The 288,358-nt window shown below is 41.0% G+C and overlaps 4 protein-coding genes, 4 non-coding genes and 3 pseudogenes across 9 annotated transcripts; 6 read left to right on the plus strand and 5 right to left on the minus strand.

The window, feature by feature from the left end:
- The first annotated feature begins 7,438 nt into the window (after positions 1–7,438).
- On the plus strand, positions 7,439–12,934 carry IL21 (interleukin 21). The gene is made up of 5 exons (XM_049770883.1): positions 7,439–7,585; positions 7,679–7,714; positions 11,561–11,722; positions 12,762–12,839; positions 12,911–12,934. The coding sequence occupies exons 1-5, from the start codon at positions 7,439–7,441 to the stop codon at positions 12,932–12,934; spliced, it is 447 nt and encodes a 148-aa protein (XP_049626840.1).
- Positions 12,935–34,072: 21,138 nt separating this feature from the next.
- IL2 (interleukin 2) lies at positions 34,073–36,705 on the plus strand. Its single transcript, XM_049770884.1, has 4 exons — positions 34,073–34,219; positions 34,305–34,364; positions 35,490–35,627; positions 36,595–36,705. Exons 1-4 carry the CDS (start codon positions 34,073–34,075, stop codon positions 36,703–36,705), a joined length of 456 nt encoding a protein of 151 aa, XP_049626841.1.
- Positions 36,706–40,666: 3,961 nt separating this feature from the next.
- Positions 40,667–66,901, minus strand: ADAD1 (adenosine deaminase domain containing 1). Of its 2 annotated transcripts, none has more exons than XM_049770075.1 (11): positions 66,742–66,901; positions 66,138–66,326; positions 62,119–62,286; positions 60,865–60,933; positions 58,535–58,660; positions 56,332–56,455; positions 54,186–54,323; positions 51,395–51,624; positions 47,972–48,209; positions 43,573–43,705; positions 40,667–40,780 (listed from the first exon to the last, which is right to left on the minus strand). In XM_049770075.1, the coding sequence occupies exons 1-11, from the start codon at positions 66,899–66,901 to the stop codon at positions 40,667–40,669; spliced, it is 1,689 nt and encodes a 562-aa protein (XP_049626032.1). The 2 variants fall into 2 exon arrangements, with proteins under 2 accessions (XP_049626032.1, XP_049626030.1); XM_049770073.1 differs by having other exon boundaries at positions 54,186–54,356.
- A 3,386-nt stretch (positions 66,902–70,287) lies between these two features.
- Positions 70,288–214,396, minus strand: BLTP1 (bridge-like lipid transfer protein family member 1). The gene is made up of 86 exons (XM_049769935.1): positions 214,285–214,396; positions 212,290–212,406; positions 210,569–210,647; positions 209,795–209,859; positions 206,703–206,889; positions 206,077–206,158; positions 205,171–205,364; positions 202,591–202,670; positions 201,497–201,647; positions 199,071–199,227; positions 197,833–197,911; positions 197,166–197,257; positions 193,236–193,353; positions 191,064–191,219; positions 190,326–190,423; positions 188,677–188,855; positions 188,191–188,297; positions 187,032–187,237; positions 182,672–182,884; positions 181,793–181,930; positions 179,272–179,451; positions 178,824–178,952; positions 176,326–176,445; positions 175,117–175,397; positions 173,454–173,704; positions 170,953–171,199; positions 168,285–169,125; positions 165,399–165,469; positions 163,780–163,953; positions 161,894–162,014; positions 160,877–161,023; positions 159,851–159,978; positions 158,102–158,301; positions 152,430–152,627; positions 147,836–148,047; positions 145,997–146,148; positions 145,147–145,297; positions 144,796–144,948; positions 143,492–143,729; positions 142,281–142,423; positions 141,509–141,731; positions 140,159–140,320; positions 139,044–139,219; positions 137,375–137,550; positions 134,061–134,767; positions 133,459–133,704; positions 132,895–132,988; positions 130,392–130,442; positions 125,381–125,587; positions 123,483–123,721; positions 121,795–122,039; positions 118,946–119,051; positions 117,435–117,532; positions 116,414–116,599; positions 114,559–114,727; positions 113,031–113,242; positions 112,533–112,731; positions 111,030–111,089; positions 109,283–109,509; positions 108,300–108,500; positions 107,995–108,125; positions 106,682–106,805; positions 104,874–104,983; positions 103,562–103,652; positions 102,873–102,935; positions 99,019–99,272; positions 98,160–98,375; positions 95,253–95,433; positions 94,612–94,810; positions 93,175–93,336; positions 92,704–92,843; positions 91,129–91,324; positions 89,128–89,328; positions 87,474–87,653; positions 85,332–85,469; positions 84,299–84,556; positions 83,529–83,679; positions 82,815–82,972; positions 82,519–82,711; positions 82,173–82,390; positions 79,710–79,961; positions 78,803–79,006; positions 77,175–77,369; positions 76,686–76,820; positions 71,430–71,595; positions 70,288–70,986 (listed from the first exon to the last, which is right to left on the minus strand). The coding sequence occupies exons 1-86, from the start codon at positions 214,382–214,384 to the stop codon at positions 70,770–70,772; spliced, it is 15,252 nt and encodes a 5,083-aa protein (XP_049625892.1). The 5' UTR covers positions 214,385–214,396; the 3' UTR covers positions 70,288–70,769.
- Positions 91,890–91,994, minus strand: LOC126004703 (U6 spliceosomal RNA). The gene has a single exon (XR_007493966.1). It is a non-coding gene; the product is annotated as a U6 spliceosomal RNA (small nuclear RNA).
- On the plus strand, positions 105,824–105,930 carry LOC126004877 (U6 spliceosomal RNA). The gene has a single exon (XR_007494106.1). It is a non-coding gene; the product is annotated as a U6 spliceosomal RNA (small nuclear RNA).
- LOC126005749 (U6 spliceosomal RNA) lies at positions 146,838–146,944 on the minus strand. The gene has a single exon (XR_007494785.1). It is a non-coding gene; the product is annotated as a U6 spliceosomal RNA (small nuclear RNA).
- On the minus strand, positions 150,142–151,902 carry LOC126003902 (CCR4-NOT transcription complex subunit 7-like; annotated as a pseudogene).
- Positions 156,182–156,291, plus strand: LOC126005476 (uncharacterized; annotated as a pseudogene).
- Positions 214,397–235,384: 20,988 nt separating the features above from the next.
- Positions 235,385–235,517, plus strand: LOC126005066 (small nucleolar RNA SNORA51). Its single transcript, XR_007494248.1, has one exon. It is a non-coding gene; the product is annotated as a small nucleolar RNA SNORA51 (small nucleolar RNA).
- A 49,538-nt stretch (positions 235,518–285,055) lies between these two features.
- Positions 285,056–288,358, plus strand: part of LOC126004458 (UDP-glucose 6-dehydrogenase-like) — a 6,249-nt pseudogene continuing 2,946 nt past the window's right edge.

The following is a 288,358-nucleotide window of genomic DNA, read 5'->3' on the forward strand; positions in this document are numbered from 1 at the left end:
GGTTCGAATCCCGGCGCCCCATATGGTCCCCCGTGCCTGCCAGGAGCAATTTCTGAGCCTGGAGCCAGGTATAACCCCTGAGCACTGCCGGGTGTGACCCAAAAACCACAAAACAAAACAAAACAAAAAAAAAAAACAAACTCATGTTAGAAAACCTCCCTGGTCGGAGTCCCACCTGGCCAGAGATCCTCCCTCATCAGAGACCCTCCTGGCCAGAGACCCACCTTGCTGGCTTTGCACTCCTCTCTAGCGCTGCTTGAGGTATAGCTGCCACCCGCACGATTTTCCACTGCTGTGGAATTACATCTGTTTAATCAAACTGAAACCAACCATAGTGTCAAGGTCCTTGTACTTTAGAAGATTTCCTTCCTGATAGATTATCTTGCTAACCCATTGCATCATTCAGAAAAATAAATACCCCAGCTCAGCACACAGGAAGTGCAACCAAAAAGGAAATAGAAAATATTAAGATACAGATATGTATTACCACACAAGCACCGAGTGTTTGTGACAGCAATGCCCACAGTTTACCAAACACACATGTTCGGTATTGCTGAATGTCTTTCAAATGATCAGCCCTGCTGAATGAAACTTGCTTTTTAGTCTCAGTTTTTGAAGGAGGTGATGTTTTAGAACATGATCGTAAATCTATGGTGAATTGTAGCTGGAGTGGAAGGAGCAGGACTCAAAAAGTGAGCCCACAGATTCTCCTCTGGACACCGACCCACCCTCCTCCTGGACTCTGCAGAGGTGATGGGCGATCTGAGCTCCTCAGGGGAGCATCGTGTTTCCCAGGAACTGTGCTCTGTGAGCCAGCGCTGATCACTGAAGCACCCTGGGCAACTGTGTCCTTCAGAAGTGCCCTCTCCCCTTTGGGGCTGGTGAAGGGGCCTGGACACATTCTCAGGCCTAGCTGCCTTGCCTTCCCTGGACGTGTTGTTGCTGCTGTTGCTGACACCCAGGTGGGAGCAATTTCCTGACACCGGGACGCACCAGCAGAAGACTTGTGCTAGGGCACTGGCTGCAGTCCGACTTGGACCACTCCGCATGTGTGCTGGATGCAGACACTGAGACGGAAGTTGTAGAAGTCTATGCTCTCAAGGGTCACCCACCCACTCACCCAGAGTGTCAACTCAGAACCAAGGGGCTCTTTCCCATCTCCATCCCAAATGTAGTGGGGGATAGATGGCATCCTGCCCTGGGAGTAGAGACCCCCACGCTGCACACAGCTGTCACCGGCTCCTTAGTCCTAGAACCTTCCCAGGCACCCAATCAAAGTATCCAGGACCATTTTCCCTGGGGACTGGGATAGACATACCCAGAGCCCAATCCTGTTTTATTTCTTTTCAGTCAAATATGGTTTTAGTGGCTCAAATGAACAAACAAAAATTCTACTTTGGTTCCAAAGCTAAGCTGTGAGCTGAGCTTGTAGCCAGGCCACAGAACACTCAATCATGCCATCCATCTCTTGGGTCTGTCTGTACAGGAGAACCAGTGAGCAGCTGTGTTTAGAATCCTAACTCCTGACATCTGCTGGGCTTGTTTTGCAACTCAGGGCTGAATCCTGGGCCCTCACAGACATGAGATATGGGCCTTCACAGATTCACAATGTGGCAGAGTCTTCTTTTAATCAATAGGGATAACTCAATATACCACACTCTGCCCAGGGGCATAGCTCAGACTCTATCACACAAATAAGGACTGAAATATATCACTTTTAATTGAATTTTTGAGTTTTCTAGTTTTTATCAAGGCACTGTGATTTACAATCCTTTGAACCCAACATGAGGCTATAGATAAGTCCTTTGAGGCTACAATTTCCTGGGGCCAGAGAGACAGCATATGGGTTATGGCTCTGTCTTGCACTTGGATGACTCCTTTTTGTTTCTTGGCAACACATAGGGTCCCCAGAGCACATCCAGGAGAGGCCCCCAACCAAAACCCACTAGGAATGACTGTGAAGCAAGTTGGGGCCAGGTATAGGCCATGCACAAAGCAACGTGAGGTTCCCAGGCACCTTGAGGGGGTCATTTCTGATGTCTCTGAGACTTTGTCCCAGGAACCAAGATCCAGGATCCCATCTCTCTGGGATGTGCCTATGTAAGTCATGGGGTAAGAAGAGTCCAGGTAGCTGATGGAGATTATGAGTCTCCACTGCCAGTCAGTTGAATTCCCTGGGGTCCTGTAGCAGGCCCAGCACCCAGGGTTCAGTGCCCTGGATGGAAACATGGTGCCACCAGGGTCCCCACAAGGCACTGGCCTTCTCACTGCTCTGATCCTAGGAACTTCTGCAGCTCTGCTGCTTCTGGTTGGGCCCTGAACCATCCTACATGGCTTTGGCTGCCTCCTCCCTGGCTGGGAGTTTCTGGCAACACTTGTCACAGCTCCTACCTACTCTGAGGCTGAGCTGTCAGGTTATGAGTGCTGAGGCCGAGACTAGGGATGTGGGCCACCAGAGGCTGGTTTCTATAGACTCTCAGAGGGAATAAAACATATGATACCTGCACAGTTCTGCCTGAGAAGGCCATGAATGGCCCATGTGGGTACAGATATGGTCACTGGAGGGACTTGTTCTTCCTGAGGCTTGACCCAGACTGAGGTTGGTTGAGAAAAAAATTGGGCAGGTGAGTTTATAGTTCATACAACCTAGAATCCACACAGTTCTATGTTCTATGGAAACTAGAATTCACATAGTTCTATGGTCTACAGAATCTACATTCCACACAGTTCTATGTTCTACAGACTCTAGAATCCACAAAGATTTATTTTCTACAGAATCTAGAATCCACACAACTATATGTTCTATGGAATCTAGAATCCACACAGTTCTGTGGTCTACAGAATCTACAATTTACTCAGCTCTATGGTTTATGAAATCTACAATCCACACAACCCTCTATAATCCATAATCTATAATCTATATGGTGCCATATCTTGCTTATGACCCACATACCTCTGTATCAGGCACCCAATGATCCATATCTACGTGTCAAACCTGTGCCTGTATAGGCACCACTCATTATTTGCTGGATGCAACACATTCCTGATGTCTCTGGGGACACACAATACAGAGGACAGTTTCCTTCAGCCTATACATACCTTGCTGAGAGCAATCAGAGTCTCACCTCCAGGCTGGCGGTGGAGTGGAAAGTTGGCGCTGGGGGCCTTTTCATGGAGAATCTCCACCTGGAGTGCCAGGTGGAGACACGGACAGTCTGCCAAGAACCCATCCTCTCCTGCTCTGTCTGAAGGCCACCAGACCCCGAATCCTGATTGGGTCACTCTGAACAGATCCAGACAGAACCTGATGCTGGCAACATCAGGGGAGCCAGGACCACCCCCCTTCCCTGCCCTCTGAGCAGGACCATCTTAGGCCTCTGGACACTCAGGCTTTCCCCAGCCCTGCTCGATGGCTTTCCCAAGTAGATTTCCTAGAGACCATTTGCTTGGTTTTCCCCTATGGCTCTACAGAGTGACTTTCCCACCTGTGTGAAGTAATGCTGGACAGCTTGGGCCTGTCTAGTGGACATCTGAATAAAGGAGCTGTAATGGTTCAAGTCACTAGGGGGCAGGAGCCACTGGATGTGAGTGTGAGGAGCCTAAGCTGGGTGGTTGCAGCAAGTTAAGGTTACAGAGACCAGGAGTGACTGCTGAACATGGTCTGGGCTAAACCCAGGTGGAGACCCCCAGAACACACCCCTCATGAGAGTCCCAAGTGCAGAGCAAGGAAGTGGATGTGAGGGGCAGGAGCTGGGTAAGCTGGTCACTGTGGCAGTGAAAGACACACGAGAGTGGCAGTGGACACCTGTCCTTGCACTGTGGCTTGTCCCACAGGAGGCTGGCCACTGAGCATGGCCACAGGAAACTGGCCAGGCCAGCGTAGAGAAGGGCTGTTAGAGTGCCCCTTGCAGGCCTAGTGCAGGTCAGAACACTTGCTTTCTGGGCCCTGCACTGCCATGCCTGCCTCCCTAGCTCCCCATTTCACTGTCAGGGCATGAGCCAGGCAAGACCAGAGGCAGCACCATGTTGGGCAGAGCCGTGCCCCCCACACCCTATTTTGTACTGAACACTGAGCTCTGGATGACCACGGGCAGAAGCCCCACTGCCAAGACATCAGAGAATCCCTGCTGAAGACCCCTTCTCTGGGGTCCCAAGGACTATTTAGGTTGCACACAAATGACATAGATGCTTTCAGGAGCTGGGGTGCCTGGACACCCTCCAACAGTGCTTGGAGAGAGGGGCTGGGGCTCAGTGACACCCCAAACTTCAACAAGGACAGAGGAGCCCCAGGGACACCCCAAATCTGTTCCTAAGACAGAGGGGCCTAGGGCTCTTCTTAGGAAATTCCTGGCATGTAGAGAGGCCCTTGTCCCTGTCAGTCCCATAGTCTCAACCATAAAATGCCTCTGTCCTGTGAGTTCCCGATATCCCCATAATCTCCATTCCCCCCCATAAGTCCCCTAAACCCTCTTCATGATCCCTGCTATACCTTCCTGCCCAGATATGACCTGTGTGGGGGAGGGGGTGTCCTGGCTTTCAGGGCACCTATGGGCTGCTCTTGTCTTCCTGTGGCTGTGGGTTGTTTCTGTGAACCAAGATGCCCCTTCTCCTTCTACAAGGTTGAAGTTGGAACTTATGCATGGTGGCAGAGACCAGGCCTGGGCTGGAGCTAGACATGCAGACAGACACTTTTGGGTAATGTGAGCACTGGATCCATGCCAGAATAATGATTAGCATGGCTCTGCATCCCCCTGTCCCGGCTGAGGTGCGAGGTATAAGTCTTTACTGGGTGAATAATTTTAGCATCACAAATGATAACGCCACCACCCAGACAAAAACCACTCACATTATTTCTGAACGGGCCACCAAAGGGGATGCTTTGGTGCAAGGTAAGCTGGGACCACAGCGTTTCTCAGGAGGCAGGGGAGGGTTCCCAGTGCAGGTGGGGGCGCTTTTGGGGGCGCTGGTGCAGGGCATCAACCTTTCTGCAGCTGGAATCACCTGGCCCAGGGTCACAAAGCTCCAGGGAGCTGCAGGCAAGAAGGTTTTTACTGGTTCTTGTATCCCTTCAGCACAGCACAGCCTGAATTAGTTCTAGACCCCACTGAGAGGGAGGAGCTATCCCTGGCACCTGAAACAAATGGAACTAGCAGCAGCGTTGGCCCAGGGACTGGCAGGTTGGTACAGGACAGGCAGGGTCTCTGGCCCTTACTCAGACCCTCCAGCCATCTCTGCCTGCCCTGTTCAGGCAGCATGGGAATTAGCTGCTGGGAACCAGACTGCGACCCCGGCTTCAGTAGCCCACGCTCCAGCCTGGGCTTCCCTTGGCAAGAGCATGAGTTCAGATATCATATGCATGGATGACATGCACAGCAAAAGCCATGGGCACAAAGACCAAAAACTCATGCAACACAAACTAATAATTTAGTTAGGAAGTGGGATTGCCAAAGGGCTGGGTGATCTGGACTTTGAGATGTGGCTGCAGGGACCACATGGAACAGATTATGCTGAACCTGAAACTCTATTGTGTCATGAGTCTCAGTCCCTACATAAAAGTGGGGATGAAAAGAGAAAATCAAACACTTATGTCCCCAAACCAGGGGTTTTATAAAGTCCCAAAATGCCTTATAAAGTCTCAAGGGGACCTTGATCCCTGGAAAATGAGTCATGTTCTATTGTGGGGTGCCCCTGACATGGGCTGTTCTGATGGTATGTCCTGATGGGGGGTGCCCCTAACATGGGCAAGCAGCCAACATGGCCATGTTCACAGTGTGAATGTTGCAACGTTGAAAGGTACATTATATGGGCATGTTTGTGACGTGTGTCTTGATGTGGGCATGTCCACATTGAAGTGTGTGATGTGAGGCAGGTGCATGATGGGCTTCTCCGTGTCCTGAGCAGGTGTGTGATGTAGGCTTGTCCGTGATGTAGGTGGTGCATGTGTGCGTGTCGTCCTTCCAGTGTCTGTCGTTTACTGGGATTGGCCACACCTCACAGTCTCTAAAGATGGACACTGTCATTCTTGTGAAGGCCAGTGAACTCGGGTTCACCCAAGTGATGGGGCAAATCTGGCTCCTTCCCAGAACTCTCATCCCAGCTCAGCACTGGGCCTCACACATGCTGCAACGTGCTACCTTCCCAAGACAGGCTTCCTGCATCTCTATTCTTTCCTCATCCCCAGACAACCTCAGCTGAAAGGAGCAGAGATTATGGCAACCTGCTGATTCCTAGGCTCACATCCCCACAAGGCCTCACAATAGGGATCACACAGAGTCACACATAGGGGGTCATACATGGGGCCGCAAGTCATACAAGAGGTCTTACAGAGTCATACATGGTATCACACAGGGGGCCATACATGGTATCACACATGGGTCACATGGTATCATAATAGCATCACTCATGGGGTCATAGATGGAGCCATGCACGGTCACACACGGATCACACAGGGCTCACACATGGAGTCACAGATGAGATCACACATGACATCACACATGGGGTCACACATGGGGTTATACATGGAGACATAGATCAGGTCACAACATGGGGCACACAAGGGGACACACATAGGGCCACACAGGATGTCCAGGCTGCAGGCTGCAGCTGTGCACAGCTGTTCTGGCCTCAGACTCTGAGGCTGGCCCTGATCACAGACAGACTCATCCCTGCTTTGTTTGGACCCCCATAGCCCCCAGACACTCGATGCAGGACTATATCCAGCTAAGTGGCTCAGAGGGATAGGGGTCTAGCTCTAAAGCCCCCAATACACCAGTTCACAAAGTGCAAGAAGTCAGGGTGAACATCTCTTAGAGATGCTCTGAGCAAGGGTTGGAAGCAAGACCTTCCCCAAGCCATGAACTGATGAGGAGACAGAAGGTCCCAGCTGCCACAGGCACCCCTGAGCTGGGCACAGTCCTCCTCGGCTACCACAGGCACACCCGAGCTGGGCACAGTCCTCCCCAGCTGATACAGGCACGCCCGAGCTGGGCACAGTCCTCCCCAGCTGACACGGGCACACCCAGGCTGGGCACTGCAGGAGCTGAGGCGAGAGGAGCCCAGGGCCTGTGGCCCAAATCTAGTCATTGTTGAAGCAAGCTATGACTGTGGGAGCAGGGAGTGGGGGGCAGAGAGCGGCTCAGAGGCCTCAGCACCCTTTGAAGTCGTGGCACTCGGTGTCGGTGAGCCCACAGGCTGGCCGGCTGCTCTCTGGAATCCACCAGTCTCGCTCCTTCCTGTCGAAGCTGCCAATGGTGCAGGTTCGGGGCCATCCCAGCCCCCACACCGCACGCGCACGCACAGCAGCCAGTGGAAAAGAAAATCGTTACTCACCTGGGTCCACCTTCCCTGAGGTTTCCAGGCCCGAGGCACTTACTGCCTGTCCTTGAGGATGAATAAATAGGAGCCTCTCTGACACTGCTCAGAGCCTGGCCACTGCACCATGGCCCACTTTGGCCTCTGCCTGCTGCTCGCACTCCTGGGCACCCAAGCCCACGTGGCCGCCATCCTGGGCCCCGACCGCCTCCTCATCCGAATGCGCCAGCTCCTAGATATCACTGACCACCTGCGGGTACTGGTGGACAAGCTGGTAAGGGCCGGCCTGCCATGGGGATGATCCCAGAGCATGAGGGAGCAGAAAGGAGCTACTGACTCACAAAATAACAATTTTTCTTCACTCTAGGGTCCTACCACACTGCCAGCCCCCCAGGATGTCAAGGTAAGACCAGTTGGATTTATTTTCAAGTAACTGATATACCTGTGGGGACCCAGTGAAGAACGTCAGGCACACAATAACTTAAGATGCTTTATTTTCATAAGTTCTAAGAGCCAAATAGATGGTAAAAATATTTATTCTAGTAGAGATCAAACACTCCTTGGGTTGCTGGTAGATCAACCAATAAGCTATATTATATACAGAATGCATTTTGATCTCCAAGTATTTCTATTATAACAGGAAGGATAGTTGAGAAAATAAGTATATACTGATTATATTTAAGGATTTCTTCTGCATGAAAATGCTTGAGTCCAACTCAAGCATTTGTAAATTTAAGAACTATCCAAAGGAGTAATTCAATTTTTAATTACTAAAGAAAGAGTATGAGACAAAGAAAAGAAGAGGGAAGAAGGAGAGTGGGAGAGAAGGAAAAGAAGAAGAGAGAAAGGTGAGAGGGAAGGAGGGAGGAAAGAGGGAAACCAGGAGGGAAGGAAGGAGAGATGGAGAGAAGGAGAAAATAAAGAAGGGAAGGATGGAGGGAAAAAAGAAGGAAGGATAGAAAGGAGAGAAGGCAGTATGGCGAGATAAAGAAAGGAGGAGGAGTGTGTGTGGAGGGAGGGAATGAAAGAATGAAGGGTAGGATGAAAGGAAAGAATTAAGAAAAGTAAGGAGGGAGAGGTGGTTGAGAGGAAGAAGAAAAATAAAGGGAAGGAAGGAATAAAGGAATAAAGGGAGGGAAAGAATAAATAAAAGACAGGAGGAAAGGATGGAAGGAGAGAAGGAAGGAAGGAGGGGGAAGCAGTGCATGTGGTGGGAGGGAAGGAAAAAAGGGAAAGAATGACGGGAAGGAGAAAGGGAAGGATGGAAGGATAGAAAATTAAAGCAAGGAGAGAGAAAAAGAAAGAGGAAAGGAGGAAGGATGGAAGGAGGGAGGGAGGAGTGTGTGGAGGAAGGGAAAAAAGGGAAGGAGGAAGGAAAGGTGTGTGGAGAAGGAATGAAGATGGATAGGAGAGGCATGTGGTGGGGGGAAGAAGAGAGGATGGAGGGGAGGATGGAGGAAGAGTGTGTGGTGGAGGAAAGAGGGAAGGAGAGAGGAACATATGTGCAGGAAGGAGTGTGTGGAGTGAACCAGGACAGCAGGGAAGTCAGACTGGGCTGTAGGAGGAATGAAGGCCCTTTCTGAGGACCCCCCCCCCCATATACCTTGGCTTTTAGGAGATTCCCTGTGTCATCAGTGAAGCTTTGCAAAGGGCTTTCCTAAGAGCTTGTCCTGTTCTCCCTGGCACTGAGCTCTGTGGCGCCAGGGGCAAGGGGTCCATGTCCAGGTCTCGGACCCGAGGACCGGGTGCTGTGGGTAGGTATACTGTGATGTAGGTGTCAATAAGGAGACTCAGATCTGTCACCAGCAGCAATGATGGTAGAGTGGGTGAGTCACAAGCACCTTTCTCTAAACTCCTCTGTCCTGACTTTTTGACACACCCAGCAGTGCTCAGTGCCTCTTTCTGCTCAGTGCTCAGGCATCACTCCCAGTGGAGCTTAAACCTGGGCTCTCACAGGCTGTGTTTGTTGCCAAGGAGATCGCTCTGCTAGGGAGAAGCACATCTTCATGGTGCCTGGGCAGAGTGAGCAGCACGGTGGTGTGCCCAGCCCTTTGCTGGCTGGCAGTACTTGGTGGTCAGGTGGGGTCTCAGTTGCAGTTTGAGCCCACCTGATGACATTTCTTTCCCCTGCACCTGGGCTGGGGGCCATCTTGGTGACACTGTGTCTGAGAAAGGCACACAGGAGGGCAGCACTTGCACCATTAATGCACCATTATAGCACCTGGATGTGCTTGAAGTCACATCAACCACAGTGCAGGTGCCAGGGTCAGCCTTGGGAAGAGAGAGTTGCCGCCATGCTGCGTGGAGGCAGGTGGGTACACTTTGCTCAGAGCAGATGAAAGAGAGTGGTGGACAGGACCAATAAAGAAGGATGAGAGAGAAAAATAGAAAGACAGAGAAAGAGACACACAGAGAGAATATAATCCAATGAGGGAGGATGAGAGCATGGCCAGGTTTGGCAGGGCTGCAGGCAGGAGCAATGGACCAAGAGGGCGTAGGTACAGGAGATCCTGGCTTCCCTCCAGGTGGACCCAGGACCACATGACCCAAGTATGGAGGGGGCAAGATGACACTGTGCTGAGAGGCATCACCAAGTAGTGGTGCCCGCTTGTCCTTGATCTCTCTCCTGTGCAGAGGACCCTGATCTGTGGGGGTCCCACTGGCAGCTTGTGCTCCAGGATGCATAGCCCAGTCCTGATCATGGCATGTTCTGTCCGAGAACTGGCCAATGGCTGGACTGAGGTCTCTGAGCACACAGCTGGGCTTCAGGGCTGGACCTCTTTGGGAAGGAAAGGGGTCAGGTTAAGAGCCAGGGTCAGGGACCTGCAGGCAGCTTCTGCTGGAGACACACCCGAGCCTCCATGTCATTCAATGCTGATGAACTGCTGTCCCCGCATGGAAAAGCTGTAGCCACAGAGATCCTGCAGGTGGACAGACAGCTAGGCTGCCTGCCCCTGTATGGGGAAGGAGGCCCAGCTGGCAGGATGCGACACAGCATCCTTGAACCGGTGGTTCCCGGAGCCTTCGTGCAGTGGCGCCTCTGGAGCAGGCTGTCTCCACGCAAGTGTTAACTCAGCGAAAGGAGCTTGGTGAGAACCGCTGCTTTTTCACATCTTCGCAGCTGAAACAGTTTGTGTTTTCAGTTTCAGCTGGAAAATTTGCCCTTTAAATATGAATATTCTTTTTTTCCAGTAAGGTAAGCTGCTTGTGGTCAAAAGGAGAGAAAAGAAAAAAATTTAACAAACATGAGCATGTGGTTTTCAAGGAAACAAAAGTGCTATAATGAACGTTTATAAATAGTTTCTATTAAATAAGCATTTTGGCAAATATGGAAAGGGCCAAGCTGTGGCTGAGCAGAGTCAAGCCTGCAGCTGCGCTTAGGGCCTTTATGCAAAGCCACCAGTGGGGACCCTGCACTGGAGCTCGGAACTGCCACCCACTCCTTTGAGAGGTGCTGGGTGGCCCAGCTGGGTTGAACTGTGCGTCTGGCGGGGCTGGGGGCATTGTCTTGAGCACTTCAGAGAGGAGGGTTGTAGGGCTTGGATCTGGGACAAAGGTGAAGGAGGGCAGGGCAGCTGCACCCACCCTGGCTGCCAAGAAGAAACGCTGCACATTCGAGGGGCCCCAGCCTGCAGCCAAGTGCCCCTCCTTGCGCCCCCTCCTTGCCTCGCCCCTTCTCTCCCAGCAGTGCCTCACAGTCTCACACCTACCTTCCCCTACTGAACCCCGGCCCAACTGCTCTCGCCATAGCTCCTGGTTCTGAACTGGTGTGGGCAGCAGACAGGGCATCAGGCTTGTGCCCTGGGCAAGGGGGTTTCCATTAGGAGCACTTTGCACAAAGGCACAGCTCTAAGTCTTGTCTCACGGCTGCAGACACTGGCTGAGCCTTTCTGGAGACAGGAGGAGGCCCCAACAATTGGTGGGCATCACCCAGACACAGGCAGGAACATCTGTCCCTAGCTCCCCCAAGCGCCAGCATGGCCTCTTTTCTGCTGAGAAGGTGACCCCGAAACCACATCAGCTCTCCTAAGGACACTCAGCCCTCCCTGCTCACTTTCAGCACTGACTCGTACTCAACTGCACAAACTGATGGACCCAGGAATGATGGTGGGATGGAGCAGGCTGACAAAGCGATGGATCTAGAGCTGATGGGGGGGATGGACCAGGACTGATTGGGGTCAGGGAGTCAAGCTGCCAGTCCAGAGTGACTCCATGAACATGAAGAAAGAATGGGTCGTTTTCCTTTCAGAGACATTGTGAGCGGTCAGCTTTCTCATGCTTTCAGAAGGCACCATTACAGCCAGTGAATGCAGGAGAGAATGAGAAGATCATCTCTTTACTAACCAAACAGCTGAGGAGAAAACTACCTCCGGCCCCGAAACATGCAACGAGGAGACACAAACACAGAGACGTGAGCTACTCGGTTGCTGCCTCTTGTCTGTCCTACACTGTTCTGCAGGGCCGGAAAATGCACTCAAATACCACACGCAAACATTCACGCACCAGTACACATTCATACACTTTACACATGCATTCACACACAAAATTCACACAATACACACATTCACAATGGGCAACACATTTATACACCCTACACGTGAATTCACACAACCTATATGCACCTCATACTACACACAGACTGTGGTCAGTAGGTGACTTACTCTTTCGTGTGTGTACAAGATAAAATATCAGGAACATACAGAGTGGGAGCTGGCAGTGTGCAGTTACATGCCTGTCCGCAAGTGTGTGAATGTGCGGTATTAGTCTGTACATGTATATTTATGGTTGTGGGTACACTGCAAGGACGCATGTGCACAGGTGTGTGAAGGTACACATAATATGCATGTACAGGAATACATTGTATTGATGCACGAGTATACAAATGCCAACATGTTCATGTGTAGGTCCATGGTGCACATATGTGGATGCATGTATGTGGTGTGTGAATGTATGTGAGGGTATTGTGCTTGTGGTATGTGACTATGCACGCAAATGTATGCATGCATATATGCATGTGTGGAATGTGAATTCATGCATATGAATGTATATACATGGGGTGTGTGAATCTATGTGTATTCCATGTGTGAATATGTGTATGCATTGCATGTGAACATGCGTGTATATGTGTTTGTTAACGTGTGTGGTGTATAGATGGTGTATGTATATGTATAGATGGTGTGCGTGAACATGCGGATATGGTGCTTATGAATGCATGCCGCTAGTTCACAATGCATATATGTGACATGTAGAACCTGTGAAATTGGCAACCAGTGAAAACCGTGCAAACCCACAGAAACGATTCTGCAGCCTTACAACTACAGTGCTGTTCTCTTAGGGTGGCCGGGGGATGCCAAGCCACTGGGTGCTCTTCTCAAGCTTTATGTCTAAGGATGAAGCTTGATTCAAGTAAGAATCATTTTTGATGGAAGCTACTTTCTCACTGTATCCAGGCTTGCCCTCCGTGTGACTCGTATGAGAAGACAACGACCAAGGAGTTCCTAGAGAGACTCAAAATTCTCCTCCAGAAGGTAAGAGATGTCGCCCGTGGTCCTTCTGCCCAGTGTGGCTGCCCCCTGCTCATCCCGCTTTTTCTCCACAGATGATCCATGAACGGCTCTCCTAGGTGTGTGGTGCTGCCGTCTCTGGGGCCCGAAGGCAGAGCTAGATTTTTTTCCACAAGTGCTCACACACAGGAACCCATGTTTGCTCTTCCCACTTTACCATGATGGAGAGACTCTCATGAGGGCACATGGGCGATGCCCCAAATCACTGCCATAAAGACCTCGTGTGCAGGCTTTGATTTGGCCAGCTCCGTTTGATCTGTTTCCTGTTGGCATTCCCAAGGCTGGTAGGTGTCACTGTACCTTCCTCCCAGGGCCCAAGAGCAGCACCAAGTCTGTAGTGAATTCATCTTCTCAGCCGGATGGGATGAAAACATTTTCTACCTTTATTGAAGCTGAATGCTGCAGAAACGCTGGATTTAGAGGAAAAGCTGCAATCATGGTTCTTTAAGAAAATGGAGTGCTTAGCACAAAGAAGAGATTATTTTACTCTTCATCTTAAACCTCTTCACACTCCAGGTCCAGCTTTCCCAGCCTGTACACAAAAGATCATGTGAGATCCATCAAACATTGCCACATCACAGGAATGAATGTACTTGTGGGATGGACTCGATCATTTTTGCTCACTCCAAGGGTCTCCTCTTAGAAATTTTCATTTCTGGCTTGTAGCTGTGGACTGCCATGTGGCAGCTGAAGTCTACAGAGATGCACATGTTGGGGTCCGGTCCAAGGACACAGCAGCGCCTGGCCCCAGGCCCTTCCCACTCCACCTGCGACCATCTGCAGAGACAAAGGAGCCCAGTAATCAGAGTAGCGTGAGGGAGGCAGGTTCCTTCCATGCCAGCGATGAATCCCAGCGTAGGTGGCCCTATGGGCTGTCAGAATCCTGTGCTGCTGCGTGCACTGAGAGGGGGTCTCCTGTGGTCTTTGCAGGTTCCTCACACTCTGCTCAGGATACAGAGACACATCTGCTTCATGATACTCTCCCCCCAGACTTGCTGGTACCGCATGTAGCCTAGGTTCTAGCTACACAGTATTGGCCAGCGGGGGTGCAGTGGGTGGCCAGCTTGGGCCATTCCTCTTGTATCTGCTCCAAGATACTGTGGATTCCTACTTAAATCACATGCTTAGCTGTGCCTTTGAGCAGGCATTTTTCCTCGAAAGTCATGATGGTTTCAGGGAGATTTGGGAAGGTTTGGGGAAGAGGGTTAGCGTGAGGGTCTTGCGATGCCCAGATGCAGCTGACTTGCTGTCACCACATGAGTTTCTCAAGCACTGGGTGTGTCCAGACAGGTCCCCAGCTTCCCTGGATCTCACCCTGGAGACCCCAAATGCTCCGAGATGGCTGTGATAGTCTCAACACAGCCCTGGGACCTGGCACTGAGATGCCAGTCAAGGGTGAATGTTCCTGGGGGCCCCTCCCCACGTATGGTGGTTCCACAGCACTCTTGTACACCACTGAACCAAGTCCAACTTCCAATGCAGACAGCAGTGATGGCCCAGGAAATAAAGCCTCAAAGGAGGTTGGTGTTACAGAGGCTGCTCTTATTTCTGGGGTCAGGATGGAGCTGGGTTCAAAGCCTCCCATGATCGCTGGGACCCGGCACCCACAACCTCAGCTTTGCTTCCCAGGCCCCTGCCTTCAGGAGGGGTTGAGGGTGGGTTTGGCCTCTAGGACTTGACCTGAAGCCTTGGAGCTGCTGGACCTTGAGGGCCTCAGACTTTGGCTACTTGCAGCGGCTTTGCTGGGCTTCCACCGAGTCTGACAGTTCAGTTGTGCAGTCATTCAATACCACCTGTAGCAACACTCACTGCTCTCCCCTCAAAAAAAGAAAGGGAGAGAGACAAAAGAGAGAGAAAGAAGATAGAGGTAACCATGCTGAGGAAACCACATCTGGTTCTCAGAGTCCGAGCTGAAAGTGTCCTCTGCATACTTGGGATTATTATTCTATTTTATCAGATCAATGTAATATGAATTCTATATGAGCAATCTGCACACTTAGGTTTATTATTATATTGTATCAGAATAATGTAACATGAATTCTGTACAATCGATCGGCGGAGAATCAAGTTTTAATATGAACATATTGTGTAACTTAATGATTATTTATTATGTATTGGGTGCTAATGTGTGCATGGCTTCTTATTTAAGACCTAACCCTATTAAATTCATGTGGCCAGCTCAGCTCTCGTCTATGACTCCGGGGAACCCTCCTCAGTGCCAGAGCAGCCAGCAGACATGTGGACTGGCATGATTCGGGCCCCCTTCACCCACCACGGCTACCTTCCCTTCATCCAGGGTGTGGCGGTGGCTTCTCAGAGCCTTTCCCAGCCTGTGGGTCCAGGACTCTGAATCTGTGCTTGTTAAAAGGTGAAATAAGGTTGAACAGACACTGCCCAAGTTCAGGCGCTCTATGCTGTGGCCGAACCACATCCCTGCCTTCAGCCTCAGCGGGTGCTCATTGACCATCCTTGGGGATCACCTTTGCCACTGCTTCCCAGAACCCGTGCTTGTGGGTGGTGTGTCCACTGGCTTAGTGTTTGCGCCAACATCCTGTCCCCCACTGATCACACACCACATTCCATCCACACCACATACATTGTCCACATCCCACACACACCAAGCACACATCACATACCATTCGCACCACATACATTGTCCACGCCCCACACACCATTCATGCCCCACACACTGTCGACAAACCAGATACCATCTGCACCACACACACTGGCCACACACCACACACACTGTCCATACACCATGTACCATCCACACCACACACACCGTTCACACACTACACACCACGTACCATACACGTCCACACCACACACTATACACACTATATACCAGGGGTGGCGAACACGTGGCTCTCGAGCCCGGCCAAAATGAATGCGGCTCTTTGCCTCTTCTCATCATTTTGTAAACTGTGGCTCTTTGCCAAATTTGGATTTTGTTCTGCTGCTTCTGAGAAGGGGAGGGACCTCTGAGCGCGGAGTCCCACCATACCCCAGGCTGCGTCCTCCCGTCTCCCATCCCTGGGAAACAACTGCAGGGGCCAGTGAGTGGGGGGACCCGGGTGTCACTAGTTGGGTCACATCTGGCCGTTAGTTCTGAGTGTGGAGGACGCAGCACACCCTCACCATCACTGTAGGATCTTTACCCTCACTCAAAATGGCACAATGCAATATGTGTTGAATAGATTATTGTTAAAATTAGATGCTTTTGTGTGAGTGTTTGTCCGTTTTGGCAAGTCACTGCGTGGTGTGGCTCTCTGATTCTCAGTTTAAAGTTCTGGCTCTTTGTGTCGAACCTGTTCGCCATCCCTGCCATATACCAACATACCATACACTCTACACACAATATATACCATATACTCTACACCCAACACACCATACACACCACATACCCTATATCCCACACACTGTACACACACACACACACACATCACACATTCATCACACACTCTACACACATGCCAAACACTCGACATACCCTCACCACATACTGTACATACATAACACTCTCAGCATGGCAGCTCAGCCTGGCTCTTGGGGGGGTGGGTGGGAAGGGAGCACTGAAGAGGCTGCGAGACGCGGGTGGCCCTGCGTCTGCGTGGGGATGAGCACCTGGATTCCCAGGACGCCCAGGTGAGCCGCCACTCTGCCGCACAGACGCCCTGGGGAGGGCCCAGATCGGACCCCGACCCTGCGCAGGACAGGGCTATAGGAACGGGCGGGAGAGATCCGCGCGGTGGGCGGGGCCGCGAGGCGTGGCAGGCCAGGCCCTGGTCCGCAGGTAGGCGGGGTTCGTGGCGGGTCGAGGCGGAGGCCGGTTTCCGGCCGCCTCTGCGCCCCGCGCCCGCCAGGGGGCAGCCCTGCCTCGGCAGCGCCGTCAAGTCAGAGGCTGGAAGAGAAGAGGAGCCTCTGCGCTCGGAAATCGCCCCTGGCAGGCTCCGGGGACCACATGGGATGCCGGGATTCGAACCACCGTCCGTCCTGGGTTGGCTGTGTGCAAGGCAAACGCCCTACTGCTGTGCTATCTCTCCGGCCCCCGCTGTGTGTTCCTTTATTTTTCTTCTTGGTTTTTGGGTCACACCCGGCAGCGCTCAGGGGTTCCTCCTGGCTCTACGCTCAGAAATCGCTCCTGGCAGGCTCGGGGGACCATATGGGATGCCGGGATTCGAACCACCGACCTTCTGCATGCAAGGCAAACGCCTTACCTCCATGCTATCTCTCTGGCCCCGCTGCATGTTCCTTAACGTCACATCACACCCTTGTGTGTGTCCCAGTCACATCACGTCACAACCCTGGGTGACGCCGTCATGTCACATCACAACACCCCGCCATGCCCCCACACTCCTACTTTTGCCCTGTGTGAGAGCAGCTCATTCTCTCTCTCTCTCTCTCTCTCTCTCTCTCTCTCTCTCTCTCTCTCTCTCTCTCTCTCTCTCTCTCTCTCTCTCTCTCTCTCTCTCCTCTCTCTCTCTCTCCCCTTCACACACACACACACACACACACACACACACACACACACACACACACACACACACACACACACACTCTGCCTCTTTGACTAGGATGGATTGGAGTCCTCTAGGCCTTCACCTGTGCCTCAAGTACGTCCTGGGCCCTGTGCTTTCTTTGAGTCCTAGCAGGAGGTGGGCCTGTCCTGCCAGTCTCCTGTCGCCAGTCTTCACTTCTGCCCCCTCTTTGTCCTGGTCAGAGACAAGGGAAGCAGAACCCGGAGAGCTTCTCCAGGCCCTTCTTCCAGAGACTAGGAAGCCAACGCCAGCACACCGTCCTTTCTCACAGGGAACTAGGAAGTACAGAAATTCGTAGCTCTGAGACAGAAACTGGAGTCTCCCTAGTTCCCCTCTTTTCTCCAGGGGGGTCCCGAAGTTCAGGACAGAGCCCACATCTTCAGGGAGCTGCCCTACCCCGTCCGGATGACAGGACAGAAGCTCCAGGCCCAGTACTTGACAGGTGCCCCACCGATAGGAAGCCGCCCTGCCTTGGGGAATTCCTGCCGGTAGCCGAGGAGGAGGCACTTCCTGCCCCTATGGTGGAGGTGGAGAGACCCTTCCCTGTGGCTCTCTTCCAGTAACCAGCATCCTGGTGTTTGCCACTGAGTCACCCGCCCCAGCACCGAGGTAGCTGCAGACCGCATGGAAAACCATCCCCCAGGAAATGGAAGCTTCGCCCAAGTGACATCACACTCCTGTCCTTAGTTCATGGCCCTGTTGAGTGAGAGCTCTCTTCTAGGGGGCCTCGGGCTCCCGACACCACCAGTGACTGCTTGATAAGCTGGTTAAGATCAGACAAATGCAATTACCTTTCCTATACACTGAGCCACAGGAGACCTAGCAACTTGTGAGCAGGGAGGCTGGGACATAGCCTGCAGGTTAGGATCGTGTGCTGTGTGACACAGTGGTCACAGCCACACCAGGCTGCACTCAGCAGGCTGTGTCTGGTCCCCTGACACAGCCACAAAAGCCCCAAAGAGGGGGACTGGGCCTCGGAGAAAACCAAGCAGCATAGAAGTGTAGAAATGACAACTCTCACTTTCTTTAATCTTGGAATTCTTTAGTTCTTTCTCAATGAAAAATGTTCCACTCTGTCCTACATGGGAAAAAGTAAAAGCAGTCTATTGATTTTCACTTTGAAACCACAGCAAGTGACACAATTTAGAGCCGATGACTCAGCGAGCAGTTGTCAGAGAGGGGGACAAGAACAAGCAGGTGAGCAACCCCACACTCGGGAACTAGATGTGATCACAGTGACACAGTGTGATCCCAACACCTTGCAGGTCATCTGATCCCAGTGACAATGAGACTCTGACCCCAACAATCAAGGGATTACAGTGTGACCCAACTCCAGCACATCATGTGATCACACTGATACGGTGTGACAATATTTGACCCTGACCCCTAACATACCACCATACTTTGCGGTCACAGAAACAGTGTGACCCCCAAGCCCCAGCAAATCATGGGTGAGAATCACAGTGACATTATGAGAACCTGATCCCCAACATACCATGTGATCACAACACAGTATGACCTCCAACCTTAGCAGATCATGTTATCACAGTAACAATGTGACCTCAATCCTCAGTACATCATAGGATCACTATGACAGTTTGTGGGACCCTGACCCTCAGCATTCTATGTAGTCACAGTGAAAGTTTGTGGGACCCTGACCCCCAGGACATCATGTGATCACAGTGACAGGGCAACCCCGATATCCATCATACCATATAGTCACAGTGACAATATGGTCCCGACCTCAGCACTTCCTGATCATGGTGACGGTATGACACTAACCCCAGCACATCATGGAGTTACAGTGAGTGTGAGATCCTGACCTCCAATGTACTATGTGGTCAAAGTGGCACAGTGTGACCTTCCTTCAGCACATCATGGATCAATATATCAGTGAGACCCGCTCTTGCTGCACATTCCTGAAAATAAACGAGCTACATCTAATACACTGCGCATGTGACACATACCATGTACAACTTTGCTCACAAATACACACTTATATACTTCCATGTGTGTGTATATGCCTCACACAGTTAAACATACACCAGTGTACACATCACTTACAGGTGTACAACTATGTATACATGTATCACCCAGTTGTGAGCCATATTCATACTGTATGTATGTGTGTGATGTATAACCCCCAACAGGACACATATGGACACAGCTATAAAAACCACTCTATACATACATGCTCACACAATCATGGCATATGATGCCAGCAGACAGTTGGGGAAGAATGACGGAGTGACTCAGTGAGGTCACAGTGCTGTGTGAGGGAGTAGAAGTAGGCTGATTTTAACCGTGAACTTTATTGACTCTCAGTGGTAATCTGTGTTTGTGACCAGTGAGCATTAATTTCATGTTGAAGGGCTGAGTTCCAGCTGGTCAGGCTCCTGCTCCATGGGGATTGGCACAGTGCACTGCAGTCTCTACCCCAGGACGCAGATGGTATCAAAGTCAGCCTGGCATAGGCCAAGCATGGCTCCCACAACCAGCTCCTCATTCTGGTATGGCATTTATTTACAGGTCTCCCAGTCTCAGCACTTGCTTCACAGGTGCCTCCCACTTCCAGCACATTACAGAGCTAAGAACTAAGGAGAAACTAAATTCAAGTAGGAGAAACTATATTTCTCATCTCAGGACTGATGTTCCGTTCTGTTCTTCGTCAGGCAGAAACCATCATACCTAGTAAATGGCTCTGGACTTTCTTAGGTCCAGATGTCAAATGTTGCTTCACTCTTAGCACAGAGAGTCATAGGGGAGATGATTTAGGTCTGCCAGAAGTTCCCTGATGTGAAACTTCTATGGCAGAGGAAGCTCCTTCCTTCCTAGCTGCTTCAACATTATGCTCTGGGATACAGCAGATGTCCTGGATCCCAACAACCATCCCACATTCTGTGTAGACCTGTGATGAAAAAATAGACCCGTGATGAAAATGTTTCTATTTTGTCAATTTAAAAATGTTTCTGGAACACTCATGGATCAAACAAGGCTTTATCTGACTAGTATAGTTCCCTTACAGCATGAGTTCTATAACATTTGTTTAAAGAATTTTTAGTGAAGCCAGAAAAAAAGTCACCCCAAAATCCCAAAGTGCTCTTTTCAAGAGAATTTTTAACCACAAGTACTGAATGGGCTACCTTTCAAGTAATTGCTTGAGGGGAATTTGATTTTCCCTACATTTTTCTTCTATACAGACAGATTTGAAGGTACCAAGATAAACTAGAAATAGCAATCTTGAGACTAACTGTCCTCTAATGGGAGTCTCTCCGTGTTTCAAAGAGGCAGTTGAGTACCTAAAGTCAGACCCAACTGTCCCAGGAAGGAACAGGCTATGTCATTCTGCTTTCAAAGATCTAACCAGGAGAAGGAACAAAGTCCAGGGGATCTATGGAGAGGAGGAGGGGCAGTGACCAAGGAGGAGGGGCAATATCCAGGGAACAGAGGTGAATCGGAGGGGAGCAGAGATTTGGAAGAGGGGACTATTGTGTTGACAGAAGGCAGAAGACAGGTCCATGCAGTGGAGGAAAACTGATGAGTGTGATGAGTGTGGTGTGCACAGCTGGCATGGGTAGGGGGAGGAGCGCACTCAGGAATAGTGGAAACCCAGGACCAAGGTCTCTAGGGTTCTGACCTAGTGACTGTATTTGAAAGATGAAACTGGTGCACTCCAAGTGTGCAATGTTCTAGGTACATTCTGCACTCTGTGTAGTCAGAATGAGGAACTGGGACAGATAGATATGAGAAAATCTAAAAGGAAATATCAAATAAATTGATACCCAAACAATGAAATGCTGTTCCATCATTGGAAAACATATGCGAGAATAGTGAAGATACTCTGATATTTAACATATGAGACTCGCAGATATATGGATCCTATCTTAATAGTAGTTCCTATTTATGCTCTAAGTCCACCAACAACTGTTCCCTGGGGACCGTGGCTATATTGGGATGCAGCCTGAACACCCAACAAAGTCCAACAAAGTAACACATCATTGCTAACTTCCTTCCTGCTGAGAAAGTCTAAAAAGTTTTTTTGTTTGCTTGTTTTTTAGTTTTTGGGCCACACCTGGTGACGCTCAGGTGTTACTCCTGGCTATACACTCAGAAATCACTTCTGGCTTGGTGGATCATATGGGATGCTGGGGATCGAACCAAGGTCCGTGCTAGGTCAGCAGTGTGCAAGGCAAACACCCTATCACTGTGCTATTGCTCTGACCCGTACAAAGGTATTTTAAGGTCCCTATATACCTCTTCTACCATGTCTCTAGGGAGTTGTCCCAAGAGACATCACATTGGACCAGTGAGATCTGGTTCCTTCAGTCCTAATCACTGGATCCCAGGCACAAGGAGACCCTATTCCTGGCTCCTTCAACCTTTTACTGTGCATAACCTGTCCCCTCAGCACCTATCTGCCATTCTGTCCCATACCCCAGTCTCATTACTCTTCTGGGAACCGTTCAGCTGTGTGTTCAGGATATGACCTCGAATGCCATGGAAGCTGATGGATGTTAAACTCCTGTCGGTGAGGCAGCAGCATTACTATGCCCTGTCACTGTCACTAGCCTCTAGCTTTCCTGGGTTCAGGCCCTACATCACTAGAGGTGCTTCTTGATGGTGATGGCCACATGACATTGAATGATTCCTGTCACATAAGGGATGGTCTGGGCTTGGGCACATCACAGCCTGCTTATTCCTAGCCCTCATCTACTGGCTAAGTAAGAGGTGGTCCAGCAGGAGCCGGGCTGTGAGCTGTGCTGAGAGTTGGGGAGGCTGGCACAGGAGGGGGTGTCTATCTGTGTCTTCCCAGACTCACCTCTCAGGGTGACCTGAATCAGCCAAAAAATGAAATCCATCTCTTCAGACCTGAGATCTTGGAAGAGTAATTCTTGTCAAAAGTTAGGTAATTCTTGTCAAAAGAATTTCAAGTGATGCCATTCTGACTCAGCATCCTCAGAATGCAGGTGTCAGGGTTTAAAGTGAGGCAAGAGGTTCTTGTTTTGCTTGCCCTAGGATTGTTTGCTGTGATGGTGATTTTCAGAAGGAATTTCATTGCCTTGGCCGATTGCTTTCAGTTTGAATATCAGCCCCACTGGAGCTTCCTGGGGCATTTGTGTGGAAAACTAGGGGGCCTCTCCTGGGTGTGGAAGGTCTGTGGGTGGTGGAGTCACCTCCCTCCAGCACCCTTTGCTTTCTGAGGATATGGAAAGTTGCAGGCACTTATTTGAATAAAGGTGGGAAGAAAGAATTGGGCAAATTTCTCCCTTTTGCTTTTCTTATTAAGTGATGTGTGTAAAAAATGCAGGTTTTCAAGGTGAGTGAGAGTCTGGGTCTTGGTCACTGTAAGACTTTTTCCATTGTGCCATCTTGAAACAAGCCTCTTCTCAGGCTGGATGACTGAGGTCACATTTTGCCTGAAGCTTTGGCTGCTCCAAAATCACATCATTTGACCCTGTTGGCTAAGTCGTGAATTCTCAGGAAGCCACATGTTACTGGAGAACAAGCTCTTGCTGCTTGTGTAGGGCCTGGGACCCAGGAATGGGCTGCAGTGTAGCTCCTAGGGTTCTTGTGGCTCAGGAACAATCAGATGTGATTTTTCCATAAGAGCCTTAGCATGTTCCCTGAGGGCTGACTCTCATGTTGGCCACACATATACATGCACACATGCTGCTTGGCTGTCCATAATCACAACAATGCCTGTCTGTGCAGTTGTTGACCCTGTCTCTGTCCCAGCAAGGCCCAGGTTCTGAGCACAGCAGGAGTATCCCTCACCTGCGAGTGCTCCAAGATGCAACGTGTGTCCACCCCATTATGGCCAATGTGCCCAGCTCTCCTCGCTTTTCTTCTGCAGACAGTGCTCCAGGAAGACGTGGGTCTTGGTACTGTGTGAAAATTTACTTTTGTTGGGGCACAGGTCTCAGGAACTGAACTGGCAAAGAGTGTGTGGTAAGTGGTAATATGTACCTTCCCAGGTCTGCTGCCCCCTCCAGGGACTGCTGTGCTGAATTGCTGTGCACATGGCTGTGTCTCTCTCCTGCTAAGAAAGATGATGTGGGCCACATGTTGGCTCAGACTCCTGAGATTCATATGCACAAACAGGTACTGATTCTCTTTCCATGAAGCCAGACTTAGGCTCAGGCTTGAGGCTCCACTTACTGTACAAGCTGTACCTTTCTAGGGTAGCTGGACCCAGCAGGCCCCTTCAGACTGTCATTGCCCAGAGAGGGGCATAGACTCGTTTAGGGCCCTGGAACCTTTCAGATTATCTGCCTACTCCTGTGATTTAAGGGGTTGGTCAGAGTAGGGAGATGGGGGCACACTGGTCAGCAGGTGTGGGTAGACCCAAGAGTCTCTGGTTACACACTGGCCCTGCACCATGGTTTGGCCTAGAGCCCACACCAAAGAAAAGTCCACTTGTCCACCCTAGTGCCGGCTGATCCTGGGTGTTGTTGAGAGGAGACAGGATCTCCCTGGTAGGGTGCTCACCCTGGTCTGTGCTACCAGCTTCCAAAAATATTTGCTGATAATATTCTCTTGAAGAGTGTGAATATACACTTGGATGTACTTTAAACAGGCAAAGCTCTCTCTTTGTGATGATTCTGACCATTACTTTAAGTCATTGAATTATTTTTGCTGGCTGAGCTTTTAGGAGACTCTCTTCCATGTTATTTCCCCATTATCTTTCTTTTGTAGATGAAGATGAGGAGAAAGAAACAGACACGTCGATAATGTGGACAATACATCACATGAAAAGGTACACTGAGCTATTTTTTTCCTCCAAGAGTCAGTTGTTTCCATTCAGGTAACACTATTCTTGTCAGCTTTTTTTTTGTTTTGTTTTTTTTTTTTTTGGTTTTTGGGTCACACCCGGCAGTGCTCAGGGGTTACTCCTGGCTGTCTGCTCAGAAATAGCTCCTGGCAGGCACGGGGGACCATATGGGACACCGGGATTCGAACCAACCACCTTTGGTTCCTGGATCGGCTGCTTGCAAGGCAAACGCCGCTGTGCTATCTCTCCGGGCCCAGCTTTTTTTTTTTTTTTTTAACAAAGTAAATATAAATAGAGGAATATTACGAAGTAATAAAAATCATCCCTAAATCATAAATCGCACTCTTTAGAAACTGTGTGTGATTTAGTCACAGCTGGGTCCTATCTCCCACGCAAATATGCAATAGGAAAGGGAGGGGACTCGGAAGGGTTTGGAGGACAGAGAGTGACTCCTCAAATTTTTCACAACTAATTTTCCCCTAACCAGCACCTAAGGTCCATCACCTTGGAAGTCAGGAAGTCAAACTTCATGTTTCAAAATCACCGAGTATAGCCATGCCATAGACCAGATGAACCGCAAGTACAGTGCTGAGCATTGCTCAGGAAAATTGCTAGACCACATTGTTATCTCGTTTCCAGAACGACGCAGATCATGGGAGGGAGGGAACTCCTGACTCTGAAGCATGGTGTGTCACACAGTTCTCTGATGGGGACCACAGGTGCTGAGGGAAACCCCTGCAGGAAGGCTGGGTGGCTTTTCTCTGACGCAGAGAGCCATGGCAGCAGTCCTCAGCTCTGGACCTCTCCAGTGAAGTGGAGAAGTGAATTTACTCTCCTTTGGAGCCAGGATTTCAATAGAAAACAACTCAAACACAAGCCCTTTCCTGGGAGAGGATGGGACAGGTGGTTGCAGGCATGACTTTCAGCTCAAGGTGCTCTGTTTAAAGGCAGAGGACAAAGAGCTGGGCTTTAGGATTGTGTGTTGATACTGACTGATCACTGATTTCTATCTCATCTTGCAGGCACTGTGGTATCTTTGTGCTCCAGTCCCTGTGCAGACCAGGCTCTGCAGCCTCAGAAGTATCTGAGATGAGTAGCTGCTGCACACGCTCTGCTGAGGACTGTGGCTGAGCTGTGCCCCCAGACCACAGGAAGCACGGAGTGAGGTGCCATTGGCCCCCTCCCACCTCTGAATATGCCAAGTGTGTCCCTAAACACTTAGTGCCTTCATATGAACACACTGCCTTTCACTTACACCCATACCAGGGGAAAGATTGTTAAAAGCTAGAAGGGGATATTAGCTTGGAACTCACTGCTGTTTGCTTCTGTAAACCCTGGCTTTGCTTTAGACATAAAGACTGCCATGACAGGCCTCAGATATGTGGCAGAAGGGACTAGGCCAGAATAGCCAGCTCCAGGAACTTTGAAGGCACTGTATTAAGACAGTTAGATAAACTAGCAACACCCAATGTCTCTGAAAGGACAAGGTCACAGGTGTCAAGTGGGTGTCCAAGTCCCTTTTCTACTACTTCAGCTGATGAAGACTCCAAAGCCCTACATATCTAGCCATTAAATAAAACATCCTAGACAACAGCCAATCAACTTAAAGGTTAACTGTGATGGTTTAAAATCTCTGTGACCCTATAAAAGTGTTTGAAAATTTGGGCCCAAAGAAATAGCACAGCGGTGTTTGCCTTGCAAGCAGCTGATCCAGGACCTAAGGGTTGGTTCGAATCCCGGTGTCCCATATGGTTCCCCATGCCTGCCAGGAGCTATTTCTGAGCAGACAGCCAGGAGTTACGCCTGAGCACCGCTAGGTGTGGCCCAAAAACAAACAACAACAACAAAAAATTTGTCTAAGGGTTATTTTCTAAAAAGGGGCGACTCCAGCATGCTGGTAAATAAACTTCTCCCTTACGCATTTGCAAACTCTTCGTCTCCTATGTTCTTTGTGGGGTGGATCTCGAATTCAGGTCTTACTGAATCTCAGCCCAACAGATCACACAGCCACCTGCATCCAGCTGCTGAGACCCTGCAGACATAGGAACATCTGTCATGGGTCCCAGTGTATGAAAGTTAGGTGGGAAAAGCCAGTTTCCATTAAGGTTTCTTCTCATCTCAGGCTTTCATCAGTGCTGATGAGTCTAAAAGCTTGTATGGAAAAGCTGACCCCAACATAATTAAGTAGGCCACTTTCCCATGTGAGGGACAATGTAGGCATCACACAGTGGACAGCTGGAAACAAGTGACCCAAGCATGGGTGCTCCCCAAGAGGAGGGTGCTGGCACAGTGGTCCCAGACCCAGGCTGTGAAACTGCATGAGGACCAATGGGTTGCTGCATGGGGCCAAATCAGACCCTTTGCCCTGTGGTGTGAGAGCACTGACTGCTGTAGAGACTTGAGGAACATCCAATGACTCTGCCTGAGAACTGCAGCACCAGTGTTTGTGGGTACAGGGGTAGGGCTGAAAGGACACACCAGGGGACAGCAACCCTATGTAAATAGTGACCCCATTGCCTGGACTCAGGAAGGGACAAGCTCATTCGGTTATCACACCCCTCAATGCCATGATTGCTGACCCATGTGGTGATAGTGGGGAGGCTGGCCAACAGAAGCCCTGCTAGTCATGTCTCATGAGATTTCTGGGGACATTGTGGGACTGTCCCCTTCCTACAGCTTTTTCTCCTCTCCCTGCAGCTGAATGGGCACAGACCAGAGCAAAGAGAAAGTAAGAGGTGAAGCTGGGGGAAGCCCAGTAGGCCACAGAAAGAACATGTGCACAGGTCCTGACATCACTAAATAATGAAGGCCAGCTTGGGGCCAGAGGCATTGCACCTCATTTCTCACGGTGGAAGGTTGTGAGAATGGAGCCCAGAGTTATCAGAAACCGGGTCAACCACAACTTCCGGTAGCCTCTGCTGAGACACACTTCTCCACAGTGGCTGGACTTGTCTGGCCAGCAACCAAAGACGAAGGTGGAAAACCCACAGGGACAACCAGAGTCCAGTCAAGAACTATTTGGTAGTATGAGCACCCAGCGCTGGCAGCCTTGGCCTCTCAGCCCTGTGGAACCATGAAATAGTCAGACACCAGGGGTGGCGAACAGGATTTTTACCCTCACTCAAAATGGCAAAATGCAGTATGTTTAATATATTATTGTTAAAATTATATGCTTTTGTGTGAGTGTTTATCTGTTTTGGCAGGTCACTGCGTGGTGTGGCTCTCTGACTCTCACAGTTTAAAATTTTGGCTGTGTCGAACTTGTTTGCCACCCTTGCTCAGGCACCTTTAAGGACAGCCCTTTGCCTGGACTTGGTGGGGCTGGGTGCTTACACATTACCACCAATACCAACAAGGAGAAAAATGGGTGAGCAATTTCTAATTCAAAGGTTTCTGCACATTAAAGGACAATCAATAGATGGACAGACAAGCTACAGAGCAGGAGAAAGTATCTGCAAATCATTTGTCTGACAAGACACTGACATTGCATAGAAAACTCCAACAACTCAATGGCGAAGCCCAAACAAAGTCTAATACCAAGTTTTGAAATGTCCTGATTAAAACATGGGTGAAGGAACTAAGTAGACACTTTTCTAAAGAGCTCTCAATGTAAAAAATAATCATCTATATGAAAACCATCATGTATGGAAAATTATCAGCACTAATGATTGTGGGTATGCAAACCAAACCCATAAGATGCCATTTCACATTTGTCCTGCTGTTTATCAAATTCAAGACAAAACAAACAAGTGTTGGTGGAGTGTGAAGAGAAGAGCGTGAGGTTAACATGGACAGTTGCCATAGAAGTCATATTGCTCCTCCTCAGAACCGCAAAGACATTCACCATACAACAATCTGGCTTTCGAAAATATATAAAAGGGTTGAAATCAGGACCTCAGAGAGGTGACACTCTCTGAGTGGTGGGAAGCAACAACATATTCACCACATTTAAGAGATGTCAACCAGCCAATATGGGGTGTTGAAATGTGGTTGGCACATAAGTGGAATGTGTCAATCTTGGAAGAGAAGGAAATCCTGCAGGCCACTTCATGACTTGTGCACTGCAGAGTTCTTCCATTCTTTCTTTAACTGAACATGATCAATGTGGTATGTCCTGTTCTTCAAACCATGGCAGGAGGACCTCAATGTGGTGAGAATTCAGCCAGGCTGTGAGATCCCTTTGGTGGGCTCACTTGAAGTAAAGGAACTCAAACGAAAGAGAATGGAGTCACAGAGGCATGTGAATGTGGTTTGGTGAACACTGCTGATGAGTGGGTAAAAGGGATGGGCCATTTCCAAAGACCTGTTTAACACTAAGCCAGTGCTCAGGTTAGTCACTCAGCAGTATGTACTGAGCTATGCTCTTCTTATGCCGTGCTATTGCCACTGAATGAGGCTTTGACCTTATTTATGGCCTTGACTGTGCTCATTGTTTCAGAGGTACTGCAGCTTCAAAGTCACCTATTGCACACAGTAAATATGCTTTAATGTTTTGTCTATCAACTTTACATCAACAAGCTGTGAAAAGGCTACCAATTAAAGAAACCTGAGATTATTTACATCATTAAAGGTCAGAAATGGTTGAGCGATCTCTTTAATGTAGTGAACTACAAAATGTAAAGTTTTTTGATTTAATAAGGCATTTTCAATGATATAAGCCCTTTTGGTCTGGAAGACTTTTGATATTTATGCACATTACAGACAGAATCAAACACTAACAATTGTCCCCATAGTGCTAACTTGTGGGCTGTGGTTTTCTTTGCTTTTGCATCTTAGCTCTCTCATGCCACTCAGAACTGCAGAGGTGATCTCTCAGTTGGTAAATAAAACCTATACTCAGGCCCTGATGCCAGTGGCCACCTCAAGCCACCGAGGCTTCCACTGGGAAATAAAACAGGGGCCAAGATGTATGATAAGCTGAATTGCATGCCCTGGGAGAGTCACAATTTCCCAGTGACTTCATCTCACAGATACAAGGCTTTACCTAGTCTGCTTCTAATGACTGACAGACACTTGGGTGGATATTTCAGGCCAATACACGGAGCCTCAAGGGAGTACTTAAGGAGTGTGGGGGGAGGTAAGCTGGGAGAGACAGGGCTCAGTACAGCCTAATCGGCAAGTGTAACTTCAATCACTGCCACCTGGGATGTGAACCAGGTACCTAGGGTACATACACACTATTCAACTCATGCTTATTCTTTCTCTCCTGAGCCATCTTGTAAAAAGCAAAGCACTCTAGCAGGCATGTCTGAAGAGTCCAATGTTGAAATAAGTTCAACACTTTTAAATTGTAAATCCACAAACCCAAAACAGGAAGAAAGAGAGAGAGAGAGAGAGAGAGAGAGAGAGAGAGAGAGAGAGAGAGAGCTAGCTCAAAATGAGATGACAATTTAAGACAAGCTCCTTTTGTTATGATCCACTCAGCAGGAAATAAGATTCTCTCATTCAGCTTATCTGATTCAGCCCTGTCAGTCAGAAATCTAGCAATGAGGAGGTTCATAGAAAGTACAGTGTTAGGGAATAAATTACATTTCACATCAAATGGTACTACTACTTGTGAAATATCAACTTGCCCAGGAGAGACACAACACATTTTTCCCTCAAAGTACCAAGCAGAGCACAGAAAACCCTGAAAAAAAAAAAAATAAAGAGCAGCATGGAGAAGAGTCTGTGGGAACCCAAATTCTCTTCATCACTGCAGTCAAGCCCCAACAGGCACAAGCAAAGAGCCCGGTGGCCTGAAGGCCCATTGTCCTTGAGGGCCTTGGTCCTCAACCAACATTACATGAGGGCTCATTTTTGGCCTTAATAAGAAAGAACACGAGAAGTTTCCCTGATCCCTCAGAAAGGATGATCGATTACCTGTGCCAATCCAGGTGGTTACAGCTCACATCTTGCTGTTCCTCAACTTTCCCTGCCAAATTTCCACACTCCTGTTAACCAGGCTCCTGCTAACCAGAAACCACACTAGTTCCTATTCCACATGGCATGTATCTTCAGATGTGATGTGGGCTGCATTAATGACAAGTGCAGAATTTCATCAATGAGGGCAATTCGCAAGGAAAACGTCTCATGTGGCTGACCCAGATTCAATCCATGGCATCCCATATGGTCCTCCAAGATTGCCAGAAGTAATTTCTGAGCAGAGCCAGGAGTAACCTGAGCACCACCAGGCGTGCCCCTCAAAAAAGTGTTTCTGTACTATTATGATGGGAGAAAATAGTCATTCCTTTGTGCCATTCTCCATGCCATCACTAGAAAAACCTTCAGAATGGGCATGTATAAACCAGCAGCTTCCAAATCTGCCTCTGAACACTAGGACCATTTCCTGAGTGAGAACATGCCTGAGCCTGACCCTCTGTGGAGAGAAATGGGCCAGCCAGCAAGGCTATCATTCTGGGATTCTGCTTGAAGGGCACTGGGAGAGAAGTGGGGCTGAGGTTGGGAGTAAGTTAAATGATGCTGGGGAAGAGGTTCGGCGGTGGCAGCAGGAAAGCTGCAGTGGGAGGCGGCCAGAAGAGTGTCACAGGTACCACATGTTGGAGAACAGCACTCCCTATGCTGGTTTTTTTTTTTGTTTTGTTTTGTGGTTTTTGGATCACACCCGGCAGTGCTCAGGGGTTATTCCTGGCTCCAGGGTCAGAAATTGCTCCTGGCAGGCACGGGGGACCATGTGGGACACCGGGATTCGAACCGATGACCTTCTGCATGAAAGGCAAACGCTTTACCTCCATGCTATCTCTCCGGCTCCTCACTATGCTGTTTTAAAACATATTACTCGGGGGCCCGGAGAGATAGCACAGCGGCGTTTGCCTTGCAAGCAGCCGATCCAGGACCAAAGGTGGTTGGTTCGAATCCCGGTGTCCCATATGGTCCCCCGTGCCTGCCAGGAGCTATTTCTGAGCAGACAGCCAGGAGTAACCCCTGAGCACTGCCGGGTGTGACCCCCCCCAAAAAAAACCAAACCAAAACAAAAAAAAAACATATTACTCGGGGCTGGAGAGACAGCATGGGGGTAGGGTGTTTGCCTTGCATGCAGAAGGTCAATGGTTCGAATCCCAGCATCCCATGTGGTCCCCCAAGCCTGCCAGGAGCGATTTCTGAGCGTAGAGCCAGGAGGAACCCCTGAGCACTGCCGGGTGTGACCAAAAACCAAATAAATAAATAAATAAATAAATACATTACTCACAAATACTATAGAAACTTGGGATGGTCTCATAAAAGGGGATTCCATTATTCTTCCATTGCCTTTCCATGGATTTCCCCCTTTTTCAGCCTTTCAGAACAACTCATTGCAATCACCTTTGTCTTCTCTCCCTCTTTTACCCAGGCTCAGTCTGTGAGAATCTCCCTCTGGTTCTTCCCTCAGAAATTATGTGTAGGTCCCCACAGTAACTATGGCTTTCCACAGCTTTATTTTTTTTCTTCAGAGTGAGCTAGTATTTTTATTTGCTTTTATAATATCTTTATTTAAGCACCATGATTACAAACATGTTTGTAGTTGAGTTTCGGTCATAATAAAGAACACCCCCTTCACCAGTGCAACAGTCCCACAACCAATGCCCTCCCTCCTTTCCTACCCCCTGCCTGTCTTTGAGATAGGCATTTTATTTCACTCACTCAGTCCTTATTCCATTTGACACTTGTCATGTAGGAGATTCCTGATTCCATGGAGTGGCCTCCAACAAGCACTTGTAGACACTGTATATTAAAGGATGCTAGTTTCTTTCAAAAACAAACAAAAAAAAAACAGAAATTCCAAAAAAACCTCTGACAAGTTCAGCTGTTTCACAAAGAGCTGCACTGAAAAAATTCTCAACTATTTGATTGTTCTTAATTGTGTGATTCACTCATCTTACAAGTCCTGGTTAATTCTTCGAGATGAACAACACATCTTTATTCGGGGACAGTTTTCAGATTAGCACCAACTAAACGCAAGATGCCTTGATTTCAACCAACAGTGAAGCTAGGAAAGGAATTACTCAGAGCTCTGAGACACAATTTACACACCAACAGTGTAATTTGGTGACTACATTGCTATCTAATTTAAGAATATTTTCATCATTCGAAAGCACACCCACCCTATCAATCTCTCTTATTCATTGCCCCACAAATATTTTGAAACAAACAAATTTCCTTTACACAGTGATTTTTTTTCTGGACATTTTGTAGCAGTTAGAGCAGTTGTACAGTTAGAGCTAGCCAATATCTTAATCTTTTTGTGACCACCTTGTTGAACACATGATGTTGCTTGCTCTACAATTTGTGTGAATTAAGCCGCATTCAAAGGTGAGCCACTGCTGGTACAGACCAGCATTATGTAAACAAGCATAACATTTTCAAGGCTCATCAATGCTGTAAAAAGTTTCAGGATTTGAGGGCTGTGATGCCAGCAGGATTCCATCAAGAAGACCTTACTGTATGAACCAACTCGTCAGCTGATGGGAATCCGGGTTGCTTGAACGTTGGGGTTATTTTGATTAATACTACTGTGAAGATATTTTTGCAGAGACATGCTCCTTTTTCTTGGGTATGTGCCTGTTATTATGGACAACTCTACTTACTGCTTAGGAAACTGCTGCCCATTTCTCGAGTTCAGCTCAGATGCAAGGACGCATTTTTGTGGCTGTACATGTCTGCCACATGGTTAAGATCTTGGCTGCTGCTCCCGAGCCTCGCCCCAGCCCAGTGCCCACCATGCTCATCGCCACTGACCCAGCTCTTCAGGGCATTAAAGGACTCCCTGAGTGACTCAGTGACTATACCAGCCTCACCGTCCTGCTGGTCTGGCTGTGAAGGAACTACTTCCTTAGGAGACAGCAGAGATGGGGGGGTGGGGGGTGGGGGCGCGCAGGAGTGCTGCTGTTTTAAGTCAGTATGACCCTTCCTGACATTAAGGCTGTTCTGGAACAAGTGATCATGTGTAGGACAGAACATGTCTCAGATCTGCTGCTCAGAGGGCAACAGGGACAAGTGTTTGCGAAGAGGGAATGCTTGAGAGCCTCTGGATGCAGGAATTCCTTCCCAGATCTCCAGGGGAACATACGACAGAGGCACATCATTCCCGAAGTGTCCTGCCCTGCCTGTGAATGGAACTAGTGATGGGGCTCACATGGTCTCAGTTGTGACTGTCACACAATGAGTCCTGGAAGCTCTCAGAGATGAAGCACACATAGCCCTGCAACATGCTGGAGGCCCTTCAACCAGAAGCATCTATGCTGCCCCTTGGAACAAACACTGCCCCCAGGGCCTGAGACAGATACTGTGGCAGCACCTAGTGGAGCTGAGCCCAGGTCCCTTGGGCTGACAGGGACTGGGGTACCTATCATAAAGGTGCATGGGCTCAGTCAGTGTGTAGATCTGAAGGTAAAACCATCCTCAAGCAGGAAACCAGTTTCTTCCTGTGTACTCAACAAATGCAAGGCTGCGTTCTGCTCAACCATGCACCTCTGCTCCAGGCCACCACAAGCCCCTGCGCCTTAACTTCAGCATCATCTATGACAGAGAAAAAAATTCATAAGCTGCCTTTTTTTTTACACCCCCTGCCTTTAAAAACAGAGGGAGGAAAAACTGGTTCATGAAGAAGGCGTTGATTGTACAAATTAGAACTGCCACTGAACTTGAGTGTAGGCTACTGTGACCAAAGGGATTTCACCTACATCCAGCCACTTCAGGGGGGTTCTAGAAATTCCAAAGAGTCATCAGAGGAGGGAAAAGAAAGGTAATGCTTTCTGCCACACAGGTAAAGGCTTTGAAAATATGTGTAATATGTAAAACACATCAACACCCCCAGACATGTTTTTCCAGAATTAACAGTATAAATGCTCCTCAGGACTCTGTGGCCCCAGCACCTCTCATCACTGCCAAGAAACCTCAGCACTAACACCATGCACCGGCTGCAGCTCCTGGCCTGTGCCTCACTCACACTTGTGCTCCTGGCCACTGGCGCACCCACCTCCAGCTCCACACGGGCGCTGCAGCAGCAGCTGGAGCATTTGCTGCTGGACTTACAGCTCCTTCAGAGAGACGTGGAGGTGCGTTCCCTCTCCCACATCGCCAGCATAGGCAATGTTTCTACTGGGCTCCTCTCTGAAATAACCATCTGTTATGCTTTCTCAGAATTACAAGAACCTCGGAGTCCCCAGGATATTCACATTTAAATTTTACTTGCCCAAAAAGGTAAGCACAAGTTTTTTTTTTTATGTTTACTGTATTCTTAACACCATTCTAAGTATTAGTCAACTGCACACAGATTGAATTCATAGCACATCTTCCCCCCACCCCCCCTTGGGTAAAGATACGTAATAGTAATGGGCTTCTGTAAAATGGCTTTACCTAATCTATTTTTTACATGTCCTTGTGTTTGTTGGGTCAAGAAAAGATAATGAAAATTTTTTTCTTTTATTTCTATTGTGGGACAGTTTTAGGATGGCTGCTTTACTGTTTTTTCTAGAATAAACACTCCATAATTTTGCCAAATGAGCAAAGCTGAGGTGAAGAGTCGTCTCGACTCTGAGCCACAATTGCCCAATGACCTATAAAGTGTTGGAAGTGACAGGGCATACATGAATTATTTGTCACCCTCCTTGTAAAATTCTCAACTCAGGTTCTGAGGGAGAACAAGCAGAGCTGGAGATCCAACCCAGGGCCTAGTGTACATTACTCTAGTGTGTGGAGCCATCTCCTGGGCTCATGGAATTCTTAGATGGGTAAACATTAATGATTGAATCTGACCTCTGATTTCCTTAGACCTCTATTTCTACAGATGCCTATGCATATGGGAAAGTGGTTGTCTGGATTTGTTATTTGCTTTGGGGACAGAAATGATGTTTTGGGGCCGGAGAGATAGCATGGAGGTAAGGCGTTTGCCTTTCATGCAGGAGGTCATCGGTTCGAATCCCGGCGCCCCATATGGTCCCCTGTGCCTGCCAGGAGCAATTTCTGAGCCTGGAGCCAGGAATAACCCCTGAGCACTGCCAGGTGTGACCCAAAAACCAAAAAAAAAAAAAAAAAAAAAAAAAGAAATGATGTTTTGCAAATTTGAAACTATTAAGTTATGCTCACCATAGATAGCAAAGTTCTAGTTTTCCCCGTCTTATGGTAAGAACTATATTGCTCTAGTGACTATATAAAATGATCAAAAAATAAAAATCAACTACATTGTTCCATCTTTATAGTAGTGCTGAGAACAGTAGAGTGGTACAGAGATTGTCTGTCACTCTCAACAAACTGGAGATAAGATTCTGATCCTGACCAGAGTCAGGGAAAACTGACAGTGTACACACCTCTTCTTACTGTTCCAAGGCCACTGAACTGAAGCATCTGCATTGTCTGGCAGAAGAACTCCAATCCCTGGAGGAAGTGCTAAATCTAGCTCAAGGCAAAAACTCCACTATCAAGGACTTAATGAACAACATTAATGTGACAGTTCTGGAACTGAAGGTAAGGATTACTGTGTGGATGCAGGTGTCACATTGCTGGGGGTCAGAGTTCATGATCACTTTTGTTTAGTTTTGGGGCCACACCTGATGATGCTCAGGGGACTATATAGGATGCTGGAGATTGAACCCAGGTTGCAATGGCCTAACTCAGGTCCTCCTAGTCAGTTTTTGTGAGGCAAGACATCCTAGTCAGTTTTTGTGAGGCAAGACACCCACCACCCACTCTGGGACCAGCCCCTAAAAAGGAGTTTTGACCTAGTTGCATCACAGGTTAAAACACTTTTAGGTCACTAGCAAAACCAGTCAGTATTAATACCTGAGAATGAAGTTCCTCAATGATTTGGTAGAAGGCTTAAGATTTGGCTTCCAAATATGAGAAGAGTTGTGGTATGATCCAAAAAGCAAACAAAAACAAAGCAAGGAAAAAAAAGAGAAAAAATCAAAAGATGGATGTCATTATGATCGCCAAAGGATTGAAAGTTCCTTCCATATCATACAGAAAGGCCATACACTGAACTGGTGTGGATATTCTCACATAGGAAGTACTGAATAGATAAGAATGAATGAGTGTAATTTCTGCCTTGTTGCTCATGTCATCTGCCACAGTACCAGAATCATGAATCAGAAGGAATTTTTATTGATTAGCTGCATATTAATTACAGACCATGTTTTTAAAAAGGTGCAGCTCTAGTGTTTTTCAAATCATTCATAGGAGAGGACAGAGTGCAGGCTGTTGCTTTATGAAGGACTGTCCAGGGTCACAGTACACAATTCAGGGAGGAGTGGGAATGTCAATGACCAGTGAGAAAAATCATGACTATAGCATACTGTTTGGTCATTTCAAGACAATGTGGGTGAGTCTAAAGTAACTAGCAATGGAAACTACAGCTTGTACGGTTTTGGCTGAATCTGACCACATCAGACACACTGTGTGAAGTGGAAATGCAAAGAGTCCTTTTCTTTGACAGGGAGCAGAAACAAGCTTCACCTGTGATTATGAGGATGAGGCAGTGAGCCTCTCGGACTTTCTCACCAGATGGATCACCTCTTGTCAAGGCATCTTCTCAACACTTGCTTGATTATCAAGTGACTCCCATTCTCAAAGCAATAGCTATTTATTTAAATATTTAAAATGCGTATTTATTTTGTCATATGGTTTGCTATTTTTTTTAAAAAAACTATTATTCTAAGTCTTCAGGTGATAAATGGATCTTTTAAGATTCTTTCTGTAAGCCCCACGGGCTCTAAAAAAATCCCTTATTATTTAAAATATTTATTTTTATACTGAATTGTCTACAGTTGATGTACATTATGTAATAAAATTATTCAACAAAATTTATTGAGAAACACCACACGTATTTGTACTTGGAAAAAAATTCAGAGCAAGTGCTGGCATTTTTCTGTTACTCTTGTGAAGGCAGAGGCTTATCCTCCCTGGGGATGAATGAACGGGGACACACACAGGTTTTGCCAACCTCTCCCTTTCCCAAACTCATCAGATTCTTAGCTCTTTCTATTGCTCACTGAGAAAAGCTCACTGAAGTAGGATTTCTCTTTTTTTTTTTTTTTTTTTTTTTGGTTTTTGGGCCACACCCAGCGGTGCTCAGGGGTTACTCCTGGCTGTCTGCTCAGAAATAGCTCCTGGCAGGCACGACCATATGGGACACTGGGATTCAAACCAACTACCTTAGGTCCTGGATCAGCTGCTTGCAAGGCAAACGCCGCTGTGCTATCTCTCCGGGCCTAGGATTTCTCTTCTTTAGGTCATGCCTTGAATTTAAATAAGATGCTGAGTAGATGCTTATAGTACAGTAGTGGTTATCCCAACTAAGCATAATTACTGTATGCATAAGTCAAGTAACTGACAAAAAGAAAACTAATGACACAATAAATAACTTGATTGGTACTGAAAAACCATTTAAGGGTTCAATGGGGTGGAACACATGTTCTGCAGGCAGGTGGCCTAGGATAAAATCCCTGGCACTGCGTGGTCTCCCAAGTACCTGTCTGAATGTTCCTGAACACAGCCAGATGAGTCCCTGACCACCACCAGGTTAATTCCCCAAACAAGATATTAAAAACATTATCAATATCAATATCAAATAACTTAAGAAACTGCACTTAGACAAATTAGAATGGAATTCCCTTAATCTTATTATCGCCACAAATATATGCAAATGTGAATAATGAAAAGTTATACTTTCTTCCTAAATTTGAATCTAGGACTAAGACAGGGATGTCGATCCAGTTTATTTTTTCACTGTTCTAGTAATCATACTTATGTAATAAGTTAACAATAAGCTAATAAATTTCATTATTCATAAATGATGCAACTACATAAATAAAATGTCCTAAAGATTCTGAAACTATAAGGCCAGATAATTAGAACAAGGAGTGCGACTGACCCTGGTTTGATCAACAACACCTCATATGGTCACTTGAGAGCTGTAGGAGTGATCCTTGATCACAGAGCCAGTAGTAACCCCTGAGCATTGCTGCGTATGCCTCCCCCCAATCTGTCCCATAAAAACAAACAAAAACAATAACAAACATAAGAGAAGAACATCTGATAGAATCAACTCTCAACCTTTTCATCCAGTGTTCTAAACCCTGGTTCTTTGTTATGATTTTCTTTCTTCCTTTCTCTTTCTCCCTCCTTCTCTCCTCTCCCTCTCCTTTAAAATTTTCCCAGTTTTCAGTGCTTGAATGAGCTATCAGAAATTTAAAGTTAAAAAATCATTTTCAATATAGAAATTTGCTTTTCTTCAAGCAAGACATTTTGTCTCACCCCTATAAGTAATACACCAAAGAGATAATAAACATAATTGCTTTAGGCAAAGAAGCTCTTTCTTGTCAAACCTTTTGCTTGATACGTTGAAGAATTACATGACTAGTATCAATTTCACCACTGCAAAAATGAACAGCTGAGCTCAGAGATTAATTCCTGTCACAGGCAAGTCATCTCCTGCCATTTCTACTAAACAAGTGTCCCAACGTCTCCCTCATCATGAATCTAGTCTCCCTGGACTCCCTGGTCTTGATATTCTCTTTCTCTAAACCAACACATACATGTTCAACTGAGTAAGATATAGATGCATTCAGTGATACATGCCCAACAAATTCTGCCTATACTACAATGGGTTATATTTGTTCTATCTTACCATTATAAGTAGTACATTTTTTCAAGGAAATACATTTATTATTACTAATTCTCATGGCCATGCCTGATAATAGGGATAATGTTCAGAGGCAGGAATTAGCCACTTGGTGATCTCTTTGTATTGGTCAAAGCAAAATTTACCCAATGTGTAGAACCAAGAGGAAATGAAATTCAATCTTGTACTTCAAAGGCAAAAGTATGATCAAAAGTCTAAAGTAACAGAAATTAGAAATTCACTGTGAAACAAAATTTTTTACAAAAACAATACAAGGCAGTTTAGAGAAACATGCAATAGTTTATGTACATGGAACTTATTAAAGGTATATTTATGTAGATCCATATCAAAGTGTCCGTGTCTGACATTTTAATCTTCAAAAAAAGGAAATTTCACAAGGTTCAACCTCACATTAATACATTTGGAATCCAGATACTGAAAGATATCTAAGTGGTATCTTATAACTTCACTGTTCATAAAAGCATTCCCCAAATCTGTCTTACTCAACAGAAAGTACAATAATTTAAGTGGTCAAAAACCTTATCAGTCTGCTAAAGGTACAAGCTAAGACACACTGAGAACCATTAACATTCAACTTTCCAGTGATAGAAAACAAGGTACAATTTCACTAAGAATATACACTTTAAGTATAACTAAACTTTCCCTTTTATCTATTTATTGTATAAACAAATATAAAAAGAAAACCTCTCTTTTGTTGATTAGAAACTACTATAACATAAATTATAAAGAACTGGGGCTGGAATAGTGGTGCAAGCGGTAGGACATTTGCCTTGCACGTGCTAACCTAGGATGGACCGTGGTTTGATCCCCTGGCATTCCATATGGTCCCCCAAGCCAGGAGTTATTTCTGAGTGCATATACCCAGGAGTAACTCCTGAGTGCCACCGGGTAAAAAAAGAACAGAACATAAATTATAAAAAATTAAGTCACATTCAGATGAATTATAAGGGATATTTAATAATGAGAAGCTTTAATTTTTAATATTAAAATAATTCCCATTTTGTTTTTTGGGTAATTCTCAGCAATACTAAAGGCTTATTCCTGGAAGGTTTAGAGAACCATATGGGATGCTGGAGATCAAACTTGGGTTCGCCACATAGAAGGCAAGCACCCTACCTTCTGTACTGTTACCCCAAAAATGAGTAGCTTTATTCAAAGCATGTAATTTTTTATTTCTGTAACATGGTTAACATTTTTTGTATGTGCAGTTGAGATTAAAAAAAACTTCTTTGATATGAATAATTTTTAGCCTTAAACTATAGCATAGAATGATGTGACAAATACTAGGCAAATATTTGATAATAATTATTTCTATTCTTAGATTCTAATATTTAATAAAAGACCTAAGATGCTATACAAATTGTATTAAGGGCTGTTTTGTTTTGTTTTGTTTTTTTGACCATATCTGGTGATGCTTAGAGGTTACTTCTGGCTCCGTACTCAGGATTTACTCTTGGTGATGTTCGGAAGACCATATGGGATGCTGGGGATTGAAGCTGGGTCAGCCATGTGCAAGGCAAACACCCTACCTACTGTACTATTTCCCTGGCCCTATATAAAGAGCTTTTAGGCAAAAACTTGGAAAAGTGAAAGTTAAACTACAATAAAGGTGATGGCTTTGTAACATCAATGAAAAATTAAAAATGGCTACATAATTATAAAAAATTAAAAAAATCTCAACAAAAATTTAAACATGTATTTACAAATTTTCAGCAATCTTTGGACATTGTTAAGACTCTGATTTCTTTTTTTTTTGTTAAGACTAATTTTTAAAGCCAAAAACCACCAAAAAATTTGAAACACATTTACTAGTGAAAGCACACAAAAAATAGAAGTTTTTTAATATGACAATAGATTTCCTAATTCACATACTAAAATGCTCAATACAGGAAGATTTCACAATCCAGGAACCGTAGCCATGTTGCTCTAAGTACGATTTCAACAAAGTTTTAGCTTCTTGATAGGAACCAGACATGCACTAGAAAGAAAAAGAGTGAGATAAAACAATGTAGGCAGAATGACTTACAAAAAATAAGTAGCCTACTGTCCTATCTTTAGTTTGCCATTTTAAAAGTTCAACTTCAAAATTCCTTTCTCAGTATTTTTTTGAAGCTGAAAGTTTATCCTTAACACTCTTAGGAGGCATTTTATTACCATTTAAAATTAAAATAAACATAATTATTACAGAAAATCACAAATCACCACCATGAAAATATGCTTTTCTTCACTTTTTATAAACATATTTAAAAATATCTCCAGACTCAACTGACATTGAATTTACTGTTTGATGTCTCACAGATATTAATAAATGTATACAACCATAACCACAGTCCAATAGCAAAACAATTTTTTGATCTACAGAAAGTTCCACCAGGAACACTTGCACTTCCATCCAATCTAAACTAGTCTTCTCATTTCCAGAAAACTATAGGTCTATTTTCCACTTCTGGAACTTGTCTTATTTCTAAAAATTTCATATAAACTCACATAGCTTGTAGTCTGTTGGGTTGGCTTTTTTAGGTGCATAATGCTTTCCAAGTCATTCCTGTTGTGTTTTGTTCCTTGCAGTGTAAGATTATCACAATGTTTATGCATTCACAAACAAAATATTTATATGTGTCTCTCCTATGGATGTAAGCATCATTTTCTCTTGCACAAATGCTTGTGAAAGGGCTGGATTTCATGGTTAAGCGTGTATTCTCACTCTGAAAGATGCTATTGAACCATTTTTTCAAAATACCTTATTTTGTCCTGTATATATTCTTCACAGAAGTACAAGCACTTTTTAGTTTCTCTGCCAACAATACTTATCTGATCAGTCCTGGTGGTGCTCAGAAATTGAACTCAGGTTAGCCATGTGCAAGGCATGCCCTCTACCTACTGTACTTACTATTGATTTGGCCCTATGGTTTATTTATTTGGACGGGGGTTTGGGCCATACCCGGTGGTGCTCAGGGGTTACTCCTGGCTCTGAGTTCAGAAATCATTCCTGAGCCAGCAGACCGTATGGAACTCTGGGGATCAAAACAGGGTTGGGCATCGTGCATTATCATTTTACCTCCTTTCAGCACCTAGTGCTTGTCCAGAGTGATCATTTCCAACTATCATAGTCATAGTAGTTCCTTCTCTATCCTAATTGCACCCTCCCCTTCGTGGTAGGCTTCCTACCACGGACCAGACCTTCTGTCCCTTGTCTCTATTGTCTTTGGGAAGGATATCATCCCAAAGTACGTGTGCACCCCACTATTCATTGCAGCACTCAGTACAAGAATATATTTAAATAGAAAGTGGATTTACAAATACCTTTTTAAAATTTCCAAATCCTGTGACTGAAGTGATAGTACAGCAGGTAAGATATTTGTTTGCCTTGCACATGGTTGGCAAAGGATTCAATCCCTAGCACCCCAAATACTTCTCAAGTTAGTCAGGTACAGCCCATGAACACCATCAGGTGTAGACCAAACCCACTTTCCAAATACAAATACTCTACCTTAAACACATATGTGTGTAAAACAAAAAAAAAAAAAAATACATAGGAACATGGCCCTAAGAAAGGGCTCTGGAGGCGCTGCTAAAAGCAGGAAAGAGGGGAATGTCCTCCAAGGAGGAAGCGGAGGGCTATGTCAACACATTCCTGCAAAGGTCTGCATGACTACTCCCTCCAAGGCTGTTTCCTGCTTCCTTCCCTACCTAATTTACCAAATATACTTTGTTCTTACCATATCTCATTTTATGCCAAGTATCCTTGCTAATTGCTTAGGAAAGTTTATTTTTTATTTTTATTTATTTTTTTGGTTTTTGGGTCACACCCGGCAGCACTCAGGGGTTTCTCCTGGCTCTACGCTCAGAAATCGCTCCTGGCAGGAGGGGGACCATATGGGATGCCAGGATTCAAACCACGGTCCTTCTGCATGTAAGGCCAATGCCCTACCAATGCCCTACCTCCATGCTGTCTCCCCGGCTCCGCTTAGGACAGTTTAGTTTAAGATGTTCCCAATGAGATGATAGCATTCTACATCTAGACATGAATCCATCTTTTGTTTTGTCATGATAATAATAAAATAAGCTGGGCCACTAATAAAGTTTGTCAGTTGCACCATAAATGACTGTCCATGCCCTTTATTCAGGGGGTTACCTCCAGGTGTCGGGAGTTCAACTCCCACAGGATGCATATTTTGGGGTGTTCGGACCACACCTGGCTACATGTTCAGAAATTGCTCCTGGCTTGAGAGCACATGGGATGCTGGGGATCAAATCCAGGTCCGTTCTGGGTCAGCCGTGTGCAAGGCAAACACCCTACCGCTGTGCTATTTACTCCAGCCCCAGAATACATATTTTTGAAGATAGAAAAATTATCACCTCTTAAATCATATGCTGAAATTAAAGCTCTCACAATTTTTTAAAAAATGTGTATAATATATAATACAATATATAATATATATCTTAATATATAAGTTTAGAATAGTTAATATTTTATAGGTATGACTAATACAATAAATTTCATTATTTTGTTTTCTTAGATGCCACAGGTTTCAAGCAATACTGTCAGAGTAAGTATATACTAAAATTGCTACTTTAAGTGGTAACCATTGTTAAACATGTTAAACTTTGGCATCATCAATTAAAACTTAATTTCACCATCATAAAATATATAAATATGTTAGTATCTTATTTTCAGGGACTATTGTACGAACTTTTGATATAACATCAGAATAACATATTATCTTAAATGTTATTTACAAGATCAATAGGATTCTTTTAAAGGCTTACCTTAGCTGCATGATACGTACTAGCTTCTAGTAAATCATCTTTTTTAGCTTTCTTGGCAACCAGGTTAAATCGATTTAACATAGCAGCCTTACAAAGCCGGCTTGCCATTGACACACCACTTTTAAATGGGGAACTAGAAAAAAAGAAGGAAAAATTCACTATCAATTATTCAATACCTTGTCTGACTATTTTAGGGATAACAGGTCTATACTTAGTTATCTGTAGTGCATATAGTGATTTTTTAATGCAAAACAACCACTAAATATTTACTGTTTGAAAGTCAATTTATTTTATAACTTAGTTTCTTAAAATAGTTTTTTATTATAAAAGTAAAGTAGCTGACCAAACCAGCACTTCCCATTTTCTAACCTCTCCCATACCCTAACCCCCTCTATGCCCCAACCTCTCACCCTCCAACCCCTCTCACCCCCCAACCCCTCCCATCCCTCCTGACCTTCCTGCCCAAGAGGAACCTAGGGACCCTGAAAAAAAAAAAGGAAAGTAGCTGATGAATATTTGGAACAACTGTATTGTTTTAAGTGTAATTAAAAATCCTTATTCTACCAGGATTGTGTAAAAGGGGCCATTAATGTTTCATAATGTTTTAGGGGCAAATGACAAATTCTGAATTTCAATTGGAGTTACAAGTATAGGATAGCATAAACATCTATCAAAACTCATTAAAGGGGGCCAGAGAGGTGGCGCTAGAGGTAAGGTGTCTGCCTTGCAAGCGCTAGCCAAGGAAGAACTGTGGTTCAATCTCCTGTGTCCCATCTGGTCCCCCCAAACCAGGGGCAATTTCTGAGTGCATAGCCAGGAGTAACCCCTGAGCATCAAATGGGTGTGGCCCACAAAACCCAAAAAAAAAAAACCAAAAACCAAAAACAAAAACTAATGAAAGAAGTTATCCAGCCTGACCATATAATTTTTTTGACAAAACTGATTAACATATTGAGGTAAACATAACATAATATAGTAACATAACATAATAATACATGTAAGTCAAAGAACATTTCTGATTAAAACACAATTTTTTTTTATCATAATGGCTTACATATCTTTCACAGTAGTATTTTAGGTACACGTTAACATTGAATCAGGGTAATACCCATCACCAAATATGTCCTCCCTCCATCCTAATTCCCTTTCTGCAACCCATATACTCCACCATCACACCCTGGGATGCTAGAGTAGGTGGTCCCCTCTTTGTCTAGCTTACTATTAGTGATCATATATCTGTTTGATCCTGGTTTGATCCGTTGTTTTCCTCTCTATTTAAGAGGCAGAGCTAGATAAATCAAGTTATGTGGTTTTGTTTGAAGGAAAGAAAAGCAATAGATTGAGGTACAAAATAAGAGGAAAAAAAGTCAAATATGCTGAAAATGGGTGGAGTCCTTCTAGAGGCTTTCAACCTCACTTTGAGGATGTGAAAAAGGTAACTGAAACGCCACAACAATACAGAAATATCAAATTAAATATCCAGTGAGCACTACAGCAATAAAGACAAGCACCACACAACAGTGTCGTTTCTGAAATCAAATTATGCTGGTGTGCAAAAAGAAAGAGAAAGATAAGATAAAATAATATTGGAGACATCAACTTCAATCTCTACACTAAAGACATCAAAAAAATTGATCAATCGATAAATATGTGGAAAAATTATTGTTTTGTGTTTTTTCTTTTCTTTTCTTTTCCCCTCTGCATAGGCATTGTAACTATTGGGGATAATGTAGAGGGAATTCCCTTGGCCTAGGAGATACAGGGTTTCTCCACCCCAGAAGTATACTGTCATGGGATTAACTACAGACTCCTTGCATGATCATTTACTCTCTCCTTGGTGCTTTTGTGGTGTATGGAAGACTTCTGCTTCGTCTTGGATGGTAAAATCAGACCTCTGTATTTAGAGATCGTGGTGACTGTGCAGCTCAAGGAATGGAGCTTATGATGAAGTCTTTCTTTGTGGTTCTAGCAGTTCTGCTTCTTCAGTGTCATTTTAATCCATCTTCTGTAGTTGGTGGAGCCTGACCATATAATTTTAAATAATTTTTACCGTGACCAAAGTGAATTACAAATCTTTCACAGCAATATTTTAGGTACATAGTGATACTGAATCAGGGGCATTTCCACCAGCAGTGTTGTCCTCCCTCCACCCATTTGCAGCATGCATCCCTTATCTCACTCTTTTGTTCCCCGAGCTGCTAGTATAAGTGGTCCCCTTTGTGTATAGCTTTGTTGTAGAATGGGTATCGATTTTGTTGTCACTGACTTTGGATCATTTTTTTTCTACTCAATGTTCATACAACTGTTTGGTCTTGGTACCATCCATTTTTCCCCTCAATTTATGAGGCAGAACAAGATGATTCAAATTATGCGGTTCTGTTTCAAGAAAAAAATAAATAGAAAAAAAAAAGAAAAAAGAAAAGAAAGAAAAAAAAATAAAAAAACTAACAAAAATAGGGAGGAGTCTGTGTAGAGGTTATAAATATCAATTTAAAAGAAGAGAAAAAAGAAGAAAAACATAACAGAAAGACAAAAAATATACAGAAACAGACAAAAACAATAAAAAACACAAAAATCAAACAAAAAAAATACCCAAAACCACTGACTACAAAAAAGCATTATAACAATAAAGACAACCACTGACAATAACTACAAGCATGAAATAAAAAGAAAAAAAAAAGAAGAAAAAAATAAATTGTGCTTTTTTTTTTTGTATAGGCACAGTAAATATTGGGGAGATTAGAAAGGGCCTTGGCCTATGTGATACAGGGGTTTCTCTGCCCTTGAAGCATACTGTCATGGGAATAACTACAGGCAGCCTGACATATAATTTTAAGTAAAAAAAATAAAAAAAGAAATACATCCCCACCTTCCATTTATTTACACAGGTAAATACTATTTTTGTTTCTAATTAAGGGGTACACAGACACACTGCTTTCTGCTATGGTAAGTCTATTATAAATATTCAGTTGTCCTTGTTAATTACAAAAATTATCCGAATTCTTCATTCCTCTTGGCCATCATACTCCATCACTATTTTGGGTTCTTTCTTTTTTTTTTTTTTTTTTCCATTTAGGCTATCCCTGTGACTTTTTTTTGTTTTTTGTTTTTGGGCCACATCTGGCGATGCTCAGAGATTACTCCTAGCTCTGTGTTAAGGAATCACTTCTGGAGCACTGAGGGAACTTTATGGAATGTCAAGGATAGAACTTAGGTTATCTGCATGCAAGGTAAATGCCCTATCCACTGTGTTATTGCTCTGGCCCCTGACATTTTGGTGAATAGAGTAGACATGAACAGAGCAGACATTTGCCAGTTCTGAACCTGGGCCTCAGGAGACCATATAAGATATGAGATAAACTGATGATATTCTTGAGGTTTTCTTTTGCGCCACCTGACAGTGCTCAGGGGTTACTCCTGGCAGTGCTTGGGGAACCTTATGTGGTGCCTGGATTGAAATGGGGTTCACCAAGTGCAGAATAAGTTCCTTTGCCTTTGTACCATTTCTTTGGTCCTTGATATAATATTTTCACAGAAAATCAGCTTTATGTAATAGATTATAACTTGGTCTATATTCTACCATTTTTTGTACTTCTAGTTTAATTCATTTTCTAAACTTATTTCCATTACTTGATAAACATTTTTAAAAGTTTTTTCTATTCAGCTTTGTTTTAGCTTATCAAACAAAGAAAAGGTCAATTACTATTTCAATTATTTCAGCTAGTAGTGGTTTGATCAAGTGGACAAAATAGAGACAGATAAATTTTACACAACATAGGTAGATTTGACTAACTTCTTTAAAAGTTAAGAATACGCTTTTTTTAATATACATATACTATTTAAGAACCTACAGAACAATGATAAATACTTATACTATATTGTCTGGAGTTCAATACTTTTTTGCTGTCTACCTTGTGAAGAATTAGCATTACATGACTCTAACTCTAACGTCATGAAATGACACTGGAGAATTAGTTCTGGTATTGATTCTGAATGTTGGCTCCTTCTCTCCCTAGGCAATCTCAGGAGTCCCATAATGTTCAGAAAACATATATATATATTTTTTTTTGGTTTTTGGGCCATACCCGTTTTGACGCTCAGGGGTTACTCCTGGCTATGCACTCAGAAATTGCCCCTGGCTTGGGGGGACCATATGGGACACCGGGGGATCGAACCGAGGTCCGTCCTACGCTAGCGCTTGCAAGGCAGACACCTTACCTCTAGCGCCACCTTCCCGGCCCCAGAAAACATTTTTTTATTTAGTACATTTTTACAACATAGCTACAATTAAGGTTACCTATTATTGTGTAGAATTACAACTATAGCAAAGTTTTGAAAATAAAAAAATGTAATAAATGCCTCTACTTAATCTTATATCCAAGAAATTAGCAATACTAACCTTTCAGTGACCTTTCCACTTAGACCATCCACAATCTCCAAAGAAATGTCCCCTTGTGCCCAATTTAAACTCAGAGTTTTATACTCCGAGTTTGTTTGAAGATAATATGCAGAAGGAACTAAACTAATCTGAGGCTTGTTGACTAAGTAAAACATTGGGAGTTTTGAAGTGAGTGCATCATCAACGCGCTGCTTCACAGCAATTTCTAAGCCTCTCGTGTCATTGCAATTCCCATTACCTGGAAAGCAAAAACAAAACAAATACTCAGAAGAATTCAATACCAAAAAACTACCAATATCAGAATGAGTAAGTCATTGGAAAACTCAAGTCCATTTCTTACTCTCTTGTAATTTTCTAATACCTAATATCTTAGCTTTTATATTCTGTAACAGATAAGGTATTGCATAATTTCCATCCAGGAACAGAGAAATGACTCAAAGGTTTTAACTGCCTGCTTTAAATTGGGAGGCCTGAGTTTGATCCCTAGCGAAACATGGTGTCCTGGCTATTGAGAACCTTATGATTAGTATTTTGTGACTTTATTTTTTTAATAATAATATCTTTAAGCACCATGATTACAAACATGTTTATAGTTGGGTTTCAGTCATCAAAAAGAACACTCCCCTTTACCAGTGCAACCTTCCCACCACCAATGCTTCTATCTCCATCCTCCTCCTTCCCTTGCCTGTATTTGAGACAGGCATTCTATTTATCTCACTCACTACCACTGTCATGATAGTTGTTAGTGTAGTTATTTCTCTAACTGAACTCACCACTTGTTATGGTAAACTTTATACCATGGACCAATCCTTCCAGCCCTCATCTCTATTGTCTCTGGATATTATTACAATCATGTCTTTTATTTTTCTTAAATCCCAGAGATGAGTGAGACTATTTTGTGTTTATCTCTCTACCTCTGAGTATTTTGTGACTTTAAAAAGTATGTATACACTCTCTTCTCTCTCTCCTAATCTCTTCCCTCCTAATCTCAGCTCACCTTCACTACACCTTTTTTATTTTTCTTAAACATTTTTACAGTTCTCTTTCTTCCTCTTTTCCTCTAGAAAGAAAGAAAAAAAAAGTATGTATGCAGGGGTGGGGAAAAAAGTATATATACCCAGAACTCAAAACACAACATGCCATACATTAATCTGCAATATTTAAGAAATAAAAAAACCCAATCAACAAAACATCTTTAAATATGTCTCACCAAGATGCTAAGAACAAGGGCAGAAGCCATTTTTGTTTATTTGGTTTTAGGGCCATACCTGGTGGCACTCAGAGGTTACTCCTGGCTCTGTACTCAAAAATTACTCACGGCAGGCACAGGGAACCATATGGGATGCCAGGGATTGAACCCAGGTCAGCTGTGTCCAAGGCAAATGCAATTCCCCACTGTGCTATCACTCCAGCTCCATTTTATGTTGATTTGTTACTACAGTGTTCCTTACTGCCTGGTGCAACATGACAGTCAAATACAGAAATATTCCTCTTACCCCCCCAAAATATACAACTAGCCAAGGATAACAGGGAAATTCTTAAACACATAAGAAAACATTTCCAAAATATAAATTTAATAACAAAGATTTTTACAGAATAGTCTAAAACAGGTAATTTCATTTGGGTAAAATAAAAAGGCAATTATTATAATGCATACATCATGCATTTACTTCAATGAGAGAAACTATTTGGAAAGAAAAACAATAAATTAGTATGAATGGCCACCAGAGTTTTATAAAAACTGGTACCTGGGCAGTCACTAGACTAGACACAAAGGTTACCACTGAATATGCTTTGCAATCTTTAGAATTATGAAAAAAGTAAGCATATTTCCTACATAAGGAAAATAATTTCCATATTATAAAATAAACACTTTCCTTTAATAATTAAATACAAACCACACAAAAATGGCAATAAAATAATTTATATAAATTTATATAAATTACCCGGTAATCAGAAAAATACAACTTAACTATTTCCTAAATAAACAAACTATAGAAGTGGAAAAATAAAAACCAAGTGAATCAGAAATAGTGCCACCCAAATCCAATAAAATTATCTCTGGGAAGTTATAATATAATAATAATAATATATATATATATATATGTATGTATGTATAGTGGAACATGAAATAGTCACCAAAGTCTGGGAACAGGTAGGAGTCAAGTGAGGGTAGTTCTGCTTTGAAGGCACTAATGCTATTAAGACCTGGAGCTCTGATCCCTAAGATATTAGAAAACCATTTAAATCATAGTTCTCTATAATAACCCCACCAAAAAATAAAGTTCCTAACATGTTATTTTGGGTCTATTACTTCCTAGTTGATAATCAAAACTATGTAGTAGTCAAATATAAGAAAAAGGGGGAAAAAAAAGGCAAGGGGCCAGAGTGAGCCCAGTGGTAAGGCATTTGCCTTGTACATGGCTGACTCAGGATGGACCTCAGTTTGACCCCTGCCATCCCATAAGGTCCCCAAGCCAGCAGCGATTTCTGAGCCCATAACCAGAAGTAACCCTGAGCATCACTGGTGTGGCCCAAAAACAAAAACAAAAAGGCAAAAGGGTAAGAACTAAAATAAACATTTTATTTTTTTACTTCATGAAAAAATGTAAAAAAAAATTTTTTTTTGTTTGGTTTTTGGGTCACACCCAGCAACACTCAGGGGTTACTCCTGCCTCTATGCCAGGGGTCTCAAACTCTCGGCCCTCGGGCCATTTGTGGCCCTCCATACAACATTTTGTGGCCCTGCCCTAGAGGAATCTTTTTTTGTTTTGTTTTGTTTTAGTTGTTTGGGTCACACACCCCGATGTTCAAGGCTTACTACTTAAGGATTACCTCGACTTTGCCTCCTGCGGCCCCCAGGTAAATTGAGTTTGAGACCCCTGCGTCTATGCTCAGAAATCACCCCTGGCAAGCACAAGGGACCATATGGGATGCCGGGATTTGAACCACTGTCCTTCAGCATGAAAGGCAAACGCTTTACCTCCATGCTATCTCTCTGGCCCTGGAAAAATGTAAAATTTTAAATTAGATTTGTTTCTTTCTTTTTATAGTGCTAGGGATCAAACACAGGATATCACACACAGAAATCCTCAAACACACTACTAAACATCATCCTTGGCCCTTAAACTGAATTAGAGAAGTTCAAGGAAGCTCCTTTTTTCAGAAAAGGGAAAACTGAAGTTGAATAAACAAAAGTATAAATACAAGAAAAAGTCTGTCTAATTGGCTAACTAAAATATTAATTCTTTGTTTTCCAGTAAGATGACAAAAATGATGTGATAATATTCAAGCTACTTAGAAATGAGAAGCTCATCAAATTAATGGCTATGTTTTACCCTAAATAAACAATATCTGCTCTTATATATTGATAACTGCAATGATTTCAGTGGAAGGGCCTAGAAGACAAGAAATCCCACTCACCAACAAGTATGCTGTTGACGTAAACTGGCTGTATGAAGTGGCTCAGCAATGCCCCCTGTACACCCAGCACTTCCCATCTGGTCAATTTGTCACTGGAGGACATACTACTGACTCTGTTAATAACATCTGGAGGACAGTAGACTGTCAGATAAATCTTTCCTCCAACAGCTACGTGGAGACTCAGTTCTTCATTGGCTTCAAATGCAGCTATGGAATGTGGAGTAAGACGCCTAGAGAAAAATAATTTTATTAAAAACAAAGTTGACTAAAATCTACAAATATGCATGTACTTAAGAGCTATTCTAAATTGCACTTAACTTTGTAACAAAATAGATGCAAACATAAGCAAGATGGGGATGTAGTTAGACAAAATTAATGAAACTATATTTGGAACTTCTGGCAAAGATAAATTCTGTATTACTGTCATTCTTTACACTCATAGCAATTAATCAAAGTTTATTTGTTTCTGGGCCATACCTGGCAGTATATCTGGCTCTGTGCTCAAAAATCACTAAAGGGAGTGCTCAGGGATATATATGATGTCAGAGATTAAACTGGGATTTGACTGCATGCAAGGAAAGCATCTTACTCCGATACTTTCTGGCCTCAAAGTTAACTTTTTGTTTCTCAAATAGAGGACACACCAATGACGTTTGGTCAGCAAGTGCTTGTAGGGTCAGGGGGAGAGATGTGGTGGCTCTGGGTGGCTGATGAGATAGCACTTTCCTTGCACAAGATGAATTTGCTGAGTTTGATCTCTGGTATCCCAAATGGTGCTCCAAGCACTGCCAGAAGTTATTCCTGATTGCAGAGCCAGGAGTTATCCCAGAGCATTGCTGGCTGTGGTCCAAAATCACCCCAATTAACCAAAAAGACCAAACCAAAGCAAAAAAAAAAAAAACCAAACCAACTAAAAATCAGGCATGAATTCTACCACTTAAATTAGCTCCCTTGCCCCATAGCCAACATATTTTCTTAGACACATTAGATACATGTGTTAATATTAATAGTTCAGTAATACAACATTGCTATCCCATGCCCACTAGAGTGTACCACTGTCCTGCACTACTTCCCTGCACCACTGTCTCTACTGCCCATCCATCCCCCTCATCTAAGAACACTGTTCTATCCCTGCATCACTGTCTTTAGTGCCCTTCTACCCCTCACATCTCTCTCAGAAATACTCACATCTCTCTGTTTTATAGGGAAATTCTCAGTCTATTATTGTTGGCCACTGTTTTTTATTTATATATTATTTAATATATGATTACTATAATCTCATTCCACATGAGAGATCACTCAGTATTTGTTTTTGCGTTGACACCTTCGCTCAGCATGTCACCCCATGCTGTAGTAAACTGCAAGATTTCATCACTGGTTAGCTGAGTAACATTTCATTTTCTATCACAATTTCTTCATACACTCAACTACTGTTGGACAGTATGGTGAAAAACTAACCTTTATTCCTACCACTTTATTATTATCTTTATATGAAATTATTTTTTTGTCTTTGGGTCACCCCTGGTGGTGCTCATGGATTGTTTCTGGTAGTGTTTAGTAGATCATATGCAGTGCTGAGAATAAAAGCAAGGTAAGACCCTTAATGCTAGTATTATCTCTCTGGCTCCATGTGAAAACATTTTAAAATAAAACAAGGAAGTAATAAACCTGTCATATGTTATTCAAGATTCATCTCCAAGAAAACACGTACAAAAAAGATTAATTTTCATAAAGTCTCTAAGAATATGTATTGCCTTTTTCAAAATTGTTATTGAGTAGACATAATAGTACAGTGAATTAGGAGCTTGCATTGCACACAACCAACCTAGGTTCAACCCCCAGTCCTGTCAGAATTGATCCCTGAGAGCAGAGCCAGTAGCAATACCTAAGTATTGCTGCATCTGGGTGCTACACCTCCACCTCCAATTTTAAAAACAAAGTTGTTATTGAAAGGATTTTTTTGGTTTTGATTTTGGGCCATACCCAGTGGTACTCAGGGATTACTCCTGGCTCTGTATTCAAGAATAATTCCTGGTGGGCTTGGGGGACAATATGGGGTGCCAGGGATTGAACTCAGTCAGTTGTATACAAAAGAAGTGCCTTTCCTGCTGTACTCTTTCTGGCCCACTGAATTTTTTTTTGGTTGTTCAGCCACACCCGGTGACACTCAGGGGTTACTCCTGGCTATGCGCTCAAAAATTGCTCCTGGCTTGGAAAACCATATGGGACACTGGGGGATTGAACTGCAGTCTGTCCTAGGCTAGTGCACGAAAGGCTGACGCCTTACTGCTTGTGACACCTCTCTGGCCCCTGGACCACTGAATTTTTAACAACATATAAACCATAGATATTGCTGGATTACTGGAGACTAGAGGACTTTTTTTTCTTCTCTATGCTTGGCTATAGTTTAAATTTAATGTTGACTGATGCTACATTTATCAAGATAATGACATTTTGGCTACAGACTGACCAGGGAAAACAAGCTGGGTTCCTTAGCTTCTATGTTAGGTGTCTGAACAGACTAAATCCATACTTTCCTCAAAACTTTGTGAAACTAGAAAGAAAACTTCCTATGGAAAAGTCAATGAATTTTCAGTAGAAGAGAAAAGCACAAGTATTATATTTTGATATAGAGTGATGGGCCTGAATGGAAAGAACTTAGCTGTGGTCCCCACAGTCTACAAAGACACCTCATGGCTGAAAGTAGAAAATGGAGAGACATACTGAACTACAGGCATTCAGAACACAAGAGAAATAATCATAGCTGCCTAAAGAAATGCAGAATACTTACAGTTGGGACTTTATCTGGGCTGACCCTTTAGGTAACTGATTCATATAGAGGTAAATGTTGATATTCTGTTTAAAAGTGAGCAAATTTGAAGCTGGTTCTGTACAAAATACTGACTTTTCCATCATAGTAGGATTTTTGCTATAGAAGAGCAGAAGCTGTCGATAAAAGTACCTAAAATAAATGAATTACATCTTTATCAAGTGATGGAATTTCAAAATAATGTGATTTAGTTTCATCTACAAGTGCCATGAACAATGAATATCCCTTGTATTCTAGATTCCTCTCAGTCTCTAATACCTTTGTTTGTTTTGGGATCACACTGATAACACTTAAGGGTTACTCCTGACTCTGCACTCAGAAACCACCCCAGGCAGGCTCAGGGGATGTTATGGGGTGCCGAGGATCAAACCTGGGTTGATCGCATGCAAGGCAAATGCCCTTTCCACAGTTATTGATCTGGCCCCAGTCTCTTAATACCTTTGAGAAGTCCTCAGTTGGAGTCTGTCTGCCCTGGACTTGCAAGAGTATCTGCTTCTCTACATCTGTTGGCTGAAGAACCAACAGACTACTCATTCTTCCTTTCTTTCTCAGGTGACTTTGTGTTGTGCAGCAAAACCAGATAGTATCTACTGCTTGCCTCACTTCTTTCTATCCCCACTTGCCTGTCCAAGAAGTTACACACAATTCTGGTAACAAAGTGCATAGGAATAATATTGTGAAATTGTCAGTTGTGTTTAAAAGGGAAGAACTAGGGCCGGAGAGATAGCATGGAGGTAGAGTTTGCCTTGCATGCAGAAGGTCAGTGGTTCGAATCCCGGCATCCCATATGGTCCCCTGAGCCTGCCAGGAGCGATTTCTGAGCATAGAGTCAGGAGTAACCCCTGAGCGCTGCTGGGTGTGACCCAAAAACAAACAAACAAACAAAAAAACAAACAAAAACAAAACAAGAAAAAACAAAAACAGATACTGATAGCTAGATATCATCATTGACTACAGATAACAAAATATTCCTTTAGTTTGCTTGCTTGTTTTTGGACCACACCTGGTGACACTCAGGGGTTACTCCTGGCTATGTGCTCAGAAATTGCTCCTGGCTTGGGGAACCATATGGGACGCTGGGGGAGCCTAGGTCAGCTGCATGCAAGGCAAATGCCCTACTGCTGCACTACCGCTCTTGGCCCCAGATATCAAAATATTCTTATACAATAATATTAATTATCCTATTCTCTTCTCTGTGTTTAAATTTTCCCCACTGAAAAGGTTTTTTATATGAGCTGGACTCAATAGATAGTACAAGGCTTAAAGTGCTTGCCTCACATGGGGCTGCTTTCTGATTTAGAAAATATTGAGAATCAAAAGCTGGTAGAGACTGCAGATAGTAACAACACTAATCTACTTTTCACATTTTCATAAGAAGAAACTTTCAAAAGAATTATTTATGGTTTCTCATTCCCACATGCAATGCACTTCTAACAATGCATTATACTTATGGAAAAGGTAGCCTAGTCATGCTCATTTCATTTCTCCTTTCTCTTTAAGAACTACTGGCCTAAGGAATATCTTACCTATGCTCTGCCAAATGGCAAATTTTGTTGCCCTTATGAGCAGTATGACCAAGGGATATTTCTATAATTAAAGGGTAAAATTCAGCTTGCATTCTATATTCTACAATTTTATAAGCAGCAGCTTATAAGGGCCAGGGTTGTAAATGAGTGGCAGTGAATACCTTGCCTGTGGAAGGTCTAAGGTTCTATTCCTGACATTTCAAAAAATTCTGTTTTGTTTTGTTTTTGGGCCACACCCAGTGATACTCAGGGGTTACTCCTGGTTATGCCCTCAGAAATCACTCCTGGCTTGGGGGATGATCATATGGGACACCGGGGATTGAACCCGGGTCCGTCCTGTGTCAGCTGCGTGCCCTACCGCAGCGCTATCACTCTGGTCCCTCAAAATTTTTTAAGAGTTATAAAATAAACCTCTAGCATCCAAAATGTTTTCTAGTAGAAGCTACTGAACCCACAGACTAGACACTGCAATGACTGACAAGGTTTGGGTGAGTAAGAAAGAGCCCATCCTATCTTCTGCTGTAAACTTTGGTCTATGTGATTTCTTTGGATGAGGGCTCAACTTTTCTCTGTGGTCTTACCTGAGGAGAGAGCGCCTGGCTGTGACAACAGCATGCGTATCATGCAGCACTCGTCCATCTGGCCTGATGCACTGGCTGTAATTGTATTCACCTGTGCCTATGGCTACCACTTCATGCTGTCCAGCTGAAAGTTAACAGGAGTAGGTCACTCTGAATTTTCCTATTTTTAATCTTATCATCATAAAGCTAGCAAAATATGTTGACCAAAAGAGAAAAAATTTATTAACACAAGGGTTTGAGTCTTGCAATAATAAAATTTTTAAAAATCAGCAGTGTTGGGGCTTGGAGTGATGGTGCAGTGGTAGGGCATTTGCCTTTCACATGACTGACCCAGGATGAACCACAGTTCGATCCTCTGGCATCCCATTTGTTCCCCCAAGCCAGGAGCGATTTTTGAGTGCAGAGCCTGGAGTAACCCCTGAGTATTATCGGGTGTCCCCAAAATCAGTAATGTTTCCATTGAAAAGAAAATGTTTTTATTATAATTCATCTTAATTTTTACCACAATCACATCACCAGATAGATATGGTTTTGAAATATGCCTCTATTTCTTCTATAACTAGATTAATTTTCCTTGCTAGGAAACTTTATTGGAAGTATAATTCTATCTTAAGCAAATTATACTTTATGTCTCTAGTTTTTCTTTTTGCTTTATGGGCCACACCTGGTGAAGTTCAGGGGTTACTCCTGGCTCTATCCTAGATTGGCTGCTTAAAAGGCCAACACCCTACCATTGTGCTAACGCTCCAGCTCCATATGTCTCTGTTTTTTTAAATCCATTTTCTCTCAAAGCAAAGGACAGTTTTTCTAGTTTACTGAAACTAGAAATTTTTTTGAAAAAAAACTTGGAGAACAGAGAAAGAGGAGAGAAAGAGGGAGAGAGAGCAAGAAGGGAGGAGAGGGAGAGGAGAAAGAAAGAGGGAGAGAAAGAAAGGAGAGAGGAAGGGAAAGAAGGGGAAAGTAGGAGAGAGAAGAGAGAGAAGTGAGAGAAAAAAGAGAAAAGATGCTTTTTGGTAGGAAGAGATAAGTAACTTAAGCTTTTTCCTGCAGTTTTGCTTCATTTACCTTTTGCTGAATTCCATGAGATTTCTTTAAAATCTGAAGATGTGGTTCTTTTTTTCCTTTCACAGTCCAACTAAAGGTTTTCTATAAACCTGTCACCAATGCATTACTCATGCTGACAATTTTAGACAATTTTTAACCTTAAGACTTTTTAAAAGTATGGTTTTACCTCTGCCATGAAAATTTCCAAATATTCAACAAAAACTGTTGAGGTATACCTTCTCTCTCCCACCCAGACCACAAAATCACTCAATACAGCTCAAACACTGCTGAAGAGTTGATTCAGAAGTCATTATAGATTTTAAATACATTGGATAAATGACCAATATAGAACACTACAGGGTTAAAAAAAGAGATAACTTTTAGTTGTAGTCATTATAATAGCTTCAGGAAAAGCAGAGGTTCATACTATTTTATATTTAAATAATTTATCACTTGAAAAAAGTTAACTTTTAACAGTCTTCACTTTTCTTTTGTTTTTTTTGAGCCACACCCGTTTGATGCTCAGGGGTTACTCCGGGCTAAGCACTCAGAAATCGCCCCTGGCTTGGGGGGACCATATGGGATGCTGAGGGATCGAACTGCGGTTCTTCCTTGGCTAGCACTTGCAAGGCAGACCTTACCTCTAGAGCCACCTCATCGGCCCCGAGTCTTCACTTTTCAATGTCATGGTAGAGATTAAATTAGTAATGGTTCCAACAAAATTTTTTGAATGTGAAACATTGCAGTTTTCTTTTGGTTACTAGTTTTCTTTTGGTTCTAGTTTTCTTTTGTTTACTGATCAGATTTTACCTTTATTGTTGAGATCATAAAGGACCCTATTCAATAAGTCAATGTAGCACCACTGCAAAGGGCAAAAATATTTCAAAACTGGGCTGGAGAGATAGCACAGTGATAGGGCATTTGCCTTATTTGTGGCTGACCTGGAAGGGACCCGATTTGATTCCCAGCACCCATATGGTCCCTCAGCCTGCCTGGGGTGATTTATGAATGCAGAGCCAGGACCAGAGTGCTGCTGGATGTGGCCCAACAACCAATTAATCAATAAAAAATAAAGTTAAAAATTTTTAATTAAAAAATAGTTCAAAACTGCTACAAGAAAGTTTTTCTACAAAATAACATACAAAATGTATGGACTTACCTCTTTCAATTATAAAAGCAGCTAATGAATTGCTACATTTCAGATATTCTGAATGATTAGAAATTAGTTGATTAAATGTTTCTTGAACAATCTGTGAAATTTTTGCATACTGAACATTTCTTCCTTCTAGAAAATAATAAAAATGAATTTTAAAAACACTTCATTTTTCTCAGAGGTCTCAATCATTCTAATTATGTCCTTATAATTTAGTAAGATAAAGATTTATAGAGGCTATGAAAAAAGTTGTGATCTACATCAAGATGAGAACTTAGGCATTCAATTTTAAAGTAACAAAAGCTACTGAGCTTTTTTTGGGGAGGGGGGGGGACTCACACCCGGCTGCACTCAGGGGTTACTCCTGGCTCTATGCTCAGAAATCGCTCCTTGCAGGCTCAGGGGACCATATGGGATGCCAGGATTCAAACCATCGTCCTCTGCATGCAAGGCAAACGCACTACCTTCATGCTATCTCTTCGGCCTCGCTTCAAGCTTTTTTGATACAGTATTTCCTTATGAAAGATCTTAGCATTGTACATGAGAGGATCAATGATTTATAATTGATGAAACAGTCACTGAAAATTCTAATAATTTTTTACTTACAGGAATATCCTATATATTGAAAGACAACCAAAAGTTCACTGAATTATTACAGTCATACCTAGTCCTTAGGACAACAAAAATATATTACTGGTACAATTTGGAGACTAATATAAAGGTTCCTTATAATGTTAAGAATATAATATAGTGTTTACAAAACTATACTCACTAGTTATATGCACCTACTACTCATTAATTACTCCGTAATTAATTTACTGTATAAAATCATTTAATCTTCAAAAACTCCTACCGGTAATTACTAATAAGGTTATTTTCACATATAAATGTATACAAAATAAGTGGTTCCAGTTCACTCAACTAATAACTTCCATTGTCTTCGTAGTTTGTGGAGGTATTTAGCATTAGACTTCCATTAAGGTTATATGAAATTAATGTTCCAGACAACCACAAAGCAGTAGGAAGTCCATATAGATTTTATATTAATTTCAAGTCCACCAAAGCACTCTCAAAAAAGCAGCTATATTAAATTGATAAACCAGATAGACCCTTTACTTTTCTATTTAAATTTTTTATTTTTGGGCCACACCCAGTGACACGCATGGTTACTCCTGGCTATATGCTCAGAAATTGCTCCTAGCATGGGGGGAGCCATATGGGATACCGGGGATCAAACACAGGTTGGTCTTGGGTCAGCTACATGCAAGGCAAATGCCCTTCTGCTGTGCTATCGCTCCAGCCTCATTGGCTTTTATTTTATTTATTTATTTATTTATTTATTTATTTATTTTTGGGTTTTGGGTCACATCTGGCAGTGCTCAGGGGTTACTCCTGGCTCTGCACTCAGAAATTGCTCCTGCAGGCTCAGGGGACCATATGGGATGCCGGATTTCGAACCATTGTCCGTCCTGAATCAGCTGCATGCAAGGCAAAGCACCTTACAGCTGTGCTATCACTCTGACCCCTTTTCTATTAAAAAAATTTTTTTTTAATTTTAGGAACCTTGATTTACAATACTGTTAATGGTAGGGGTTCTTGCATAAATTGTCCAGCACCACACCCTTCACCAATGTCTCAGTACCTCATCCTATTCTTCTCTAATTTTTTATAATAGATAAAGACCATTTCAGGGCTGTAGAGATAGCACAGCAGTAGAATGTTTGCCTTGATTGCGACCAACTCAGGAGGGACCTGGTTGATACCCGGCACCCATATGGTCCCCTAGCCTGCCAGGGGCTATTTCTGAGTGCAGAGCAGGAGTAAACCCAGAACATTACTGGGTGTGGCACAACAACCAATCAATCAAATCAATAAAATAAAAAAAAAAAGACCATTTCTTATTTCTTCCATCTTTCCTTTCTTTTTTTTTTTTTTTTTTTTTTTGGTTTTTGGGCCACACCCAGTGGTGCTCAGGGGTTCCTCCTGGCTGTCTGCTCAGAAATAGCTCCTGGCAGGCACGGGGGACCATATGGGACACCGGAATTCGAACCAACTATCTCTGGTCCTGGATCAGCTGCTTGCAAGGCAAACGCCACTGTGCTATCTCTCTGGGCCCTCATCCTTCCTTTCTTTGTTCTCTAATGGTTATTCCTAGTTCTATGCTCATAGAGGTTAGTCCTGAAGGTGCTTGGGGTACCATATGGGATGCTGGGGATCAAACCCAATTGGTCACATGCAAGGTAAGAGACCTACCCACTGAACTATTAATCTGACCCCTCCATTACAAATTTTTAATTGGGTTTAATTCTTCTGAAGATCATAAAGAATTTTCCTACCATAATGAATTTTTGAAACATATACTGGTTCAGGTGAAACAATAGGTTCTGCAGGGATTGGAGGAGGACCTGTAAATAAAGAAAAATGCAATGATGAATATTTGGCCTATGTTCTAAAAAATAATGAATCACACTTTAGTGGTCAGTGATTTAAAAGCCAAAAATATTTACTTTTGTCAACTCTATGCTATCAAATATCTATTAGCTCAGGTTTGAGCTCACATTAGCTCACCTTTCTTTGCTACACTGAAGCAAATTTCCAGATTTCATAATCTTTTATTACTATATAGCTTGTTCTGTAATAGATATGTTATGAGAATGTGGTTAATATGAAACTTGCTCTTTTTTGGGGGGGGGGGCGGCACAATTGAGAATGACCATTGGTTTACTGTCTCTGTGCACTAGTGTATAAATTATTCCTGGTGAACTTAAGGGACCATTAAAGATGAATAAGATGCCAGGGACCAAACCTAGATGGGCTGCATGCAAAATAAAAATCCTACCATGGTAATACTATCATTCCAGGCCCCTGGCATTTGTTTTAGAGGCTTATAAATTCTAGGCCCTTGTCTGGCTCTGTGTGTGTGTGTGTGTGTGTGTGTGTGTGTGTGTGTGTGTGTGTGTGTGTGTGTGTGTGTGTGTGTGTGTGTGTGTGTGTGTGTGTGTGTTTTAGCTGTGGCTCACTTTAAATATTCTTGTGTGTGTGTTTTAGCTGTGGCTCACTTTAAATATTCTTGTGTGTGTGTGTGTTTTAAATATTCTTGTGTGTGTGTGTGTGTGTGTGTTTTAACTGTGGCCCACTTTAAATATTCTTCCCCCAGTAGATAGATATACACTGGTTTTGAGGGAAATGCTTGTCCTTCCAGGTTCTATAGTTCAACCTAAATATTCATCCTATTTTTGGAGTTTCCATTTTTAACTATTTGCTTTGATACTTAAGAAGCCACTAAGTTTTACATAGGAAAATTTCACAAACTACATTAAGTACCTGTAACAAATGCACAGGACATGATAAAATTACAATAAATAAAAATTACAATAAATAACAGAGAAAGCATTTCAGGACTGGATTCAATGATAATCTGACAAGCTGTAAGGCAGTTCAGTCACATCTTTTGGTGTTACTTAAAATTACCTTTAATTACTGTGAAATGCCAGTAGTTGCCAAGTAACTCTTAACTATCATATATCTTTCAGGTAATACATTCTGGAAATAAATACCTTTTACAAATACTTAAAAATAAGAGCTTTTACCCGATGTTTCTGAAATTCTTGGTTCAGGTTCTTCCAATTGCAGAAGCTCATCCAGAGCCAATTTTGCTGCATTTGATCTAGATTCCTTTTTGTTTTGTCCCAGTCCAGTCTTGTATTGAATACCATCCACCACAGCACAAAAAGCAAAATATGGTCCCAATACATTACCTGGAGAAGGAACTCAGAATGAATGCTATCATACTTAAGTTATCAGTTGCCAATGATACCTTATGTGGGAAACATTCAAATATATTCTAGAAACCATCCTGGCCTTAAAGTTTTCCTGTAGGGTCAATACAGACTAAAGATAAAGATGGGAGGACTTCTGAATTAGTTGAGGAATTTTTCAATTTGCCACTATTGGCTACAGATTCAGGGTGAATAGAAGTGTTAGCTTTAAAGTATAAGTCATACAAGAAATGAGTGTCTTTTATAATGTGGCGATGATTAGCATCCAAATATTTATCAAATAGCCAGTGAGAGGTAAAATATGTAGATTCTGGAATTATCTCTACCTTCACAACTTAAATGCTCTTACAATCACTAGAAAGGGTTTCTGTTAAAGAAATCCTTAAAGGTAGGTACATGAACACACATACGAGTTATAGTAAAGTAATTCAATCCATCATTGCCATAGGAGGATTCACAAAACAAAAACAAAAAAACAACCAAAAGCCAAAAAACCAAACCAACAAACAACCCCCCTCCCAAACACACATGCTTAAAAATACACATCCTGAACAATTAGCCTGTATATCCAAACACCAAACCAAGTATTCTTAAGTGTAAAATTTAATCTTTACACACTTTTTTTTTTTTTTTTTGGTTTTTGGGCCACACCCGGTAACGCTCAGGGGTTACTCCTGGCTATACGCTCAGAAGTCGCTCCTGGCTTGGGGGACCATATGGGACGCCGGGGGATCGAACCGCGGTCCATCCAAGGCTAGCGCAGGCAAGGCAGGCACCTTACCTCCAGCGCCACCGCCCGGCCCCCACATTTACTTTTTTAAAGAAACCTCCCTGGGGGTAATTCCCAGCAGTGCTCAAGTTAGTGGTAATGGCCTGAGAGTTCAGTGGCCAACCTGGTAATGCAGTGCTTCTTGGGTTTGGTGGTGCTTTGGTTTTAGGGGCCACCAGAACCAGTCTGACCATACACAAGGGCTAAATGGCAGTGAGAATAATAGTTAAGGTCTCACACACAGTGTATGCTCTATGTCCCCAATTTTTCATAAATCTACAGTTATTTTTAATAAAAATGAATGTTTACATTTTAATAAAAATAAAAATAAAAACCTTTGGGTTATCTAATTTTCAGTTGTGTTTATTGGTATTCAAGCATTAAACTTTCAGGGAACTTAGTCTCAGTACTGAGTATGGATAGCTAGGTACAAAGTTACATAAGCCTTATTTCATCATTATCCTATTACCAAATATTACATTCACCACTAGTTTGCACATTTTTTTCCAGCCACATCTGATGACACTTAGGGGTTACTCCTGGCTATGTGCTCAGAAATCACTCCTGGCTTGGGGGACCATATGGGATGCCAGGGGATCGAACTAGGCTAGTAAGTGCAAGGCAGATGCCTTACCACTTGCACCACTGCTCCGGCCCCTAGTTTGGACATTTTAAGATGACCATCAGGATTTTACAAGAAGCGTTTGAATGCCTCTGGGAAAACTATTTCCATCTACCATTTATGACCTCATTTCCTCAACTTCCTTCTATCATAATCACCTGTGTTCCAATATAAATTTACTAAATAATAGCACTAAGTTTTCCAGATGATTCTTCCCTCCTATATTATACATCACATTTGTTAACAAGTACTGTCAGAGGATGGAAACTTTCATTACACTTTACCCAGTTAATACTTTACGTTCTTCATATTAAGGTGGACCAAATACTCCTGTAAAGTTTATTCAAAAGCACTAATACTCTGCTTTTCACTACCAAACCTATTGAATAAAATGATTAAATGTGATTATGAACATGAAACAATAGGTTGTGTGTTTGAATATTTATTGTTAAAAGATCCTGCTCTGGTCAGTTTTCCCTTACTGTGACCAGCAGCTTTTCCATTTTCCATAGGCAGCCTGAGGTCAATGATAGAAAGATAACTAAATTAAGCCCATACTTCTGATCACAAGAAGCTATCCAACTTAACAAGATCTAGTAAAAAATATGGATTTTTTTTATAAAAGCCATATTTTCATCACCAATTCACTATTATTTCATTTAAAAAATCATTCTTACTACAAGGACTCTGGTGACCTTAAATTTTAATTTCTTTTACAAAGATGTTAACTCTGAGATCCACTGCAAAAGTTAGTGCTAGGAGATAATTGAATCAAAGTACTTGATAAGTGATGTGTGCACATTTATTAATCTTTTTTCCCTGTTTTTGGGCCACACCTGCAGTAACTAGGGGTTACTATTTTTTTTGGTTTTTTGGGCCACACCCGGTGACGCTCAGGGGTTACTCCTGGCTATGCGCTCAGAAGTTGCTCCTGGCTTGGGGGACCATATGGGACACCGGGGGATCGAACCGCGGTCCGTCTCCTAGGCTAGCGCAGGTAAGGCAGGCACCTTACCTCCAGCGCCACCGCCCGGCCCCTAGGGGTTACTATTGATTTACACTAAGGAATCACTCCTAGAGGGCTTGGGGGACTATGCAGGATGAGGATCAAACATGGGTTGGTTGTGCGTAAGACAAGTGCCTTACCTGCTGTACTATCTCTCTGGCCTCACTTTTATTAAGCTTTGTGCTTCTTTCTATAATACCATTAGCTTACTCTAACTTTTACAAGCACCTGATTACATACCCTTTCCTTTACGAGGCAAAATCTGACATGCTTTCTGCTCTGACATGTATGTACGGCTGCAGTCTCCCTATGCACACGTTTTCAAGGTTAAGAAAATGGAGAAAAAAATTTGCACACAATTATCATCTAAGTGCTGTTTTTTTTTTGGGGGGGGGATTTTGGGCCACACCCAGTGGTGCTCAGGGGTTCCTCCTGGCTGTCTGCTCAGAAATAGCTCCTGGCAGGCACGGGGGACCATATGGGACACCAGGATTCGAACCAACCACCTTTGGTCCTGGATCGGCTGCTTGCAAGGCAAGCACCGCTGTGCTATCTCTCCGGGCCCAGTGCTGTTTGTTTTTTTTTTAATCTCTACACCTTAAATTTAAGAAGCCAAATATGATCAATTTTGTTAGACATCAATACAAAATCTTTCTCAAAACATAACTAGTCTAAGTACTTGATCTTTTGTTTGTTTTGGGGTCACACCTGGTGGCACTCAGGGGTTATTCTTGGTTCTATGCTCAGAAATTGCTCTTGGCAGGCTTGGGGACCATATGGGATGCCGGGATTTGAACCACTGTCCTTCTGCATGCAAGGCAAACACCCTGCTTCCATGCTATCTCTCCAGCCCCCCAAGTACTTAATCTTAAAATGTTTTACAAGAAATAATTTGTGAACAAAAATAATCCTCAAGGCTGATTTCAGTTCCACTAGTCATGAGTGCACAAATTAAAATTCAGTGATTTTGCGACTTATTTGTTTAGGCTTAAAAAAGTTCAAAATGTGGGGACTGGACAGTATAATGGGTAGGAAGCTTGAATTGACTGTGACTGACTTGGATTCGACACCAAGAACCTCACATAGTCCCTTGAGCCAGGAATAAACACTGAACACCACCGGGTTCAATAACTCCCAAATTAAAATGTGAGCATAAAAACTTATGAAGTATAGTTCTCAAAACATATTAGTAATTGTGAGACTGATCCCACTATTACATGAATATAGAAATAAAGTACCAGTTTTCTTAGCTATGCACTCAGAAATCGTTCCTGGCTTGGAGGACCATAGAGGATGCTGGGTATTGAACCAAAGTCAGTCCTGGGACAGCCGTGTGCAAGGCAAACGCCCTACCTCTGCCCTACCCACCAGTTTTATTTTCTTCTTTTAATAGGAAATTAATATTTTTTAGGAATAATCAGTTTTATACTTGCCAGTTGTTACAGTTTCCTTAAGGTCAAGCTGAACCCTCTGCATTTGTGCAAATTGGTGCAAGGCTGACACAGGGTTTATCTCTCCACGCTTGTATTTCATTATAAATTCCCTTGGTACTTTCTTCGGAGGGAGAACAGGATTTGATAGAGATGAAAGACCTTTGGAAAGCAGTGGTTCTGGAAAATTACCTAAAAATAAATGTTTATACTTGTCAACTTGGTAGAAAACAGTAAGGAAAAAAAAAAACCACCAAACCTTTCCCTAAAATGGAAACCTGTTCCAAAGACACGTAATTATCTGCTTCTCATCTCAAGTTGTTTCTACTCACTAGTTCTGACACACACAGATCATGCGACCTGTTATGCAGAAGCTATGACTGTGGCAAAGATACACCGAAACTCCCACCGAAAGCAGAAGACCACACGTTAATAAGGCCGGGGTGGTAACCAGGTCGAGAGCAGCAGGGAGACCCTGGACTCTAGCTTCCTCCCTGCCTTCCATGCTCAAGTGAACATCTGTGTCACACAACACTGCCCTTGGGGGGGGGCGGGGTACAACCTAGGCGAGATGCCAGTCCCGGCGGGAAGGAAGGAAGGGCCGCACCTGTCACCGGAGTGACCTTGGAGGCCATCGAGGTCAGGCTCGAGAATCCAGGGGGTGTGGTGACCGTCTGCATGGGCGACTGCACCGGCAGGTTCTTCTTCAGCATCTGAGCGAAGCTGGGGGCGCGGGAGCTCTGGAACCAGTCGTTGTGGCCTGACATTTTCTCAACTGGCCAATCACAAGGAAACTGCGGGGAAGGAAGCGCACGTAAGGTGAGACCCACCTCCCAGTAGGAGTCCTCGCTTTTCAGGCCCCTCAACGCCCGCTCCTCCTTCCTCGCAACAAACGTGGTCCCTGTGCCCCTGTTGCAGCCTCCCCCCAGCCCCAGAGCTTTCCCAGGTCTGTCCCTTCCCGACCTCTGGGCCCCCTGACCTTGGCCACCCACCCCCTGTGACCTTTGACCTCCGGGTTCTGGGCCTTCCCCGACCTCAGGGGTAGGCTCCAGGACCCCTCTTGACTTCCGGGACGCCCAGTTTCGCCTCCCTCGGGGTTCTTCTCACTCCCTGCGTCTGTCCCTCCTGCCTGGAGCCCAGGTGGCACCCCAGAACTGAGAGAGGGTTCCTGGGGCCCTCACAATGGCGTACCCCACCCACCACGCGGTCCTCCTGCCCAACGCAGACGCAGACGCCAGGCCCGGTTCGGCTCACAGCTGCACAGCCGTTGCCCCCTTCCAGTCGTGACCTCGCTGTGGCGTTCGAAGGGAGCGCCCCCGCGCCTGCACAGGGCTCTTAAAAGCCACTGCCCCAGCAGTACCGCCCACGTGTCTGTCTCGTCCAATCAGCAACCGCTCCGGCACTTCTTCCCCCCCAGCCGCGTGCCTGTCTCGTCCAATCACCGACTGCCCCAGCATCCTCCCCCCCCCCACCAGCCGCGTGCCTCTCTCGTCCAATCAACAACCGCCCACCAGCACATGATAGGCCTCGTGCCCTTTTCGTTCAATCACAGCTGCTCTGAGGCCAGAGCTCTTCCTCCACGCCTTGCTGTCTGCGCTTGCGCAGGTGAGGGCTAGGGGGAGGACTCGCGAGTGAAGATGCCTGATGGGCCGGCCAGACGGAACTGACGTCACTGACAGGGCGCCAGGCTGTGCCAGGCAGGAAATGGCCTGGGGGCTGCTCGAGAGCCTACAGTTTTCCCGCCTTATCTGTAGACCGGGCGCTGAAAGTCAAAGACTCAAAATACAAAAGAAAGCTTATTTGGTTAACCAAGGTCCGAGCTTCATCCCACTAGGGGAAACTTGGCAAGGACCCCAACTCAAAGCTTCAGGAAGTTTATATAGAAATTACAAGCATTAACAGAACATTAACTTTATAATCATTTCATTGTATAGATGTCTTAATCACTGATTTTTTTTTTTTTGGCTCAATCTTGGTTGTCTAGGGATACCCTAATTCGAATTGTGGTGGTGGTGGTGGGGATACTCTGATTCAGACCCTGCTTCTCAAGCGTTACTCGGATTCAAGTTTTTGGTTGTTATGGGAGCCTTTTTCCAAGCTCACTCAACCCCTAGTTCCTTATTTCTTGAGGGCACCAACTTTGGTGTTATTTCTGAATTAACTCTTTCTATGCCTTCAGCTAGGAAAAGTACACTTTACTAGGGTTTGGGGCTTTTCATAGTCTAGAGTTCCTTATCATGGACTTATGGGGAGAAATCTTGGTTCTTATATTTCCCCCTTGGTCTTTGCCACAGGAAGGAGTTTAGGGGTACAGAAACCAAAGCAATGTCATCTCTAAGCAAAGGCACGCTATATTCTAACATCAGTAGTGGAAAATCTTGTGGAGCACAATCCAGAAGCCAAAGTTTAGGGGAGGGGTCCCCAAGGTGAGTTTGATCCAGAAACCCTCTATCCAGTCTGGGTAATAGTCCAAGTACAGTTCATTCTTGTTAGCAGTCCCACAGCCACTGCTGTCCTCTGGTACATCAGGATGATCTGCTCTGGTTCTGGAAGTTGTGTCAGCTGAATATGTAGCGGGTTCTTATTATTCTGCACCGCAAGGAGAGGGAAGATTCCTTTGGAAAGAAGGTTCCTGTAACTTAAATAGCTGTTAGTCTGAGGCTTTTTTTCTGCTCTGGATCTTCCTACACTTGGTGTTTATTTTTTTACCCTTAACATTTCTAAGAGAAGCAAAATCTTTGCTCCTTCTTTCCTTATACCACCCATCCTCTTTATATGAGTGTCCAGTTAATTTTTGCTACTTGCCCCAAACTCTGAAGTAGATATAATTTCCAATTGATGGATATCAATAGCCTTAGCTTATTGAATTCCCATTGCTCTTCTTTGCTTTTATTCACCTGAAAGCTTTTACCTTATGCTGGTATCTCATGCTACCTTAGTTGTTAAAGAGGCATTTGACAGATTGGGTTCTGTAATTTCAACACCTGAAAAAGAATTAGATCCATTAGGTAGGGGGATATAATTTTCCCAATAATTTTTGGCATTTGTGCGGTCATCAACCAGCCTTCCTCCGGATATGCTGCCTAGTGTTAGAGGTTGCCTGGAGGAGACGGTAATAAATATAGCTGAGTTACTTCTTTTTTACTTTTTCTATTTAGGCTGAGTATCCATACTCAGGTGATTGTATTTATAGTTTTCAGTTCTTTAAAACCTGGTCTATTTTATTCAGTAAGCACAATCTCATGTAGGTTTCCTTCAGAGAAGTAGGCTTTAAGTTAGGCCCACTAGAATGTATCTAATTACAGAAAAAAAGAAAAGCTTTTCTCTCCAGTGTAAATTTAAATTTTGCCAGATAGCTGAATAATCTAATTTTGGCTTGTTCCTTTGTATAAACACAGCAATACTGGAGAAATTTCCATCTTTGGGCACCCCATTACTTAAAGAGAGTTTCTGGGGATTGGTTAAAGACAGAGTAGATGATTTACCACTAAAGGCATTAATATTTATATGCCACTTCAAGGTAAAGATGAGGTCTAGGAGGCAGCAGTAATATCAATACAGTAAGCCAGGAAATCGCCTTGGTCCTCTCATTCCTGTAGGAGTGTCCTGAGCCTGTCCCACTCCCCTCTGGGTTTGGGAGATACTGACCTCCAGGGTTCTGGAAGGATCCTAGCCAGGTGCCTGCACACATTGCAGGATCCTGATGTGGGGGTTAGATGGCCAGTGCAACTTCCCAACTACTTCCTAGACACTTGGAATTCATGAGACCTGGAACTTGGCCTTCTGAGGCCTCGTTGGGGCCTTCCAGGGCCTAGCTGGGTGCCCATGTGCTATGCAGAGTCCTAACTTCAGGGTAGGATGACAGGTTCTAAGTTCACTTCTGTGTTATCACATCTGTTGGCAATATAGTTGTTCACAGTAGCCTCTTAGGATCCATTGCTTTTCCTGATGGTATGAATTATACTTTCTCCTCTTTTATTCCTGATACTGTTTTAAGTTTTTCTCAAAGTTCCCCCCTAACTCCAGATACAAGGAGTGGACAATACTTAGTTGACAAGTATCCAGGGAGCAGTACTTTTATATGAGAACAGTGAATAAATGACATAGGATGGGTTATTTATTATAAAAATAAATTGTCAAAGAGAAGACTCAATTATAGACTGAAAGCAATTATTGAGACTTTATTACAATTATTACAAACAATATTTTAGTGGTGCTTAACCATATCATTATTCAAACTTATATACAGATATTTATACAATGCTACATTTAAAAAACAGAATACTTAATGACAAAGTAATCACATTATGAACAGACTAATGTTATGGCCAGTAAATGAAATTCACAGTTACTATGAAGTTTTAAAAAAATAAAGAAATAATTACACACAATACAGTGATTACCTTACTGAGGAAATTTCATAGTTCAATCTAATATTTTACAAAACTATCAGGCAATACTTCACTGTATACAGATGAAACTTTAAAACAGATTATCTTACAGACCTTCACTATGATGGCCATAACATTAGCTTTAAGTTGTATATAGAATTTTACCATACAAAAAAAAAATAACACTTCAGTGTAATATAAAACAGTGACACATTCATCAGTTGTTCACAGGTAAAAGATTTTTTTAGTGTTCTTCTTTCTCTTTTCCTCTCTTTTCCTTTTCATCCTGTAGTGCAGTACCAAGCTTTTTGATAAGAACAGATAAAACTTTGTCCAGTGGGTCCATGACTCCTCTTTGAAGCCATTTAGGAATAGTAGTCCTGGCATGATGAAAGCCCAGTTTTTGAAGTATATAATCAACACCCACTGGGTCGATCTTTCTTCCAGTCCAAGAAATTAATCTAAAATAATCATAAATAATAATTAGGAGCAGAGTGCCTAAAGGTTGGGTAGATTCAAGTTTAAGAACATTATTAAGCTATTAAGCTTTCATATTTGGTTCAATACAAAATAGTTTTAGTATATGCATTTGAATGATCCTAAACTGGTGCCAGTCTACGGGTGTAGAAAGGTTGAAGATACTGGGGCTAGAGCGATAGCATAGCGGTATGGCATTTGCCTTGCATGCAGCTGACCCAGGACAAACCTAGGTTCAATCCCTGGCATCACATGTGGTCCCCCAATTCAGGAGCGATTTCTGAGCATATAGCCAGTTATAACTTGAGTGTCACTATGCCCAAAAACCAAAAAAAAAAAAAAAAAAGTTTGAAGGATACTTATCTGACCTTGTATCATCCCTCTGGCCTGTCATTTACAGCATTCTTAGATCAATCCTATGGCTTACCTCAGAGTGGGTTCCAGGTGCCATGTGTTGCACAAAAAGTCTCTCCAGTCCACAGTAGTATAAGTGATGCTGTCTTCTCGGTCTCTGTCGGAGGAATTCTCATCATGGATAACAATTGGGCTTTTCTGTCCTGATCGTGTAGCTAAAATCCGAGGTGGAAAAATGGCTGCAATGAAAAAAATAGATTAATACTCTAACTATGTATCTTAATTAGTATGAATTACTAGCAAACAGAATAATTTTCCATTTATCACTCTATTTGTGAACTGGCCAAAGCCTATTACATTTCCTAATCTGAAATAAATCTTGAACCATAAGTAAATGCTATGTATTAGCATTATACCTTCTCACACCTAAGCACTCTTTCCTCCCAGTAACTGTTATAATAACAAAGTTTGGTTTGGTAGTCAGACTAAGTCTGTCAGAATCATAATATACTGCTCCAAAGAAGGAAAATATTGTGACTTATTATTAAATTTAATGCATCTGATTTTTCTAATTTCCTATTGATTTTAATTACATCTTTGTCTCATAAATAAACATATAGTAACTCTGGCGGAAAATATAAAGTTATAATTTTCAATAGAACAGTAATGATGAATGTTTTTGATGAATAGAAAAAGGACTTTGAAGTAGATTTTGCTGATCAAATTATGGTTCTTCTGATACTGATATTATTCTACCAGCAGAAAAAAACCAAATACCACATAAACTATACAGAACTTAAGAAAAAAAGCTAATCATGCAGGGATGTTCTGGTCACCCAGATATATATAGTCATTTATCAACTTAAAAAGAATAACATTTTTTATTTTGATGTGAGTGATATTGACTAATTTTATTTCCTTGTACACAATTATTTTCTGTTTTTACAGATTTCTGTTTATAGTAGAAAAGTGTTTCTCTAAAAGTTGACTTTGCTTTTCATAAAAATTGAAATTAGAGATGATATAATTCTTAGAGCTTATACCAAAAATATAAATATACATTTAAATTTTATTAGGAGAGTATAAATCTAAACTCTCACAACTATGAGGAATGTGCAAGAAAATATACTAGGATACATCTGAGAGTTTTTTGTTGAGAAGTTTTTAGTATGTTTGAAGATTTTATATTTTTAATTTTTTTTTTTTTTGTGGTTTTTGGGTCACACCCAGCAGTTTGCTCAGGGGTTTTTCCTGGCTCCGTGCTCAGAAATTGCTCCTGGCAGGCACAGGGGACCATATGGGATGCCGGGATTCAAACCGATGACCTTCTGCATGAAAGGTAAACGCCTTACCTCCATGCTATCTCTACGGCCCCTATTTTTAAATTTTTAAATAAAATTTGGGTTTCTTGGTTGTCAAAAAAAAAAAAGAATAACATTTACCACCTTAGATGCCCAACAACAGATGAGTGGATCATGAAGATGTGGTACATATACACAATGGAATACTACATAGCAGTAAGAAACAATACAATCATGCAAGTTGCAGCAACATGGATGAAACTAGAAAATATCATGTTAAATGAAATAAGCCAGAAGATTAATACAGAATGATATCACTGATATGTGGCATTTAGAATAATTCCATGAAGAAACACACAGTCTAAATGGTAGATGCTCCGAACACTGTAAGTGACAAGGTGTAGTGAGGAGAAGTGATCGAACAGAAGAGGAGAAACACAAAACCTTTACTCTTTTTTATACTACCAAAAAATAAAAAAATAACCCTGCAACAATGGAAATAGCAGTTTAGATCAAACAGGTGTTCAATCAATCTCACAGTACAAAGGCCTATAATAATGTTCTAATATTTTTATCCACAGAATCAGGTGCAGAACATGATTGGAAGCCAGGGACTCCCAATCCAGTGCTCACTATCAGTATGTTTTAATGCCTTAAGTTAATTATGTATAAAATAACTCTTCAAATTCTTTACCTACAGAGGATCGTGGAGATATTGGTTGGACACTCTAATGTTGCAATTAGGTACTCTATCATGTTAGTTCTCACTATGATAACGTCTTTTTTTTTTTGGTTACACCCATGGGGTGCTCAAGGGTTACTCCTGGCTCTACACTCAGAAATTATTCTTGGTAGGCTTGGGAGGGGCCGGGCGGTGGCGCTAAAGGTAAGGTGCGCCTGCCTTGCCTGCGGTAGCCTTGGACGGACCACGGTTCGATCCCCCGGTGTCCCATATGGTCCCCCAAGCCAGGAGCAACTTCTGAGCGCATAGCCAGGAGTAACCCCTGAGCGTTACCGGGTGTGGCCCAAAAACCAAAAAAAAAAAAAAAGGCTTGGGAGACCATATGGGATGCTGGAATTTGAACTACCATTCATCCTAGGTTGGCTTTGTGCAAGGAAAACGCCCTTGTAATCGCTGTGCCATCTCTCCGGCCCCAACAATGTCTTGATAAAATACTTCAATCTACTCATTTCCTTTTGATTACTGTATATACTCGAGTATAAGCTGACCCCTTAATTTTACCGTAAAAACTGGGAAAAGTTAGTAACTTGAGTATAAGCCAAGGTGGAAAATGCAGCAGACACTGGTAAATTTAAAAAATAAAAATATGTACCCAAAATAATTACAATAATTGAGGAATCAGTAAAAAAAATAAGTAAATACATGATTACATTTATAATACATGATATATATAAGTATATATATAAACATCACATTAATCCATAGTATTCAATAGCAACTTTAATGAAGTGAATAAATCATTTAAGTCAGTAAAGCACTGTAATTAAATGGTTAAGAATCCTAAATCTGGGGCCGGAGAGATAGCATGGAGGTAAGGCGTTTGCCTTTTATGCAGAAGGTCATCGGTTCGAATCCCGGCGTCCCATATGGTCCCCCCGTGCCTGCCAGGAGCAATTTCTGAGCACGGAGCCAGGAATAACCCCTGAGCACTGCCGGGTGTGACCCAAAAATCACACAAAAAAAAAAAAAAAAAAAAAAAAAGGAATCCTAAATCCTTATACTCCAAAATCCTTGATTATAAGGATTCAGGATTTATAAACATTTATTTACATGACTTTATTGCCTTAAATGGGTTTTTCACTTAATTAAATGTGCCATTGAATATTGTGGGTTAAATAGTTCAGTGGCATACAGTTTAGTTTAGCCGCCTACCTCTTCAGCTCAGCTGAACTGAACTGGATTGAAATGAAGCACTGCCCATGCCAGCGGACAGCAGAAGACAACTGGAGACTACATGCATTTGATTTGGTGCATGTACATCGAATCAAATAACCTGTATGACCTGAGTATAAGCCGAGTTTGGGGTTTTAGCACAAATTTTGTGCCAGAAAAACTTGACTTATACTCAAGTATATATGGTATGTCTTCTACTATAAACCTAAAGCTTGTGATGGTTGAGACCACTGAAATAGACAACTGCACACCATAGACTTATGTTACAGAATCCACTCACTGAGTATATTTTTACAAATTGCTATTATCCCTTTCCTCTTTTTTAAAAAATTATTATTTCTTCTTTCCCCCTTTTCTCTCTTTCTAACCCAGATGCCTCACAACAGATGAACAGCTAAAGAAACTGTGGTACATATACACAATGAGATATTATGTAGCCGTCAGAAGAGATGAAGTCATGAAATTTATGTGGATGTACATGGAATCAATTATGCTGAGTGAAATAAGTTAGAGGGAGATAGACACAGAATAGTCTCACTGATCTATAGGTTTTAAGAAAAATTAAGGACATTATTATAATAATCCCCAGAGACAATAGGAGGACCAGCTCACAATATGAAGCACACCACAAAAAGTAGGTGCAGTTAGGGAAATAACAACACTAACAACTATCATGACAATCTATTTTTTTGGTTTTTGGGCCACACCTGGTGACGCTCAGGGGTTACTCCTGGCTATGCACTCAGAAATCGCTCCTGGTTTGGGGTCCATATAGGACGCTGGGGGGATCGAACCGTGGTCCTAGTGCCCCCCGCAAGGCAGACACTTTACCACTTGCGCTACAGCTCTGGCCCCTATCATGACAATTTTAATCAGATAAGTAGAATGCCTGTCTCAAATACAGGCAAGAGTTAGGAAGGAGGGAGGGGGGGCATTGGTGGGAATGTTGCACTGGTTGAAGGGGGGTGTTCTGTTTATGACTAAAACCCAACTACAATCATGGTTTTTTTTTTTTTTTTTTTTTATTTTTCGGGTCACACCCATTTGATGTTCAAGGGTTACTCCTGGTTAAGCACTCAGAAATTGCCCCTGGCTTGGTGGGACCATATGGGACGGCGGGGGATTGAACTGCAGTCCTTCCTTGGCTAGTGCTTGCAAGGCAGACACCTTACCTCTAGTGCCACTCGCCAGCCCCACAATCATGCTTTTAATCATGGTACTTAAATAAAGATTTAATATAAAAAAATAAAATAAAATAAATTATTTTTCTTCTTTCCTTTTCTCTCTTTCTTTCTCTCCTTCATTTTCAATTCAAGCTATGGTACTATTATATCATAATGCATATGCTTTCAGCTTCTTTCCAGGGCAGGAACCCTGATGCACAAGATCCGATGGATAATACTACATAAGGTAGACTCCTCTTATAGGGCTTACTTTCATATTGCATATATCAACACAATATTCTGTGACAGGTTTCATCTACTATCTGGGAGAGAAAGACTGTCAAGCTTTCAAATCTAGATATAAATTAAATTTTAAAGCAGATAGGAAAATTAGTTACCTATGACTGGTATGTGCTGGTATTGCTGGTACAAAGGCTAGATAATGTATGCACTATCCACATATTTTCATCAGTATCTCACACATTTAGGGGAATAGTAATGAAAGAACAGTCTCACCTTAACTAAGTGGTCACTTCAACCAATTTTATTTCAAATAATTACTTCTTCATGAAAATTGAACAAATTATCCCAACAAGATTTATAAAAAGATTATATTCTCATGATATAGTTATAACTGTGTAGTAATTTTTATGATGATAACCATCCATTAGGAGAGCATTCTATTGTAACACAACCAATTCCACTGGGATATGACTTTTAATGGGCAAATCTTAAATTTCCAGTGAGTAATTCATCAAAACAAGTGACCATGTTCATTTGGGCACTAGATTGCTAGCACAGGATTAGGATGCATGCTTTGCATGTGCCTGATCCCAGACTGATCTCCAGAGCACTACTGGGTAAGGGAGGGAGTTACTTCACTTTGATTAGAAGTATTTCATCAGAGTTCCTTTATTTATACTTTTTTTTTTTTTTAAACAACCACTCACCTTTTTCTTTTTCTTTCAAATAAGCAGAAACAAGGTCGTGGAGGAACATGATGAGTTCAGCATCCATGGTCACGCAGATGTGGTCAGTAAACTCTGTAACCACGCTGCACTCCACCTTGGGCTTCAGACTGGCATCTGCCATAGTAAATGAAGTTCTTTATAGTCATAAATGAAATACATTCCTTACCTATGAATATGGGAGCCATATAAGTACAGTTATAGGGGAAGGAGTAATTTCCATAAAGGTGGAGACTGGCATTTGTTCCTTATCTAAGCTCTACTCATGCATTTCTCTCATCCTTTCCATCTTACTGAAGAGAAAATGGCTCCACCAATATATTACAGGCTTGACCAGAGGTTTTATGGATTGTAAAAAAACCCAATTCCTTAAGTATGTTAATATTACAGAAGTTAATCTTGGGAAAAGAGCAGCTATATCAAGTTCCTTTAGAATTTATTAGTAACTGAAAATCAGAGTTTCCCACATACCCTGGAGTGATGGTTCCTGTGGTTCTTGAACATGAATAGATTTAAAGTCAAGCTGCATCCTAGGGAGTGCAAATATTGTCTCTGTTTCATGATTGTAGCTAGATCCTCCTCTAAATCCACTTAGCAGACTGGAGTTCTTCACAGTAGTGCTGTTCTCAGCATTATTTGCATCAACATTTCGAAGAAGGTTTAGCTCTAGGTAGGAAACAAGGAAAGAACAGGCATGACTCACTTCTATAGTTTTCATGTCACCTACAACTTGTTTTCTATAAGCCAGGAATTACTCAATATTTAGACCTAGGGCTATATATACTTCTTATACATATAAATAGCCACTTGAACATTGTTTCTCAAGTTTTAGAATGAGTATGAATTCACATCTGAATGTGAGTTTAAATTTAAAACATTCAACAGATTAGGGGCCGGAGAGCTAGCACAGTGGTAGGGCCTTTGCCCTGCATGTAGAAGTACGGTGGTTCGAATCCCGGCATCCCATATGGTCCCCCGAGCCTGCTGGGGGCTATTTCTGAGCGTAGAACCAGGAGTAGCCCCTGAGTGCTGCCGGGTGTGATCCAAAAACCACATATTAAACAAATCAGGTATAAATCTTGATTTCCCCAACATCTGTGCTGTGGTTACATCATGACTATCTTTTTTCTGGACATGCAGATAGTTTAACATGTTGAAGCCAGTGCACTGTTGTATTTCTTGCCATTTAGGAGTTTCATTAAATATTACTTTTTTCGGGGCCGGGCGCTAAAGGTAAGGTGCCTGCTTTGCCTGCGCTAGCCTTGGACGGACCGCGGTTCGATCCCCCGGTGTCCCATATGGTCCCCCAAGCCAGGAGCAACTTCTGAGCACATAGCCAGGAGTAACCCCTGAGCGTTACCGGGTGTGGCCCAAAAACCAAAAAAAAAAAAATATTACTTTTTTCACTATAAATGAAATTTCTGAAATTATTAACATGTAAAATTTCAACTATATGGTATGTGGTGGCATATCTATGTTTTAAGTTTGTTCAGTATGCTAATAGCTCCTCCTGAGTACTCCAATCAAAACCAATCCTCTTTTCCAAAACCTTGAAAAACAAGTAAGTCAAATGTGCCTGATATCTAATTTACTTCCTGATCCCAGAACTATTTTATCAGTCACTGATTCCTATGTTCAGTGCCATCTTACCCTGTCAGTTTGTTAGAAATGAAATTGGAGAACCATTTATAAAAGGGTGCCCTGTCTCAAATACAAATAGAATTTCACAGGACCAGTGAATCTAATCAAATGAGAAAACTCATCAGCTTGACTTCTGAACACAAGGTTCAGAATGGCTAGAATAAATAAAATGGGAATCTGTTTATATGGGAATCTATTATAGTTATTACTATGTAATAAATTTCTTATTCTGCCAATGTTTAGTGTTTTAAAGTTAAATGATTTCATTTATTTCCAATTTCACTTTGAATATTTTTAGTTATACCTAAAATAATTATGATCTGATTGTTATTGAGTGGTGAATTATGTCCTAATACTGTTGTTTGTACCAGGAGTAAAGAGAAACAAAGCAATGAAAATCTCCCATAAATAGAAGTCGAAATTGTGAAAACAGTCTAGTCACTTTTTGAGTATCCCACCTTCATTTCTTGTGGCTGTCACATAGTTAAACCATTCTTTCACACTTGCTACTCCATGAGGTGGATTTTCATGGCGACGCCTTGTGATCTTGGTTATTGTTGCCATCGGGCTTTCTAAAGCACCACATGGTTTGGTGACCATGGTGTTATGACCCAGATGAAAATCCAGGGTTTGTACAATGTAAGTGGAATGGTCACTGGAACCTAGGAGTAATAAAGATTTTTTTTAATGTTTTCTCTGATTCTCAGGCAGGGAATGGAGTAAGACATAAACTGCAGACAAGGAGCATAATTTAAAATAAATCACCAGATATTTTTCTTTTAGTTATGAAAAATTATCTCCAGTAAGATAAAGAGCATTGACTCAAGAGAGTCAAAAGTTCAAAACAACTGAATACTAGTCTTGACTACGACCAGATGTCTTTTCTACAGTTTCTATAAATACTATCTTAGTATGAAGCTTGCACTCCACTTGATATGCATCCTAGCTCCCAGACAGGAACTTCTGATAGGTTAGGTCAGCGTTTTTCCACTAGTGTGCCATGAGATACTATTTGGTGTGCAGTGGGAAAAATTCCAATTTTACCCATAACATGTGGCTTCAGCTCACAAATAGACCTATCATTAGATTATTTAATAATAAGTAATTATAAAATAATTTTTGTGTTTATTTGACTCCTATTAAAGAGAATTTCTTTATATATAGTCAATACAGGCACAGAGTTAAATTTTTTTTTAACATTTTCTAATGGTGGTGTGCCTTGTGATTTTTTTTTTTTTCATGAAAAAAGTGTGCCTTTACACAAAAAGGTTGAAAAACACTGGGTTAGGTACATGATAATAGAGATGAAATCAGAAATCAGAGAAAAGAAAACTACTTGCAGAAGATAAGAATGTATCACTTTACCGTCTTCCCAGATCTTCTGAGCTTCAGTCCAAAAAGCAATATTTGGTTCTTCTAAATGAAAAAGGGCCCAAGATTTTGACCGGAAATTTGGACCATGGAAACAAGCCAGTGTCATGTGGTTCCCATGTAAACTCATTGATCCTCCAAACTGCATTCCATCCTCTGGAAGTGGGATCTGAAACAGGGAGATGTGGCATCCTGATACCACCTTCAGCACTCCAGGCCAGTGGCGATGGTGAGCTGCATCCAGCACTGCAAGAAAACCAGACCATTTTACCCTGGTGCCGTCCATATGTGTCCAATGGCAGATGGGACACCAGAGTTGCCTTATACATGGAGAGGATTTAGGGAGGGGAATGAAAACAAGGATCAGACACCTGGTCAACCTGAAGTAGAAAGATACAGTATGAAAAAAAAATTATGTTTATGGATGGAGTTGTAACTAGCATTGCTATAAAGATTAAAGACTTAGAAAAGTGTGGGCATAAAATTTTTATAGTTCTCCCATTACCTTTGTATTCTAAGTTTTCCATCATTTCAATCACAAAAGTGGTCTGAGAGTAACTTCAAAAACAGTATTACTGCTTATGCTTAAAGTGTCCAAATTAGAAGCAACATTATCTGGGAATCTGAATCAGGCTGCATTTTAAGATGTAGTGACCAAGAAAAAAGTGATAAACATTTTGTTTCCCGTTTCCCACATTATCTATCTCATGGATGCAACCACAGATCATGTCTTATTAGATGGCATTTCTCTTTAGTTTCCTTCACTCTCAGTTATCCTTAAGCCTGTTAACTTCCATCAGAAGGAACTTTTTTTGAAGAACAACCATTTTAAGGAAATCAAAAAAAGATGACATCAAAAGGAAGAACAACTTAAAAATAAAAGAAGGTAGGTCATTCTTAGGAACAAAAAGCTGAAGATTTGAGTAGACATATAGCTAAGCTATTGCTTTGGATTGTGTCTACTAATTTGGATACTTTCTATGTGGAATGTGGTTTAAAAAAATAGAGGACAAATGGTTATAAAAGTGTAAAGATAAGTTTCTACTGCTGACTGGAAAAAGTCTATAAAATATTAAGGGCAGAAAACAGTAATGAAGTAAGTGGTTCTAAGTGCCATTTACTTGGGGTATGTATGTTAATATTTTCTATCCCCTTCCCCCAAGCACATGTACTGATCTGTGTTACTAAAAAAGATTGTTTTGATTATCCACCACTTTTATATTTTAATATTCTAGTTAAAGTTACCTAGATTCCTGAAGTGACCTCCTGACTTCTATTAACAATCACTTGTTGATTCTGCACATAGGTGAAAATTAAAACTGTGTTTTTGTTTGTTTGTTTTGTTTTGTTTTTTTACCATATCTGGTGAGGCTCAGGGGTTACTCCTGGCTCTGTGCTCAGGAAACACTACCTATGATGCTCAGGGGACTGTATGGGACACCATGGATTGAATCTGGGTCAGCATGTACAAGGCAAAGGTCCTATTGTACTATTACTTTGGTCTCGTAAGAATAAATATTTTAAGAAAATATCTGACCTTTTAAGAATGCTCCTGTGACTAGACTTCATCTTAGAAATCTACCTCTGGCCAGTCTGTGAATGCAGGGTTAGCTTCCAGTACAGAATTGCCTCCCACAATTGAGTAAAAGCCTCCTGCCTCCACCAATCCTCTTTCCTGACCACCTTTCTAAAGTAGTGACCTCTCGTGCTAATGTTTTCAGTACTTTCTCTATCTGAAACCATCTTGTATACCTAGTTTGTAAAGTGATAGATGGTCCTTCTCCCCTTGAATAGAAGCTCCATGAGGGTGGTAAGACCATGATCCATTAAGAGATCTCCCAAGACCATGCTATTGAAGATGGTTTATGGAGCCAAAGAGGTATAGATCAATAGCTTGAGTTTATACTTTCTATGTAGGAAACCCAAGTTCAGTCTCTGGCACAAGAACCCCTGGGAATAAATCCTCTAGCCACTGAGCTAAGAATACCCTCTAAACACTGTTGGGTGTGGCCCCAAAATCAGGAGAAAAAAAAAAAGAACATGGTTAATTCCTAATGTTACAGTAAATGAATCCAGATTCAGCTGTTCTGACACCAGAGACTGCTCTAAACTGGACATGGTATTGTCATACTGGCATTCAAATGCATGGAGTATGGCTAAAAATGAGTTGTGGCAGGAGATAGGATACTGACTTCCAAAAGGAGGGAATGATTCCTCTCAAGTAGGAGATAACTTTGCTGGGTGAACAGGATGAATGCATGTGTACTTACTTGGTAAGTATAGAATATAAGGATTATTTTTCTTGGTATTGGACATTAAACTTAAGGCTTTGCACATGAAGGACATGTGCCTTATTGCTAAGACACATTCCCAAGTCCAATGAACAGTTTTTAACTGACTGTTATGTCTATTTAGTGAAAAGATAAAACACTTATAAAGTATCATTCTGATTCTTACATTGCTCCTGTGAACTTCTCTCTAGGTTGTTGGTCATTGTCTTAGGTGGAAGGTAAGGAACTGGTCCCCATGTAGACAAAGCTCGTTTGCTGGTATCAAACTGCTGTGTGAAAAACTCCTGTAGCTTCATTCCTATTTTTATCAAATCTGGTGTGGTTGATCTTGAGATCATCACTTGGAAAATATCCCACTTCAAATCTCCATGGACAAAAATTTCACTAGAACATGAAAAAAATTCTTACCATATAAGTTATCAAAGAGTTCAAAAGAACAAGAGTTCTTTTCCCCACCCAGCTTTGTTCATTCACGCAGAATAAACTCAGCAAATGACACAATATATAACTACCTCTTATCAGCCATGCTTGAATCCAGGGTATTATACAGATTTACTTTCCATTCATCCTGAAGTTTAAGGTCAGCATTACTGAAGATCCCCATGAGGATACTAGAGCCCATGTAATCAACACGAGCCTCTGTGGAACCCATAGTGATTTGAATTTTGTGGCTGGGTTGCTGATTTGGATGTTCAGAAATGTGAGCTAAAAAACAGAAACAGGAATTTTCACAGAAAAGCCTAATGGAAAAAAAAGTTTTCAAAAACATTTTTTCAGTATATTTTTCAGTTGGAAAGTCTTAACATACCAACCATCTCCAAAGCATTGACATCTATGGTCCCTCCAACGACACCTCCTTTAGAATCTAACTGTGATCGTCCCAGGCCCACAGACATGCTTATCTCTCGATCTCGATTACTTCCAACTGAGAGACGGCCCTGGCTTTTTAGACCACTTGTTGTCCAGCTGAAAAAGAAGGAATGTTAACTAGATACCGGGTTCTAAATGTACAGAATTAAAATGAAAGCCAAGTGTTTTGTAAAAGTTTGACAAATTCTTATATAAGTATGTTGGCCAAATTTTTCTTTTTTTAAAAAATTAAATTTATCTTTTTAAAAAGTAATAACTGGCTTCAATGCAATCTTTATGAAAATTTTTTTAGTACAGAACAATGGTAAATTTGTATGGAATCACAAAAAAAACCCTCCAAATTTCCAAGAACCATGAGAAAAAAGAATAGTGGTATTATGGTCTCGGACATTAAATGATACTATAAAGGGATACCAGAATAAAGCAGATACACAAATCAACAGAACAGATATGAGTCCAGAAGATAACCCACACATGAGTTAGAGAGGTTAGCACAATAGGTAAGATGTTTGCCTTGCCCATAGCTAACCTAGTTTCAATTCCTGGCCAAATTTTTCAATATTAAAGCTTTTGCTTTTTCAATATTAAAGCTTTTGCTTTCTACAACATAAAATTATGAAAGTTTTGTTTTCTTTGCATCTGAGTTGCTTACTTAGTGTTTCCCATTACGTTGCTCATGTTCATTTGAACATTTAATTGCTTCAAGTTAATAGCAAATACGACAAGTGTTTCCCATGGAGTTCCTTGTTGGCTTGCTGCTTTATTTGATTTATTAAAAGGAGTTGATGTTTTTGACAGTGAATCTAAAAAAAAAATCAGATGCATGTTATATAACAAAAACCTTAACATGAAGACCCAAATAGTAACACTATTTTGTATTAATGCCTGCTTTTTTAATAGCTGTCACTCTACCTCTAAAGCCATCTGCTTACTGAGTGTATTAAATCTTAAAGTGCACAAACTTCATCTTCCTAAAGAAATGTTGGTGAGCATCAGCAGGGATTATCCTCACAAAGGAGAAATAGCACAGTCTCAGAAATAGAAACTGCTCTTTGGAGTTCTGTACTGGCTCATCAGGTTCATGGTCTTTTCTTTGATACAAACTGATCATTTGTGTATCTTCAGACACATGAGGGAGCTAACTGACTATCCAGAGCCAACCTACACACTGGAGGTTTGCTTTCTTTGTGAAAATCCACACCCCATGGAGCACACACTAATCCTATCTCAGCAATCTACTTGTCCTTTCTGGAAACATTTGGAGTTGGTTTGGTTTGGGGACATACCCTCTCTTTTATTTCCATAAAAATTGGAATGAGTCTATATTTGCACTTGTGGTAGAAATCTGGGAGTAACTAAGGAAGGTTTTATCTTGGTATCATTGGAGGGCTGTGTCTCACTGACAGACAGCAGCAGTGTTACCTCTTCGAGGAACTGAAGAATCAGACACACTCCTGGATCTTACAGAAGCTGGGGATCTCAGGTTCTGTGCTGCTGTGCTTGGTGACATGGTGCTCCCTGTCACATGCTCATTGAACACATTAGGAGACTGAGGCATGTGGGTGAAGGACGCCGACTGGCTGGGCTGCTCCCAGGTCCTGCAATAGGCTTTTCTAGATGATTCAGGGGACATGTGCTGGCTGACACCTTCAATGGAATCAGGTGTTCCTGGGCCAGAAGCTAATAACCAGAATGAAAACAAATTAACCAGTCTTATTTCCATAATAGAAATGAATAAATCTCATCTTTTCTAATTATTACAGATTCTCTTCTATTTGATGACTGTAGAGCAAATCAGTGTGCATAGTACAGAGTACATATATCCAGGCCCAATTCCTACTATTTTCTTTTACCTTTTTTTGTTTTTGTTTTTGTTTTTGTGTCACACCTGGTGACACTCGGGTTACTCCTGGCTATGCGATCAGAAATCACTCCTGGCTTGGGGGACCATATGGGATGCAAGGGGATAGAACTATGGTTCATCCTAGGTTAGCGTGCACAAGGCAAACGCTCTACCGACTTGTACCACCGCTCTGGCCCAGTTCCTACTATTTTTTGAGGTAAACACACATTTCTACAGCAACCATTAATCATGAGAAAAAGGCCAGGCAATATGGTATCATATCTCTGTGATTAACCTAGATGACTAATTCCATACTTTACAAATGATAGAATCATCATCACGAAATAAAAGTATTTTATTTGATGCTGTAATGACACACCCAGTGGTACTGCTTGTCTATCACCATGTCAGAATAGGAGATAAAGGCATCTGTTGTATTAGTAAGTAAAAATGAGTGGTACAACTTACAAAACTTACAAATAGGAATAACAAATAGTTACAAATAACTTACAAATAGCAATTAATATTTGTTTTATTATCAAACACAAATGTTATTACTATTGTAAAGAAAGTTAAAAGCAATGGGTATTTATAATAGCACAACAAGCTTACTTGGCAAATTTATTGTTTGGTCTCCAAGAAATAGGCGTCTTGCAATACTCCTCCTGTACCAAGCTCTTGGAAAGGCCAGAATTTCACTGAGTCGGCGCATATCATATTTAAAAGAGGCAGACCCTATATCACAAACAGCTGATACACAATATAAAATTTATTAGAAATAGTTCGTTTTTAAATTCATGCATAATTTACCTGATTTCCAAACTCCTTAATGTTTTCACATAATAAGTTATAACAACATATCATACAAGTGAATTAGAATTTAGGAAATACAAAAACACATAATTTGCTCTTTTAGTAGTAGTATATCCTATTACTATTGGTCCCACTTTTTGTTTTTAGATCACACCTAGTAAGGGATTACTTACACCTCGTAAGAGATTACTCTGGACTCTGCACTCAGGATTTACTCCTGATGGTGCTCAGGTGATCACATAGGATGCTAGGAATTGAACATGGTTTGGCCATTTACAAGGCAAGTGCCTTATCCACTGTACTATTATTCTGGCCCTGGCCACCTTTCCTTTTTGACAGGGCTCTTTGCAATTCTGTTACCATCTTTCTACGAAGTTCTCAGAGGTCTGAATGAAGGTTCTCAGATACACTGAATGGGCCATTAGGCTGAGATGGAATACAAACTAACTACCTATGTGATGAAAACTATTGCTTGCCTTTAAAAATGTAATTTGTGAGACTGATAAGATTTAGTGCCACCTCCCAGCTCTCTTCTGAATACCTGTTACCCACTGTTCACCAAATGTGGAACTTGCATGCCTGTGTCTCCCAGGACTAAGATTCTATTGCAGCCTGGGCTCATGTCTACACATGCCCATGAGCCCTGACTTAATGCTAGAAAAATTTTAATTAGAAAAATTAAATTAATTATTAGATACGGGGCTAATATCTAAGATATACAAGGTACTGAGAGAATTCAACAAGAAAAATACTTCTAACCACACTAAAAAAATAGAGAGAAGAAATGAACAGTCCCTTCCTCAAAGAAGAAATACAAATGATCAAAAGACACATGAAAAAATGCTCCACATCACAAATTATTAGGAAAATGCAAATCAAAACAACAATGAGGTACTATCTCATGCCACAGAGACGGCATACATCACAAAGAATAAGAAAAATAAGTGCTGGCGGGGATGTGAGGAGAAAGGAACTCTTCATTTACTGCTGGTGGGAAAGCCATCTAGTCTAGCCTTTATAGAAAACAATATGAAAATTCCTCAAAAAAACCTAGAAATTGTGGGGTCAGAGAGATAGCATGGAGGTAGGATGTTTGCCTTGCTTTCAGAAGGATAATAGCTCGAATCCCAGCATCCCATATGGTCCCCTGAGCCTGCCAGGAGCGATTTCTGAGTGTAGAACCAGGAGTCACCCCTGAGCGCAGCCGGGTGTGACCCAACCACCAAAAAAAAAAAAAAAAAAAAAAAAAGCAGCCCTGGACATTGAGCTCCCATATGATCCAGCTATACCACTCCTAGGAATATACCCTAGGAACACAAAAACACAATACAAAAAAGCCTTCTGCACATCTATATTCATTGCAGTGCTATTTACAATAGCCAGAATCTAGAAATAACCCAGATGCCCGACAACAGATGAATGGCTAAAGAAACTGAGGTACATACACACAATGGAATACTATGCAGCCATCAGGAAAAATGAAGTCATGCAATTTTCCTCTATATGATGGACATGGAAACTATTGTGCTTAGTGAAATAAGTCAGAGGGAGAGAGAAGACACAGAATAGTCTCACTCACCTATGGGATTTAAGAAAAATAAAAGACATGATTGTAATAACACCCAGAGACAATAGAGATAAGGGCTGGAAGAACCAACCCACAATATGAAGCTTACCACAAAGAGTGGTGAGTTCAGGTAGAGAAATAACTACATTGACAACTATCATGACAATGGTAGTGAGTGAGAGAAATAGAATGCCTATCTCGAAGACAAGCAGGGGGTGGGGGAGGAAGGTGATGGGGGCACTGGTGGTGGGAAGGTTGCACTGGTGAACTGAAACCTAACTACAAACATTTTTATAACCCTGGTACTTAAATAAAGATATTAATTTTTTTTAAAAAGAAAAATGTATTTAAAAAAGAAAAATTAGATTAAATACCAGATATATTTATTAGTGTGGTGTCCATTTTGCTTGAAGACTTGTTCATTGACTGACTTTCAAAAAACGAGGCACCGCCTGAACGCCTTATCCGAGATAAACTCACTTTTACAAACTCAAGGTTTATACTGAGTGAGTCCTTACGACCAGTGACTGAAGTTGGTTCCTCATCCACATTCCCTGTAAAACACAAGCATAAACACTTCAAATATTTATTTTTTAAAAAACTTTATTTATTGATTAATTGGTTGCTGGGCCACACCCAGTGGTGCTCAGGAGTTACTCCTGGCTCTTCACTCAAAAATTGCCCCTGGCAGGCTGGGGGACCATATGAGTGCTGGGAATTGAATCGGGTCCCTCCCAGGTTGGCAGCATACTAGGCAAATGCCCTACCACTGTGCTATCTCTCGGGCTCCATTCACTTTAAATATTTATACATGAGTCTCCCAGCAGCCTGATTATACAGGATGATTCAATATACTGATTTATGTCATCAGCTAGAACTACTTCAGGAGAATAAAATTTAAGAACATCAAAAACCCCCCAAAAAACAAAACAAAATGAAAAAACAAGAAAAACCTGGGGCTGGAGAGATAGCATGGAGGTAGGCGTTTGCCTTGCATGTAGAAGGACGGTGGTTCGAATCCCAGCATCCCAGATGGTCCCCCGAGCCTGCCAAGAGCGATTTCTAAGCATAGAGCCAGGAGTAATCCCTGAGCACTGCTGGGTGTGACCCAAAAAGTTCCAAAAAAAAAAAACCCCAAAAAACAACAACCCACAACTAACCAAATAAACAAAAAACTAAGAACATCAAGAACATCAGGGTTCCCATGACCGTAAGAATGATTTTTAGGGGCTGGAGGGATAGCATGGAGATAAGACATTTGCTTTGCATGCAGCAGGATGGCCGTTAGAATCCCGGCATCCTATATGGTCCCCTGAGCCTGCCACGAGCAATTTCTGAGCGTAGAGCCAGGAGTAACCCCTGAGTGCTGCTGGGTGTGAACCAAAACCAAAAACAAACAAACAAAAAAAAGAATGATTTTTACAGCCCTTCTCCAAAAAAAAACCCCTAGAATTACCATAGAGTATCTTTTCCTCATTTATCAAATTATTCCTTTTGAGCTAAACCTGTACTTTAAACTGCCAATAGATTTTGATTTTATTAAATAATATGAATAGCCCTATGTTAAGTCAGGAAACATGATGCACACTAAAAATTTACTAATTGTAGAACATTCATCTTAAACTGAAAATTGGTAAGAAATAAACATTTAAATAACAAGAAACCTTGTTTTAGTGATGCAAAATAGTTTTTAATTAAATTAATATTTTTGCTTAGAAAGATGTGAGAGGAGACAAAGAAGGGAAATGTGTTCAAGAGAGAACACACACTTCTCCAGAGTTAAAACAGATTAAGCAAAAAACCAGAAAAGCAAGTGATATACATGTTCAAGGGAGATCATAAGCTTGAAGAGTATGTTAAAGTAGTATCTTATCCAAAGAAATTATATCAGTATATCATAAAATAACTTCTTTATATAACTTAATCTGAGTTATTAGTTTCATATTTTTATTTATTATATAGATCCAGAATGGAAATGAACAAAACGTTTTTAAGTTTTTGATCTTTTAAAAAAAGAAAAGAATATACCTAATCCTCCAGATCCTGAGGTGAGGCCAGAAACAGCTGTTTTCTGTTTGCCAGCGCCATAGGGGTGGAAGACATAGAGAGAGAAGTCAGACATGCAGGCTGTGAAACTGAGCCCTGAGGAACTGTTGCTGGCACTGGTCAGGTCCGATTGGCTACTGCTGTGCCGGCTTCGACCCAGAGGGCTGCCCAAGCCTGATGAGCCTGCAGAGAACACAAAAGAGCCACATCAAGTGAAGAACCTGCCACCGGAAAGGAAGAAAATAAAACGGAAACACTCAAATTTCAGCTGATCACAGCAAGGACTCAGAGGCATTTCCAGTACTTGACTACACACCTTAGTGTTCATTCTGAGAGTAACTTTGAAACACCTCCTTATACATGCAGCTGACCAGTACCTTCTGCTCTCTATTCCATCAGAAGCAACCATGGATAGTGCAACAAAATAGTGGGAATACCGCAAAAGACAGGAGACCAAAGTCAACAGTTAAATCATGTAACAAGTCCATATTTCATCAGAGATGGAACAAGGTACACACATACAAAAAAGGTAAAAGCAGATGTCCAAGAAGACAACACTGCCTCTAGGTGGACATGACAGTTTCAAATCTGCTTCAATGTGGATTGGGGAGATCACAAAAGGTTCTAAAATTCTAGACCAGAACTCCTTTGATTCATTTTGCAGCTGGATACCTGGTTCATCTGGAGGCATTATAAGCATTTATGACTTGCCATGTTGGAGTGCAATCTCTGCCAGTCTGTGTGCTTCTGTACTTCCTACCACCAGTGAATGATTCTTCCATGCAAATAATACCTCCAGAAACTTGGCAGTGGTTTATAGCCACCCAGCTGCTGTCCCAGCCAAAGCTAGGCAATGGCACATTTCCTCATGATCTGCATCCGGTTTGGTACCCTCTATGTAGCACCTCTGTATAGACCACATCTAGCCCACTCCTCTGCTGTAGCTCTCCCACACCCTTACCTCTTCCTCCCTGCTGAATTACTCCCATCTCAGACCACCTGTTATTCATTACACTCTTTTCTTTTTCAAGTTGCTAGATACCTGTGTCATGGTTCAGCTACTCCAGGTTCCCACTTAAAATATGCCACTTTCTTGAGATCAGACCTGATTCTATAAAGTACTCTAAGGAAAATATATGCAGTATGCTGCAAGACTTGGACCTCAAAAAGTTTTCAACAATATAATGTCACTGTAAAGGCTACAGAATAAAAACTAAACAAATGGGACTACATCAAACCTAAAAGCTTTTGTAAGACAAAGGAAAACAGTCTAAAACACAGCTGAGTGAGAGAAAATATTTGCATTCAACAGGACTAATATCCATGATACACAAAATACTCACAAAGATTTTTTTTTAAAAAAATCTAAAAATCCCATCAAAAATGAGAGGAAGACACCTCTGAGGAAGATGGGCAATAAGATATGAAAAAAAATGAAATTCAAATCAAGATGACAATGAGGTATCATCTTACACAAGTGAGAATGGGACATATAAAAATACTGGTAAAGTTAAAAAATAAAAATGTTTTTTTGAGTATTTGGGATATTTGGGAATAATGTGTATTGGCAGGTATGTGGTGAAAAAGGAACTTTCATCTACTGCTGGTAGGAATGTTGGTCCCAAACCTGTGAAAAACAGTATAGAGAGTTCTCAGTAAACCCTGAACCGAGATGCCATATAATACAGCAATTCCCCTTTGTGTTTCTATCCCTAGGGCAGAAAAATGTTTATTCAAAAGGATGTATCCACACTATTATTTATGTAACACTCAGCATAATAGCTAAGATTTGGAATCAACCTAGATGCCCAATGATAGATGAATAATAGATCATGAAGATGTGATAATATCATGAAGATGTCTATAGTATTCTCTTGAATACTATACAACTGTATAGAAGGATGAAATCATATAATTCACTGCAACATAGATGGAACTGGAAGATAAGTCAGACTTCATGCCAGGAGAAGGCATGGTCCTTACCTGGCATTCCACCTTTCCCAGCACAGCTCTTGGTCCCACTCTGAGCACCTGCAGGGGATGAAGTCTCAGAGGGACATGCAGTCCCCAGAGACTCCAGTTCTCCACGGTTTGAAGAAAACACCAGGTCCAGAGAAGGCAACTTCAGCATGCACTCCACTCTAGAGACTGGTAAACAGCTAAACTTGATCTGCGAGGGCTGAGAAGTACAAAAACAGATGTGTTTTATATATACTAACAAATGGTACTTTTTTTTTTTTTTTTTTTTTTTGGTTTTTGGGCCACACCTGGCGGTGCTCAGGGGTTACTCCTGACTGTCTGCTCAGAAATAGCTCCTGGCAGGCACGGGGACCATATGGGACACCGGAATTCGAACCAACCACCTTTGGTGCTGGATCGGCTGCTTGCAAGGTAAACGCCGCTGTGCTATCTCTCCAGGCCCACAAATGGTACATTTTAAAATCTGTTACAGAAACTGAATACTTAGCCACTTGGATAATTTTGAACAGTAACAATATGGATAGCATAGTGTACTTATTCTACACAAGTCTTTTAAAGTGGTATCTCTCAAAGCAAAACAATTTTCACATTCATCCATTATATATTTCTATCAGACTTTCAAAAATGTTATTATAGAAAATAATTTGGACAAACGAATCTTAGCTTTTTTAATTCTTAATATTGAATAATAGATTTTAATTGAGAGTAAAGCAGACCTTGACGTTTGAATACAAGTAGTTTTCAAATCCTTTTTTTTTTTTTTAAATAATATAGAACACTTCATGAATTTGTGTCATTCTTGTGCAGGGGCCATGTTAAACTTCTCTGTATTGTTCCAATTTTAGTATATGTGCTGCTGAAGCGAGCACTCAAATCCTTTTTTTTTGTTTGTTTTTTGTTTTTTGTTTTTTTGGGTCACACCTGGCAGTGCTCAGGGGTTACTCCTGGCTCTATGCTCAGAAATCACTCCTGGCAGGCTCAGGGGACCATATGGGATGCCGGGATTTGAACCACTGATCTTCTGCATGAAAGGCAAATGCCTTACCTACATGCTATCTCTACGGCCCCTCAAATCCTTCTTAATAAGTGCATTCACTCACATAAATATTCTCAAAGGTCTACTGTTGGACTCCAGTTTAGAATAAAATACTGAAAGTTACAGGTCTAACATGCTATAACTTCTGTTTTTGATATCAATTCTGGCATTGATATCAGAGAGTTTGTACCTGCTTAGCAGAAATAAAATTTTACTTTGGGCTGTAGAGGTAGCATAGAGGGTAGGGCATTTGCTTTCCATGTGACTGACTGGGTTTGGTCCCCAGTATCTCATATGGTCCCGCCTCCCCCACATCCAGCCTGCCATGAGTGATTCCTGAGTGATGAGCCAGGAATAACCCTCTGAACATCTCTGGGTATGGCTCCAGAACAAAATCAAAAATAAAACCAAAACGAGCAAAAAACCTCAAAGTTCATAGATTTACTTTTTAGGCAAACTAAGCTAGATATAAACCAAGATTAAGAAAGCTTTAAAGGAAATAATTCTGGAAGCTTTGAAGCAAACAAAGTGAAGTATGTCACCTGTACTCGCACATAAACGACGACGTCTACAGGGAAGGAGGAGTAAGCAGATGTCGAAGAGGACACTAAGGATGTAGTGGACTCCTCCATCGGGTCTGGCATCTCAAAGTGCCCCACATCATCATCATGTGCGCTGATAGCTGTTAAAATATGCAGGTTCAGAGCTGGGTTACAAGAGTGCAAGCAAACTGGGAAGGGCTCCTTCACATCCTGTGAGCAGCAGTGCCTGCCTTGTCCTCTCCTATGTCCAAGCCCAACTTCCAGGCCCTGCTGCTGCCCCCTCCCAAGTCTACCCAAAGAAGTCTGAGCACACCTTTGCCATCAGTGAGTGATACTATCACCTTCTGACCTGCCCAGCACTTGATTTCTTAGAATACGTTTTCACCCCTACCCCCGTCATTCTTGCACACTTATCAACAACTTGATTCTCTAAAGAAAGGCTGTCAACAGCATGAGCAGTGAGACACTCACTAGTGTAGTTCCTTTCAATTGGCGTGATTGGAATGGTTTCCAGAGCCTTTTCAAGGAAATCTAAAAGGCAGGGACTGATGACCATCTCCTCAGGCAGTGACTGCAATGCCACCCAGGCATACAGCTTGGCAGTCTTCACTCCTATGTTGCCTTTTCCCTTGGCTGTGACAGTCACAAAAGTGAGTGAGTTTAAGAACAAGTTCATAAAACATACAGCAATTTTATGAATAATTTCAACATGCAGGTTATCCTTTAAAACCACATGAGAAAGAAGCCAGTGATTTGGAGATGGATAGAAGTGATCCATAAAAGGTTAGATATGAAGACAGAAATCAGAGATTGTTTTTCCCTACTTGCTCTAGGTCACAAATTTTGGTTTCGTTTCATTTTTTCAAATTTAGGCTTTGCTTCTAAGTATTAGGAGCATTATTTTAGCTTTTAGTCTCTTCTATCCACTGAAGGAGGAAAACAAAGTATGAACTTCAATGTTTTGTGAGAAACATTGTTTTCAATCAGCTCTTCTTGGTATGATATACCTCCCCCTAGAATATCATCTCTTCTCTTTAAATATTTCAGGTTTGAAGAATTAAGTCTGTAGCTAAAACTGGATGAACTTTGGCCCCACTTTCCAAGGCCAGCTATTTTTTAGTTTTCTAACTTAAGAATGAAATTCAGCTTCTCTAAGTCTAAATGGTCTAATTTATCCTTTATAAATAGGATAGTAAAATCACCCCTACACTTATTGACATATATGTGCTTGTCATATTAAAAACAGTATTATTGGAATAAATGGCTATTTTAAAGGACTCATATGTAAGGTTCTCAAAAAAAAAAGTCTTCAGATACAAATTTTTTTGGGAGGGGGGAATATCAAGCAATACGCAGGCTTTAAGTGCTTGCTCTATGCTCAGATATCACTCCTGGAGGTGCTTGAAGATTCGTAATGAGTTATAGGAATCAAATCAGGCTAAGATTATGTGCAAGGCAAGAGCTTCACTCACTATACTACTCTCTCAAATACTTCTCTCCAGTTTGTCTCTGTTCCTTCAGTGATATTGTGGCCAGATTCTGAAGAATCCAGTCTGTCTCCCCTTCCTTGAGGTGGTGTGGTAGGGTAGTGGCTGAATTCTGGAGTTCTCTCCCTCCTTGAGAGGTGTGAGCACATGCTCCTAGGTCATGAGCCCATGACTCCTGAGGCTGCTCAAAGGCACTACAATACCACAAAGGCTAGCTCTGCTTTAAGCTAAGTGAGGGCTACCCTGTGGATGGTGATACTGGGAAGTAAAGGACTAGCTTGAATCACAGCCCAGTGTCACTGGCCCATATTTGCACAGAAAGTCATACACAAATCTGTATGCTATTTTTCTCAAGTATGCATCTCCACAGAACAAGTAGGTGTTGATTAAGGTCAGATGATGAAGCCCATTTCCTGAATACCTGAGGAAACAGGTGGGGGCTGGGGAGGACGTAAGGAGTTAGTCTTGGTCTGAGCAGTGCAGGGAGGAGGAAGTGGAGCAATACTGCCACTGTCTTTCATACCATACAGCTTGGACTCTTTAGAGAGAGTTCTTGGCAAGGAAGATCCTCTGGAGGCATTAGGCGACTCAGGCTTTAGCGTCTTGGAATTATAGTGTAGCTGTATTGAAACAAATAAACTTTCAAAATAAAATTCACACAGATGAGCAAAACCAAGAAGTACAGAAACATGGTAGAAAGAGTCTGGGTCAAAAAGCCAAGAGCATTTCTGGTTATAAGTCAACTCAGTGATCTGAGCAGCCTCTTTGCTTTCTTTTTTAATTATAAAGGTTGTCCAAGTAAATATGCAACATCCTTTTTAACTAAATGCTTCAGGGGCCTAGAATTCCAGAATTTATAGAAATGGTTACTTAATAAAGATGAAGAGGTAAGACTTAGCAAGCATACTATGATTATCAATGCATAAAGAAAAATACTTTGTAGAAAACATTATCCTATATTCAGAACAAAGTCCAAAGTCTCAGGAAACTCAGCAAAGGAGAAGCACATGGGATAGGACACAAGGAGATGAAGAGCAAGTCTCTGGCCGCACAACTTGGTACCTTGACATCCACTCCTGGGATGTAGAACACTGTGGTCTCCACGTCACTAGACTTCGTCTGCAGAGATGATGGTACTTTTTTGCTGGTCATTAAATGGGTGGTGGAAGCATAATTAGTTTGGAATTTCTTCTTTTTTGAAGGAGAATCTTGATCTAAACTCCTAGAACTTCTATCATAACTCCTATAAACAGAAAATATATTAACTTTTAAAGACTTTCATCTCCTTTTCCTTGGTTTAAAATATAAGTTTCATTATCAGTAAATTGGCTATAACTCTTCCTTAACAAAGACAAAACTGAAAGGACATTTGTCTCCAGTTCAACTGGTGAGTGCACTGCTGATAATATTTATTCCACAACTTCAAAGGGCCATTACCTAGATCCTACCTAAAGGTCAGGTTTGTTTTCTGTGAACCTATTTGGTTGAGACACAAGAAACTGCCTTTAGAAAGGAAGAATATAGCTGGCTATCAGCATTTTTCTCTGCTTGAACTGACTGTGAACAGTTGAGTAGCCTCTGAGCACTGCTAAGTCCAAAGCATCAGAAAAAAATAAAAGTAAAAAGTCCCAAACCAACAATTTAGAATGTATTTTTATCTTGTTTTATTTGGGCTCTTAGGTGGAGGTGAAGGTGCAGAAACTTAGTAGTTAATATTACCACTATTATAACTATGTTATTAGATTGTAACAAAAATAAAATTTAAAAATTAGTATGACTGGGAAAACAGACCACTGGAAGAAGTCCTTTATTATGGAAGTCTTCAAACATAAAAACACCTGATACCATTATCCTCAATGCCACATGTCACACCCCTCATATTGTGGGTATGTCCTGATGGCAACCTGAGGCTCAATGGGCTCAGTTTCCCCGAACTGCTAGGTGTGGCCTATATAAAGAACAAACAAACAGAATGGCATAATGAGTCCTCAGAGGTCCAGCACCGGCATCAACAATTGTCAACATTCTATTTTAATCAACTTTTCCACTCACCTAGTCATCGATCAGCCAATGATTCTTTTTCAGATTAGGTAGGAAGAAAAACAATCTCAAATATAAACTAACATTAAGTTGTTGATATACATCTCCCTTGACTTGCAATAGGTTGGCATGACATCCAAGGATGCTCACCCTGAGATGAAAGTATCCTAGCACAGAGCTGCCCCACCCCATCCCACATCCTGACTGAGCCTCACCCATCTTCAACCTACTGAGTGAGCATGATCTTGGTCCCAGGTGGCAAATTTAGTCACACAAAGGTTGTTGGACATTCAAGTGATGAATAAATTGTATCATGTATGGGCCAAGGGTACAACTGCTGCAGACTTTTATCATTAGATAAAAGTCCCTGAAGCAAACCTTAGTGGGTTTATTTTTCCACTGGGAATCAAGCGGGTGCACGAGCGGACAAATATGAAATATGAATTATGAAATATGAAATAAATGAAACCACACAGAATTACATGGTGAAAACAAGAGGGAGAGGCCAGAGAGAGAGGCTTTATTCCTTGAATTGGGCCTTATATAGACGGATATTTGGGGCGTAGCCAGGGAGAAAAGAAAAGGGGATGAACCAATGAGATCAGAGCTAGAATTAGCATATGAAGAGACAGGTAAAGAGAAACCAGATATCTATAAGGAAATGGGGGGAGAGAGAGAGAGATCACAGGAGAGCTCAGCAGGAGACTTTTGGCGGGCTTTGATACTGACATTTCTTTGTCTGTAGGAGAGCTGAGGCTGGATTTCTTTCTTTTTTTTTTTTTTTTTTAGTTTTTGGGTCACACCCGGCAGTGCTCAGGGGTTCCTCCTGGCTGTCTGCTCAGAAATAGATCCTGGCAGGCACGGGGGACCATATGGGACACCGGGATTCGAACCAACCACCTTTGGTCCTGTATCGGCTGCTTGCAAGGCAAACGCCGCTGTGCTATCTCTCCGGGCCCTGAGGCTGGATTTCTATAGTGGCCAAAGAGAGAAGGATGTAATGTTACAGCCATGTTAGAATTATCGCCAATAATCCACGCAAAGGGTCAAATGATTGACTTCGCTAAGCGGGACTTTTGGCAAATAATTCTTTTAGAAGAGGAAAGCCCTGCACCAGGGAAGGAAAAGACCACGTCTGGTGCGTGCTTTTCTTAGATGAGATGTAACATACAACCTCACCCTTCTCTCAGAGGTCAACTAAAAGGGTCTGCCTCTGCCCATTCATGTTCATGAGAGCAGGTGCTGGGAATGGCCAGGAGACAGATTCTAGATTTAAGAATACAGTTCTAGATTTAAGAATACAGTTCTTGGGGCCGGGCGGTGGCGCTGGAGGTAAGGTGCCTGCCTTGCCTGCGCTAGCCTAGGACGGACCGTGGTTCGATCCCCCGGCGTCCCATATGGTCCCCCAAGAAGCCAGGAGCAACTTCTGAGCGCATAGCCAGGAGTAACCCCTGAGCGTCACAGGGTGTGGCCCAAAAACCAAAAAAAAAAAAAAAAAAAAAAAGAATACAGTTCTTAAGTAAGGAATCTCTGAGTATTTCGCCTTTTTGTTTTGTTTGTGGTTTCTTGGGCCACAACTGGCAGAGCTTAGGGCTTACTCCTCCTTTTGCACTCAGGAATCATTCCCTGTAGGGCTCAAAGGACAATGTGGAGTGCCAGGCACTGAATATGGATTAGCACTCAGCCTGTTGATACTATCTCTCTAGCCCCCATTAATGCTTGTTTAAAGGAACTATCCAAAACAGAACTATCCTAATAGGAAAATTTGCTAGTATCCAAATCAGCATTTTTCTAATGGCCAGAACCTGTTTAAAGAAATATAACCACTCCCATATCACAGCTCAGATTGAGTCTGCATTCTGGGGAGTGGGGTAGCTTGAAGATCAATGATGCAGCTTGCAAGAGCAGACCAACACCCCAGTATCTTACCTTCTCAAGCTCATGTCATCATGCTCCTGCAGAAGGGTGGTTGGGTGGAGCACACATTTTCCACTATCAATCTCAACCCGTATGTCAAGTTCAAAGTCAATATTTCTCTCAGTAGCTGTGCCACTGAGGCTGCGGTTGGTTGGGGCTGTTGGCCAGCGTTCTGTGAACAACTGCTGTACTGCAGCAAAGCCAGTTGCTTTTTTACGAGATGTATGTCTAGAGAAAGGATGACCAGTTAGTACTTCACTGTAGAAAAGGGGATCCCTACTTAATATGGCACCTGAAGAAATGACCTGTAAATAAATTTGTTTTATAAATACACAACAATTACCCATTTAGCTCATGGTAAGGTTTTTCTTTAATTCAATGGTGGGGGAGGAGGGTAATGGGGGACATTGGTGGTGGGAAGGTTGCATTGATGAAGGAGATGTACTTTTTATGACTGAAGCCCAACTACAAATATGCTTTTAATCATGGTGTTTAAATAAACATTTTGATCAAAGATAAAAAAAAAATGGTGTCTTATTTTATTTCACCCCAAAGGAGAAGCCACATCTGTTAGTGTGTGGATGCTGTAGATACAGGCACAATCTCTGTTGCTCAGGAATCAATATCCTGCTTTGGGCAGAGACATCATCTCCATAAAAACAAAATTCACTAGTCTCCTGGGTTTAAGAAAGCACAATGGACAAATAAAGAATAAATGCCCATGGAGCTGAATTACACCAGTAAGACACAGGCATGTCTCTTGGTGTCTTCTGGTGCATTACTTGTTATTTCTAGATGTATGCATAGATTTCCACTCAATTTTGTATTCTGAAATATTACTTAGGGATATGAAAACAAGAAGGCTACTCACGAAGGTTTCCTGTAAATGTAAAATCTCTCCCTTTCATGGTCTTCATCCTTCTCCTCCTTCTCAGAGTCCTCACTAGTGGAAGACAGACTGTCATCACGGCGGCCCTCTTCACCTTGGAAACCAATACTTGGTGGGAATCCAGCTGGAGTTTTTGGAGAACTGAACACGGAATATGATCCTTCACTGTTTGTGGAATAATGGGAAGGCCCTTCGATAGTCACTGACAGAAGATCCAGTTCTGTCTCCTCTGGGAACTGACAGTGGCAAAAACAAACAAACAAACCAAAAACAACCAGTCAGATTCATAGTGCACAACTCTCATTCAGTTAATGAAAGAAAACAGACACTTGAACATTAACAAATTCTGTCAGAACTTGATTTCCTTACTCCGAATAGATGAAGTAGCAAGCAAGAAAGGAAGCAAGTCAAGCTTCTGAAAGTGCATGGACAGTGAAAATGAGAGTAAAGTTCCACTTCCTGTGTGCATATAGCCCATTAATTAGCAAACTAATTAGTTAGCCAATTAATTGGTTAGCAAAAAATTCTCTGAGCAGGAGTTAGAGGACATGTGTGTGATCAGATGAACTAGAAGAGGCAAATAGCAATTAGCTCCTTAGTACTTTCTGTGCCTCAGGCTGTTTCAAATGAGCCTTTAACATGCTAAATAAAGACATGCACATGATTAACTGCCTCAGGCAAACCCAAGAATGTGCTACAAGTTGGTGTGAACACCATATCACTGACAGAGTGCTACCACGAAACATCTATTTACTTATGCAAAACAAACTGAACTATTGACCTAATTCTGACATCCTTTATACATGTGACATACTTTCTAAGGTATAATGCAAGGTAATGCAATTTATTGGTGTTCCTGTCAGATACACAATGAAATACTACAGTAAAATATCCAGTATTTTCAGAATTTAGTCTTTCTTGTCTCTGTATAATAAGTGTTGTTTATATGACATTGGCCAGACCTCTTTAGTGTTTTAAATGGTGTGAGTATGGGACATGGAGATAAAGAGGGCAAGGTACTTAATTTGCCTTATAATGATTGACCTGGGTTTGCTTCCCAGCAACCCGTATAGTTAGTTAGCTGATCCTGAGACGAACCAGGAGTCATTCCTGAGCATAGCACCAGGACTAAGACCTGAGCACCACTGGATGTAGCAAAAAAAGCCAAAATTAAATAAAGGAGGTGATGGGATGGGGCTGGAGCATTAGTGCAGCAGTGGTGTTTGCATTGCACATGGCTGACCCAGGACAGACCTTGGTTTGATTCCCTGCATCCCATATGGTCCCTCAAGCCAGGAGTAACTTCTGAATGCATAGCCAGGAGTAATTCCTGAGCATTTCTGGGTGTGGCCCAAAAACCAAAAAAAAAGGGGGGGTGGGTTTAAGAAAATATTCCTGTTTTTATTTTATAACTATAAATTAGTATTTAAATTATTATTTTTATTTTGGTTTTTGAGTCACACCCAACAGTACTCAGGGGTTACTCCTGCCTCTGTGCTCAGAAATCACTCCTGGCAGGCTCAGGGGACCATATGGGATGCCAGGATTCGAAACACCGTCCTTCTGCATGCAAGGCAAACACTCTACCTCCATGCCCAGTATTTAAATTTTTTAATGCTATTTTTCATAAACAGACAAATGCTATTTTAATTTGGGACTTAAGTCAATTCACATATTAATGTCTTTAAGAATTACATAATCATTCTGTAATATAAACTGAATAAAAGTTGCATACCTGATATGTTAGAATGTTATACATCAATTACATCTCAATGAAAAAACTATTGGATACAATGGGAGGAGGTAAGAATCAATTAAAATAATGTATTCTATTAAGTGCACATGATTTCCAAGATTGTTTTTATTTTTCTTTGGTTTTGGGTCACACCCAGAGGTGTTCAGGGGTTACTCCTGGCTCTTCATTTAGAAATCGCTCCTGGCAGGCTTGGGGAACCATATGGGATGACGGGAATTGAACTTGAAAATTGTCCTGAGACGGCTGTGTGCAAGGCAAATGCCCTATGCTATTTCTCCGGCCTAATTTGCAAGATTGCTTTTTAAAAAAAATGTGTGAGCCAAGCAGAGAGCTCAATGGTAGGAGTGCATGTCTTGCATGCCAGGAAGTCTAAGTTGGTCCATAGCAATGCATATCCTTCTTTATGCCAACCCCACCCCCAAACTCTGGATGTGTATCCGGTGGCCCCCCACACCAGTAACTGAAGCAGTGACATATTGCTGGGTCCTAACACCAAACTGCTAGCCTGAGAATATCCAGGAGTGGGCCCAGTCCCCTGAACACTCCATGGGAGGTCACACAAAAACAACACAAAAGCTATCAACCTCACAGAAGATAGTCTAATAGCTTTCAAAATACAATTTAACTAAATTCAACTATGGAATATCTGACGAGGCTCTTAAGAGTGAAAGAAGGGAAACAAAATAAAATAATTTATTAATGTATCTTTTTTTTTTTTTTTGGTTTTTGGGCCACACCCGGTGACGCTCAGGGGTTACTCCTGGCTATGCGCTCAGAAGGCGCTCAGAAGTCGCTCCTGGCTTGGGGGACCATATGGGACGCCGGGGGATCGAACCGCGGTCCGTCCAAGGCTAGTGCAGGCAAGGCAGGCACCTTACCTCTAGCGCCACCGCCCAGCCCCTAATGTTTCATTTTTTAAGTCATGTGATAGAAAATTTCTAGACAAGACTTAATTACCTGGTATAAATATACATTTAAAAATCCTATTTCTATTTATTATGAAATAAATTTATATTTACATAATATTTTGATGAGGCCAGAGCAAAGGCACAAGCTGTAGGGCATGATGCGCTAAACTAGGACGAACCGAAGTTTGCTCCCCTGGCATCCCATATGATCCTCCAAACCAGGAGTGATTTCTGAGCGCAAAGCAAGGAGTAAACCCTGAGTGTCAATGGGAGTGGCTCCAAAACAAAACAAAAAAATTTTGGTCCTAAAACTATTGATTCAAATTGTAGCCATTGTATTGCACATTTGCAGCATTCTGAATAAGAATTTGAAAATATAATCATTTCATACGTGATTTTTATTTCAATGACTCATAGGAAATATTAAGTGAGTAAATTAGAATAATAGCTATATGACAATAATAAACTAATTATCATTTTTTTTTTTCAGTTTTTGGGCCATACTTGGTGGTGTTCAAGGCTTTCCCCCTGGATTTGCATTCAGAGAACAACATGGGGAGTTGAGGATCAAACCTTGGTTGTCCACACACAAATGCACTGTGCACTATATTCTTTCTTTTTTTTTTTTTTTTTTTTTTTGGTTTTTGGGCCACACCCTGTGACGCTCAGGGGTTACTCCTGGCTATGCGCTCAGAAGTTGCTCCTGGCTTCTTGGGGGACCATATGGGACGCCGGGGGATCGAACCGAGGTCCGTCCTAGGCTAGCGCCGGCAAGGCAGGCACCTTACCTCCAGCGCCACCGCCCGGCCCCACTATATTATTTCTGACCTTAAATCTTTTTTATTTTTTAAAGAAAAGATTAATTTTATAGTTGAATGTGTAGGAAAAGATTTAGGAGTTAACACTAATAAATTAAGCTTTGGCTTATGATTTGGCTGGGTTAATTTGGTAAGCTGATTTGGCTTCTTTAATTTTGCAGGTAAAGACAAGTATAGAATAAAAATTTATTCATGCAAGAGCTTATGAAATACAGATGATGGAAAAGAAATAAAACAAGCATAGATTTTATATAAATACTTTGAGGGTCTTAATTTAGAATGAGAAGACATTGTAAGGAAGATTTTAGAGTGGTTAATTAGCTGTAAAGTCAAATATGTGCTGTTCTCAAGTACCTGAAAATACCCTTCCCCAGGTGGGCTGGACTGTGGTGTACTTCCCCAGACTGTTTTTTTCAACTTAATTAAAATAATAAGAAAAAATTTAAATTCATAAAATTAAAACACACACATACATGCAATGGTTTAAGAGCAAACAAATCTACACAAAAAACAAAATACATTTTAACATGAGTTTTAACATACAATATAACTAGAGCATAATTAGAATAATTTTGAAGTTGACCTTTTTCTTCTGGTTTCCCTTGCCACTCTGTATCTTGTATAAATACACAGTATAAATAGTCCACACTTACATTTTTGTAAGAAATATATTTAATTAGAATCACACTTGACAGATAAAATAGTGCATGCAACATTTCTACCCATGAACAAGCAGTATGGAACCTTCATCTGAATGCCTTGTGAGGGACTCAGATTCCCCAGGTACCTATGAGTTGGCAGACATTATTTCAGTCTACACTTCTAATTTCAGAGGAATTAGTACTTCTCAATTCACAATATTACTCTATTTATGAAAAAAAAATTAGTTGGCAGTGTGTATCGGTAACAAACTATCTCTTATATGTTTGGGATATTCAAAGTCATAATTAAAAGTTAATCTGTACTATGTATTGGTGATGACTCTTACTATCTCTTGGATATTAATATTAGTTAGAACTTATTATTTTTTAACAATCTCTTACTGTGTCCTGGATATTGAAAGTTACTCTGGGTCCAGGAGATGCTGCATCCACACGAATTTCTGGAAGGTCCTCGGCTTCTCCTACACGAGAACTTTAAAATATAAAATTAAAAGTCAATATTCTCATTAAATACATTTCTAGACTTGATCTAAGTCCAAATAATTACATTAATATTCTATTTCTAAATAGTTACCTTAGTGAACTACTGGTATTCTATTTCTTAACCAATATCATCCCATGATATTTTATGCTTTGTTTATGCTTTGTTTAACATAAGATTTTCTAAAACTCAGCCATATAACGAACATTTCTATATAATACATATTTTCATCTTTTGGACACTTTGGAAGGCCAGGGTTCATAGCTTCAGAGATCTTTGGCCTGACTGTGTTGAAGGCTTAATGCTTAAGCTGGACATTGCTAGGTATCAACAGTTATATCCAGTCATACCAGGGAAGCAAAGGGTGACAGGGAACAAGGACTCTGCATATAGGACATGACTCTAGCTCAGTGGTCCTCAAACTATGGCCTGTGGGCCACATATTATATTTATTCCCATTTTGTTTCTTCACTTCAAAATGAAGATATATGCATTGTGCATAGAATTAATTCATAGATTTTGTTTTTACTATAGTCCGGCCCTCCAGTGGTCTGAGGAACAGTGAACAGGCCCCCTGTTTAAAAAGTTTAAGGACCAGGGCCCGGAGAGATAGCACAGCGGCGTTTGCCTTGCAAGCAGCTGATCCAGGACCAAAGGTGGTTGGTTCGAATCCCGGTGTCCCATATGGTCCCCCGTGCCTGCCAGGAGCTATTTCTGAGCAGACAGCCAGGAGTAACCCCTGAGCATCGCCGGGTGTGGCCCAAAATCCAAAAAAAAAAAAGTTTAAGGACCAGTGACTTTGCTCCATCTCCTTGCTTCCATAAATTCCTATTTCTCATTATAATCCTACTTTATATAATCTTCATTAGTAAAAAAGTATTTTCATCAATAATGTATAAATTTTCTATAAATATATATAATTCTATCTTTTCTAAAATGGCAATTTTAGAACATTAGCTACTAAATCACATGTGAATTTTAATTTCTGTGGATAGTCTGTGAGCTTCTATATAAGCCTATGTAAGTACACAATAAAGTAGGCAATGGGCTGTGATTAGACAAAGCCAATGAGGGTTGCGGCCTTAAGGGTGACAGGGTCTCTACAGACCCTTTTCAGCCATCCTCTTCTAATCCTCCAGGTAGATTGTTACTCGTCTATGGACACTTGGGAAGGAAGGTCACAGCTCCTTCCCTTGGCTAAACTATACTTACCTTCCCCTTTCCACACGCTTTGGCAGTGGTCTTCCGGAAGCAGAGATACTTTTTGACCGGCTGTAACTTGGCTTGTAGCTCAGACCCCACTTATCCTTTAAGGATGCGGCCTAATGAAGCAAGAAGAAAGCAGATGTGTATGACTGTGGCACTCAGGAGTTCTAATCCTGATGTCAAGAGCAGACTGGAGAATAAAGAAAGAAAATAAATTGGAGTGGGAACTAAGTGAAAAGTAAGGGGAGAAGAAGGAAACAATTTGAAAGAGAAAAGGAGAGTTGAGAGGGATGGGAGAAAGGCAGAAGGGAGATGACTACAGTTCACCACAGTCCATTTCTGGCTGAGTGTGGAGCTCCATCATGGCAGAGAGAGGCGGTGCTATGAACACTCTCTTGCCTCGACTCTCCCAAATGGGTTGTAATACATGGAAACAGATCTACCCCTATAAAGCAACCATGTTGGGCAGGGAGATGTTAAGTACAGGTGAATAGTGAGATCTCAGATGTCATGTTAACAAGTACCCAGATCCTCCCTATAGAGCAGCATGTTTGATAACCAAGTACAAGTAACTTAGAGATCATATGAAGAAATATTTAATTATACTGTAAGATTATTATGCACATAGAAGTAAATCTAAAATACATTTTTATGCATTACACAATGCCCTACCCACTTAACACTTCAGAAGACAGTAAGAAATCCATCAAATTGATTTTGCTTTTATTATATATATTTTTTTAAACTTTTTATTTATTTATTAGTTTTGATTTTTGGGCCACACCCGGCAGCACTCAGGAGTTACTCCTGGCTCTATGCTCAAAAATCGCTCCTGGCAGGCTTGAGGGCCGTATGGGATTCTGGGAATTGAATCTAGATTGGCCATGTGCAAGGCATACACCCTAATAATGTGCTATTGTTCCAGTTCTTGAATTTTCTTTTAAAGAAACAATTCAGTGTTTACTTCAGCAGCATATACACTCAAATTAAAATGATGCAGATCAGATTAGCATGGACCCTGTGCAAAGATGGCATGCAAGTCTATGAAGTGTCCTGTATATTTTACAGAATGACCTTTCTCATATGTGGAACTTAAAGACTCATTAAGGTAGCAACAAAGATATAAAGAAAAAGAGCAGGGGAACTGATCCAGTGTTTTCACTCTAAGATCATATTGAAACAAACTGACTACCTCTACTTAAATAAGCTTTAGCATTATTTTCTATTAAATGCTTAGTATCTCTAAGCTCATGGTGCATCTATATGTGTATTTACTTAAGTTTATTCAGCAGGTGTGCAAAATTCGAATAAATATGGTAGGTAACATGAGGTCCAAGATAAACTACTTCCTTTTTAACAAACACAAACTGTGAAGGTACAAGTAAGTTCAGAGAGTCCATAATAGGCGGGAGGAGGAGAAGGGATGGAAGGGAGAAGAAACAGACATCTAAAAGACTTCCATCTGAGCAGAGACTAGAAAGGATGACCTCAGGAAAGATAGAAAAAACTGTCACTAAGGGCACAGGTTGGGTTCAAATCCTTGGTTCCCCTGGGGTTACTATCTGTAGAAACTTGGTTCAATTCTTTGACTTCATGGAAATCGGTTTCTATAATTAAACATGGGAGAAATAATGTGTGCTACCTCATAAGTTGCTTGTGAGCTTGAAATGGCTGCAAAGAGAAGTGTCTGAAATGGTTTTTTTGATAGTGTTAACATAAGGCAGCATTTTATCACTATCAATGGAAAAACTGAACAAGCATAAGTATCAGAGATAAATTTTCATAAACTAAAAACATTCATACTGTTCACTTACTCGCATGCTGGACCTCCGTAACTTTTTGCGAACATCTCTTCGGATATCATTCACGGCAACAGACTCCAATTGCTGGTAACGTTGAATTTCCTGGTTTATGGTTCCTTCACTTGCACCTAATTTTCTGAATGCAAAACAAATATGATAATTAGTGTAAAGAAGTAACATACTCAGATGTACTTTTTACTTGATATTTCACTTGCCTGAATGGACAGGACCTAACCCTTCCATTTTTTGAAAACTCCTATCTGGCTGGCTGTAACCCTCTGACCTTTGGGCTGGTTTACCCATTTCTGAATCCAGAGTCTTTCTGGCAACTTCATGAAGTCTATGGTCCCCCTATGTAGAAAATAGCTTGCATGGAAAACTCCTAAAGGAATTTCAGTCCAGAGGACTGAAGTTCCAGGTAAGGTTTTAAGGAAAAAAAAAAAAAAGCCTCAAAATACAATGTGAGTTAACAGGAAAATGTGAACCATATTTCCAATATATACAATTACAATACATATTTTACATATATATATATGTGTGCATGTAATGTGTGCACATATAGTAGGTACTTGAAGGCAAAGATAACAAGTATAGGCATGAGTATTAGAAAGATATGGCATGACTGTCACCTTTAACAGGAAATAAAGTCTAGCAAGATGAGTATTTCATTTTATAAGAAAGCATTACTTCTAGTCATCTACTAACATATAAAGAAAAAGTTCTTTCCCTCACCCAAGTTCTAAACAACTGCTAAAGGCAGGCAAAAACCCCTGAGCTTAAACTCAGGTACAGATGTATTCAAACTCCAATTCTTTGAACCTTCTCAGACTCAACTTCTTGTTTGTATGGTTAAGACACTGCCTTCAGCATCACATAAAGATTGTGTAGAGATTACATGGCAGGTTCACAGCATGTATGTGGTGAGTGCTACATGTTTCCTCAGCATCACATAAAGATTGTATAGATTACACGCCAGGTTCACAGCATTATGCAGTGAGTGCTATATATGCTTCCCCCTCAAAAGTTTGTTAGAATTGATATTTCCAAGATATGTGCATGAAGAGATAGCAAATGTAATGCAGGTAATGCAGGTCCAGACTGTTCAGAAGTGGCAGATGTGAAGAGCACTAGACAAGGACTCCTCCAAGCCTAATCTAATCATGATTAACATATGATCTATGCAAAGTACTAAACTTCTCATGAGCATGGTGTTCTCATTTAGAAACTAACGAGGTTCTACCAGCCCAAATTGTTCCCTCCACATTTAAAATACTGAGTCTATTATTAGGAAATAATATATTAGAAATAAAAAGCATGGTACATACTTAAGATCATCTATGACTTTGGCCTGTTCATTCAGTTCTCTGATATCCACTATCCGCTTCATAATTTTTCTTCCTCTAAGTTCTCCTTGCTGGTTACAAGATGCTCCTTGTCTTCGATAATCAACAGCTTCCTGAAGAATCAAAAGCATGTCTATCAGCCCCATAATCAAATCTACTCTACCACAGTAATACCCTTCCAATCAATGGAAGCATGCAGAAATCAGAGCTTTCTCCACCAAGAAAGTGATCGGATTTCACCAGTGATTTAATCCCTTCATCTTCACAAGGAACCAGTTGCTACCTACGTTTCCCCATGAGTGAGCTCTGCATGCTTTCAAATGGGACTGGCTACCCTGAGAGGAGCCCCACATCTCTGGGTCACACAGATACTCTGCTGGAACAGAATAGCGCTGATGTGGGGGCGTCAGGCCTAGGAGGTGATTGACAAGTCGCTGCCCAAAGGTGAGTTTGTGGCCATCTCCACTTACAGAACTTCCATCTGAACTCTAGATGATAAACATGAACATTAATGGTTTTAAAATGTCTAAGAATAAAAATATTTCGTGATACAATAAAGAACAATTTTTAAAATAGAAATACTAAAAGGGAAAGCAAAGGCTGCCTTTCTTTTTTTTTTTTTTTTTTTAAACTATCTTGACCCTTTAGAATGTACAATCTAGGTGAAGAAACCTATTTTAAAAACAGATAATTTTGTATACATGAGCTTCGTCTTTGAGCTTCTATTTGTTTTCTGGGTGATCATACCCAGATGTGCTCAGGGCTGACTCCTGGCTTTGTACTCCAGCTCTGAAGTCACTCCTGGAAGCTCAGAGGATCATATAAGGTGTTGGGGATAGAACCACGTGTGCAAGTCAAATGCCCTACTGACTACAGCCCCTTACCTTCATTTCTAAACACTATCAGTGTGGTGTAATTCACATGCCCTAAAGTTACCATGTATGATCTACCAGTCAGATTTCATCAGTGTCACCAGCACCATCACACTTCCACCACCCCACTGCCTGTCCCATCCCCTCTACCTCAAGTCCTCCAGCCCTAGGTCAGTATAGTCTGCAGATCTGCCATCCCTGCTCTTACTGGTGGGACATGTCCTAGAAGTGAGATTCCTTCTGTCTAGCAAGTGCCATGATTCTTGCATTGCAGAGTCACTGTCAAGAAATGCAGACACAGAAAACCCACTGTTGTTCTCCTTCAGTTACTGGCCCAAAGGCAGAGTCACAGTCAGTGGAAAAAGGCCCAGGTGAGGCAGCCTGAGGGGCTAACTCACAGTGTGGACAGTGGGGGACATGGTGTCCACCTCATCCTCATCAGACAGGTCTGCAATGTTCACTGAGTTGAGGTCTGCGATGTCATCTACATCCTCCTCTCCAGTCAGAGTCGTGAGGGTGTGTCCCAGAGCATTGAGTCTTTTCCCAATGTTGGGGTCCATGTGGACGTCAATCCCACACATTTTCCACAGTACGTTCAAAGTCCAGGTTCCAGCACTGCTGCTTTCTGTTTGAACAAAGAGGCAACGTTGGGGCAGGTTTGGTAGAGATAAAGAACAATGGTAGCACATACCATTTCAGGGAACTCTGGTCCCCTGCCTCTTCCCCTCCCCTCCAGGTCTCCATTTTCCCTATGTCCTCCCTGGGAACTCCTCCCCAGCCAAACTCAGTGAAGTGACCAGTGTGGGTTTTGATCAGATGGTGCTGTAGGGCCCTTCCCTAGATCAAGAATATTTTGACTCTCTGCTGACTGAGGGTGAAGGGTGGTATGGCAGCTGTAGTACTTACTATAGTCTCTCTCTAGAGCAACCATTCCTGCCTCACCAAACCTTGCAGATACCTGCTGCTGAGTGGCCCTGGGATCTGAGGAGCGAGGTACAGTGTCTCTCTCAAATGCAGTGGTCCTGAGAGAGAGGTTGCTATGTGGCTCATTCTATTCATTTGCCTCCATCCCTACACTTTTCCTTCCCACAGGACTGTGGGCTCACCCAGACCTGGTAGCTCTGCCATGGATCGTGGGCCTTCAGGTTTTGGAGACTGCACGTGAGAGAAGGAGGGAGGTTGCTTCTGAGAGTAAGAAAGGATGTGTGCATCATACAGGGCTCTTAGCACCTCCCTGAATTGGACTGTATACTCTATCAAGCAATGCCCTTCACCTTAGCTGCTTTAGTCTTCTTTCTCAGGACAGTCTTCATTCCTTCATCATTACCTAAGGCCATGATGGCGAACCTATGGCACGTGAAGGCCTTGCAGCTGGCACTCGGTAAGATCCGAAATTAAGATATGCAGCGCATGCCACATAGTTTTTTAGATAATACAATCTTGTTATTAAGGTTTAATTGATGTGCTGGCACTTTTGAGGAAATTCTTTGGTTTTGTGCGGCAGTTTGGACACTCAAGCTCAAAAAGGTTAGCCATCACTGACCTAAGGAATGGCCCTGGGAAAGGGCTAGGATCTGCTTCCCTGCTGAAATCAATCACTGCCTTCCTCACTGCCCACCCAACATACTCCTAGATGTGGGGAGATTCACACAATTCTGCAGTCACGTAGACAAGTGTGACCAGATGCTGTGTTTGCTGAGCAATTGCTCCTGCACTCTCTGACTCAGCCATATCTCCCACTTTTAGCTAAGAACTTTATCTATCTTTTAAGTTCTCATTCAAATGCTGCAGCTTCAGAGATTTTTTTTATGATGGTAGGATCTTTTTAAATTTTAGAATTTTCTTTCCCTCTGATAAATTTTAATAGTGATCTCAGCTTTCTTGTGCTGAAGACACATTACAGTTTAATTATATTTCCAGATTATTGACTATATTATTAGAATTTAAATGTACTGAATAGAAGATATATCTTATTCATGTTTACCTTTCCAAAAATATATTACATTGTGTTATCTGTATATAAGCTGTATAATCAATAATTGCTGAACAGTTTCTAAATGTTGAGGTTAGCAGAAAAGTTGTTAAAAGGTAGTCTCACTGTGGTATGCAAGGGGTTGTTTCTATCTGACACCCATGGACACTTACCAGCTGCTGCCTGTCCCGTGGTCCTGGAACATACTTCATAGGTGCCATCTGGAACAACACCTGTGCAGAAGCACCCAAAACAGCTGTCAGTAAAAGTGGGTTTGAGCACTGGTTGTCCATACAAGTCATTACTTAGTTTATGAGGATCCACCCTTTGAACTAACGAGGGTGACTCTGGACAACGGAAAAAAATACTTCACATAGCAAACATTTCATTCCACAATTTTAGGAACCTAACAGCTTCATCTTTCTATTCTGCATGTGGATTCCTTATCTGAGCAGTAACATCTGGCCAACCCTAACACTCTAGTTTACACCATCATAATGAAGGAACTTTGAGAATGAAAATGCTGTAACATGATCTTTTGCTAATTAAGCAACATGAGGTTTCTTTCCCTCAGCCTTGTCTTTTCCTATATGGAACATTTGATGAGAAAGCACACTTAAGGTCATGACATCAGCATCCCAGGACATGGGCCTGGCCTCAGAAACCAACCGATTAATAGAAACACTGAATGCATGTCACTGACAACTTTTTTTCATAAAAAACGTAATTTAGGTCACTCAACACTTTGAAAGAGCATAGGCTATATACCATTTTCTAAATAACTGCCGAAATAAACTCTATAAAGTTACGCTTAAAAAAACCAAGTTTTCAGTCCTGGAGCGGTTGTGCAAGCAGTAAGGCATCTGTCTGCCCTGCCCACGCTAGCCTAGGACGGACCTTGGTTCGATCCCGCAGTGTCCCATATGGTCCCCAAGCCAGGAGCGATTTCTGAGCACATTACCAGGAGTAACCCCTGAGCATCACCGGGTGTGACCCAAAAACAAAAACAAAAAAAACTAAGTTTCCATCTAAATCTTATAGTACAAATGCCATAAGGAAATTCTTCTGGACTTCACTATGAACCCTAAAATGGTATTCAACTGTATCTCAAATCTGGGTTGTAAAATATTATGACTTATTTGAGGGAGAAAAGGACTATATTCAATGAAATGACAGAGGTAATACTGTAAACTCTAAATTACACTATCAAGTCATATAGTACCTACGCCTCACAATAAGTCATAAAATTCAATCTTGTTTTGGGTAAAAGACTGCATGCATATCTTAATTGTCAGGTTCATACATCAGAGCAAAACAAGAATGCTGAAATGAAGAAAAACCCTCTGAAATGTTAAAGGAGGGTAATAGGCTACAGAAAAAGGCAAGAAATCTCAGAATTTTTAATTTATAGAAGTGCAAAATTTATAAAATCAAATTAAAAAGACGGAACTACATTAAACTTAAACAAAATTTAACAATAAAATTAAATGAATAAAATAAATAAATAAAATTAATAAATATAAAACAAAAAAAGATGGAACAAAATTAAACTTAAAAACATTTCCCTGTTATATGAAGAAAAAGCAGCTGTATTTACAATACTCCCAATATAGAATATTGGCTATAACTGGATAAGTTACTAATCCTAAATCTCACAGGAAAGTAAAGACACTCACAGGCATTCATTACCAGATCCCCACGAATTTCTGGTTTCCAGTCATCCCATGATGTTTCAAAGCCATCAGCAAAACGGATGCAGAAATTCTTGAAATGCCCTTTACTGACCAGAGACTCTGAAGAACAAGCAGTGATGAGGGTACTCTCAATGGTCAGCACCAATGCAGAGCCAGTGTCCAGGTCCCCAGTGTGGCTGCACTGCAGAGACAAAGAAACGCAAACAAGAAACTGTTAAACACATGAGTCCTCACAGGTTCAAACCCCACCCCTGCACAAAAAAAAAAAAAAAAAGGTTCCCCTCAAGACTGTAGTGTTACATCATGGTAATATCTTAAGAGATTTGTGTTGAATTATGAGTAAGTAATAGGTGAAGTGGTTCATTCTTCTATTCACTACATACATGCCAGTCAGACTCAGTCCCTCGACAACAGTGTGGCTCTTTTCTATGTGTACAAAGGCAGCTAGCAGGAAGGTCTGGCTCTCACACAAGGGCCTACCTGAGCAGTGTTGGTGATGGGCAGGCAGATCCCCAGGTCATTTACTGTGAGCTGCAGGAAGAGAGTCCCAAATGCCTGGGCTGATGTCTGCTGGATGCCGGGTAACATGTCCACTACTTCCTTTGTAGCCATGTGAATATCTTTGTGTAAAGCCATTCGCTGTTCATTCCAGTTATCATAGGCAGCCTTATAATTCAGCCAAAACAGCACAGCTTTGGATAGGGAGGGAAGAAAGAAAATAAAAATCAAAACGATCAAGTTATACAGCAAGAAAACCTCAAACCTCAGAAGTTGCAAAAGCCTATTGATTTACACAAATTAACCATGGCTCACTGTAGCATGTCATCAGAAAGTATCTACAGATAGTCTAGTAGACAGATAGAAAAATGTGGAAAGTGGGTAAATATATAATGGAGAAGGAAGATGAAATTTAGGTCTGTCTGTTCACTAGCAAAAAAAAAAAAAAAAGAAAAAAAAGAAATCTGCACGGTGGACACTAAGTCCCACTAACAGAGTCAGGTGCAGTCCTAGACCAGCAGGGATGATTTTGACTACTGCTGAATGTTTATGAAAGAGAGGTACAAAAAATTATGATATGAAAGAGAGATGACTTAGAAATAGGTCAAATACCTATCAGTCTGTAACAAGACAGAGCCCTGAATAAACCCTTCATATTTTATGGAAGTATAGGTGGAGAGGCCAGAGAAGAATCAAGTGCCACACAGTGAAATACAAGTTGCTGAAGCTGTTGCAAGGCTGGACACAGGGCAAATGAGTGTGGGAGGTGAGGGCAGGGGGAAATGTTCTAGATTTAATAAATACTTGTATAATGCTGTGTAAATTCTAGCTAACAGATCTTACAGCTAATCAATGCTTATTTAAGACTCACATGGATTGACAATGGTTTTTTTCATTGTCTCTAAAATGCCAATCTCATCTATTTACCAGGGCACATGGACTAGATCCATTCAACTTCTTTATTCTCATTTCACAGTGTTTTCAAGTTTGAATGTGGCTGCTCTAGTTTCAGAGTTCCATGGCAAACTCATATGTATTTACTTGTCTTACATATACTTTTTTAGTTCTTGCTCTACACTGTGTAGCTGCTTTAGGACTTGAGACAGAAAGGGCTATTCTATTAGTCATCTCTTCAGTATGAGTTCTAGTCAGAGCCCCCTGAATGCAAGGCACAGGACTACAGCTCCACCCTCTACTATTATCTCACCACTGTGATGTGCTCCTAGAGGGCAAGGGCCCTAGTTTCCCATATTTATATCTACTTCTAGTGTAAGTAAAATAGTTTTCTAAACCAAAAAACAGCTTCGCAATTAAAAATATGAAATCAGATTTTATCTCCACGTTAAAGGCAAATAACTATTTTATTTTAAAATAACCTTTATAAATGAAGAAAATAAGGAAAGTTTTTGGATGCTAACATTTCAAATTTAGGAGACATTTAGCTACATTTATATTGTTAAGTCATGATCCTTTCCATTGCTGTCAAAGATAGATCTCTATTCCATCTTACCTCTATCAAAGGCCACAGGCTGTGCATAAACAATTGGTCTATTTAAGGTAATAAGCACAGCCTCCCTATCTGAAGAACCACTGATTTCTTCTCGAAGGGCATTCCTTAGTCCAATTCTAGTTTTAAAATAGGCAACCTGATGAAAATCAGAACCAGCTTCCTCATAAACCTAAAATAAAAAGCTCAATTAGAGAAAGATAGGAAATACTTTAATTTAAAAGAACTAAGTTTTAATTCCATTAAAGATACGGTCCACCAAAAGAGCTTGTATATATTTTACTATATTTCATGCAAATGATAATGAGTGGAAATACAAGACATCATATATAAAAAGCTCACACAGGGTTTACTCTTGGCTTTATGCTGAGGGATCATTCCTGGCAAGGAAAGGGGAACCATATGGGTACCAGGGATTAAACCTGGGTTGGCTCTATGCAAGGCAAACGCCTACCCACTGTACTATTTCTACAGCCCTGAGATAGCATTCTTTTTTCTTTAATAATAATTTATTTAAGTACCATGATTATAAAAACGTTCGCTGGGTTTTAGTCATCGAATGTACACTACCCTTCAGCAGTGTAATTTTCCTGCAACCAATTTTCCTCTCCCACCTTCTGATTGTCTTCAAGACAGGCATTCTATTTCTTCCTATCTATCACTGTCATGGTAGTAGATGGTGCAGGTATTTCTCTAACTGTGCTCACCACTCTTGTGTAAGTTTCATATCATGGGCTGGTCCTTCTGACCCTATTGAGATTGCATTCTTTTTTTTTTTTTTTTTTTTTTTTTTTTGGTTTTTGGGTCACACCCGGCAGTGCTCAGGGGTTATTCCTGGCTCCAGACTCAGAAATTGCTCCTGGCAGGCATGGGGGACCATATGGGACGCCGGGATTCGAACCGATGACCTCCTGCATGAAAGGCAAACACCTTACCTCCATGCTATCTCTCCGGCCCCGAGATTGCATTCTTAAAGGCAATGGTGACGCATGTTTGACATAATGAGCTGCTGTCCTACCATTTTAAAAATAACTTTCTTAAAGTGACAAGAAACTTTCATTTAATCCTTTACTTTTCATTTATTTTTTTTATTCATTTCTTCACATAACCTTTAATATAGTCATTCAGTTTTGAAAGTAATTGAATTCTTTATTAATGGTTTTTCAAACCGAAGAAGAAAAAAATTAATGTCCATATTACAGAAAATAAGTCCCTAGTGAGCTCTCTGAAGTAGCTTTTTATGAATCTAATTGACACGTGTGTGTGTGTGTGTGTGTGTGTGTGTGTGTGTGTGTGTGTGTGTGTGTGTATGTGTACAATTGCATGATTTTGTTTCAGGGTTGTCTTTTTGGTAGTGTGAAAGACTGATTGTGCATATATTATTTAACTTTTTGTGGTTTGTCAAATGTACCACTATAAAGCAGGGTGACTAAAAGTGAGCATTGATAGTATAGCAGGTAGAGCACTTCCCTGCATATGAATAACCTGGTTCAATTCCCAGTATCTCATATGTTCCCCTGAACCTTACCAGGAGTAATACCTGAGTGCAGAGCAGGAGTAACCCTGAGCACCACTGAGAGGCCAATAAAACAAAACAAAACAACCGAGAAACAGTTTAAGAACTGACCAATCTTAGTTGTTGGTATTGAAATTTAAAAGATGCAGTGAATTTAGGAAAAATTATAAGCACATACTAATGAAACAATTGGGTTAATTTTTATGTGACTTCAGCTGTACCAAACCCAAAAGATATCACTTAAAATGGTCAATGAAATGCCAAGATAGAAGAGGTCTTCTTAAAAGAATTTTCATTAAACTTTACAATCAGAAATATTAATGTAGTAATAGTTGTACATACTTGATGTTTGACAATTTGTCCTAATGCCAGATTTAAATCCACCTGGCATTTTCCAAACAGTTTCAGATAGCTACTACTTCCTGGAGAAGCTTTAGTTTGAAGTCGGTTTGAAAGTTCCAGCTCAATCAATCCAGTTTCAAATCTCACTGCTCTCATTGAAGGAGTGGTGGCTGTTACTTGAATACCCTAGTAGAATAATGTAAGGAAGAAAAAGGATCCTGAATTAACAAATTAAGTCCACCTCAGGAAAATCTTCCCCAAAATGCAGAAAGTCATTTTTAAAATATGTACAGGATATAAAATATGCACGGAGATGACAGAAGTGGCAACAGTTTTCTATTTTCCACAAGAGTAGAATCATTTTAGCTATTAATTTAATTTCAGTGTTTGAATTCAAAGTCAAGAATGTTCATGGGTTTAATGCTATTTATAAGTTTTTTATAAGAATGATTTTAATCTTTAAGAAAACTATAGGAATTACTCCTGATTCTGTGCTCCAAGGTCACTCCTTGTGGAGCTCAGAGATCCATATGTGGCACCAACGATAGAAACAAGGTCAGCCATATGTAAGGAACTGCCTTGCCTTCTGTACTATCATTCTGGCCTAAAATATTCAAAATAGTAAGGTGTCTATTAAATACAATTAATAGGAGAGAGTACAAACTATTTCTTGCAATGTTAGTAATAACTAGACACAGCAGTATTTATTAGAAGCAGTCGGTTAATTAAATGGTTACATATGTATTATAAATACTATAGTTTTTCAAGAAGATAAGGTGGCTCTAAATGTTATGACATGGGGAGGTATCTAGGGTATGCATGTTTTTATGCATGCATACATAAACAATGAAGGTAAATCCTAAGGAAGAGTCAAAAACCTGAGAAAACATTTTTCTAGAGTGGATTGGATTATATTTCATTTCATTTTCTACATGGTTTATTTACATACATACACATTATTTTTATAACAAGTATGCACTAATTAATTTAAATATGTCTAGAAGTAACATTTACATGGTACCTTAAACTGCAAGTTCAAGGAATAAAGGAGAATTTTGGGCTTATCACCATCTGCTGTTCCATCATGTTCATTCCAAAGAGGAATGGGCTGCTCACCACCTAAAAGAGGTAAAATAATGCTTTCAAAGAATTGTAAAAACTTTGCATGTTAAAAAGAACTTGTCAAAATCTGACTCCAAACTATTCACCCAATATCCATCAGACAAGCAGCTAATATCTAAGATATACAAGGTACTTACAGAACTTAACAAGAAAAAAAATCTAACCCTATCAAAAAATGGGGAGAAGAAATGAACAATTTCTCAAAAGAAGAAATACAAATGGCCAAAAGGCACATAAAAATATTTCACATCGGGCCCGGAGAGATAGCACAGCGGCGTTTGCCTTGCAAGCAGCTGATCCAGGACCAAAGGTGGTTGGTTCGAATCCCGGTGTCCCATATGGTCCCCCGTGCCTGCCAGGAGCTATTTCTGAGCAGAGAGCCAGGAGTAACCCCTGAGCACCGCCAGGTGTGGCCCAAAAACAAACAAACAAAAAAAAATTCACATCATTAATTATCATGTATATGCAAATCAAAACAACAATGAGGTATCTCACGCCACAGATACTGGCACACATCACAAAGAACAAGAACAATAAGTGCTGGCAGGGATGTGAGGAGAAAGGAACTCTCATTCACTGCTGGTGAGAATGCTGTCTAGTCAAACCTTTATGGAAATCAATATGGAGATACCTCAAAAAACTGTAAATTGAACTCCAGCTATACCACTCCTAAGGATATACCCTAGGAACACAAAAATGCAATACAAAAATCCCTTCCTCACACCTATATTCATTGCAGCACTATTTATAATAGTCAGACTCTGGAAATAACCAAGATGTCATTCAACAGATGAATAGCTAAAAAAATTGTGGTACATAAACACAATGAAATATGCAGCCGTCAGGAGAGATGAAGGCATAAAATTTTCCTATACATAAATAGACATGGAAACTATTATGCTGAATGAAATAAGTCAGATGGAGAGAGAGACAAACAGAAGTCTCACTTATCTATGGGTTTTAAGGAAAATAAAAGACAGTATTGTAATAATGCCCAGAGATGTGGACCTGAAGGACCAGATCACGATATGAAGCTCACTTGGAGGAGGGGTGAGTGCAGTTAGAACACTAACAACTACCAAGAAAATGTTGAGTGAGAGAATTAAAATGCTTGGTTTTAATACAAGCAGAGGGTGTGGGTAGAGGGAGATGGGGTGCATTGGTGGTGGGAATATTGCACTGGTGAAGGGGAGTGTTCTTTTTTGTGATTAAAATCCAAATAAAGCTATGTTTGTAATAAAAAAAAAAAAAAGCCATAGGGTGGGAAAGCCAGGAAAGACAAACCATTTTTAGGAAGTTACTCCACAATTCTGTCTGTACCACATGATCAATTCTCATGCAAAGAATGCCTGGATGCCATGTAGACAATTGAAGTGATCCTCTGCTTTGCACCATAAGATACTAGCTCACCTGAAACTTTTTGTATCACTTCATTAACTTCTTTCATGAACACTTTCTGTACAAATACTAAATGGTTTAGAAGATCAGTTGTGAGGTTATGTTCAAAGGAGCCAACCTGTCAAACAAAGTAAGAATATTAGTGTCACAGTACTATTTATCTTTAATGTAACTTTGGCTCACTGAAACTCCTAAAATGAAAAATATTTGGAAAATAAATTACAAAACTTCATGCAACCTAATTTCAAACTAAATCTTTTAAGATAATCTTCCCTGCTTCGCCCGTTGTAGGGGACGGGCACACTTAGCAGTCCCTACTCAGTGCTCAGAGGGACTTACTATATGTGATGCTAAGATGTGAAATGGGGGGCCGGCGAGGTGATGCTAGAGGTAAGGTGTCTGCCTTGCAAGCGCTAGCCAAGGAAGGACCATGGTTTGATCCCCGGCGTCCCATATGGTCCCCCCAAGCCAGGGGCAATTCCTGAGCGCTTAGCCAGGAGTAGCCCCTGAGCAGCAAACGGGTGTGGCCCGAAAAACCAAAAAAAAAAAAAAAAAAAAGATGTGAAATGGGATAAGCAGGATGCAAGATAACCCATAACCCCTTATTATCTTTTTTGTTTGTGTTTTTTTTGGGGGCACACCCCATGATGCTCAGGGCTTACTGCTGACTATATACTCAGAAATTGCTCCTGACTTGGGGGATGATATGGGATGCCAGGGATCAAACCAAGGTCTGTCTGGGGTCAGCCACATGCAAAGCAGACACCCTACCTCTGTGCTATAGCTCTGGCTCCAATATATTATCTTTCTGATACAACAGTGATTATAAGTGACATGATCCAGTACTTTAAATATACTCCATCTCCTCAGGGTACTGCATTATCTGGTGGTACTAATATAGTATAGCCAAAATCTGTTGGTGCCCATGAAGCCTACAGATACTCTTCCATGAGCCTATTTGACACTCTTCCAAGGCAGACACTCTCAGTGAGTTTACTAGAATCTATACCCTAGGTTAAATACATGGAGTAAACTTACTGAACAAACTAACTAGAAAGCAGGTCCGAGTTAAAGTTCAGTGTGAACTACCCTTGTGAGGCAAATGCTTCATATGCTGATAAAAACTGAAGAGCGTAATGTAGAGTTAGCACTATTTTCTTTAATGAAAATGTATTTTTTCCCTTCAAACAGCTACATTAGCAAGCAATTGCCTAACAGGCCACATAAGACCTATTTTAAGAGATGCATAAATAGCATCATTAGAGTCTAAGGCACTGATTCTTGAGTTGGAAACACAAATGAAATTTGCTTGACATCTATCTTTTCAATAAATATAAGCCTTTTAGAACCATGTACACTCTTTTTTTTTGGTAGATGTTTATCTTTGTATACAGAAATCCCAACTCTTAGTGTGGTACTGAGTATGCAGAGCTTAAAGAGGCATATCAGACTTAAATATGCCCTAAGTGCTGTAAATACTTGAACAAAGAACCCTAACAGCATTATCATAGATGCTTTTGAGTCTAGAGAGTATCATTTTCTTTTTGTTGTTGTTTTTGGGGCAACACCCAGTGACGCTCAGGGGTTACTCCTGGCTATGCACTTAGAAATCGACCCTGGCTTTGGGGACCATATGGGATACCAGGATGAAACCCAGGTCTGTCCGTGTGCAAGGCAAACACCCTACCACTGTGCTATCTTTCTGGCCCCTAGAGAGTAGCATTTCTAACAATAGCTAGCACACTATTTGGGTAAGGTTGTGGTTGTTTGTTTTTTTGTTTGTTTGTGGGTGCTCAGAGATTACTCCTGGCTCTGCACGCAGAGGTCATTCCTAGCATGCTCAGGAGACCATACGGAATGACAGGGATTGAGCCTGAGTCTGTACATACAAAAGCCAAGTGTTCTACCCACTCCAGCTCCAAGGTTGTACTTGTCTCTGGCAAAGTGACCAAGGGAGGTATAAAGAGGACAAGGGGTTCTCCTGGGTGCTAGCTGGGGAGTAGGAGATTCAGAAAAATGACCTCATTTCATTCAGCTTTAATTTCTTCCTATTCAAATCAGGAAATTACAATCAGCCTGCTTACCACAAATCTAACAAAAATGTCTGCATCCAAAAATCATCCAAATGTCAATCTTGACATTTGTACAGATATGTATCTGTACAGATAATAAAGTGAGAAAATAGCGGCCGGAGCAGTGATGCAAGTGGTAGGACATTTGCCTTGCACGAGCTGACCTAGAACGGATCGTGATTCGATCCCTGGTGTCCCATGTGGTCCCCAAGCCAGGAGCAATTTCTGAGTGCATAGCCAGGAGTAACTCCTGAGCATCACTGGGTGTGGCATAATGATGGCTTTCAACTTCCCTCAGTAAAGAGATTAGTTTGTCATTCTGACTACTAATTTTACTTTCCTGAATGACCTGTAGATTTCTGTTGCTAATCAGAAAGATCTGCATGGCTTACTGTGACCTACAGAGCCATGAAAATACTGTGCCGGTAAATGGGAAACCCAAGTACAGAACATGAATTCACACAATATTCTCCCTCCCTAGCATGTTCAGATACAACTATCTGTAAGATAGTTCAGAGCAAGCATGTCTGAATATATACATCAGATACAGAACAGAATTCTGGGGGAAAATGATGTACTATATATTATATATCTATTAACATTATTATTATAACGTGTAATTACATATTAATATCATTTATTTATATTTTAATATTAATTTTAAATATTTAATATTAATTATTAATATTTAATGTTTATTTATATGTTTGATGTTTAGTAATATATATATATATTTATATATATATATATATAAACTTTTCTAAATAAGTAAACAGAAAGCATCCTCACCTCTGCCACACAGCGTAGGTAATTCCCCTGCAGATAGCACCCTTGTTTGGAAGGCAGCTCATCTATGCTCCACACCTGTTCTGAGCAGCTGTCATGTTCCTCCATGACATATTTCCCCGACATTGTCACAGGAGGAAGGTTGAGACTAGCAGAAGGAGGAATAGTAGACATATCGGTGGCAGAAACTTTAGAGGTAAAACGCAATCTGTGATTCGGGAGCTCAAATGTAAACCTGGTCTGTGCCCCTGTAAGAAACAAAACAAATCAAGGTGTTTAAATAATAAAAAACAAAAAACAACTATTCATGGTTTAAAAATATCCTAGCCAATAAGGATGAGAAGGGCACTTTAAAAAAAAAAAAGAAAAAAAAAGAAACAAAACAAAACTTTGACCTTCAGAGTAATGGGAATATATACTAAAAAAGGGTATGTAAGAGTTTTAGCTTTACTATATTGACCCTCAAAATTTATATTCACAATCTGGTACGTAGTTGTTTCAACAACTATAAATACACAACTTCCTTTTACTCAGGCCATTTTCCCATAGTATTCCTGAGGACACCAAGAATAGCAGAAGCCCAATTACAGCCAAGTTGTTCTTGCCCATTCTATACAGCCTGAAGTGTGATAATTTGTTCCTTTCCACCAACAAAACTTATGGGTAACTTAACAATAAGTAGCATCAGTAAAAGTCTGCTCCACTATCATGAAATAACACGTACCTATTTGGTATGATTTGGTAAGTTAGTTTTGGGGTCTGAATACAATAAAAAATTTCCACATAATAATAATTGTGTTCTCAGGTTTACTCACTAACACTGCAAACTCTAGGGAAGCTATTCCTGTTCTATTGCCACTCTGACCAAAAGCACTACTGAGTGCAAACATCAGTCAGAAAAGCTAGGCACGTTGGGGCCGGAGCAATAGCACAGAGAGGTAGGGTGTTTGCCTTGAACGTGGCTGACCTGGGATGGACCTGGGTTCGAACCTTGGCATCCTCTATAGTTCTCTGAGCACAGAGTCAGGGGCTCCGCAGGATGTGGCCCAATATCCCCTCCTCCCAAAAAATAAAAAGCTAAGATGGGCCACTATTACCTGTCTGCATTCAGCACAATATGTTTAGTCTACCTATTCAGAGCTTCCTAATCTGACACTACATTTCATTTTCATTTGCTGCTTCTGTTGACTCTGAAGTCAGATACTTAAACTAATGACCACGAGTTTCTTTTATTTTACTGTCAGCCCAGAATCTGAGATGTCTGTTTCTGGAACTGGAAATCTGGACCCTCCCTTTTAGAATGTGCTTTTGACTAAGATCTAATTCAGAAAAATCTCTCTCAAAAGAGAAAATCTGAAAGATCAGGGGTATAAAAAGGTATATGCAAATTGTTTGTATCATCTCTTTGCTCCAACCTAGGTTCAATTCTCAGCACCACACAATAACACAACTTAGGCACAACTCTGCACAACTCTGGAGCCCCCACAGCACCAGGGTGGCTGGATGATTCCCAGCATGGCAGCAACCATGCAGCATGGCAACCTCAGGCTTGGTCAACCAAAAATCATCTGAGAGGCCCCTGAACATCTCTTAGAGACCAAAAAGTACAAATGAAAGAATCAATTTGTTCTTTCCTCTAATTATAGCATATTTCTCAGACAACAAAATTATTGAGACTGAACCAATATTACCTGTCATGCCATGACTTCTCATCCTTCCCATCTTGTACTCTGCCTTCAGAGATGGCAACAAGGCAGCTCCGATGGCTACGCCGTCCAGCATGGCACTGAACTTCAGAACCATTGGCTTCTTCTCCAAGCCTTCAGGGAGCTGAGGAAACTCATTTGTTTCAACAGGAGTCTGATTAACACTTGTTGGGGTTTTTTCAGATGGCAGAGGAGTTGCAATATCTTCTTTTGCAGGCTGTGGGCTACAAAGCAAAAAGACAATTAGAATAGCTAACTTTTGTTTTTTGTTTTTTTGTTTTTTTTTTTGTTTTTTGGGCCACACCCGGTGATGCTCAGGGGTTACTCCTGGCTATGCGCTCAGAAATCGCTCCTGGCTTGGGGGGACCATATGGGACACCGGGGGATCGAACCGCAGTCCGTCCTAAGCTAGCGCTTGCAAGGCAGACACCTTACCTCTAGCACCACCTTCCCGGCCCAGAATAGCTAACTTTTAAGGCACAAAACCATGAGAGTGTTGGTGTTATTCTTCTCATGCTAGTGAACAAAGAAGCTAGGAAATATTGAGTCCAAGGCTAGAGGACCATCAGTCAAACTACTCGAGGATCATATTCTTAAATACTACATTCTGTCAACGCATTATTATAGGAAAAAGTCTTTGAGAGCAGTGAAAAGGCTAATGTGCAGGTTCTAGATTCCACAGTCCAATATGGATTAATGTTACATCAGGATTAACATCCATATTGGCAACTGGAAAGATCACTCTTTCCAGTTTTAGGACACTCAAAAGGCACAATGATGCTTTTTCACCTTAGACCAGGGGTCTCAAACTCTCGGTCCGCAGGCCATTTGCAGCCCTCCGTACAACATTTTGTGACCCTGCCCTAGAGGAATCTTTTTTGTTTTGTTTTGTTTTAGTTGTTTGGGTCACACCCCCCAATGTTCAAGGCTTACTACTGACTTTGCACTCAAGGATCACCCTGATTTTGCCTCCTGCTGCCCCCAGGTAAATTGAGTTTGAGACCCCTGCCTTAGATTTAAAAGTTGGGAGACATTATAAGACATATTTATCTTACGCTTCTCATGTTTGTTTTAGTTATTTGCATGCACGAGTTTTTTTTGTTTGTTTTTGGACCACAGTGATTCTCAGGGGTTACTCCTGACTATGTGCTCAGAAATCACTCCTGGCTTTGGGGGCCAAATGGGACACCAGGGGATCAAACCGCAGTCTGTCCTAAGCTAGCTTGCGCCACCTCTCCAGCCCCTCATGTATGAGTTTTGATGACCAGTATAGATAGAATCAAACTGTGTAGACCCAGCAACAAGGATGACAGACCCCAAGAACAGGTACAAGTGCTATGGAAAATAGATATGGCAAAGTCACACCTGCCCTAATCCTCATACATTAGTTAAGAGAGGGGATGCTCAAAGTACACATGGGGACACAGAGGGCTTCTAAGTACAATATTTAATCTGAAAGTCTACTTTTTTGTCTAGAGTGCTTAGGAGCTATTCCTAGCTTGGTGTTCAAGTGACCTGTACAGCACTGCAGATCATGTGTGGGCTTCCTAAATTCAAGGTTCCAGCCCTTTGAGTTACCTTCCTGGTCCAACAACAGTTTAAATATCTGCAGTCATACATTTCTACAATGAGTTGAAAGTAAACATGAGCTGGTCCACAAATCATTATGTCTACTAAAGTTTTTGGCTGTAGATAGCTGCATTAGTGTATAGCAATTCAATCATGCCCATCGTGATCCTCTACAATCCCATCTGACAATACTCTATCTGCCCTGTTGTCCATGTAGGTCAACCTTTAGATGTAACCCTTATCTACCACCAAACTACAGCTAAGAATGACCAGAAGTAATATGAGAAATCCCAAAATTGGAAGAAGACACTTACGCTGTGGAAGGTTGTCGGATGAGGTCTGAAATCTGCTTAGAGAGCTGGTGAGAACTCCGCACCATCATGCTATGCAGAGTGGCAGGGTGCTGGGGAATGTTGATGCTGATGGCACCCACTTTGAACACAGCAGCATTATTTGTCTTCAGCCCTCTTTGGGCACTGTAGAGGGCCTGCGACTTGGCAATACTGCATTTTACTACAGTTCTATTAACAGAGAAAGATGAACAACTTAAACACTAAATATGAAAAGAAAAAATATTACATCTCATTTAAATTAAGCTAACAATAACTTAGTAGGCTAATATAAATTAACAGCTAGGAAGATGTTCAATATACATTTTGTTTAATTTTCAACACTGGCAAAGAAACAATTTTCAGTGAAAAATACTACTTATTACTACAAATACTACTTAATTAAAAAAGGGAATTTTACAAGCTTGGATATAAAGCAGATACACCATTCTTGTGCCTAAAACAGTACCTAACCCTTGAGAGGTACTCATTGGATTTTGTGAAAGAAGAAAAAGAATAGAGAATAACCCTCGAACGCAAATGTAGAATCAAACAGATAGCCATGTGGTAAGTCATTGATGTGTAACTGTGAAGGAAGCATAGAGCAATGCTTTAAGTTTAACCCATTGGTAGGGCCAGATGATAAAAAGATAGCTTTAAGATAAATGCTATCCATGGAGGTAAGGCGTTTGCCTTTCATGCAGGAGGTCATCGGTTCGAATCCCTGCGTCCCATATGGTCCCCCGTGCCTGCCAGGAACAATTTCTGAGCCTGGAGCCAGGAATAATCCCTGAGCACTGCCGGGTGTGACCCAAAAACCACAAAAAAAAAAAAAAAAAAAAAAGATAAAAGCTATCTTTCAAAAGGGCACTTCCTACCTTATTATTTCCTGTGTACAGGCAACAAGCCCTGAAGGCAACCCTTTTGTCTATACAACAGGCTGAGTATCTGTATTCCCAACTCTCACATCTCCCATCAGAGCATGCAGGCAGAGGCAGAGATCAACTTAAGTTCCTCCCCATACTTGTCCCACATGATGCTGTCAATCTCAATCCTGTTTTGTCCTCAAATCTTCACAACTGGGAGATATACATCCTAGCTAAATAATGTAATCACTTTATTTAGTCAAATATTAAAAGACACTGGGGTTTTCTTACGCACATGGCAAATATACCTCTTATGCTGACCCTTTTGACAAAAATACCAAAAAGGAGAGAGGGGTTGCCTTTAGCTACCAAAACAGGAAGCACCTCTTAGCTTCTGCTGCAACCTAGCAGAGAGCCCAGGACTAAATGCTGACTGATCAGTATAGCAGGTAAGGTGCTTGCCTTGCACGTGGCTAAACCAATTTCTATTCTCAGATTCTCAGATTCCCAGATGGTCAACCAAACACCACTAGAAGTGATCCCTGAGTACAGAGCCAAGAGTAAACCACATCAACAAGTATCACTCCCAAACAAAAATAAGCAAAAAAAGCATCTCCGTTCAAGTCAAGGAGAATTGACCTTTGTTTCATTACAATGCAGATAACTCAGTGATTAGTTACACTAATATGAAAGTATGGTTTCCAGAAAAAAATTAATATATTTTTTATCTTTAAGTACTTGTAGGTTGTAAAGAAATTGTCTTCTGCCTGAGACAGAGCAGAAATAACTCTGATAGAAATTTTTCTCAGACTGCAAATAGGGAACAGGCAGGATGAAGCCAGGGTCCTTTAAGCCAAAATCACTAGACAAGTCTTTCAGGAAATCCAGCCAGCATCCAAGAAACAGTCACTAGAAAAAGCCTCTACTCTTCTCCTTGAGGCGGACATAATCACCCCACTCAGAAGAGAACCAGAAGGCCCAGCAGAGAAGATCTCCTGAGAGCACACCAGCAAAGGTAGGCTGTCTCTGCCCACAAAGGGTGGAGCCAGAGGAGCACAGCTTCTCCACGTCATTTCACTTCACAGCCTCACACATCTTTTAGCCAATGAACCCCAGAACACCACACTACAAGCATGACAATGGGGAAGCAACAAAAACCAATACCATGTGTAGAGAATGAAGATGGCAGCTCTGATGACCCGAAAAGTGCCAACCACGTAATTAGCCTCTCAGATAAGGATTAGAGAAGAAATATGGAGAACCCTCATAGAAATCAAAGAAAGTATAAATCAAGCTGAACAAACCACAAAAGAATCAAGAGGATTGGGGCCAGAGTAGTGGCGCAAAGCGGTAAGGCTTCTGTATTGCTGGTGCTAGCCTAGGATGGACCACGATTCAATCCCCTGGCATTCCACCTGGTCCCCCACGAAAGGAGAGATTTCTGAATGCACAACCAGGAGTGTGCATCACCGGGTGTGGCCCCCCCCAAAAAAAAAAAGAAAGAAAAAAAAAGAATCAAGAAGATATGAAGATAGAAATAAGAAAAGTCCAAACTGAAATAATAGGACTGAAAAACTCGGCAGACCAAATGAAAACCTCACTGGAAAGCCTCTCCAACAGAGTAACAGCAGCTGAGGACAAAATCAGTGAGCTGGAAGATGAGATACATAACAATTCCATACAACAGAAGAGATTGGAAAAGAGTCTTAAAGCAAATGATCAGACAATGGAAAAAAATCCTCAAAGAATATGAACAGATGAAAATAGAAGTCTTTGGGCCCGGAGAGATAGCACAGCAGTGTTTGCCTTGCAAGCAGCAGATCCAGGACCAAAGGTGGTTGGTTCGAATCCCGGTGTCCCATATGGTCCCCCGTGCCTGCCAGGAGCTATTTCTGAGCAGACAGCCAGGAGTAACCCCTGAGCATCGCCGGGTGTGGCCCAAAAAACCAAAAAAAGAAAAAGAAAATAGAAGTCTTTGATAAACTCAACAGAAACAACATTACACCATTGGAGTTCCAGAGACCCAGGAAGAAAATCCCCAGGGAGAATCAAAAGTCAAGGACATCATTGTAGAGAAATTCCCAGATCTAAAGACTGCATACAACCAAATTCTGCATGCCTGAATAGTATCAACTAAAACAGACAGGAAGAAAGCACCCCAAGCACATTCTAGACACAATGACAAATCGCAGATAGAAATAGAATACTGAAAGCAGCTAGATCAAAAAGGGAAATTATGTTCGAAGGAGTATCCTTAAGATTTACAGCAGACCTGTCACAAGAAACCCTCAAGGCCAGAAGGCAGTGGTGGCAGGTGATGCATGCTGGTCTAGCCCAGCCTTTATGGAAAACTATATGGAGATATCTCAAAAAGCTGGAAACTGAACTCCCATATGATACAGTTATCCCACTCCTAGGGATCTACCCTAGGAGCACAAAAACACAATTCAAAAAGACCTTAGGCACACTTATATTCATTGTAGCTCTATTAACAATATCCAGAATCTGAAAACAACCCAGATGTTGTTGACAAAAGATGAATGACTAAAGAAACTGGTATAGATACATAATGGAATACTATGCACCTGTCAGGAAAGATGAAGTCATGAAACTTCCTCTACATGGATGGACATGGAAACTATCTTTCTCAGTGAAATAAGTCAAAGGGAGAGAGATAGACACAGAATAGTCTCACTCATCTATGGGTTTTAAGAAAATAAAAGATATTATTGTAATAATAGACAGAGACAATAGAGATGAGGGCTGGAAGGACTGGCCCAAGATATGAAGCTTACCATAAAGAGTGGTGAATTCAGTTAGAGAAATAACTACACTGACAACTATCATGACAATGGTAGTGTGAGAAATAGAATGCTTGTCTCGAATACAGGCAGGGGGTTGAGAGGGAGGGAGTTGGGGGTATTGGGGTGGGAAGGCTGCACTGTTGAACGGGGGTGTTCTTTTTTGTAATTGAAACTCAACTACTAACATGTTTGTACTTATGGTACTTAAAGATATTATTACAAAAAAGAAAGAAACAGTCACTAACACGAGCACCAACTAGCCAGCCAGCCAGCCAGCTAACCAACCAACTAACCAACAACCAACAACCCCCACCTCACTCCAGTTGGGGCTTCTTATCCCCTCTCCATCTCCCCCAACTGTTTCTGAATTAGTTAGGGGTATGTCTATTTGAGAGATTGCTCCATTCTTTTTTTTTTTTTTTTTTTTTTTTGGTTTTTGGGCCACATCCAGCGGTGCTCAGGGGTTACTCCTGGCTGGCTGCTCAGAAATAGCTCCTGGCAGGCACGGGGGACCATATGGGACACCGGGATTCGAACCAACCACCTTTGGTCCTGGATTGGCTGCTTGCAAGGCAAACGCCGCTGTGCTATCTCTCCGGGCCCAGAGAGATTGCTCCATTCTTAAGGGTACAGGTGACTTTTCAGGGCAAATCATTCAAGAATTAGTCACTGATAAAGTGAGATAAAGTGATATAAAAGATTAATGTCCCAAAACTAGACTGTTAAGTGATGCTACTTTTCTATGGTTTGTTGTTAATTACCATCTCACAGCACATCTCACCCTGAATGGTCATTGTCCAACATAAGGACAAAATTCATCTATTTATTTAGCATTTCAAAATTTTATAGTAAATATTCAAAGAAGTAGCCTGTACTATGCCACACACCAAGCAGCACTTGGCAGAGAGGAGAGTCGTATATCAGATATGTCATGGATCAGATCCCAATCTGAGAGTATATGAAGTGAAGGCACGCATGAACTCTGTCATCCCATATCTGATCAGAAAGATCCCACTGAGATCTTTCCACATATTTATTTAATTTTTTTCAGGTAGTGAACCCATTTGCGAAGTGAAGCCTTTTTGCTCCTATCATCACATCATACATTACCAAGGATTTGTGATAAGTCTTGATTTCTTCAAAAGAACACTAGCCACACACACTTTACAATGTTTCAATAATGACACTAGGTATAAATTACCAAAAAGGTGGTCCTTACCTGTGTTTTTTTCTTGAAATCAGAAAGCTTTAACCTATAAAAACCCCACATTAATACCTATAGACATTCATAGCATGCAGAAAGTCTAAAAAGTAATAAGGACGTACAGAAATTCCTGTTTGGCTGTGCTTGTAGGAGATGTAGGAAAGTCCTCCAACCTACAGAAGAAGGTGGAGGGAGCAGAACAGAGAAGGAATGAGCATTCAAGTGCAGACAGCTTACAATATGCTTAGTCAAAGTAAAGCATTTATTATTCTCACTTCTCAAAGACCCTTTCAGCCATTTTAAGCTCAGGGTCTTTAGCTAAATCTAATATTTTGGATTTCCATTTCCTGTTAAGTGAAATTGGAAATATAAAGCAAAGGAATAAATGTAGTAAGTCTTGACATTTCGAATCTTTGGCAATAATTAACAAGTTACTTTTAAAACCAAACAATTAAGGATGTGCTTGTTTATAAAGCAAGAACACAAGTATGCAACTTTAAATACTTTATAAGTACTGTTTTCCAAGTTTGGAGACTGTTCGAAACCCTTCTCTCTTTAAGAGAAAAAGGGATAAGAGGTCCAAGAGAGTCAGCACAATGCAGAGGGCACAGAAAGAAATCAGCTTCTTGCAGGGAGATCAGAGGAACCTGGGGCCTTTCAATTTAGAGCTGGCAAGGCACCATGGACTCAAAGTCCCTCATGGACTTTCTGCACAGTGGGGCAGAAAAGGCAGCACTTATCACTAAGCACTAATACAGACTTTGATCTTTCTGCTCCTCAATTTATTGTTGTGTAAAATGGAAATCAAAACATTCCTAGCTCATGGAATAGTAGTGGGAATGAAATAAAACAACACTATAAAACCAGTGGCTGTTAAGCTTGTCATTGGTAGCTACAAAAGTAACACCCTCAACTATACTAAATGATCTGAAAAGATCTCTCTCAAATCACTGAAGTTAAGAAAGTCTTCCTGAAAAGACTGCTTAGGAAATGTGATTTTGAACACATTTAGACTGATATGATGAAATATTCTCTCTTTAGTTCTAGAAATCCAAATTCCAAACTTCCTCCATCAAGAGTTAAATTTTCACTCCTGGCTTGGGGGACCATATAAGACGATGAGGGATCGAGCCTTGGTCTGTCCTGGGTCAGCGTGTGCAAGGCAAATGCCCTACCGCTGGCACCACTACTCCAGCCCTCTTCTTTTTAAATTGATATTTATAACCTCTAGAAAAACTCCTCCCAGTTTTTTGTTTGCTTGTTTCTTCTTTTTTCTTTCTTTCTTTCTTTCTTTTTTTTTTCCCAAACCAAAGTCAATGACAACAGAATCAATACCCAATCTTCAACAAGCTATACACAGAGGGGACCAGGTATACTAGCAGTCTGAGGGGCAAAGGAGGAGGATGCTAGGAACAAGGTTGGAGGGAGGACAACATTGATGGCGGGAATACCCCTGATTCAATGTCACTATATACCTTAAATATTACTGTGAAGTATTTGTAATTCACATTATTTAAAAAAAAAAGGAGTTAAATTTTTATTTCAGGAAATGCTCCCTAAGACAGTTGTCACATTATCCATTTTTAAAAATATAATGATTAGACCCTAAAATAGTCCATCTATAACTAGTACTTAATTTTTACAATGCTGACTACAATTCTCTGCTTAGTATTTTATATAAGGAATAAATGCTTTAGAGTATATAAAGACAGCAATAATGTCATAATTTCTTTTCTTTTTTTTTAATGTCATCATTTCTTAAAGGGAGAAAATCCTCAACTATTACCTATATTATCAAAATACATTTCTGGATAAAAAATTAAAAAAATACATTTTTCAGTTATAGCATAAAACGATTTCAGTGAAAGGAAGTTAAGAATGAAGCCAAGTAAGTGTATGAACAGTCAATGGTTAAATCTGGTGATGGCAGGTTAGTAAGCTATATGCTCCCAACTATCGTTGGCTAAATCTATTGACAACAGGGTAGTATTCTGAACATCATGTTAAATAGGTAATCATTATCTGAACAATTCTAAAGAAATGCAAGGACAGAACTTCTAAGCAAAAATTCAGAGCAAAGAGACAAAAGCAAAGTCCTGTTATGGTAAACTGTAGGATACTATAAAAAGCGACATAAAAACCTAACCCAAACTATTAGGCTTACTGTTAAATTCTTTTAATGCAAAAATAACAAGAGAATGTTCTGAAACCAATATAAATATAGTAGTAATTATATAATATAAAAATCAAGAATCCATTTCTATTCTTTGCTTATAATTTGGTTTTTTATAGCTATATAAATTAGTAAATTTTCTTCCTCCCCATGTGTCCATCTAAAATTTTCGGTTTAATTTTCTTGTAATACAGATTGACAATGTACTGGTAATACACTTGGTGTGGCAAGGTAGATGGAGGTTACAGTAAATTGACTTCAGAAAGGCAAAGTAATTTTTACTAAAAAAGTTTCATTCAACATATTCTAATGATAGAATTCTAGTATCTGGGAACATAATGTATATAAATCTCAAAAATCAGAGGGATGGATTTATCCAATGAATTTTAAGTTCCCTACAAATGATACCAAACAAGTTTAAGGAAACAGTAAATATAAATATAAACACTCACTGTATATTTGGTGTGATCCCTTCAAGCAGCACGATGTTAACCCCACCAATGTGGGCAGTGGCACATGTCTCTGTCATCTTTTGATGTAAAACATCTTAAACATAAAAAAAAATTCTGTAAATATGATAACTGTACCTCAAAATAAAGTTTCATTGAATCCATAATATATTCATTCAATGGCAACTCTGCATTATATTAAAAGTTGTTAAACTGTTTTGGAACTACTTTGTTTTTGGATCACACTCGGTGACACTCCTGGTTTGGGGGACCATATGGGACACAGGGGAAAGAAACCAGGTTCACCCTGGGTCAGCCACGTGCAAGGCAAACACCCTACGGCTGCACTATGGCACCGATCCCATGTTTTGGAACTACTTTTAAAAGTTTTTTCTTGAAGTTTTTATTTGTACATATTCATATCAACATATGTAATACATTATCAACACTGGGCTGCCACAAGCCCCTCATGCATCTAAGAGCCTGGTGGTTTGGGGATCTCAAAAGCAACAGGATACAGGGACTCAACCTCTCAGAAAAGAAGAGCCTAGTACAAGAAGACAATACCTTTCATCTTCTCCTTCAGTGTGAAACTGCCATGGATCCTCTTTAGTTCTGACTCCATGGTGAGTCCCCCAATATCTGCCTCCAGGTGTGTGCGGTTCACCATTCCAATGCCAAACACTATCAGAGTTACATGCTGAGGGTCTGAAGTTACCAAGCTGCGCTTTCTCTGTGGCTTAGTCAAACTGTTACTATCTTGCTCATTCTCAAAAACCACTTTGCATGTTGGCTCTGTAGGGCTGCGAACACCTATGAGAAGCAGTGGAATAAGAGATTTAGATTTGGGGATTTAGATTAGAGAGCAGAGAAATCTAAGGGCCACACAATAGCATCTCACTTTTCTTCCCTTCACAGTCCAAACCAACCCTTTTCTTCTTCTCCAACAATGTGAGTTGTAGCTTTTTCAACATTAACTCTGTCCCTTTGAAGGCAGGAGAGTTAGAGCCTGCTGTGGGAAGTATCAAAGAATGGAAACCACTTTTGGGTAGATGCCTATTTTTCTCAGCAGATTAATGATCGAATTATACTACTAAGGCAGATTAATTTGTCTTTTTAAAAGTATTATTTCAAAACAAAAAAAATTAAAAATTAAAAATACCCATTACCTGCAGGTCCAAATGTCTCTGAAGATTTCTCTAATATTCCTGTTGGATCAGAGATCAGTGAGTAGAAATTGAGCAGTTTATACATGTTCTGCCAGCACTCAGCTGAAGGTTCACTTTGCTCTGACACCGTAATTGAGTCAGAGTCATCCATATGAATAGTCATGTGGTCCACCACATCTTTGGAACCTTTTCTAGATACTTTGGAAGTTCTTCTTTCAGGTCTTCCTGAAGAATTTCTGTTCCGAGATTCCTTCTTGTTATTTTCATTGTTAGTCCGTTTAGTCTTTGTGTTGTTGACTCTATTACCACCATTAAGGCTCCCTCTAGAGCTGCGACTGAAGTCAGAAGAGCGGAAGTCCCGGTGTTTCCTGGTTTTGAAGGTAGGTGTAGGGGAAGCTGATCCAGCTGTGTATCTACTAAGTTTAATGTCTGTCTGAGTGGCTTTGATGTCATCTATCATTGTACTGAATTGATGAATTAGACGAACCAAAGCCATATCTACATGTTGGCTTATTGACTGGCAGGAAATAGTGAAGTTGCAGTGAAAGGTATTATAATAGCGCTTGTTGAGATCATGAAAAGAAAAGGCGCTGGCCGAGTTCTGAGGAGTGCAAACTGACTTCTCCATCACTACAGCACTAATGCTAAAAGTCTCCAACATTAAAGCAGGTTTAAACTCAAGTGGAGGAAGATTCACATGGCCTTGTCTAAAAATGTGAAAACAGAAGAAAATGATAAGGTTTTCATTCCTTTTCATCAGACTGCATAATTATCTGGGGTGGGGGTACACCCAATGACGTCCAGGGGTTCCTGGCTATGCACTCAGAAATCGCTCTTGGCTTGGGTGGGGACCAGATGGGATGCTGGGGGATCAAACCACTTTCCGTCCTAGGTTAGCAGGTGCAAGGCAGACACCCTACCACATCTTGATTAACTTACTAACAAATGTCTCTAACATAAAATATGTTATAAGCCACTTAAATAATTTCACGTTGAAAGTGCCTTTTCATTGACCTGGCCTTTTAAAAGTTGGAAGCTGGACCTTAATTTAGCCTTCCTGCTCTTATTCCACATGTTCTTAATTTTAGTCAAGTGAAAAAACAGTTGCCAAAGTAAAGGAGCACAGTGGCTGTGTAAGCAGATGTTATCTTGATCTCTATACCCTTCTATAAGGGACAGGTCAGCATACACTTGTATTCTCTTCATTCCTGTCATTGTACTACATCCTGGCAATAGCACAACTGACAAGTCAAAGAAGGGCTACTTCAAAGAGTGGGGCAGAGGCTTGAAAATGCAGCAAACAGGAAAGAAATAATGCTAAAGTGAAATTAAACAGAAATGGGTTTTAGAAGAAATGATTACTTTTTGACCTGTCATGGTTCTTGATTAACACAGTCAGAAGAAGTGGGGAAAGGCAGAAAGGAAAGAGGTCCTAGCAAAAAAGGAGGATGACCCAAGGATGTTATAATGGCAAAGACTATCAGAGTCAAAAAAACTCATGAAGATACTTTCTGATCTTGAATGAGTCATAAGGTAAAATGCTGAAAATCAAAGGGTCCACAAGACAGAGTAGCTCATGAAGCTAAGGTGCAGAAAAGATAGTGGCTCCATGTTGCAGCCACTTGGAAAGCCAGGCCTCTGTAAGCTGCTCTATGAGAAGTCTCCTAAAAACTTGTACATTTGTAATGTGTTGACTTATATTGTTCATGGTATTAGTTTTAACTGTATTTTTCATCTCTCGATACATTTAGAATAGTAAGGGACTAAGGAGATTTAATGTTCTGGCAAATATTTTTAGACCAAAAAATTAAGTAACTCCCACTCAATTCAGTGATGGCTGAGGAGACCAAGAGTGCTTTCTTCCACTTAAGGTCTTTGCTTAATATTAGTAGTAAGCAAATGAAAAGCAGAAAGGGTAAGTTCTAAATAGTAAATGCAAATTCATGTTGCTGTATCATCAGAAAGTCTTCAGATATTTAAACCTAAAACAAGGCTATCTACATACAATAGCAATAATTTTTTTTCAAACTTACTTTGGTATTTCAATGAAAATTTTAAGTAGAATATTCCAAATTAAAAAATATTTTACTGGGACCAGAGAGATAGCATGGAGGTAAGGCGTTTGCCTTTCATGCAGAATGATGGTGGTTCGAATCCCAGCATCCCATATGGTCCCCTGTGCCTGCCAGGGGTGATTTCTGAGCCTAGAGCCAGGAGTAACCCCTGAGCACTGCCAGGTATGACCCAAAAACCAAAAAAATATTTTACTATGGGGCAGGGGTGATAGCACAATGGTAGGTTATTTGCCTTGCACATGGCTGACCGAGGACAGACCTGGGTTCGAACCCCAGTGTCCCATGTGGTCCCCCAAGCCAGGAGTGATTTTTGAGCAGAGAGCCAGGAGTAACACCTGAACACCACCAAGTGTGGCCCAAAAGACAAAAAGAAAAACAAAATTTATTATATAATGAACAAGTACACATTTTACTTCAAATTTGCTCCCTTACAAAGGTACAAACTGGATGAAACCAGGAATGGATCGAAACCTCATAAAAAATGCTATTGGTACCTACATTCTATAACATGAAAGGCAAATTACATTGTATTAGTAGGTCAACTACTTCCTACATCAGCAGGAAAAGAAGCAAGAATTGTGGGCAAAACAATGGTCTCTGTCTAGTGGCCTGTCATGTTTCTCTGTGTCTTTGTTCCCACAGTACACATCCATAAGTTCCAAGCCTAGACAAAACTAGCACCTGTCAAAGTCACTTCAGAAAGATACTGAGGGACAAATTCTAAGTATAATGTGTAAAATTACAATTCAGAGTCAAAGAAATACAACTATTGCAACAGTAGACAAATTTTAAGTGTATATATCTTCAGACATATTTCAGCTGACCTCACATGGGATAAAAATAGGCTTCAGGGGACTGGAGTGATAGCACAGAGGTAGAGTGTTTGCCTTGCACACAGCCAACCCAGGACAGATCCGGGTTCGATCGTTAGCATCCCATACAGTCCCCTGAGCCTGCCAGGAGCGATTTCTGAGCACAGAGTCAAAAGTAATCCCAGAACACCACCAGGTGTGGCCCAAAAACAAAAAACAAGTAAACAAAAACATAGGCCTCAGCATGATTAAATGACAATCATTTTATGAGTTTAATAAAACCAGGAGGTTATTAGGAAAAAGTGCCTAGTACTTCTGTTAAATGGGAACCATCTTCTTATTAAGGTGTTAAAATTATCTTCTCATAGCATTTAAAAGCAAACAGGTATTATAAACTTTGTGCAAAATTTTATACAAAAACAACCACCTTCTTGCTCTTTTGCCTTTCCTCTCTTTGGCTGTATCTGAATCCACGATATCTGCTCTGAGACAGTCCAGAGTCCCTGAGAATGAGAGGTGCTCTCCAAAGTACATTCGGTAGCTGAGAGGCATGGCATCTTGAGACTGGATTCCTGTGTGACTTAGCAGAGGCTTGAAAACAACCTGGAAGACATGATGTGTTTTCCTTAGCAGCCCATGTGGCTCCTCACAACAAATTTCTCTTATCCTAGCTCAGCACTTAAAATTACATGGTGTGAAGGAAAGGTCTTTAAAACTAATAAAGCTAGTAATAAATTAATAAAATTAAAAGTTTTGCTTTCTTGAAACTAAGCAATATTTTTGAGTAGGTATCATGTGTTACTCATTATCTTCAAATGAATCATAAAGACAAACATTCCTCTAATCCTGAGCCTGAGTGGTTTTATATATATAATATCTTTACAAGCATGATTGTAGTTGGTCATAAACAGAACACCTGCCCTTCACCAGAGCAACCCACCACCACCTTTCCTTCCCCACAATATGAAGCTGACCACGAAGAATGATGAGTGTAGTTAGGAAAATAACTACACTAACAACTATCATGACAATCTTAATGAGTGAAAGAAGTAGAATGCCTGTCTTGAATATAGGCAGGGGTGGGGGAGCCTGAGTGTTTAAGAAAAATTAAATCCATTTCTAAATAGTCTACTTCTTGCCTTGAAAAGAGGTATGCATATCTACTCCGTCCTCATAAAAAAAATCTTGAAAGTCAATTAGGTTAAAAATCATCTGTAAATATATATTATGCTTATGTTTATCATTAAATACAGCTAGTAGTTGTAACAACTATTTAACACCTACTGTCTGACAAAAACTTCCTTTACATACAAGTATCACTTATGTTTATGAAAAAATATCACTAGTCTAGTCTGAGCTCAAGGATCCCTAATCAATAAGAACATCAGATCCCATCACTGGTCAGTTGGCTTGTTCTCTGCAGTGTTCCCCACCCCCATTCTGCTGCACACTGAATTCAGGTGCTGTGTTGGCCCAGGCTTTCCTCTGCTCTTCCTTTCCACTAGCTCTCCTCCTTTCAGGAGGTTTCCTGAAGCTTAAAAACATTCTACCAAATGGACCAGAATCAAATAACAATACCTAAGTCCGAATCTTCAAATGGCATGGGTCTCATTATCTGTTTCTGCTTTCAGAAGGAGGGCTTTGCTCATGTAGAGTTGAAGGCCTAACAGTACAGAACTCATACTACTTGACTCAGTGAAAACTGAGACAGGAATGCTCCCTTGACTTCCTAATAGCATAGTATGTTTTGGGTTTGCTTCATCTTCTGCAAGGTTCAAAGCAGTCTCCATCTTTCATTATCTTTATTATCTCCTTTATCCCTCATTAATCCTCCATACTTGCCAAAGAGCCACCAGGGTCATAAACAGCAGAACACTGGGGCAGGCAGGCAGTCCTCAGGATCAAATCTGGACCTCTCAAAACTATCTTAGTAGTCTCCAACAATGTACTTTAGACCACTCTTCTTTTGCACAGAGATTTTGTGAAGACAGTCATTAAAAAGCTTTACATCACTCTCTACTGGCAGCTCCACTGGCAGAGCCAGTGTTAAGTACTGCTTGGAAGGTAATTATTAGTAGGGAACCAGACAAGATTACCTGAGCATCAGCAAGCTGAACTGCAGGAAACCCTGGGTTGGCTTCTTCGATGCCTGCCTCATCATCCTGACTCGTGCTATGTTGAGAATGTGTCCCATCCAGAGTGTTCTGGTCACTAGATAAGACGGTGTTGAAATCTGAGGCTGAGGGTATCGTAGGAAGATTGGGTGCAACACCTAGCAGAGAGAACAATTGAGAGCAGAAGTTACCTTTTTGGGAAATAAAAACAGATAAAAAGCATGCAAAGTAAATTGAGAGGTTTTAAAGTCTGTTTTAAAGTCCACTGACATTTTGATTTAGGAAGGAAAAAAACATGAATGGCTTAACTTACAGACATGATGTCAAGTCTTAGTGATAGTACAGTAGGTAGGGTACTTGCCTTGCATACAGCAAATCCAAGTTCGATCCTGCCACCATATATGTTCCCCTGATCCCACCAGGAATGATCCCTAAGCACATAGCCAGGAGGAACATTGAGCACAGCTGAGTGTGAGCCTCCAAACCAAACAACTAAAAAAATACATAATAGGGGCCAGAGAGATAGCATGGAGGTAAGGTGTTTGCCTTGCATGCCAGAAGAATGGTGGTCTGAATCCTGGCATCCCATATGGTCCCCCGAGCCTGCCAGGAGCGATTTCTGAGCATAGAGCAGGAGTAACCCCTGAGTGCTGCTGGGTGTGACCCAAAAACAAAACAAAACAAAAAAACAAAAACAAAAACAAAAAAAAGGCATAATAGAAAGAAATAAAAATAAACTAAAATTTCAGAAAATATCAGTCACTCTCATCCATTAATACAGACTAGAGGGAGTCAATTCTTTGGAAAAGTTTCTCCCCTCCATTTTTGCCTTAGTACAGAGTATACCACAATTCATCTCATACAAGAAGGCTGTCCCAAAGTAGCACCAAGATGGAAGAGCAAGATGAGAGGCAGAGGAAGTACTTCTCCCTGGACCCCAACCCCAATGCTATATTAGAGGTCAGTCTGCTACTATCTGAGCCCATTGAGCTCAGTGACATGGAACCAGTAAAGTTTGGCACCAGCCTCTGAAAAGTGGCTGTGCTCTGTCTAATTTCAGGCAACTTTTAAAGTGGTAAAACATATGATGACAATACCTGTGGGCAGGCTACTGTGCCCGGATTTTGTGACTGGAGACTCTGGCACTGTGCTGCTGCCTCGATTGCCCACAGCATGTGACATCCAGTTATAGAAGCTCAGAGATGATGGCTCAGACAGTAAAGGGTGCTCAGAAAGCATATCAGTGGCCATTGTGTGCCCTGAAAATAAAGTTTTATTAGGGCAATACCATTTAACACACAATGAGCAGAAAATGTGATGAATTGGAGTTTCTTTGAAAAGTCAAGTTAAAGTAGATTTTTTTTTTTAACTAATGATTTCAGACACACTGACTGCTGTTGATTTCTGGAATACTGAGTCACTGATAGTTATTAAATCTAATATTTTATTATAATAAATATATTCATTTTGCACTGGCCTAGATAGCATCTCATAGCACACCTAAATATCAAACACGATTAAAAAATGTAAACCGGGGGGAGGACATATTTAGTGATGGGTATTCCCCTGATTCAAAGTTAATATGTACCTAAAATACTACTGTGAAAGATATGTAAGCCATTATGAAAAAAAAATTTATGTTTTAATCAGAAGCTTTCTTTGACTTACATGTATTATTATATTATATTAATTATATTATATGTTATGTTACTATATTGTTATGTTAGTTTACCTCATTATGTTAATCAATTTTGTCTCGAATAAATTCTTACAATAAAAAAAAAGTAAGTGTGGAAATCCCTGGTTGGGAGTACTCTTTGTTGAAAAAACTCTTTCCCCATAATGTGATCTTGGCATCACTTTTAACAATTGGCCCTTAGAAAAGTGATTTTTTTTTTATTTCTAGATTCTTTAGTCTCTTCCATATATATAGTATACATATATGTGTATATATGTATGTATCTCCCTATATAAACACTATCTTTAGTTCTGTTACTTTGTAGTAAATTTTGAAATTAGGGAAAAAAAAAGTAAGCCAGGGGCAGGGGAGACAATTTCATTAGTAGAGCACATGTCTCACAAGTTTAAGGTTTGAATTCAATTTTCAGCATTGTCACCTGGAAGGTATGGTCATGGTGGCCCAGTCCCTAAAAACCTAACTCTGAGTCCAAGCACTGAAGCAATGAATCTACATAGCTGGTCTGTTATTCACCAGAAATGGCCTCCATGAACCACAGCACCTATTTAAACAAGCAAACAAAAACTTAAGCACAGAACAACAACAAGGTACAAACCAAAAACACAGGCTTCCCGAAAAGCACTTCCTTAAAGATGAAGTGCAAAAAAATTATAAGCTTTGGAACCGAATCTGTAACTATCTATAAGTAGGTCTTGTGTGCATTTCCCACTGTCCCATGGAAGGGAGTATGAAGCTGCCCCCTCGATACCTGTCCTTGTCAGTGAGCTGCTTTTCACAGCGGCTCCACTGCGCTGTGGAGTGCCTTCCAGAAGATTGTGGAGGCTAGGGAAGCTGCCTGTCAGGTAGCTGAGAAGGCTCTCCTTCCGTGGACTCTCCTTCACCGGCACCCCAGCACTGCGCCCCACGTGTACTGGAGAATCGGTGGCTGTGTCACCACTGGTGTAGCTCAGAGAATGGTATGGGTGAACACCCTATAGGAAGACAACATGCTCATATCAGATTCCTAGAAGTCTTTTAGCTGATCTTTTAGCAAAACTGCTACATTGAGAGCTTTGCTACTCTGCTACTCTTCCTAGAGTTTTGTGATGAAATCCCTAAGACAGAAGGCTGGAATCTCTGCAGGACCTTACTAAGACAACAATGACCAGCAATTCTTTGATAAAAATCCAACTCCGAAGTTACAGGTGTCTAGTTTCTATCATGAAGAATTCAGTAAAGGGACTTAGAGAAATTCAAGTGTCCTGGTCTTAAAAATTGTACCATGGAAACAGAACAAACCTAATAGTTCAATTAAAATAAAAAAAAAAGCTTAGCATGTTTTGCATGTGGAGTTCAATTCCCAGCACCACATGGTACCCTGGAAACTATGAGGAGTGTCGCCTAAGCTCTGAGCATGGGATAACCACCAAGTTTTTTGTGTGTGTGGGGCAAACACAAGAACAATGAGTCAAAAATTAAAATTTAAATTTAAACCTTCTCTGGGAGCTGCACAGTTGAGCACAAGTAGGAAGAAAATGTACCTTAATCTTCAGTGCAGAATCACTGTGAGTGTGAGTCTTAGAAAGTTTCCTCATTATCTCCGCACCCGTGACAGGTCCAGAACCACCAGGAGGAGGTCTGCTAGCTGTCCCTTCCAGTAGCATGGTGTGCTCACTTACTGTGGCTGAAAAAGTCAAAGGGTGAATGAATGAACAAGAGAAAATTGTCATGTTTTAAAACAACTCCAGAGTGGTATGATCATACTCTCGTTTACATATTCCTTGACATACTGTGTAATCTTTTGTAATATTCACTCTTATCCTTTTCTCTGTTGATATCAGCCTCTTCACAGTCTCAGGAAAAAAAGAGTCACTTAACTTTGTTACTAAGTTCCTAAATACTCCAAGTTTCAAATTTTAAACAAATGTACTTCACATAATGCAAAAAGATGCTGTTTTGATGGATCAGAAATTTATTTCAAAAGCAAACTTACAAAGTCAATACAGTTGTTCCCCCTCCCCAGGCCAAATGCTAATCTTACCTGATAGTCAGGCCCACCCACTCCTGGGAGGGGTCTGTGATTGCTAACTAGAGGGGCCTGGGGGAGGGGTGAGAAAGATTCAGCAGGAGAAGCCTCAGGAGAAGGATGCAGGAGGGAGAGAGAGAACAGAGACAGGATAGATGCAGGGCAGCTGAAGGGAGGATGCTTAAAAGGTTAGCTTAGAAGCCATGTAAGATATGCACATGGCAGATAGGGCCTTATTAATAAAATCTCATGTCTCCTGAAATATGACTGCTATGGATCATTTCCTTGCTGTTATCTTGAACCCTCAGAGCCGCCAAGCCAAAGAAGGTGCAGGCACCTGGACTGGCCAAGAAAGATCTCCATTCATCATATCCACCACCATAAAGGACTTATGAATTTAATTAATACAACAGTGACACTGATAGCAAAGCAGGAAGGGTATTTGCCTTGCACCTGGCTGACCCAGGTTCGATCTCTGGCATCCCTTATAGTTTCTAAGCATTATCAGGAATGATCTCTGAGCACTACCTTGTGTGGCCCCAAAATAAAAACAAAAATAAAAACTCAGTATAGAGATTCCTACATCAGTACTACCTTGGACTAAAAAAAAAAACATATTTACATAGAATTTAATCACGATAGTTTCAAGTTTGGGAGACTAATCATTAAAGACATCACTCACACTATACTGCCAGGTATGTCTAACTAAAATATTTACAAAATTACCTGCATCAAATTCAAATTCTGCACCATCAGCACTGGTATCACTCTGAAGACCACCTCCACTGTCCAGTCCAAGACCTTCATGTTCCTGCTCTGCAGCTGACTGTGGTTTCAGTGGCTGGGTTGGTCGATGCAAACTGACTCCTTTGAAAGCTGGTGTCACCACAATGAACTTCATCCACTGCCTCGCTAGGGCAACCAAGCCCTTCTTCAAAGTTACCAAGGCTGGAAGTCCATCACTCTGTGACAAAAGGATGTGGTTAAAAGTGAATTACTAAATTAAGCACACTGTATATATTTATTCATTCAATTTCATAATTCCCATAGAGACAAGGAAACTAGAACTTTCACCTTCAATAATTTGTAAAAGCACACGAAAGGACAGAATTTAGTCTCTAAGAATATCTTCCTGTCAGAAACATATAACAGATCAAATAAGTGCGTATAAACATGGATGCATAATTAAGATTCTTTTTAGTAAGTATTTAACCCACTTTGCCTTCTTTGCTATGTAAAAAAAAAAATCTCATGACAATAATTACAAATGACAATCTTCCTCCTTCTCTTTGTCTTTCCCCTCAATGCACTTTCCCATAGTCCTGCCCCTCTTGGGAAAAAGAGGGACTTTGAGGGGAGGAACCTACTTTCCCCCCCTGGCTCCAATAAGGCTTTGCCTGTCTTTTTTTGAACACAGAATACCAGTCAAGGTGTCCGAGTAGAGCTTTGCAAGAGACATACCTGCCCTGTCTCTGGAATTGGAATTCCCATGTTCAAAACAGAGGGTGAGAAGAGAAATTCTTTTATTGGAGGTTATCAGGCAAATGTCTGGCCATTAGAAATACTGGGAACTCTGACCCCTGTATTCTTAATTCATCAGAATGTGGCAGGAAGAAGGATATTCTTAAGCTCTAACCTTAAATGTGGTGTGTTAGCTTCTGGAGTGCTTTTAGAAACCCAAGTATAATGAATTTATTTTGAAACACATTCTCCTCCTCCACATTAATTAGTCTTTATTAATTGTTCTAGTGAAATCTGGCCCTATACCTTTGTCTTCTGCCTATTCATTCCCAATTCTACTTTTTCCTTGCCTTTCCTCATCACTCTAGGCATCTCTATCCACTCATTTATCCCCTTTTCTTTATGAGGTATTCTTCAGGAATCCATTCCAGACTCAAACCCGAATCCATGGCTTTTAGCACACTCTGGTTGGACTCCCACAGCACTTCTGGTTTCTTTATCCTGTGGACTCCCTGATGTCCTCCCCAGAAGAGAGGTTTCCTTAAGCTCACAGGTAGCTGGTGACTCACCATGGTAGCATCGTCAATGACAGAGTGGTTAGCCTGCTGCAGGTAGTGGTGTAGTATATTGCACAACAAACAGGAAGGGTTTTCTTGGAGAAAGCGAGCAAGTTTCGTAAGTCTGTTATATTTACTTCTTAAAGGAAAATGTACACTTTTATTCTGAAACAAAACAAAATCAAGTTAGGATAGTATCTACCAAAGATGCTACAGATAAAAAGTATCTATCTTCAGATAGATATCTACAAAAATCTTTTTATACTTTTTATCTCTAGATAAAAAGTAACACCAATGAAAAACATAAAAGATCATTTCAAGGAAAAAACTCTGTGAGACCCCTGTAATGTAAAAAAGTAATACCTCAAGAGCTTCAGTCATTATGCAACCCATCACAGCACAGATTCTCAAGGTTCCCTCCGTGTCCAGCTTGTTTAGAGATGACTTGAGTTGATCAATAGGAACAAGCCAGGCACCAACAGCGGGAGTTGCGGTGCTTAAAAGGTTTAGCTGCCTTTAAAATTAAAATACATATAAGAAAAGATCATAAAATTACCTTTTCCTTTTCTCTATCAAGTAAATGATGAACAAATAATCAAGAACAGCGAAAAAAGAAAAAAAGGACTGAGAAGTGGAAAGAATAAAAAGTATCCATGGCAAGGGTAGGGAGATGGCTCAGGAATGGAACACATGTGAGACCCTTCTAGTGAATGCCACCCCCACAACAAACCTGCAAACCAATGGGGTGCAAATCACTGTGAGTAGCCTGGACACCCTGAGCTCTGCTGAGGGAGTCCCTAAACAAACATAAGTATATAAAAGTGATGGCAGGTGACATGCAAAAGCAGGAATAAAGGTTAAAAATGGTAGCTGAGAATAAAGTCAACAGAAAGCATCAAGTAGGGAAGATGGCAAAGAGGTCTAACCAGTTCTATCAAAAAAATAAAAACCTTTAAAGATAGAATTATATGTTGTTTAAAATAAACAGGAAAGGCAGCAGTGTGTGCGTGCATATGTGTGTATACAGAGTTTCTGAACCATACCCAGGGTGCTCAGGGGTTATTTCTGATTCTGAGATTAAGAGTCACTCCTGGTCTTCCAGGGAAACCATATCTGGTGTGGGAATCAAACCCAGGCTAACTGTGTGCAGGGCAAGTACTCCAACCACTGTACTATTTTTCTGGCCCCACATTATATTTTTAAAATTTCTTACCTAGAAAAGGCATGTGCAGGAGACCTCACATTGGTGGGAGCTGCAAAACTAAACCAGATCTCCTTGATGGTCAGCTTCATGCTGCAGGAGTCTGGAGGTGGAGGCATAAGAGGCAAATCTCTCTTCAGATCATCAGATTCAACTCCTTCATCCTACAAAGAACAGAAAACCAAACCCTTATTGATGGTTAGTCCTTTATTTTTTTTATATCTTTATTTAAACACTTTGATTACAAATATGATTGTAGTTGGGTTTCAGTCATGTAAAGAACACCCCTCTTCACCAGGCAACATTAGATGGTTAGTCCTTTAAAGCTACAGGAAGAGAAGCAAGAGAGAAATCAAGGAAGGCACATAAGTTTCCTTGGACATTTGAGTTGTGGAAAAAGGGAAAAATAGTGAGTCTTTCCCCATCAATTCTTTGTTTCGTTTTGTGGTCACACCTGGCAGTGCTCAGAGGTTACTCTTTGTTTCTGTACTCAGGGTTCATGCCTGGTTCTGGGCACCATATTTGATGCAGGCAATTGAACCTGGGTCGGCAGTATGCAAAGCAAACATCCTACAGGCTGTGGCTGTGCTACTATCACTTCGGCTCTGTCAAGAGAATACCTAGTGTAGTTTTAATATTCTTAACCAAAGTGTAAGTCTCACCCATCCTTCAAACACTTCACAAGAAAATGGTGATTCTCTTGAATTACATATTAAATAATAGTAATGTTTTAAAAGTAAACTCAGGCTTAATAAGTAGAGCAGGTTGATTTTTGCCTTACATGCAACTGATCTGGGTTCCATCTACAACACCCATATTGTCCCCAAGCCTTCCAGGAATAACTCATTTTTTTTAAAATATGGAATGCTTCATGAATTTGCATGTCATCCTTGCACAGGGGCCATGCTAATCTTCTTTGTATCATTCCAATTTTAGTATATGTGCTGCTGAAGCGAGCACTCCAGGAATAATTCTTAAGTGCAGAAACAGGAGTAACTTCTGAGCACGACTGGGTGTGGCCCAAACATAAAAAAAAAAAAAAAAAGCTTTAAATAATAAAAGTAAATTCCCATAAACCTAGTGTTGAGAGATCATTTCAATAATGGCTACTGAATACTCATGACCTAATTTTCACAACAAAAGGTCTGTGTGTGTGTGTGTGTGTGTGTGTGTGTGTGTGTGTGTGTGTGAATATTGTTATAGATGCAGAAGTAGGACAGGTTAAACAACTTGCCCATATCACCAGTTAAGGATGATAAAAAATTTTTGGATATTTTCATTATTTGTATTGTACCCATTACCAAGAAATCCTACAATAAAAATGACTTGCATATAATTAATTTTAGGACTCTAAAATAATCAGTTATTAACAAATACGTTCAGAACCTACATGAAATAATGCAGCAGCATAACTATTTAAAATTGAGTTCTAATAAAGTTCTTCAAATACATAAAAACAAAGCCCACTTTTTCTAAATTCAATTTATTCATTTAATACTTATCTGAAGTATTGAAAGAGGGCAGGTATTATGCTTGATAATCATGAAAAGCATAAAATAATTATGATGTAGTACCCAAGCTTCAGAAATTATACCCTAAAAATAGAATTACCAAAATGCCTTGGTTGTCAGCCATTTAAGCAAAATTCACATTATGAAAAGACAAGCAAATATACTCCAGAAATTAATCCTGAACTGGATATGTAGATTTGTGAGTCAGTCCCCATCCTCCCACCTATGGCTTGTATAAGAGATGATAGCTTAGAGGTCACTGTATATGGAGTTCCAATGAAGGTGAAGATGGCATAATGTATACTGTAAATATCACTCTTACTACTAAAAATTCACTAACCTGTTCATCTGAACCAGAATTTCCATTTAAGTCAGAAGATGGGCTGGTTCGATCACAAGGTAGATTATCATCAGATATGTCAGTATTATAGCCACTGCCAGTTGGAGAATCAGAGGAATTATTGGATGTCAGTACTCCACCCCTCTCTGTGGCACTAGCTTTGCCCATAATTCCAAAAGTGTTATATAAAACAGCACCAGACTGTCTTCCTCCTATAAATATCAAAGAATGGATTTATTGAAAACAGTGGTAGTCTCAATATAGTAGTACCTTTACAATCTCCAGAACAATAGAAATTTTTATTTCTTTGCCCAAACTTGTCCTTATCTTTGTGAAAGTAATGCAAGACTGAATTATCAGGTAAAGAATACTAGGCATCTACAACCACTACTACATCTGACTAAATCTAGGAGTCTTAAAATTTACCCTCTTATTTTATTATATTATTCAATAATGTAAAAGAAAACAAAAGATCAGGTCAGTGTTTTGTATTATAGGAGGTACAGCTTTTTCATTCTGTATGTCAAAGATCATTTATCTAAGATCCAGTTTCCAAAGACCCGAACTTCCAATGTTTGGGTGCCTTTCTATTGGAGAATTTTTTTCTTTTTTCTTTTTAGTTTTTGGGCCATAGTGGTGGTGCTCAGGGGTTACTCCTGGCTCTGTGCACAAAAATTGCACCTGGCAGGTTTGAGGGACCATATGGGATGCTAGGAATCGAACCTGGGTCCATCCTGGGTCAGCTGCATGCAAGGCCAACGACCTACCATCGTACTATCTCTCTGAACCCATGGGAATTTTTTTCTGAAGCATAAAATTATTTTTTCATCAGTGATCCAATTTGGAATATCTAAAAACCTCTGAATATCACATGGAAGCAATTATCACATAGAAAACAAATACGCCACCTACCTTTGTACAAACTAGGTTTTTCTACCTGAAGATGCCAATTCAGGTAACTCCAAATTATGATTTTAAAAAATTCAGAAATGTGAGGCTAAGTGCCTTCAACAGAAAACTTGTCCGTTTCTTTATTTTTTTTTATTTTTATTTTTTTTGCCAGACCCAGCAATGCTCAAGGCTTATTCCTCACTTCCAGCTAAATAGGAATTATTTCTGGTGAACTCAGGAGACCATATCGGGTGCCGGAGACCAAACCTCACCCAATGAAATGTAAGGCAAGTGTCCTCACTGGCTGTACTATCTCTCCAACCCCAGAATTTTTTTTTTATGAAAACTTTTCTGTAGCCTTTATTTACGAAAGCTTTAAAAACAAACAATACCCTCTGTTTTGCAATAATGTTCAAAAAGGACCACCTAGTTACAGCATTGTACTATCATGAATAGAGAATGTACAAGAGAAACAAAACCAATGTGGCTAACATTTGGAGATTTGCTAATGTACTGATTGAAGTGTAGATAACACATCATAACTTGCAGTCCATCATTCAGGGTAAAGTGAATGATTGCCAGAAAGTCCTCATACACATGCTCTGGTCTGGCCACATATCCTGCATAGCTAAATATTTCACAGTCTCTTTTGTCAATATATATATAACAGATTGCAAAGATATACACAAAAATATAAACAAGAATTATACTCCTCAGGTCATTTTATACAGCTATATAGTTTTTGTATTTTGTTGTTTTGCACCAAATCTTTCCATTACTTTAATTTTCTGTTACTATGAAAGCACAACTTTTCGTATTCTAATTTGGTACAAAATATACCTAAATACTTATTATCTTTGGACTTTAATGGGATCCATTTGTGTAATCAATAAATCAAGAGCATAATAAGTATGGTTATAAAATTAAAAAAGAATTTAAAAATAAAAGTTAAAAGTGATTGAACCAAAAAAAAAAAAATTCAAAGGAAGTGTGCTATTATGACTGCAGCTTCAACATCTGGGATACCAGTGTCCTGGCAGTTACTCAACATCCAATCACAAGGGATTTTGCTGAAGGGTGCAAAGCTGGTTTGAAAAATTGTTCAGTCACAGAGGAGCCTGCACATGCCATTTAGAAACTGACAGACACTAGATGTATTTGAAAGCTTAAACACTACATACAGAAAACAGTAGTTATTAAGTTCCTCAGTAATTTTTTTTTTTTTATCTTTTGTAGTCTTGCTGAATTAACCATCTGCACATGCATGTGCTATATGTTTCATGGGTCAAAAACAAATAAATACTGTATTTAGTTGGCAGATGGGTCATTTTTCCAGCTAAGAAAGCCCAAATTTTCTAATAAAGCAGAGAATTTGCGTTAGGAATCACTCTCTACAAAATTGATGGTCTACAATCTCAAATAGCTAAACTCCTGTAGAATGGAAGGGAGACATGAAATAGGGGAATAAATTCCAATCAGTGCTAGTTAATTTAAGGGAGGGGGGAAAAACAAACTAAGCTTGGGTAGTTGATCAAAATATTCAGTATGATGTATTTTCCCATTCAAACACCTGCTAACGAGCATTTATAAAGACATGAGATAGGAATGGTCGTATTGAGTGGCAGAAAATAAAATGATGGGGCCGGGCGGTGGCGCTAAAGGTAAGGTGCCTGCCTTGCCTGCGCTAGCCTCGGACGGACCGCGGTTCGATCCCCCGGCGTCCCATATGGTCCCCCAAGCCAGGAGCGACTTCTGAGCGCATAGCCAGGAGTAACCCCTGAGCGTCACCGGGTGTGGCCCAAAAACCAAAAAAAAAAAGAAAATAAAATGAACTATGAGAAAACAGTACTGTCTATTGTTCAAAAGATCAACCAGAGATAAAAAAAAAACCTATATACAAGCATGTGTACAGATAAAATTTAAAAAAAAGGACTATTTTATGGCATGACTGCTTGCTGGCTTCCTCTTCATATGCATTGCCTATGCCATTATGTATATAGGATGAATCAGAACCAAGGCTACATAAATAACCACAATATTTGGCATCATCACTATGGTCTTCAAAGAACATTTCTCTCATTTTGAAAAAACACCATTCCTGTGAACAATTAGTCAGATCCTGCTTGATATTGTGGTGCTATTCATTCTAGCTCTAACTGTTCAGCAACTTCCTGTAAACCACCTTTTAGATTTTTGCAGCTCTTCATGAGGTCCTTCATATCATAAATGAATGGAAAAAACAATCATAGGATCTCAAAGAAGTCAAGTTCTTTAGGCAGTTAGAGTTGGTCAGGATTTTGATCAAATAGCCAAAGTAATAACCACTATAAAGTGATAACCAATTGACTCCTTCACAGAGGACCACTCCAGATGTCATAAGTAGTTCTGCAAAATATTGTGCTTCAATTCCTTCCTCATTATGGTTTTTTTGTTTGTTTTTGTTTTTGGGTCACACCTGGTGATGCTCAGGGGTTACTCCTGGCTATGCGCTCAGAAATTGCTCCTGGCTTGGGGAACCATATGGGACACCGGCGAATCGAACCGTGGTCCATCCGAGGATAGCTTGGGAAAGGCAGATGCCTTACCCCTTGCACCTCTGCTCCGGCCCCCCTCATTATGTTTTTTTTTAACTGGATACCAGATGTTGTGAGTAACTCTACTAAGTCCTGAGCATACATGTCCTCCATCAAATTAAATTTAAAATTAAACTGCCAGGTTGAAGTTTCTGAAGAGTATTCTCCTTGCTCATTCATAAAAGTCAGTCCTAGCTGAATTATCTTTAACAAGTCTACATTGCAGTGCAGTAGTTGGTACTAATAGAATTGCTTCTGAATTCTCTAATGGGTCTTGCAACAACACCTGGAAACTCTGTGTCCATAGTAACGTAATTGTATTTTCAAATAACCTGATGGATTTTCTTCATCTCTTCATCCAGGTTGCAAGCCCATACTTCACAAATTCTTTGGCTATGATCTACAGTTGCACTGGCATAGTGAGGGCACAAAGGAGTCTAGATGCCAAGCATCAAAATGTTATACTTCATCAAACATTTGTTTCATAAAATACATTATCCTTTATTTGTGTACTTGTGTTGCTGAGCAGGCACTCTTCCTACTCCTCCTCTTCACAATAGAGATGGCACCTTGAAGCGGTGATGGTAGCGGCAGTGGAAGCATCAGGTGCCCGATAGACACTTCTCACACAAGCTGGGATAATAGGGGAGCAGCAGCTGCCTAGCCCCAGAATTTTTGAGTGGAGGCAACATCTGGTGTTGCTCAGGGGTTACTCCTGGCTCTGTGCTCAGAAATCACTCCTGGCAGGCTGGGGACCATATGGGATGCCAGGGATTGAACCTAGGTTGGCCACATGCAAGACAAATGCCCTCCCTGCTGTGCTATCACACCAGCCCAGAATTTTTTTTTTAATGTTAACCTTTCAGCTCAGGGGTATAATTCATGCCTTGTACATATACATGATAGTCTGATTTTAATCCCCATCACCCAAGCTCCCATATAACTGGATCCTAGCAATAACTAGGCTAAAGACTCTCTAAGAGTGGCCAGAGGGTTCTCAAGCACTGCTGGAGAGTTCCCACCACCACCACCCCAAAACAATTTAACCATTAATTGTTATGCTAATTGTTAATGTTATGTTAAATTATGTTATGTTAAATGTTAATTGTTAAGAAAAGCCATAAACCTACCTTTTATGGTTAAATTTTCAAGTCCACATTCAAACATTATCCAACCCCACTTTTCTTGGCTGGGACCTATTCGAGTTACATCTGGAATAGCCTGTTGATCTGTTTCATCAACAAAGGTAAACTCATCCAATTCTTCAAGAGTAAATAAAACTTTGGACTTCTCAAAGGGAATAGCAGTGATGGCACAGGTACCAATGTCTATTATCAAATGAGAACCATGAAATAATTTTAGAGATAGAGGTTTGTATAACACAATGTAAACATTTAACATGGTGATTATACAATAAAGAAATATTAGTATTCTGTTGAGGAAAAAAACACATAACACAGCTTCTAAAACAATGATGTTTAATGTCATTCACCTTAAAAAGTGTCAGAAACTTAACAAGTTGAAATAAGAGAAGAAAGTTACTAGAACAGTTGCTCAAAGACAGCATAAATTTGTTTCCTGAGATAGTAAATTATTCTTAAAATCTAAGCCTAGGGGCCTTGCATAAATGCAACTCTGGTTCAATCCCCAGCATCACATATGATCCCTGGCATACTTCCAGGAATGATCTCTGAGACAGAGCCAGAAATAAACCCTAAGTACTACAAAACATGTTTCAAAAGGAAACAAAAATTAAAATGATAAACTTAAGAATCCTAAATAATTAAGCCTCACAGTAAACTCTTTCTAAATACTTTATCATTAAAACTTTTCAATATTTGGGCCAGAGAGATAGCATGGAGGTAGGGCATTTGCCTTACATCCAGAAGGATGGTGGTTTGAATGCTGGTATCCCATATGGTCCCCCGTGTCTGCTAGGGGTGATTTCAGAGCGCAGAGTCAGGAGTAGCCCCTGAGTGCTGCTGGGTGTGACTCAAAAACCAAAAATAAAGCAGAACAAACAAAAAAACCATTTCAATATCTAATTATCTCCCATTAGGAAAAATATTTTCTAAGAAAGTGACTACCTTTATTATAGATATTGCTAAAATTCTACTTATAATAAGCAGCACAGAAATTTATACCCAGGGTACCTGAAAGGCTTTTTTAACTGATACGTTTTATTGTTTTTGATTTTAGTATTGATATTAGTATTCTGTCAAGGAAAAAAAACACATAAAACAACTTCTAAAACAATATACAGCTTCATAAAAATTTTGTTTTTGGGGCTACACCTGGTGATGCTCAGGGGTTACTCCTGGTTATGCACTCAGAAATCGCTCCTGGCTTGGGGGACTTTATAGGATGCCAGGGGATTGAACCGCGATCAATTCTAGGTCAGCCGCATGCAAGGCAAACGCCCTACCATTGTGCCACTGCTCAGTCCCATTAACTGATAAATTTTAAACTGATCATCATGATTTACAAAGTTGTTTATAATTAAATTTCAGTCATACGATGTTCCAACATCCATCCTTATCCTTTACCAACACATTTCACTAGAAGCTTTCATGCTGTATTTTTTTCCATTTCTTTCTCTTGACTATAACTAATACAGAAAGAATAAAAGATTTATAAAAAAAAACATGTGTGAATTGACCATCCAAATATAACATCTTTATATTTATTTGAAGCAAATCTTTAAATTCTTAGCAATGATTTGATTAATCTGGCTTTAATTTCATATAAAGCTTTTCATATACAGCTTCATAAAAATTTGTTCAGGTCATTAAAAATTCACTTAAATTTATTTAATTGGCTACATAATATCTCATATAAAAATATACTGTGTTGTTGCATTAGCATTATGGGGGGAAGAGGAGAGGGAAGTGGGATGCACGCTGGGAACAGTGAAGGGAGGACAACACTGGTGGTGGGAATGCCCCTCATTCATTACTACTATGTGCCTTAAACATTACTATGAATGATTTGTAATTCACTTTGCCCACAATGAAAAAAAAATTTTAAAAAGAAAATATACTGTGTTTATAAGAGAGTTTTTAACATGATCAGAGTATTCGGTCTTCATTTTTCTGCAATTTTATTATTTATATATTTTTACATTTGTCTTTCATTTACTCTTATGAATAGCATAAAAGGATTCACTTGAATTTTATTTATAATATTTGTATTAGGTAAAAATCACACAGATCAAAGCCCCAAAAATATGAATGGCACTACTTGAAAAAGTATGACTAGGGGGCTGGGAGATAGTACACTAGTAAGAGCACGTGTCTATCATGTGCCTAATTCGGGTTCGATTCCTGGCACAACATGGTCCCCTGAGCACTTCCAGGCACAGCCCTGAAAGTCTCTGAGCAGAGCAGAATGTGGTCCTGGTGACTTCCAGCACTGCCGATGAGTCCCTGGGACAGCAGGACTGAGCAGCATTATATCATATCCGACGGCACCTAAGCTGAACAAACAGCATCAATGGCAAAGAATTGCCAGTGGAGCCCCACATCCCCAGAGCACTGCTTGAGAAGCATCCCACACACCTCAAAAGAAGTATGATTAAGGTATAAATTTAAAAAAATACAAGGACTATAATCAAAAGCCTGAACATCTAATCCACTCATTAAAAGAAACAACTGGCATTAGATTATTGGATAAGCTACATAGGTAACCTTCTATGTAAACGGACGCTGGTGTACAACTTTCCTCTGCTCCTTTACATAAATGTTTCCTTGACATTTAATTGGAAGTTGTATCTTGGATGAATCTTTTGCTCTAATAGCAAACTCAGTTCTTTCTGTATCAAATCGCTAACAGTCTAAAAACCATGTACGTCTATATATAAGTACCATATTTGCCGGCGTATAAGACGACCCCCTAATTTTGCAGTTAAAACATAGGTTTAGGCCTATATTTGCTGTATCAGACGGAATGTTCCTGTGCTGCAACTGTATGTACCACAGTGAGCCAACCACAACAAGCAAAGGTTCAAAGGTTATACTGTAACAGACTTCCTCTCTGACTCTGGCCAATCTGAGCAGGCTTTTGACAGTGTAGATTCGGGTCCAAAACATTGTCTAATTTGCATGCATAAAAAGCCTGCTTGGATTGGCTGAGTTAGAGAGGCAGTCCAAGCAGCCTTGTAGTGATTGGTGCAGGATTGAGTTGGAAAATTCGTGTTGTGGCAATATTCAGACAATTTTCGTTTAGCAGCATATTGAAACATTTTTCGGGATATACTCGGTGTATAAGACAACCCTCGATTTTCGGTTGATTTTTTTTTTTTGTTTCAAAAGTCATCTTATAAGCTGGAAAATACGGTATATACAATTAATTAAGTACAAGATACTGAATGGTAACATAATGTCTCTAGTTTTCTTTCCTCCCCAGAACTCCCAAAGAGGTATAGTTCTGTTCATCACTCTTATTAGTATATCTATGAATCTGTATTTGCCTTTGATATTGGGGTAAGTTTTTATTCCCCCCTTTTTTGGTTTTTGGGCCACACCCGGTGACGCTCAGGGGCTACTCTTAGCTATGCGCTCAGAAATCGCTTTTGGCTCCGGGGACCATATGGGATGCAGGGGATCAAACAGTGGTTCATCCTAGGTCAGCTGCATACAAGTCAAATGCCCTACCACTGCGCCACCACTCTGGTACCTGAATTAAGTTTTTTTTTTCTTTTTGGGCCACACCCTGTAACGCTCAGAGGTTACTCCTTGCTTTGCGCTCAGAAATCGTTCCTAGCATGGGAGGCCGTGTGGGACGCAGGGGGATCGAACTGCGGTCCATCCTAGGTCAGTCGCATGTAAGACAATGGTGCTACCTCTGCGCCACCTGGAGTAAGTTTTTAATAAAATTGTGCTTAGTATACGGCCATACCACGCCCAATCTCGTCTGATCTCAGAAGCTAAGCGGGGTCAGGCCTGGTTAGTACTTGGATGGGAGACCACCTGGGAATACCTGGTGCTGTAGGCTTAAATTTGCTGTAGGCAAAAAACTGAACTTAGACCCCCAGCTAACATCATGTACGAAGGTAAAATCCAAATGGATTAAAGACCTCAATATCAGACCCGAAACCATAAGATATATAGAACAACACGTAGGCAAAACACTCCAGGACATTGAGACTAAAGGCATCTTCAAAGAGGAAACTGCAATCTCCAAGCAAGTGAAAGCAGAGATTAACAGATGGGAATATATTAAACTGAGAAGCTTCTGCACCACAAAAGAAATAGTACCCAGGATACAAGAGCCCCCCACTGAGTGGGAGAAACTATTCACCCAATACCCATCAGATAAGGGGCTAATCTCCAAAATATACAAGGCACTGACAGAAATTTACAAAAAAAAAAAAACATCCAATCCCATCAAAAAATGGGAAGAAGAAATGAACAGACACTTTGACAAAGAAGAAATACAAATGGCCAAAAGACACATGAAAAAATGCTCCACATCACTAATCATCAGGGAGATGCAAATCAAAACAACGATGAGGTACCACCTCACACCCCAGAGAATGGCACACATCACAAAGAACGAGAACAAGCAGTGTTGGCGGGGATGTGGAGAGAAAGGAACTCTTATCCACTGCTGGTGGGAATGCCGTCTAGTTCAACCTTTATGGAAAGCAATATGGAGATTCCTCCAAAAACTGGAAATCGAGCTCCCATATGACCCAGTTATACCACTCCTAGGAATATACCCTAGGAATATAAAAATACAATACAAAAATCCCTTCCTTACACCTATATTCATTGCAGCACTATTTACCATAGCAAGACTCTGGAAACAGCCAAGATACCCTTCAACAGACGAATGGCTAAAGAAACTGTGGTACATATACACAATGGAATATTATGCAGCCGTCAGGAGAGATGGAGTCATGAAATTTTCCTATACATGCATGTACATGGAATCTATTGTGCTGAGTGAAATAAGTCAGAGAAAGAGAGAGAAAGACACAGAATGGTCTCACTCATCTATGGATTTTAAGAAAAATGAAAGACATTCTTGCAATAATAACTTTCAGACACAAAAGAGAAAAGAGCTGGAAGTTACAGCTCACCTCATGAAGCTCACCACAAACAGGGATGAGTTTAGTTAGAGAAATAACTACGTTTTGAACTATCCTAATAATGAGAATGTACGAGGGAAATAGAAAGCCTGTCTAGAGTACAGGCGGTGGTTGGGTGGGGAGGAGGGAGATTTGGGACATTGGTGATGGGAATGTTGCACTGGTGAAGGGTGGTGTTCTTTACATGACTGAAACCCAAACACAATCATGTATGTAATAAAGTTGGTTAAATAAAAAAAAGAATTAAAAAAAAGATCACCAAAAAAAAATTGTACTTAATGACTTTATACATAAATAAAGGGCCAGAGGTATGGCTCAGTAGTAAAGTACATTCTTGGCATATGTGATACAGTTTCATCCCTTGCACTACAGAATAAAATAAAAAATAAAAGTAATAGCTCCAATTTTGGGATTGTCTTATTGACTTTCCTACCAAAATTTACCTTCTATTCTGTATAGAACATGGGTAATGAATAGTTAAATGCCATGTGTTATATGCAAAAATGAATCCTTCTTAGAAAATTAATCAAACTCTTGTAGGTCTGAAACCAACTATGAACCAACAATGAATTCAATAAAATAAAATGAATAATCAAACTATCAATATTCAAAATGAGAAATCTAACAATATCTAGAAAAAAAAAGAAATTCTATTTCCTTTTGCAATTCTTTTACATGTCAAAGAAAAGAACATTTCCTGTAGACTCTGACCTGTTGTATCAAGACCCCTTAGTTGTCCATGAACACGATGAATGTTTAACTTGGCTGCAATTTCTTTGCCTTTTTCTGCTCCTGCATTTGACCTGAGTGATCCAGAAGATTGAGGCTGCATCTTGGTGGCATGCACATATCTATCAAAATTTGGTGTTCTACCAGGTTCAGCATTATTTGAAGTTTCTTCAACCAGACCTCTAAGAAAAAATAAAAAGTATAATAGTTAATATTTTAATAATAAAATTAAGTCAACATTAAAGTGATTTTTGAAATTAGTTTCAACTAATCATTGAGTAGCATATTCTGCAATGCAGACTAATACAATGAAAACAACATAAATTTTAAAACCTTCTTTGTTAACTCTATAAAGTGAGATCTAAAATTCCTGTATAACCAATCCCATCGAAAAATGGAGAGAAGGTGCCAGAGAGATATCACAGCGGTGTTTGCCTTGCAAGCAGCTGATACAGGACCTAAGGTGGTTGGTTCGAATCCCGGCGTCCCATATGGTCCCCCGTGCCTGCCAGGAGCTATTTCTGAGCAGATAGTCAGGAGTAACCCCTGAGCATCACCAGTGTGGCCTTTATGAAAAACAATATGGAGATTCCTCATAAAAATTGAAATTAAGTTCCCATATGATCCAGCAATACTATTCCTAATGATATACCCTAGCACAAAAAAATACCTTCTGCACACCTATACTCATTGTAGTGCTATTTACAATAGCTAAAATCTGGAAACAACCAGTATGCCTGAAAACAGATGAGCTAAAGAAACTGTGGTACATATACACAATGGAATACTATGCAGCCGTCAGGAATAATGAAGTCATAAAATTTTCTTATGCATGGATGGACATAGAATCTATTCTACTGAGTGAAATAAGTCAGAAGGAGAGAGAGACAGACACAGAATAGTCTCTTCTCATCTATGCGTTTTAAGAAAAGTAAAAAACATTATTATAATAATATACAGAGATAATAGAGATGAGTAAGAGCTGGAAGGTCCAGCCTAGGAAGCTTACCACAAAGAATGTTGTATTCAGATGAAGAAATGACTATATTGATAACTACCATGACAATGGTAGTGAGTGTGAGAAATAAAATGCCTGTCTTGAGGAGCTGGAGTGGTGGTGCAGCAGTAGGGCATTTGCCTTGCAAGCAGCTGACCTAAGATGGACCGCGGTTCGATCCCCCAGCATCCCATATGGTCCCCAAAGCCAGGAGCGATTTCTGAATGCATAGCTAGGAGTAACCCCCCCCCCCAAGTGTCACCAGGTATGGCCCCAAAACAAACACAACAACAACAAATCTTTTGGAGAAAGAAAAGTAATCTTCAAGTTGAGTATGGATGAGTCTTCTTTTAAGCATGCACAAACAAAATTAACTTAACATATTAAGTGATCACTGTCAAGATCACAGAGCATGTAAAACATGGTCCATTTCCTATTGCATGCTTAGTTTAGGATTTCACTGAAAATTTTAAATATTAATCACACTAGCAGCAACATCACTAACATCAACATTTTCATCACCAACTCATTTGATTTATTGCACATATTATTTAAAAAATTTAAATGTCTATGATCTGATATTTCATTGCTACTACATGATAGTAATAAAAATGTTTCTATTTTATCCAAAAAATATTCCTGTATAAGTTTTAACATCAGAATTTAGATCATTAAAAAATTAAGGTTTGCTTTAACATTTGGAAATATGGCTCAAATTAATAAAATTTTCCTACCTGTTCATACGGACCTGTGTAGCAATTCTGTCAAAACACAAGGCTACTAGGGAGACGTGGGTCACACCTCGACCTGGGACCACATTTGGTGATTCTTCCACTGAGGCTTGTAACAAACAAAGGTTTACCTAAAACAAATATCATAAATCTAAGAGGTGAAAGTAAACATTTACTACTTAAATATAAAAATACATAAGATAAATATTACTAGTAGGAATATATTCTATGTGCTTGACAGAGATGAAGACAAATCTTATTCAGAATTTCATTAATCATAATTAAGTTCTTACTGAATGAATAAGAAATATTTTAGTAAATATTACCCAATATTCCTTTTTTTGGGGGGGGGGAGGGGGTCTCACTCGGTGGCGCTCAGAAGCTACTCCTAGCCTGCACTAAAATTGCTCTTGGTAAGCCTGGGGGATCATATGGGATGCCGGAATTCAAACCACCTTCCATCCTAAATTGGCTGTATAAAAGGCAAACGCCCTACTGCTGTGCTATCTCTCTGGTCCCTAATATTCCATTTAAATAATATATCATCTACTACATATAGAATAAGATGAATTGTTTTGATTTGGGGCCACACCCAGAGGTGCTCAGGGACTACTCCTAGCTCTGTGCTCAGGAATCACTCTGGCAAGCTGGGGAGACTATATGAGATGCTGGGGATTAAACCTGGGTCGGTCGCATGGAAGGCAAACACCTTTTCTACTGTACTATTGCTTCAGTCATGCCCCAAGATGTATAGTTTTCAAATTACATTCAATTCCCTTTTCAGTTCCGTAAAAGAATAAAAACCACCAAAATGTTATTAGAAATGTTTTAGTTCTTCTAGGAAACTTTTTTTTTCCTGTTTGGTTTATGGGCCATAACCAGGAATGCTCAGGAGTTATTCCTGGGGGTCTGGAAGCGGGTGGGGGGGTCCATTTGGGATGCCAGGGATCAAAACCAGGTCAGCTACATTCAAGGCAAGTTCTCTACCCTCTGTCCCAGCCCCTCTGAAAACTTTTATGATACCATTACCTTTGGTATGCTAACATTAGCTTGAAGGCCTTTAATTGTTACATTATCTTGTTTCGTTATAAGATTTGTCTGTGCTTGTTCTGGGTTAGTGGTTCCTATGGCAGGATGTTCAGGTTTTGTGCCTCTAACATCTTGTTTGGAAGATAGCTAGAAAAGATTGAAACAGTTGCCACAGTTTCACATATTTCCATTATCCACATATCATTCACAATGGTCATGTACTGATTCACTGTGCTCTTTTATGCCTGGCCTTATATGCACACTGATTTCGCAGTCTCACTGTCCAAACTTCAAGGCTAAGAGAAGTGGTACGTGATAAAGTAAAATCATCCCACAGAGAATAGAAAACAAGATGATAACAAATAATAAAAGTGGATTTTTATGCTCACTAAATTATGCTTATTTGAAGGTAGATTTGATTTCTGGTAATTCATTTCTTGTTTTCTGGAATTATTATTGCAATTATTTCTTTCTGTACTCCTCTATCCTAATTCCCTATCACATTCAATGTCACTGTATTTGAAATAATACAATAATAATACAATTAAAAGTAATCAGTTTCCCTCCCTAATTTGGCCTCTGCTTCTAGTCTAAAATATGGCTTATTCAATGTGAATGACAAGTGGAAAATTGCTAAAAGTACTTAGATATGATATGGCTCAGCCCTAGTAGAGTAGATCACAACAGGAACAATGACACGTATTGAGAGAACAAAAATCATGCAGAAAAATTCTGACACAAGTTACAGTAGCAGAGAAAATACATAGCTTTGTTTCTTTGCAAAATGAATGCAACAGCCAACACTAAAGAATGCTCAAAGGAGTTAAGGGATACTTCGAATGAAACTATTTCTCAACACTGAGTTACAGATATCATTTCTTATGGAGCCATGACATAGAAAAGTTCACATATTACCATTTAAATAGCTAGCAAAACTTGAATAGATTTGATGCTTTTCAAATTTTGGAATTACTTGGCTACTCAATGTGTCATAATCACTGAATAAAACATTCTTACATTTTCTGAGAAGGTAGTCTTGCTATTCTGGACAGCTTCCCTGAGGACTTTGACATGAAGATCATCCACAATTGCAGCTGGATGTCGGGTGCTGGCATAATGAACCATTGCCTCAATATATCTGCACAAAGAAAAGAGTAAATAACAATCCTTAGTTTCAGTGCTAAACCAAAATATGTCAAGTGATGATTCTGAAAGGAAGTTGCTTGAGGAAGTCTACAGACCTTCTTCTCTGTGACCTTAACTACTTGTCTCAGATTCATCTGTCTTGTGTCAATTTAATTTTTAGATTAGCCCAATGAACAAAGAGGGGGGTGAGGGAAGGGAGCTTCTCTTCTCAGCAACACTATATCAATGTTCTTCTTACTTTATAAATAGTAGTTTTATTTTTGTCAGAATTACTACCTGTCTAATCATGCAATTTGCTAAGTCTGGATGGAAATGGATGACAATGTTAAGTAAGCCAGAAGAAAAAAACAAACACAGGCTGATCTCACTTATCTGTGGTATAATAAGGAATATAATGTAGTAAAGCAGAGAATGCCCAGATTACCCTTGGCCTCAGAGATTAGATTAGGTAAGAAAAAGACATAGAAGGAAATAAATTAAGGGGGAAGTAATAGGGCAAAAGGGGAATGAGTTTGGTTATACTGGTGATGTTGGAAAGTGGTATGGTTAAATATACAAAGCATAGATTCAGCAACACTGAAAATATAAAATCTAAACTGCAACCACCAAACTTTTCTTTTCGTTAGTTGTTTAATTTTTTTACAGATAAAGTTGTGGGGTTTTTTGTTTTGTTTTGTTTTGTTTTTGGGTCACATTCGGCAACGCTCAGGGGTTACTCCTATCTCTACGCTCAGAAATCGCTCCTGGTGGGCTCGGGGTTCATATGGGATGCCAGGATTTGAACCACTGTCCTTCCACATGCAAGGCAAATGCTTTACCTCCATGCTATCTCTCCGGCTCCGATAAAGTTATTTTTGATTGAATTATAGTCATATAATGTACAACAACCTATCAGTGCACATTTCTCATTACCAATGTCCTGTTTCCCTCTTCTCCTCCCTGATGCCCTCTCCCCTTCTCTCTGGACATACATTTTACTTCTCTCCCCCTCACACTCTCTTTCTTCTATTTTGACACTGTGGTTTGCACTACTGTTAATGAAGGGTTCGGTGAATGTCACTTTATTCCCCTTCTACACCCAGTTGTTGTCCAGAATAATCAGTTCCAACTATCAGTGTCATAGTTGATCCTTCCCTACTCTAACTGCACTCTCCATCTTTGTGGCAGGCTTCCTACCATGAACTGATCCTTCTGATCCTCATCTCTATTGTCTCTGGATATTATTACCATACTGCCTTTTACTTTCCTTATATTCCACAGATGAGTGCTATAATTCTATGTTTATTTCTCTCCCTCTAATTCATTTCACTCAGCATAATAATCTTCATGTCCATCCATGTATAAGCAAATTTCATTACTTCATTTTTCCTACTGGTAGCACTGTATTCCATTGTGTAGATATATCACAGTTTCTTTAGCCACTCATTTGTTGCTGGGCACCTAGGTTACATCTAGATTTTGTCTACTATAAATAGTGCTGTGATAAACAGAGGAGTGAAGAGGGCATTTTTATATTATGTTTTTGTGTTCCTTATGAGTGTGCAATCAACAAACTTTGTAACTTGCCCATCAAGATTGCAGGTAGGAGGTGAGACATGGGGGATACTGGAATATAGGAATGGTGGTGAAAAGAGCTGAAATAGAGGAACAGTGGTGGTGCGATTGGTATTCAAATATTATATGCCTAAAACTCAACTATCAACAACTTTGTAAATATTGGTTCTTTAATTAAAGAAAAACATTTTTTAAATTACTACCTGTCTAAAGCTTCGGCCACCAGTGGGGTGAGAACAGCATCTACCGTCCCCCTCACTTCCACCACAGCTGTAGTCCTGGTCTGCGACACCGGCTGTCCCACGTTCCACTCTTCTGTTAATGTTTCATCATCTGTATTATCAACAGCTTTCTTCTCTAGAGGAGTATATGGTGTACTGGACAATTTAACAAGCAAAGAATGTGTCAGACATTGAATGAAACTCAACAATTTTCATTTTAAAAAAGTGTCAAAAATACCATAACAGAAATGGAGCTTCTCTAACATGAGTAGTGATCCTATGACTACAATGAGATATATATAAACAGTATATAATTATATTATATTATATATTACATTGCATTATATATATTTCTTTCACAGAGCTCCCAAAACATTCCTAAATTTCCTAAGTGATGTAAAAATCAAGATGTCAAGTCTTGTTAGATTGATGAGATGGTTTGGGGAGTCTGGAAAACTGCAGTTAGAGTAGAGGACTCAAAATTTTGTAGCAGTTCTTGAGTGTGCCTGTTTTGTCTGGAGTTTGCTGCCCTTCACTATACCCTTTATTTCATCCTTTTGTAGTGAACTGGCAAACTAGTAGGTAGAACAATATTTAGGGGCCAGAGTGGTGGCGCAGGCTGTGAGGCGTCTGCCTTGCATGCTAGCCTAAAACGGACCACGGGTATCCCATATGGTTTCCCAAATCAGGAGCGATTTCAGAGTGCAGAGCCAGGAGTAACCCCTGACTGTCTCCGAGTGTGGCCCAAAAACCAAAAACCAAAAAAAAAAAAAAAAAAAAAGAACATTTAGATAGTTTCTAAATGAAATTCCAAGGTAGACAACATTTATGTAAAGGTAAAGTGCCACAACTGGATGAAATAACTGAATTCTCAGATACCTGGCTGGGTGAAGAACAACTGCTTACTAGTCTAGAGAAGAACTCATTTGAAATCTGCTGACAACCTTTCTTTCCTGGTGACCAATTAAACCTATATTACAACTAAAAATTTTCATGGAATTGGGCTATATATGTATTTTTTAAATATAAATCTTCATTTAAGCATGATTACAAGCATGTCTGTAGTTGGGTTTCAGTTATAAACAGAACACCCCCCATCACCAGTGCAACATCCCCACCACCAACCCCCATCCTTCCCAACCCCTGCCTGTATTTGCGATAGGCATTCTACTTCTCTCATTCTTTAACATTGTCATGTTTGTTGTTAGAGTAGTTATTTCCCCTAGATATTTTATCTAGATTCCATAAATCATTTTGAATATAGGAAAAGCATGATACTAAAAGACATGGATGGATAGTATAACAAATGAGGGGGAAATTTTGGAAAACTTTTTAATTATTTGATGCTATCTTTTCAAACTATGAAAGTTATAATACCAAAATTTTGTCAGTTTCAAAACATGCTAAGCCATTATGGCTTGCAGAGTATGCCTCCTAGAGATGAAACTATATCAGTCCATTAAATGTGGAGTCAAAATATTGATGCAAACAAATGTCAAATTATTTGGAGTAATTTATTCCTTATATAAAACTAAGTCAAAAATAAAAATATTCTTTAGAATTAAACCGCTTATTGACAGTCATGAAACATTTTTACTTACTTTGATGTTGACCCTGAAAGTTGCACTCCTCTGTCAAGTAAAGAATTAGCAGTAAGCCCCTGTTTGATGACCTAGAATATAAAAAATTATCTTATAGACAGAAATATAAAATGATTTTGTACTTCCTGATCCCTGTGGGAGACAGCTGAGGAAAACCCCAGTGAACTTAATCCCATCAAGGTCACCAGCAGCCAGACAGGCGGTCCCAGCCCACAGTTGGTACCATCTTCTGCCTGGTGCCTTTAAAAGCCTCTGCATCCCTCCATTTTTGGCTTCCTGATCCCTGCGGGAGACAGCTAAGGAAGACTCCAGCAAATTTAATCCCATCAAGGTTCACCGGCCAGGTAAACAGAGAAGCAGGGAAGAGCACTGTGGCCACATGCATCTCTAGCCCATGAACCCCACCACGACACGCAGTAAAGCCATGCTACAAGCGTGTCAATGGGGAACAACAATGCAGGACACAACAGCATGCATAGAGAATAAAGATGGCAGCTCTGATGACCCAGAATGTACCAACCACAGAATTAACCTCTCAGACAAGGAGTTTAGAGTAATATGGAGGATGCTCATAAAACTCAAAGAATAAATAGATCAAGCTAAAGAGAACAGAAAGACAGAAATCAGAAAACTCCAAACTGAAATGACAAAACTGAAAAACTCAGTAGATGAAATTAAAAAAATCAATGGAAAGCCTCTCAAACAGAGTAACAGCAGCCAAGGACAGAATCAGCGAGCTAGAAGATGAGATGCAGAACAACTCCATAACGCAGAAGAGACTGGAAAAAAACCTTAAAGCAAACAATCAGACAATGAAAAATATACTCAAATAATGTGAACAGATGAAAATAGAAGTCCTTGGGGCCAGAGCGGTGGTTCAAGGGGAAAGGCATCTGCCTTGCCTGTGCTAGCCTAGGACAGACCAGTTTGATTCCTCGGCATACCATATGGTTCCCCAAGCCAGGAACGATTTCTGAGCACATAGCCAGGAATAACCCCTGAGCATCACCAGGTGTGCCCCCCCCAAAAAAAAAAAATAAAGAAAATTGAAGTCCTTGACAAGTTCAACAGAAACAACATAAGAATCACTGGCGTCCCAGAGACCCAGAAAGAAAATTCCCAGGAAGAATCAATAGTCAAGAGGCCGGAGAGGTGGCGCTAGAGGTAAGGTGTCTGCCTTGCAAGCGCTAACCAAGGAAGGACCGCAGTTCAATCCCCCTGTGTCCCATATGGTCCCCCCAAGCTGGGGGCAATTTCTGAGGCCTTAACCAGGAATAACCCCTGAGCATCACAGGTGTGCCCCCCTCCAAAAAAAAAAAAAAAAGAATCAATAGTCAAGAACATCATTACAGAGATACTCCCCAGAGCTAAAGACAGCAGGCAACCAAATCCTGCATGCCCTAAGAGTACAGCTAAAAGATACATCCTAGTCACAATAACAAAACCCACAGATAGGGATAGAATACTTAAAGCAGCAAGATCAAAAAGGGAAATAGCATTCAAAAGAGCATCCTTAAGATTTACAGCAGACCTGTCACAAGAAACCCTCAAGGCCAGAAGGCAGTGGTGGAATATAGTGACAAAAGTCAACGAAATGAATGCTTTGCCTAGAATACTGCACCCAGCCAGACTCACTTTCAGGTTTGAAGGAAGTATACATAGCTTCATGGATAAACAGCAGCTCAGAAACTTTACAGACACAAAACCAGCCTTAAGAGAAAAACTAAAAGGCCTACTTTAAGGCAAGACCAACTTCTACACAATGATGGCACTAAATCCCATGACAATTATCTCTCCGAATGTCAATGGACTAAATGCATCAGTTAAGAGATACAGAGTGGCAAAATGGATCAAAAAGCAAAAGCCAACATTCTGCTGCCTACAAGAACACATCTAAATAGTCAGAACAAATATAGACTCAAAATAAAAGGCTGGAGGAAAATCATCCAAGCGAACAACTCCCTTAAAAAAGTTGGAGTGGCCATATTAATATCAGATGACACAAACTTTCGACTCAGAAAAGTTATAAGGGATAAAGGTGGTCTTTTCACATTAATCAAAGAAATTTAAAATGATTTTGATTTTATGTTGACCAGTATTTGTGAATATCAAAATTATCTTGTTAATAAAACTGATATATTTACCAGATCAACTGATCAAAATATTCAATTATCAATTTCACTTTCTATGTATTACATAAGTGGCAAGCCAGAATTGTGAAAGTTGTGAAATGAGTAAATACTCTATAACAATCTTAAAAGTGCCTATTTGTGTCTTTCTTGAAGAGTTCCCTTTTTTTTTCATTTTTTGTTTTTTGGGCCACACCTGGCGGTGCTCAGGGGTTACTCCTGGCTATCTGCTCAGAAATAGCTCCTAGCAGGCACGGGGAACCATATGGGATGCCAGGATTTGAACCAACCACCTTGGGTCCTGGGTAGGTTGCTTACAAGGCAAACACTGCTATGCTATCACTCCGGCCCCAAGAGTTACCTTTTTAAAGCACTTTTCTAATGCAGCTCTTAAGAGTTTTTTAAAGCGCTTTTCTTTTTTTTTTTTTTTTTTTGTGGTTTTTGGGTCACACCCGGCAGTGCTCAGGGGTTATTCCTGGCTCCAGGCTCAGAAATTGCTCCTGGCAGGCATGGGGGACCATATGGGGCGCCGGGATTCAAACCGATGACCTCCTGCATGAAAGGCAAACGCCTTACCTCCATGCTATCTCTCCGGCCCCCTTAAAGCGCTTTTCTAATGCAGCTCTTAAGAGTTTTTTCCTACTATAATTCTCAATCAGGAAAGCAAAACTGGCTGTGAGAATAATTTTTAAGATAGTTCAATTCTTCTTTTTTTCTAAATCAGTGCATCACTGCAAAGTAAAAATTCCATTGATACCTTAAAAGTGGGAACTGAGAGCTGCTCGAAGGAAGATGAGCTTTCTTCACTGGTTGGGGTATCCAGATCAAGAGGGCGGTGCAAGGATGACTTGGAGGTTCTCTTAGTGGCTGGGTGCTTTACAGACCAGTTAGCCACCTGGAACTGAGTTAGGTACGTCTGATAGCAGCTCAGCACAGGCTGTGGAGGAGGAGCATGCTCAATCTCTGTGCTTTTATCACCTTCCAAAACATATACATGTTCAATGACATCATCATCCCCACCTAAGGCAGAAACAAAGGATGCCTGTGATGGGTGGGCTCGAAATGGCAATGAGCGGGGGTCCTGGATGCTTTCTCCATGGCCAGTGAGGGGCCCTTCCACGCTGTGGTATATGGAACCTCTACTATAGTCCATCTGCTGAGCCTGCTTTTTCTTCCTTTTTCTCCCTGGGTACGTTCCAGGGCCTTCATCACTGCTAATGGGCTCAAACTCCTCAGCTGCAGAAAAGTAGGCTTCACTGTCAGCCACAGACATGCTGGAGTCCATGGATCGGTATTGGTGAAATGAGTTCGAGTCGGCTGATGGTGTGTATGGGAAAGACCCAAAGCTCCTTCTCTGCTTTGGTGAGTCTAAGACATTCTCATCACTCCTAGAGACATCACTGCTAAACTGGACCCCAACTGTTACAGGCTGCTTGTCACCGTAGAAAGCAGCAGTGAGGCTCTTGGTGCTTCCAAGTCGGGTGGAACACACTGAAGCCTGCCGCTTCAAGGGAGATCTCAGAGGAGACTGACCCACCAGCTTGTCCTGAGTGTTGTTGGGAGACACAGGGCTATTCACAGACATTTCTGTAGGAACACTGAAAGAGAAAGCAAAGTCGGTGCTGAATATCACATAACAAACTCCAAATACAGCTGGAAAAAAATCATCAAATCCTTAGAAAATGTATAACTATTTTTACAAGTAAAGGAAAGTCTAATAATTTATACATCTATACAAAGTAGAAAATAGGAATATGTGTCCATAACCTACAGGGTTCAACATAAACTGGCAGTTTAACACAATAACTGAGAAAATAAAAATCTGAGAAAATTATGGTATAAGCTTCTATCTATAATCTATATGAATGCATGCTAAAAGGGTTTTTCCACACCCTTTACAAGATTGTCCAATGAAACAGAGGAATTTTGAATAAATGAAAAATTCTAGAGGAGAAAAAAGTCAGAGCCCATATACCACCAAGTATGCATCCAATTAAAATTATTTTTAAATTAAAAATAAAAATCTGAGTCATAGATGATCACTAAAGCCAAAAAAACATTGAATCTGTCAAGGGAAAAGGTGAAAAGAGAGTGAAGACCAAGGACAAACAGTGACAGCAGTGTGTACAAATACAATAATGGAGGGAAAAGTCATACAATTTGCTACTACCAATATGAATCTGGAAAGTATCATATTGAGTGAAATTACTCTGAGGGAAAGGACAGACACAGAATATCTCTCTCAAATGTGAGTTTTAAGAAACATAGTATGGAACAGCAAAAGCCAAAAGGCAACAGTCAGAGAAGGGACAGGACACTGGTGGAAAAAAGTGGTCACTGGAGAAGAACCAGGTGATGAAAGGAGGTATAGAACGCCTACCACAGAAACAGCCTGGGGAACAGGAGGGTAACTGGAAAAGATTTAAGGATTGATATTGGTACACTGTAACACTGGAACTCAATTATAACTTGGAAACTTTGTAACTAATGCAATTAAAATTGAAATTATATACACAACACACACATATTTATATTTACTCCTGGTTCTGCTCTCAGAAATCATACCTGGCAGGCTCAGGGGACCATATGGGCTAGAGAGATAGCAAAGGGGTAGGGCGTTTGCCTTTCATGCAGCCAATCCAGGACGGAAGGTGGTTTGAATCCTGGCATTCCATATGGTCCCCGGTGCCTTCCAGGAGTGATTTCTGAGCATAGAGCCAAGAGTAACTCCTGAGTGCCACCGGGTGTGACCCAAAAACAAAACAAAACAAAACAAAAAGAATTTTTTAAAAAAGAGTCTGAGAGGGGCCGGAGAGATAGCATGGAGGTAGGGCGTTTGCCTTTCATGCAGAAGGTCATCGGTTCAAATCCCGGCGTCCCATATGGTCCCCTGTGCCTGCCAGGAGCAATTTCTGAGCATGGAGCCAGAAGTAACCCCTGAGCACTGCCGGGTGTGACCCAAAAGCCACAAAAAAAAAAAAAAAAAAAAAGAGTCTGAGAAAGAGAGCTCAGGAGGTAGGGGAAAAGTCTAGAGGAAAGTTTCCAGATATGAACACTCAAGCCTGGAATGGGCCAGAGGAAGACTGGTAGACAGCAGCCTAGAAAGCAGCATCTCATATCAGCCGCATGTAGGCTATGAGGTCACCTTCTTCATAGAGCTTTCTTAATACATATATGACTACATACTAGTTTATACTCAGAAAGACAAGCAAGTGGGCATGATCTGATGCCAGTGGTATAGTTCAGTGAGAGCATTCATCCTTCACATGAAAGAGAGTTAGATTCATCCCTAGCACACACCCCAATATCTGTATGTCCAGGAGGAGGAAAACTTGTCTGGAGTGGTTGAGAGAGAAATGTTCCTGCCACAGTTTCAAGCAGTTATAATTCTATGACACTGGGTCTGACATTCATTGAACACTCACCTGACCTGACCACCCTCTCTTCTGGCTCCATGTAGGAATTCTGTTTGAACCAAGTGGTCTTCAGCTGTGGAAGAAGGACTTCCCCTTTCCCCAGGCAGTAAGGGCTGGGCAGCACTGGAACTGCTGTTCTCCTCAGAGGAGGAGGAGCTGTGTGATCGTAAGGGTACCTGCAGACTTAGGTGCTGAGCTTTCCTCTCCACTTCATGTCCCATGGACTTGGCTTCCCATTCTTTCTTCTTCATATTACCTACATACAATCACACGGCTTCTGTGAATAATTTAAAAACCTACAGAAGTTGTTAGATGACATAGGTCAAGTCCCTAAGGGAAATCATTTTAGGAAAATCATTTTTTTTTAATAAGCTCCAAATTGAAGAAAATATGTGAATAACCTCCCCCCTTATATTTACTTAAGCAACATGCTTAAAAACATGTCTGTAGCTGGGTTTCAGTCATAAAAAGTACAGCCCCCTTCACCAGTGCAACCTTCCTGCAATGGGGGCGGGAAAGAAAATCACTTTCAAAATAAACAATTATCAAACATTGCAGGGCAATATAATTTCCCACAGAAAGACAGACTCTAAGTACAAAGACAAAGCTTCCTTTAAATCATTGAAAAATTTCTAAAAATTAATACTGTACAAAACCACTACATATCTTTACTGTAGATAGCCTATTTTAAACATTTTGCCTGACTTACAACATTAATATATAAGCATACATTTTAAACCATTTTTGCACAATAAATTAAATATTCAATTGACAACACACAATAAATGAAGACTGTAAAATGAAACCTCTGTCAACCAGGTGTTCCAGCCTTCTCAGCTGGTCTGCCAGTGGCCAGGTTCCGTGCAGAATCAGTTATTGCTCCATTTGATGTTACATGTCCTTGACTTTTTTTGGTTTTGCTTTGGGGACCATACTTGCTGATACTCAAGGCTTACTCTGGGCTCTACACTCAAAGATCATTCAAGCAAGGCTTGAGGGGAGCATAGAAAGTGCCAGGAACCAGACCCAAGTCAGCTGTGTGCAAGGCAAGCACTCTATCTGCTGTACTATCATCAAGCCTGCCCCTACATGTCCTCTTTAATCTGGGGTATTTCCTCAGCTTTTCCTCATAGTCCTACAATGTGCTGAGTACTCAGTGGGGAAGGAAGAGATTAACCCATGGCGGTCTAGATCCAAGCAAGATCTCTTGCTAACTTCTGTCATACTTTTATTACACAAGAACGTAGAACCCTCCAAGTTGGAGAAAACATCTAAATAGAACACAGCTCCAAATAAACTTAAGGGGTAAAAAGACTTAAAAATTTATAAATGATTAATATTATGTCATTCTATAACCATAAAAGTAAAAATCAAGTCAACAGAAATACAAAGAAAATAGACCTGGCTCACTTTCTTAGTGATAGACATCAGTGCTCAGCAATCTACCACTGAAGCCTTCCAATTGCCCCTGCTATCCGTCCTGACATCACACTGCCAATGTACCACTGCCAGAAAATTCAACTATAAGAAAAGACCAACTCTCATGCTCCTGCATTTTCTATCTTCTTTTGTGTTTTTTGTTGTTGTTGTTGTTGTTGTTTTGTTTTTGGGTCACACCTGGCAACGCACAGGGGTTACTCCTGGCTCTCCGCTCAGAAATTGCTCCTGGCAGGCATGGGGAACCATATGGGATGCCGGGATTTGAACCACCATCCTTCTGCATGCAAGGCAAAACGTCTTACCTCCATGCTATCTCTCTGGTCCCTACATTTTATTTCTTGAGTGTGCAGCAACCTATGTTCTCTAAGGTACTTAGAGAAATACTATATAAATAGTACAGTATACACTAAAGGTCACCTATCCTAATCATACCAAACTCTTGTATTTGAGTTACCCTACAGGTTCTCAGTAATGACATTTCTCTTCCATACAATGGTCAATTTCAGAGATAAGGTGACTATTTTATCAAAACAGGTGGTAACATGACTGCAAACAATTACTATTAATGAGTTTCCTTTTAAACTTATAAAATAACTGTGTCCTTGAGCAAAGCTGCTCCTAGAAGTATCTGTGGAAGCTGTGTTCTAGGAAACTGATAATTAAATAAGAAATATTTAAAATAGGGGCCGGAGTAGTGGCGCAAGCAGTAGAGCGTTTGCTTTGCACACGATAATCTAGGATTGACTGTGGTTCCATCCCCAGCATCCCATATGGTCCCCCAAGCCAGGAGCAATTTCTGAATGCATAGCCAGAAGTAACATCTCAGCATCACCAGGTTTGGCCCAAAATGAAAAATAATTAAAATAACCTTGGCTAGTAAAATCACATAAGTTAACAATAAGAGACCTACACAGTCTCCCTACTACCTCATAGAATTCTAAAACTGATAAGGTGGATGGAGCCCTATCTGTAAGGCTGCTTAGAAATTATTTGAATGGCACTGATTTCCCCCTCAGTGCCAGTGGACATGATCACCAGAGCTGAACATAAGTGGCTATGTGCTACATTACCTTCAACAACCTTGGGGATCTCTTTAGTAATGATCCACTCTCCGGGGTGTAGTAGGGACTGTCCATAATACAAGTCAGACTCTGCACTTGTGCTGGAGAAGGCAGAGCTGCTGGATGGAGTCAGCTCTTCCAGTCGGAAGAAGTCAAGGCCTGTTCCAGTGCCACCAAAGAACCTGCAGCCACCAAGACAACCACACTTGTTCTTGCATCTCTTGTTCCTCAAGGTGTCCTCTGGCCACAAAAACCACAATCTAGGCAAAAGACAGGACAAATAAAGAGAACATGGAACTCTTTAAGAAATGAAAAGCATATGAAAGACCAATATCAATTTTTTGTTTTGTTTTGTTGTGTGGTTTTTGTTTTTGGTAACACCCAGTGTTCTTAGGGGTTACTCCTGCCACTGTGCTTAGAGATCATTCCTGACAGTGCTTGGGGACCAGATGGGATGTTGGGGATGGAACTTGATGGATGGGGATGAACTTGTTGGGGATGGACCAGATGGGATGTTGGGGATGGCTGCATGTAAGACAAGCACCTTGCCTGCTGTACTCTCTCTGGTTCCTCCTCTATTTTTAAGTAAAATTTCAGATTTTATTCTTTTCCTTTTTGGTCTTTGGGCCACACCCGGTGGTGCTCAAGGGTTACTCCTGGCTCTGCACTCAAAAATTGCCCCTGGCAGGCTTGGAGAAACATATGGGATGCTGGGAATCCTTCCTGAGTTGTTCTTGGGTCAGCTGTGTGCAAAGTGAATGAATGTCCTACTGCTGTACTATAGCTATGGCTCTGATTTTACTTTATTTTTAAAGTAAGCATGCAATTTACCCTGAGGGAGACTGGGATAGAAAGTCACCCTGTTATTTTTATTTGAGTCCTCCCTCCTGACTGTGAAAAGGTAAATCTGATTCATTTCTCACTAGAGAGAGAAAACACAGTCTCTAGACAGCTGAGAAAGCCACAAAGGAGGCATGAAGTGAGAAAGTGAGAGTGAGATAAATGTAGTGAGAGGGAAAAGAGGGAGAGAGAGAGGTAGAGAGAGAGACAGAGAAACAGAGAGAAAGAGGTATACATGTGAGGGTATATCAACTTTACAAAACATTTTTGGGAACAGTAATCTAAACTAATTTCACTGCTGAAATATAGGCTTAGAAACACATCAGAAAGTGTTATTTCTACCAAAACACATCATCACACAAGATAAGTCATGCTCAGTAATAACTCCTGGGTCTGTATTCAGGAATCACTCCTGGCAGTGCTCAGAGGACCATATGAGATGCTGGGGATCAAACCCAGGTTGGCCATGTGTAAGGCAAACTCCCTACCCGCTGTATTATCACTCTACTATTCAAAGTACTTTTATTCTAGTTTTCACAGTAGGGTTCCCTTATTGATGAATAGTGATTTCATTTCAAAACAGCAATCATTCTTTTCTTTCCCCACTGTTTTTTTTTTATTTGGGGACTATACCCTGTCACGTATGTTCAAGGACTATTCTTGCCTCTGCCATGCAGTGACTCCTGGTGGCACGAGGGGGAGGGGTGGGGTGGCAGAGTCATATGTAGTGCTGATGATCAATCCAGGGTGGCTGCATGCAAGTCAAATGCCTTAATCCCTATACTCTCTGTCTCTCCAGTCCCACTACAGCCAGTCTTAATCTCCATTTTACCTCTTAGTTCGGACATCATGAGTTTCCAGGAAATGCCTCTGTGCTTCATGTTTAGAATGGTGATCAGCAGCTAATGCAATGTCAACAGTAATAAGTCCTAAGTTAACTGACCCAGCTTCAAGCCAATAGGCCCTCCGTAAAACTGCAGGCTGCAGTCCAACTCTGGGATTATTTAATTGTTCAATATATTGTCTCACTTGAAAATCCTGAATTGCTGCACTTATTCCTTCACCAACCGACTGATTATGGAGATTACAGTTTGCAACTCGAATAGCACCCATCTATAGGTGAAGAGGAGACAAAATTGTAATTTCAATATTTTTAAGCAATTTCTAATAAACTACAAAATAATTACTTCAAATGCAACAAAGAGAAAGGAATGAAAGATATAGAAAAATTGCAACAGAATACATATTCACTAATATAAAAAGATGAAAAGAACTTAAATCTAAAAGAAAACTAGAGAAAAGGGAAAGATGTTAGAAGAGTGATTAACTGAAGAAAGATAGAAATTTGACATGGCTTACATAGTTTTATCCGGAACTGATAAAGTAAAGGTGGCAAAGGAATATTTCCAGAACCTAAACAGGCACTAAAAAATTTCAGAAACAGGTCTGTGACGCACACAGGCAGAGAAGATGCCTCACATGTGTAAGGCCCTGAGTTCAACCCTTAGACTGCATGCCCTCCCCTCTCAGGAGCCACTAGGAAGAGGGGCACTGCCAGGAATATCCATTGGCCCCTCCCTTTCCACCCTTGTGACCCAGTTAAAAACTAAACCTGGAAAGCATTTAAATAAAAATCCCTTAAAAGCATTACCTAGCAATGTACCTCCCAGGCATTAAACTGTTATAATCATCTAGCTGAAATTAAAAAACAAAAAAACAACCAATAGTGAAAATACTCTATGAAGTCATTCTGAAGACAATAAGAGAAAAGCAAAAACACAGAAAACTATCTCTTAAACTTTCCTATTCATTATTCCTATCTACCTGAGAAATTTTTACATGATAACTGGCACATACAAAAGATAAACAAATCAAGCATTTAACAACAATAAAACTAATTTATTTTAAAACAAATTTCTCAAACATCCATATTTGGTTGGTAACACACCCATGAGGTTCCTACCCACAGTGTATGTAAGCAGCTAGGCTCTAGTATAATTAAAATGGCAACTCTGCTACAAAGGAAAAGACTCCTATATACCTTTATATTTGTTGCACAGCCATGCTCCACAATATAAATATCAGCTCCATCAACTGCTACACGAGTCATGGTATACTTCAGATCATCTGAAGTTGGGCAAGGCCCAGGAATACAACTCAGCTACAATGAAAAGGGATTACATATTTAACTTATCATGTTTGTGATACTTACTTAAGTCACCTTAATGAAATAAGTAAATTATATACATACATTTTTTATTTGTGCAAAGGTAGGGATTTGTGCTAGCCTGTTGAGAACTCAGCTGTTCTCAGGTCATACTCCTGGCCCTGTACTTAATCTTTAAGCATGTGTAAATTAACTATAAGAAATAAACTAGCTAAAATGTGTGCATGAAAAAACCAATTCCTGGAAGTCTAGAAAAAAATATTTTTTCATCAATTTAAGATAATTCTCTTACTGTTAATAAACAACAGTTAGATTTTTTGGAACAAAAAATTAAAAACAGGAGGCTGGGAGCTAGCATGGAAGTAAGGCGTTTGCCTTTCATGCAGAAGGTCGGTGGTTCGAATCCTGGCATCCCATATGGTCCCCTGAGCCTGCCAGGAGCGATTTCTGAACGTAGAGCCAGAAGTAACCCCTGAGCACTGCCGGGTGTAACCCAAAAACAAACAAACAAAAAAAAATTAAAAGCAAAATGAATTATTTTCAATTCACAGTAACATGCAAGAAAATGCAATTTGTATAATAAAATAGGGAGAAGGAAAGACAACAAGGAAAGAAACTACTAGTTCCCCAAATCATGAGAAAGAATATTTACTTTAAAACAACATCCTTCGGGACCGGAGAGGTAGCATAGAGGTAGGGTGTTTGCCTTGCATGCAAAAGGACCATGGTTCAAATCCTGGCTTCCCATATGGTCCCCTGTGCCTACCAGGAGCGATTTCTGAGCTCAGAGTCAGGAGTAACCCCTGAGCACTGCTGGGTGTGACCCAAAAACAAAAAACAAAACAAAAAAAACAACATCCTGCAGGACCAAAGCAATAGTACAATGGGTAGGGCACTTGCCTTGCACACCACTGACCCAGGTTGGATTCCACACCCCATATGGTCCCCCAAGCCTTTCCAGGAGTGACTGACGCCTGACCAAAAATAGAGCTAAAAACAAGTCCTGAGCACTGCCAACTTTGGCCCTAAACAGTACTCCATGCTTTACTGCAATGCACAAGGTCTTTGGGATCACTGGTTCCTGTCAACAACCCTGGAGAGGGACCTGTCCACCTCTCCATTCAGGTAACAGTGATGGGAAAGAAAGCATCAGGAAGCTTGCTTATCATGGGGCCATTCCAGAGGAATGGAACTAAACCTTCCTATCTTGATTCTACAGCAACCACATCTCAGGGAATCTGTGTCATTCATGCAGAAAGACAGGAGTGTCAGCATGAATACAATGAAAAAGGAGCAATTTCAGGGCCAGGGAATAGAACAGCAGATAAAAGACTTTCTTTGCATGTAGGATTTGGATTTGATCCCTAGCATTGCATATGGTCTCCTGTCCCTGGGAGTGACCTTTGAGCACAGTTAAAAATAAGCCTTGTGGGACCAGAGAGATAGCATGGAAGAAAGGCATCTGCCTTGCATGCAGAAGGTTGGTGGTTCTAATCCTGGCATCCTGAGCCTGCCAGGAGTGATTTCTGATCATAGAACCAGGAGTAACCACTGAGCACTCCCGGGTGTGCCCCTCCTCCCCGCAATAAATAAATAAATAAATAAATAAATAAATAAATAAATAAATAAAGCAAGCCCTGAGCACCACTGGATATGACTCAAAACCCAAAACAACAACAAAAAAAAAATGCAAGTTCCACACATCATCATGTAACTGAGAATATATGTTTTAATGAAATTCCTTATTTTAAACAAATGACTGGTTAAAACTCTGTAAAGTAATATGCTAAGAACCTGGACGAAAGGGATCACTTCAGGCTCCATACATGAGATATAAAAATGGTGTCTCAACCTTCCTTTTTTTTTTTTTAACTTTTCTTTTAAAAGATATTCATAGGGTGGGGCCAGAGTGGTGGCACAGCAGTAAGGTGTTTGCCTTGCACGCTGCTGACCTAGGATGGACTGCGGTTTTATTCTCTGCATCCCATATGGTCCCCCAAGCCAGGAGCAATTTCTGAGCACATAGCCAGGAGTAACCCCTGAGCGTCACCGGGTGTGGCCCCCCAAAAACAAAACAAAACCACCACCACCACCACAACAACAACAAAAGAACAAAAAGTAAATATTCATAAGGGGCCATAGAGAGATTACAGAAGGTAAGGCATTTATTTGCCTTGTATGCAGTCAACTAGGTTTGATCCTTAGCATCCTATATGGTTCCCTGAGTACTATCAGGAGTATTTCCTATGTGCCCCTATCAGGGGCAGAAGTAACCCCTGAATATTGCTGGATGTGGCCAAAAATAAAAATAAATATTTTTAAAAAAGGAAGAATCGGTAAATGCTTACAACGCCAACATATTGCTACCATACCTTGGAGTCACAGAACCGACGATCAATTCCATGCTGACAGATGATTACTGATTTTGGTCTTTCCAATTCATACTCCCGGCATACCACGTGAAAAACAAAAGTCTGTCCCCACTCCAGAAGATAGGCCAGCTACAAATAAGCAGTGGCAAGTTGAAATTATTATTAGCACACTGAAAATTATCAGAACAAAAGTTTACAATAAACAAGCTTAAGAGTGCTGAGGAATCTAAAGATTAAGTGGAATGGTAGGGTTGGGTGTAGGCTATGGTGAAGATATACAAAGGGTCACACCAATTATTGCAAACCAGGGATGCCCCACCTATCAGTGCACTCACGTTCAAGTGATGCTATATGGCTTATGGACATAACAATGCTACCTACTCTTTCAGAACACTATTTTCAAATTATGTAATATATTTCTTAAAAAGCAAAACTCTCAGATGCCCACCTGTGGTGCTGTGACCTTGGCTGTTAGACTTCCAGCCTGTACATCAATCAGCCACGCATACTCCAAGGAATCACTTCCCAGAGGAAGACCTTCTGCAGAGAACATGGCATGTGCTCTCAGCTGCAGTCCAGACAAGCTAATGTGGCCTTCCCTGAGTACCTCATCTACAGGCGGTCGCTGCTGAAACATAAGAATTAGATTATAGACATGCAGGGAAATCACAGTACAATTTCCAGGGGTGTTTCTCTCAGGGACAAAGGAAACTAAAATTTCAGGATCCATAGCTCCAAACTGAATCTCACACTTACAAAAGAGGTCTCAGTAAGCATCTTTAGTGACATTATCCACAGAGCTCAACCACAAGCTAGATAGCAAAATTCTATAAAGAACATTTATCTCAAGGTTGGGGACATGGCACAAGGGATGAAGATGTGCTTTGCTTAGGAAACCCATAGGAACCCCAAGCTCTATCCCTGGCACCACTGGCAGTTACCACCCCGACCATCCCAACCCACTCTCAACCCACCACATCTCCAGCTCTATCTCTTATCGATAAATGAAGCAATGGATAAAGTACAGTACCCAATGGGAAAGAGGCAGTATTTTATGGAAAAATATAAATAATATAATTAATATTAAAAAGAAGGAAACAAAAAAGCAAATCATGAAGATCATAATAAAACTAAATACATTTTGAGAATTATATAAATATAAAAATATATTCACAGAGAACAATTCCCATAATCACTATTAAAGAACAGAAAGTATTCCAAAGAGAAACTGCATTTTGCATGTTAAAAGTGTGAGCACATCAAGCACTTAACCATTTCAAACACAAGCCCACACACCCCTCAGTCCACCCTCCTTGAGGCATGATCCCCAACAATTCAAATTCGACAACTCTGGTTGTATGTGGTCATTGGGTTGAGACAGATGAAGGAGATTCCTCAAAATGGAGACTCTGTGTTGGTGAAAGTAAAGACACAACTTGGGGGAGGAATGTCTCTTTTGTCTTGGGCTAGTGCCATCCCAGAAAGGTTGTTTACTCCTTTTACTGACCTGCACATTCAGAGTCCTGGAGTACAGAACCGGGTACTAAACAAAGCCCACTGCTTCCCCTGAAGAAACCTTTCACAACAGGAGGCAGAACTCTACCCCAAAAAAGGAAATCTAACTCACTCCTGATCTAGATAGATTTAGGGTATCACCTACAGATTTGAAGATATGGCTCCTTCTCCAGGTGCCAGGGTAGTGCAAAGGATTCCTAGATTAAAACAATAATGTTACTGCTGAAATCTGTGTTTGTTTGGTTTGGTTTGGTTTGGTTTTTGGGCCACACCCGATGATGCTCAGGGGTGTGCTCCTGAGCATGCATTCAGAAATCACACCTGGCTTGGGGGTCCATATGGGATGCCGGGGGATCCAACTGCGGTCTGTCCTAGACTAGCACAGGCAAGGCAGACGCCTTACTCCTTGAACCATCACTCTGGCCCCTGAAACATGTGTTCATTAAACCACATTTGGGTGCAAGCCATCAGTGGTACATGCCAATGGCAAGCTAGTAGTCCCAAGGAGATGAGAGCTTAAATACTGATTATGCTTATTCCTGCAGGGTGGATACTTGGACAGGCATCCTGAAGAAATTAAAGTATTTTATAAGACTGTTACATATAATAAAAGTCTCTAATATGCCAAATATTTATATATTGATAGTTTGGGAACTAGTTAAAATAATCACTATTATGATTTTCAACAGAACTTACCAACATTTTATAAATTTTCCTTTCCATATGTGTCTTACAAAGTACTAATTTTTAATTTTTAAAAGCAATACATATAAAATGTAATTGCGGGGTTAGAGAGATAGTACAAAGGATAAGATGCTTGCCGTATATGACTGACCTTGAGCCCAGCTAAGTGTGGCCCAAACTCCAAAATAAATAAATTAAACATAATTGCTTGAGATCATGTGTAGCAAGTCAGCCCCTGAAGAGGTTGACTGATGGTGGGATGGAGGATGAGGCCTTTTTCTTCCAGCTCGGAGCACGTGTCTGCCACCCTGTCTAGCCCACAGTTCTGAGGTGAAACGGCGGGTAAACAGCTTGCAGACAGTCAGGCTCGTGGAAATATTCGCTTTATTCGGAGGACAAAACTGAAGTCCAAAGACTCAGCTTCCGTTCCAGCCAAAAAAGCCCCAGCCTTCCACAGACCCTTGTTTTTATACCCCAGAGTCAGGTACCACCCAATGGTGGGATCAGATACCAACCAATGGTGGAAGCAGAATCAGGTCCTACCCTAGGGTGGGGGCAGAATGCCAGGTCACACCCTAGGGTAGGGCACAATCACCAATCAGTTTAGGGTGAGTAACATAGTAATCCCCCAAAATATTTACATACACAACAATCATGTAAGTAGGAAACAACAGAAAGTCTTGTAACAACTCTCTCCCATGCACATCCATACAATTTCTAGAACTGTTCAAGGCTCCACACAAAGTGCTGTTTTGCAGGAACCACATTACCTGATAGTTATCACTGACAAAAACAGTCAGTGGAGAGAGGACAAGCTGCAACATGGTCTCTTTAAATCCTTTCTTCATTTCAAAACACAATCTTTCCAAGAATGCTGTCGGGCACTCAGGACCATCAGTCGTTCCATGCTAAAGTTAGGCAAAAGAATGTAATCAAGAGAGAAAAATGTAAAGACTAAAATGCACAAAACAAAAAATACATTATACTATTAAGAGATTTTTTTAAACGTACTTAAGTAAATACATAAATAAATACATAAATACATAAATAAATAAATAAATAAATAAATAAATAAATAAGCCCCCCTGTATCCCAGTAAGAACATTAGTTTTGCTAACTAGCACCAAAAGTCTAACTTGCCTTAGTGACATTTCTGCCTGTGACCCTAGATAATGATGCAGCTGGAGAGTCAGATGGGCAAAAAATCTAGCACTATCTTCTTGTCAGCCTGGTGGCAGGGGTCTGGGTCCTCTGAGAAGTGATGCCTCACTCTAAGCTAGACCCAAGGGACTCTACACAGTAAACCAGGAATCTGTATTGTATCCACTCTGGCCCAATACCATCTCTATGGTCTGACTTTATAGCTAATCCACCAAACTGGTCTAGAGTTGAAAACAGAGACTAAAAAGATAATAATTCTAGTATATCCATTGGTTTACTATAAATCCATTAACAAAGTTCTAAAGTTACAAAGAAATACAAAGATAGAGCTGAGATGAAAGAAAACCAAAAAAGAAAAAACAATGAAGAAAAGTAATAAAGCAGCTTTATGAAAACAAGTTTCAAATCTGAAGTTTGTAAATGAGTGTGTGTGAAATAGTTTTCACTGCCTGTTGAGGCTCACAACCCACTTTAATATGTGTACTCACAACAGGAAGACGCCCATGAACTCTGTGTATGTTTACAAGGACAGTAATATCCCAGGGACGCAAGCTCAGTGGGTGGATAGACTTGGCTGAAGTTTCATTCTCCATGCCCACCGCCGTCCACCCTGAGCTTGATGACGTTGACAATGACAAAACAGGACTAGAAATGACTTCTTCAAAATCCATATACATGTCATCTTCCCCAAAGTAATTTTCCTGAAATATCAATACACAAAAAATATCAAAAGTCAGCGAATAGCAACTCTTCACCATGGAGATCACAGTGTGTAAGCTAAACATCTGGAGTCCCTTCCCTCTTAGTAGACAGATATTTCTTCTGTTTTGTTTTGGAGTCATACCCAGTGATACTCAGGGCCTATGATTGGCTCTGCACATAGGGATCACTTTAGGCAGGACTCAGTGGATCACACATAACGCTGGGGGTTGAAACTGGGTCAGTTGCATGCAAGACAAGAGCCCTGACTGCTCTACTCTCTCTCCGAAGAGTCTCCAAAATGGGACACAAGAAGAGACATGCTTAAGAAACATCAACTTGGCTGCTTAGTAAATAGTCACAAAGAGCAGAGTAAGTTTCAGACATTAATAAGCAGTTATAATTCTTGATAACATTCCTCCAATTATTCTCAAAAGTTTGAAATTTGGGTATAGATGAAATTTCCAAAAATTTATAATGTTCAGTGATTTTCAACATGATTTTGTTGGAGATCTGAGACAATCTTCAGAAGAAACAGAAGAGTTCACTGAAAATCAATTTAAATAGATCCAATTAGTTAAATATTACAATTCATATATTCAAGTTGGAATATTTACTAGGAATATTGAAATACTTTCAATAATAATTTTTGGTTACCAATAACAAAAACATGCTTTATTAACAATACCAAAAATATCCTTTCACAGAGTTCATCCTGGTTTCTTATGCAGAAGTGTTTCAACTCCTTTTTTGTGGAAAGATGGGATTGGGGGTTCGGGTCTTACTCAGTGGTGTCAGGGGTTACTCCTGGCTCTGCACTCAGAAATTGCTCCTGGCAGCTCAGGGACCATATGGGATGGCAGAAATCGAAACAGGATCTGTCCGAGGTTGGACACGTGCAAGGCAAATGCTCTCCTGCTGTGCTATCACTCTGGCCCAGTGTTTTGACTCTTAATTCTTTTGCACCAGAATTTACTTTTAATTAAAATATTTCCCCCAACTGACTATGTATTTAAATTTTTGCCTATTTGAACTGTTAGTAGTAATCAAAAGTTAAAACATTCTAATAATGCTGGTACTTTATTCAATACCAGAACAAAATCTATATTTTGGTAAACTTGAAATATAGTAATTGACAAATTTATTTTCTATCTAGTGTCTGGATATCAGGTTAACATTTTAGTTTTTAATCAAGTTGTATATAAGACAGTTTTATTCCTGCATCTTCTCAATTATTTCCTCCTTGTATTTGCTCTTTTCCTTTCCTGTTTGGCGAGATTTGGCTTTGCATTCAAGTATCTTTGTGCAGTCTTTGTCCAATTTTAGCCTAGTGATAACCCCCTTACTGAAGTGAATGCCCACATAGACAGCTGTGCCATTTGCTTATTCCCACTGGACTCATTCACTGTAGATGACATATTTCTTCCTGTAAACCTGGACTACTTTGCCAATTTGCTGACCTTTGTAGAGACCTCACACAACCAGAACTTCACCATCCTTCCAGATGGACATACTACTGTTTTAGCTTCCTGCAAATGTAGGAAGGTGCATTGGAATACCTTTTATAGCTCTTGCTACAGTTAGGAAATGACTGAATTTCATTTTAGCTGTTACCTCTTCAGCAATGGACACAGAAGGAAGGAGGCAATAGGCTACTACTTACTCTATTTTTAAAAAATAATCTCTGCTGGGGAGGTGGCGCTAGAGGTAAGGCATCTGTCTACAAGCGCTTGCCTAGGACGGATGGCAGTTCGATTCCCCGACATCCCATATGGTCTTCCCAAGCCAGCAGCGATTTCTAAGCGCATAGCCAGGAATAACCTCTGAGCATCAATGGGTGTGGCCCAAAAAAGAAGAAAAACAAACAAAAAAAATAATCTCTGCTTACTAATTTTCTGTTCTAAGTCTTATGTGATAAATTTCAATGTTTAAAATTTTTTAATTAAAAAAAAAATCTCGGGGCCGGAGAGATAGCACAGTGGCGTTTACCTTGCAAGCAGCCGTCCCAGGACCAAAGGTGGTTGGTTCAAATCCCGGCGTCCCATATGGTCCCCCGTGCCTGCCAGGAGCTATTCCTGAGCAGATAGCCAGGAGTAACCCCTGAACACCACCGGGTGTGGCCCCAAAACCAAAAAAAAAAAAAAAAAAAAAAAACCTTTGTAGATTAATATAGTTTTTAAATTCTCTTGGGCCCAATGTTTAATTTGCTACTAAAATATCCACTTAATTATTTGCGACAGAAATAACTCATCAAGTTCTTTAGGAATTACTAAAATCCAATCCGAAAAAGGACATTTACTAATTTTTATTAAATGTGCCAAGTGATTTCTAATTTTTTTTTTTTGTTGTTGTGGTTTTTGGGTCACACCCGGCAGTGCTCAGCGGTTATTTCTGGCTCCAGGCTCAGAAATTACGCCTGGCAGGCACGGGGACCATATGGGGCGCCAGGATTCGAACCGATGACCTCCTGCATGAAAGGCAAACGCCTTACCTCCATGCTATCTCTCCGGCCCGATTTCTAATTATTTTAACTTAAGTAACTGTTTTACAGTAATTATTTTTTATTACCATTCCTCAACTTCAAATCCTATTCATGGTTCTTTAAAATAAATCATTACTCCCAGGTCAAACAGATAGTATATTGGGAAAGGCCCAAGCCCCATCAGAAGTGATTCAAGCCCCATTAGGAGTTATCCCTGAGCATAGAATCAAATGGAGGACAGTAAGTAACATTATTTTGTGTATTAATTATGGTTCTGACCTTATTATAGATTAAGTTAATTCACGGTGAATATGCATAAATAGCAGTTTAACTGGTGCCATAAGTAGGAGTGGAGTGGGTCACTGATTTTTAAACAGCTATAAAATACTAGCAATTAACATATTTGAAACTACTGAATATTATCAATAAAATATCCTCTTAAAATTACTAATTTCTTTACAAAGTGACTTCACCCCAATGTGAAGTCATTTTTCTTTCTTTACTAATGTTTTACACTTGCAGTGCTACTATGCCAGGCCCACAACCACAGTGCCAAGATCCTTCTACCCCAAAGTTCCTACCCCCATACATCTACTTCCATGGCATCCTGGATCATGATTCTACTTTATCTCAGTATATTTTCATTGGGAACATATAACCCTTTGTTTTATCTCTTTATATTCCATGAGTATGATTATATGGTATTTGTGTTTTTCTTTCTGATTTACTTCACAAAGTTCTCTTGTATTTCTACTATTGTACTAATCACAATGTATTGAACTAGTGTGTGTACATATATTGAACTGGTGTGTATGTATATATTATATAGATAATAAAGTTTCTCTGCTATACTCCCTCTAGCTCATTTCTTTATAATATTTGTTATTGTATCATCTATAACAACTAGCCCAATTCCTTGAACACAAATTAAAAGCAAAAAAACCAAAAACTTGGAATATGCTAAGAAAAAGAATTTGTAGTAGTATCTAGAACCACTATATATATATATATGTGTGTGTGTGTATATATACCCAATATACATATGTTAGTCTTGAAGATATATATAGATAGATACCTATATATCTCTATCTATCTATATATCTATATCTATATATATTTTTCAAGACTATCCAACTTTTCTAAATGGTGTCAATTTCAAATTAAATCTGAATTTCTTTGCTTATGCTAAGAATGACTAAATTCGGGCCCGGAGAGATAGCACAGCGGCGTTTGCCTTGCAAGCAGCCGATTCAGAACCAAAGGTGGTTGGTTCGAATCCCGGTGTCCCATATGGTCCCCCGTGCCTGCCAGGAGCTATTTCTGAGCAGACAACCAGGAGTAACCCCTGAGCACCGCCGGGTGTGGCCCAAAAACCAAAAAAGAATGACTAAATTCTTTTTTTTTTTTTTTATTTAAACAGAGTGATTAAATTCTTAAGATCCACAATGTGTCTTGGTGAGCTAGTACCTGCCTAGCAAGTATGAAGCCACAGATGTATTCTGCAATCATGCCACATTGAAGAGTGTGACCCCCGGCACTGCAGGTGTGATCCCCAGCACCACAACAAGTATGACCCTTAGCATACCATAATGAGGTGTGTGTGCAATAGAGATATGAGCACAACTACAAAGGAAAGAAAAACGTGTTAAGTTCTTTCAAAAACATACCTTTATACACAAAAAAGCATTGAGTAGAGGTCCATAGAGAGTGATCTGGGAATCTGGGGAAAGTTCCATTTCTACATGAAGTCTATCAGGTGGAAGTTCAGAGGGGTCCACGGGTGGGCGTGAGGGAGAAGGAGAGGAAACACCTCTGTCCACTGTTTTCTGGGATGGCCTCAGAACAGAAAGCATTGTTTCCTCCATTTCTGATACTAAAAAAAATACCAGAACAATGTTTTGAGAAAGAAGAAGTATCTCTGGGAAGTTCTCCAAGAAACTAATTATTCACTAAGAAATTATGCTTCACATACATGCTCTGAAATAATATCAATAGTCTACTATAAAAACAAGTTTGAACAAAACATGCAAATAAATACAAATATCAGATTGCAAATGATCAATAATAAGCTCATATTAATATAAGACACATTCTCATCAAATCCCTACAATACCAATTTAGGCCACATTTAGACTTTTAACTATTCTTAAGGAGAAACTTGGGCAAAACAAAGTTGTGTTCACACAGACAGCTATTCAAATAGTTCTGAATCTCCATACCAAATCTTTATAAAATAATTTCTGGAATTGTTTTGAACTCACTGTAAAAATACAAAGAAAATACTACTTTACTAATTCTATCTTATGCCCGAGAAATGAGACACAGTCTCAGGGAAACTATGAGTTGTTAAAATACATTAAATAAATAACACCAAGTATTTCAATCATAAATCCATATAGACCTTGCTTTATATTTCAGCTGTACTCTTGTCTAGCTTGGCAAATCTTGACAAAACCTTCTATGAACATGTTTCCTCAATATGCCATATTTTTATGCCATCTATGCAGCTTTTCCCTGAGACCCCCCTGGAATAATCTGTGTACCCATTTTGGGCCTCCAGTTTAGAAATGTTGACTACACAAGAGCAGCAGCTACACTTCATAAAGCCATGAGAATAGAATGACACCAGTTGGCTAGAATCAGCGTGGACTACTATTCCACAGTGAATAACCAGTAAAAATTAGATAGCAATACACCAAAATCCTTAAATGATTTCAAATACATATAATTTTTTCAAATTCTTTTTAATAGAGGCATTTCAAAATTTTAAGTCTTTATTCTCAATCCTCATACTAGATATCTCAAAATACAAATTAAATTACTTACATGACTGTTTTAACTGTTCATCTGCCTTTTGAGGATAAATTGGATGCCATGTATAATCAATTGTAAGCATGATACGTGGAACAGTCCAGCATTCAACCCATCCAGCCCTTTAAAGAGTAAAACAAAGTTTCTAGTCAGGTTATTTATTCCTTTAATCATATACATGTACAAAGAGAGATCCTGATGAACAAATTTTATTCATTGATTCTTATATTATTTGAATTATTTACTATTATTTTACTCTTTGTTTCTATTAGTGTTTTGGGGCCACACCCATTGGCACTCAGGGATTACTCCTGGCTCTGCACTCAAGAATCATTCCTGAAGGCTCAGGAGACCATCTGGGATGCCAAGGATTGAACCTGCGTTGGCCGCACGCAAGGTAAACACCTGCTGTCCTATCCCTCCAGACCCTATTATTTTATTCCTTGAACTGTAAGAATACCCCGTGTGTAAACACCAAACATTCATAATGGAGGTACTCACTCTTCCTGAGTAATATTGCGCCATTTTGGTTGAACTGCTTTCTGACCACTCTGACACTCAGCAGGAATACCAGAGTCTTGAGCAGTTTTATTTGGGTGGCAATTCTTTACCAGCATAAACAATGAATATTTACTAGGGTGGCAATCGGGTAGAAACAAATGAAGATCAACATCTTCTCCCTAAAAAATAATAAAATAGATGCCTAAGTAAATGTTATGTCATGATTTACAGTCAAACCAACCCATAATAATCTGGAAAATAAATTCAGAGGCAATTTCAAATGAAGCTTTTACACTGAATAGTCATAAATAACTGGAATAAAAGTTTATATCACCTAAAACTAAATTATGATTAAAATATTTTAATTATGGAAATTATAGCACAATTTCCAAGTAAAAACAAAAAGGTACTGTATTTTCCGGCATATAAGACGAACCCCTAATTTTGCAGTTAAAACATAGGTTTAGGCCTATATTCGCTCTATCAGACAGAACTTCTGTTCCTGTGCTGCAACTGTATGTACCACAGTGAGCCAATCACAACAAGCAAAGGTTCAAAGGATACTGTAATAGACTTCCTCTCTGACTCTGGCCAATCTGAGCAGGCTTTTTACAGTGTAGATTCGGGTCCAGAACATTGTCTAATTTGCATGCATAAAAAGCCTGCTTGGATTGGCTGAGTTAGAGAGGCGGTCTGAGCAGCCTTGCAGTGATTGGTGCAGGATCGAGTTGGAAAATTCGTTTTGTGGCAATATTCAGACAATTTTCGTTTAGTGGCATATTGAAACATTTTTCAGAATATACTCGGCATATAAGATGACCCCGATTTTTGGTTGACTTCTTTTTGTTTCAAAAGTCGTCTTATACTCCAGAAATTTTGGTATGTTCCCAGTATGTATGGCTATCTTGCAAATAATTCAGTTAAAATTAATAAACATAAAAATCATTCTCACTGCTTGTACTTATATCTTTTTTTAATTTCACACCAGTCTTGAAAATAAAAATCATCTCATGTCTTAAGATTCCTTCAATACTTTGAGCACTGGCTATCTGTTGACGATCGTGTTTGATAACAGTAGCAAAGGGTTAGAAGAGTGAGGGCACTATGACCATGATGGAAATTGGTCTTCATTATGAATAAGTCATTTCTGAAAAATAAAAATACCATCTCACTAATTTAAGTTCAGCTAGAATATGTTCTATTTTTTATTTTTAAATTTTTACTGAAGTATAAGTTAATTTTCAAAACTATTGCTTCAGTTATAGTTATGTCTTAATTTTCTCAGCTGCCCTTTTAGAATTCTAAATGAGGATATCGAAGGATCTTCATTCATTTTTCTTTCTTCCCTTGGGGTTCACCTAATTTTGGTTTATCTGGAAACCTGATATGTGTCAGAACACATAGCAGAGAAATCATAGTTCTAGATTACAATGCCTGGGTTCAAATTACAACTTACCACTTCCTATATATATTTATATTTATATTTATATATATATATATATCATAAGTTAAATGAGGTCAGCAACTTTTTATCCTATTCTTAAATGCAGACTCTTAGACTGAGAGTTTTATCTGGGAATTAAATGAGTTATTGCCCATAAAGCATAAAGTACTTAGAAGAACTTCTGGCACATAAAAGCTGTACTTACTCTTAAAGAGAATTTGGTGTTACATGTAGCTGGAACAAAGTCCGTAAAAGGCAGAGAAAAATCAATGTTTAGTGTTTCCCCACATGCAGCCAGATATACTACAGACAAAAGGGAGACAAGAGAAAGTCAACATCATTAGATTTTTGCTATCTTACACATCCAAACAAAATTAAAGAAAGTACACTGTATTCAACACAAACTCTAAAATTCAATTTAGAGTTACAAAGCCATTCCCTCATCCAATTACACTAAAAACTACATATAAGTAATATCTTGCTTTGTGTATCCTTCTTATTCTGGATTATTTCATTTAACAAGATATCTTTCACCCAAGTTTTAGAGACAGATTGAGTACCAAGGTGAGGCAACAGGATTTAGGTACATCAGTGGTGTTAAGAAATAATAGAGCTAAAAATCCAAACCAGAGCCCAAAACACCGAAATCATGAGACCCAAAATTTAACTAACCAAACTGAAAAAGATAGCTATCAACATGGTGGGTTTGGAGGTGGGAAGGCAAGAGAGGGAACCTGGAAACACTGGTGGAGGAAAGTTGGCACTGGTAGTGGTCTTAGTGCTAGAATATTTAAGTCTAAAACTCAACTATAAATAACAGTAAATCACGGTGCTTTACAAAAGATCATTTTTTAAGTAAAATTAAACTACAAAGCAATACTAAATTTTTTGTTAGTATTTGTCTGAAATAACAAACACAGCTAAGCCTAATTTTGATTCTTACCATTTTCCTGTTGTTTAGTGGAGCAGTCAATCCAGTTGTGTTGATTGGCAGCCCAAATCATTTCAAACTGATGAAACATGATTTTGAAGTTCCATGTGTATGGAACAAATGAGAACATGTCTGGAGCATTGTCACTAGACCAGTCCTGAATTAAGTCTAAAGGGTTAGGATTAGAACAGAAAGCAAAAGTAGAAGAAATTAAGAAAACAGAACTCAAGATTTTAATACTAATCAAACATGACTTTTTCTAACTAGAAAGCGCTTTTATATTGAGATAAAAATATAAAGCTGAAATTAACTTAATATCAAAGACATTTTCTTTTATTTCCAAATATTAATTTCACATACCTAGTACTTGAAACTTCAAGTAGTAAAAGAAAAAATAATCACATGATAACCCATTACATAAGAAATCAATACTATATTACATTTTCTGATTATATTTTCTTCTAACATTTTTCTACAAGGCCTTTTTACTACCTTTAGACATGTAAGCTTTAACCCAATGTTTCTCAAACTCTTTATGCTCATGACCTTACTTCCTTCTGTGGCTCCTGTCCTACTAGTCTTATGTCCACTTACATGTTTTCATATGGCCCTTGGTTGAAAAACACTGCTTTAAACTTGAATTTCCAATGGACTCAAATTTTTCCATTCTATTTCATACACATTAACAGAGATTTTAATAATGACTCAGTAAAGAGCTTTTCAAGCACTTACTTAAGCATTTTGTAAACTTGGGTATTTAGACTTTTCCCAGACTTTTATAGTATATAAAAGTATATAGTATATAGTAGTTTTCAACTACTGGCACACAAGCATAAAAAAGGTTGAAAAATACTTTTACAACTAATGTTATCATGCATATTTTACTTTGCTAGTACAGGTTAAAGTTAATAAATTTTTCAAGGTTATAAATGGCAGAACTGCTTTATAAAAATAAAAATTCACTTAGCTTCCCTTACTAGAAATATATGCTTGACTATTTCATTGTACCCTTTCCTATATATATCTTTCTACATTTATTTTTTTGGTGGGGAGAGAAGGAGATATATGCCAAGGGTAGGGAATTGCAGAGAGGGTGTGGCCGATCATTGGTCACCAGGAGAAAGCTCTGAGCAATACAGGTATGGGCCACCTCCTCTCTGGAGGAGAAAAAAATTTTTTACCGTCAATCATGTCAATCATCTTTAAGTGACAACTGATTTGTTGTACTGATTTCTATAATTTAATTGTTCTTTCTAAAATTGTCCTCATATACTTAAATTCTGTTTATTCTTTGGTACCTTTTCTTTTAGTCTCAGTAAGTACAAGCTCCAAGGAGTAAGGAAGAGTTACAGGTGCATTATCATAATGTTCATTTGAATTCATTGTTCAGGAATTACAATCCTAATTCTAAAAAAATAATAATGAGGCCATAGTTCTGTTCTGCTGGAGCTGAAGCCTGGCTCAGGAGCAGAGGAGGGAACTTACCCCACTACAATGACACTAAGTTGCAGCTTAGGGTGAATCGCCCACTTCCAACTAACCCTACATGCCTCAAAATGCCCTTGCTTGAGTTAGAAAAGAGCATAATGTAGCTATATTTATATTTTCCATTTGATATTCTCAGTCTAAAACAGGGGTCTCAAACTCACAGCCCGTGGGCTGTTTGCGGCCCTCCGTACAACATTTTGTGGCCCGCGGCCGGCCTTCAAATATCGCAATATTCGTGATTATTCGCTTACCGAATAATCGCAATAAAAATCGCATTAGTAAGAAAAAAATCTCATTAAACATTCGCATACCCCAAGCAGTTCTGTTCAGGGTATGCAAATCTTTAATGCGATTTTTTGCGATTATTTTTCTTACTAATGCGATTTTTTATTGCGAATATTCGGTCAGCAAAATCCCTTATGTGGCCCTGCCTCAGCCCAACTTTGCCTCCTGCGGCCCCCAGGTAAAGTGAGTTTGAGACCCCTGATCTAAAAGAATTATACTTGGGATACAGGTAGAGAGAAGTGAATACTCTGGTGAGGGGTATAGTGGTGGAGTTTTTTCTCCTGAGAAGTACAATTAACAGTTTTATATATCTCATTACTTCAATAAAAAATGCAAAAAAAATCACAATAAATGTTAAGATAAAAAATACAAAAGGTATAAAAGTAAAAGAAAGGCTTATTACAAGATTACCTGTGAAGAAGTTCTTCTGTGCAAAGATGAAGTGGTAAGTGGCTTTATAAACCTCTAATTCACATTGCCATGTCTGTGGCATGTTCCATATCCGGGGGTAGCTGGCATTGATATGGAACTGAAAATAGAATATTAAGCAAAAATCTCATACTCTGTACACACTGAAAGTGAAAGCAGAGGTATGATGAGTAATCTAAACTTCTTTTCCTACTGAGCTGACAGAGGTACCTTCTTAATTTTAATGTTGTTATGACTACATGTAAGTATCTGATTACATGCAGCTGCTTGAAATGGTTAGCCATGATAGTCAGACAAATCAGGCTGCAGTGTTAGTATTGTTCTCCAACTAAACTCCCAGCCTAGCATCAGCACCTCAATTCCTTGTAAATCTCATCTGTTGGGCAGAAGTCTCACACCCAATCCCTACTAAGATCTAAGATCCCATCTAATAACTCTGTATAGTGACAGATCTGACACCAGGCTCAAAGGCACAGTCTAGCTGCAAAGAGCTGCTAACAGAAATGGCAGTGCTGTGTAGCACTACTGACCATCAATAGCTCAAAACTTCGTTAAAACGTTAAAATGTCAATATACAGGTTAGGTTCATAATATTTTTAGCACTCAACATTTTTTAGTAATTTCAAATGTTTCCTCTTATAAACATGTTTTGTGTGAATTATTAAGACAATTCAGGACCTAATCTCTAAATATTGCTATTCTATAGAGATTTTATTAAAACTGTTACTGCCCCAACACAGCCCAGTGCAACATCTGCTCTCCCTATTCTGCGTTCCCCTCTCTCCTAGTGTAGGGAGAAGGGGGAAAAGCCTGAGGATCCCTATAGAGTTCACCTGGCACCCACTTCTGGCCACCTGGGCGGGCACCCAGGGAAGGCCTGGAGTCCAGGGAAGAAAGAGGGGGACAGCTGGGGGACATTAGTCTCCATTTTAAAAACTGCACGAGGGCTAGCGCCCTCACACGTACAATATATATTGATAGTATTCTATGCATATATTTTACATATGCATAATATCCATCTTGTATTGTGCCCCTGACACTGCCCAAAAAGCTCATTTCTAGTCCGTTACTGCCTCAGTCCCAACCATTATTTCCCCCATTTACCCATTTTGTCTCCAATACCATACAGGTCAAATCACAGACCAAAGTGGTTCACTGAATTTAACACCCCACCCAACTACTTCAAAATTTCCCCTCTATATATTTGTTTTGTCTATCCTTCTCTTTGTTATCTCTTTAATAAGGAAGTCTGTAGAAGTATCCCTCCATTTAAAGTTTATGTTAGAACCAAATCAAGGGGATTGTTGGACTTGTTCTAGCGTCCCTATAGGCACCAATCACGACATGTGGCATTGTTCTTCCTTTGCATAGGCACATTAAAATGGGAAATTACTATATATACAAACATGTTCTTATCTAATAGAGATGGGAACACACAAATCTTGTAATGCAGTGGAACCTTATACCCTGAACATTGTCATAAAGACCTGGCTCAGGCCTCAGAAGAACAGGCATTGTCCATTTACCTCTGAACCAGGGATGCCATCTACAAAACAACCACGGTTGTGTACAACATCACCTGAAAGAAATCCTCTACAAGGGAAGACCCTACCACTGCTCTGGCATAGACCTATTCAACAGACTTCCCTTTACATCCAGAGGTCTTAACAACAACAACGACCTACTTTCAGGACTGAGTTCTCTACATCACCCTCTAATTGTGAGGTGAAACTAAAGGACGCTCCACATCATCCTGATTTTGATGTAGGATATGGACATATACCAGGATCCTTAGCTACAGAAACTTGACACCAACAATAGTGACTATGTGAAAAATAAAAGTGTATTGGCACTACAGACAATGACTTGGGTTGGACAACCTAGTATGCCTGGAGCCTAGAGTTGGAATTATGCCAGAAAACTTCAGGGGTAAGGTCTCCTTATATTTAGGCCAAGGCTTTTCCTTTCCATGTCCCCAATATTTTGCTGGGCCTATGCAAACAATTGACACTCTAACACTGTCTTTGCTGTGTTTCTTTGACTCATTCTTAAATAATGTATTATGATCAATTGTGTCAATACTATAGCCTTTAATGTTAAAGGAGTTACATAAATTTTTTGGCTTTAGATTGCTTTGTGTACTGTTAAGAAATGTTATAATGTACTACAATCTGGGGACTTGAGGGACAAAGTAATTGTACATGTGTTTTGTTTTATTTTTCTTAATGTATTTTTGGCTGAAAATTCAAAATTAATGTGTCAGCAAGGGGATTTCTTTTGAGAATTCTGTTTATGGGTGATTGTCTTTCCACTGTAACTTCACCTTGTCCTTTCTTTGCATCTTTGTCTTCATAAAATAAAAAATAAACTGTTACTGTTATTTTTGTGTGTGTGTGTGTGTGTGTGGTTTTTGGATCACACCTGGCAGTGCTCAGGGGTTATTCCTGGATCCAGGCTCAGAAATTGCTCCTGGCAGGCACGGGGGACCATATGGGACGCCGGGATTCGAACTGATGACCTTCTGCATGAGAGGCAAATGCCTTACCTCCATGCTATCTCTCCGGCCCCTGTTACTGTTATTTTTTTACTAAACAATAATTTGCCTGCTTAATGAATTCCCATGTGGTAATTTTTTTGTTTGTTTGTTTGTTTTGGGGCCACACCCAGCGTTGCTCAGGGGTTACTCCTGGCTGTCTGTTCAGAAATAGCTCCTGGCAGGCACGGGGGACCATATGGAACACCGGATTCAAACCAACCACCTTTGGTCCTGGATCGGCTGCTTGCAAGGCAAACGCCGCTGTGCTATCTCTCTGGGCCCCCCATGTGGTAATATTAATGAATTTAGCCATGAACATTTCATTATTCTCTTTCTAATATGGAACAATCCAGGAAAATATCTATCAAAATATTTTCATTTTCTTAGACCTTATAAAGTAAAAGGTACTATGAGGTAAGTCCTGAGAAAGAATAGAAATGAACGAATAGAATGAGGAAACAGAACAAAAACAAGTAATTATCTTCTCTAAAATGTAAGAGAGGACTAGAGATAAAGCTTGGTTTGTATGTGTATAGTCCTGGATTCAATCCTCAGCAACACACACAAACACACACACACCTACACACACATACCTACACCAATTTAGTTTAGCAGTACAAAGAAATTCAAAAATTATATATATATATATATATATATATATATATATATATATATATATATATATATATATATATATATATTGGTTTTTGGGCCACACCTGGCAGTGCTCAGGGGTTAATCCTGACTGCTCAGAAATAGCTCCTGGCAGGCACAGGGGACCATATGGGATGCTGGATTTGAACCAACCACCTTTGGTCCTGGATGGCTGCTTGCAAGGCAAACGCCGCTGTGCTATCTCTCCGGTCCCTCAAAAATTATTTTTTTTGTTTTGGTTTGGTTTTTTTGGCCACACTCGGCTGCACTCAGGGGTTACTCCTGGCTATCTGCTCAGAAATAGCTCTTGGCAGGCATGGGGGACCAAATGGGATGCCAGGATTAGACCACCTTTGGTCCTAGGTTGGCCATTTGCAAGGCAAACGCCTCACTGCTGTGCTATCTCTCCGGCCCCTCAAAAATAATTTTTAAACAACTTTTCACACACATACACAAAAACCAATTTAGTCTAGCAGTACAAAGAAATTAAAAAACAACTTTTAAACAACTTTTCACTTTTGCGAAGACCAAAATACCACTTATAATTAGCCTTTATTCATTTCCCCTAAAGATGCCAAAGAGGATGAAAAAAAGCAGCCAAGAGCACCTGATACATTATGAAGAAGATGAATCACCAGACGAGTCTCTGGCCATTAAAACTTCATATTAATTTAAAAACCAAAATATAGTTTATGCATAACATCACCATATATGATACTTACTGCTAACATTTCTGCTTCTAAAAGGGTTCTGTACTGCATGCTGGTAGTGGCATCAACATGTAATAGTTGTCCTTTAATTGCAGGGGTGTAACCTGACAATAGGACATACAAATTAGTAGACTAAAATATGTTGTATGAAATTCCAGCTGGAAAAAACACCTTCTATCACCCAAAGAAGGAATCCCTTCTGTGAAACCCCTTCTGAAAAACTGTGATAGTTACTATTTAAGTGTCCCAACAATGAGTCCCTACCTCCTTGAACGCCTTTCCTACTGCACTGTTGTAAAGGAGAAACATTCCACACTCATAAAGTATTTATCTTAAAAGTTTTAATTTATTTAGACCACTCTTATCTTTCTCCATCCACTGACTCTAGGGCACACATTTTGATGATTTTCAACTAATCCTTTTATCATTCAAATAGCATAATCCATTCTGAACAAAAGTAGGAAAAAGGACCTAACTTTAGTTATAAGACCTAACTTCATTTGTAAAATGATACACAAACCAGTTACACAATATTTACTGTTAAAACCCACAGATATAACAAAATAGAGCTGAAAAAGAAAACCCCTGTACTATAAGTTTAAATAGATGAACAAACTGTGATTTGTATATTAATTTATATCTAATTGTATAAAACAGAGATGTTTTCACTACAGCTTACCATTTTCCTCAACTGTCATTGGAATATTAATTTCTAAGTATGAGCCAGCTCCTACATTTACATGTATAGCATTTGTTTCCTATCAAAAGAAATAAAAAATAAATCATATAAAGCATTTACCAAAGTAGATGATAATACCTTCTAAGGGCAAAGTACTTGTTTTCTTCAATAGGGGAAAATGAGCCAAATAAGTTTTAGGAACCTTTGATATAAAACTTAATTTTCAACAACATCAACAGTTTTCCTCTTGCCCTCCCTGTTGCTGGCGGGTTGTTATACATGGTATGACTGTAACTCAATTATGAACAACATTATCTGCAAAAAAAAAAAAACTGTAGTATGAACAACCTTGTAACCAAGGTGTTTAAATAAAAAAAAACAACTTAATCTTAGGGCCTAAGTGAGAGCACAGCAGGCAGGGCATTTGTCTTGCATGTGGTTGACCCAGGTTCAATCCCCCTCACCACATGTAGTCCCCCCAGCCTGCCAGGACCAATTTCTGAATGCAGAGCCAGGAATAACTCCTGAGTGCCACAGGGTGTGGCCCAAAAAACAAAACTAAAAAACAAAACAAAACAAAAAAACCCTTAATTTTAATTCTCTTTATTTTTTATTTAGTATCACCAAGTAAAAATGTCAGCATATTAAAAAGGTATTAAAAGTTCCTAAATATGGTCTGGTGAGATATTACATGAATCTGTATGTCACATGTCTTGCATGAGGTGTACTACATATTCCCTAAGCACCACCAGGAATGATTCCTGAGCAGAGTAAGGCCTGAGCACAGCTGAAAATAGGCAAAATTCTTCCCCTCCCCACAATAAAAGTAACTAAAACAAAAATTCAAATTTTTGATACAACTACATTACAAGAGTTGGCCAGATATAAGGAAAAAATAAGCCTTATAAGAAGAAGAAAATAACCTACAGTGTAAGGAGTTATTAATATCAATGACCTTCTTTCCACTGTTAGGCATTTAATATAAAGAACAATAAAAATCAATGTATATACAGGGGAGCCTTGGGAGAGGGAAAACTGAGGAATATTGAGGGGGAAATTTAGAAACTCATAGAAAGAAATATAAGCATAAAGAAATCATGTTTTTACCATGTTAAAATTTATCAAATTTTAGCCATTTTTCTTTTTTTTTTTTAGTGTTTAACTTTATTTAGAACATCAATAGGATATGTCACCTTATCTCAAGTCTTTTTTTTCTACTAAATTATTTCAGAAATTACCCTATTTTTGGTGAACAGTAAGTCAATTGTAGCATCTGCAATAATGTTCATTCGTAGTTCAAAAGCCAGGATTTGTCTGGGTCTCCCAGGTTGTGCAACTTCAGAAACTTTCAGAACTTGGTAATCAGGTGGGAAGAAAAATTTCCACAAACAATCTCTATAAAACAAGATAAAGAGAATAAAGACATGTTATTTAAGCCCCCCTCCAAGAGAATCAAAACCAATATTCTTTCTTATTTATAACATAAAAGAGAAAAAAACTTAAGTCACTATATTTTCCTTTCAGTAAAATACAACATTGTTTTCTCCAATGTCAACTGGTTGGGCTTTTTGGAAAACAACATGGCACATCTCAAAAAAAGCAAAAAATGAACTTACATATGACCCCAATCTCTTCTTGGCATCTAGACCAAAGGCCCAAAACTCTACTCAGAAACACATCTGCACTTTTATGTCTATTGCAATAGCTGAAACTGGGGTTCAGGAGAGATCCAAAAGTCCAAGAAAAGATAAATTACTGGATAAAGAAACTCTGGTATGTAAACACAATGGAATACTACTCAGCTATAAGAAAAAATAAAATAAAATTATGTAATTTCCCACTACCTGGATGGAGATGGAGGGAATCATGCTGAGTAAAGTCAGCTAGGAAAAGAGACAGTATCAGAAAAATCTCTCATGTGTAGGACATAAAGAAGCACAAAAATGGAATAACAAATAGCAAAAGGAAAGATAACCTGAGAACTGAACTACAAAACTGAGCTTAAAGTACAGAATATGGGGGCAAATAGTGGATTTCAGGGGAAGACCAGAAGATAATGGTGGAGGGAAGTGGACATTCTGATGGAGGATGTGGAGACACCCACTGAATCCATGAAACATTATCCATCCTTGTTAATCAGTGTCTAAAATAAAATGTTATTATAATAACTAAAAATAAAATATAAAAAAATAGTAAAATCCAGATACTGAGAAATCAAAAATAAATAAAAGTGAAATTTTGGGGCCAGAATGATAACACAGGGCTAGGGCATTTGTCTTGCACCTGGCCAACCAGGGATGAACCCGGGTTCAATCCCCGGCATCCCATATTGGTCCCCTGAGCCTGCCAGGAGTGATTTCTGAGCACAGAGCCAGCAGAGCCTGAGCGCTGTTGGGTACAGCCCCAAAACTAAACAAAAACAACAACAACAACAAAAATAAAAGTGAAATTTTCAATGACCAAAAGAAAAAACAAAAGCTTTTCAGATACTCTGTATTGCTCCCTTATAAAAATTCTCAGTAAATTAAAAAGTAAAATAACCTCCCAAAACCCACAGAACCAATGAGACCATTCTCCACTATAGCCAGCACTACAGAATTCTTCTCACGTCTTGATTATTGCTCCTCAGTGTCCTTCTCTGGATAACTCTTAGGTTTCAAAACTCAAAAACGTCCCCATTTCTCTAACCTTTCCTAAGTGGTCTGGGTAATTAGGGTGGATCCTATGCTCTTAACAAGTCACAGGCTAAAGTCCCAGCTCCCAGACCTCAGAATATGACCCAATAAAAGTAGTTTTTAAAGATGTAATTACATAAAAATGAAGTCACTAGGCAAGGTGCTAACCCTACATGATCAATGTTTTCAAGAATCAGCTATGGAATAAGACCTCCAAGACAGATGCGTAGATATGGCCATCTTCAAGTCATGCCTACAATATGACCTCCCTTCATCGTCCTCAGAAGGAACCAACACTACCAGGACTGAAATCTCATCATTCTAATCACAACAACCATAAGAAAGGAGATTTTTTCCCCCTTTTTCTTGGTTAAGCCACAACATATGCCTACAGTAAATTTCAACTACAGTAGCCTTATAAACTAAAACCAGTACCTTCAAAGTTCTTCATCAAGGTTCTTACTTGCCTATATGTGCTTATGACCAGCTTTATCTCCATAAAAATTAAACCATAGATAACTTGTTTCTAACTCCCCACAAACCCAGAAACTCCTGACAGACATTAACTGATTAAATATAAAGGGGCCAATACAGGATTCACTTATCATCATTCCAATATTAGCTCTTCTTCCTGAACAAACTTCTCTACAAAGAAGTTATCTAATTGAAATGATTAGTGCTAACTTACCTGCTCTTAATAAAATAATGCATACAAAATTTTAGTTATTAATAAAGTTCAACTTGGTATTAACAGAATTGGGGGGGGGGGCACCACACCCAACAGTGCTCAGGGCTTACTCCTAGCTCTGAACTCAGGGATCATTGCTGGTGATGCTTATGATGCTATGCAATGTCAGGGAAACAAATATGCAAAGGTTAGTCATAGGAAAAAAGTACGTTAGCCCTGTACTCTATCTTCAGTTCTAGAGATTAAAGTTTTATCACAATCCATTTAAATGACTAATTAGAAATATTACTTACTAACATACCTCTGTCTATCTGCCCATGGTCCATAGTTGAAATCTGTTCCTTTACCACAAACTATATCTAGTCCCCAACAGGGAGGCAAATCTTGTAATTTGCAATCCTCACTGCTCAGTTCGCCTTCAATATTTTCTTCTACTTCTTCTGGAACAAGTCCTGTGTTGCAGAATATATGAATACACAACATTAAAGTGATCACTTAAAATAACCTTTCAGGGGCTGCAGTAATAGCACAGTGGGTAGGGCATTTGCCTTGCATGCAGTTGACTAGGTTCAATGCCAGGCATCCCATATGGTCCCCAAGTCTGCCAAGAGTAATTTCTCAGCCCCAAACCCAAAAATAAATAAATTAAAAAGGTAACCTTTCAGAAGTTTCCTTACACTAGCAGTTTTTAAAAAAAATTTAGTGCTTATTTGTTTTAAGAATTCTTATATACTTAAAAACTGTTAGAATCCAAAGTGTATGAGATATACATATAAACTCATGTGTGCATGCATTTTGTATTATATATTCAATACTGTATCAAAATGTATTCAAAAATTGAGTAATTTAGGGAGGGATCACACCCAGCAGTGCCCAGGGCTTACTCCAGGCTCTGCACTCAGGGTTCACTTCTAGCAGACTCAGGGGACCATATGGAATGCTGAGGATCAAGCCTGAGTTGGTCATGTGGAAGGCAAGTGATTTACCCACTGTATTATCATTGTGGCCCCTAAATTAATTTTTTGTTATTGTTAAAATAAAATGTATAATAAAGATTAAAAGTATATTTTAATAAAATTTAATTTTCAATGAAATATTTTTTAATAAAAATAACCATAATTTCTAAAAGAAAATAATTTAGTGACTGGTTAGGCATTGTGTACTTTTTTATAATAGGGACCATACCCAGTAGTATTCAGGAACTGCCAGTCTATCTATACCCTTGCGGTTCTAGTGATGTACCTCACAGCTTCACACATGAGAAACATGAGCTGTACCACTTGAGCCACACTCCCAAACACAGTGCTGCTTTAATGTTGGCAGACATAAATTCTCCTCCATGTACATCAATTTAAGAGAAACAGTCATAAAGAACCTACTGTCACAGACTCATACCAGGTTCGTCCATGTAGTAGTAGATGTCCACATCATTCGACTGCATCACCACAAAACCCTCCCCCATCAACCTTGGTGGTCTGTAAGAGGAAAGACAACTGATTATTCCTCCCAAATACAAAATGTTCAGCTTTCTCATTAATAAAGGCAAGAGATAAAAGCACAATCTAGAGTAGCTCTTTGAAAAAGGATAACATCTTTCACAAGGACAATAAATCATCCCATAGCTCTCTTCCAAGTTAGACTAAATAAAACAGTAATTAAAACCTTTATTTAGTAAATTATGGAGAAAATGGGGTAAAAGCATTTTTATATTTTGAATGAAAGTAATTTAAAGTTTAAATATAATAGAATAATAACGGTTACTGGTATAGCATAATGATTTTTACTGGTAATAATTTTACATTAGAATTAAAATTATTTTATAGTATTAGAAAATGGAATAAGAATATCATACCTATACAGAATAAAATTTATAGTCACTCAGAAACATTAATAACAAAATATATATCATTATTAATTGCTTTTCTTAGTGCTGGTGATAGAATCCAAAATCTCATAATCCTGACTTTGTTTTAAATCACCTTATAATACAACTGCACAATGTCATACAATGTTTGAGCACCCATCCCTTTCACCAGCATACACTCCCCCCCCCATCAATGTCCCAGTTTCCTTCCCACCCATCCCCAGAAGGCCTCTATGACACTTCCTTTTTCATTTTTCCTTTTAGGCACTGGTTTGCAACTTTGTCACTAAAAGGGTATCATGCTTTTCACTTTTCCTCCTTGCAGCACCCAGTTCTGGACCTAAGTGAACATTTCCATTTCCCACTATCATTAACATAATGATCTCAATATGTGATCAATTCCCACTATTACTGTCATTCTCTGGCCTAAGTGCACTCACCTCACCACACTACCACCACTCCATTTGTGGCAAGCTTCCCTAGCCCTAATTTAGATTTTATTATCTTTGGAAATTATTCTCATTATATATATTTTTTATATTCCACAAATGAGTGCAATCATTCTATGTCTATCCCTCTCCCTCTGACCCACATCAATCGCATGATACTGTCCATGTTCATCCACGTATAAGCAAATTTCATGACTTTGTTTTTCTTAACTATAATATTCCATTGTGTAGATATACCAGTTTCTTGATTCATTCTTCTGTTTTTGGGCATGTGGTCGGTTCCAGATTCTGGCTACTGTGAATAGTATTATGATAAACATAGGAGTAAAAGCACCTTATTGGCATTATGTTTGGGGCTATTCAGGTATAGTCAGTCTCATGAGTGGAATTACTCGGTTGTAAGAAAGTTCAAATCCGTGATTTTTAAGGAATATCCATAAAGTTTTCCAAAAAGGTTGGACAAGTCAACATTCCCACCAATGGTGAATGAAGGTCCCCATTCCCCTATATCTATCACAATACTGGTTGATTTTTGTTCTTTGTGCTAAGTACCAGTCTCTCTAGTGAGGTGCTATCTCACTTTGATTCGCATTTCCCTGATGATTACTGATAAAGAGAATTTCTTCATGTGCCTCTTGGTCATTTGGATTTCTTCTTTGAGGAAGTTTCTGTTTGTTTCTTCTCATTTTTTCATGGGATTGGAAATTGTTTTTGTCTTTTCTTGTTATGTTCTACCAGTGCTTTATGTATCTTACTTAAATACGCACCCTTTATCAGATTAATGGATAAATAATTTCATCCAGTTTGTGAGCTGTCTTTGTTTTCTGGTCTTCATTTCCTCTGAGGTGCAGAAGCTTCTTCTTCTTTTTTTTTTTTTTTTTTTTTTGCTTTTTTGCAGAAGCTTCTTAATGTAATCCACATGTTTATGTTTGCTTCCACTTACTTGGTTAGGGGCATTTCATCTTTAAAGATGCCTCAAATTTCAATGTCATAGTCATAGACATTTTTAATGTCATCTGCCTTTCCATCTATTTACCTATGGATTCAGGTCTATATTGAGGACTTTAATTACTTTGACTTACTTTTGTCCATGGCATCAGGAAGAGGCCTAAATACATTTTTCTGCATGTGGCTAACCAGTTTCCTAGCTCCAAATCTGCTAGCGAGGCTTTCCTTGCCCCGCTTCATATTTTTTACTTCTTTATCAAAGATTAACTAACTGCTCATATACCTGAGCGTTTGTCTCTGGACTTTCAATTCTATTCCACTGACCTGAAGGGCTATCTTTATTCCAGTATATGCTGTTTTATTTAGGACCGCTTAGTGCAGTTTGATACTGCAGTATAATTAATCTGTCACTTAGTATTTATCTATTCCTTATGGAAATAAAAACCTATCTATGATGTTCAACACTAACATTAGAACTTAGTTGCCCAAGATAAGTTTCCCAAAAACAGTAAAATAGTATAGTCATAATCTTATAGAAAACTTTTTAGACTATAGTTTATAATGGAAAGTATATCTATTTTCTTTACAAAGACCACATTTCTAATTACATAATTACTATCCAACTTGCAGCAAATAAATTAAAAGGCAGCTAAAAATCCTAATTGGCATCTATAAAATATATACTTTTTTTTTTTATTTATAACATTTTCTTACTCATCATTTTGAAGACCAACATATCTCGGACTAGGAACAAGCATGACTCGAACATTTTCCAGCTTTCCTTTTACAATGTGCATGAACTGGTCAAGGTGGCTGGAAGGTGGTTTTGTAGTATATGTTAAGAAAGCATCATCAAAGTTGATGCACAGAGTTTGAGGCTGGTAATGATTCCCAAAGGCCAAACGTCCCTGAAAAATAGATAAGATATTAAACCATACTTCTTCAGGCCTTAGTTTTTCCTTGGCTAATCTAATAAAAAGCATCTTTAAGCAACAACTAATGATTTACTTCATCACTAGTCATTATTTACATCATTAAACAACCATTCAAAGAAATGTAAGTATATGCACTCTTTAAGGGCTAATAAACTGGTTGCTAAAACAGTGTTGATGCTAAAATAATCCTTTTACACTTTATAAAAATCACAAAACAAACCTTTCAAAAGTACTTTTCTAGTATCTGAGAGAGATGGCCCAGCAAGCTAAGAGCATAGTTTACACAAAGGAGACCCAGCTGAATTTCCAGTGTAGCAGTTATTCATGCATTACTGTGAGTAAGCTCACACACAGAGCCAAGGTTGCCTCCAAGTGCTGCTTGGCCTGTGGAACACCCCCACACATATATCCAGCCACCATTACTTAAAAAAAAAGGTGGCACACCCAGCAGTGATAAGAGAGGCTTCTTGATGCTCAGGGACCATCAGGAAAGTGGGGATAGAGGTATGATGATGTACTAACAGTAATTATACTCAGGCCTATCATGAACTATGCATATGCCCTGAAATCTAAGCTATCTTCCTGGTCCCTAATAAAAATTATTTTATTATGTAAATATCATTACTTAAAAACTAAAAGTTCTGTCATTAACAGTTTTAACATTCACAAAGCAAAATTTACTTACTGTGCTCACATTGACCTTTATGACTGGAATAAGTGATCTCCATGAAGATGCTGGGTCTTGAGATTCTGTTTTTACTTTAACTCTAAGAAAATCAGAATAAAACATGTCAGAAAATTTAAATACCTGAAGATGCAAATGACTTCTTCACAATATACATTTTTTTAGCTAAGAAGGGACCTCCCTAGCAATGAACATAGGTATACAAAAAGTTAATACCAAAAAAAAAAAAAAAAAAAAAAAAGCAAGTATATCAATTGATATAGAAAAAACAATCAACAAAATCTAACACCCATTCCCTGGTACACCAGGAATATAGAAGGTTCCCAACTTGGTTATCTATAAGAACTCTACAATTGTTACTTCTTATAACAAGAGAAGAAGAAAAAAAAGGTATACACTTTGGGAAGAAATAATTAAGACTTACTTGCAGCCAACACAGCTTTCAACATGAAAAATCTGAAATAGTTTAACTAAAAAAAAAAAAAAAAAAACCAAAGCCCTGTAACCAATAAGCAATTACATCCAGGGTAAAATTAGATTGTGTTTAGGTAAGAAGTTCAATGTTATTCTAGTAAAAGCAAAAAGTGAATGTTGCCAATTAATAAAATTCAAGTGTAACAATGAACCTTTCTATTTTGGACTGGGTCCTTGTTCTTCCATTTTCCCGTGTTTTATCATCCTCTTTCTTGGGTGGAATTATTGTTGGCTCCAACCCAAACAATTCTTGAAGGCGTCCATAAAGATCCGAACGATTATAGACATGAAATTCAAAGTCATTGACAGTGATGTACAATCTAGTTTCTGCCTTTGGATCTAAAGACAATATTACAAAAATAGCTTTCATCAAAACTTTAAACTTTTAATCAATTATTATTTTCATATCTAACTGAAAGGATTTTTTAAACATAAGTCTGTAATAAAATTTTATTGTAAGGCTACATAAATTTTAAAAACCTGCCATTTTAATTTAAATTCTGAAAGTCGACCAGAGATTTGGATTCTAAATGAAACATGTAATGACAAAATGTAAATATTTTATGCTTAGAATATCCATGTAAAACTTTCACAAAAATGGCCCAGAGTGATAGGTATAGCACGCAGGGTGTTTGCCTTGCACACAATGGGATCCCAGTTAAATCCCCAGCATCCCATATGGTCTCTGAACATCACTAAGAGTAATTTTTGAGAGCAGAGCCAGGAGTAATCTCTGAGTTCTCTGGGTATGGCCCAAAAACAAGAATAACAATAACAACAACAAACTTTTCCCCCAAAGGGAGTTATAAATTTATACTGTAAGATACATAACAAAATGTCTAAAATGCAATGCACTTAAAGTAGTGAATTTTTACATCAACACTGAGGTTTTATATAAATAGTAGTGTTTACCATACAATGCTAAAACAGATGACTAATGAACTGTAAAGATCAAACAATAATCACAAATATATCATTATCATAAGTAACCATAATTTAAAATCCCAAATAATTAGAACTAGAAAAGTGATATTTAAGATTACCAATTTTGTTTTGTTTTTGGTTCTGGTTCACACCCAGCGGCGCTCTGCACTTGGGGCATCACTAGCAGTACTCAGGGAACCATATGGGATGCCAGGGAATCAAACCCGGGTTGGCTGCATACAAGGCAAACAACCTACCCACTATGCTAGTGCTCCAGCACTGAGACTACCAACTTTTTACTATTACTGTAAACAGAAATGTGAAACCTATTTCCCACTGCAAACCACACTAGCAAACAAAATAATTTTAAAAAGCAATCAGACAAAATAAATATAATTTCATATTAAGAACATAAAATACCCAATAATTATTTTAGTTGTACACCAGAGATAATTACAGATACAAAGCACACAGAAATATTAAGAATAACAAGGGGAAAGGATATAACTCAGCAGTGGCACACAAACCTAGACTGCATAAGACTCTAGATTCAATTCCCTATATCACATGATCCACTGACCATTGGTCCTCACAATTAAAAAAAAAAAAAAAAAAAAAAAAGCCCACAACAGTAATTATAGACGTATGGGGCCAGAGCAGCGGCGCAAGCCATAAGCCTTTTGCGCGCTTAGCCTCGGACGGACCGTGGTCCCATCCCCCAGTGTCCCATATGGTCCCCCAAGCCAAGCGCAATTTCTGAGTGCATAGCCAGGAGTAACGCCTGAGCATCACCAGGTGTATCCCAAAAACAAAAACTAACAAACAAACAAAATTATAGAGATACGGTTCTAGTACTTTGGAAGATCCACAGCCCTTTGCCAGGTAACTCCAAGGTAAAATTATTCCAATAATACTAGTACACCAAGAATAAAAATTTTTCTCATTCTCTCATAGTAAAATAGTCTTTGAAGACTATGAGGTGTGACATATGTTACAACAAACAAAATATAAGAATAGCGACAAGAATCTAATCTCTGGGGCCGAAGTGGTGGCACAGCAATAGGGTGTTTGCCTTACATGCAGCTGACCTAGGACTGACCGCAGTCGATCCTCCACGTCCCATATGGTCCCCCAAGCCAGGAGCCACTTCTAATTGCATAGCCAGGAGTAACCCCTGAGCATCATCGGGAGTGGCTCCAAAACCAAAAATCAAACAAAAAAACCCCCAAAATAATCTAATTTCTTCCATTAATTATACACTAAAGATATCTGCAATACAAAAGCAATGGTATTATTCTTTCTTTTTTATGTTGTTCTAGAAGTCATTTTATAAAAAGCATACCATTACATTTATTTCTAATAGAATTTAAAAGTTTGTAAAAATTATCAGACTTGATTTAAAATATAATAAATATAAATAACTAGCATAAGCAAAAGCTCTTTGGAATCCTCAGTAATTATAATTCATAAGTACATAAAAGGTAATTGAGGTCGGAAAGTTTAAGTGTTCCTATTCAAAAAAGGGAAGGCCACAATATGGTAGATACAGAGCAGGAAGGAGTACACCCCTGAATGTTGAAAGGAGATCTGAGGAGAAATTCTTGATGATGAAAGCAGACTCAGAACAGTGAAAGCCTGCATTTCCTCTTTTTTGACCATCAAGCAGAGTAGGTTGTGAAATCAGGAATTGTGGCAGGCTGACAGGGAAGTCATGGTGGCATCAATTAGAATGATGAAAGAATGCCATAAAATCCTTGAAGCCCCAGTGTGGGTTCAATGATATAATTAGAAATAAGACTGAAATTTATTCATAATAGTGAGAATGAGTCGAATTAACTAACAAGCTAAATTTATCTCTAGAGACACATAACAGAGTTTAAGGTGCAGCTCAATCTTTAGCAGCAAATGATTCTCCTAAGTACTGCCAGGAGTACAGTACACAGACCAGAAGTAGCCCATCTCCAACCCAATACAACAGAGTATGGCACAAAAACAAAAATAAATGCTACTAAATTTAACCACAAGAGGAAAGCTACTGAGGATTTCTGGCAAAAACTGATAAAATCAGTTTGAACCTTAAGTTTTCAAAACTATTTTTATTATAAATAGGAAACCTAAGGCCTTGCTCATGCTAGCCTAGGACAGACTGCAGTTGGATCCCCCAGTGTCCCATAAGGTCCGCCAAGCCAGGAGTGATTTCTGAGTACATAGCCAGGAGTAACCCTTGAGTGTCACCGGGTGTGGCCGAAAAACAAAAACAAACAAACAAACAAAAAAGTCAATCAGTATGATTGAAGATTTCAAACATGTGAAAACTTACCATGCTGCTTCTGCTTTGGATTATACATTTTCCACCACCGAAAAATTATAAATCCATCTTGAATTCTACAGACATTATAAAAGTAAAAACATCAGTAACAATTTACTGTACTCATCTCTTAAACAATTTATATAAAAGAGAAACAACAGATAATGAATAAGGAAACACAGAAAAGACACTTAAAAGGACTATGGCCTGAATGTCTCATAATCTTCCAGTTATACAAAGAAAGTAGCATAGCTTTCAAGTAGACCTACTTAGTTACAAATGATAACAAAAAATATATATCTTTTTAAGGTATTTTTAATGATATAAGAATTATATAGGGGCCGGCGCGGTGGCTCTAGAGGTAAGGTGTCTGCCTTGCCAGCGCTAGCCTAGGACGGACCACGGTTCAATCCCCCGGCGTCCCATATGGTCCCCCAAGCCAGGAGCAACTTCTGAGCATCACCGGGTGTGGCCCAAAAACCAAAAAAAAAAAAAAAAAAAAGAAAGAAAGAATTATATAGCCAAAAGCTAAAGCTAACCCCACAAATAAGAGAGGTTATTAGCACATGAAAGTGAAACTTTTACAAATAATCCTTTTAATTCTGAAGTATCTCACCTCATGCCTCAAAAAAGATGGATTTTAGTCTCTGAATTTTTAATCTTTCAACTTGAAAATAACTTAAGACTCATCAACAAATCACCTGTTTTACATGAGATATGTATTATAAATCCCTAGCACCTCTCTACTAAGATGAGTCATTTTTGTTATTACTAATTTTTTTTTACCTAATAGACATGTCTTCAGTAATGTAGTAGATTTCACGAACCATGACTTTTCCAGAAAGTACGGAGAAAGAAAAGGAACCTATTGTAGGAGGAAAAAAAAAAAATAGGTGCTAGTATAATTGTGCTGATACATAGCTAAAAATAATCTTAACATTCAACTTAATCAATAGCTAAACATTCTCATCCTACTCCCTTCCTGATATCCTTACTGTTTAACATTTTTTTTTAATCATTCTTTCTCAAACACAACAAAAAGCACCAGGAGGGAGGGGCAAAGAGAAAGTAAAGCAACCTGACTCAGATTCGATCTCCAAAAGAACATATGGTTGCCCACGCACCACCAGGAATGATCCCTGAGAAAAGAGCCAGGAGTAAGACCTGAGCACCACTGCGTGTGACCCCCCCCCCCAAAAAATATCATCACTAAGGATTGAGCTACTTACTAACCACATGAGGATACTAACTTAAATAGCATTTACATGAATCCCTTTAATTAGTCATAAAATTAAAAAAAAGACATATTCTACATTTTCTTCTCTTGAATGGGGTCTCAAATTAATGGAAGACTACCTATGTTTATAAGAAGTTCTATTTATCCCATTAAAAACCTCTCAAGAAGGTCACAATAGTTCTATTTTAACCCCTAACTTCTGTTTCCAACTGGAATAAGATTTTCCAAGGCATGTAGCTTCCTAATACATTCTTTAATCAGTCTGCAAATTTCCTTAGAAATTAAAATCATAAAGCATCTGACAAAATTAAATACACAAGAGAGTCCAACAAATGTTTTCAGCAAAGATCTGTTTAAAAAATAAATTCATCTTTAGAAATTGTGAACATGGGCCCGGAGAAATAGCACAGCGGCGTTTGCCTTGCAAGCAGCTGATCCAGGACCAAAGGTGATTGATTCGAATCCCGGTGTTCCATATGGTCCCTCGTGCCTGCCAGGAGCTATTTCTGAGCAGACAGCCAGGAGTAACCCCTGAGCACCGCCGGGTGTGGCCCAAAATCAAAAAACAAAACAAAACAAAAAATATTGTGAACATATCATTAAAATTTTTCTTTAAATTGGGGGCCAGAGCAGTGGCGCAGCAGTAGGGCATTTTCCTTGCACGTAGCTGACCCAGGATGGACCACAGCTCAATCCCCCCAGCATCCCATATGGTCCTCCAAGCCAGGAGTGATTTCTGAGTGCATAGCCAGGATTAACCCCTGAGCACCATTGGGTGTGGCCCAAAAACCAAAAAAAAATTTTTTTCTTTAGATGACAGAATCTTGAGACATTCTAATTTTCATATTTTATACATATCTGGATTTTTCAAATGATTTCAATGATCACATTTGTAAGCAAAAATGTCACAATAAAAAAAAACACTTAAAAAAAATACGGCCAAGGGGGAAGGAAGATAGCTCAATGTGCTGGAGCCAATACTCTGCAGCATTCATGCCTGGTCTCTCAAGCACTATGTAAGGCACAGGGTCTCCCAAGCACTGTGCTGAGTAGCACCCAAATACCAGTAGGTGGACCTTTCACTCCAACCAAAAAAAGCTCAAGAATATCTCTCAAATGATAGGATACCTTATATCAGAATACTATGTGAGGTTATAGGTCAGTCATTAATCTTCATGAAACAATGACTCTCTAGCAATACTGCTTATAAAATACAAATCTATGAATACACTGCAGGATTATTCACACAAAAAATATTAATCAAACTTACCAATATGGATATACCCATTTTTGCATAATCTGTTAAGAACCAGTGTTAAAATAAGACCAACATTCCGAGAATTATAATATGTAAGATAAATAATCCATCCACAGGACAAAATGGTAGCTAGGAGAAAAAATAATTCAAAAGAATCTCATTATATATTTCCTTTCAATCACTTAAAACCTTCATAAGAGTTTGTTAGTAAAAGCTCACTTATTCCACTCAGAAATATTTCCTTTCCCTTCCAAAGGTAAATTTTCCTTTATTAGTCCAAAACAGAGAGGCCTTACCACCTTTTAAACCTTCCTTTTAGACCTTCCCTTTTAAAGGGAAAAAAACTACAGTGTCTTCTCCCGCAAAGATCTCTTCTTGAGCGAACAAGCAGAAAACACTCCCCACTGTAACCTAAGGCTACTTGCAACCCCAAAAATGGTTCCAGCACCCAGATGGGGGCAGTTTCATTCAATCTGGAAAATACTAGTCTTAAGATTCTTGATACAGTCACTTAAAAAAAAAAGTGGAACTAAAGATAGTATAGTGCAAAGTGATAAGAAACAAACAGGTACCCTGATATCCCAATGGTCCCCCCTCGTTCTACCAGGAGTGATCCCAGAGTTCAGTCAGGAGTAAACCCTGAGCATCAAGGGTGTAGATCAAAAGCAATCAAGCAACAAAAAAAGCTATTTTTTAAGATCATAAAAAATCACTTATGTGTTTGTTTATATTACTTTAACTGATAATAACAAATAACAAATCAACCCTGAATATGATCAATGGTAGATTCGTAACAAAAGAGCAAGCTATTTTTATACAGTAACATTAATGAATCTCATAGACAGCACTGATTGAAAGAAACTAGGCATTGAAGAACACAATTATGACTACTTATACAAAGTTCAATGAATAAAATAATTTATAGTAACAGAAGAACAGTGGGGTTTTTTAAGAGAAATCAAACTGAAAGTGACAGCATTCTGAGAAGCTAGAAATGTTTTGTTATGCCTGAACGTTAGTTATTCAGTATACCCCACACACAAATAAAATAAACAGAAATGTGTAATTTAAGATTGAAGCACTTGGAACCAGAGTGATAGCACAGAGGGTAGGGTGTTTGCCTTGCAAGCAGCCCACCTGGGTTTTATCTTCAGCATCCCATATGGTGCCCTGAGCACCACCAGGAATAACCCCTGAGTGCAAAGCCAGGAGTAACTCCTGAGCACTGCTGGGTGTGGTCCGTAAATGAAAAAATAAATAAACAAAAGACTGAGGCACTTTATTGTACATACATTTAAAAGATACTAAGAGAGAACCTCCTAGAGCAGTTTGCAGATCAAATGTCATAGAATAATAGATTAGAATATTTTTAAAAGGGCCCAGAGAGATAGCACAGCGGGCGTTTGCCTTGCAAGCAGCTGATCCAGGACCAAAGGTGATTGATTCAAATCCCGGTGTTCCATATGGTCCCCCGTGCCTGCCAGGAGCTATTTCTGAGCAGACAGCCAGGAGTAACCCCTGAGCACCGCTGGGCATGGCCCAAAAACCAAATACAGACAAAAAAAAAAGAATATTTTTTAAAATTTGGTGAGGTAGGGCCAGAGTGACAGTGCAGCAGTAGGGCATTTGCCTTGCACACAGCTGACCCAAGACTGACCTTGGTTCAATCCCCGGAGTCCCACATGGTCCCCCAAGCTGGGAGCGATTTCTGAATGCATAACCAGGAGTAACTCCTGAGCATCAGTGGCCCAATAAACCAAAAACCAAAAACCATATTTTGCTGAGGTAACATTGGTTTACCAAACAACATATGTTCAAGGGGTATAATTTAATAACTCTTCGAAACGCATTACCACATCACTATAACTACCCCACAAAAACAAATATTCCTCTACCACAAACAAGTGGCATTATAAATACCTCAACTTCAATTGATTGCTTAATATTTAGTAGTTGTTATTTCATACGTAAAATATACTAAAGCACAATAAAATATGTTATACTTACCAACAAGGAGCCAAACAACATTGGAATTGTGTTCTGTAAGAAAATCTTCTAATTGAGTAATACTAGGAACAATACTATCATTCTTCCTTGGATCCATCATTTAATTTATTTCAGAATGACATCTAGAGGCCTAAAGGAATTCAAAAGTTAAAATTAGAATCAGATTATTAAGTACAAGGGATATATTATATTGGGGAAAAGTGAATTTAATATATGTGAGAATATATTCAACTGGATTCTGGAAAAATTCAATATGCATATTTCTATATATAAAATAGAACTTAATGTATCATTTCTTTGTAATGCCCTGAATTTTAATTAAACCATGCACTCCAATTTAATTACTATGATTCTAGCTCAAAGTAAGAAGAGCATGATTATGATTAAATCTAATTAAAAGTTATCCCAACCCAGAATTATCCCAACAATAAAGTGTATAATGATCATCTAAATTAGACAAACTTATATAGACTAGTCCCAAAATATTTTTTACCACTTACAACAGTTAGTAATCGTTTAAAACCAAACAGCATAGGTGTTTTTTTTGTTTGTTTGTTTTTAAACTAGACAGGCTTTAAAGCAGAAAGTGAGGATGGCTTTCTAGGTGAAATTCAGTAAGTCAACAACCAGAGGTTAACTGTCTAAAAATGTTCGGTTTATTACTCACAAGTTAAAAACTGGTAGAGGTAACATTGCCAGGCACTGTCTACCAAATGTCACTGAGTTTCATATTTCCTTTTTTTTAATAATAATTTCTTTATTTAAGCACCATGGTTATAGAAAAGTTCATAGTTGTGTTTCATAGAATGTATACCACCCTTCACCTGTGCAACTTTCACAATGTCTCCATTTTCCTCCAACCCCTTCCCCCTGACTGTCTCTAGACAGACATTCTGCTTCTCTCTCTCACTGTCTCACTCCTCCTTACTGACATTGTGGTTTGCACTACTGTCAATGAGGGTTGCTATGCATATCACTTTATCTTGCCATGTGTGAAAGAGGCCTTGGTTCAATCCTCAGCACAACACACACACACACACACACACACACGTTCACACACACGGTCTCTCAGTTGAGCAAATTGGTGAGGCACAACACACACACACACACACACGTTCACACACACACACACGTTCTCTCAGTTGAGCAAATTGGTGAGGCACAACACACACACACACAGGTTCACACACACACACACACACACACACGTTCTCTCGGTTGAGCAAATTGGTGAGGCAAGAGAACCTGTGAAGGAAATGGGTAAAGAATGTCAAAATACAAACTTGAAGTTGTAATTAAGTCTTGGGGGTAACATGCAGCTAAGGATTATCATAAACTATACTCTATTCCTGCATTCTTTAAAGAGCTAAGAAGGGCTACAGTGATAGTGATAGTATACAGTGATAGTGCATTCAGTCGACCCGGGTTAGATCCCCAGAATCTCAAATGATCCTTTTGAGTATCATACAAGCATCTTGATCATAGCCAGGATAAGTTCCTTACTGCAGAGCCATGAGTAAACACTAAGCATCACCAGGTATGGATCAAAAACCAAACAAAAATGCAATGCTAATACTTCAAGTTTCATTCTGGTATCTCCGAAACACAATCCTCTCAAGGTGGACTCTGAGCTATAAATAAATGGCATCCATATATTAAATAGCAAGGAAAAAATCAATGCTAAAATTAGAAAACAAAATCTAAGCAATAACAGACTCAAAGCCTTACTCATAGCATCTCTGCCAAAATTATTTATCTGAGTATGCTCTACTTTTCTAGAAAGGGGAAAGTGCAACTACAATGAAGTAGAGAACATTAACAGGAAAGAGAGTGGGGGAGGAGGGAGTAAAAACAGGTAGTTACCAGAGAAAACGGTAGATTAAAAAGATAGTGCTTCATTCTGTTCCAAAAGCAGATCATTACATGAATCGAATCATAGACCCTCCTCTACTTGACTACCTGGGTTCAAGGACCAGTTCTGACGTAACAACTGTTGTGACCATGGACAAGTTACCTAACCTCTCTGTGCTCTAGTACGGATGATCTTTAGCCACTGGCCCATTGACCAGTGCCAGTTTGCATGTGTAGAAAGGTTTAAGAGCACTGTCTACCAGGTTGGTTAAAACTGGATTGGTCTGCAAGACTGGTGCCAGTCCACAGATGTAAAGGGTTGAAGAATGTTGCTCATCTGTTAGGAGGGCAGGGATGACACCTACCCTTTACCATAGGATTGTGACAATGGATGACTTCAGCAATGAGAAGCACTTAGAAGAGTGCTTGACCTGACACAAAGTAGTCCAGGAGTGTGCACTACTACTAATCAGTACTGTTGGGGTCTTGTCGACAGGCTGCTGACACTCTCCCAAGAAAGCAGCTTATTCTAAACACCTCCAGCATCTAGAAGTGACCAAAGACTGGGTGACAGGGAAATGGTCACCCAGATATGCCAGAGTTCAGGGTGGTAACAGTAAGATAGGAGGACAGGAAACACCTGCAACTAACTCCCTCCCTTGGGTCAAGGGAAGGGAAACTTATTGCATTAGCGTGCAGAAGCTCTCTTTGTAGAGGAGCTACACATGCACACAAAGGTGTGCAAATGTCATCACTTTCCTACCAGCATGTCCTAAAACCAATTTTTTTTTCTTTTTGGTTTTTGGGTCACACCCAGCATTACTCAGGGGTTACTCCTGGCTCTATGCTCAGAAATCACTCCTGGCAGACTCAGGGGGCCATATGAGATGCCAGGATTCAAATCACTATCTGTGCTAAATCAGATGAATGCAAGGCAAAAACCTACTGCTGTGCTTTCTCTCTGGCCCCTCAAATCTTTTTTTTTTTTTTTTTTTTTTTTTTGGTTTTTGGGTCACACCCGGCAGTGCTCAGGGGTTACTCCTGGGCTCTACACTCAGAATTTGCTCCTGGCAAGCCTCGGGGGACCACATGGGATGCTGGGATTCGAACCGCCATCCTTCTGCATGCAAGCAAATGCCCTGCCTCCATGCTATCTCTCTGGTCCCCCAACCATTTTTTTTAATCAACTCACATTTTATTTTGCTCTTCAAAACTATTAGCACTATGATGAGGTAATAAAACTCTCCACTGTCTTCTCTTGCATCCAGGGCAGACTTTTTATTTTAATTAATAAAAGTTTTAATTGAATCGCTGTGAAATACTGTTACAAAGTTGTTCATGATTGAGCTTCAGTCATACAATGTTCCTACACTCATTCCTTCACCAATTTCCCAGTTTCCCTCCCACTCACCACCAGCCTACCTTTAGCAGACTTCCCTCTCTCTCCTTCTCTCTCCCTCTTTCTTTTCTCTCTTCTTTTTCTCTCCTCCTAACCCCCTTTTTTCCTGTTATGCACTGTGTTTGCAATATTGTTACTGAAGGGGTATCATGCATGTCACTTTACCTACTTTGAGTTCTTCTCCCAAGTGATCATTTCCAGCTATCATTGTCATAATGGGCTAGAACCAAACCTTTAACTAAGAGTTAACTTCTAATAAAACTCAAATATATACATCTACACACATTTTGACCCTCAGCATAATTCTTTAAATGATTAGCATCAATGGAAGATCAACAATAATAACCAGGGGTCAAAGGGTCCTTTCACCTACTTCCACACCCATATAATGATTCCCTAGCTGTGTGCCCCCCCACCCCCCGTTGGTTTATTGATTGGGTTTTGGTTTTGGTTTTGGTTTTTTGGGCCACACCCAGTGATACTCTGGGGTTACTCCTAGCTCTTGTACTCAAAGATAACTCTTGGTGTGTACAGGAGGACCATAGGGATGGTGGGGTTCAAACCCAGGCTGATTGCATGCAAGGAAAGTATGGTACCTGCTATGCTATCCCCCAACCCCTCACTGGCTGATTATTTTAGCTTTCTGTTCTTTCTAGTGGCACACTCTGCTACTTTAATTTTTTTAAACAAAAATTCAATGAACCACTTCCACTGTTATTTAAGATATACCAGAAAGGTCCAGAGATACAGCTCAAAAGACAGAGAGTATATGTCTGATCATAGATACCACATGGGTCCCCGCACATCACCTGAAATGATCCCTTTCACTGACCTCCAGCATAGAACTAGGAGATGCCTCCCCCTCCCAAAATAAATAAATACACCAAAAGGCTTAACACTTAAATGCCTTTGTAACATAAAGTGGTGTGTTTTTAAGCCAACACTAAAAAGCTAAAATAAGCAAAGTGAAATTCTAAAAATCTGTTTTTTGGAAGAAAAAAAAACCTATTTCCACTTTATCTGTCTTATTAGCTTCTCTCTCATCTTTTGCCAAAAGACACTTTAGTTAAGAAGGCACTATTGGTATAATGTTGAACACAGATACTGTCCAAGAGCCTTAGAAAATTCCACTATGGACCAGAGAGATAGCAGAGACTAAGGTACTTTCTTTACAAACCAATAGCCCAGCCAGGAGTAAATCCAGAACACAGCACCAAGAAATAACCCTAAGTTCCACCTGCTGTGGCCCCAAATCTTCCCAAATTCATACTCAAATTACTCATCAAATAAAAACTATTTACAGTGACAAAAGGAAGGAAGAAAATGGCCAGTGTTATATATTTATCAGCACTCTCATCATATTAAGTCAAAGAAGGACATTTTTATTAACATGTTGCTATAGATCCATTTAATATCTAATTCTTGTAAACCCAGAATATTGGTACAATTGAAACTCAACCTGTATATAAGCAGATCAGAATATTTTGGTGAAGTAATACCTCTGCTAGTGCTACTGTAAGAAACTCCATAAGAGACTGAAAAAAATTAAGGTCAGTGTCTAACGTTTAGGGTGAATGTTTTTGGTGTGAGGGTAGAGACTCTAAAGAAGTGTTGAGGGATTAGGTACTTAGGTACTTGATAAAATACTTAGGTACTACTCTTCAGTGGTTCAGAGAATGGGCCTGGCAACCTCCCCAGTGATGCTCTGGGAAAATTAAGCAGTACCACAAATCAAATCTGGGTCCTCTGAACACTAAAGTGTGAACTCCAGCCCTTTACACTATCTCCCAATCCATTATTATCTTACTCTCTCAAATGTTCATTACAAGGTACTGAGTAGAACAATTATGAAATACAACTACCTTAAAAGGACTAATAATTATTCATGTCACAGCATATGCCTGACACTGTTCTTAACACCTCTATTCATCAGTCCACTTACAATTCCCCTTGTTATAACTAAAAAAAAAAAAAAAAAAAGACAAGAGGCAAAGTTCATCTGGCTCAAAACTCTGCTCTAATGCCTCTCCTATTATAAATTCCCAGAAATCCATCTGTCATTATCCTCCATTTCCTTAGTATAAAAAATGAGTTCCTTCCTCCCAGTTCTAAAACCTAGTTTAAGAGCTAATATAAATATAACCATTGTGGGGCCGGAGAGATAGCACAGCAGTGTTTGCCTTGCAAGCAGACAATCCAGGACCTAAGGTGGTTGGTTCAAATCCCAGTGTCCCATATGGTCCCCAGTGCCTGCCAGGAGTCATCTCTAAGCAAATAGCCAGGAGAAACCCCTGAGCACAGGCGGGTGTGGCCCAAAAACAAAAACAAAAACAAAATGTTACCATTGTGATGTTAAAAATTTGAGCCAAAGAGAAGACAGAATAAGAAAGGCACTTGCCTTACATATTGTTGATCTTGATTTGATCCTCAGCACTGCAAATGGTTTCCCAAGAACAGTCAGGAGTAAGACCTGAGCAATATTTGATGAAGCCCAACCCCTCATTCACATTTTGTCAATATGGGATGTTTTCTATTACAAGTATCCTGTAGGCGAATCTAAGTAAAGCCTAAACAAAAGTGATTTCCCCAATCTCCTTTTTCCTTAACCTCTTCATATAAGATGTAAAAAACCCACTGGATAGTTGTTTTTGTATTTGAATTGACCTCCCCCAACCTGGGACTGGGGGTTGGTTTGAATAAAGGAGTCTGGCTTTGGGCTGGGGAGAGAAAGCACATTGCAGAGAGAGAGCTGACTCTGATGAGTATCTTTTCTGACAGCTGCTACCCTGCTTCATTAGACCCACCCGCCTAAGGGGTTAAAAACAAGGTCCCTGGGGCGGTCCCACCCAACTCGTGGATTGATATTTTTATTTTTATTTTACAGTATCCTCCATTAAACCAAAAGTCAACATCTTTAGAAAATAATCACGAGGGACAACATCACATGGCAAAGCCTGAATAATCATACCAAACTGTAAAGTCAGCCAATCTAGCTGATCTGTACCGCCACTTCTCTGCACCTGAATTTCAGAAGGCTGTATTTGCTTTTGTAAATAGTTTATTGCCCGTAAGGAAATTGAAAAAATGTTTAAGTTTTTTAATTTGCTTGTTTGGTTTGGTTTTGGGGTCACACCCAGTGACACTTAGGGGTTACTCCTGGCTATGCGCTCAGAAATCACTCCTGGTTTGGGGGATCATATGGGACACCGGGGGAAACGAGGCAAACGCCCTACCACTATGTCACTGCTCTGGCCCCAAAATGTTTGTTTTAAAATATGGCAAAATTGACTTGATAACACTGTTTCGAGAGGTGTAGCTTGATATATGCTCCCTTTCCCACAGCCACTCCAAAGTGTGGGCTGGTGGTGAAGGGCTGAAAGGGGAATGGCTGGGGCTGAAGTCATAGTACAATGGGTAGGGTGCTTGTCCCGCACACAGCTGACCCAGGTACAATTGCCACCACCACCACAGATGATTCTATGAGTCCTGCCAGGAGAAAGTTTGAGCATAGCCAGGTGTGGCCTCAAACCAACCAAAAAAACAAAAAAGAAAGAAAAAATAAAACTACAATATTGACCTTTCTTCTGGTCCCATACAGTGTTAACCTTGTTAAATCACTCATTTGAGTATAAAAGTATTTATGAGTAATGGCAATTTTAATTCTAAAAAGAACTAGCTATTCTTTCCCTTTTTCTTAAATTACTGCACTGAATCCCTTTTTTTTTTTTTTTTTTGGTTTTTGGTTTTTGGGTCATACCCGGCAGCGTTCAGGGGCTACTCCTGGCTCTACACTCAGAGATCACCCCCAGCAGGCTCGGGGGACCATATGGGACGCCAAGATTCGAACCACCGTCCTTCTGCATGCAAGGCAAATAAATGCCTTACCTCCATGCTATCTCTCCAACCCCTACTGCATTGAATCTTAACTTTTACTGCACTGAATTTTTTTTTTTTTTTTTTTTGTTTTTTGGGTCACACCTGGCAGCGCTCAGGGGTTTCTCCTGGCTCTATGCTCAGAAATCGGCCCTGGCAGGCACAGGGGACCATATGGGATGCAGGGATTCGAACCACCGTCCTTCTGCATGAAAGGCAAACGCCTTTCCCCATGCTATCTCTCCGGCCCACTACTGCACTGAATCTTAATATCTCCTCCAAGCCCTCAATCCAATGCTACACTTCAGTAAATTGCCGGGGGACTCATTCTATCCCAAGCCAGACACTAAAGACGTCATTGCATTTAGTCTGAAGGCATTTTCTAAAAATTAATTATGTTGAGGAATATGATAGTGACCAGAAGCTAGCACCACTGCACTTTTCCTAAAACCTACTAAATCTAAATAGTCTACCTCTTTGGGGGCTGAAGAGATAGAACAGTGGTAGGGCATGTGCCTTGCATGAAGTTGACCAGGATGGACCTGGGTTCGATTCCCAGTAACCCATATGGTCCCCTGAGCCTTCCAGGAGTGATTTCTGAGCAGAGTAACCCGATCACTGATGGGTGTGGCCCAAAAACAAAACAAAACAAAACAAAAAAATGCCTACCTCTTTTGCTTCCATAAAATCATCTCCATTCCTTAAATCCCACTGCACTGCTTTGCTTCATTTCTCAGGTGCCATCTCAAGTACTACAAAAATTTCTCATTCATCACTAGTTTATCTTTATTCATTATTCAGATTGTCTGACCAGGCCATGTCAACTCTATTTGTAATTTATTAAGTTCCTGGAAATTTTATCAAATTAAAGAGTTAATTTTCTTAACATTCCAGTAAGATTTAAAATTCTATTGCTATTTTGTTTTTTTGTTTTTTTTGGTTTTTTTTTTTTTTGGTTTTTGGGCCACACCCGGTAACGCTCAGGGGTTACTCCTGGCTATGTGCTCAGAAGTTGCTCCTGGCTTGGGGGACCATATGGGACGCCGGGGGATCGAACCGCGGTCCGTCCAAGGTTAGCGCAGGCAAGGCAGGCACCTTACCTTTAGCGCCACCGCCCGGCCCCCTGCTATTTTGTTTTAATAATGGGGGGGGGGGGTCCTTGCCTTGCATAGGGTGAGCCAAGTTCAATTCCTAGCATCCTATATGGTTCCCTGAGCCCCACCAGGAGAGTATCTGAGAGTAGAGCAGCCCTGGGGCTAGAGTGGTGGCACAAGCAGTAGGGCATCTGCCTTGCATGCACTAACCTAGGATGGACCACAGTTTGATTCCCGGCATCCCAAATGAACCCCCAAGCCAGGAGCGATCTCTGAGCACATAGCCAGGAGTAACCCCTGAGCATCACCGGGTGTGGCCCCCCAAAAAAGAGGTCTGAAAGTAGAGCAGCCCTGAGCACTGCCAGTGTGATCCAAAAAAACAAAATCAAAACAAAACTAATAACTGGGGGTAGGGGCATACTAAGCAATGTTCAGAAACCCAGAGGTCATTCCCAGCAACACTCAGCTAACGAGGTCAATGTCCTAAGGTGCTGAGCAGGGAGCACACAAAGCCACAGATCAAATTTGGATCCTTCTGACACAATGCATGTATCCTTGTTCTCTGAGTTACCTCTAGTACTACTCTGTCACAGTCTTTAACATGAAAAATAGTATACTAAGACAAGTCAAAAGAAATTCTAATTCCCTGCTATACCTTAAATTAGAACTAGCAAAGTACTTTCCTTTATTTACTAAGATTATATGGTAGATTTATTATAAATACAAACACACAGTATGTTTTCCTAATCTTGTATATAAACTAAAAACACCCTTGCATATAAAGTCAAAAAAATATCCAGTTTGCAAATGCATTGCCTTCTAGAAAAAGTCACTACTTTTAAATTATTAATTTTCAGTGCCATGATAACCACTATTCTTATTACTAGAAACCTGAAATAATGTCTAACATATGGCACTCAGTATTTCTAAATCAAATGTTTCTTGATCATGTGCAATAAAATCTTCTAAATTCTCCATAGAACTAAATTCAACCATATACAATTCTCCGTGAAAAACAAAGTAACAATTTTCTTTTTAAAGCCCTTTATAATAGAAGATTAATGACCAGGCAAAGGAAAAGAAAAGCCAACATTTGACAAAGAATAAAACCAAAGTTCCTTCAGCTTTCTCTTACCTATAGGAACTAAGCACAAAACTACCATGTCACTCATGGTTCAATGGCCTGCCTAGCTTTGCATGCGGAAGGACTAGGTTTCATCCCCAGTACAGTGGGAACCCAAGACTTCTGGGAGTAAACCCCAAGAGCAGAAGTGATCTCCTGCAACACACTCTCCAACACACTCTATGTATTGCTAAAAAAAAAAAAAAAAAAGAAAGAAAGAAAATCCACTAACATGATCAAAACTATTGTAAGTTCATGTTAACACACTTCTACTGCCTTTTTTTTTTTTTTTGGTTTTGGGCCACACCCGGCGTTGCTCAGGGGTTACTCCTGGCTGTCAGCTCAGAAATAGCTCCTGGCAGGCACGGGAGACTATATGGGACATCGGGATTCGAACCAACCACCTTTGGTCCTGGATCGGCTGCTTGCAAGGCAAATGCCGCTGCGCTATCTCTCCGGGCCCACTTCTACTGCTTTTACCATTCAAGCAGAAATCACATTCAGAGCACAAAGGTTAGAAGATGTCCTTTTTTTTTTGCACAACCCCGAAGATGTCCTTTAATTAGAAATTAGGTTTAAAAAAAAAAAAGAAATTAGGTATTAAAAATTAGCCAAACTATTTACCCAGATCTTTTCTCCAAAAGTCTGCAATGTTCTGTTTTCCTTTCTCCTTAGCTGAAGAGTGCCTTATGCAGTGTTTCATCTTAACAAAACTGAAGGGAAAAAAAAAAAAGAGCAGCATTTTAACCCAACTGAGACATGCTGACTTGATCAGAAATTGCAGCATTTCATAATAAGTGATTTTATGGTGAATGTAAGCAACGTTTTACATGGCAGCCCGATAGCAGCGTTGTTCTTTCAAGTTTCCGAAAACAACAAATAATCCTAAATCTAGAAAAGAAAAACAAGTCCCAAAAGTTGACCTTCGAGAGGTTTGCAAGACGACTGCCACCGAGAGAAAGAGCCTAATGCTGGTCGTCAGCAGCACCCCGCTTCCACTGGGATGCCACCTTTTCATGCTTCAAGTGTGGTCTTGCAAAAGTTCATTTTCTCGAACCTGTGGTCCTAGCAGTGAAGAATGGTGCCACTTTCCTTCCCAGTTCTTTGCCCCTGGGGGCAGTTTCCAGCCAATGACAATACCCTTGCCAATCCTTAGGGTGCTCCCTCGGGAGGAAGAAAATGCAAGGCGCACAGAAGCCGATACTTAAAAACGGGGCACGCTTTTGGGGGGCGGGGGGTCTTCGGGCTGATTTAATGCAGGCCCCTTCCGCGCTAGAATCAAGGGACGTGCAAGGAAGGCATCTGCAGCCCGAGGCCGCCCGACCGCGCCGCCCGCCGTGCAGTGCGCGGTGCTGAGCGCAGCAGCAACCAGCGCCCCGGGACTGCCCGGCACGGCCCCGGCGAGGCGCAGCGGGGCTAGACCCTCGGCCCTCGGGGCCCCGTCAGCCCCGACCCAGCCGGCGCAGGAGGGAGCCGCTCGCCCGCTCGCCCGCCGCGTCCCAGGAACCCAGACCCGCCCGGGCCGCCCGAACGCGCAGGCTGACGCGGCCCAGGGAGGGAGCGCGCTGGGACTGCGAGGAAGCGAACCGACGCCGCCGCGATGGCAGCCTGCGGCCGGCCGGCTCCGAGGCGCGAGCGCCTCCCGCCCTCACCTGGGACCGACAGCGGGCCGGAGCGCGGCTTCGCTCCCCCGACTCCCGAGGGCCACAGCGCGTCGGCCCAGCCCACCGCGGCGGCGGACCCGGCCAAACGTCCGGCAGCTGACAGGGCGGAGGCAGGGCGCCCACACTGCGGCTGCGCGGCACCAGGCCGTGCGTGAGTCACGCGTCACGGCGCTGCGCCTCCGGCAAGGCCCGAGCCCCGCCTCCAGGCCTGCAGAGTCGGAGCCTTTCACGCTGCGGGCGGGGCGGGGCGGGGCGGGGCGGGGTGGGACGGAGTCTAGTGAGGGGCGGGGCGGAGTCTAGTGAGGGGCGGGGCGGGAGGGAGTCTAGTTGGGGAGAGGCGGGGCGGAGTCTAGTGAGGGGCGGGGAAGGGCGGGGTCTAGTGAGGGGCGGGGCGGGAAGGAGTCTAGTTGGGGAGGGGCGGGGCGGAGTCTAGTGAGGGGCGGGGCGGGATGGAGTCTAGTGAGGGCGGGGCGGGGCGGAGTCTAGTGAGGGGTGGGGTAGGGCGGAGTCTAGTGAGGGACGGGACAGGGCGGGGCCTAGTGAGGGGCGGGGCGGGAGGGAGTCTAGTGAGGGCAGGGCGGGGCGGAGTCTAGTGAGGGGTGGGGTAGGGCGGAGTCTAGTGAGGGACGGGACAGGGCGGGGCCTAGTGAGGGGCGGGGCGGGAGGGAGTCTAGTGAGGGGCGGGGCGGGGCGTAGTCTAGTGAGGGGCGGGGCGGGGCGGAGTCTAGTGAGGGGTGGGGCAGGGCGGGGTCTAGTGAGGGGCGGGGCGAGAGGGAGTCTAGTTGGGGAAAGGCGGGGCGGAGTCTAGTGAGGGGTGGGGCGGGGCGGAGTCTAGTGAGGGGCGGAATGGAGTTTAGTGAGGGGTGGGGCAGGGCGGTGTCTAGTGAGGGGCGGGGCGGGAGGGTGTCTAGTTGGGGAGAGGCGGGGCGGAGTCTAGTGAGGGGCGGGGCGGGAGGGAGTCTAGTGGGGCGAGGCGGGGCGGAGTCTAGTGAGGGGCGGGGCGGGATGGAGTAGTTTGAGGCGGGGCGGAGTCTAGTTACGGGAGGGGCGGAGTTTAGTGAGGGTGGGGCGGGGCCTAGTGAATGGCGGGGCGGGATGGTGTGTAGTAGAGGGGTGGGGCGGGGCCTAGTGAGGGGCGGGGCGGGATGAAGTCGAGCTAGGGGCGGAGTCGAGTCCGGGGCTAGGCCTGGGCGGGGCGGGGTCTAGTCTGGGCGGGGCCTAGGAGGGGCGGAGTGTGGGTGTGGCTGGACGTTTGAAGTGCAGCCTAGTTAAGGGTGGGGCGGGGCGGGGCGGAGTGTAGTTGCGGGGAGAAGTCCAGTTCGCGACACGGCTGGAGCGGGACGGGACGGAGCCCGACCCCGGGCGTGGTCTCCTGAGCGGGGCGGAGTCCGACCCAGTCACGGTCTGGGCGGGATTGCCCAAATGTTTGGGGCGGGGTCTGGGAGGCGGAGAGGGAGGCTCTGATTTGAGAGCTCACCTGATGTCACCGGACCTCTGTTGTCTAGAGACCTCCTGAGGCGGAGCACCGACTACCTGCTGCTATGAAGCAGTAAGACCACACGGGGGCGCAGCGCCACTCTAAGAGCGAGGCTGTAAGGGAGCTTTCGGTGCGAAACTCACCTGTCCCAAAGTGGCGTGATGCACCATCCTTAAAGAGAAAGGCTCTTCCTGTTAGCCAAGGCTTTTGACTTCCAGAGATTTGGGTTTATCGTTGGGTATTTGCACAGGTCGATTTAGGAAATTAGAAAACAGCCTAATCTGTGCAAGAGTTTGTGGAAGTTTCCACAATGCTAAAAAGGTGGAATGTGCACATAAGATCACTAGATGCAAATAATGTTGCACATATATGAAACATGTTACACGTTTTTTGCAAACAATGTTAGTAGTGATTGGACAAACCTCATTAATTCCTTTAATACTCCTCAAAACTTTCTGGCTCCATGTATTTTGACTTTATTATTTCCTTCCCATAAACTATAGTCTGAAGAACTATACAAGAGGGTACAAAGTTTATGTCCTTGGGAGTTTCCTATGCTCTACATAGCTCAGAATCTGATTTTGGCTTCCTGAGCTGAAACACCACACCAGCACTTTTACCTGGGGGTTCCAATATTTTCTCTAAAGGAATAATTCAAAAATCAAATGTAAAATGAAAACAAAAGCAGGACCAGAGAGACAGTTCAGTGGGTGGGGCTCCTGCCTAACATGCAACCAATCTGGCTCAAGCCTCAACATTCCATACAGTCCCCTGACTTCCTATGCGCAAAGCCAGTGGTCATCCCTGAGTATAGCCAGGTGTGGCAGAATGAAAAGAAAAGGCTGGGGCCGGAGAGATAACACAGCAGTAGGGCATTTGCCCTGCTGGAGCGTACCCGGGTTCGATTCCGAGCAGGTTGAGTGTGCCAGGAGCGATTTCTGAGCACAGAACTGGGAGTAACTCCTGAACACCACAGAGTGTGGCCACAAAAAAAGGAAAAGAAAAAAGAAGAGACTAATCTAGACACATGCAGTATCATGGGAGGCTTTTCTGGAAAGAAGCTAGGTTCTGAGACTAGATTGAGTGGTGAATGTGCTACAAAACACCTATGGGACACCCAGTAGGCAAAAAGGATGCACTCCACCACAATAAAGCAGTTTTATTTAGAAAATGAAAATTTTATTGGGCTTCTCCCGCCATGTCCCCTCAAAGTGAAGCCTTGGATTTCTTACCTTTTGCCCTCCTGTGTCTCCAGGCTCTTGGATTTCTTACCTTTTGCCCTCCTGTGTCTCCAGGCTCTGAGTGGAGAGCAACCTGAGTAGGCTTCCTCAGAATGATGTGTCCTCTGAAGTTATTACATTCAAACTTCTGTTTTGAAATGAAAATAGATGTTATGGCTTATTCCTGGTGGTTTCACAATTATTGATTTACCATTGGTCTACAATAATATTTAAGTTTTGAGAGTACAGTTTTGAGAGTTTCATGCCTGGATATGTGTATTGTGAAAGTATCAGCTTGCCTAAGTTTGCTGCAACATTAATTATAACAACCAAGATATGAAATCAACCTACTATCCTTCAATAGCTCACTGGAAGAAGGTGTGATCTGTGCAGTCATTGGAATACTACACAACTGAAGTATGATGAAGTCGTGCATTGTATGGACAGACCTAGTGTGATTATGCAGGTAAAATAATGCAAGAAGTGAGATATAAGTATTGGGTAATTTTTCTCCTGTATGCTCATTTTTCAAAGATGACTTCCCTCCTCTTAACAGAGATTTACATTCAGCTGTCCTGTAGAGATAGCAAATAAAGGCAGGACGAAGATCTGCCTCACCCAGGAAGGAAGCAGAGGGTGTGGTCAAAAGTGTTTCAGGGTTGAAGTGGACCTTGCGCTGCAGTTCTAAGTAATGGAAATGGAGAGCCACAGACACCAAGTGAGTAACATGGAAGAAAACCACAAAGGATGGAGGCAAGAAGGCCAAGATGGGACCATTGACCAGGGAGAGATAATTCAGTGGAACTAAAACATACAGGGACTAGTCAAGATGAAGGTGGCTTTCAGCAACAAAGTGAAATTAATAAACCTGAGCATCACTTATTGACGATGGAGCAAAGCTATTGGGAAAATGAACATTAGAGAGACAGTGAACTGAGGAAGAGGAATCAGGAGACAGAAATGTTTAATGTATTAATGGAATGTATCAATTACATTTTTGACAAGTTTGTAAGTTTGCACATGAAAACCATAAATTCTTTTTTGCCTTAAGTTTTCTAATAATGTCTTCTTAGCAAGGTCTAGATTCTTAATAACAGGAAAATATACAAAGCTATCTATAAAGAGCATAAGAAAAAACCTATCTACTTGTATTATCCTAAATTAATTTTTCCTCTGTTCTGATCAAGCTTAAGTTGCACATTCCGCCATTGAATTATTATTCTGAAATTACTAAAACTTGTCAGTACCAGACACAATTCTCAACAGCACAAACCAAATAATGTCAAGGCAACAAATCAGTGTCAGTATTTTCATTAGACTAAACATTATTAGTTTTGTTGTTACTATACATCAAGGCTGTGATTCTCTAATGTTCACTTTCATTAAACTTGAATCAAATTTCTTTTCCATAAAATCCTATTCCAATAACATGTAATGGAATTATTGCTCCTGTCCCCAGCGCTCATAAAAAGAACCTTTTGTCACTTTGTCTCTAAACTATTATGGCAGAGCTTTTATACCAACCACTTATAACATGATTCACCTCAATTTATATAAGCTAGTTGTGTTCTTAGCAGCTGACACACATGTTGGCAGAAACAATAAACAGTTTGTATTCTCTGAGATTTGAAAATACAATTAAAATACCTTTCTTTGTTAAGACGTAAGACTTGAAAAGAACCTGTATGAAAGAAAAACCTTAAACATGTGTAAAATGTGGGTTTTAAATGATACACATATTGTTCCAGCTTCTCTATCAGCATCTGTAGAGAGAGGACAATGCTCACAGTATTTCAGATAATGAACAGATGGATTATTTTATAGATAAATTTGATGCAATTCCGCCTATAAGTGCATTGGGACCAACAAACATTATAGAATTTACATTACAAAAAGAAGCTCATAAATACCTATTGAAGCCTCATCCCTCCTTTCTTCCTAGGTAACTTGACCTTACCTGCAAGACACCCCCCCCCATTCCTGGGAGGGGTCTTGGAAAAGGTAGATAAAGCCTTTGACCCAGGGGATTAGGCCCTTTTTGGTCTTTGGCCAGCAGGGAGGTCAAAGGGAAGATGGCTGACAGGAGTTAAGATGCAGGGCTAGCTAAGAATGGCTGAATGCTTGAAAGGTTATTATATAGGCCACACATGTGGTGGATAGGGCATGAATAAAGTTGATGCTTCCTGTTGCCTGTCTCTGGATGAGTCTGATTCCACCGTTCACCTAAACCTGGGACCTGCCAGCTGAATAGGGATTGCGGAGCCACGTGGCCTGGGATGGGAGAGAAAAATCTCTCCCTCTATCCTTCACTATCCAGGACCATCATTAATTATCCAGCACCATCGCTAATTATTTAACGCAACACCTATAACATCCATGAAACAGAGGAATGACAGCGGTAGTTCTTACTAGATATGAGTACTAAGTCAGAGATAGATTAGTAAAACATGGAGGTATCAGAGCAGACTGGGAATACAAGGTCAATAGTGTAAACACAGGGTCACTACTCCTTTGGGCCCTGGTGACAGAAAACCTCTTTTTTTCCTGACTGTTGTCTAATGCTACAAAGAGTAAGAATCCTGTCAGGATCGTGACATCCTCTTGTCTGGGGCCTTTCACCTCCTGTTAACATCCTATCACCTTTTCTATCAGACTCCTGTCACCCCTACTGTCAGGTTCTGTTATCTCATATTAAAGTCTTATCACCTCTCCTGCCAGGATCTTGTCACCTCCTATTAGAGTCCTGTCACCTCACCTGTCAATCTTGTCACCCTTGTTTTCAGGATCTGTCACTCTCCTGTCAGGACCCTGTCACCCCTCCTGCCAGCTTCAGTCACCTCCCTAACAGAGCCTTGTCACCTATTTCAGACCTCTCAGGGACATGCTATGCAGGATCAGGACTTGACAGGATACTGTGGAAAAACTGTGTCAGCATTTGGTAGGACTGGTCAAACAGCACCTCTAGGTTTGCTACAATCCACCTGGAGGATGTGCCTCCAGGATAAAGCAGAATTCCAGAGCAGTGGGACTATTCTGTAACTTCTCCTGTAGGAGAGGATGGCAATAGGTCTAAGACTAGTGAAATAATCATCTTCCTCTTTTTGCCCGCCTGTAGGTGATTAAACTGGCTGCCATTTAGTCTCAATCTCCAGAGGCCTCAAAATTTTCCTGCAATGAATCCTGAAGCCAAGGATGGAGAGGCACAACTATACATGGCACTGGAGTTCTGACTACTGATCCTCCAGGCCTCAGGCCATGGGCCACCCAGAGGCTGAAGTATTTTGACCATCACAATGGCACTGCTCTTCACTTTTAAGTGGACTGTTGCCATCAGAGAACAGCCATGTCTGAAATAGCAATTGAGAAAAGAATTCCTTGTAGAAAGGAATATTTTAGAAATTTGAGAAGTAAGCTGCTTCATCATCTCATTGCCAAAGTGATCAAGCTGTACCCCTACTAGAAATTTTATCACAAGGCCTAGAGAAATAGTACAGGGCCAAGGCATTTGCTTGCATGGTCCAATTTTGGCAAATCCCAGTATACAGATGGACCCCTGAACATTACCACCAGGAATAATCCTTGGGTATTGCCATGTGTGACCCAAACAGCCCCCTCCTAAATCTTATTCCTCTACACTTGTTAAGACAGAAAGCCAGCACCTGGGACTTGTCAATGAGGCAGCCAGGCACCATGCTGCAGCTAACTCTCCTGAACATAAGAGCAGTGGACAACAGCACATTTAACAGCAAAGACCAGAGCAGGACATGTAGAATTTGCCTGGTGAAGAAGGCAGAGCCAGCTCAGGCAGTGCGGCACTAGCATCTGCCACTATCATCCAGCAATTGAGGACCCTCTGGAGGGCCTGTCTTCTGATCCCTGGACTATGCTCCATGGTTCCTGTACCAAGTTTATGGCTCTCAGCATCATAAGCCAGTGCTCTGTGCTTCTCTACCCTCTCCTCATGCCACTTGGGCTGCCTACAATCCTCAAGACAAGTACAACTTTGGTTTCCATCCTGTAGACATGACTCAGGGAGACCACCTCAAGCAGCACAATATCAATTTTTTTTACTAGTAGAGTTCAAGCAGTTAGATTTTCAGTTGGCAACTGCACGGTGGTTTGGGGCCCTTGGAGTCAATCAGACATAATTTAGAAGAGAGAGGCACTGGAGCCTGAGGGACAGGCCCACAGCTCTCTGGAGCACACCAACAATCCTTCTACTGCTTGGCTTTTTCATCAGGGTCTGGGCCTTCCCTGTGTTATCTTCTTTCTTCAGACGTACTCATCTGGAGACAGCACCATGGAGATTCAGGAGAGACTAACAAGCACATGAAAAACTCCTCAGTCAGGGATGATGAGGTCTCTGGACCACTGGACAATACAATGAAACAAGCTCATACAAACCAGCCTGCATCAGGAAGAAAAGCTCTTCTTCCTCCCTCTTAGGTGCAGTCATCAAGGGTCTTCAAATTAAATTAGCCACTGACAGGTGATTCAGAGAAAAGAAGATTTGTATCATACATCACCTTCTTGGGAAAGGGAGAAGAGGGGAAAAGGTATTTGGGAATAAGAACAGTGGAGAGGTCATAGTCCTTTGAAGGCAACATGCAACAATAAATAATCTGGAAGTGGATGTGAGATCACAGATGCTTGGGAAGAGTAGGCTCAGTTCCCAGGAAGACATGGGAGTCTTTGAGAACAAAGCCTGTTCTCAAGCATCTTCTGCTCAAAATGCTATACCAATGTGGCTGGTCTAGATCTTGCCTCCACCTAACAAAGAAGGATCTTCAAAGAGCCTCTGGGTCAGGGGTGGCAAACAGGATTTTTACCCTCACTCAAAATGGCAAAATGCAATATGTATTTAATATATTATTGTTAAAATCATATGTTTTTGTGTGAGTGTCTGTTTTGGTAGGTCACTTCGTGGTGTGGCTCTATGACTCTTACAGTTTAAAATTTTGACTTTGTGTCGAACTTGTTCGCCACCCCTGCTCTGGGTAATGGCCAAGGAAGAGGGAGCTGAGACAAGGCTAAGGTGTTCCCAGCCTCTGTGGAAAGACTAAGAGGTTGCTGAGGTTCAAGCCAACTGTTCCAAGCCATTGTTATGTAGAATTAACTGAATGCCAGATGATCCCCATATTGCTCCATGCTCATCATGGTTGTGCCTTTCCCATAGAGATTTCCTGTGGATGAAAGTACCATATGGTCAGAAAAACAGAGGAAGTGGAGAGATGAAGACCTTGTGTTGGGGAGCAGCCTGGGGAGAACATGGAGGGTAAGAGCCCAGCAGCTGAGAAGGACAGGCTCCCACGACTTCTGCGAGCTGACCCTCAAGGTCCTCCTGACCTGTCACAATTGCTATGGGTCCTCTTGGCTCTGTTCAGACTGTGTATGGAATTCAAGGAGGGGGTCTGTGGGCTTTGTGGCCCCTCAGGGACCCTATTCAGCCACTTTAGGCCTATAAAATACTCAATGAGGGCCTGGCCCTTCACTGACCTAAAACACTGTGGCTTCCTGCTGGACTGATGCCCTTACCAGCTGGCTCTCTCTTTTCACTCCCCTAGAAGCTCCTGCCTGTCCATACAGACCCCTCTCCCTAGGATACTCTGAGAAAGCCCACTAGAGGAGACAGTATCCCTGAATTCTCTACTTGGTTTGAAGGTCCTAGATTCTCTTACATAGGAGATGACAGAGAGGCTGGGGCCTGTTCCTGCCACTATTGTCCATGTGCAGGGTCCATGGGCCTGAGTTTCACCCTCCAGCTGGTGATGTTGGCTGGCTGTGCATTTCCTGAGCAGGGTTGGGGACTCTGGGAAGAGGAACCAGACACTTTCACCACAGCAGACCCAGCTGTGGCTCAGTCAGACACGTCCTCCACATCTGATCCAGCTGCTCTGTCCCCTGAGGCATGACTCCAAGCAGCGTTCATTTTTCTCATGGTTTTAGAAGACAAACATACGTGACCCTGTCTACTTCCTGGTTACTATTTCAACATCCAGAGAGATGGAAATAAAGAAACGTGGTTCTCTCCCGGCTTGAATGCTGCTTTCAACCGAGGAGTGAAGGGAGGTTGGGGCTCCCTCCATGGTGGCTGCCTTCAGAGCATAAGCCCACCAGAGACTTCTATACTTCCCTGTCCATTAGGCATAGTTGATGATTGATTCACATTTCAGTTAAGAAATTTTTTACATGAAAATATAAAACTCTTCAGTCCCTTGGGTCAAACCAATGCTAGTTGAGATACTCTGTTATTCTTGACACTCTCCAAGGTCAACCCTGACAAGAGATTAATTTCAAGGATGGGGAGAGTTTGATTAGCACGTGTGTGATGGCATCAATCAGTGTATCAGGACAATGTATCATTTCATCTCACTTCATCCAATAGAGCTCACCAGCAGCCCCAGTCCTGAGTTTGTCCTTTGGTGGGGTTGAAGAGCAGCAGGGGAAGTGGAGATGAAGGTAGAGTTTGATGGTATAGCAGAGCTGGGTAGGTGCTGGGCCATATCCATCTCTACAGGGGAAATGCATGGCTTTTTCTTTGTTTTGTTTTATAAGTACTGAGGTGATAGTTTACAGAAATCTATGTTTTAGGAGTATTATTTCATACTTCGTTACAGTGTACAGTACCACACCACGCTTACCCCCAAAGTGCCAATCTCCTCCCACCACCACCCATCACGGGAATCTTGGTAATTCTATTCTGTGAGCAGAAATTTGGAGGTTTTTTTTTCCATAAACACATTTTTTCTTTCCTGTGTTGCTTCAGATTCATGTATGAGCTTCCCTGGCTCTTGGCTCCCTCTTTCTGACTGAGTTTGTTGGCAGGACCACAGGACGACCCCACCTCACCCTATGCCATTGAGGTTTTAATAAATGGAAAGATCTTTCTTTTTCACTGGGAACCAGAGCTCCGTGGTTCTGTCAGTCCTCCATTCTTGGGCACTTGGTTTGTTCCTAGACATGGAACTGTTTTTTGCACTGCCATGAACACAGGCACACATATACCTTTACAAATCTTTGCAAAGGTGTGTCCCAGTATTCTGGGAGAGATGCTCCAAAATGGGACCCAGGAGCTGGGTCATGTGTTGCTACTATTTCTGGGTGTTCAAGTTCTCTATGCAATTTTTCATGTAGTCTGCACCAGTCCATATGTATATGCATACATGGTGAATGCAACTTACCTTTTGCTCCACAACTTAAGCAGACAGTGTTCAGGATACCACATGTCATGCCAGAGATCGAACCTAGGTTGCTTGAATTCAAGGCAAGGTCCTTGGGATATTAGTCATGGGAATGTTACACTGGTGGAGGATATATATATATATATATATATATATATATATATATATATACATATATATATATGTATATATATATAATTAAAAAAAGGAAAAGATAAGGCCTCCCGATTCTTACCACAGGCTGTGTTCTTTACACTGACTGTATAGAAAGAGGAGGTACAGTAAATGCACCCCATATACACCTCAACCCAGGCCCCTTGCCTGGTCTGTATTGTGAATTGGGGGACAAAAAAAAAAGACAAGGTCCTTATTTGCTGTATTATCTCTCCTGTCCCATAAAATGCCTCTGTAGCAATCTACAGGTCATTTTGGTAGAATATATTTGAAGCATTTGGCTACTTCTTGCAGGAATCTTAGATGGGAGTGGCTGGTGTCACTAGGCAGAGGATGGGTTCTGTGAAGATGACAGCCCTGTGAGATGAGGCCACTGCTGGGGTCACCAGTTGCTGGAGCATAGGCCCTAGGAGTTATCTCATTCCAGTGAGTAAGCTCATATACTGTCAGTAGGGGCCAGTCATGGCCTGGCTAGCTCCTGGCTGGAACCTTACCTAGTACGACTGAAACTCAGCTCAGAGGGTATAAGCTGGAAATTGGCCCTTGCAGCACAGGAACTGGGGTGACATACCCAATCCCCACCTCTGGGGATCAGCCACATGCAGACTTGGGATTTGGAGGCCTTTAGTACTGGGGAGCAAGACCCTCAGGAATGCCTCATCTTCTGAGGGTGGCACAGAATGGTGTAGGGCTAGGGTTCTGTAGGTCTTATTGTATCCACAATCAGGTGTGTCCTTCACTGGCAGTCTGCTGTCCATTATTAGGTCTATCCTTCCCAGCAGTGTCCCTATTGGGTACCAGAATACATGTGCCTGGTGTATTCTGTGTGTATGGTATGTGTTGTGGTGTGTGCATGTATGTTGTGTGTTGTGTGTGCACATGTGGTGTGTGGTGTGTGATGTACACATGCATGATGTGTAGTGTGTGCATCACATTATAGTACCACATGCATGGGTGTGGGGTGTGTGTTGTACATGTGTGTGGTGTGTATAATAGCTGTGCTGTGCTCGTGCCAAGTGCATACACAGGTGCATACAGGCTGCTGCTCTTCCATGCTCAGCATATAGCAAAGGCAAGAAGGCAGCAAGGGACTTGTCACCCATGAGAAGGTGGCTCCAGGTTCCCGAACAGAGGTCACCACACAGGTCCTCTTCATGGGACCATTAGAGCTAATGTCTTGGCAGGACATTTGCAGGCACTTAATCTAAGTTCTAACACATAAAGCCTTAGATGATGAGAAAAACATTTGGGTTAATTCAGGACACCCGAGAGCTGGAGGCTTATTGAAGGCTGAATAGATAGGCACAATTGATGAAACTCAATTCAGCATATTCAACAGTACTTTGCTGAGTTCAAATTCTATTAAACTTTGGAATTGGGCTCAGAGAGATAAGGTAGGATAGGGTAGGGTAGGATATTTGCCTTGCACACGACCAACCCAGGATCAATCCCTAATATTCCATATAGTCCCTGAGCACTACCAGGAGTAATTCCTGAGTACAGGTAACATATATTTTCTATCATCTCACAGCTTGAAATGCCTTAATAAAAAAAAAAGTAAAAGAAACAAACAAAAATATCTGATGTGTAACTTCTTAGCATTTCCAATTGTATGCACCACCTCCAACCTCCACCAAACAAATTTAGAATTAACTTTTAGTCCACATAGAGACAAAGGAGCAATTTCACAGGGAAAGTTTCTGCCTGAGGTTGCTCTGTCAGTCTGCCCCTGCTATACATTTCAGTATGTCACTGTCCCCCTGCCCCCAAGCAGGCTAGCCACAGGCTAGCCCTATGGGCAAATGTGAGTAGGGGTAAAGGTGAGAAGGTCCAGGAGGCCTCCTTATGCTGGGCACAGGTGAAAATTAGCACAGAAGCTGGGTCCTGCTTCCCATTGCTCAGCTCTGTTCTTTGAGTATTTCTCCCAGCATTCCTCTGCCCATACTGTCTTCTTTTCCTTCTGGGGCTGCATTCCCCGGGGCCTCTCAGACACTGGGAGGACACTTGAGAAAGAGCATATGTATAAGCACTGTGACACTCACAGACCATGGCCGGTTGTCGTCTCAGGTACTGCGGGCCCAGCTTGTCAGGCAGGGAGCTGCAGCCTACCATAGTCATAAGGAAAGCCCAGGCAGGGGTCTTTTCACCTTGGTGTGCAGGTGAAGTAGGTTGTGGAGGGAGTAGCAAGGAGGCCAAGAGGCTCTTAGGTGGGCCAAGCAGCATCTTGAACCTGATATTTATGTGTGAACACAGGACGGTGTCTCCCAAGATAATCTCAGTGCTGTTCGAAACCACAAGCATCCCAAACTGTGCAAGTGGCCTCGGGCCTGCCCAGGATCTTTCTCACCTTCCTCTATCACTCCCACTCTCTTATAGACTGTACAAGATTTGAAAGGCACTGCATGGCTCACCTGCCCACAGAATGTGTACTGTTGTGTGTAGGTGGAAGGGTGAGAGTTCTTCAATGCCTGTGGTTCCTCACCCAGCATCTCTGCTGAGTCCTTCCCATGCAGAGACCTCAGACTTTGGCCTCTTTCTCCTTGAGAGAGGCAGTTTGTCACCAGTCCTCTGCCCATGGGTCCCAGACAACTAGCATGGCTAAGTAGGACTTTCTGTCCATCATTTCCTCTTCTGCTTATCTTTACTAGGAAAATGCCTCTTGACCTAGTTCTCCTCAATCCCCAACATAGCAATTGCAAGCTGAGTAGAAGTTCAGCTCCCGTGGTCTCCCAATGTTCCCTGTACTTCTAACACCTTTGAGATGATACCCACATGCCAGAGTTCAACTAAGGTTGAACTGACACTAAGGTTGGATCTGACACTTGTAATTTGCACTTTGTTCACTTTATCACCGTTGAAGTTCACATTGAAGTTCATCAGTGAAGGGTCACAGCCCAGTGTTCACACTGCACACAGCTGGTGGCCCCCACCAGTCAGATAATAAGCACAGTGAGGCTGATGAGTGAATGGCATCAATGGCATCAGTAACACAGACTTCATCCAGACAGCATCAAGGACACACACGAACACTCAAAGGCCCAAACACAGAGACAAACATTGACACAAATACATACAAACACACACAGACACATGTACAAGGACACAGACATACACAGGCAGATACAGAGACAGAAATACATATACATATAAATACAGACACATATAAACATATACAAACACACAAGTAGATCAAGACACATATGCAGAAACAGACACATGGAGCATGCAGACATGCACAAACATAGAGATGCACACAGAAAAGCACATGGACATAGATTTCTCTTTCAGATAAAAATACCCTCCTCACAATAACCACTACCCAGAGGAAGATTTGACTGAAATGGAGTACTTTTATTTTTTGTTTCACTACTCACAGTATTGTTTTCCCATGATGAAACATTCATTTCATCAATCCATTAATGTAAGGGGTTGGACATCCAGAGAGAAAAAGAAAAAGTGAAGACTAAGACCATTCACTTCAATGGGGATTTAAAACTATTTAGAACTGATGAAAGGAGAGTAGGCAATGTTGGGTGGTGTGTTTAAAAGTTTCTGAGACTAGCTTTTAATGGTTTTCACCACAAAAATGTGTCAGTGACAGATAATAGCCAGACTGCATGATGCCTGCTTCAATTCTCCCAAGCATGGACTCAATCTTCTGTGTATTCGAAGGAACAAGAGTGCCGTATGTCAACTGCAGCTCAACATAAAAGTGTGTGTATTTTAGATGCATTTCAAAGAAAAGTGCTAAAATTCTGTTTTTAAAATGCACTTCCTATGTGACAGTGTTCCTCCTCTCATTTTCTCCTTTTAAAATCCCAAAGCTGAAGTCTGAGAGGGCCAAAGGATCAGAACCCTTGACAAGGAAGGATAGTGGCATATGACTATGAGATCTTTGTTCTTCTCTTCTTTGAATCAGGTTATTAATGTCAGTGTTTGTCCAATGCAATTTTTTTGCTAGGCTGCATCCAGAGTGAGTAATCAGAAAGAACAAAGATGTGAAATTACAGTGTACCCAGGGATCACTCAACTCTGGGCAACTGCAGGGACACTCCAGCAATCTGGCAAGGAAACCCTTTAGTGCAGAGACCTCAGGCCACAGGCCAAGGGAACTTAATTAAGCATTACTAGTGGACAGAGTTGCACATTTTTGAAAATCTGGATCCTTCCAGAAAGGGACAGATTTGCATCTCTGACCCCCAATTTTGTCCCTATTCAGTAATAAAAACACTTGTCATCACACTGATACCCCCTTTTCTCGCTCACTTTACTAAACAGAATAAAATCATAATGCTTTCTCAAACTTTAGTCAAATATCGCTTAGGTTGAGGAATATGTTTTCTGTGTAGGTCATAGCTTGTGAAGTAGGAAATTTCCAATTCTTCTATTGGCACTAAATCATCTCTTTAACTCCATGCAGTCTCCCCTTTCCCCACACCACTCCTCCGCTTATTTCTGTTGATTTTTAAGCACACAATCTCCATTTGTTTGGTATATTGTAAATATAGTACTTGGTAACCAGAAGTCACAAACTCTAAGATTGTTGTTTGTATTAGTGGATTTTCTCACTGTGCTGCCTTTCTGAGCTATAAACACCAACCCACCATATCAGTCAGTATCTGGAGCATTTGTGTCACCCTTATGCATGTCTTCTGGTGCCAGCAAGAAAAGAAATGAGGCTGTGTTCGAAAGTATGTGTACTGCCATGACACAGTCATCAATCATGGTACCTGTCTACCCATACTGGACACAGAACAGATGGCCATGACCTTCAGACACATGGACAAGCAGTTGGCCTAAGTCTGACTCCATTTGGGGGCAGGCAATGGTGTCTAAGCAGGGAGCTAATGCGGTGTAGCACAAGAAGAGATACAAAGTGGTGTTTGTGAGTGTTAATCCATAGCAGATTGATCTCAGCATCTTATTCTGAAGTTTAATAACAGTAAGGCATTCTGTTATAATCAGCTTGTCCTCTCATGGCCCATGCCCTGTCCTTATTAGAGGTGACAGACAGGTGGCACTGACTTTTGATTACTCACCATCTCCTGGTTTGGGCAGGGGGTGGAAGCCAGTTGAACCAGAGAGCTGAAGAACTTTAGTGCAGTGTGCTGTTTAATTTCCAGGTGTTACAATTTTTCTTCTGTGACCCTTTGTAGTTCACTTCTAATTTTAGTGCTTGTGATCTGAGAAGGTAGTCTGTACAATTTCTATCCTCTTGACTTTATGGAGATATGTTTTATGGGCCAGCATGTGGTCTATCCTGGAGAATGACCCATGTGCTTTGGAGAAGAATGTGTATCCAGTTTTCTGGGAATGGAGTGCCCTATATAGATATATATCTACTAGTACACTTTCTTCCATTTCTCTTTTCAGAACTAATATATTCTTGTTGGGTTTCAGTCTGGTTGACATATCAAGAGATGACAGAGCAGTGTTGACATCTCCCACTATTGTTGTGTTGCTATTATGTCGTCTTTGTCAACAATTGTATTAAATTTGTATTAGATTTGTCAACAATTGTATTAAATATTTTGCTGGTCCCTCATATATGTTTAGGAGAGTGATTCCTTCTTGCTTTACGTATCCTTTGATTAGTATGAAATGACCATCTTTGTTCCTTATAACTTTTCTGAGTCTAAAGTTTAGGTCATCTGATATTAATATGACCAATCCAGCTTTTTTAAGGGAGTTGTTTGCTTGGATGATTTTCCTACAGCCTTTTATTTTGAGTCTATGTTTGTTCTGACTATTTAGATGTGTTTCTTGTTTCTTGTAGGCAGCAGAATGTTGGTTCCATCTTTTGATCCTTTTTGCTACTCTGTGTCTCTTAACATTTAGTCCATTGACATTGAGAGAGATTATTGTAACGGGATTTAGTGTCATCTTTGTGTGGAAGTTTGTTGTGTCTGTTGGTCTGTCTCAAAGTAGTCCTTTCAGTTTTCCTTTCAAGGCTGATTTTGAGTCTGTAAAGTTTCTGAGCTGCTGTTTTTACTTGAAGCTATGTATACTTCCTTCAAACCTGAAAGTGAGTCTTGGTGGGTGCAGTATTTTAGGAGAAGCATCCATTTCATTCAGTCTTGTCACAATATCCCACCACTGTCTCTGGCCTTGAGGGTTTCTTGTGACAGGTCTGCTGTAAATTTTAAGGATTCACCTTTGAATGTAATTTCCCTTTTTGATCTTGCTACTTTCATTATTTTATCCCTATCTATGGGATTTGTCATTGTGACTATGATGTGTCTTGAGGTGCTTTTCTTCCGGTCTTTTTTAGCTGGTACTCTTCAGGCATGTAGGTTTTGGTTGCATTCTGTCTTTAGCTCTGGGAGTTTCTCTGTAATGATGCCCTTGACTATTGATTCTTCCTGGGGATTTTCTTCCTGGGTTTCTTGGACTCCAATGATTCTTATGTTATTTCTGATGAACTTGTCAAGGACTTCTATTTTCATATGTTTATATAGAGTACATATATACTCGAGTATAAGCTGAGTTTTTTGGCACAATTTGTGCCAAAAAACCCAAACTCGGCTTATACTCAGGTCATACAGGTTATTTGATTTGGTGTGCACACCGAATCAAATGCATATAGTCTCCATCCAGTATGCCATCTGCTGGAGGAGGCAGTGCTTTAGCTCAAGTCAAGGCTGGGCTGATGAGGTAGGCAGCTGAACTGAACTGTATGCCACTGAACTATTTAATCCACAATATTAAATGGCACATTTAATTAAGTGAAAAACTCATTTAAGGCAATAATGTGTAAATAAATGTTTGTAAATCCTGAATCCTTGTAATCAGGGGTTTTGGAGTATAAGGATTCAGAATTTTTAACCACTTGTTTACAATGCTTTACTCTCTTAAATGATTTATTCACTTTATTAAAGTTGCCATTGAATACTATGGGTTAATGTGGTATGTTAATGGTGTACAGTATATCAAACAATCATGTATTATAAATTTAATCATGTATTTATTTATTTACTAATTCCTCAATTTAAATTGTTTTGGGTATATATTTTTATTTTTGAAAGTTACTAGTGACTGCTGCATTTTTCACCTTGGCTTATACTTGAGTCACTAAGTTTTCTCGGATTTTTAGAGTAAAATTAGGGGGTCGGCTTATACTTGGCTTGGCTTATACTTGAGTATATAAAGTATTTTCCCCCCATTGTCTGATTGTTTGCTTTAAGGTTCTTTTCCACTTTCTTCTGCTGTATGAACTTGTTCTGCAGCTCATCTTCCAGCTTGCTGATTCTGTCCTCAGCTGTTACTGTTGGAGAGGCTTTCCATTGAGTTTTTAATTTCATCTACTGAGTTTTTAAGTCTTGTTATCTCGGTTTGGAGTTTTCTGATTTCTATCTTTGTGTTCTGTTCAGCTTGATCTATCTATGCTTTCTTTGAGTTCTATGAGCATCCTCCATATTTATATACTAAACTCCTTGTCTGAGAGGCTAACTATGTGGTTGGTACTTTTGGGGTCATCAGAGCTGCCATCATCATTCTCTATACATGCTGTTGTCCCGCGTTGTTTCCCCGTTGACAGACTTGTAGTGTGGCTTTTACTGAGTGTTGTGGTGGGGTTCACGGGCTGGGAGATGCCTTAAGCTGGGAATCAGAGCGGCTGCGCTCCTCTGTGCTTTGACGTTTCTGGCTTACTTCCGCTTACACAGCTTCAGCAAGGGCTTCTGGGCCGGTGTTGGTCTCAGCACCCACAGCGATGATCTGCTGCAGGCTCTTGGAGTGGTGGTCGGTGTTGGCCTGAAGAACTTTAGAAGGGTGTAAAGCAGCTGTAAGATGATCAGCCAGTCTGGTGGTGGGACAGACAGGTGAGTTCTGCCCAGCACACCCTAAACCTCTTAATCTGTGAGTCTTCATGCCCCTGGAGTCTCTAGATCAGTCCCTCTCATCTCCCAGAAATACAAGCTGTTTGCCTTATTCTGGGTTCCAAGCTGGAACTGCTCTCCAACTCCCTGAGCTGGATTAGGTACAAGTCTGTGCCAGAGCCTGATGGGCCCACAGGGAAGGCAGCTATATTTATGGCTGTGTGCACTACAGCTACCTGTATGTCTGTGCACCACGGCTACATGTATGACTGTGCACTATAACTATATGTATGACTGTGCACTACAGCTACATGTAGGGATGTGTGCACTGCAGCTACATGTATGGCTGTATATACTACAACCATATGTACAACTCTGCACTACAGTTATATGGACAATTGTGCACTGTAGTTGTATGAAAGACTTAAGCACTGCAACTATCTACTCATGATTTGTGTGTTATATCTGTGGTATATGAATCGATTGAGGCTCAGAATATCAATATCAATATCACTCATCAAACTGCATCCTACGAACCAAAAGAAACCAGAGGCTTTGCAGTGAGCAGTGCCTCTAGCACACGGCTGCCCACAAGGCCCTGTGCCTCATGAAGATGGCCTTTCTGAACCCACACTACAGATGTTACAGGACCAGTAGAACAGGAAATGTGTACAATTTTCTAGGATACTTGGCCTCCTCAAAGAATTTAATGTTGTACAAAATTAAGGAAGGTAAAGAGCTATGCAGACAGCCCTGATTAAAAAACTAGCTTTAATGCTGAGTGGGTGAGGGGAGCTATAATGGACATAATTTTAGGTAATTAGGTGTGTTTGACTATGAACTATGTGTTTAATGATGACCTCAAACTAATGTTAACCTTTCTCAGGAACTTAATAGTCTTGTGATTGTTGCTAGAATGACCTTATCTCAGGTGCATACACTAGTATGTGGAGAGAAGGTGTCACTATGCTGCACTGTGCCAAGACAATGCCGTTTAAGGAGGACCTGTGACCTGTGTATGCATTTGACTGTGAGTGTGTGTGCATGTGTGAGTATGGGCACATGTATGTAAATGTGTACACAGGAGACTGTGTGCATGTGGGCACTCGTGTGAATGAATACAGGCATGTATGCATATGAGGGGGTGTTGTAAGTATATATGTATATGTACTCAATGATGTGTATGTGGATGCATGTTCCACATTCTGAGGAACTAATTCCCATACCCTTCCCCTGTTCCCACCTTTGGAGGAACACCCTCAATATTGGGATGTTAATTTTTTTTTTTTTTTGGTTTTTGGGTCACACTCGGCGGTGCTCAGGGGCTACTCCTGGCTGTCTGCTCAGAAATGGCTCCTGGCAGGCACGGGGGACCATATGGGACACCGGGATTCGAACTAACCACCTTTGGTCCTGGATCGGCTGCTTGCAAGGCAAACGCCACTGTGCTATCTCTCCGGGCCCAGGATGTTAATTTTTTTCTGATCCAGTAGTTACATAGTGTTGGGTTGCTGATCCTACCCTAATCAATAATTGTACTCCACTCTAGGGTGTGATCTAGTGATAGCATGTTGGATTACTCCTTAGTTGGTATTCTTCTCCCATCCTAGGGTGGGACCTGATTCTTTTCTTTTTTTTCATGTTTATATTAAATTTCTTTTTTATTAATATCTTTATTTAAGAAACTGTGGTACATATACACAATGGAATATTATGCAGCTGTCAGGAGAGATAAAGTCATGAAATTTTCCTATACATGGATGTACACGGAATCTATTATGCTGAGTGAAATAAGTCAGAGAGAGAGAGAAAGAGAGAGAGAGAGAGAGAGAGAAACGCAGAATGGTCTCACTCATCTATGGGTTTTAAGAAAAATGAAAGACATTCTTGCAATAATAATTTTCAGACACAAAAGAGAAAAGAGCTGGAAGTTCCAACTCACCTCAGGAAGCTCACCACAAAGAGTGATGAGTTTAGTTAGAGAAATAACTACATTTTGAACTGTCCTAATAATGAGGGAAAAGGAGAGCCTGTTTAGAGTACAGGTGGGGGTCGGGTGGGGAGGAGGGAGACTTGGGACATTGGTGATGGGAATGTTGCACTGGTGATGGATGGTGTTCTTCACATGACTGAAACCCAAACACAATCATATATGTAATCAAGGTGTTTAAATAAAAATAAACATCTTGGTTATAAATATGATTGTGATTAGGTTTCAGTCATGTAAAGAATACCCCCCTTCACCAGTGCAACATTCCCACCACTAATATCCCAAATCTCCCTCCATCCCACCCTACCCCACCTGTACTCTAGACAGGCTTTTCAGTTCCCTCATTCATTCATATGGTTATGGTAGTTCTCAGTGTAGTTATTTCTATAACTGCACTACCACAGTTTGTGGTGAGCTTCTTGAAGTGAGCTGGAAGTTCACCTCCTCCTCATTGTTTCTGAGGATTGTTGCAAAAGTGACTGTTATTTTTCTTAAAGCTCATAGATGAGTGAGACTATTCTGCATCTATCTCTCTCCCTCCCTCTGACTTATTTCACTTAACATGATAGATTCCATGTACATCCATGTATAGGAAAATTTCATGACTTCATCTCTCCTGACAGCTGCATAATATTCCATTGTGTATATGTACCACAGTTTCTTTAGCCATTCGTCTGTTGAAGGGCATCTTGGTTGTTTCCAGAGTCTGGCTATTGTGAATAGTGCTGCAATAAATATAGGTGTGAGGAAGGGATTTTTGTATTGTGTTCTTGTGTTCCTAGGGTATGTCCCTAGGAGTGGAATAACTGGGTCGAATGGAAGCTCAATTTCCAATTTTTGGAGGAATCTCCATATCGCCTTCCATAGAGTTTGGACTAGACGGCATTCCCACCAGCAGTGGATAAGAGTTCTCCACATCCCCACCAGCACTGATTGTTCTCATTCTTTGTGATGTGTTCCAATATCTGTGGTGTGAGATGGTATCGCATCGTTGTTTTGATTTGCATCTCCTTGATGATTAGTGATGAGGAGCAATTTTCATGTGCCTTTTAGCAATTTGTATTTCTTTTTTTATCAAAGTGTCTGTTCATTTCTTCTCCCCATTTTTTGATGGGATTAGATGGTTTTTTTCTTGTAAAGTTCTGTCAGTGCCCTGCATATTTTGGATATTAGCCCCTTATCTCCACTCATTTCTGTTTATTTTTAAGCACACACAATCTCCATTTGTTTGGTATATTGTAAATATAGTAATTGGTAACCAGAAGTCACAAACTCTAAGATTGTTGTTTGTATTAGTGGATTTTCTCACTGTGCTGCCTTTCTGAGCTATAAACACCAACCCACCATATCAGTCAGTATCTGGAGCATGTGTGTCACCCTTATGCATGTCTTCTGGTGCCAGCAAGAAAAGAAATGAGGCTGTGTTCGAAAGTATGTGTACTGCCATGACACAGGCATCAATCATGGCACCTGTCTACCCATACTGGACACAGAGCAGATGGCCATGACCTTCAGACACATGGACAAGCAGCTGGCCTAAGTCTGTTTATCTCTGCTTTCACTCTTTTGGAAAGTGCAGTTTCCTCCCTAAAGATGCCTTTAGTCTCAATGTCATGGAGTGTTTTACCTACGTGTTGTTCTATATACCTTATGGTATCAGGTCTGATATCAAGGTCTTTTACCTTCATACATGATATTAACTGGGGTCTATGTTTGCTTTTTTGCAAGTGGCTAACCAGTTCTGCCAGCACCATTTGTTGAAGAGGTTTTCCCTGCTCCACTTAGGATTTCTTGCTCCTTTGTCAAAAATTAGGTGCTTGTATGTCTGGGGAACATTCTATGAGAACTCAAACCTATTCCACTGATCTGAGGGTCTGTCTTTATTCCAATACCATGCTGTTTTGATAACTATTGCTTTGTAGTACAGTTTGAAGTTGGGGAAAGTAATGCCTCCCATATTCCTTTTCCCTAGGAGTGCTTTAGTTATTCGAGGGTGTTTATTGTTCCAGATGAACTTCATAAGTGTTTGATCCACTTCTTTGAAGAATGTCATGGGTGTCTTTAGAGGGATTGCATTAAATCTGTATAATGCTTTGGGGAGTATTGCCATTTTAATGATGTTAATCCTGCCAATCCATGAGCAGGGTATGTGTTTCCATTTCCGTGTGTCTTCTCTTATTTCTTGGAGCAGGGCTTTGTAGTTGCCTTTGTATAAGGGACCTGATTCTTTTCAATAAAAGCAGGGGTCTGAGAAAGGCAGGGGCTCATTCTTTGGTCTTCTTCCACTGAGCTGCTCTCCATCTTAGAAGAAGAAAGCTTCGGTGACTTGAATTCTTTGCTTGAGCACTGGATTTCCTGAACCCATTCTTTTTTTCTTCTTTCCAATTCCCAATACCAGGAGAGGGAAGAGAGAGAGAGAGAGAGAGAGAGAGAGAGAGAGAGAGAGAGAGAGAGAGAGAGAGAGAGAGAGAGAGAGAGAGAGAGAGAGAGAGAGAGAAGTTTCTACCCAATGGGCTTTTACATATTAAAGGAAGAGGTTTAAGGAAGGAGGAAGTAGGTGAACCCATTCTTGTACCTCTTCACTGTGAGAATTATTTCCTGAGGATCTCTACAACTGGAACTGATCCCCCTGTCCTAATTGAACAAAGGAATGGGAGCTGCCTTTCCTGTCTGGGAGCTCGGTGAGAATCAAACCACAACCAGTCTCCTAGAGAACGTGAATCCAGCATAGTAGACATTGCTAAACTATTATAGTTATTATAACATTGCTATATTATTATAGTTTTTTAACTATATATCATGAAGTTTCATGGACACTTGAATAGAATGTATATCAGCTGTAAAAATTAAATTAGTTAAATCAAACCTAGTGGTATTATTTATATTTATTTAATATTAATGCTTTTCTTCTATGCTAAATAAAATATTTATTATGTAACTGTTATAGTTTTTTTAGATTTTGTAACTTGCTCCCATTTAAAACATTTTACTTTGATCTTTACTTTTGCTTGTTTGGATAACATCAGTCTAGTTTGCTTCTGTTTTGTATATGATGCTATTATTTTTCATCATTTGACAGCATTTAGTTAGAAGTCAATCTCTTGTAGACAGTGTACACAAGGATATCACTTTTGCTCAACCAGTGTATCTTAGATAATAAAAATTAGCTTTTCTTTCTTTATTGTATAATCAATATATTGAATTTTATTTGAGTGAAGTGCATGAATCTGGGTCTCAGTATGCAAGGTATGTGCTCTTTACCTTGCATCCATGATCTTTAATCTGATACTTGTCATCTTGCTTCTTTTTGTTTGGTATTATTTTTCCCCTTCTGAATTTACTATAATGATTAAACATTTATTGGACATTTCTTCTTCTATTGATTTGTAAATTCTTTATCGTTTTTATCATAATATAGTCATTTAAGACCAACACTTTACCAAGAAATGAAATGGTCATTTTTCCATTGAAAAATGAGAGCAGCAAAGATGTAGGGTTTTTTTTTTTTTTTTTTTTTTTTGGTTTTTGGGCCACACCCGGTAACGCTCAGGGGTTACTCCTGGCTATATGCTCAGAAGTTGCTCCTGGCTTGGGGGACCATATGGGACACGGGGGATCAAACCGCGGTCCGTCCAAAGTTAGCGCAGGCAAGGCAGGCACCTTACCTTTAGCGCCACCGCCCGGCCCAAAGATGTAGGTTTTTAAAATAGTAAAATAGTTTGTTGTCAGTTTTAATCCACCTACCTTTCAATTTTCAGTATTTTTACGATTTAAGAGTTTCAGGGACAATCAACCATTTAAAGCACTTTGTAGGTATTTGTAACAGCTCTTAGCTCTCCTCACATGGTAACTTGCTTTTTAGTTAAAGTTTTAATATTTTAAAACTGTGGATGTTTTTGGATTAATGTTCATCTTGGCTACTGTTTTGCTTTGTTTTGATGCCCCCTTAAATCTTGTGCCTAGAATATGAGCCCTGTGTGCCCCACCTAATTTAAACCCCAAGTGAGGTGTTTGGTGCTGGGCACTGACAGCTAACCTTTTCTAGGTTAGGTATTTCCTCCTTGTATAAGAGTTTATTTCATAAATGGCTGCTGACCTTATCCAAAAGCTTTTTTGGCTTCTCTTGAGAGTTTATATGAATTCCTCCTTTAATCCCCTTTGAAATGAGTCTCATCGGTTCAGATGTTTTCTAAGCTCAATCTTCCCAGCACTCCAAGGACTAGCCATACTTTATTTTTTTTAAGATATACTAATCTTTTTTCCCTGTCATATGATTAAATTTATTAATAGTTTAATATTTACATCCCCAAAGACTGTTACTTATTTTTCTGAGTGATAATTTATCGGGGCTTTGACTTATAAAATGAAATATGGTTCCTGTGTTTGTCTACATGGAAAACAGTTGTCTGAAAAAAGAACACTTTGTGTCTTTGATGTCTAGAGGAAAGGACCAGTAGCATCAATGGGTCTAGAACATGAAGGGAGGGGGACCATCACTGATTTCTGTAATTCTTTGTTCAAGACTTTTGTTCTTGAGCTAATTTTGGAAATGTATTTTTATCAAAAATTAAAAGTATTTTTTATTTTGGTATTCAGAATTACTGATGTAAATATAGCTATAGTATTCTCTTATAGTTTGTGTCTTCTGTAGCCACTTCTTAATTCTCTCTGGGTCTTAATTATTATTGAATTTGTGAGTTTTATTAATTTCTTAATTTCTGCAAGTAGCTGTCAAATTGAAAACTTATATATCTTTCTTTTTATATTTAGAGCTTTAATTTGTTCTATTTTAATTTTGTTACCTTTCAGCTAAGACTTTATTTTCCTTGCTTCCTTTCTTCCTTTCTTCCTTTTTGATTCATTCTTTATTCTTTCTTTCTTTCTTTTTTTGGGGGGATATTTTCTATGTTCTCTTTTATACTATCTTTTTTGAGAGAGGCATGTTTTTTTTTTTCCAGATTTGTCCAGTTTTACTTAACACATTTTGAAGCCACGTTGAATGAGAAAGTAAAAATCCATGGTATGGTCTCATTAGTTAATTTTTCCTTTATCAACAGGAAATTTCTTTTGTTTCCCTTCTAGTGCCTTTTACATTGAGTTCTGCTGTGCTGGATATATAAGCATTGTGACTCTGCTTTCATTTAGTTAGCCTTTGCTTTTGTCTTGGAGGTTAAATTCTAGATAATATTCTGAAGATAGGAAATTCAAGTGGGGCAGTTTTTTTTTTAATAAAACAGAAACCTATGTGAGAATTTTATTTCATTTTCTTTTTCTCTTTTTTTGTTTTGTTTTTTGTTTGTTTGTTTTTTGACCACACCCAGCAGCACTCAGGGCTTACTCCTGGCTCTGTGCTCAGAAATCGCTCCTGGCAGGCTTGTGGGACCATGTCGGATGCCTGGGATCGAAACTAGTTCTGTCCTGGGTCTGCCACATGCAGGGCAATCGCCCTACCACTGTGCTATATCACTCCAGCCCCTAGTATTTTTTTTAATATTTCTTATTTTTTAAAGCTTGCTTTAATTTTTATTTAAACTTGCTTCAATTAAATATTGCTTCAAAATTTTACCTTTTATTTATGATGTAAAATACTGTTAATATTAATATTTCAGGCATACAATGTTCTACCACAACCCCAAGTTCCTACCCTCCTGTCACTTAGTAACTTTTCAAGAGCTATTAATATTAGTTAATTCTGGGGCCGGGTAGGTGGCGCTGGAGGTAAGGTGTCTGTCTGCCTTGCAAGCGCTAGCCAAGGAAGGACCGTGGTTCGATCCCCCAGCATCCCATATGGTCCCCCCAAGCCAGGGGCGATTTCTGAGCGCATAGCCAGGAGTAACCCCTGAGCGTCAAACGGGTGTGGCCCAAAAACCAAAAAAAAAAAAAATATATTAGTTAATTCTTTACTATGTTTTTTATATTTCATATATGAAATAATCTTGCATTTGTTCTTCTCTAACTTTACTCAGCATGATATCCTCTAGTACCAAATTTCATTATTTTATTCTTTTCTTCTCACCGAGCAGCACTGCATTATGTATGCATATCACTGTTCTTTATCTGCTCATCTGTTTTTGGGCACTTAGTTTACTTCCATATCTTAGATTCCATATCACAATCCACAATTGTGAATAGTACTGCAATGAACAAAAATGTGCAAATACTTATTTAAATGAATAGTTTTGTATTATTAGGTAAATATAAGAAGAGGAATTGTTTGATCCTAGAGAATGCTAATTCTTCATTTTTTTGAGAAGTCTCCATACAATGCTAGTTTTCTTGAATTACCATAAAGAAAAATTAGGAGAGCACCCAAGTAAGTGAAGTTGTGCCGAGCACATTTGGCCACAGCTGTCCAATGCTGAGGCTAGTCAATACTTATTGTCCAGGAGTTAGATAAGATAGTTCATCTGGTAGGATGCTTGGTGATGATGCTCTGCTCTCCAGCACCTCATAGGCTCCCCTGAGCCCTGTCAGGAATGATCCCTGAGCACAGAGCCAGGAGTCAGGCCTGAGCATCACCAGGAATGGTTCAAAAAACAAAACAAACAAACAAAAAACAAGCAAAATGTTACTTTCTAGGAAAATGTTTCTATTTTGCTTCTAATCATTTATTTATTTTCTAATTATTTATATAATAGTAAATGCTTGACAGTGAAATGCAGAGGCAATGCTTTTATTAAGTGATGTAGGCAGCTATGGGAAATTATACTGCCATTCTGATAACAAATATTCATCCTTCTATGGGCAGCAGCAGAGGAATAAGCGCTGTGGGCACAAGGTCACTCTAGAAGTACTGCACCCTCAGCTTGTGCTTTCCAGTCAAAATGAACAGAACAGTCGGGGCCTATAGTTCATCCCTGAGCTGAGGCTGGCCAGTATCATGCAGACTCTGTATTTTGGATGGGTCAGTACTATGTGAGTAACTCAGGGCACTTCTCCTAGGGCTAGCCTGTGGCGACTGAGGGGAGCCTTAAGATCTTCCACATGGGTTTGTGGGGATTGAAAGGAGCCTCGAGGGTCTGTGGAGACTGAGAGGAGCCCCGAGATCTTGTATATGAGTCAGGACCCCAGGCCCTGAAGCTATGAGCAACAAGCCTGTAACAGCTTAAAATTTTGCTCATCCCTTCCCTTCCCAGATACTGCTCCCGATTGCATTTCCAGGCTGAATTCTGAGAAAATGAGATGTCAGTTTGTATCATAAGGCCTCCTTGTCATAAAGGCTGTTCAGTATTTTTTGGCCCAAATGGTATCAGACCAGATAAGGGCGGTGGGGGAGGCAGGAGTAAGGACTATGAGACGTGAGAACCAATCATGTATACTGCGGAAGTTAAACTGTTTGTATTAACCAATGAAATGCTTAGCCTGCTTAGGCCTGTTGACGCTGTATAAGTTGCCTGTTAGTTTCATGCAGGGCCTTTTGTCTTGCCCAGCTATAGCTGATGCTTAAACTCCCTTTTGCAATTTACATGATCAGAGGTGGTCTTTGCCTCTCAGCGCCGGTCGGGATATCTGCTCAGATTCTAACATTCTGATACAAGAGGCACCCCAGGATCTTTTGTGAGGGGGGTGTGTGTGTGTGTGTGTGTGTGTGTGTGTGTGTGTGTGTGTGTGTGTGTGTAGACCAAGCAACTTTCAAACGACAGGTGTGTGTGCTTGCAAATAGCTGACCCTGATTCTATCCCCTGACCATCCACAATTGTCTGTGGAGAACCCGGGGTGCCCCAAGACCTTTCGTGTGGGCCTATGGGGACAAGGGCATCCCACTTGAAGACTCGAGTGAACAGGAGCAGTTGTGTGACCTGCAGTGCTGTGCGTCCAGCGTCCAGTGACTCGCCTTGTGCCAAGCAGTGTTGCCGAGGGTTCTCTTGTCCCCCTAGGCCCTTCCGCTGCTGGGCATCCCCTCGGGTCTGGGGGTCTGGCTCCTTCAGCCCTGCTGGAATGTGCCTCCAGGTGTGAGCATTACTCAGTGGGGATTCTGACAGGAGGCTGGGACAAGGGAGCCCAGCCGAGCCTCTTTCTCCCTCTCACACAAGCTCTCCTGGCTCACAGGAGAGTGCTCCTGTGAGGTGCCGATGGCCCGACCAGTCTTGAGCCCATGCAGGCTTGGGGGATCCGACCTCAAGGCACTAGGCTGCACTCTCCGCCCTTAGGCTCAGGAACGCGGGACCCGACCAGCGTAACCTCTGACCCAGGTCAGAAAGAGGGGGCTTTGGGGCTGGGGATAGAAGGGACTGAACCTTTCAGTACCTCAAACAAGGAACAAGGAACAAATCAGAGCCAAACTTTTCTCAACAAGAGGGAACTGTGTGGATTTAAGAGGCTGCTGCATGCCACCTGGAGGGTGGCCTGCAAGGTTGGTCCTCTGGGCGCAGCAGGCTGCCTCCACACCTCCAGAACTCGATTCTTTGGTCTGTCTTTGGAGAGAACAAAACCTGAGGCAATATAGATGCAATCTGCTGCTGTGGGCATACATCATGTATTTAATTTCTGCGTAGTTCTGACATAGCTGCCTGCCTTGCCTATACTACAAATCTGAGTCAACAAATTAAATAGTCATACAGCAGAAAACCTCTGATTGGCTTGCTAATCTTACACAGTATCCACAAACACCCAGAGCAGCTAGTTGTCTGCTGTCATAGTTTGATCAGAGAGGGAAGCTTAACCTCTTTGTTGGGAGTGTTTGCAAGTAAAATGAAGGTGAAGGAGACAATCACCTCCCTCCCTCTCTGAGACCACAAGCCCACAGGAAAAGGAAATTATCACTGGGGAGTTTTTGCAGAGGAGTAAAGAGACGAACTCTTCCTGTGGTGGGTTCAGGAGGCTTGCATTTGGGGGGGCTGGAGTGATATGGCACAGCAGATAAGCCTTGCACATAGTCATCCTACGCTCATCCCTAGCACCACATAGGATCCCCCCTTGCCAAGCTCTGCCAGCAGTGATTTCCTGAGCACAGAGCCAGGAGTAAAGCCTGAGCACTGCTGGGTGTGGCCCCCAAACAAACAAAATAAGTGCATTTCAGTTGGTCCTTAAAGGGTAAATGTTTTGGTGGTAATGCTCCTTTTGAAAATCTAAAATTAAGAGAGTTCTGGAATTGTGTTTGCACTGGGTAAAGAGCTGAAACCTGTATTAAAGAAAGAGCAGAGAGTAAAAAAGAATAGTCCAAACAAGAGCTTGACTCTATTTTTTTTTTGTCCTGGATACCAGGAGAAAATAATCCAGGAAGAACAGGACAGGGACACAGCTATGCTGTGAACATAACAGGACAGGACAGGATAGTAGTAGTTAGGCTGGTGATAATGTCATCCAAGGGATTGTGTTGGAAAGCCCCTTAGAGCTCAGACACAAAAGGCTTGCTGCAGGGCATATTCTAGCCACACTCCAGTCCTGCTGGCTGCTGTACCCTCCCACCTGGGCCAGTAACCTACTGAATATTCTGGCTGTGTACCTCAGGTTTAGCACCTGCCCAACACCATTATGAGTGTTATATCCTTGCTTCTATTGCTGCAATGTTATTCCCACAATAAATGGAGCATATTATCATAAAATTTGTCATTTTTTACTTTAGAAGTGGGAAGTTTGGGGCAAAAAAGGTACAGTGGAAAAGTCACTTGTCTTATATATGGCTGACCTGGGTTTAGTCTATGTCATCACAGATGGTACCCCAAGCCCCACAGAGTGATAGCTGAACACAGAGCCTTGAGGCTATAAGTAAGCCCTGAGCACCATCAGCTGTGGCCCGGAAAGCAAAAAATAAAAGTGGAAAATTTATGTCAGTATAAACCAAAAAAATCTTGTTTGCTATTAATAGAATATAACCATAAAAGTAAGTTCTACTTAAGCAAAATGAAGTGACTGGCTTCTGACTAAAGACCATGTTGGCCTTTAGCTTAGAGTCTTTTCAAAAGGAGTAATGAAAGCAATTAAGAAGAGATGTGATCTAAAATCACTGGGTGTGGCTAACAACAACAAACCACGCTTCTCCTGAAGTGCCTCATTGGGATGAATCTCTCCAGTATAGGTTTGTCCTGATTTTGGCATGTTTTTCTTTCTTTGGGGGATGTTGAATGTGGATTGTGCATTCTACAATCCCGAAAGAGGGGGAGGGATTTCCATGTTCCCTGTCTGGGTAGAACAAGAGAAGCAGGTCCAGCAGCAATGCTGATGCAGGAAATAATCTACATACAGTTGGGAAGCAATAGCAGGCCATAAAACTAACTGCAAGCTGTTCACCCACAAACTAGTCACTCCACTATGTGAAACCAGGAGCCAAGATGTCAGCCGTTCCTCCAGGCCACCTAAGTAGCCTTTATTGGGATAAACAAAGCCCAAACCCCAAGGGGAGGAGGAAAAGCCAGATGAGGAGACAATAGGGAAACAAACATCTTTTTAGCAGGAAAACCAAAGGAACCAATTGAGACATCTAATTAGAAGGCAATATGAGGACCAATCCAAAGACCTCTTCCAACAGGGGGACTCCTCTCAAGTACTGGATTTTTCCCGTGACTTGGCAGTGTCTCTATCTCTTTTTTTGTGAGGGGTTACACTCAGGGGCTACTCCTGGCTATGCGTTCAGAAATCGCTCCTGGCTTGGGGGACCATATGGGACACTGGGGGATCAAATTGCGTTTGCAAGGCAAACACCCTAGCACTTGTGCCACTGCTCAGGCCCCTGGGATGTATCTCTTGAGTCAACACTCTCTTGTTGACTTGGCACTTTGAGTTTTCCCTCATTTTAGACAATTGGTATTTCCTTTGGTTTCTTAATCAAATTTTATGGAAGCGTTGACTTAAGCAGAAAAGTATAAATTATGAGGTTCAGTGTGGTTTTCTAAAAGTAAAAGGAAGGAAACCCTGTGTGGAAGTTGAAGAAGATGATTTCTCTTCAGACTGTTGTTTCTCAGGTCAAGTGGTCAAGTAGTCTACGGCCCTTTATGAAGCTCCTAGCTATTCAGACTGTGCCCAGTGAATAAGAGAGTCTGCATCACATTTCAGTCAGATACAACAATAGCCATCAAATATTAACTATCTTTTCTGGTCTTCCTTTAGTAGGATCTGAACTGTCCCTGCAATGTCTCCCTACCCCAGCTGATGTCCCTAGGAGCAAAGAACTAGGAAGTACATTTTACTTTACATTTTGTATGTCCCTGAGTTGCAGAAGGAAGACATTGAATTACTCAGGTTTCTTCATGATCAACATTTGGACCAACATGTACAGGAACAAGACATATTGATTAGTGTTCTAACCTTCAAGTCATCTGACTCCTAACATGTTTCTGAAAGCATCATAAATGTTGAAGTAGTTAGTTACCCACTTGATTAGCAATGGAAGGTATTTCTGCTCATCTTGGGTTTATAATAGTAGTTCTGTAGAGAGTAATCCAGATATATTCTGAACTAAAAGCTAGGAGATGTTTGATAAAGCTAGCCTGATAATAACTGAGCTGAAGTGTGTAGATTTTTAATTCTGGTCATGAACAGTGAAAATGCAGCTTCAATAAACCCAGAGATTCCCAACAGCTTCTCCGTCACAAGGTGGCCTCAGTGAGAATAGGGAGGGACATATAGGGGACTGGAGGAAGTTTCACATTAACTGCAATTAAAATGTTCAAAGGAGCAATTTTATAATAAAATAGTAGATTTTAGAAAAATCCAAGATTATTTTTCCCAGGAGAATATATGGAAATATTTGAGAAAAATGTCATAGTATCTATAATTTAATAACTTAAATTATGAAAGAAAGCAGTTTAAGTGGCAACTCTCTTTAAAAGTGATGTGTTTATATTAAGTTTCTCTGTTTTTTCTGTTTAATATTTTATAATAAAAGTGAAAACAAAAGAAGTACATCTTTTCTTTTCAGACATGATGAAGAGTATTAGGCCTTAAATTTTACTTAAAAATTCAAAAATATGAATTTTAAAAAGAAACATCTACTTTAGATGTTTAGAGTTTTTTTTTTTTTTTTTTACCATAACTTGGATTCAATTCTATTTATTTATCTTCTTCACTGTCCTAGGCAGACTTCAGTCATCAGCATGATTTGATGTTGTTATAATCTGAGCCCGGCCCAGCACAAGATTTAAATTTTATCTTCCTTAATTTGATGAGTTTTAAATGTGCACACTCTGACTAAGCAGGCGATTTAGAGAGCAGATAATGGGCCAACATAGCCTTCTGAAGGAGGGAAGGCTCTGTGTAATTGAAATCCGTTTACAGGGTTTCCAGCAGAGAATGTTTTCCTGAGAGTGTGATCTGATTGTCTTTGATGTGTGTATCACAGTAATAACATTAACAGCACCCAAGCAGTGCCTAATGCAATTTCGGGCTTGCTATACGTGAGGTGGCCCCTGTCTCAGACTTGGACTTGCCCTTTAGGGATGCTTTCAGGTGCATACACCCAGCATGGCGCCAGGGCAGGGCAGTAGAAGGCAAGACCTGCATCCTTGCCTCCCCTGTGCAGCTATGGATACAAGGGAGTGCCTGTAACCAAACTCACAGAAGAAAAGAACAGAATGGTGCTTATCACACCCTGGCATGTAATAATCAAGGCTTGAAACATTTCATTGGTGCAAGATGAATAACTTGGAAAGTAAGGTGGCTTTTTTTTTTTTTTTTATCCTTTTACATCTGAAGACCAGCACCAGTCCATGAATTAGCACTTGAAAATCACATACTAGATATAGGATTGTGCCCCTAGCCTAGACAATAGTAATTACTTTCTTGGAACCCTGAGAAAAGCCTGGACCTCCTGATAAGTGTTCTTATCATTATAAAAAGAAAAAAAAAGTAAAGATCCATATCATTGGGCAGGAATAGTACTGAGACAAGATTGACAGTATTAATGGACAAGGAAGAAGCATTTCCAAATTCTTTCAAAAAGTCTGGATATCTATAAGGTGATTTAGAAAGATAACAAACATTAAGTGCTGTTCTGAGGAATTAAGGACTACTTGTAACTTTATAATAGGGGTTATTGGGCTGTGTCTTTAAAAAGCTCTGTAATGAATAATTAATATTCAAGTAGTGAAAGGATCATCATGCTAATTTCACTTCTTATCACTTTGGAATCTCAAGATTCATCCCTCCCCATGTGTGAAAATGGAATCTCAGGTTCTCAATCTCTGTGTCTCATTTCTGACTATTAATCCACAGAAGTAAATACTATGTAAAATTCCAGGGTAAATGCATGTCAGTATTTTCCAGAGCTATGGCAATGGCTTTATTCTGAAGAAGGGCCTTAGTAGTTAAGCCAGAACTAAAAATGGATATGGGGACCAGAAATCTCTGGCTGATGAACAATTTAAGCATTTGCATTGATAATTCCATAAGCTAAAGATACATAAAATTAAGCAATACTTGTAAGATAAGAAACTAGTTTAAGGAGGCAAATGCTGACAAGTGCCAAAGAAAACAGGAGATGCTGGACTGGTGCTAAGTCCTGCACTCAAGGTGGAGTCCATGTCTATGTTAATAGGGACAAATGAATGGACTTTGTTTGCCCTGATGTTTCTGATCATCTTTGACCTTTAAACTACAGGCACATAACCAAGTTAAGTACTTTAGAGTAGCAGTTGCTCTGTTGTTACTGTTCTGATTTTGTACTTGGCAAGTAGGACTATGTTGTCTAGGTTTCACACTGCCTCTCAAATTCCCATTTACAACAGTACATATGTTTAGGACCCTATCCCAAACTCAGTCACAATGAAACAGTTTCATTCTGAAAATCAATTTTGTTTTCTTCTGTTGAGATTAAGTGACTTCTTATTTTAAAAAGTATGGTATGGGCAGGCATTGTGGCTCAACAATTGGGCACTTTGCATGGGTTCATTTCTCCACAACTCTTTAAGAAACACAGAAAAACCAATTCAGATCCTATCTGAATTTTATCACCTAAATCAAAAAGCATGGATGATGACGTGTTTTGACTTCAACTAGGAGACAGAGAAATTATTAAATCACTTAAGATTTTCTTATCTACTTTCACTCCTTTTGACCAGCACTTATGTGAAGTCAGAGATATACATGACTGACCTTGTGCTGTGTTCAGATTCAAGGGTCAGGAGGGATCCCTGCTCCCCATCCTCCATCTGTCTTCAGGTACCAGCTCACAGATGACTTGTCAAGTATTCAAAAGTAGACAGATTAGCATTTTCTTGATTTTGCTAAATTGTTTTTGGATTAAAATACTTCATAGAAGCAAGTTGTGTCTAATAGTTTATACTTGATCTTAGTCAAAAGGCCGAGAAGTGATGTGTCTAATAGTTTAATAAGATTTTTCAAACGAGGTATAATCTAAGAAAATAAAAGTCATCCCAGAATAGACATTTCTAGGCACCTGGAAAGAACGGAAAACCTGAGAAGTGAATGTGACTACAGTTTTCTGATGCTAAGGTTTAAAGTGGAAGCATGGATTGGTTCTTCCTCATACTGTGTTGCTTTGTGAGGAAAAGGAGCCGTTTTTATATCCGTTCTTCTCAGTGGTAAATCTTCCTTCGAAGTAAATACATTTAATTCTGTGTTACTGATGGGCATTGATTCAACAAAGATATATTACAATTTGACAGGAAATTGTGACCAAATCTCACAGCAGGGGATGAGGCAGGTGTTGTTCTGGCTTGTAGAATAAGTACTAGTCTCAGTCATGTGTCCAAGATTGTGTCCTTTTGTCCTTTTATTTTAGTTCTGTGTGCTTTATATTTATTATTCTGATAATTTTTGGATACAATAGGAAAAGTGTATGGTTTTTCTGAGAATAGCTCACAGTAGAAAATGAGGATTCACAGGTAACAGTACTGTCAATTCTAATGTGTGCAGAATAGTGGAGGTATCCAGGCTTAGTTTCACTAAAAGCTTTTCTCAGTGATTCCCTAACAGGACATATTGGTTCTGTCAGGATAGTGAGAGATGACTAAGATTCCTCTTTTTTTTATTTAAGATTGCTCTATACTATCTGGAGTATTAGAATCAGGTGTAGTGTGCTTGCCTTGCATGCAGCTGACCTAGGTTCTATCTCGGCATACTATATGGCCCCTTGAGCACCACCTGTACTAATTCCTGAGTACAGAGCAAGGAGAAACCATTGAGTATTGCTGGGTGTGACCCCAAATCAGAACAAAAAATTGTGTTATGCCTTTTTTTAATGTTACTATTCTTGCTTGTATTTCTTTTCTTTTCTTTTGTTACCATTGTATGACCAGATTATATAGACATGGTTGTGGTCATGAAACAACAAAACTCATCCAGGATGTTCATTGAGAGCTACACTCCTTGATTATGGTGCATGCACAGAGGAACACATGCTCTTCTGTGTGTACTAGGATGGTGCTGGGTTGTATGAGCCTCCCAGGGGCTGGAAATCAGGGCCTTTTGCCATTAGTCACTGAGCCCACTCCTAGGCCCTCTGCTATTCCCTAAAAAATATTTTAATTCTTTCACATCTTAAATTACATTAACAAGACAAATATTAGTGTACTGTGCTAATAGAAATAGACATTTTATTTAGTAACTCGGGTTCCAAAAATGATGAGTATAATTGCTTATTTTTAATCACCTATATCTTGTTTTAGAGAGAAACTGGTTTAACTGGGTGGCTTTTTCCTTAGTTTTGGTAAAGACAAAAATGTTAACATGCATTGAAATATTAATATTTGGATATTGAAATATTCACTAATTATTTTAATATAAATAGTAATAGTTTATAGGTTTGGGCTGAGGTACAACTCTCTTTGTTATGTCAGAGTAATGTTCCAGTGCCATGTGTGGTTGCACATGTCTTTTCTTGGTAGATATTTACTGAGTCTGATGTTGGCTGGCCTAGCAATACAAATGATAGTGCTTTGGCTAAGTGTGTGGCAGTGCAATGGAGGACAGGAGGTAGGTCTGAAAGGTATAAAGAACTCAGATTGCAGAACTAAGTGCAGAGCATATTGGCTGGGCAGAGGAAGACAATGCTAAGTCTATCTCCAGGTGCTGGGTAGGCACACTCGAGCAGGTGGTGTGTGATCATAGAAACAGAGTTTCCTGGAGAAGAACCAGGTTTAGGGATGATGTTGGGCACAGAGTGAGGTTCTTGGAGGTTTTGAGCAAAGCTGTCAAGTCTCTAGAAATCAGGAGCCCAGAGGGAGGTTTCCTGGGCATTTTCTGTATGGGCCACTGAAGACAGACAGGGCTCAGATGGGATCAGAGGGACCTTATGATCCAGTTGTCCCTGGATCTCTTAACTGAAACACCTAGAAGTCTTCGTATAATCTTTGCCACTTTGTTATATGACAATTTCATAATGATGCTTAATTTTTTTAATATCTACCACCTCAAACTCTTTTAAACTAGCATTTCCAATTAGAGATCAAACTAACTCATAATTATGTAAACTCCAGAACAATACATTCCCAAGTAAAGAAATATTTATTGCTACATCATATAAATGCTAGATTTCTAGATCAGAAAACATGTCTTGAAGAAGTCAGATTTCAGGGCACAGGCTGGGGCTCAGTGGTTGAGCACCTTCTTTCATGCATGAGATCCTGGATTCTACCCTAGTTCTATCCTAGATTCAATTCCTGGCACCATGTATGGTCCCGTGAGCTCTGCCAGAGGTTATTCATGAGCACAACAGGGTATCGTCCCCAAAGCTTCCCAAACAAAAGAGCAAGTCAAAGCCAGATGTCTGAGGACTGCAAAGGTAAATGTTCTTCGGCTTTTAGAAAAGAGATTGCTTAACTGTTTTTCTGTCTGGAAATGCTACCCCTACTTGATGTATGGATAATATCAGAAAGCAGATGTAGAAACAACCTGGCAGGAAAGAATGCTGCCAAAGAGGGGCTGTGTCCACTTCACAGCAGACTCTACATCTACATCTACATCTCTCTGGCCTCAAAGAACACAGCAAAATCTGAATCTCAGTGACTTCAGACTGCTCACACATCTGACTAAATCTCATCTTGACCAATGCAGAGCCATTTAAAAGTAGGTTAGAGAATGAAGGAGGCCTGTGTGCACAGCTTGCAGGCGGCAGGAGCCAGCAGCAGTGCTGAAGTGTGGAGGGTGTGCCTGATGGGCAGAAAGCACACACAACTGAGACATGGGTCAAAGGGCCTGGGACCTAGGAAGAGAACCTGGTCCCTGTGGTGCCCAAGACTGGTACTGCCCAGCCACGGACAGGAGCCCTCATCACGGGACCTCCTGGGCCACATCTGGAATAGTGTGCTCTTCCCTATTTCTGGAAGTTATATTTAGGCTCAGTCCAATTCTTTCCTTAAAGAACGTTTTCTATTCTGTGTACTCTGTTATTTTACTATTTCTGTGAACTCTGCTATTAAACACAGGTGCCAAAAAGCTGAAGAGAAAGAAAAGAGTTTAGAAGAAAAGCCCAGGAATAATGTGTTTTTCCATTGATGGATGTAAAACACCCATCTCATCAGCTGAGGTTTGTTGAGGATACGTAAGTCCCATGCCCAGAGAAGGAGGCAAGTGGCCACGCTGAGAATCTAGAGGTTGGTGGGTTCATAGAAGTGGGCAGGAGAAATTTTCTTTCATTATTTAATAGTCTGAAGACAGACATATGATATGGAAATTTTGTGCTTCCTTGTAGGAGTTTTATTCCCTAGAGTTTGAGAGCCGGTTGAGAGAGTTTGAGCACCAAGGAGAGGCCACACACCTTGGGGTGCCCAGCCAGCTATGAGGACCCAAGGGTTCTGGGATGGGGGTGGTAGGCTTACAGAATTTGCCTGTCACAAGTGGTTTCACTACATTGGTGAACCATATGTGGTGCCAGGGATGGACCCCCTGGATGACCTTGTGCAAGGCAAGCACCTTCTCTGCTGTCATCACTCTGGTCATGGTGTTTGCATTTTCTAAGGAAAAAGGTTTAGTTCATAAGCTTATTCTTCCTTTGGGTCAGACCATTTGAGGGTTTTTTTTTTTTTGGGGGGGTGCACACCCGGCGAGCTCAGAGGTTACTCCTGGCTATCTGCTCAGAAATAGCTCCTGGCAGGCACGGAGGACCATATGGGACGCCAGGATTCAAACCAATGATCTTGGGTCCTGGATCACCTGCTTGCAAGGCAAACACTGATGTGCTATCTCTCCAGCCCCTGTGTTTTTATTTGTTTAACAACATTTTCTGTCATGTCTTTGCTGTCCCAGAAGTTGTGCCAGGGCAGCCCAAATGGGGAGAGGAAACCCTCTCTAAAGTGATGCTCTTTCTTTTTTTTTTTTAATTTTTATTGTGACCAAAGTGCATTACAAATCTTTCACTGAATCATTTATGGTACATAGTGACAATGAATGAGGGGCATTCCCACCACCAGTGCTGTCCTCCCTCCGTCCCTATTCCCAGCATGCATCACACATCTCCCTCCTCTACCCCCCAGTAGTGCAACTGGTCTCCACTTTACAGTTTGTTCTGGATTGAGCATCCATTCCACCGTCATTGGAGATATAAAGGATAAGAAAAAGGGAAGAAAAAAAAATTGGTGACAACTACCAAAAAAGGAAAGAAGAAAAGAAAAAAAAAGAAATATGGTGGAGGAGGCTATTTGTATATTTTCTTTTTTTTATATTTTTTATTTTTAATTATGAGAACAAGGATGCAAAGAAAGAGAACAAGGTAAAGTTACAGTGGAAGGACAATCACCCATAACATAATTCTCAGAAGTCCCCTTGCTGATATCGTAACTTTGAAATTTCAGCCAAAGAACCAAAGACCATTAAGATAAATAAGACAGAATCCATGTACAATTACTTTGTCCCTCAAGTCCCCAGATTGTAACACATTATAATATTTCTTAACAGCATACAAGGCAATCTAAAGCCATAAAACTTACATAACTCCTTAAACATTACAGGCATAGTATTTTTTAACATTTCCATATACATGCATATTAGCTTAAGTTAACCTCAAATTTTAAGTGGGTTCTTTTTAAGGATTAGAGTCAAAGGAGCACAGTAAAAATGGTGTTAGAGTGGCAATTGTTGTTTGCATAGGCCCATCAAAATATGAGGGACATGGAAAGAAATAACCTTGGCCTAAATACCAAGAGACCCGACCCCTGAAGTTTCCTGGCACAAGACCAACTCTCTAAGCTCCGGGCAAGCTGGATAGTCCAATCCAAGACATTGTCTGTAGTGCCAACACACTTTTATTTTTGCACAGTCTCTGTTGTTGGTATCATGTTTCTGTATTAAAGATCCTGGAATCTGCATATCCTACATTGAAGTCAGGATGTGGAGCATCCTCTCGTTTCACCTCACAATCAAAGCGCAATGCAGGGAGCCCTGTCCTGTAAGCAGGTCGTTGTGGTTGTTAAGTCTTCTCAGTGTTAAGGGAAGTCTCTTTTGAGCAGACCAATGTCTGAGCAGTGTAGGGTTTTCCGTGGTAGAGGATTACTTCCAGGTGATGTTATAGACAAGCCTGGATGTTTCGTGGATGGCTTCCCTGGTTCAGGGGTGAATGGAAAATGCCCTTTCTTCTGAGGTCTGTGCCAGGTCAATGTTCAGGGTGTAAGGTCCCCTTGCACTACAAGATTTGTGTGTTCCAATCTCTATTTGATAGGATCTTATTTGCATGTATAGTATTTTCCCATTTTAATGTGTCTATGCAAAAAAGGAGCAATGCCATGTGGTGTTATTGGCACATATGGGGGCCATAGGAACAATTCCAACAATTCCCATGATATGGTTCAATCATAAGCATTAAACTGGGGGACTCTATCACCAAAATTCCTTGTTAAACAGCTCAAAAAGGAAGATAAAAAGTGGTTAGAATCGTCATTGTATAAGACAACATTTAGTAAAAATTATAGTTGTTAGAGAAAAAACATAAAATATTCTAAAGAAATACGTGTCCATTTTATGTGTCTTGAAACAGTTTGGGGTTGTTACACACAATGCACAGCTTTGGTCTGTGATTAGGATTGTACACTACTGAAGTTAAAAAGAGTAATGTAGGTTAGTGACGTTTGTGGGGGTTAGAGAGTTAAGGAGTAAAAAAGAGCTTTGTAGGGGTGTGTGAAAGGGCAGAATAAAAAATGAACATTCTAGATATGCAAAAACATACTCTCAATAAATGAAGTACACCCCCTCCCCCCAGGGCCCGATTAACCAGGTGTGGCCCTGAAGACCCGCCTGGTGTGGGGGGGATCTTGTTTCCCTGGACTAAGTGGTCAGCCCAGGGGGCCTATGGCTAGCTGTCCTGCCCAGAGCCCCCAACATACCAGTCAAAGGGACCAGAAATCCTGGCATGCGGAGTGTTCTGAGCCCAGCCGAGGAATACACATCTTAAGATGTACTGTTATACAGGTATTGAGCTTCCATAGGCAATATAAGACTCCCAATTAAGTCTTTTGATATATTCTTGTGGGGAGTAAAAGCCAAGGTACTTTTTGATTCACAGGCCTTGGAATTGAGTTTGAGAGATGCTTTGCTGCATTATGAGACCATATAGTGCCTTTGAACTGGGAGTTTTGCTGAGGCCGATTTCTGTATCATGTAACAGTCCACAATTTGGTGGGGGTGAGAGGGGCCATCAAGCATGAGTCAGCAGGCGTGCTGGTTGTAGTTCTTTGCCGATGCATGAGAACGGGGACCCAGAGGGTGTCTTTCACTGAGGAGCTGAAAGGTAGTCTGTTGGGGCAGGAGGTTAATCTTGGTGCCTACTGAGTTAGGAACTGAGGGTAAAGAAGGTTAAATTAGGGGAAGATAAAGGATCAGGATTGAAAAATGAGGGGATAGAGGAGACTCAGGGGAAGGGGAGAGGCAATACATGACAGGGGCTATATACAATACATATATATGAATTGTTTGTGATTTCGGCTTGGGGTCAGTACGGAAAGTCACGTCCATAAGGACTGAGTTTAAAGATCTATTTGAGTGTTATCATCCAAATCTTTGGTATTTCGTTTCCTTTCCTAGGAACCGTCTAGAATGAAGAACATTTTTAGATAATGCTCAAAAAGTATATTTGTCGTGTGGGCGCATTTGCACCTGCGCGATTATAAAAATGAGTATTAGTAAGAAAAGACACCGCTGCAGGGGATCCAGTATGAATACAGGAGGAATTTACCTCTTCCCCCTCCCCCCAGAGCCCAGTTGCCAAACCTGGCCCTGAAGACCAGTTTGGCATGGGGAAATCTCGGTCTCCTGGACTAGTTGGTCAGCCCAGGAGGCCATTGGCCAGCTGTCTGCCCAGTTTCCCAGCCATACCTGTAGGAGAGGAACAGTAATCCTGGCATGTGGGATTTTCTGGGTCCAGCTGCAGCCTCCCTCTCCAGTATGAAAAAACATAGGGGAGGAGTTTGCCTCTTCCCCATCCCCCCAGAGCTCAGATGCCAGACCTGGCCTTGAAAGCCAGCTTGGTGTGGGGGGCTCTCGGTCTCCAGGACTAACTGGTCAGTCCTGGGGGCCTTTGGCCAGCTGTCTGTCCAGATTCCCAGCCATGCCAGTAGAAGAGGAGCAGTAATCCTGGCATGTGGGATTTTCTGGGTCCAGTTGCAGCCTTCCTGTCCAGTTTGAAAAAGCATGGGGTTGGAGTTTCCCTCCTCCCTCCTCCCCCCAGAGCCCAGTTGCCAAACCTGGTCCTGAAGACGAGTTTGGCATGGGGAGATCTCGGTCTCCTGGACTAGTTGGTCAGCCCAGGAGGCCATTGGCCAGCTGTCTGCCCAGTTTCCCAGCCATACTTGTAGGAGAGGAACAGTAATCCTGGCATGTGGGATTTTCTGGGTCCAGCTGCAGCCTCCCTCTCCAGTATGAAAAAGCATAGGGGAGGAGTTAAGTGATGCTCTTTCCATCCCATTCCTTAGTGGGCTTTCTAACTGGGCTCTGACTACTGACTCTGAATTCCACCAAAGGCTGGGGCTGTCTGCTACACAGGAGGGCAGTTAGGGGGCTTGTCTCAGAGGATGGGCTCACTCTCATCCACACACCTGCCTCAGCACTCAAAGTGTTCTGTGACCCCACTGCCACCTCACTGTGGACCTATTTCTGTGTCTTAAATGAAGAAGTCTATTGGTGATAGCACAACAGGTAGGGCATTTAATTTGCACACAACTGACCTGGACTCTATCTTTGGCATCAACTATGGTCCCCTGAGCACCACCAGGAGTAATTTCTGAGTGCGGAACCAGGAGTAGCCCCAGAGCACAGCTTGATATGCCCCCCAAAAAACCAAAAAACAAAACACCCCCCCCAAAAAACAAAGTCTGTCAGACAGGAAATTGTAAACATTCTGGTCACTTTGAAACATGGTATGGATTTCTCCTTTCACTACAGAAGCTCACTAATGGCATACACTTTACCTACCTCTAGTATTGAATCTTAAATGCTCTAATTAAAAAATTACATTGAGGCTGATTTATTTACCTTTCTCCATGAAGGTAATTTTCATAAACTTCAAAGTATCAAGAGCTTTCAGTCCAGAAAGATAGATTCTGGTTAAACAGTGACCCTGGTCTGCACATCCCAGTATGCTCACCCCCAAGTATATAACAGAGTGACTGACTAAAGGAGAGATGAAGCCCAAAAGTATTTCTAAGGGGCACAATTTTCTCATGTGCTCTCTCTTTAGTCAGTCATTCTAGCTTCAACTCTTTCCAACTTGGAAAATATGTTTATTTCTTTTGTCACAGTCAACAAAAGTAGAAAGCAGTTTATGCTGTCTTTCGTTATCCCGAGGGTGTGAAGACATCTGTCTCTCTTGGCCCTCCTCAAAGTGTTAGACAGGGGATTCAGTTCCCTAAGAATCCTGCTAAATTAAGTTGATAGATGCTACATTAGTTAGAGAGCACAACTTCCTTTTATTGTCTCTCTGGGAATCCTCAAATCTCAAGTGATAGTTCACACTGTTTGAAGATGTTTCCTCCACTTTGTCCCATGGGCCTCAATAACTGTCACTCCAGGCTGGAAAAGCCAAGCAGTCATTACTCTTTCACATTTGTTGTGTGTTATTCGTTTTATTTTGTTATTGTTTGGGGTCATAGTGGGATGAATGTGTGAAGTCACACTCAGGCCTCCTGCATGCAAAGCATGTGCTTAGTCATTTGAGCGTTCTTTCTGGCCTCAAACTCACTTTGAAGGAAAAAGCTTTGTGAAGTTATCTCTCTCTCTTTCTCTCTCTCCCCACCACAGGACAGGGGAGAGGGAGGGGGAGAGAGGGAGAGGGGGGTAGGGGGGGAGGGGGAGAGGGAGGGGAAGAGGGAGGGGGAGAGGGGGAGAGAGAGGGGAGAGAGAGGGGGAGAGGGAGAGGGGGAGAGGGGGAGAGGGAGGGGGAGAGAGGGAGAGGGGGAGAGGGGGAGAGGGGGAGAGGGAGGGGGAGAGAGGGAGAGGGGGAGAGGGGGAGAAGGAGGGGGAGAGAGGGGGAGGGAAGAAGAGGGAGGGGGAGAGAGGGGGAGGGGAGAGGGGGAGAGGGGGAGAGGGGAGAGGGAGGGGGAGAGAGGGAGAGGAAGGGGGAGAGGGGGAGAGAGGGAGAGGGGGAGAGGGGGAGAGGGGGAGAGGGAGGGGGAGAGAGGGGGAGAGGGGGAGAGGGAGGGGGAGAGAGGGGAGAGGGAGAGGGAGGGGGAGAGAGGGAGAGGGAGGGGAGAGGGGGAGAGGGGGAGAGGGGGAGAGGGAGGGGGAGGGAGAGTGGGAGAGGGAGAGGGAGGGGGAGAGGGGGAGAGGGAGGGGAGAGGGAGGGGGAGAAGGGGAGAGGGAGGGGGAGAGGGAGGGGAGAAGGGGAGAGGGGGAGAGGGGGAGAGAGGAGAGGGGGAGAGGGAGGGGGAGAGGGAGAGGGGGAGAGGGAGAGAGGGGGAGAGGGAGGGAGGGAGAGGGGGAGAGGGGGAGAGGGAGGGGGGAGAGAGGGAGAGGGGGGAGAGGGAGAGGGGGAGAGGGAGGGAGGAGAGGGGAGAGGGGGGAGAGGGGGGAGAGGGAGGGGGAGAGAGGGAGAGGGGGAGAGGGAGGGGCAGAGGGGGAGAGGGGGAGAGAGGGAGAGTGGGAGAGGGGGAGAGGGGGAGAGGGAGGGGGAGAGGGAGGGGGAGAGAGGGAGAGGGAGGGGAGAGGGGGAGAGGGGGAGAGGGGGAGAGGGAGGGGGAGGGAGAATGGGAGAGGGGGAGAGGGGGAGAGAGGGGGGGGAGAGAGGGAGGGGGGAGAGAGGGAGGGGAGAGAGAGAGGGGGAGAGGGGGAGAGGGGGAGAGGGAGGGGAGAGAGGGGGAGAGAGGGAGAGGGAGGGGGAGAGGGGGAGAGGGGGAGAGGGAGGGGGAGAGGAGGAGAGAGGGGGAGAGGGGGAGAGGGGGAGAGAGGGAGAGAGGGAGAGGGGGAGAGGGGGAGAGGGAGGGGGAGAGGGGGAGAAGGAGGGGGAGAGAGGGGGGAGAGGGGGAGAGAGGGGGGAGAGGGAGGGGGAGGGGGAGAGAGGGAGAAAGTTTCTAAGGGTAAAATTAATAGTCTAGATAAGTGTTTTTCAACCTTTTTCTGCAAAGGCACACTTTTTTCATGAAATAAAATCACCAGGTACACCACTATTAGAAAACGTTAAAAAGGGGCCGGGTGGTGGCGCTAAAGGTAAGGTGCCTGCCTTGCCTGCGCTAGCCTAGGACGGACCGCGGTTCGATCCCCCGGTGTCCCATATGGTCCCCCAAGCCAGGAGCAACTTCTGAGCACATAGCCAGGAGTAACCCCTGAGCGTTACCGGGTGTGGCCCAAAAACCAAAAAAAAAAAAGAAAACGTTAAAAAAATGTAACTCTGTGCCTATATTGACTATATATAAAGTAACTCTCTTGACTAGGAATCAAATAAACACAAATAAATTCTTTTATAATTACTTTATTATGAAATAATCTAATGATTGGTCTATTTGTGAGCCAAGGCCATATGTGACGGATGAAATTGGATTTTTTTCCCATGGCACACCAGACAATATCTCATGGCACACCAGTGTGCCATAGCACAGTGGTTGAAAAACGCTGATCTACATCACTCTGAAAGGATGGTTGCAGGAGTCACGTGGTCTTATGAGATGCTGAAAAGAGAAGGGGAGTTCACATAAATAAATAATCAGAAAAGACTACCCTGTGCTATTTTGAGATTTGTTAGGGAATTTGTTTTGAAGGCTTGGGAATATTTGATTCTGAAACCTAATACAAGGGTAGATATACAAAGATTTTTCAGGGAACTCCTAAGTAATATGCACACTTTCTGGGGAAATTGACAAAGACTGTTAAAAGGCATATTAAAGATATGGGAGTTCAACAACTCTTGACAAAAACCTTAACCTTTCAGAATGCCAATGAAAATTGTCAGGCTTATTACATCCCATTAGGGTGAAAGAATATGTCATGAGATTTCTACATGCTTCTAGAAATGCTGGAATTTACGATTATCCACTCCACCACTGAACCTTTAACAACATATGCTATTTACATGAAAACTCCATAAAATCAGATCAGTTGTTTTTTGCCTAGGAAACCACCTGGACCTTGCCCAGTGTGTGGTAAAGGATTTCATTGGGTAAGAGACTATCTTTTAGTTCCTTACCATCTCCCAGCAACTGGGGGTGGGAGGGAGTGGTCCAAAACCAGTCCTACAAGGTCAGATATGATTATTTAACTGTGAAAAAATGGGAGCATTTATGAAAACACTGCAAAGTGCAATACTTTTTTGCTCTGCTCAAGGACCCTCCCCTTTTAAACCAAGATTTAACCTGTATTAATCAATTGGGTCAGGAGCCAATCTGTAGCTCTCAAAATCAATAGTTTTTCATAAATAGTTCAGCTTCCCAGCCCAGACCAAGGGAACTCCTCTGTATAAGTTCATTAAAGCCTGCCACTTCAGGATGCTGTGTTCTCAATATTTCCTTCCCTGAAGATTTTACTAATCCCAGCTCAATACCTTTACAAGATAAGGTCTAGCATAATAGGACCAATTCCTCCAGGAACTTTAGCAACAATTTTAGGAAGAAGAAATTTAATGCTCAAAGGACTCTTTATTCACATGGGAATTATAGATTCTGATCACTTTGGAGAAAGAATAGTTCTTGTTTTCATGCCCAGTTAGGACTTTTTTAAAAGGTAAAAAACATAGTTCAAATTTGTTGCTTCCTTATGTTATGCCTTGAAAATCTAAATGCATCATGGAAGGGGTTTCTGGAGTACAAACCCTGAGGCTTCTGCTAATCCATTAATAATTTTTACTGCTAAGGGAAAAATCCAATGTTAACCCTTGAAATTCAAGACAAGAAGTTTGAAGAAATGTTTGACTCTGGGGCCAAAGTCTCAGTAATTGGATAAAAATTTTGGCCACGTAACTGAGCATTGCAAGACACTTCTTACAACTTAGAAGGCATAGGAGGGATCTTGCCTCCAGATTATGTTCTTCAGAGCACTAGGTTCCTGGCATGAAGAGGACCAGAAAATCAACAGGCTGGTTTGTTTATTTTTTTTTACCATATGTAGCTCAGGTTTCATTGAACCTATGGAGTTGAGATTTGCATAAGCAATGGAGGGTGGAATATCACATCACTTGCCCAAAGCCCCTCCAGCACACTAGCTCAGAGGTTTCATTTTTTATTTGGGTCCTGTGGGTTAAATTACCCAGAACCATCGCAATCAAATGGAAATTCAATGTTCCGATCTGGATCCCCCAGTGGCCCATCAACAGCACAAAACTATAGGTGCTTAGAAACTTAGTTGATGAAAGCTAAGACTGGGACATATTGAAACCTCCTTTACTGAATGGAACTTGCTTCTGTTTGTAATCAGGAAACAATCAGGTAGCTGGAGACTTTTATCTGATTTAAGAGCTATATTGCATTTATCATTTCTATGAGAAGATTACAGAATGGCTTACCTTCACCAGTAGCCACCCCAAATCACTGACCTTTTATAGTAACTTACTTAAAAATTTTTTAAATAAAATTTCCATTCATCCAAAAGACATAAAATACTTTGCTTTTACTGTTTTTTCTCTCAATAATAGGGTCCCATGCAGCTATTTTAATGGGTGTTTTGCCTCAGAGCATGATATGGGCATGACCTAACAGGTGCCAATATTTTGTTGATGAAATTTTATGTCTATCATGCAAAAAGTTTCCCCCAGGCATATTTGATTCACTATATAGATGACATTTTAATGTCACTATATGGACATTAAATATAATTCTCTATTCACAGAGAACTATAAGGTGTTTATTAATTTGTTGTCAGTTGCTTGCAGGATGCTGGTTTAACAATAGACACAGAAATAATCCAGACTTTGCCTCCATTTAAGTATGTGGGTTTCATATTAGAGCATACTAGAGTTCACCCCCAAATATTTATATTTATCAGAAAAATCTAAGGACTCTTAATGACTTTCAAAAATCTTAGGTATATAAATTGGATCCATAACTCCTTTGTGATTCCAAACTCAAAATTCAGAAACTTATTTAGTATTTTGGAAGGAAATCTGGACTTAAATAGCCTCAGGTATTTAATTCAAAAGGCCCAACAGGAATTGGACTTTTTCATGAATCGGTTCCAAAAGTCCTATATTTCCAAGTTCATACAGGAGAAAAGGTGTGGTTTTAATTTTTTGCAACCTCTCATTCTCTAAGGTGCTATTGCTCAGCTGTCTGAGCCTCTAGAATGGTCTTATTTATACAACAAACAACCTTGCACATTTGTGCCTTATTTGGATTGATCACTGCTCTTATCATCAAGGCAAGGCTCAGAGCAGTTTTCTTGTTAGGTTTTGATCCTGAAATAATAGTGGTATTGATTCCAAAAAAGGAAATAGAATGAATACAACTGCTCAGTGTACCCCTTCAACAAGCTCTATCTGATTTTTCAGGAGAATTTTCCTACCTTTATCCTGCTGGAAAGGTTTTGGTTTTGGTTTGGTTTGGATTTGGTTTTTGGGTCACATACACTGATGCTTGGGGTACTCTTGGCTATGTGCTTAGAAATTGCTCCTGGCTTGGGGGACCTTATGGAAAGCCAGGGATCAAACCCAGGTCCATTCTGAGTCAGCCCAATGCAAGGCAAATGCCCTACAACTGTGCTATCATTCCTGCCCCGTGGCTTGGGTTTTTGTAAAGGACATACTTTGTGATTTCCTCTATCATTCTCTTCTCTCTTATATCTGATGTCCTCGTGTTTTACACTGATTGGTCACCATCAGAAAAAGGCTGTATCTCTGGCCCCTTCACTTACCACAACAGTGCATATTATTACAAGTCTGCTAAACAAGTGGAACTTGCTACTTTAAATCACTTACTAACACATGTTTCAGAGCCATAAGCAATTCAGCTTATGTAGTAGGATTGTTCCCAGGCATAGCAACAGCCTCTTTAAATGCTTATAACTGTTGTTCATCACCAGCACAGCACAAACCTTCAGGCAAGCAGCCAGTTACATCTCTTGGAAGTCTTAAGAAGGTGGAATATTTGACAGTGTAGAAGAATATTTCAGTTCTTCGGCAGAAAACACAGTGTATTCCACATCATTATCACAGTGAGAGTGCCAGTGAATCAAGATTCTGTGGGTCACCTGCTGAAAACTCAGAAGGTCAAGTTCATTTTCTCAAGTTGTTTTTTTCCCCCCTGGGATTGAGCCTTGTCACTACAAAACCTTCCTCTCTAAGGCAGAAGGTAACTGATTCAAAAGTTGTTTTAATTGAAGCAAACACTGGAACAGAAATTATTTCAGGAGCTTTGGAATGGTCAGCCATCAAATTATAACACCCATCTTTGACTTTATTAATGGGATAAGAAATCTAGGAATTAAGTTTGGCTACAAAAATTAACTTAAAGAAAATGTGCATGCACCACAATTTTTCCAAGTATTCATGATGTGAGGCTTCAGTCTCCAAGATCCCATACCCCTTAAAGCTCTATTTTAGTCTGTCCTGAGAAAAGTATAAGGACTTAGCCAGTCTGGATCCACACCCTTTGGGGTGATTGGCAGGGAATAGTGATCTCTAGGAAACTGTAGCTGCTGCTGAATAAATACTGTGCAGGCGCAGGACACTCTGATTCCCATGGGCCACTGTAGCAAAAGATGAAGCAGCAAGTTCTAGACATTAAAAACTGAAAGAGCCTCTAAACTGTTCTTCCTAAAGTAGACACAGAACCTCTTTTGCAGTGATCATCAGCTGCCCATAAATAGTACAATAAATGCAACCTCCTATTCAGGAAAAATGGAAAAGTCATGATAAGCACAGAGAAGACAGGGCTCTCACATTTGATTCTTGTGCTAAGCCCATTTTGCAGAACTGTGCAGTATCTGTCTTCATGTCACTTTTGGTCAACTATGACTAGTGCTAACCTGTTGAGTGCAGAAAATTTACCCTCTGTGCACAGAGACAGAAGCAACATTCTTGGAGAGTAGAAATTTACTTAGAATCATACAGTTACTAAGCAGTATGCCCACAGCCCTACCAATCATGATGAATGAGATGTGTGTAATGAGCTAAGACTGAACCTCCATGTTTAAGAAGCTTGGAATTCAGCTCAAGAACAAAAGATTTGATTTCTGGGAAAGCCTTCTTATTGTTGCATTAAATAATTAACGATGGATCTGGATGGAGGTGGATGGAGGGATTTTCCCTGCCATCCCAGGCCACGTGGCTCCGCAATTCCCATTCAGCTGGCGGGTCCCAGGTTTAGGTGAATGGCGGAATCAAACTCATCCAGAGACAGGCATCAGGAAGCATCAGCTTTATTCATACCCTATCCACCACATGTGTGGCCTCTATCATAACCTTTCAAGCATACAGTCATTCTTAGCTAGCCCTGCATCTTAACTCCTTTCAGCCATCTTCCATTTGACCTTTATTCTGGTCAAAGACCGAAAGAGAGAGAGCCCCTAATCCCCTGGGTCAAAGGCTTTATCTACCTTTTCCAAGACCCCTCCCAGGAATGGGCGGGGTCTTGCAGGTAAGGTCAAGTTACCTAGGGAGAAAGGAGGGATGAGGCTTCATCCATTTGTAAATTATCTGGGCTGTTAAATCCTTTGTTGAGTATTTGTGAATCCAAGAACAGTCCTCAGAATGAGAAATTACTTCCCATCCCCTTGTCCCCTTTCGGGGGGAGACCTTGGTAATATTTATCCGCAGCAAATAATAATCCACACAGACAAGAAGGATAGGGTATAAAAGATTGGGCAAAGAGAGCGAGAGAATCCTCTTGCAGCCTGCAGCTTTCGCAAAAGGACCCCTTTCCCCTCTCCATCAAGCTATTTATTGCCAACTCCACAGCGCCCCCACCTGGAAGGGCTAGGTGGGGCAATAGTCACAGAACAATCCTAAGGAAATACTTTTATATACAACAATTCCAAGAATAATCTTATGGAAACTTTTTCATATGCTACACCTATAGAAGGACCTAGCTGTTATGAATTGAAATGAATAGGGGACAATCTCGGTTCCAGGCTCATTCAGCTTCCAGGAGACAAGAATGTATGACACTGCACAATGATGTCAAGGCAGGGAGCTGGATCTGAGGGTTGACCAGTCTGAGTTTCAGTATGGGTTGTTTTCCTGTGTATGCTGCTGGGCAGCAGACAGAGGTCTGAAACACTTTCCATGGCACAAAAGAATATCAGCCTAAGAGGAAATGTCTAAGTAAGAGAAAACCAAAGGCAGCAGCTTATCGTGAGTAAGGCTAAAGCAATAGTACAAAAGGTAGGTAACTTGCCTTGCAAGCTCCAGTAGTTCATGGCTGTTGCCTTGACCAAGTGACACCAGGCCTCTGGTGTGAGATTTGAGCCACCTTAGAGAACCAAACCAACCCTGGCCCTTCCCATGGATATCATAGTGCCAAGACTACCTTGCCACATGACAGGACAATATTATAAAGCTGCAGGAGTGAGAAGGTGACTTCTATGGAAAGACCCAGAATCCTCAAGCCATGCTGAGAGAAAGAAGAAAATAGCCTGAATTAGCACCCAGCATAAAGGGCAGACAAAACAGAGCTTGTCTTCGTGGCCTATATTTAGCAGAATATACTCCTTTGAAAGTTGGAATGTGTAGCTGTTATTTATAGAAAACACCCTAGTCTTATTCATGACCTCTCTGTGGTCTATAGCAGTGTGTTCTGGGAGCCACCAATGCTGAAATTATTGTCATGTGAAGGCTAAGCCCAGGGCTGAGACGTGATCCCACACACTGCGGCCATTCCCCTGGGCCTGATGTCCCTGGAACATGGGTCAGAGCAGGATAACATGTGGGGAAGTCACAGGAAATATCTCCCTCCAGGGTCCCTTTTGCTAGTGAAGGAAACGGCACATGAAGAGAGAGCCAAGAAGAAAAACCACACTGAACTGATTTCTCCCACCTTCCCATTGGCATGTTATCAAGAAAATGGTTTTGTTTTGTTTTCTTTTGGTTGTAGAATACCTGGAGGTGCTTTGGTATATTTTCAGTTCTGTACTTATGGAGCACTTCAGTGTCCCTGCAGAGCCACTGGTCAGACCCCCACATCCCATTTGCCAGGACTGCACCCCCTGCACATCACATTCTCACCTCCAGGTCAGGAAAAGTGACAGAGATTGCCAAGTCTTGTGCTTACACTCCAAGTGCTTCCAGAATACAATTTGTGGGCGGCATGTCTCCAGTCCTCCCTCTGTGGGAGCCACTCTGGAGATAGTTTCACCCTGGCTTATGGCCATTGTGAGGAAGTGCTATACACAGGGTCAGAAGCACAGTACCTGGGGCTGAAGTGATAGATAGTACATCAGGATGGTGCTTGCTTTGTGCATGGCTGTGTCCAATTGTAGGCACCTCATATGGTCCCTTAAGTACCTCAAGTACATCCAAAATTAATTCCTAAGCACCACTGGATGTGGCCCCAAAACAGATTTTTTATTCCTGGGTTACCACCTATAGAGAGATTGCTGATGATTGCTCTGTGCACTGAATACTGATAATATGCCCAATACTAAATTTCATAATGACAATAATAGTGAAGTAATAGAAAATTCACAGTCTGGTTGGGAAAATAAGCACACACACTTTAAAAAACAAAGTAGTAACTTCCCTGACAGAGTTTCTAACCCAGACAAAGGTTCTAACCCAGACAGAGGTTCTAACCCAGACAGAGGTTCCTAGAAGATAGGAGAAAGGTCTCCCTAAGCTCCAGTGGTCACTGAAAAGTTTGTAGAAATTTAGGTGTTAGAATATATCAAAAGACTTAATTGGAAGTCTTATATTGCCTATGGAAGCTCAATACCTGTATAACAATACATCTTAAGATGTGTATTCCTAAATATACAAGTAGCCACCTCCACCACTTGTTTTATTCAAATATCTTTTCTTTTAAACTCAGTTTTATTTATTTGTTCTATTTTAATATATACATTTTTTCTCTATCCTTACCAGTTTTGGTGCTGCTTGGTACAAAATGCCTTGACTGGGATAAAAGCTCAGAACAAAACCAGACGACAGAAACTGTGTGTGCAGCCTGTCATCCTTACCCAGAATAGCACCAGCAACACAGTACTACACCATATGTTTTTGTATGGTCACAGTAAAAAAAGGGGAAACCATAGATACAGAAACAAGATCTTATCTTCTAGGGATAAGAACTCACTTTTTATAGCAGAAGGGTGCCTCCCATCCTGAACATGTGTCATGTGGATACAACCAGTCCCCAGGAGATTGGACAGTGTTAGTCCAATCTGAAACCCCAGATCCCCGATGTAAAAATGATACAGCTACGGGCAACACCACCAGGAACTAAGATCCATTAGGAGATTTATAACACTACTCTGGCACCAACTTGTGCCAGTTTTGATATGACAACGAGGAAAGGAAAACTTGACCTAAGACAAGGCTGTCCTATCACATCACCTAACAACACTAAATGGAAATCAGAAGAGCAATCGTCCTTTGAACTGTGAAAAATAAGAGCACCAACAATAGAAAACTGACAACCGTGACTGAACAGAGCCTACCTTGGGACTTATAAGGAAAACCCTACCCTAGGCTGTAATTCAGGACACATAAAAAACAACAACAACAACAAGATGTCTTATTGCAGAGGTCCAACTTGGACAACAAAGACTGAGCAGAACCTTTGGATCCATAATATCCTAGGCTTCGGCTTAGGGACTGAACGAAAACAGGGAGCAAGTGTTACAGAAGACTGAACACCACAACAATGATGGATAGGAACCTCTAGAACCTAGAGACTCTATCATAGACCCTGACCTATAACTTGCACAAATACCAAGATTGCTAGCTACAGTGGCTTGATTTTCTCACACACAACCGAGAGTAAACTTTCCTGGCATCACAAAAAAGCCTTTGGGATGGGATAATGAGTATATATGGAGCAAGGGGTTGATTCCATGATGGTATGCTTCAAGGATGGAGAAACCCTGAAACTCTTAGGCCAAGGGAATTCCCTTTCTTCCCCAATGCTTACTGTGCCTATGCAAAAAAAAAAAAAAAAAAAAAAAAAAGTGGGGGGAACACCAAATCCTACCACTCCAGCACCCATACTTTTTCTTGTTTTGTTTTGATTTGTTAGTTTTTGACTTTATTTTCCTTCTCTTTTTTTCTTCCACTTTTCTCATTCTTTTTCACTCTTGTGGTTATTATTTAGAGATTTATTTTTATTTTTATTTGCCGGGTCCATGTTTTTCTTTTTTCTTCCATTTTTTCTTTTCTTTTTTTTCCTCTCTCTCTTCTTTCTTTTTTTGGTAGTTGTCACCAAATTTTTTTCTCCTCTTTTTCTTATCCTTTTTATCTCCAATGACGGTGGAATAGATGCTCAATCTACAACAAGCTGTAAAGTGGAGACCAGTTGCACTAGCATACTGGGGGGTAGAGGAGGGAGATATGGGATGCATAGTAGGAACAGGGGCAGAGGGAGGACAGCACTGGTGGTGGGAATGCCCCTCATTCATTGTCACTATGTACCATAAATGATGCAGTGAAAGATTTGTAATGCACTTTGGTCACAAAAAAATTAAAAAAAGAAAAAGAAAAAAAAAAGAAATGTAGGTGTTTAAGCACTAGTCAGATTCTGACTAGTTTTAGGCAAGAGAATGCCAGTCGCAGTACAAAGGGTAGAATGCAAGCAATAAACCCCCAAAGTTTTCACTTTGCAAATGAGACCTTGTCACTCACATCTCACCCATTGTAGTGGGGCAAACAAGGACTCACTCAGCCCTCTTTTCACTCCATTAAAGAATTGGAAGAGATAGAAATCTCATTCCTTATAGCTAACCGTTAGGGCTGATCTGCAGTAATTTTTTTTCTTTTTGATTTTTGGGTCACACCCAGTGGCACTCAGGGGTTATTCCTGGCTCAGCGCTCAGAAGTCCCTCCTGGCAGGCTCGGGGGACCACATGGGATGCCAGGATTCTAACCATCTTTTGCCCTGGGTGTGCTGCATGCAAGGCAAATGCCTTACCGCTGTGCTATCTCTCTGGCCCAGATCTGCAGTAATTTAAAGGGGAGAGATTTAAAAAGAAAATGCTTCTTGTCGTTTAATCATGGTTTTCTCATTTGTCCTGTTCTTCTGCAATCTCTGATAGTCAGAGACCATTAAATTCTGAATTGTTCACTGAGGAAAAATTAGTAGATAGCCCTGAAACAGTTTCTGAGGTGCTGAGAGCTTGGTTGTTCTCTCAGGAGATGTGTGGAAGGGAGGATAAATCCAGTGCCAGCAGAGAACTTGGCTCAGGGACTGCCATCTCCAGATGGAAAAAACTTGTTTTGCTCAGCCCCCTTTCGTTGGTTGCTGCAGTGACCCAGCATTGCTTGCATTAGACTAATACCACACACTTGTTGCAGTGCAGAGCAGCATCCAGTAGTGCCTTCACGAAGAGACTAAAACTTTATTACAGGTTACAAAAGGTGGGGAGTTGGCATGAAAATGGAGTGAAGAAATGTTTGGATTTGACTGTGAATTGCTAACTCTCTGACATGTTTCTAAGAAATGTCTTGTTAGTGATTCTAGCATGGGTCATTTGGACGGAAAACTGACAGAATGCAGATAGTCCCTTGCAGTGGGCCATGCTCTAGGAACAGTGGCCAGGCAGTTGAGTTGGAAAAGTTCAGGAAGAGAGACACATTCCAGTGTGGTGTTAGGTAGAGGGTCCCAATTTGAGGAGACTCTCAGTGTCACCGTCTGAGGTGGAGCTGAATAGACAGAGTCAGAGGCTTTAAGAGACACCTGCATGTGAGTTTCTGGGACCCACTTCCAGTTGGTGCGTGTGCAGCTGCTGTAGACACACAATTCTTTCTCCGAGATTAGGATAGACCACCGGGGCACAGCCAGTTGGTGCATGTACGGGAGGGTTGTGGGGAAGGGAATGTAGAACTAGAATCACTGAGTGGCCCTCCAGATTGAGAGGGAAATCTCTGAGGTAGGAAGGAGGAAGTTTACTGACAGGTCAGAAGTCAAAGGCCACAGGCAGTGGAGGGAGAGCAGTAGTAGGGACAAGAGCTAACCTCCCAGAGAATTTCGGATTTACAGCAGAAAGACAGCACTAACACTTGCAGCCCCCTGTTTGAAGGCTGTCTTTGGTTTCCTCTGGTCTCAGACCTCTGATGGAGAAGCAGGCCATTGGGACAGTTGGTTTGCCATTGTGTCTGGATGCCTGAATTTGAGGGGCCTCTTGATCTTCTGAGCCTGCCAGGAGCCATTTCCGAGCGCAGATCCAGGAGTAACCTCCAAGTGCTGCCGGGTGTAATATCCCCCCCAAAGAGAGAGTGGAGGTTTCCATTTGCCAGGTCTCTTGCTGGAGAGGAAACAGCCCCCTGCCCCCCTCCCCCACATACGTTGCCATGAGCCCAGCAGACTCAGCAGGAGATTTCCAGCGTCCCCGGCCCTCTGGAAGACCTTACACCCTGCCAGTCCCCTTGCCTACACAATGGGAGGTACATGTCCTTCGACTGACCCCTGAGATATTTGGTACCACCCTTATAAGGGAGCACAAGAAGTTGGAGCTGCAGCTACATTATTCTCTCAATAACAAACAATGATTGTACCTTGTGGTGAAGAACACTGCCTGTCCAATCAGGTATAAAAAGACAGTGTTGAGTGAATAGGGTTTCCTTTGTACTGGGACCCTCTGCCCAACCCAGTCCTCTCATTCCACTGGCCACAACCATAGCTCCCTAGGTAATACCTTTAAAAGGAGCTGAGTTTGCTTGCAAAGCAAGTTCATAACCTGGACTCAGATAAACCACTTCTCAAATAGCTCATTTTTCTTCAGCCTTTGGAATAACATGTTGTCTTGTGATCACATCATATCTATAAATTACTACAATGTTTTCAAGTTACCTCTATGTGAAGTAAAGGATGTCTTCTATTCTGGGACAAAAAGCAAGTGCCTTGGTCTTTGTGCCAGGAGAAATGAAGTGGTCTCGGGTCTACACAGATCATGGACTGAAGTGGGTCCCTTAATGTTCTGACAGAAAAGCAGAGAACAAAGCTGTCCTCCCTTTGCCAGTGGTCCCTTTTCTGACCCTGTGGAACTCTTCCAGCCTCTCTGTTTTTTGTCTTATGAGCAGAAGATGTAAGACAAGCTGCTCTATGCTGAGCACAGTTCACCCCACGCTTGCTCACTGCAACAGCTCCTGAGGGATGCATGGTGCTGTCCTTGCTGAGGTGCAGGCAGTGACCTCTGGCCAGCCATCTTCCCCCCAGGGGCCCTCAAATGATGTCACTCAACACTCCTCACTGGATCCCCAACCTGTCATCTTTCTGATTTGGGTGTTTATATAACATCTCTCATTTCCATGCCATTCCTTTTCCAATTTACAGTTGAGGATTAGATGTGTTAATTCACAAATCTCCTTTCATTTAGAAACATAATAATGACTTTGGAGTGATTACACAAAAGACTGAATTGTGACCCAATTCTCAAAACTTAAGGACACATTAAGAAAAAAAATCTTAACTTCAAAATACCTTAGTGATGGATTCAGAATTCTTTATTGTGATTTATTAATAACATTTCTGCCATGCTTGCTATCAATAAACTAAGATTTCAGCACTAATTTGCTGCACTGTGGTAATGTAAACACTTGGTCCTACCTGCCTCCAAGTCATCCCCCCACAGCTCCCCATGAGTTACCCCTTTCTTCCCAGCCTATACTACCAGCACTCTGAGGAGGCCTTCCCTTGGGCAGGGATAATGGGATGAAAAGAAGAATTGAGCACAAAAGCTTGGCCAGAACTATCTCTAAGGAATCCTGCTCACATAGTCAAGGCAGCTCCAAGAAGGGACCAGCTGTTTGAGCAGAGCCCTGGCCAACGCCGACAGCAGCAGAAGTCATGGACTTGACAGCATCTCAGGAAAGTTCATCCTAACTCATCTCTACTTTCTGCTAAGTTATTTTGTTTTAAAGTTTTTTTTCTTTTCGTTGAATCATCATGAGGTTTTTCATGACTGAGTTTCAGTCAGACAGTGTTTGAGCACCCATCCCTCCACAATGATCCCAGTTTCTCTCCCACTTGCCTCTGGCAGACACTTTTCTTTTTCTAGGCACTGTGGTTTGGCATATTGTTACTAAAGAAGTAGCATGCATATCTCTTTGCCACCTTTCAGCTCCCAGTTCTTGTCCAAAGTGATCACTATCATTGTCACAGTGGTTCCTTCTCATACCTAACCTTCCGGAACCTCCACATGTGGCAAGCTTCCCACCAAGTAAGGACCAGTCCTCCTGGCCTTCATTACTATTGACTTTGGGCACTATTCCCCTACAATATTTCTTTTTATCCTACAAATGAATACAATCATTCTGTTTGGATCCTCCCTCTAACTATATTACTCTCAGTCAGCTATTCAACCTGATATTCTCCTTGTCCATCCCTGTACCAATACATTTTATGACTCCATTTTTTTTCCTAATGGTTATGTAAGCTACCATTGTGTAGCTATACCAGAGCATCTTTCTCTACTTGTCTGCTCTTGGGTGCTGGGTTGTTTCTAGATTTTACCTATTTTGAGTAGTGCTGTAATGCAGCATTTTTCAACCACTATGCCGCAGCACACTAGTGTGCCGTGAGATATTGTTTGGTTTGCCATGGGAAAAATTCCAGTTTCATTCGTAACATGTAGCTTCAGCTCACAAATAGACCAATCATTAGATTATTTCATGGTAAAGAAATTACAAAATAATTTCTTTGTGTTTATTTGATTCCTATTCAAGAGAATTACTTTATATATAGTCAATATTGACACGGAGTTAAATTTATTTTAGCATTTTCTAATGGTGGTGTGCCTCGTGATTTTTTTTTTCATGAAAAAAGTGTGCCTTTGCACAAAAACGTTGAAAAACACTGCTGTAATGAATATAGGAGTGCAGATAACTTTTCTGCATTGTGTTTTCAGACCTTTGGGTTATAGTACTAGGAGAGGAATTGCTTGCTGGGTTGTATCAAATCTCAATTCCTGTTTTGTTTTGTTTTGTTTTTGAGAAATATCCATTTTATTTTCCGAAAAGGTTGGACCAGTCGCATTCCCACTAGCAGTTCTTTGTAATGAATACCAGTCTCATGATGGTATGAGGTGTATCTCATTGTTTTTTGATTCCACTAAGTACTTGAAGCAAATAGAAGTTGATAATTTGGGGCCAGAGAGATAGCATGGAGGTAAGGCATTTGCCTTGCATGCAGAAAGACGGCAGTTCAAATCCCGGCATCCCATGTGGTCCCCTGAGTCTGCCAGGAGCGATTTCTGAGCATAGAGCCAGGAGTAACCCCTGAGCGCTGCTGGGTGTGACCCAAAAAACAAAACAAAACAAAACAAAAAAGAAGTTGATAATTTAAAAAGAGATCCCCTAAAGTACCTTCAAATATTTATCTTTTCTGCTTCGAAGTTAGGCAGTTTTTATTCCAGTTCTCATCAAGAAATATGTTTTGTGAATTAAAATTCCTTGATAAAAGCTGTACCAGTCTGGGTTTGTATTTCATTCCACCTGAGTCTCATTTTTCTGTGTATATGCTGAAGCTACTTCCACTGATGAGATTGGTGGGTGAGTCCTCAAGTTCATACTTTCGACCACCCACTTTCTTTAATCAGAAAGATATATTCTTGAGCTGCTTGACTGTAAAAGCAAAACCCCAAATCACTCGACTTAAAAAGTAAATATAGGAGCTGGAGAGATAGCATGGAAGTAAGGCATTTGCCTTTCATGCAGAAGGTCATTGGTTCAAATCCCGGCATCCCATATGGTCCCCTGTGCCTGCCAGGAGTGATTTCTGAGCACAGAGCCAGGAGTAACCCATGAGCACTGCGGGTGTGACCCAAAAACCAAATATATATATTGAACTTGGGTCTGTCATATGCCAGGCAAATGCCTTCCTACTCCCTAGGGGACCAGAGTGATGGTATAGTTGGAAGGCATTTGCCTGGCATATGGCAGACCCAAGTTCAATTCCTGCCATCCTATCTGGTCCCTCAAACCCTCCAGGAATGAATGATTCTTGAGTGCAGAGCCAGAAAGTAACATATCCAGTACCTCCAGATGTGGCCCCCTCTAAAGAAAAAAGTAAATATAGGTGTAAGATAACACCCAAAACAAATATGTTCCCCCATCTTCATCTTTCCTTTAAGCTTCTCTCTGATATGTAAAAACCCACCTAGATTACTTGACATCCTACCCTTCCTGGTGAATGAGTATTGACTTAATAAAGAAAGAGAGTTTGGCTTTGGGGCTCAGAGAGACCATGAGGTACATACTGACTCCATGGCTCTCTCCTTACTGGCTTGGTTTATTAATTCTTCACTGCTACTCTGTTTCTTCAGACCCATCCATCTGGGGTGGAAATACACATGTAGGATGATCTCACAACTTGTGTGAATTAATTTATATATAAATGAACTGGAGAGATAGTACAATGAGGAAAAATGCAGTACCCAGTATGGTCCCCTAGCCTAGTGAGAACTCAGCTCTAAGCACAGGTGGGTGTGGCACAAAAACAAAAATAAAATTTAAAAAATATGTAAATATGAGGACCAAGGAGATGCTCAGTGAGCTGGAGCTCATGCTTTTTCATGTGAGAGCTCCAGGTCCAATCCCTGAGCATCACCATGAGTGAATCCCACACATGGATCTGAGAATAGCCCCTACACACCACTAGATGTGCCTCAAAAAAAAAGGAATGAAAGCATACTCCTACATAGTTTTCCTTTTATTCTTGTACCATGCTAATCCTATTGCTCTGACAAGTGTAGTAGAGCCCGAGATGCATGTGTAAGATACATGTCTAACTGACTTGTTCTGTACCATCAGGCCTGCATGAGCCACTTTCTAGTTTAGGTATCACTTGTACATGCCTCCTTATTCACCCTTCCAGGAGGAGTTCTCATGATTACTCTGTGTGTAGATGGAAGGTGAGAAATTAGTGCATCTTGAGTTCTGGTATTATGATGAAAAATCTAGAAGTGGAAGTAGGGAGACTATAGAGAATGATGCTTTATATATTCAAGGCCCAGATTTTGATCACATGGCTTCTGCAAGCACCAGATCAGTCCTGGGACCTCTGAGCACTACTGAGGAGGCCTCTTTGTTTATTTGTATAGAAGAAATTAGAGGTGCTGATTGTATTTTCTTTAAGAACTATAGTATCACCTGCACCCCAACTCTGCCAATAAAAGAGTTTACATACTATAGCTCACAAAAGTTGCTCCTTTAGACATCTGCACCCTTCAGTGAGAAATGGTCCGGTGTGTAATGAAACAGTTGAGGTGTCTTGGCTGACCTTTTGAAGTTAAGAAAATTTACAGTCAAACTGTAAAATGCTCAGAAGCTATATGGTTTAGCCAAGTACTAATGGACTGAGATTCCCGGGACCCACCTGTCTTAGTTACTTTTTGTTTCTTTTGCTTTGTTTCTGGGGCCACACACAGTGGTACTCAAGGGTTACTCCTGATTCTGTGCTCAGGAAGTACTCCTAGTAAGCTTGGAAGTGGGTGCTGGAGATCAAACTTGGTTCGGCTGCAAGCAAGGTAGCACTTTACCTATATAACTATCACTGCCCTCCTCTCCTCCCCCTAGTTTTTAACTAGAAATTCCCTTCATTTAAGAGGTGGGGATTTCCATGTTTCTCTTATTTCTCCCCTCTGTGCGTTTTTTTCTGGCTGATTAAGGGTGACACCCACTTCCAAATCCATTTGGTTATTATTCTTGCTGTGTTGCTTGCCACACGCTGTGGGAGTTCAGATGGGCCTCTCTTCTCACATATTGGCTCATGGCTTTGACACTTGGGACCATCAGTCACAAGTGGTCCCAGTGAAGAGAAACAGATTGGGAGGGTAATGGCATGAGGAGCATGGTAGAGGCTGTAGCTGCACATAGCCCCTATCTTTATTCAGCTGACTGTTCTACTTTTTAAGACCAGGAGTGGGCCAGTTGTGAGAGTCCAGTGGGGCTCTCCTGTCTGTACATGGCCATCAGAGAAGTGGCAAGCCCTTGTCTTCACCAGTTTGTGAAATAAAAAAAAAAATCAGGAGCTTTTTTTTTTTTTTTTTAATGGAGGGAGGGCATACCTGGCAGTGTTTAGAGGAGGTTTTTCCTGGCTCTGCGCTCAGTGGTCATTCTGGCAGTGGTCAGGAGATCATATGGGATGCTGAGGATTGAATCTGGGTCTGCCACATGTAAGGCAAAAGTCCTACTCACTATGCTATTGCTCCAGCCCCAAGAAATATAAATCTTTTGTTGTTGATTTCCAGGTGGCACAAACAGAATAATGACACTTGGCAGCTCTTAAGATGACATTATTTCTTTTTTGTTTGTTTTTGTTTTTTTGTTTTTGAGCAACACCTGGCTGTGCTCAGGGATTACTCCTGGCTATCTGCTCAGAAATAGCTCCTGGCAGGCACGGGGGACCATATGGGACACCGGGATTCGAACCAACCACCTTAGGTCCTGGGTCAGCTCCTTGCAAGGCAAATGCCGCTGTGCTATCTCTCAGGCCCCAAGATGACATTATTTCTAATAATGTCTTGATTATTTAAAGACAGTTGGTTTGGGTGAGAATTTTAGGTCATACCTTTTTGTTCTTTGTTTTTGTTTTGGGGCCATAAGCAGTGATGCCCAGTGTTTATTCCAGGCTCTGTACCAGAAATCACTCCTGGCAGGCTCAGGGAATCATATGGGGCCCAAAAACCAAGCTTGGGTTGATGGCATGCAAAGAAAGTGCCCTACTACTGTACTATTGTTCTGACCACCAAGTCATACCCTTTTTCTTATTCACATCTTGAAATAGAGGTTTGTGGTCATTCCTTTTTTTTTATTATTATTTACTGTTCTTGTTTTTTACTTTTACCAGATACTTTCTTTGTATAGCAATTTTGCTTTAATCACAGAAGAGACATTGCAATTCAGTATCTCAGAAGAGAAGCATACTATTTTCTCCATCTTTTGGGTCAGTATTTATCTGCCCCCAACATGTTCTCATGACAGTTTCTTGTACTGGACAGTTAAAACTGAACCAACCAGTTGGATGATATTTTTTCTGGGCAATTTTACTCAGGAAGTATTGGGACCAGGACTTGGAACCTTCTCCCTCATCACTACTCATTCTTTTTTGTTTTCACTCACATTGTACAGAATTTATACAGAAGTAGGTGGAACTCATATCTGAAATTGTCCTTGATAAGCAAGTCACTGTAGCTGTTATGTGCCATGAAAAGTAACATTCAGCTGAAATCATGCAGCTCAATATGCAGGTCTGACAAATGAACATCGCTGATGGTTGGGTCCTGGTTAAAGACCCCAGTGGACTCAGCCAGGGGAGGAAGAGTGCTGGAGCCAGTACAGCCACAAGAACTAGAGGTCATGAGTCACACCTTGAAAAAGGGAATGTGCATATTCCTGTCTGTATCTTAGGGGTCCTCCTTTTGAGACAGGAGGTGACAGAAAGTTCCTGTCTTAAAGGCTTCTCCTTTCCTAGCTCTCTAGGTATGCCACACCTGGTCTATCCTAACTGCTTTAAGATACACTATCTCTTGGGTCTCTCAGCTGAGCCTCAGTCTACTGCAATTTTTCTTGACATTGTGTTGAGATCCACATGCACAGGGATCTGAAGTGGGCTTAGGGTTCTTCCCTAGAGAGATGACAGGGAAGTGATTCTTTGGAAAATGCTGCCTTTTATTCCTCTACTGCATCCAAAACTTTCTGCATTACTTTCTGAGGAAGCACATTCATCACTTCTTTTCTTTAGTTTTAAAGAGAATCTACCTTGCGGCCTAAATGGGACATTTGTCTGGCTTGTGTGTGGCCCTGAGTTTCTCCTCAGCACCATTTGGCC

Source organism: Suncus etruscus, chromosome 3 (assembly GCF_024139225.1).
Source record: "Suncus etruscus isolate mSunEtr1 chromosome 3, mSunEtr1.pri.cur, whole genome shotgun sequence".
NCBI lineage: Eukaryota > Metazoa > Chordata > Mammalia > Eulipotyphla > Soricidae > Suncus > Suncus etruscus.

Excerpts from the sequence above, each read along its gene's own strand:
- ADAD1 (XM_049770073.1), bottom strand. The coding sequence starts at position 66,901 with ATGTCAGGCCACAACGACTGGTTCCAGAGCTCCCGCGCCCCCAGCTTC. Across the intron at positions 60,934-62,118 it reads AAGAATTTCAGAAACATCGG|GTCCTCCTCCAATCCCTGCA; the intron begins GTAAAAGCTCTT and ends CTTTATTTACAG. Across the intron at positions 51,625-54,185 it reads GCCCAGATAAAGTCCCAACT|GCGTCTTACTCCACATTCCA; the intron begins GTAAGTATTCTG and ends ATTTTTCTCTAG.
- IL21 (XM_049770883.1), top strand. The coding sequence starts at position 7,439 with ATGGCCCACTTTGGCCTCTGCCTGCTGCTCGCACTCCTGGGCACCCAA. Across the intron at positions 7,715-11,560 it reads CAGCCCCCCAGGATGTCAAG|AGACATTGTGAGCGGTCAGC; the intron begins GTAAGACCAGTT and ends TTTTCCTTTCAG. Across the intron at positions 12,840-12,910 it reads TCAAAATTCTCCTCCAGAAG|ATGATCCATGAACGGCTCTC; the intron begins GTAAGAGATGTC and ends TTTTCTCCACAG.
- IL2 (XM_049770884.1), top strand. The coding sequence starts at position 34,073 with ATGCACCGGCTGCAGCTCCTGGCCTGTGCCTCACTCACACTTGTGCTC. Across the intron at positions 34,220-34,304 it reads TCCTTCAGAGAGACGTGGAG|AATTACAAGAACCTCGGAGT; the intron begins GTGCGTTCCCTC and ends ATGCTTTCTCAG. Across the intron at positions 34,365-35,489 it reads AATTTTACTTGCCCAAAAAG|GCCACTGAACTGAAGCATCT; the intron begins GTAAGCACAAGT and ends TACTGTTCCAAG.
- BLTP1 (XM_049769935.1), bottom strand. The coding sequence starts at position 214,384 with ATGATGGATCCAAGGAAGAATGATAGTATTGTTCCTAGTATTACTCAA. Across the intron at positions 137,551-139,043 it reads TTCAGCTTGCTGATGCTCAG|GTTGTTTTCAAGCCTCTGCT; the intron begins GTAATCTTGTCT and ends CATGTCTTCCAG. Across the intron at positions 133,705-134,060 it reads AGAGACATTTGGACCTGCAG|GTGTTCGCAGCCCTACAGAG; the intron begins GTAATGGGTATT and ends TGCTTCTCATAG.